The sequence below is a fragment of the Castor canadensis genome, chromosome 7 (genome assembly GCF_047511655.1).
Source record: "Castor canadensis chromosome 7, mCasCan1.hap1v2, whole genome shotgun sequence".
Lineage (NCBI taxonomy): Eukaryota > Metazoa > Chordata > Mammalia > Rodentia > Castoridae > Castor > Castor canadensis.
Genome location: NC_133392.1, coordinates 134,394,680 through 134,609,158, shown reverse-complemented (window position 1 = coordinate 134,609,158; position 214,479 = coordinate 134,394,680). Strand labels below are relative to the sequence as shown.

The 214,479-nt window shown below is 47.9% G+C and overlaps 4 protein-coding genes and 1 long non-coding RNA gene across 7 annotated transcripts; 2 read left to right on the top strand and 3 right to left on the bottom strand.

The window, feature by feature from the left end:
* Window positions 1-3,221: 3,221 nt before the first annotated feature.
* Window positions 3,222-23,193, bottom strand: Sf3a3 (splicing factor 3a subunit 3). Its single transcript, XM_020173662.2, has 17 exons — window positions 19,975-23,193; window positions 19,639-19,686; window positions 18,022-18,074; window positions 17,818-17,923; window positions 15,443-15,515; window positions 15,021-15,112; window positions 13,871-13,953; window positions 13,238-13,376; window positions 12,208-12,276; window positions 11,475-11,542; window positions 11,226-11,333; window positions 10,370-10,439; window positions 8,197-8,361; window positions 7,990-8,100; window positions 6,685-6,775; window positions 4,440-4,495; window positions 3,222-3,517 (listed from the first exon to the last, which is right to left on the bottom strand). The coding sequence occupies exons 1-17, from the start codon at window positions 20,068-20,070 to the stop codon at window positions 3,440-3,442; spliced, it is 1,506 nt and encodes a 501-aa protein (XP_020029251.1). The 5' UTR covers window positions 20,071-23,193; the 3' UTR covers window positions 3,222-3,439.
* A 140-nt stretch (window positions 23,194-23,333) lies between these two features.
* Fhl3 (four and a half LIM domains 3) lies at window positions 23,334-30,744 on the bottom strand. Of its 2 annotated transcripts, XM_020173663.2 has the most exons (6): window positions 30,614-30,744; window positions 25,819-25,994; window positions 25,550-25,724; window positions 24,480-24,649; window positions 24,202-24,388; window positions 23,334-24,093 (listed from the first exon to the last, which is right to left on the bottom strand). In XM_020173663.2, exons 2-6 carry the CDS (start codon window positions 25,972-25,974, stop codon window positions 23,939-23,941), a joined length of 843 nt encoding a protein of 280 aa, XP_020029252.1. In that variant the 5' UTR covers window positions 25,975-25,994; window positions 30,614-30,744; the 3' UTR covers window positions 23,334-23,938. The 2 variants fall into 2 exon arrangements, with proteins under 2 accessions (XP_020029252.1, XP_073936629.1); XM_074080528.1 differs by lacking the exon at window positions 25,819-25,994 and having other exon boundaries at window positions 30,614-30,719.
* Window positions 30,745-35,453: 4,709 nt separating this feature from the next.
* On the top strand, window positions 35,454-46,418 carry Utp11 (UTP11 small subunit processome component). Of its 2 annotated transcripts, XM_020173664.2 has the most exons (8): window positions 35,454-35,612; window positions 39,278-39,339; window positions 40,809-40,911; window positions 41,362-41,475; window positions 42,152-42,245; window positions 42,345-42,475; window positions 45,337-45,447; window positions 46,161-46,418. In XM_020173664.2, exons 1-8 carry the CDS (start codon window positions 35,550-35,552, stop codon window positions 46,242-46,244), a joined length of 762 nt encoding a protein of 253 aa, XP_020029253.1. In that variant the 5' UTR covers window positions 35,454-35,549; the 3' UTR covers window positions 46,245-46,418. The 2 variants fall into 2 exon arrangements, with proteins under 2 accessions (XP_020029253.1, XP_073936628.1); XM_074080527.1 differs by lacking the exons at window positions 35,454-35,612; window positions 39,278-39,339 and adding an exon at window positions 40,327-40,685.
* Window positions 46,419-63,159: 16,741 nt separating this feature from the next.
* Window positions 63,160-66,862, bottom strand: Pou3f1 (POU class 3 homeobox 1). Its single transcript, XM_020173647.2, has one exon. It carries the CDS (start codon window positions 66,860-66,862, stop codon window positions 65,507-65,509), a length of 1,356 nt encoding a protein of 451 aa, XP_020029236.1. The 3' UTR covers window positions 63,160-65,506.
* Window positions 66,863-67,219: 357 nt separating this feature from the next.
* Window positions 67,220-196,086, top strand: LOC109692787 (uncharacterized). The gene is made up of 5 exons (XR_012449954.1): window positions 67,220-67,738; window positions 98,459-98,571; window positions 101,965-102,165; window positions 118,160-118,271; window positions 193,995-196,086. It is a non-coding gene; the product is annotated as an uncharacterized lncRNA (long non-coding RNA).
* The last annotated feature ends 18,393 nt before the right edge of the window (window positions 196,087-214,479 follow it).

Here is a 214,479-nt window from a genome sequence, read left to right as displayed (position 1 = left end):
CTCTTGATGACAGATGCCAGGGTGATGTGACAGAGAAAAACTTGGTGGTGGTTAATGTACAAATGAGGCCATGCTCAGGATCCAGGATGCTGAGATGAAGCTTGGGCAATAGGGGCCCCATCTGTCTCCCCCCTCCCCCCTCACCAACAGAGCCTCAGCTTCCCCATTAGTCCTTCCCCTCCACCATTCAAGAAACACCTCTCCAAGGAAACATCAGACTCCAAAAGGCTAACAGATCAAGAGCCCAAAGGTTGTACCCAGGTCCTCGTGTTTTTGTGAGAAGAAAGGCCCAGGCCTCTCACATAAGCCCGTTTTTCCCCCTTGGTTTAAGCAGATGAGGCTGGAGGGACAGCTCGAGAGTATGACAGGATAGGCACTCAGCAGAATCAGAAGGCTGGGCAAGGACTAGCTGGTGACCTCCTGGCTAGACCTCTTCTTCAGTCTATGTACCCCTCCCTGGCTAAAATGTTCCCAATATTCCCTGTGCCCCATTCCATTCCAGCTGTAGACCTACCTGTATGCCTGAAGGTGTGGAGGGCAATGAGGGTGCATGCACAAGTCAGAGAGGCTCAGGTGCAGCCCCTGGAAGCTGGCAACTGCCCCTCTTCTCCAATCACGTATCAGCTCACAAAAAAAAAAAAAAAAAAAAAAAAGAAGCACAGCTGATGTCCAGATTGTAGTCAGAAGGAGAAAATAAAGCCAGTTGGCAGCTCAGGCAGATCAGAGGACAGGTATCCCAACATCTCATTGGAATGGGAGGGGGTTTTATTTGACGGGATTGGAAACCTGGCAGGTGCAGAGGACTCTCAAAGATCAGCTCCAAAGGACGCCAGTATCCTCCCAGAGCTCACAGGCAATTCAGGACCTGAAGGATGAGAGGATAGTTAGCTCTCCTCCCAAGGATAAAAAAATGCAAAGGGAGGAAAAAATCTCAAAATTTTATTTGCCCTTCACTTCCCTAACTTATTGGTTACCTTTAGGGTGCTCCATTTGCAGAGGCTTCCCACAGCAACTCACCTCAGGGAAGGGTGAGAGAGAACAAGGAAAGGGATGACCAGCTGAGGCTCCTTGCTTCCTGTCAGAGCTGGGTAGTGCAGAGACTCTGGCTCCTGCGCTGCTCATCTCAGCATCACCATCTGTAGAGGGGCAATCCCAGAAACAATTCCTGCTTCCTGTAGCTTCTCAGAAGGAGTGGCTTTCCTTGCTGAAGATTTAGCTGAATGAACTGTTTTCAGCACTAAGCACCCTAGCAGAGGTTCAAATTCTGTGTCTAAAAGTGAGATTTTTAATTTTATTCTGGTAGGACTGGGGTTTGAACTCAGGGTTTGGCACTTGCTAAGCAGGTGCTCTTCCTCTTGTCCATTTTGGTCTGGTTATTTTGGAGATGGGGTCTCATAAACAATTTGCCCAGGCTGGCCTTGAACTGCTTGCCTTCAGAGCTCACTCAGCCTCCCATGTTTTTTTTTGTGCTGGGGATTGATTCCAGACCTTGTATGTACTAGGTAAGTCCTCTACCACTGAGCTAGACCTAGGATTCTTTAGTCTTCGGATCCAATGATGGACATCTGGAAATTCATAAGCCTGTGAAATTGTGAAAATGTATGTGTATAAACCTTTCTACCAAGAAGGTGCAAGTATCTATCTAATTTTTATCCTAAAGTTTAACAACTGCTGATCTAAATCAAGAAACGGCAACAGTCTCCTTCCCCAATGCAGACAGGAGGCTCAGCTGAAATTCTTCTAGCAGCTCTCATGAAGTCCAGACTTCAAGAAGGTACCTCCAGGTTTTGGGTATGGCTTTTAGTACAGGGTCTAACTAGCAAGGGCAGGGCTCTGAGTTCAAACCCCAGTTCTGCCCCCACCACATACACACACACAAAGTACCTCTGAGGATTCATTCTGTGTCTGCATGCACTTCAGGTAAGAGCTCCTGGTCCCTTAGGGTTGGATGGATTGGCCATATGGCTCTTCCCATCTGCTCATGGAGGCTGCAAATGAGCCTCCTTCTCTCTGGCTTCTGTTCCTACCATCTTATCTCAACTTCATTTTCCAGGTTTGAAAAATCTAACTGGCTCTAAAAAAATATCTGAATGCATGAAATGTAATCAATAAGCCAAACAAGACTTTGCTGAAGCAGGTAGGCCCAGGTTCCCTCCATTCATAGGATGGCAGCAGGACTCCTCAGAACCTGGTCCCACCACCCCTCTATACCCTGGAATCCAAGGCACCAAACTCCTGAAGAGAGTGCTTTGAGGAATGTGACAGCTGAAAAACAGTAGGTCCTTTTACTGCCAATAAAGGTAACAAGGGCAACAGGGAGTGTGAGGGAATTAGTCAGCTGTGGAGCTGTGATTTTTAAAAAAGTAGATACCTGAAAAACAGACTGAGGACCTGGGTGGGAAGAGGAAGGAGGGTGAGGAATAGCTCTGGGGAGTCCTGTTCTGGAGTCTGGAGCAGCTTTCAGATGATTGCTTAAAGGCAGACCTACTCAGGGCAGAGATTAGGAGGATCGCAGTTTGAAGCCAGCAAGATCCTGTCTTGAAAAACCATTCACAAAAATAAGGCTGGTGGAATGGCTCAAGGTGAAGGTCCTAAGTTCAAGTCCCAGTGCGCCCCCCCCCCCCCCGCCCGCCAAAAAAGGGCAGACCTTTCTATTTGGGACACCAGATTTGAAAACTGGAGCAGCCTCTTAACTCCATCCAAGATCTTGATTTTCTGGGCTTGGAGATCATTAGTTAAACCAACGATCTTGTAGAAGAAATAGGCAGACAGGACTGCAGAAAGCCCTTATTCTAAAGCGGCAAGTGGGTGAAGTCACTACTGTCCTAGTTCCACTGTGTGCCAAGCTGCTGAGACATGGGGAGGGGTAGGGCTGCAGGCCCATTTCCAAATGGCCCAACTCATTTCTTTATGCAAATAAAACAGGCAAGCCTTGAGGCCACAATTAGCTCTTAGGAGCAGCTTGCCCTCACCACTGTCCCCTATATGTACATGGATGGCTGACTCAACTAAGGGTAGTACTCACCCTGGGGAGATGCTCATTTGGGGAAATGGCAGCAAAGGAGTGGGGAAAGAGGTTAGGTCAGAATTACCTTAACATAATATGTGTGGCATCAGTAAGTGCTCATTAACCTTAGCTGCTAATCAAGGGACATTAAGAACTAAAGGATTGTGTTAGTCCGTAATCCTGGGCTTCAGAAAGACACATTCAGAACAAGGGCTGTTTTTTTTTCTCACAGAATCATTTTTAATATAAAACAAAGATAAAACACATCTCAATCCTGCAATCTGCCAGCATGACTTGTTTCTACAAGATGCATGCTTGACTGTAAGACTACATAGTAAAAGAGTCTTTAAGAGCATTTGGTTGGGAGAAATAGAAAAAGCAGATCTCAGGGAATTCTGGGCAAGCCCAAAAGCTGAGCTACATCCTTGAACACTAGAGCAATCCTTGTCTTTTCAGATCCTCATAGGTCTTCTTGTTCACAACATTTCCACTGGAGTCTTCATACTCTTCCTAAAATGGAAGAGGTATACTTGGTTAGTTATACTCCCCACATCTGGAACCAGTATGGGCACCTAAGCTCACCTGGCCCAATTCCATTGCATACCTTGGTACTCTTGAGATTAGCATTTATCTAACACAGCTGTTCTCAACGAGGGTCCCACAAGAGAATTACCTTCTTAGCTAGAATGGGACCAGTCATGACCCATCCTTAGGGTACCTGAGAAAAAGGGTTCATTCAAATCCCTTCCTGTGTTTAAGGTAAGGAACTTTGGTTGAGAAAGGCTGGCATAAGATAGCAGTTTTCACACGGTTCCAAAGGAGCCTAGGTTTCTGCTAGGGGCCACTGCAGGGGGTGGCAAGAAAGCTAAGCAGGCTGAGCTTCCTGACTTCCAGAGCAGTCCTACTTTATTTTCTACACCAGAATTCAACATTACAGTTGGAAAGGGTTTTGCTGCTAAAAGAGAAATACTGCAAACCACTGATCTGAAAAAGAGAGGGAACCTACAGGCAGTTCCTGTGGGACTTGAGGTCCATCACCACCATACCTCATATACATGTCACTCATAATCTGAGACCTGATGCTTGGAGAATGATCTCAGGACCAACAAGGCCACTGCCTCATCTCTATGAGAGATTCTTCTCTCATTAGATGCTGTTCTCAAAGAAGAAATAGCATATAATATAGACTGTTTATAAATCACCATGGCAGAGCACTCCTTGCTACTTCAAAATTTAAATGGGACAACCAACCTGTCTTAAGACATAAATTTAATATATGACAAATATCACAACTAAATTAGGCTTATACATCAAGAGTCATTTTATAGGTATTGTCACATTATACTTGTTACTGGGATCATCTTTCACCTCCCATGGTGAGGGAGTTCTGTCACTTGATGCCGTCCCCAACACTGTCCACATTAGCACCTACCTCAGTATCAGGCTGCCATCGTTCTGAAGCCTTCTGCAGTTTCAGCTTGGCCCACACTGCAGGATGAGAAATGAGCAGCCATTAGGACTCACCAGTCATAAGCTGAATATACAGCATTATAACATTCCGCCTACTTCCAGCAAGCTCCCCCTGGATGACTCTGCCTTTGTGACTCTTACCTGCCCCAAACTAAATTCTGGTTTTGGATCACCTATAGACAAAACATTTATTACAAAATTTACTATGATCTTATTTTGCTGTAAAAGAAAAGGTGGATCAAATGTAACGAAACTACTGGGCTCCAGTGGCTTACACCTGTAATCCTAGCTACTCAGGAGGCTGAGATCAGAGGATTATGGTTGGATGCCAGCCCAGGCAAATAGTTCTTGAGACCCCAGCTCGAAAAAACCCATCACAAAAAAGGGCTGGAGGTATGGCTCAAGTGGTAGAATGGTAGAATGTTTGGCTTTGCAAGTGTGAGGCCCTGAGTTCAAGTACCAGCAAAAAAAAAAGGAAAGAAAAAAATCATAATCCAGAACAATGGAATAATTAAATAATAAAATTATAAGTCAAATCCATTTAAGTAAAAAAAAAAAAGTCAATAACAGTTTATATGACATTACTAAATCCCTCCCACCAGGCTAAAATCTCCTAAGGAAAGAGAAAATAAAAACTTTTCATAATGATCTAAAACAAAGACTTGGTGTGTCAACAGTGACCTCCCTGTCCAACAAGTCCTCGAGTCATAGCTGGCTGAACTATGGATAGCACACACCTGACGCAACTGTACTTACCCACTGTCTTTCCCAGTACTAGAAATTAGGACACTGAGTAATCTAGGTAATGGCAGACTGTAAGAACTGAAAAAGGTCCTACAGAGCAAGGGCAAGAGTTGCCCTCACTGTGAACTAAGGTTAGAAAACATAACATGGAAAAAACTGATGTATGAGAGTAGCACAGCTGGCGTGGCTTATTCTCGCAAGTAGAATGAAGGGCACGGAGTTAGTTTTAATAGGATCTCTCTGGGTTTTTTGTTTTGTTTTGAGACAGGATCTCACAATGTGGCCCAGGCTACCCTCGAATCCAGGATCTTCCTGTCTTTACCTCCTGAGTGCTGAGATTTCAGGCATGCTGTAGCATGCCTGGTGGATCATTTTATAACCAAAAATCTATAGGTTGTCTAGTTTAAATTCTAAAAGAAATCTAAGTTTAATGAAAAGAATGATAAGAAACAAAGAAAAATTGTAGCATCTCTCTGTAACATTAAAATTAAGTTCCCCTCAGTAATCACTAGCTCTTACTCTTAGGGAGACTCTTGAGATGAGGTCTGTCATTCTTGTGGGAGGCATTATCAACCTGAGATGGGAGCCAAAGGACAGCTAAGCAGCTGAACAGGGTGCTAAGAACAACTGAGAGGAATGCCTATAATTTAAAAGGGCAGCAAAAACGCTCTTTCTAACTAGACCAAAGTGAAACACAACAGAAGAGATGAACTAGAAAGACATGGAAACTGGGCAGGTGGCTCACGCCTGTATTCCTAACTACTCAGGAGGCAGGGTCAGGAGGATCATGGTTCAAAGCCAGCCTGGAAAATAGTTCGCAAGACCTTATCTTGAAAAAAACCATCATAAAAAAGGGCTGGTGGAGTGGCTCAGGGTGTAGGCCCTGAGTTCAAACCCTAATAGAGAGAGAGACAGACAGACAGACAGACAGAGGACAGAGAGAAAGGCAGGCAATGAGTCTGCCAAGACGTGAGTGGCAGAAAAAGCTACCAATGCCAGGAAAACCTGACATGTACTTTGTTTTTCTAGGATGTATTTCGCTGCTGTAATTTTGTGAACCTGTACTGTTGCCTCAAAAATAAGCTTACTGAGGCCATCTCTGTTTTCTTCCTTTACATTAGTGGTTCTTAACATATTAAAATTAATTCAGAAAAATATACAACCATGCACTCAAAATCTTCCATCAGAATAGTTCACAGACCCGGGCTGAAAGCAGTTTTTGTACTCAGCATAAGGTTCTTCTCATGGGAAACACAATCAGTACTACTCACTAACCCTCCCCTCAAAAATGCAGAAGTTATATGTCTGCTCTGGTTTTTATTTTTTTATTTTCTTTTTTGCTCTGGTTTTTATATATCTACAACTTATTGCTGTTGGGTCTATGCACACCGTTTCATTGAGACAGTGAGCTATAAGAGTGGCCATGAGGTCCAGCCTAGGTAATAGTCAACAAGTTTACTTACAGGAGACAGCATCTTCTATCTGTGTCACATTAGCAAAGTGGGCAGTGTTAGGGATGCCCAAACACCTCATGCCATGAGCATGACGCCATTCCTGGAAGAGAGACGCAAAAGTACAATGTGAAATGGGAATAGCTAAAACAGCACTAACTCCATTCTACTCACAACCCTAACCTGACCCTTCGCAAGAATTCATCTAAAGGCAGCATTCCTTTTGTGCTTTATGTTTGTAAACACCTGGCTATGACTGACAAAAGGCTGGTATTTCAAAGCGGCATTGCATTGTCTCGGGTTTATAAAATCTAAATGCTAATAGTATTACAGACGAAATTTATAGTAAAGACTACAAAAACACTAAAACTCAAACCTGTCACTTTCCATGCTGTGGGAGAAGCTGACATTTCCCAGCAATCTCCGCCACCAGCATAAGAGTTATGAAGGTAGATTGCTGATGTCTTTGTAAGTAAAGAAGACTGCTGATAAGGGATAAGAAAGGATGGGAGAAAGAGCAGGGAGAGACAGAAGTGGTGACAATTCTGGCTCTTGAATGGTAACTGATATGGTCTTTATCCTGATGTCAATTCCAATCATCTGAGAAACAATCAGTCCACTCAGGGATGCAAAAGAGCAAGCCAAGACAAATTAGCAATGTGTGTTGGAGAGACCACTCTTGGCCTAGCATAAATCTTTTCTATTAGATAAAATTTCCTTCCAAATACTAAGAACTGAAGGCAGAAAAGAAACAAAGGTGAACAGACTTAGTAGAGTACCACACAGATAATGCTTTGTCTCAAGAACAGTTTGATAAAACTGTCATCCCCTTAGTTTCTTTTTTTTTCAAAGAGGCAAAGGCCTGTTTAAAACCTAAAGGATGACTGGCAGAGTGGCTTAAGTATTTGCCTAGCAAGCGTGAGGCCCTGAGTTCAAACCCCAGTACCACCAAAAACAAAATAAAACAAACAAAAAAAACCTAAAGGAGATAGTCAGCTCCTTCATTGGTCCTCAATACTAGCAATGGAGGACAGAAAAGACCAGAGTCAGAGATGATCTAAGATGCTAGCAGAAAGACAAAAAAAGAAGAAGAAGAACTAGCAAGAGAAAACTGGAATGAGAGTCATATAGCAAGAGGAAGCAGCCTCTGGAAACAGAGGTTAGCACTGGGACCAAAAGCCGAATGTCACAGGCTTCTCTGATTCCCTTCAATTCTGGGCACTAGCGATCCTTGCTGGAGGGCTGCTCCTGTCCTCTTCTCTGATAGTCTCATGTGTCTACATCAATTTCCAGATGAAATGGCTTTGAATTCCTTACAGCAAAGTGCCGCTGGAAGGCCTTAGGCCCTCGGTAGGTGTAGTTTCCACAAATCTCACAGTTGTAGTTGATATTTAGGCCATGAAGCTTATACAGCCAGTAGGGAATGGGCTAAAAGAAACCAAGTAAGAAATTGCATTAGTTTACTATGGTCTGCATGTGCTTTCAAAGTGAGGAGTGGAGAGAAGGTGGCAGTGTGGAACTCACTTTGCCATCCCAGCCTAGGGGCAGGTTTTTGGGATTATAAATGATCTCATTTTCTTCATCTTCACTTTCGCTCTCACTAATCTGTTCTTCTTCCTCCTCTTCTCGTTCTTCTCCTGTCCTGGCTTGCTTGCGTTGTACATTTTCATGAGTGAGTTGTCGTTGTTCCTAAGTTAGATCATAAATAAAAAGGCAAGTCAGAGCAAAGATGTGCAGAACACAAAGAGAAATTTCCTATTTTCCCATAACCTTAGCTGACGTCTCACTTAAAAGGATAAGGTTCTTTGTTATAGAATAAGGGAAAGTCTTGCCTTTGTATCAGAACTCCCTATCAGCAGGCTCTACCTGATCCTAAAGAAAAAAGTTAAAGGTTTTAGATCACTAGCCTAATTACTTATCTGAGGCTTCAGACTACCACAGAACAGAGAACAGCCTTATCTCTTCTGCTTCTCACATATTTTCTGAGCCAGTCTTTCTTCTCCTTCCTGATGTTACGGCCATCCCCAAGTGACCACTTTTAAACTCTCCCAGTTTCTCCATTCCAGTCTAGTTTCCATTTTGCTGGCAGATTTATCTGTTCATAAAATCAAATTTAATAGCACATTCTCCTGTCCAAAGAACTCTTTATTATAAACACACTCCCCCACCCCTCACCAGTGTTAGGGATCAAACCCAGGACCTCATACCAGGCAAGCTCCCTACCACTGAGCTACATCCCCAGCCCTCAAAGAACTTTTACTGCCTTCCTACTGTTTATAGGACAATTTTGCTTTGTCCAAATTTCTAACATAAATCTCCAAAGTTTTCTCTGACCACTCCATCCCTCATAAGGCCCAGCACAAACCACATTTCTCATTTCATAATGTTATGCCTTTGTGGTTGCCTTTTCCTCTACCCAAAACATTTCACCTCCTTCTTTCTGCTTAGCAAACTGAAACTTAGTGTATTAAGCAATGTATTACATCACATTGCAATTTTTCTCCCTTGACTACAATGTGGGTTTTTCAAGGGATGTTACACATTAACTATTATATCTAAAAATTTAGCATAATGCCTGGAACCAAAGGACAACAATAGATGCTGAAAATGGCAAAAATCTTATCAGTACCCAGTACAAGCAATGTCTGGAAATCATACTGTGGAATTTGTTGAAATTTCATAGAAAGGTGCCACCTCCTGACCAGGAAAGCAAAATGCTCTTAGAAAAGGGAGAAAACAGTGGCAGACCTCGTACCAAGGGCATGATGCCAAAGGCTTCCCAGCCACGTTCAGAGGTTAGCAACTCAGTTCTGCCACACCCCAAGTTCACTATAGAGAATGTATATCCCCAATGTCTAATGTCTGACTAGCCTTTCCCTATAAGAACTAGAATATGGGGTTGGTCCTCGAACAACCCCAGACCCATCATGTCCATGGCAACTGACAGATACAGCAACAAGTTATTCAAGCCAGCTCTCTGAGCCCCTGTATAGGGAAATGCTGAGAGCAGCTGACAACTATATAATATGCAGTCACACCAGAAGACTGGTGTTCTGGAGAATTCTGAGGCATTGTACATTTTCTCTGAGGGAGTGCTGCACTTTCTTCCATCTTCTCTTTCTAAGACAGGAAAGAGATTTTTCCTCCTCCTACTTCTTTCTGTTTGAGATAAACATGTTGGGTAAGTTAGGCCTTTTCCCATCTCCCACCCACCTGTCAGCACCTCCTGAGAGAATATTCAAGGAGAATGCTCAGACAGCTTTATACTACTACTAAGTTTCTCCCTATGTCCTTAACATATAAGCAACACCCTTTTATGGTAAGTCATACCTGGAAAACTGATGTGAATAGCACTTCTTTTACTTGCCTTTTGAGTGTCTGCTTCTTGGGCCACCCGCTGTTCTATGCTGAAGCTCAGGCAAAGAGCTTGCATTATTTAGATACTATGTTGACAGGAGAGTCTATTTTCTATGCCTGGCCTTATGGACATTGGGCAGCCTTGGGAATATCACCTAACAACAGAATAGGAACCTACTGAAAGACCAAAACTCCCAAGAAAACCCTATTTAGTGCTGAACTAGTTTATCAACTACCCCTTCCTCTTTGGAACCTGAAAAAAAAAAAAAAAATCCTACATGAACTCCTATCTCTCTTACTCTCATAATCTGTATAGTCCTTGGGCAGAGTCAATACTCACCCCAAGAATCTCCACATATTCATAGATCTGGGCTTCTAGGAAAGCAATGTCTTTGTTCCTCTCAGTGTCTCTAGGAATAAGAAACAAGCTGTATCGTTGAAAGATCTTTCTTCCACCTGAAGCTTTGTTCTCTATGTCTAGGAATATTTATTCCATTATTGCATTAAAAATTACAAGCAATTTCTCATTAAACATCAGGATATGAAAGCAAATGCTATTTATCTCAGAACTCATGAACAGAAGTCCTATAATTATCTTTCAGAATGCATGGAGGCTTGCTCTTTGACCTCACCTACGAGGTAAAAGATCTATCTAGACCATTTAAATTTCCATTATCATAACCTACAAAGGAAATGTGATATAGAAGAATGACCTCTGCAAGCAGGCAAACCTGGCCAAAATCCTAACTCTGTTACTTAGTAACTGTAAGACAGTGTCACACTTTACAACTTTTCTGAGTCCATACCTATAAAAGTCAAGATAACTCCTTCTCAGCATTTTGAGAATTAGGAAAAATACCCTATAAAAGTATGTGGTTCAAGAACAGATTCCACTGTCCTTAGAAAAATATAAGCTTAGGAAAGTATTTTTTTGAACTTATTTAGCCTCTATAACCTATTAAGGTAACAACAGGCACATAGGACACCATTTCAACATCAGAAACTTCACCCACTCTCACTCCCCTGAGCACACATTGTTCTTAGTTTACATGAACAGTGATGCCAATAGCAGTGATGAAGAGCAGACGGGATCTCTATGAATCAGTATTGGTAATAAAGTTGGCTTCTGTTATAGTAAGATTTGTCATGGGCTGAAATTTAAAAACCATAGCAGAAATGTTACCCCAGTCACTCACCGCTTAGTACCCTTTGATTTGGGATTTTTGGCAAACAGAGAGGTGTCAAGTGACTCCAGGGACTTTCCTTTGGTGCTGAACAGCCTCTGGGCTCGCTCTTCTAGTGTCCTAATAGAGACAAGAAGGGATTTCAGGGTCTTTACTATACAGCACTATTTTTTTTAGTGTAAAGTGATAGAAAATAAAAATCAAAGCCACTTAGGGGAACATGCAAATAGGACAATTTTGATGAAAAAGCCAGTCTCTTACCCGCCACATTTCAGGCCTAAAGCTAAGAGTGCAGATTTCAATCTGTCCAGACCCAGAGAGGCCAACTCCTGTACAAGAAAGACAGAAGTTACAGTACTACATGAGTAGATTTTAGGAAACGACAAATGAAGGCTGGTGCACAGAAGCTCCTGGGGATGTGGCAGGACAGCATATTTCATAGCCTATCCCCTAGCAGGGATTCAAATTCTCCAAGGACTGACACTGTAGTCATGTTCAAATTCACCCATACTAGTAGTATTTCATTACTATTAATGTGGTCAGAATTATTTCAGTTTTCAGTCAGATTTTTTTTTTTCTTGCAATGCTGGGGGCTGAACTCAGGGAACTGTGCATATAAGATAGCACTCTACCAATGAACTACATCCCCAGTTCAATTTTCTTTTTTTGGCAGCACTGGGGCTTGATCTCTGGGCCTCCTGCTTGCTAGGCATGCCTCTACCACTTGAGCCACTCTACAGTCCTTTTTGTGTTGGGTTTTTTTTTGTGTTGAGTTTCGAGAACTATTTGCCTGGGCTGGCTTTAAATCATGATCCTTCTGATCTCTGCCCCGAGTAGCTAGGATTATAGGTGCAAGTCACTGGCGCCTGGCTGGATTTTCTTTTTATCTTTCCATATTGCTTATAGATGCTTATTCCCAGAAAATGTTCTCTTTATAGGTCCAAAGCATTAAAGAGCAAGATGGACAGACCCATAATGCGGCTAGCAAACTTACCTCCCAGGAAGAGAATGCAGAAAGGTCAAGATGGGCTCCAGCATGGGTCAGGGCACTGCTTGTCTCTTTCTGACAATAACAATGTGAAATTAAGATTCAGGTTTATTAAGATGAAGGTAAGGGAACCATCTAAATTACCAGGTGCAGTTACGCTCCTTCCCCATATTGTTTTTTGCTAGTACTTGGATTTGAACTAACCAGCCTCATGCTTGTTAGGCAGACACTCTTACTGCTTGAGCCACTCTGCCAGCCCTTTTTTGTATTGAGTATTTTAGACATAGGGTCTGGTGAACTATTTACCTGGGCTGGCCTTGAATTGTGGTTCTCATGATCTCTGTCTCCCAAGTAGTTAGGATTACAGGCATGAGCCACCAGCACCTGACAACCCCTTTCTTTCTTTCTTTCTTTTTTTGCGGTACTGAGTTTGAACTCAGGGTCTACACCTTGAGCCACTCCACTAGCCCTTTTACGTCATGAGTTTTTTCAGGATAGGGTCTCATGAACTATTTTGCCTAAGCTGGCTTCGAACCATGATCTTCCTGATCTCTGCCTCCTAAGTAGCTAGGAATATAGGTGTAAGTCACTGGCACCCAGCAGCCCCTTTGTTACATACATTTATGTATAAGGATCAAATTCCAACAGGAACGAACAAAAGAGCAGATGACTTGAGGGATACGTGGATACATGTCAACATATCCCAGCTGAGGCAGGACATTAAACTTGAGGTCTACAAAGCAAGATCCTGACTCAAAAAAAAAACCAAAAAACAAAAAACCAACAACAAATGCCCCATTTTCACCATGAAAGATGAACCACACAGCAGCCATGATGTGGTTGGTGAAAATCCTAGGCCTGATCAATGGCAATCCTGTAGTGTACAAAGAACACCTAGCATACATGACAGGAAACACCTCATGGCCAGAGCTGATACCAAGGGATCTAATACCCTGAAGCAGAGGCTCAAGACTGAGTTAAAATAACTAGTTCAATTTCCTAATGTGACCTCCACTTGCACCCTACTGGAGCTCACCGGCCATCCAGGAAAGGTACCATTCTCCCATTTCTTCTCAAACTCGTTCTGAATCTTTCCAAAAAGCTCATTCTGATCTTGAAGGGGCTTCACTCTATCTGTGTAATCCTGAAGGTACTCAAGCAACATCTCTAGGTACCTATAAAGGAACATACAATACAGAGAAAGCAAACAGGGTTTCTATCTTTGATACATTGTTTTGGCTTATAGAATGAGAAAAAGAGAGGAAGTTAGGGCTACAGGATCACTAGCCAGAGACATTATTGGTACAAATATAACTTTGTGTTTAATATCAATCTAGGCACCTCACTTCAGCCACAATCTGAGAGTCTAATTTTTTTCTAATTAAATTCCCAAAGCAGAGGTACCTGAGTAGAAGACTTCCTTCGATAATTAGACAAAATCAAGAACAGTACGGGCGTAAGACTGAAGATGTGCCCATAGATACACATCTGCTCAAGATCAGAGAACTAGAAATGCTTTAAAACCCCATCATTCTCAAATCGGGCTTCCAATAAACCTGAAAATTATTTGTACATGCTTTTTAAGCAACAAAATTCAGAAGTCTGACCCAAACCTTCACATTATTTTCTAATCAAATTCTGTAGAGGCCTGGAAGTTATTAATGCCTACCTCTTATACTCTGCATTCTTCCTTTCTTTAGGAATGTCAAATAACTGGTCAAAGATAGACAGATATGTGATATAATCCAGCTTCTGAAAAGAAAAAAGCAATGACAAAAGACTTAGGTAATTGTACTAAGACACAATTAATCTTCAGAAACTAAGATCAAAATTGAGTGTTCTCTAACAAGTAACAAGGCTCACTTTAGTTTGTGCGTTCCCTTCATTAACTTTCTACAGCAATTAGTCTTAATTCCACTGAACTGAGTATAAGAATATCAGACATAATTAACTCTACATAATTAAGATCAAGTTAATGAAGAGTAATGTATAAGAAACATTTGTTGCATAACCTACTATATGCTAGGTTCTTGGTTAAAGATTTTGATATCCTAAAATAAAGTCCTGGAAGGGATCATTCGTTTATTCATGCAACCACTTATTGAGCATCTTTCTCCCAAATATGGAGATTCAGAAAGGAACGTAACAGGGCTGGCGGAGTGGCACAAGTGGTAAGAGTGCCTGTGGTATGCAGTAAGTGTGAAGGCCTTGAGTTCAAACCTCAGTACCGCCGGGGGAAAAAAACAAAACAAAACAGACAAGGGACCTGCCCTCACAGAGCTTAACATTGATTATTGCACTTTGGGGACATTTCCTCACAACTCCATAAGGAACTAATCATAAAGTTCCTTGTGAACTTTCTAAGACTGTCAAATTAAACCTCATCTGTGATAAGTTAGTTTTAAATGTCTTCTAGAAAAAGACATTAAATAGCCCATAGTATATTTCTCATGCACCTAAAATTGTGTACATCGAACACAGAAGTGTGGTATTTGTGGGGTTAAAAAAAATATTTCTGCTTGGCGAGAACAAGGCCCTGAGTTCAAATCCCATACCGCCAAAAAAGTTTGTTTTTATGAAAGTAATTATCTTTATTACATCAACAAATAAAATGCACTAATAAATAAAATCTGTTTGTTGTATTCACTGTAAAAACCTTTCATTTTGAATAGTTTCATTTGAAGAAAGCTTGCCACCTGTTTAATATTTACACAACAGGAACAAAACACAAGGAAGACATTCTTTCATTGCTTTAGGTCTAGTGGCTTCCTGACTTAGCCCCTAGTATCAGAACCTTTCTCCCCTCTATTAGTCCTTACTTCAGACGCCTTCAGGTTAATATACTTGAGGTAACAGTCATGGAGATCGAGGTAACGACCATATCCTTCTTCATCAGTGAACTCCACCAAGTCTGAAGGAAACATACATGTCAATGATTCAAACACTATAGCCCAGTCTCTTGCCTTTCAAATAGATTGCCTGTTCCAAGTTCCCAAAGGCAGTCCTTCACCCAAATGTACTCCCTATTCTCATGAGGTGAACAGAGCAGATTTCCAGGCCAGTGAATTTGAGCTTAAGGTACCACAAAATAAATGTTTTGTGCAAGGCTATAAATCAGTGAAAACAAAATCAGCATGAACACCTGGCTATAAATTTCTCTGGGGTCCTGTGGGAAAATCTGTTCTCTGTCATTAACCTATACTTTTCTTGGTGCTGTAGAAAAATGTTAAACTCTACTTACTCTGTGCCTCTTCACTTGGATTCTCTCGAGCCTTCAGGAGCTCCTCAAATTCCACTGACATTGGCACACAGATCTGGGGAAAAAGAAAAAAGCTCAGGTGGGTTTGTCACTATAAAAGCTGCAATGTCACAGAAATGGGAAGTACATAAAGTTGGAGTTTGATGCTTTATTTGGCCTTGATTTTTCTCATGAAGAGTGTACTACTATTCTCCAAGTACCTTACTTTCTTTCTCGTCTGTGTATTGTTTGTCTAAGAACTGCTAAAGTATCACATGTTCAGAAAGATTCAAATAATATAAAAGGACGAAAGTCCCCTTTGATTAAATCAAGGGGTGGGGGGTCACCCCTTGATTTGCATGAGCGAAACGTCTATTACCTCTGTACTATTTCAATAAGCAGTCTCTTCTGGTCTTTTTAGCCTTTTCTTTTTTCAATCTGCTCCTTCAAGTATGTACATCTCTCCTATCTTCCTCAGGACCCTCTTCCTTCTCTTTTCTCTGCAAAGTTTCTCTTTCTTTTTTACAGTACTGGGAATTGAATCCTGGGCCTCGCATATACTAGGCAAGTGTTCGACCACTTGAGCCACACCCCCAGCCTTTTTGTTTTTGAGACAGGGTCTCACTAACTTTGCCAAGGCTGGCCTTGAACTTATGATCCTCCTGTTTCCCACCTCCAGAGCAGCTGGGATTACAAGAATGTACCATCACGTCAAATTCACGTTTCATACCCTATACTTCTACCCATTACTCACTGACAGTCTCTTTTCACATTCTCTCTTTCCCAGAACTCTATCATTAATGGTTTCAACAATCAAGTCCATGTGATGACCAAATCTAAATTAAAGCCTTCATCACTTGCATGAGCCTGTTGCCTAATTCTCTCTGCTCATTAGATACTTCTGCCTAGACGTAACACAAACTAAAAATCTACACATATACGAACTCATTTCCTGCTGCAAATGAATTACCTTCTTTCTCATTCTATCAAAGAATAAACAAGTCACCAGTGCCACAGTCATGAAAGCTCAAAGTAATCTCTGACTCAATCTTCTCTACTCCCTGCAGCAAGTCTTGCTCCCACTACCTCCACAATTCCCTTGATCAACAATGTGAGTGCTTAGTGGTTTCTAGACAACTGAAACATAGTCCCTACTACTTATAATCTTAAAACATAGTAAAGCAGACACTCATTGTCACAAAATGTGACAGGATCATAAAGAATGATAAATTTGGAGGGGATGACTAGGGATACTTCATCAAAGAGTTACTCTCAGGAGTGAATCTGATCCCAGTAAAGGCATATAGGGAAATATCAATGAAACCCCTCTGTACAATAGATGCTAAAAAAAGGAAAAAAATTAGAAACCCCCAATATACTTAAAAAAAAAAAAAAAGAGTTGGCCTCTGAGCTGAATCCTGAAAAGTATAATGAACTTTGAAAGTGTTAGTTGGATGCTCTAGATAGATTTTAATAGTTAGCAGCATAAGCAATTTGTTGTTGTTGTTGGTGGTGGTGGAGCGATGCTTGTGAAAGATAAAAAGCAGGAGAAAGCAGGATTGGGATAGGGAGAGCCCATTCTATGATGTAGACTGCGTAAAATTTTTCCTCCCAATCTCAGCCTCCCACGTAGCTAGAATTATAGACATGAGTCACTAGTGCCCAGATTGGATAATTTTTTTTTTTTTTTTGGGTGGTACTGGGGTTTAAACTCAGGGCCTACACCTTAAGCCACTCTACCAGCCCTTTTTTTGGTGTATGTGTGAAGCGTGCTTTTTCAAGATAGGGTCTCAAGAACTATTTGTCCAGGCTGGCTTTGAACTGCAATCCTCCTAATGTCTTCCTCCTGAGTATCTAGGATTACAAGCATGAACCACTGGCACTCAGCCAGATTGGATAAAATCTTCACCAACTCAATGGGGAATTTTGGAGCAAAGATTACACACTGAAGGAGTCTCACGTAGGTCAGAAAGAGTCAGATCCCAATACACCCACAGTGTTTACTCACTGGCTAAGGGGTGCCCAGGGAGAGTATACTTTGGCTTAAAAGCTGAGGGGGATCTTGAAAAAACTGTCGTATGATGTCACTTATTTATGTTCCTTAAAGCTAAATAGCAAGTACTTTCTTTTTTTTCTGAGACAGGGTCTCGCCATGTAGCCCAAGCTGGCCTGGAACTCTCTGTAGTCCAGGCTGGCCTCAAACTCAAGATTCTACTGCCTCAGTCTCCTGAGTGGTGGGATTACAGACATGTGTCACCATGCCTGGCACAAGTGTATTCTTGAAGGGATATCTAAGCAGCACACCTCTATTTTCCTTGTATCTTTCTTTTAGTATGCTCTCTGGGTAGGTTTGAAGGAAATACTTTCTGAGGCCCTACCTCATTTGGGTGCTTCCGATGGAATTCCTTTATTTGCTTGAGTCTATTATAGAATTCAGCAAATTCATTGGGTCCTGAAATGGCATTGAGCTCCTCCTTTCGTAACCTGCAATTTCAGGAAAAATGCAAAGAACACAAAGTCAGTCCTTTAACCATGACTCCTCAGAACCACTAACTCCTGGAGTGGCTGTGATTGTCACTTACCCATCTTTATCATCATACAAATCCCTCAGGTTCCCACTGACCTCCATATACCTCTGAAAGGCAAACACAAAACATCAGAATGAAGCAATTTTACAACAAGGGCTCTCTGGTCAAAGACCAAGGGAAACCCCATCAGATATGGCTTAAAAGTTCTTGTGTTGCCAGGTGCCAGTGGCTCACATTTGTAATCCTAGCTACTCAGGAGGCAGACATCAGGAGGATGGAGGCTCAAAGCCAGCCCAGGGCAAATAGTTTGCTAGACCCTATCTAGAAGTAACTCATCACAAAAAATGCATGGCAGGGTGGCTCATAGTGGTAAGAATGCCTGCCTAGCAAGCATGAGGCAAGTTGAAACCCCAGTGTGCCACCAAATTTTTTTTTAAAAAGTGCTTGTGCTTTCTAGAACCTTTAAGAGACAGCTTGATTCCCAGTTGGTATCTAAAATAGGCCAATGTGAAGGTTATCAAAGTGCTGTGATATGAGGAGTAGCAGAGAGCTCCTATGCCTACACCAGATGGCAAACCTTTCCTGTAAGATCTTGACTTATCCCCCTTTGGTTGAAGAGAAATTCCCAGTTAAGATTCTTGAAGATTAAAAAAAGAGTGGTCCAAAATGACTTTTTACTATTTCGAAAAGCTTGAATGAGGAGTGCACAAGCTAAATAAAACACTGAACAGCTTCCTTTGGAGTTAAAGTATATTGATTCAGGATGGTACAGGTCATAGTCCCTTCTCCAAAACTTCTGGGACTTTGTGTCAGAATTTAGAATTTTTAAGTTCAGAAAGGTACCATATATTATGAAACACCACACCGCTAGTGGAATCTGGAGCTCTTCACTTCAAACCCCAGCACCTCCCCCGCAAAAAGTTCTCTAAAGAATTTTATGAGTTATTTACTAAGTAGGATAAATAAAGACCATAAAAAGCCTCTCATGGGTTCAGACAGGTGAATTCACCTCAGAGTCTGCTACCAAATACCCTCTCAGCCCCACCCCCAAACAATCAAAACCCAAACCCTTGGTTTTCAGAATATTTTGGATTTGGGAATTTAAAGAACTGGAGGTTTGTAATATAATTACCTCTTGAAAATCAGAAGCTCCAATTAGGTATTTTATTACTTTCTAAAAAAGATTTCAAACATATACAAAAGAAAGTATGGTATAGCAAACTTCCATTTAGCCATCAGCCAGCTGTAATAAGTATCAATACCGCTTTTGATTAGTTCCTTTTAACATAAGAAATTAAACTATTCCCAGGCCGATGCAGTGACTAATTAGTAGCCAAAAGTACTTCAAAACAACGTCCTGGGAGGGAAACACTAATATACAGCAGTCCTTTCTCTTTTAAGACAGAGATAGTATCTTCTGTGCCTGGGACTCCTGAAAACGGTTCTTTGTGTATTCAAGGGGTACAAGGTGCTAAAAGGGGCATCTTCCCAAGCATCGAAGGATGAATGAGTTCCCCGCTTGGAGAAGCGAGGATGTCTGTCCAGGCCGACCACCCGCGACTGGCCAGTCTGCTTACCTTTGGCGAGGGCTCGTGCTGAAACCCGCACTCCCCTGCCGGCTCTTTTCCCGCCCATCCCGCCCCAAAGAGAAGAGGACAGCGAGGCACTCACATCTTGCATGGCTCGAGTGCGATGGTCGGAATTGATCTGGTCCCGGAGCTGCAGAGGCAAACGGTGACCCATACGCCGTTAGTTTGGGTTCTGGAGTTGAAAAGGCCGCCAGAGGCGGGGCTTAGCCTCTTAGGTCTCGGCGGCTGAAGCAGGGCGGGCGGGGGTCTGGGGTGCTGGACCCCGGAAGGACGTTTCCAATGCCCGAGCTCCGATGCAACCAGCGAGGAAGGCGGGGATGGGCGCGGGCGGGGAAGGTCTGAGGCCACAGAGACCGCCGGGGTTCAGCACGGAACAGGGGCCCAACCTCTGATGTGGCCCTGACTAGGTCCCACTCACCGTGGACTTCTTAGTGAGCATCTCTTTAGCCATGACGTCCATGAGCCGCTCTTTCTCCTCGTGATACCGCCGCTGCTGCTCCAGAATTGTCTCCATGTTCCCTTCGCCGCGGAACAATTCAGACAACTGACGAAAGCGGAAGCAGCTCCTGCCGCCTTGCGCGCCTGAGTCCCCACGCTGTGCATCCGACCGCACCAAAGTTCCGTGAAAACCGGAAGTGCCGTGGGGACGCAGGGAAAAGTGAACACAAGGAGATCCAGCCTATGCTACCCAGAGGACAACAGTGTCCCCTGCTGGTTGGAGGTGCGAAATGACGTCCGGCGGCTCAAACTCCAGGAGCCTAAGGGTAAAAGGCTGCGGACAGGAATACTTGAGTTGACTGAGTAGTTCAGTACGGATGGGAGTTGGGAAACTGGATCTTGAGTCTCTAGCTTTCAGGGTGACCTCTGTGTCTTTGTCAGTAAATGGTAATGGTTGTGATTTGTTTATGTAACAAAAGTCACATGTGGAAACAACGTCATTGTTTATCAGCATAGGACTCAAAATATGGTACATCAAAGCAGCAAAGTGCTATACAGTCTGAGAAATGAAATCTAGGGCTAGGGATGTGGCCCAGTGGTGGAGAGCTTGCCTACTATGCATAAGGCACTGGGTTTGAGCCCCAGTACCAGAAAAACAAAACAAAAACAAAAACGCAAATCCCCAGTCCACTTTTACGTAAAGAAATGAGGCACGTCCACATGTTCATATCAGCATTACATAACTAACGAAAACTGGATGTGACCCTTGTCCATTAACTGGTAAATATAAACATAATGTGGTAGTCTATACAATATAATCAATGGAATATTCTTCAGCAATAAAGGAATGCAACAAGAATGAACTATGAAAGCATCACACGACACAAAGAAGACCCACGTAAAAATGACATAGTGTATATACGGGGAGGCAAATCCATAGAGACAGAAAGTAGAGGAGTGGAGTTTTTTGCTTCCTTTTTTTTAGTGGGACAGAGGTTTGAAATCGGGACTTTCAGCTTTGCAAAGCGGGCACTCTACCGTTGGCGCCACACCTCCACTCCATTTTACTCTGGTTATTCTGGAATGGGGTCTTGAGAACTGTTTGCTCCAGCTGCCCTCAAACCTTGATCCTTTGTATCTCAGCCTTCCAAGTAGTTAAAATTACAGGCGTCAGCCACCAGCGCCCAGCAGATGAGTGATTTTGTAACTGAAGTGACTATAAATGGGTACAAGTAATCCTTTTTGGGGTGAGAAGAATGTTCTAAAACAGAATTGTGGAGATGGTTACACAACTCTTAAGTTTGCTAGAATTAATTGAATTAAAATGAATGAATTTTGTGGTATATAAATTATACCTCAATAAGGCTGTTTAAAAAATCTGTAGGAACTCATATGGAAAGATGGCCACACAAAGGGAAAAAAGCGATATGCCCAACAGTACATAAAAATAGATGTGCAAAGAGATTATTTCTGTAAGGGTATCCATGTACCAGTAAACATTGGTTGTTACCAGGGAGAGTGCCTTGGGGGTCTGATATGGAAAGGAAATTTTTGTTTATACCCAAAGTACAGAATGAATTTCTTCTTTCTTTCTCTTCTTCCTTTTTTTTTTTTTTAACATACACGTGTTACTTTTCTTTTTCCCTTCCGCCTTGGGGATTGAATCCAGGGCTTCCCATTTCTCTACTACTTGTGTTATGTCCCCAGCCTTATATATTAGGTTCTAAACTTAAAAATAAATTGGGTTTGAGGTGTTAAATGTAAAAAAAAATGCTTATACTGAAATAAATGAAACATTTGTAGCTGTAGTTTCTCTTACATGGGTAAGTAGAACACGTAAGCAACACCATTCTGGCACTCTGGCTCTAATCTGAAGCCTTCCATTCCCCACTTCTCCATCCGCACACTCCCTCAAACCAGTCACCAAGTCCCATCTTTTCCCCTCCTGCCGCTACCTGCCTTTAACCTCTCTCCTGGGCCATGGCCCACTGAGCTGGTGTCCTAACCAGCCTGCTCATTTTACCCCTCCAATCCATTATTCATGCAACAGCCAAAATGATCTTTCTCAAACTCTGACCCTCTCACAACCCTGTTTAGACATTTCCATGGGCTGCTTTACCCACAGGGTGAGGTTTATTTAACTTAGTATTTGGCTGCTCAGGACCTGGACTCTGCCTACCATTTTAGTCTCTTGGCACTTCCTCTAAATACAATTACTTGCTGCTTCCCCAAAGCACCATACGTTTTCAAAAGGCCTTTCACCAGCTGCTTTCTATGCTTGGATCGCTCTTCCTCAATAACTGTTTATTGAACAAGCGGTAAGGGCTGGGAGCTGAGCAGGAGGCGTGAGCAAGGCAGCGCCAGCCCCGTTCTCAGGCTGGATGGAGAGAGAAACAAACAAAAATGTAAACATACAATTTATCAATTGTAAGTACGCACGGTAGGCGTTCATAAACGTTTGTTGAAAATGTCAGTCACGGTCTCGCAGAGTTAAGGACTGGGATTGGATCTGCAGGCAAAGTGTTTTAGAATCTTGAATGCGCTGATGACGACTTTCGTGAATGTGAGCAACTGACTACAGGAACCTCCCCACCCCTGCAACATGGTAGCAATGCTTGCTCAGGGTTGGGGATTTCATTCGATACATAGAATCTCGCGGTTTCCAATGGGCGGCGGGTCCCCGCCCCCACAGCCGCTGCAGCTAAGGCCCGCGTACCTGCCGCGACATCCAGACAGGCCAAGGCAGCCCGCAGCCGCCAGTGGGGCAGGAACAGGGGCGTCCGATGCCGGGCAGGGGAGCGTGCTCCGCCCCATCTCCCCACTTCGGGGGACAGCCCCCCTCACTCATTCCCGCCCCCGCCCTTGAATCACGGAGGCGGGGCCATGACCCATTCATGCTGGGAATCGGATCCAGATGTTCCCGCGGCGCGTGCAGCTGCATCCTTGCCTTTTTTGGCAAAAAAACGTGCCGCCGCACGAATCCCGAGCCGCCCCCACTAATCCTTGGGAAGAGGGCTGAGGGTCTGGGCCCAACTGAGGATGTGGACCCAATGCTTGTACTTGAGGGATTAGGGCGGCGTTGTTAAGGGAGGGGTGCTATGAACCCCACTGCCGCCTGGCTCCTGTCGGAAACCTCCCCCATGCCCTCCCTTCCCCATTAGGAGGAAAAGCCCTCTGCCAGTAAGGGAGTGGGAGGTATGCGGGGAAGGCAGGCCAGTAGCTGTGGTGGTATCCCCTTCCTGGAGAGACTCCCCCCCACCCTTTTCTCCCGAGGTCTAGAAGAGCCTAAGTCTGCAAAGCAACCTCTGTCACCCTTGGACAAACAATGGCATGAAGGCCTGCACTTCCTCACACTGCTTTATTGCAGAATCTGGAAGGAGCATGAGCTAATTCCCCTCTACCCATCTCTGAACAAGACAGAGCTGAAATAAAATGAGAAGGATGCGGGTCAGCAGAACCCTGTAGCTTAGGGCCCTCTAACCAGCCAGCCTCAGCCCTGGGGAAAAGGGTAGGATGGGGGCAGGGTCAAGCCTGAGTACTGTCTACTTTTGAGGACTTATCAGGCACCCATAGGAGACCTAAATCTATGCAGAGAAGTCTAGATTTAGCGGGGCCTAGATCCCAGAGTCCAGGTTTTGAAGGCTGGGGTTTACAGCCCTGATTTGGAGAAGGGAGTTGGTCTGGGAACCCAGACTATAGGGGAGAGGACTCGATTCTGGAGTCCAGGCTTAGAGATGGGGCTTGCATCACTGAAGCTTCCTAAGAGTCAGGTTTGAGGGTCTTGATCAGGGAGTGCCAGTTAGGGTGTGCTGAAGTAGGGAGACTAAAACCTGGAGCCCAGGGGGAGCCCCATTCTGAGGAGGAGCTGGGTCCCAGAGGTGGTTCAGAAAAGGAGCCATAGTCCTGGAGCTCTGGTTGGGAAAGCCCAGGCCAGGAGCCCTAGCTCAGGGCCCTGCCTGGCTGCAGCCCTGGCACAGCACTTGGTCTCCATCGGGCACGAAGCCTTGGCCCACCAGGGAGGTGGAGCAGCGGGCGCAGGAGAAGCAGCTGTGGTGCCAGTGTCGGTCTTCAAAGGACACATACTTGCCTCCACCAAGTCCTGGAGGGAGGGTGGAGGTTAGTTCTGCAGATCTGGGGCACTCCTGCCCCTCAGGTTCACCCAGTACCACATCCATGCTCTTGTCTGTACCCTCCCCACCTGTCCCACCTGTGATGGGGCGCTTGCAGCTGCTGCACTTAGGTGCAAAGAGTTCTCCAAAACAGGCCACACAGTAGGGATCGTCATCCCGTGAGGTGAACTGCTGCCCTGCCAGGGGCGTCTGGCACCCAGTGCAGACCAGGCATTCTCGATGCCAGGGCTGATCACGGTATGTCACTCCACCCTGGGTCAGCGTCTGGAGGGGAGGGCGGCATCCATCAGTGGAGAGAGTGGGGATTCCCACCCAATAGCAGGCCTTACCCCTAGCCCGCTGGCCTGGCCCCCACCTTGCTGCAGCGGGCACAGCGAGGAGCAAACTTGTTCTCATAGCAGGGCACGCAGTAGTGAGCGCCCTTGTCGGGCACAAAGGAACGGGAGCCCAGTGGCTGCTCGCAGCCACTGCACAGGAAGCAGTGCTCATGCCACGTCTGTCCACCGTACTCCAGCTTTCGGGATCCTGTGGGGAACAGGAGTCTACTCAGAGCTGTGTCCCAAGGGTGACTCTGCTAACCCCCTCCCTGTACTATTGTCACTGCTCCTACAGCTTTGGCAGGGTGGTGTCCATGCACATGCAGCAAGACCCCCACCATGTACACTGAACGTGCAAAGCTGAACATGATGGCTCAGCACACGCTAGGCACATGTGTTAAGCCTCCACATATCTTAGATAGGTCTATTTTAATAGTCATTGAGTATCCATGTAATAAGCATGTTTTCTCAGTACACGCTAAGTCCTTTAACACACATACAAGATCCCACATATTATTGGGGCAAACAAATCTCTGCTTACACAAGGTTCTAATGCCCTGGGCATGACATGTTTAGTATACACTAAGCACTTGCATGACACTCTACACATGCAAAGTCCCCACATGTCTATCAGGCATGCAGGGCCCCACAAATGGTAAGCCCTTGATTTGCTGTCTGTGCACACTAAACCCCAAAGTACCAAGCTTGAGTTACAGCACCCCCTTAGCTCCAACATGTACCAAGCATGCAGGTACATGCACCATACTTGTTAAGTCCCTAGGTGAGAATCAAGTGTGTCAATCTACCCAAATATGGTAAACCCTAGGTGTATACCAGGCCTACTTGTCTGGCACACACTAACCCCTGAGGAATGGACCAAGCTTGTCAGTTTCTGCACCTGCCAAACTTTCATGTGTAGACTGGGTGTGTCAATTCCTGGGCACACTAAGCTCCCAAGAAGACACAGGCACAACAGATCCTGCACACGCTATAGATTTCCAGGAACATACTGTGTTTGCACGTCTCTATCCACACCAAGCACAGGTGAAGACTCTGCAGAGTTGCCAGGCATGCCAGCCCCTAGACAGGATGAGTCCCTGGGACATACCAGGCATGACGGTCTCCCCACAGGCAGAGCACTGTGAAGAGAAGGCGCTGCAGTAGCAGTCATTGCACAGCAACTCGCTGTCCTGGCAAGTGAAGGGTTCATCAGCTAGGGAGCGTTGGCAGCGGCAGCAGCGGAAGCAGCCCTCATGGAAGTGGCGGTCCTCATAGAACAGCTCCTGTGGGGGTACAGCAGGGGCACTGGAAGATCCATCCTCTGCCTCCTCCCACTAGCTTCCACCCATTTCCTGCTCTGCCTAGTGTGGTCCTTACCCTCGAGTCATGCCCGATAAGCTGCTGGCATTCGGCGCAGGTGTTGGCAAAGGTGTTGTCATAGCAGGGCACACAGTAGGGGCCACTGTCTGTCTGGATATACTTGCGTCCATACAGGGACTCGCTGCATTTTGCACAGTCAAATGTCTCACTCATGGTGGCAATGTGAATGAGCCCTGTTAGGAACACAAGGTGGGGCAGGGTTCACCCAGGGGGCTCCTTGTTTGACCCTTGGCAAGAACTCTGCATTATAAAAAAAAAAAAAAAAAGCAAGATACCAGGTATAGGAAATGCCAGATCCTAGCAGGTAGGGCTGGGAAGGAGTCTTCTGAGAACCCAAAAGTCCTGCATATTTGTTTCTGTATTTGACTATGGGGGGTGGGAAGGGGTCAGGAAAAAATCAGGAAGCAGAGTTGTTTTCTTATCTAGGTCCTGGCAGATCTGGGGGGAAGGGGCTTTTCCTGGGTCAGTGACTCATTTCCTGTCCTAGCCTGAGTTTAGCCTTCACTGTCCCTCCTGTCCCCAGGGTGGCAGGGACAGGGAGCCACCCACACTACCTCATATGGACAACAGACTCACTTTCTCCTGACTCCCAGGAAGGGAGTATAGATAAAGGAACCTTTACCTAGGGCTCCAAGTGATGAAAATGGGCTGTTTGGGGCAGGAGGTGGAGGGGGTGGGGAAGTATTCCGATCCAGGAAATGGCAGAATGCTATAGAGATGCTGGACCGTGAATGGTGGAGGGAGGTGTGTGAAGTTGTGCCTCCAGTCAGGAGAATCAGCCAAGCAACTAGAACCTGAGAGGCTCAGTTTAGGTTTAGGCAGGAAGGAAATCCTGCAAGCTGGACACAGCCAAGCTTTCCCAGCTGGACCCTCTGCCTTCATCCCCCTCCACTCCTGCTGTGTCTCTGGTCACACCAGCCCAGGCAGCCTTGGCTGCAACATCTGCAGCAGCTGTGACAGCAGAGGGCCAGATGTCAGGTTTTGCCAGCAAGAGGGAGAAAAAAGGAAAACTTGATGCCTGGGGAGGCAGAAGGGAAGTGAAGACAGAAAGGGCAATGTGCCCACTCCCACCTCCTGCCAGGCATCTCTCCTGGCAGCCTCTGCAAAGTTCCAGGACCCTTCTCTCCCCTGGGTCATGATCTCTCCCCCTGCTTCTGGAGAGACAGACTCTGTCCACCTTCCCTGATTCCCCAGGGTAAGAGAGCAGAGGCATTAGAGATCTTGTCTCCCAGTCAGGCCTCCTCTTCAGTGGAGAGTAAGATGAGGGGAACCCTGAGAGCTATTGCTGCAGACACCCAGCCCCCCACCAAACCTCAGACACTTTCCATTTTCTCAGGAACAAAGCATGTTTGTGGGATGAGGTCATCCACACAGCTGCCTCTGGAACAGGAGCATGGGGAGTAGGGGTGTGTATGGGGGGAAGTGGGGTTCCCAGTCCCTTTGCTGCCGGATTGATTCCAGTCTCTGGCCCCAAAGTCAGAGCTCCGGGGCTCTGGCCTCCTCCACCACAAAGCCTGCTCTCTAAGGGCTGGGATCTCTGGTGGTAGAGAGGAACCACCAGGACCCATATGAAGGGGATGTTCTCACAGCTGCAGATGAGCCTGGGGAAATTAAGGGGAAGTACAAAAGAACCCACCAACCCCTTTCCCCTCCTCATTAGACTCCACAGACTGGCAGTCCTGAGATTGCTCTGGCTCTAGTTGAAGGAAAAGCCTTTCCCTCTCAGCCACCCCCAACGGGAAATTCTCAGCAACTGCCTTGCTTCTAGTTTGGAGTTCAGACTTGAGGCGCCAACAGACGCTTGAAGCCTGCAGGGCTTGACTTTCTGAGCCTTATGAGTTTGAAGTTTCCTTTCTGCACAATGGGAGAACACCCAGTTCACACTCCAGGCAGAGCATGAGGCTACCAGAGCTGGGGTCTTCAGAGAGGGGACTCCTAGGTTAGGGGCTAAGCTGTAGGGTGGAGGGTACCCCTCCTTCTCAGTCCCTTCCCTGCCACTCAGGCCAGGGTTTCCTCTGGCCCAGTATCTGAGGATTGCCTGGGCTGTCAGCCACTGGGCAGCAGGGGGCCATGCAGGTGGAGTATGTCCATCAGGGAGTGCCCTGGGCCTTTTCCTTCCTTCCTGGCTTGAGCGGAAGCAGCAGTAGCTACCTTTCCAGACCCAGGCTAGCCCTGGATCTGCCCCCTGGGAGCTGCTCAACACTGTGAAACAGGGCACCCCAAATAAGGTATAGATATGGCTTCTGCTTCCTTCCCAGAATCCCCCAATCCTTGAGTCTGTCCAGCTGGACTCTGGTGAGGACAGAGTGAAGGGCACCATCAAGACCCACCTGTTTCTGCCTGTCCTTTTCCCTCCCCCTTTCCCTGGCAAGACTAGGGGACTGAAGGGGTGAAGAGAGTTCTGTATTCCTTCCTGGCTGGTGGGGGTGGGATTCAGGGGAAACTGCTGGATTTGCCAGATGGCTCTCATCCCATCCCCACCAACACACACACCTTACTCCTGGCCTAGACACACACACACACACACACACACACACACACACACACAGAGTAAACCTGAAGCTCAGAATGGCTGGGTATCTGTATAATGTGAGTATCTCGAGTCTCACTCAAACTGTAAAATAAACCTGGGTTTGAATCCTGTCACCTTGGGCAGGTCACTTAAGTGTCCTGAGCCTGTTCATCTCCCTAATTAGGTGAGATGATTTTACCTCCTAGGCGGTTGTCAGGCCTAAATGTGATGATTCTTGTAAAGCACCTGGCAGATAAGTCCTCAAAAAATGGTAATCATTTGTCTTTTTACTATGAGTCCCTTGCTCATATTGGAGTCAGACAGCAAGTCTCAAGAAGGCCTGGGTAGGGAGCTGGCCTGGGATGAGATCTAGACATTATCAGAGTAGGCCCAGAGAGTGTACAGAAGGTTCTATGCCCCTGGGTCTGCTGAGGGGACTGCCAGGACCACCAGTGGCTCTAGTTCAGTCAGCTTTACTCCAGTAAGCATAACTCTGAGACCTCACAGGTACACAGGTATATATACACCTGTATGCTGCTTTGCCCCTCACAAAGTACCTTCCCACCGCCATCTCATCAGATCTCACAGAAGGCAGCCAGGATAGAGTGTTCTCCTCATTTTACAGATGAGGCAAGGAGGCCAGCAACAGCGCAGCAGCATGGCCAAGGCTGCTCAGGTATCAGAGCTGAAGTGTCCTGCCTTTAGCCCTAAAGCCCTTTTCCTGCTTCCCTCTCCCTAGAAATGCTTCAGTGGTGGTGGAGAGGTGGTTAGCTTTTCAGGGCAGGGGGACAGGAGATACACCAGAGCCTGGCTCTCCTCCCCAGCTGCCAGCCCTGGGATTGGAAGACACCCAGAAGTCTTTCCAATTACCCATGCCAACTGCTCAACCCTTTGTCCCCCCTCCCCACTGTCCAGAGGACCCTGGCCAGGCCCCACAGCTGTGAGTCAAAATCAGAGCAGATCCCTCCCCCAACTCCCATGAGTTGACCAAAGACTTAAGGAGAGAAATCAAAGTCCCCCACCCCCCCATTATCAGGCACCAACCCCAAACTCTGCTCTCCCTCTCCTTCCCCCACACGGCCTGGAAGTCAAAGCAGTTTAGGAGAAAGGGGGTGGGGCGCAGATCCGGCAGCTGCTCCTGGGACAGGAGAGAACAGTTCATTCACCCTGGGTCCCCCAGGGCTGAAGCAGCCCTTCCAAGATTTGAGTTTAAAAATAAGCTAGGGCTGTCTTGGTGGCTGTGTGCGCGCACAGGGTTCCTTTTTGATCTCAATCTTAACTGTCTCAGGTCCTCGGCTCCTGGAGGATCTGAAAGTCCCTTTTCCCAACGGCTTTGCCACCCCCCCCCCTTTCAGGTCTGAGTCTCTGGGAGTGAGTCTGTCCTGGAGCTGTCAGCACACCTACGTCTCTCCGCCTCCATTAACGCCAGGCAGGCTCCACTCTGCATCTCTCTGCACACTTGGGCTGCCGTCTTTATGTTTGAGGCTCTCCGTATCTCTGACCGGCTAAACTCTGATCGGGTCTCCACTCTGGGGATCTCTACCTCTGTACACCCAAGTCTTGATCCCTCAGTGGTTCTAAAGGGCTTGGTCCCCACCAATCTTCTTTTTCTTGTCTCTGCATCCACTCCTCTGTGTCTTAGCATCTCTGCCTGCTTACCTCTGTCTCTAAAAATTTCTATAGGCCTCTGAGGCGGATTTAGCACGAGGCTAACGAAGCTTCAGCCTCAGGGCCCTGCAAGGCCCTGGGAGGGGCCCTAGCAATGTGTTCACGGAGATCACACGTTTACTAGGACCCGGGTCCGCCCCATGCCTCAGGTCTGTCGCTCGGCAACTCCAGTGTCCTTGTTTGAATGATCTCTGCAGTCTCCTGTCGCTCGTGTCCCTGTCTGTCTGGGTCTTTCACCCCACCGGGCTTTCTGGGAGCCTCAGTTTTTCCAACACTCCAGGTCTCTCTGGATTTTCTATTTTAAACTTGGCCCCCTCCCCCGACAAACTCCCTCAGCTGCCCCTGCCCCACCGGGCGGCCTGGAGCTGTGCAGTCGGGCGGGCGCTATCCCGGGCTCCGCGTGCCCCGGGCGTTCGCGGTGGGACCCGGCAGGGGCAGGGGGCGGGGGCGCGGCTGCCATCAGCCTGCGGGACCGCCCGTTCCCCAGGCTGGTCCGCGAGGCCAGCACTGATCTAGGAGCAGGGTCTGGGGGCGCTCACCCCGAAGTGGGAGCGGGGCGCGCACGCGCGCGGGGGGTGGTGGCGGGGAGCCGAGTCCCTCGGCCGCTCCTACCTGCGCGCAGTGCAGAGCGGGGCAGAGCGAGCCACGGCGGCTGCGATGGACTGTGTGGGCGAGTGGGCGCGCGGCCCCAAGCCTCCGAGGAAGTGAGCGCGGGCCCGCCCCGTCCGCCCGACCCCGCCCCCGGCCCCCCAGCCCGAAGGCGGGGGCCAGACCCCGCCCCCTCGCTTTGGGCCGCGTGCCCGCCCCAGCCCCCTCCTGTCCAGCCGAACCTGGCTCTCCAACCTTCTCGGCGGCCGGGACCCCGCCCCTGCCCCCTCCCCGAAGCCTCGCGGAGCTCGCTGAGCTCACCCCGCAATCCTGAACCCCAGCTGCGGCGGACGACCGCTGTATTGAATCCCAGGCAAGGGTACAGGACCCAGCGGGCTAGGGTCCATTTGGGGACTAGAGTCCTCTGTCTCGTCGAGTCCCTCCTTTATCTGCCTCTCCACCCCGCTCCCAGTTTACCCCCAGGGGTTCCACTAAATCTGAGTGTTCGAAGGAGACCTTAATCTAGCCTGTGGGAAGGAGGTGGTTTTGACTCTGTCATTGTGGACCAAGGTGTTTTCTGGAAATGTGGGGTGAAGAGAGGTCCTCCCCCAACCCCATTGAGCCTTCAAACAGCTTTATTCCATAACTGAGTGACAAAAGCCTGGATAACCACCAGGCTGCATCCTGGCACTAAGGAGTTCTGCCTCTGTTTCTACAGTACACACATAGGAAGTTTTGACCTCTGAGGCCCAGGGAGACTCTAATCCTTGGCCCCATGATCTTTGGGTTTCTCAGGAGGGGTGTGAGGAGTGTGTGGTTGGGGCGCTGCAGAGTTGGTGGATAAGGGAGGGAACCTCTGCAATTTCTGAAACTCTGGCTTCCTCTTTTTGCTTGGCAGGGAGGATTGGCGTCTGCCAGGGACACCAGGCCCCTCCAGGTCCTTGAGGCCATCCCCCCTGGGATCCTCAGGCTTGTCACTAGGAATAAATAGCCTCAGTCTGGAAGGGGGGGAAAGGGAGGGAAGAGGCTCTTCGGAGCTGTTTGCAAAACAAGAGACAACAAACTAACCCTGGTGGTAACCTTATCGTCTCAGTGGAGTTTCGGAACCCACAGAGGCTCCACAACACCCCAGGCTGGATCTAGCCAAGCTCTCACTGCAGGGACTAAGACCCTGAAATGCTGGGCTCCTGAGGATCCTCCTCTCTGTATCTGTATCTGGTTTCCTTTCAAAATTAAATAATTGCTGGCTTATTATTATTGTTGATACCTAGATTGTAAGTACCATGAAGGCAGGGATTGGGTCCTTTTTGTTCATCACTGCATCTCTAGTGCCCACTCCAGTGCTTGGCATGTAATAAATATGAGTAAATGAATGAATGACATTGCTTTAATTTGGACCCCCACCTCCACAGTTTGTACCACTGGCACCTGCTATGTGGAGTCCAGCAAGTGAACAGCCAGCCAGTGGGTGGGCCCATCCTCTGAAATGTGTCTTGCAGGTATAGGGGATTCCCAGCCCAGAAGGATGCAAGGAAGACTACTCTTCCTGGTTGGAACAGACAGTAAGAGGGAGGGTCTGTTCAGGCATGAGGGGAGGGCAAAGGTGAGGCTCATGCCTATAATCCTACTTACTCAGGAGGCAGAGATCAGGGGGATCGAGGTTAGAAACCAGCCTGGGCAAATGGTTTGTGAGACCCTATCTAGAAAAAAACCATTACCAAAAAAAGGGCTGATGGAATGGCTAAAGGTGTAGGCACTGAGTTCAAATCCCAGTACTGTTAAAAAACAAAACAAAACAAAACCAAAAACGGGTCATGAGTGAGCAATAAAGGTGCTGGATGAAAGAGTCTTGGGATATCTGTTCTTTACTGATGGCTTGAATCTCTGCTGAACAGCTTTATTTCCGAGTTCTTACTCCATACCATCCCTAAACACTTTACATATATATATATATATATATATATATATATATATATATATATATATATTAATGCATTGAATTATTCAACAACTTTATTCAATATATATTTGCCCCCATTTTAAAGACAAGAAAGTGGAGTGTTACAGAGAGATTAAGTAACTTGATAAAGTGACACAGCTAATAATAGCAAAGCCAGAATTCAAATCCAGACTGTCAAATGTCAAAATCCCTTATGCCAAAAATGAGCTTACCTATTAGGCTCTATAGCATTCGTAGTTATTTAACCTCTATAAGCCTGTCTCTCAACTGTTGAGCAGTCGTCAACTCTGACTCATGGCACTGTTGTGAGAATAGGATGAGAGCACACCACAGGTCTTCAGTATGTGAAGACCTCTCCCCCCATCCCCTTTTTTGGTGTTAAAGTTCTGCTACTTTAACTTAAGAGTCTAAAGGTCAGAGAAAGTTAGGAGATCTCTGGCTTGGGCCAGCCAGAGGGAGGAAGGCTGGCTTGGGGGCAGGAGAGGTGGGGCTGTGTCTTTTTCCCTTTCCCTTTCCATCTCCTAAGTGGGCTCACATTTCCCTGCTTACTTTATTTTCACTGGCCTAGGAAGACGTGCCCCAGGGAGTTCAGGGATCAGCCACATGGACTCCCTGTTCCTGTTCCTCATCTGTCCTCTCCCCCTCCCTGGGAAACAGGTGTGTCTAAGCTGGGGCTGGAAGCAGAGCCTGAGTGCTAGACAACCGGTCCTGGGTAAGTGGGATCTGGTTGTCCCTTCCCCACACAGAACAACATACCCTTCCCCATCTCATGCTCAGGGTCCTCCTGCTGATCCTCTCACCTTGCAAGAGTTTTCAAAAGGAGGCCCTGGGTGACTGCTGACAGGCCTCTCATAGCTTCCTCTGGGTGCTGAATCACTCTCTGGTGCCTTGCAACCACAAACCCTCCTTCCTCCTTGTAAGAGAATATCCTTCCTTCTCTGGGCATTATTGCTCACTCTTACCACTGCAATGCATAGAGCCCTTTCAGGGCTCAAAATTTAGCAAACAGCCTCTTTCAAATTGCCCAGAAACTTCCTTGTGACCTCAAGCCCACAGGGCTATAGAGGTTGAAATGAGTAATTTCAGGGCATGAGGAGGGGAGCAGAGAAAACATGGACAAATGCTGACTGTATGCAGGGTGCCAGGTTTACACTAGTCACTGTCTTCTTCAGTTGTCACAAAAACCACACGAGGTAGTTATTGTTATCATCGCTTTATAGAGAAAGCTACTCAGAGATTTTGATAATATGGTAGTCATGCAATTCCAATCTGGGGCTGACTCCAGGGTCCCCCACCTCCAGTGTATACATATGGCTTCTTCCAGCTCTGCTAGTCAATACTTCTTCAGGGGCAGTGGCAGGAGTGCCTGGGGCTGCCACTTGGTCACTCTGCCTGATGGCTGAGCTTCATAATTGACATGAAGCTAAGACTGAATCATGAAGTAGCTTGTTTTCCAATGGTAAATGACAAACAAGATAGAATTATTTATTTATTTATTTTGGTGAGACTGGTGTTTGAACTCAGGGTTTTACACTTGCAAAGCAGGCACTCTGCTGCTTGCACCACACCTCCAGCCAATTTTGCTCTGGTTATTTTGGAGATGGGGGTCTCAGGAACTATTTCCCTGGGCTGGTCTCACACCACAATCCTCCTGATCTCAGCCTCCCAAATAACTAGAATTACAGGCATCAGCCACTGGTGTTTGCTCAAGATGGAATTTTTAAAATGTGTGTGGCCCTAGTTACGCAAAGATCAAATGCAGAGGCAGGAAAAACTTTTCACAGGCAGAACTCAGCTGTTTTCACCTCTTACATGCCCATTGGTTCCTTGGACTGGTACCTTCAGGGACTCTAACAAGTCTCCTCAGCTGGAGAGGTGACCACTATCCGAAAAACGGGTGCAGTCACAGAACCTACTGAAGGTTCGCTTCATGTAGTGGAAAAGAAACCAAATGCCTCTGGCATGCTTTGCTGTGTCCAACTCTCTGTAGACTTAGAGGCAGGTTTAGTAATGATAAAAATAATGATAACTTCATTTTAATTGTAAACCTGCTAATAGGTGAACACAGCATTAAGCACTTTAAACATATTTCATTTATCCCTCACAATTCTGTGAGGATAGCATTATTACCTCATTTTACAAATGGAGAGACCCAGGCTCAGAGAAGCTAACTTTTCCTTTGTGAGGGGCAGAGTTGGTATTGGCGGAGGGTGGGCCCTCCACGGGTCATGGTCCTAACCATTCATTACATGGTACTGCCTCTGACACGCATCCTGTCAGCCAGCCATTCCCTTGGGGGTGTGGACTCAGAACTTTAAAACTACTGCCATTGGGTGATTCCCTTCTACAGATGTAATTTCTCAGTTCTGTGCCCTTGACAGCCCTATGAGGCATGGACTGCATGCTATAATTATCCTTGTTTTATGGCTGAAAAAAATGCTCACTAAAGTCAAGAAACCTGCCCGGCAGAGCTAAATATCACTTAAAGATCTCTATCTCCGAAGAGAGTGCTCTTTCCGGTAAACTAAAATTCACACTGCTCCTAGCTTTACGGTTTTTTTTTTTTTTTTTTTTTTTGGCTCTTATCTTTTAAATTGTACCGCGTAAATACTGCAACCGAGGCCAAGCCGCAGGTGACTGCACATGCGCACACGCCAAGCCCAGCTCAGCCGTAGGGCAGTACCAGCCACGTGTTCCCAGGTGCCAACGCGCGGCCGAGCGCGAAGGCGAGGTCTCCGGACGCGTGGATCAGCTCCGACGAATAAGAGCTAGCTTTTCGAGAGTCACGAGGCTAGATGTAGAAAACTACACCTCCCAAAAGTAGCTTGGTTGGGCCGCCTTGTCTGGATGACGCACTTCCGGAAATATGTGATTCTGATAGGCTTTTCAGCGGAAGTGGGCGGTTCCAAGCTGCGAACGGCTGGGCCTACTTCCGGCATCCGGCAGACGCTGCGGCTGAGGCAGTGCGTAACTTGCGTTGTCTTTTAAGCTTTTGCGGGTATGGCGGCGGCTTTTCGCAAGGCGGCTAAGTCCCGGCAGCGGGAACACCGAGAGAGAAGCCAGGTAGGACCGCACAGGGCCCAGGAGCTCTCTCTCGCCCCCACCCCTTGGTTTTCTCCGGAGGCCATGTCCCTGCTGAGCGAATTGGTGTTGGTAATGACGCCGGCGTTGCTGGGGCGGAGGCTGTGGGACTGGATTAGAGCGTGGCTGTTTTCTGTCATGGAAGAGCTCTGGCTGCCCCCACTTCTTGGTGCAAGATTTCAGTGGGTAATTGGGATGATGTGTCAAGTGCCTGTCCTTCTCTTAGGAAGATGAGGCCAAAGCTCAGCATCTAATGCCTGCCAGCAGGAGCTGGAACCCACATCCGTCGCTTATCTCGGCCTGCTGCGCACAGAGGTCGTGACCCAAGAGATTGGTGTTACTAATGCGGTATCATCATCATGCCTGGGGTTTGTGGTTCATGAAGAGCTGCCACATGCGTTCTGATATATGCATCACCCTGCGGTGTGGGTGCTTTCCATCCTCATTTTACAGGTGGAAAACAGGTCCAAAGAGTGATCATTTACAAAGACTAAATACAGGTAGAATGAACAGTTGTAGGACTTCTGAGGCGGATGTTTCTGTCTAGAAAGGTTGAATAGAAATAAGTGTGTATGCAGAATCAATTTATCCAGTTGTTTTCAGAAACCACATATCTGGTTCAGAAAGGCCATTGGAGATATTTGGTCCAACTTCATTTTACAGATGGGGAAGAGAGGGAAAAGGCTGTAAGTGTATGTGAAGTTGTGCAGCTGATGGAGAGTATAGAACTAAGGCCTCTTAAACACAGTTCGGTCTTTCTGCTTAGTAGCATTTATGGTGCAATTGCTGTGTTCCCAGTGGGGTACTGGAAGCCACAGTATATTTGCCATCTTGTTTGGTAGCTGTATGTGAACCTGTCTAAAATTCATCATGGCTGAAAGTATTCGACAAAGTGCAGAATGCTTTATTCTCTTTACCATTCAACTCACAAAAGGTATTTGGAAGTAGGATCTATTATTTTCTCACATTTACAGATGAGGAAATGAAAACTCAGGTAAGTACTCTGCCCAAATACATACAGCTGGAGCTGGCAAGTGGCAAAGACAGAAATCACAGCAGGTGTTTGGAATCCAGAGGCTATTGGACAATGTATAAAGATGCAGCTTTGTAAGAGAAGGTGCATAAAGAATTCCAAATGCAGAATATGTGTAGGAAGGGGAGAGAAGATGAGAGGGCATCATGACGAAACTTGTTGGACTTCAAGGGCAATTTGCCTTTGAAGGCAAAGCTATCACTTTGTTTATGTAGATGATCTCACTTTGTAGCCCAGGCTAGCCTTGAATTTGTGATCTTCCTGCCTCTGCCTCCAGAGTACTGGTATTACAGGGGAGTACTGCTGAAGCCCATTTTAAAGCTGTCACTTCTTTTATTTATTTATTTATTATTTCCTGTACCAGTGTTTGAACTAAGGGCTTCATGCCTGCTAGGCAAGCACAGTTCCACTTGAGCCAGTCTCCAACCCTAGGTTTTTTTCCCTGATGGTACTGGGGTTTGAAGTCACAGCCTCTGGCTAGCTAGTCAGGCACTTTACCACCTGAGCCATACCCCAGCAAGCCATTACTTTTTGTACATTGCAATATACTGGGCATAGCCCTACATGCTTTAAAGGATTGTCTCTCAATCCCACAGCATCCCTGTGAGGGGATTGTTATCCTCATTTTACACATAGGAATCTGGGGCTTAATGAGAATGAACAGCTGCTTGAGAGGTTGAGATTAGGAAGATCCAGTTCCAGGCTAGCCTGGACAAAAGTTAGCTTGGACAAAAGTTCTTGAGACCCCCATCTCTGGGTGTAGTGACACTACACCAGCTTTGCAGGGAAGCACAAATAGGAGAATTGTGGTGTAGGTCAGTCCAGGCATAAAGCTAGACCCAACACTAAAAGGGCTGGAGGCATGGTGGAAGTGTTAGAGCACCTACCTATGAAGCGTGAGACCCTGAGTTCAGCTCTCAGTACTGCTCCCCCGCAAAAAAAAAGAAAACCCAGAAAACATCCTACCTAAATACAGATTTAAACAGTAGAGTGTGCATGTAGATCTGGACTAGTGGTAGAGTGCCTGCTTGGCAAGTGCAAGGCCCTGAGTTCAAACCTCAGTTCCCTACCCCCAACCCTCCAAAAAAAGAAAAGTCAAGATCCTTTAGAGCAGAAGAGGATACAGTTTGGTAAGGTGTGGGAGCGCACACTGTAGCCCCAAACAGAATAGGTTCAAGTGTTAGCTTTGCCATTTGTTCTGAATTCTTGAGCATATCGTTCTCTAAACCTCATTCCCCTTTTGGAAAATTGGTGTAATTGTGTGTGTTTTACTTTTTGTAATTGTGGGGATTAAATTAGCTTGTGTAACAAACATAGCACATTGCTTTGTAACATAGTAGGTACCTAATAAATGTGTCCTATCGTGATGACTGAAGACAAAAGCATCTAGCACAGATCCCGTCATGTATTAAGCCCTCAGTTACTGCTAGCTTGTAGAAAGATAATACATGATTTAATACTTGTACCCTCAATGCTAAGTCTGTCATAAAAAGTGCTTTCTACCATACTTGTTTTTCTCCCATACTTTGTACCAAAAGTAAAATAAGAATAGTAAGCATATGCTATGCACCTGTCATGTGACATTCCCATGTGCAGGCACTGCCACTTATAGAGGTCCGTTGAATCCTTACAATAACCTTGGGGAAGGGAAGTATTCCCTGTCTCTCTCTCTCTCTCTCTCTCTCTCTCTCTCTGTCTCTCTCTCTCTTTCTTTCAGTACTACTATTCTCTCTCTTTTTTAAGGGTTTTTTTTTTTTTTGTCTCATTTTGGCGGTACTTGGGTTCAAACTCAAGGCCTCGCACTTGATAGATAGGAACTCTACCACTTGAGCCACTTTGCCAGCCCTTTTTTTGAGATAGGATCTTGCTCTTGTTGTCTGAACTGGCCTTAGATCTCAGTCCTCCTGATCTCTTCCTTGCAAGTAGCTAGTATTACAGGAGTGAGCCACCTGCATCGGTTCCAGTCCTCCCCACTTCCTTTTTTTTTTTTTTTTTTTTTTTATTGAGACAGGGTCTTGTTTTATAGCCCAGGCTGGCCTTGAACTTTTGATCCTCCTGCCTCAGCCTCTCAAGTGCTGGAATTACAGGGCAAGCACCACTGTGCTTGGCTTTACCATTTTCATTTTACAGTTAGGAAATGGCAGCACAGAGTAGTTAAGTGACTTGCTAAGGTCACAGACTATGAAGAGATAAAGCTTGGATTTGAACTTAAGTCTCTAGGCTCTAAATTTAGCTCCCTTACCACAGTTGCCTTCTATTACTATGTTTTCCCTTCATAGTATTTTATAAGCCCTTGGATTAAGTTGGGAGTAATTTTAGTACAACTGGCAACTGCTTGCTTAGTGCCGAGTCATTGTTGCTTTTCTCTGTCCTTAATAGGCCAAGAAAACGTACTATGGTGGTGCTTGTGACTGGTCTGGCGCCTGCATGCTCTCTAATCCTTGGGCAGAGCCCAGTTGGGGGTAGGGGAAGGAACACCATAGTGGGTTGGTTCCAAGGACACTCAGATTTACTGAGCACTAACTCCAGAGACTGTTGTTCCCATCAGGTATCATGTTGATTTGAACATGTGTTTGCCGAGGAAACTAAGCACTTTTTCTCTTTTGTCTTCTAGCCCGGCTTTCGAAAACACCTGGGTCTGTTGGAGAAAAAGAAAGATTATAAACTTCGGGCAGAGTAAGTCTAATCTTTCTGGTAGACATGTTGCCAAGAAAGCTTACAACATACCTGTGCTACAACTGAAGTGCCTGTGTCAACCGAGAATAATTTCCTGCCATTGATAAAATGGCCAAAGGTTTGGCAGCCTGCTGGATGACCAAACTTACTCTTTGTTTAGACAGAGCATTATTTATTTAACTAGTTATGTTATAAATCTTTTTATTATGTTGTTTCAGATCATTTTCTCTTAGTGACTGATTTGTCTTTGCCTTGGTGTTGGAACCAAAAGCTGCATCTTTATTCTTTTTCTTCAAGTATGAGATATAATCTAAAATTCCATTTGTTGAGTCTCTTACATTACTATGTGTGTGGTGTGGAATGAAGAGATGAGAAAGAGGGATTCATGAGACTGAGCGTGGGTGATAATGAACTCTGACAACATTTTATAAAAACAATTATGCCCATTCTTCTTTTTCTTAAGCACTTCACTTGCAAAATGCCTATAATTACTTGTTGACCATATTTGTCAGCTGAGGTCCTCTTAATGCTTTTGGTATAGGTCCCAGAGTTGTGGTGTTTTTTTGTTTTGTTTTGTTTTTTTGAGACAGAGTCTTGCTATGTAGTGAAGCCCAGCCTGATCTAGAATTCACCATCTTCCTGCCTCAACCTCCCCAGTGCTGCATTTATGAGATCATAGGGATTCATGCCCTGATGGTCCCAGAGTTTTTGAAGTTAATAGTAATAATTGAATGCTGTGGCTAGGACAGGCAGGGTTTACAATTTTTTATAATTTTTACATTCCTCTATTCCTCCAGCAATCTTTTGTTATACTCATTATAGAGATGAAATTGGGATATAAGGTAGTTAACTAACTTTTCCATGGCTACTTATCCAGAAGTGGTGGGGTCTAGATTTGAACCCACGCAGCGTGGCTTCAAAATCCACTGTTCTAGTTATTCCATTGTATGGTACTGTGTAGTTTCTAAATCCTATTGGTTACTTGATGCTAAAGCTTGCACCAGAACTCTAGCTAAGGAGTTTTAGTTTGCACTTCTTTTGGTATGTGCATGTAATGATGCAAGTGGCACTAAGACATACGTGGGATGGGGACAGTTAATTCCAGTTACAATTGGGGTAAGAGAGGACTATTAGATTGTTGACCCTACAGAGACACCAGTACAATTCTGTGCCAGTGGTATGTGGATCAGATCTAGTCACTGCTTTGGTTTTTTTGAGTTTCATTTTATGTGAACTTTTAGGTTGGTCTGTTTTGTTGTTTGGAGACAGGGTCTTTCTATGTAGCCCAGGCTGACCTCCAACTTGCAATTCTCCTGCCTCAGCCTTCTGAATGCAGGGGTTTACAGGTATATGCCACCATGCCTAGCTTATGTGAATTTTTACATGCATTTAAAAATTTGCTCATTGTGTATGTGTGTGTTTTGGTTTTTTCCTTTTTTAAAATAAACCTCATTTAACCTGCTTTTCAGTGACTATCATAAAAAACAAGAATTCCTCAGAGCTCTCCGGAAGAAGGCTCTTGAAAAAAATCCAGATGAATTCTACTATAAAATGACTCGGGTTAAGCTCCAGGTGGGTGTAAAACGGATCAGTCATAGTTTAGAGCCTCAGAAAGGATCCTTAGCTTTAAATTTAGCCCTTTTACAGTTGGTTCAGGTGCTCTTGGTCAGTGTCTAAGGCAAACCTGCCCTTTCTTGAGCAGCATGCATTGCTACTTCTTTGTCAGAGTTATCTTATGCCTGGAGTTTTCTAAGAACAGATGACTGGAGGTGCTACATTGAATATACACCTTGGAGGCCTGGTGCCTTGGATTACTGTTAGCATGCAGCATTTGATTATTTTTTGTTTTTGGTTGGACTGGGGTTTGAACTCAGGGCTTCGCTCTTCCAAAACAGGTGCTCTACTACTTGAACCCCACCTCCAGTCCACAGCATTTGGTTTATTATAACCATAAACTATACCGATAATTTATTAATGATCATATTTTTAATAGGGAATGTATCTTTTAAATTTGGATTTTAGGATGGTGTTCATCTCATTAAGGAAACTAAAGAAGAAGTAACTCCAGAACAGCTAAAACTTATGAGAACTCAGGATGTCAAATATATAGAAATGAAAAGGGTTGCAGAAGCTAAGGTAATAATTAACTCTGTTCTGATGTATTTTTGTTGGTTGAGAAAGGAAACAAATCCATTAATCTCAATTATCAGTTATTCTGATATTTTCAGTCGTACGTTATGGTTGATTGTGGTAATGATTTAGAAGTATAGTAAACATGGTGGAATAGAGTTCAAATTTGAAAATGAGAAAGATAGTAGGTTAAATTTTGGCTCTGTCATTTACTAGCCCCATGGCTATGGATAAACTAACCTCTTTGAGGCTGTTTGCTCATTTCTGTCTTATAGGATCGTTGTAAAGACTTGAGTTTTGTGGATTGCCTAGCCTAGTACTTGCCATGTAGTTGGTGCTTGGTAAATTTTAGTGGTCTTCTCATTTAGAAGGATGAAATGAATTCTTTGCTGACGAGTGATAATGATGTGAAATTTCTTTGGTTTTTTTTTTTTTTTTGTGGTACTGGGTCTTGAACTCAGGGCCTACACTTTGAGCCACTCCACCAGCCCTTTTTTGTGATGGGTATTTTCGAGATAGGGTCTTGTAAACTATTTGCCAGGCTGGCTTTGAACCATGATCCTCCTGATCTCTGCCTCCTGAATAGCTAGGATTACAGGCGTAAGCCACCAGTGTGCAGCTTATTTATTTCTGAGACTCCAGAAGAACCCAATTTAAAGTGAGACCATATTCTGTATTCTAGAAAATTGAAAGACTAAAATCAGAGCTCCATCTGCTGGATTTCCAGGGGAAGCAACAGAATAAGCATGTATTCTTTTTTGACACCAAAAAGGAAGGTAGGAAATGTGTGAAGGTTTCTGGGACAGTCTGTCATATCATCTGTGTTGTTTGGTTTTAGAGACAAACAGTGCCTAAAGAATTGTCTTGCATTTTAGTTGAACAGTTTGATATTGCCACTCACCTGCAAACGGCCCCAGAACTAGTCGACAGAGTCTTTAATAGACCCAGGATAGAGACCTTGCAGAAGGAAAAGGTGAAAGGAGTCACCCATCAGACTCGACTTAAGGTAATTTTCTCCATTGTTACTCGGATGGGAGTTTGGCAGAATCTTGGGTCCTTTTTTTTCACTGCTGCATTTAATATAATTATTTGTAGAAAACTAGAGTTCCTGTAGCACAGTGGAAGGAGGATTTGATAATGGGGGTGGAAGTGGGAGTGGGTTCCTTGGTTTCTCAAATTGTAGTAAGTGTAAGCATAGTGGTCAAAAAATTGAGTTCAGGGTTTGAATCCTAGCCTGAACCCCGTGCTTTGTGTTTTTAGTGCTTGTAACCTTCATTAGCATTTTTAAAATGCAGAGTAAAAAGGGAACAGTGAAGATTAAGGGGTGTGGTCCATAGTGCTTTGATATTGAAGCTTCAGCAATGAATACAAGTATTAAAAGGTCTTTCATATTATGCATTTGTAACCAGAATTTTGTGTTGACTTGTTCTTATGGTGCTGTTCATCATTGTAACTGGGTTATGGAGAAGATATGCTTTTCCTTAAAGCCTTCTGGAGTTGAACTCTCACTTCTGACTGATTCATTTAAAAAAAAAAAAAAAGAAAGAAAAAAAAGAAAATGCTGTCAATGTGTTTCAAGCAGACAGCTGTTCTGTTTTGATTTGAATCATTTACACTGCATCAGTTTTGCTTCCAATGTTTAATTTCACAGCAGTTTTCTGTAGCTCAGAGGCAGCTAAACTTGTGTTAGTATTATAAATACCCCTAATTAGTTTGACTATATTGGGTAATCCCATAAATTTGACAGTCTGTGCAATAAAGTGAAAACAAAAGCTGTCTGAAACCACTGCTGTGAGACTATGCTAGAATCAGTGAATTGTTGAAGTCTGAGGCCCAGTAATATTTCCCTTTATGTAGATAACACTTCCAGCTGAGGAGCAGGCTTACTAGTGTTCTTGTGATAACCCTGTTTGTCAATTAGTTGTATTTTCAACTAGCTGTGTTGTTGACACTTCTCTAGTTACTATATTAGTCCCTAAAGAGATTAGTATTTCAAACTCCTGTGTAGAATAGTTCGCCATCATAGTTCTTAGGAAGAACTATGAGAAGGTTGAGAAGGTTTTGATCTTGGCGTTTTTGTATAGTGATGATGTTTCATACAATTGTTTTTGTGTAAAGCAAGATTATTTTTCTTAAGAGACTGCTGGTGGGTGGATTGCAAGTCTGTAACTTGGAAGGGGTAAACAATCCATGATTGGGCTTTATTTTATTAAAATTTTTTTTCATGAATGGGTTTTAGAAGGTCTGTGAAAAAGATTTGTGAACACACACCGAAATTCTGTGCAAGTATGTGCATACGGGTTGAACATTCTTAATCCAAAATGCCAAAATGTGAAATGCTCTAAAATTGGAAACTTTTTGGATACCAAAGTGATGCCACAAGTGGAAAATTCCATACCTGATTTCATGTGATGGGTTACCGTCAAAACACAGGCATACTGAAAATATGTGTAAAATTATCTTCAGACTGTATATAAGCAATATATAAAATATAAATGAATTTTTATTTATTTATTTATTTATTTATTTATTTGGCAGTACTGAGGTTTGACAAAGGACAGTGTTTTTTTGTTTGTTTTTTTGTTTTGCGGTACTGGAGTTTGAACTAATGGCCTCCTGCTTGCCAGGCAGGTGCTGTACCTTTTGAGCCACACCTCCAGCCTTTCTTGCTCAGGTTATTTTGGAGTTGGGTCTTGCTTTTTGCCCAGACTGGCCTGTACTGTGATCCTCCTGTTTTAAGCTTCCTGCTGTAGCTGGAATGAGAGGCGTGCTGTACCACATCTAGCTTTTCTCCATTGAGATGGGGGTCTCAAAAACTCTTTTTCTGAGAGTGGCCCAGATCCTCCCAATCTTAGCCTCCCCCATAGCTTGGGATGTCAGCCGCACACCACGGTGCCCAGGTATTGGTTGAGATTGGGTTGGCTGGGGTGGGGGGGTGGGGGGGGTGGGGGAGGTGAGGGGGGGGTGTCTCTGAAGTTTTTGCCTAGGCTGGCCTTGAACTGCAGTCTTCAGTTTACGCAGCCTCCCAAGTAGTTACGATTACAGACATGAGCCACTAGCACCCAGCCTTAAATGAATTTTGTATGTAGACTTGAGTCTCATTCCCAAGATACGTCATTATGTACATGCAAATATTCTAAAACCCCTCAAAATTGGAAATGCAGAACACTTTTTGTCCCAGTTATTTCAGATAAGGGAAACTCAAGCTGTATGTTATCTCAAGAAAGAACCCAAAGTTTTTGTCAATTTCTGAGAGGTTTATGCTTTCCCAAAAGTTAAGGACCCAGGTGGGGTCCTTAACTCCTCTCAGAGGAGTCATTAACAGTGAGTATTCTCAGGTCAGCCCCTGTGAAAAATCTTTTTGTTGTTTGAGTTCTCAGATTCTCAGACCCTGTCCCACTGCCTGTGGCCCTTTTGTTGCTCTCTGTTCACTTTGTGTAGAATTTCCAGTACAGTCCATTGTTGACATCATCTCAGGGAATTTGGGTACTCAAACAGAGGTCGAAGCAGCTTAGCTTGGCAGTAGAAAAATTCTTGGAATCTGTGGGCCCAGGACAGTCCTGACTCTTTTCCAGGTGACCCATGTGTCCCTGGGCCAGTTATTTTTCTTCTCTGGGCCTCATTCTGCATTTGTAAAATAACAGATTTCAGTAAGGTAGTTTCCAGGTTCCTTTCAGCTCTAGATGTGATGTTCCTAAAGCTGACAACTTCATAGTAATCGTATTGTGTTGATTCTGGAGTAAGGCGATAGTTGATGAAATAATTTATTTATTGGGCTCCGTTTATACATTTAGACTTAAGTGTCTTAACCAGTTTCTTATTGTTTGCCTTGTTAATTATTTTATTGAAAATATATGTGTTCTATAGCGAATCGCTAAAGAAAGGCAAAAGCAATATAACTGCTTGACACAGCGGATTGAACGGGAGAAGAAATTGTTCATTATTGCACAGAAAATTCAAACACGCAAAGATCTTCTGGTGAGTAGAGAGAGCCTTAGGCTTCTCTGCTTTTTTCTTGTAAAGGTTTTAACTAAGACTGGATTTCAGCTGTGTGTAAATCAACCCCACTGAAAATGTCTGCTCCTCAGGGGCAATGGTTTGAGCCAGTGTCTATTGCTCTGACAGTGTTGAAATGTTCCTTGATTAAGAAGGTAATAAGGGGGTTATTAGTCAGTGCCTTGGAACAGCAAAGGGTAGGATCGGGTAGCATATGAACTTTATAGCTTATGAGCAGCTCCCGTAACATTTAAACAGGTTAACAAAACAGTGCATGTCACTCACTGGTGTTTAAAAATAGACAACATTGTGTAGTTAAATAGCAGCACTAAGGAATAGAAGATGCCTCTTTCATATTATTATCATTTCTCTAAATGTCAAATTCTTTAGCCTTGCAGATCATTTAGGTCAGCCTTTCTCAACTGGGGTTCCGTGAGAGAATTAAAATTACAGTTTTAAATATAACAATTATTTGAGCACTTCTCTCAATTCTCCCAAGAACTGTACACAGCTAGTACCATTCTTGATGCCCAGGGGAAAGGCTAACTCATTGCATACAGTGGATGCCTATGGGCAGTAGGGCTGTCTCTTCTGAACTTTGTGAAGAGCTGTATTTCTTTTAGGCAGCTTATTAACCTTCCTGTTTTACAAAGCCCTTTCATTCTGTTTACTGGGAATCTTTTCTACTCTTACAGGATAAAACTCAGAGGGTGAAGGTGAAGAAAGAAACAGTTAACTCCCCAGCTATTTACAAATTTCAGCATCGTCGAAAACGTTGAAGTGTTACAGATAAACCCTATCATTCTACATTGAAATAAGTTTTTTTTCTTTTTTGGTAATTATTTCAAATTTCATTAGTCCAAATGGCATGATTTTCCTGTTTATAATCATGATTGTTGATCTGATATTTGATGCCTTTCTGTAAACAACATTAAAATCCCTTCCTCCATGTCTTTGTTTTTTGATTGTGAAATCAATCTTATTTTTATATACAGTACTTAAATTTTTTTCGTTATGAAAGTTATACTAATCTCATTACAACAAAGTAGAAAATAGATGAATTCATTCCTAATCCCAATACTTATTCAAAAGCAACAAATTTATTGCATACGAGGAACTAGAGCTATGGAGCTGAGCATTGTGGTTTATTTCCTCCATTTTGTAAAGTTATGAACCAGTTTTTTTCTATATTTTTGTATTTTATAGTTGTAATTATAGTAAATTTTATATCTAATTTTTAATTAAATTATCAGCTCTTTTCCATTTTGTTATATCACTGACTTTTTGAAAAGTAATATATGCTCATAGTAAAAATAAAAGAAATTGTTTATAATGATTGTCTAATATTTTGCCCAGCAGGTAGACTGATTTTATCCTCATTGATTGTTTTGTTTATCCACGTAGCTTTATAAGTTTTCCAAGCATAATTTTTTTCCTCTTACATTTAGATCTGGAGCTAGAAACCCTTAGAATTTACATTCACACAGGGGCACCAGTTCTTTATCAATGAAGCTCACATCAGAGTAGAATAGAGCTGACTCTGTTCCTGCCCCCTTGCACTCCTGGCGAACTGATTCCAAGCCTATAAATGGCATCACCTGAGAATACAGACCCCAGGCTGTGTGGGGCACCTTCCTTCTTTTCTTCCCAGGGTCCCACCCTTCCCTTCCTTGCCCATATATAGGGATGGTAGGCCAAGACCAGTCAGGACAGGATTGAACATGCTTAGAGTGAGTGTGGGAGAACAAGGGAACAGGGTTCTGGGAGGCTTGCTCACACCTCACCCCCTGGAGGAGTAAAAGGTATGCATGGATTTGAATTTTTTTTTTTAATTAGTGTCAATTTTTAATATAAGTGCCCATGACTGTTAGGTTCCTGTACAAAACCTAGAATGAAAGACTATTTCCTCAGTGTACACAGTGTGGTTTAAACCAGGGAGCCCTGAGAACAAGAAGGGCCAGGGGAACTGAAGTTAGCAGCTTTTGTCTTCGGGAAGGAAGCACTGTCAGTCTGTGAACTCCCTTCTGGGAAGATTCTGTGTTCAATCAGTGCTAATCTTTGAGTCCCAGATCCATCATAGGCCTGTTGGACAGCCCAGGAGGTACTAGCCAGAGTGAGAGAATTTCCTATGAAAGAAATCTCATAGAATTGTCTTATATCTGAGGAGTGAACAGAGTAAGCAGGGATCTGTTCCTGGGATCAGCAGTTAGGTGTTGCTGCTCTACCCCTTGCCACTACTTGGTAGGAAGGTGGGGGAGGATAGGGTGTATACCTGAATGCCTTCTCGTGAAGTGTACACCCACACAAAGGTACACAACTTCATAGACTTTTATGTTAACAGATGCACAAGACATATACAAACCCTTATAACTTGGGGTTTGTAAACAGGTATAGGCACACCTACACATCTGGCATATAGACATAAACGGAGGTGCTTGAAGGGGCATGTACACAAGCCAAAAACAATGGAAAGTCCATCTTACTGGAGTACTGGAAGTTCCAGGCTGGAGGTAATCAGAAGTAAGGGAGTAATGCTACATGTCCTAGATTTCTGTGATGCTGAGGGCTGTCTAGAGGCCCAAGGATTCTAAGAGAAGTGATTGGTTCCAGCCTCATGGGTTCTGAGAATAGACCAGAGCTTTGATGCTTTGGTGCTGGTGGGACCAGACCTCTAGCTCACTGGGAGTGGGGAGAAAGTTATTTCCTTAGTGCCTACATCCCTGGGCTCGGGTTGGCTTGGGCTGTTTATGGCATATCACTCTGGCTGCTCCAAGGGACTGTGGAGGTGGAGAGCTTTTCTGTGAGTCAGTACTTTGGTTCAAGTCTCTTGCATAAAAACCAAGTCTCCAAAGCAGTAGTTGTGTGAGCCCTCTTGGAACCTCTGGGTCTGTGCAAGATAATAAGTCTAGCTCAGTGTTTACTTCATTACTACATCTTAGGGACTTTTGGACCAAAGCAGGAGAGTGCTAAGCTCTCACTTTGTTCTTGAATAAAAGAATCTGATTTTCTGTGCTTAGAAGGAACTGGTTTCTGGTGACAGGGTGGGAAAGGGCCCAGCAGGTGGAGCTGCTGCCCCTTTACTGGGCTGGTTCTCAGGAGCTGGTGTTCACCCACTGTCGCACACTTTGCCCTGTCTGAAGCTTTGTATACCCGGTAGGTGCTTAGTACGGATTTGTTCATTTTATTTTTATTTTGCAGTACTGAAGCTTGAACTCAGGGCCTTTGCCTTGAGCCACTCTGCCAGCCCTATTTCTGTGAAGGGTTTTTTGAGATAGGGTCTTGTGAACTATTTGCCTGGGCTGGCTTCAAAACACAATTCTCCTGATGTCTGCCTCCTGAGTAGCTAGGATTACAGGTGTGAGCCACTGGCACCCCTGGGATTTGTTTATTTTTAACAGTACTGGGGGTTGAACTCAGGACCTCCTGCTTGATAGGCAGATGCTCTACCACTTGAGCCACAACTCTAGCCCTTTTTTTGGCATTAATTACTTTTCAGATAGGGTCTCACTTTTTTTGTTCAGGACCAGCCTCCCTTCCACCATGGCTGGGATGATGGTGCATGCTACCATTCAGGCATATTTATCAAGATGGGGTATTGCTAACTTTTTTGCCCTGGCTGGCCTGCAATCAGAATCCTTCCAATCTCCATCTCCAGAGTAACTGGGATTATAGATGTGAGCCACCGCACCCAGCTCAAATTTGTTTATTGAATTTAGTGCTATAGGGGAGAGTCCCCATGAAAAAAAGACTTTCTTCTTCTTAAGCTTGAGATTATTCCCTTCTATTTCTGGTGAGGACCTTACAGAGAGCATTGGGCTCTTGTCACAGAGCTTCAGATTTCCCACAGGTGATTCCACTAAGACATGGTAGGGGTCTCCCTTTGCACAGTTTGGGGGGTTGGTCTGTGACTTGCTCTCTCCCCTTGCTGCTGGCTGTGGGTCACTGAACAATTAGAGCTGCACATCCTCCAGCAGGGAAGGCAGCCAACAGATGCAGTCTGCTCCGCCTGCCTGTGGAGGCCGGTGAGGCCAGGGCCTGTTGGGACTTGAAACAGTGAGGCAAGTGGGTGTGTGGTGCTGGGCTCCTTCCTCCTCAAGCCCTCAGCCTGCCAGTTCCTGGAGCCTCATGTATAGGGCGTTGGGGAAAGGCAAGCCGAACCTTGGGTGGGAGTCCTGGCTCAAAGCCACAGGCCAGTGGAGGAATCGGGGGTGGACCTGAAATCCCGTCTTGAGACTGAGCCGACAGGTTTCTTGGGCTTGTGCAGCTGCCTTCTGGGGTCAAAAGGTACACTCTCTCTTGCCAGCCAGGTCATGGGGCCCTCCCTGCTGGCGGGGCTCCCATGGGCTGCTGGATCTATGCAGGGTGTGCAAGGAAGGGTGAAAGCGGCTGTGAAACAAGAAAAGGCAGAGCTGTTCTTAGTCCATGGCTGAGGATGTAGCTCATGGTTAGAATGCTTACCTAGCACATGCAAGGCCCTGGGTTCCTTCCTCAGCACTGCCAAAAAAAAAAAAAAAAGTGCACCTAAGTCCTCTGCTGAGACTTAAGAGACTAGAAGTCATACAGTTCATGCTTCTTGTTTTCCCTTAAACTGCCCTGGTCAGAGGAAAAACATATTCTCTTGCTTCCTTATACTCCCTTTATAAAGAATGTCCCTGCTCCCTCTCTCCCTGCTCCGTCAGCATGGCATTTGGTAATCCTGTCCCAGCTGTGTTAGCTCTCCCTGTCCACCTTGTCCATTGCAATTGATGGCCCTAGTTAGTAATAGCAATGGTTATTTCTTCTCATGAGGAGCACACTTGTATTAGGAAGTTGTACAGTTGGAGCTCTCTATTCCTGTGGGGTGGTCCAGAACAGAGCCAAGGGCCTAGCAACTTGCAGCAGGAGGATGCTATGTTTGGGGGTAGAAAGGTGGGAAGGAAATCCTTTCCTGTACCCCCATCTTCCTCTCTTCAACACCCCACCTCTGTCATCTGTCACTTGATGACCATGCTCAGATCATAGGTGTTAATGAAGCTGTGGTGCCCAGAGGCAGCTGGGCAGCAACCCCTCCCCCTCTCCGCACTGCATCCTGAGCCAGCCTGACTCATTTACAGCTTTTTCCTAGTTACCCCCAAAAACTTCTCTCTGAGGTGACAAATATGGGGGTTGGTTTCAGGTTTCATGTTTTCACATTACTGAGTGGAAAAAAAAAAAAACACCTTTCCAAACCAAAAAACCAGCTTCTACAGCAGAAAAAAACTTGTCCTGAGAGCCTTGAAAATTTCCCCAGCTTCTCTCCTCATCTGGTCAGAGACACTGGGACCAGAAACTAGGGGGTTAAGAGGAAGGGGCTGCATCCAGGCTGTGGTAGGGATAGGCCCTTTGGAGGTGGTGGCTTCTACCTTCCTGCTTCCAGGCTCAAGAGCCTGTGGTCTCCAGTGCCCACACATGGGACACACAGCATGCACAGCATGGGACAGCTCAGGATGGGGAGAGAACAGAGCAGGAAGGGACCATCTCTTCCCTAGCTAATTTGATCCCAGGAGGTCTGGGACAAGTGTTCCTCAGAGAGGGCTCTTTAGGTGGAGTGGTAGGTAGGAAAATAGTGTCCATCTGGTACACGGAGGCTGTGTGTGTGGATGCCACCTCCCCTCCTGTTACCGGCTGGTAGCATTATAAGCCACCCCCCACCAGGGGCAGATGGCCTCTATGGCAGATGGAGACTAGGCCAGCAATGGCTGGATGGGCTTCCCAGTGTCAGCCTGGCTTCTCTGGCTAATCAGGCAACCAGAGGGGCAGTGACAGGGATGTGTGTGTGTGTAGGAGGCAAAGTCCTGGCCTTGTTAGGCTGTTCTGGGAAAGAAGTAAAGAGACCCCAGATGGAGCCAGTGATCTTGGGGTCACATTTAAGTTTGCCAAGTATAGGTGGAAAGTGTTCAGGGCCCTAACACTGCCCCCCTGCCTGGGCTCCTGATGCCATCCTGGTTAGTTCTCCAGTGAAGGGGGTAGTCCCCAGAGTGGTAGGAGATTCTCCTGGAACTGGAGCCTGCTCCTTTACATCCAGAGCCCTCCCCAGGTCCCCAGAGCTGTGGCCTGGGCAGCAGCTCCTCCCAGAGGACATGCTGGTTTATTATGCACTCCTGCTCCCTCACTGCTCCGGCAGGCAGCGGCCTTCATTAGCGGAGGAGCTGGGGTCTGTTTTGGCTGCCTCATCAGCATCAGTGAACTGCGTCCCTGCGAGATTTGATACAATTTAATTAACCTAATTAAAAGCTCTGATTGCAGAGATGATTGGGGTAGCGCCAGCAGCGACTGCATATTTATAATGAGCTGCAAGGTGTGGGACCGCAGCCAAACGCCACGCATCTTAATGAGCGGGAGCCGGGAGCCAGGGAGCGGGAGAGAGAACGTTTATTTTTGGCAACAATGCCCAGTTCCTCCCTGCCAGGGAGTCAGAGACCCAGGGAGCAGAGACGGACCTGCCGACCACACTCTTCTGCACCAGGTGGAAGCAGCAATGTGTGCTTTCCATGCATTCTTGGACCTTTGGACCCCCAAAGGCACACCATACCCATGTCTGTTTGCAGAGTAGGGGGCCGGGACCTCAGCAATGCACTTTTTCTGCCTCTCTCCATCTCTGGCAGCCAGGGGCTGCCTTTGGAACCATGAATCTGCCTGCCTGAGGGCACAGCACCCAGCAGAACCATCTTACTTGCAGGCTTTGGGAATTCTGAGCTCTTCTGTCAAACTTGCACAAGAAAAGTCAGAGGCTGACAGAACTGAGGCCCAGAGGTTGGGTGGGAGTCAGAATAGGCAGCCAAATGCCAAGAGTTCTAGGTGATGATCCTGGGCCTGCAGGCAGGGGATCAGCAGAGATGAACTCTCTGCTCATTCTAGAAGCTGGGGTCCTGCATGTCTACCTCCTGGCTCCCTCCTGAGGACCCTGCCCAGAGAGGGCCAGCACTCTTGGACTCCTCTCCTCTTCCACTGCCTCTGTCTGGGGAATCTTGGTTTGTCTGACTCAGCGCTTCCGCTGTAAATCACATCTAATAATAACAGTGAGAGCTAAGGCAGAGAAGCTGTGGGTGAAGAGGGCACCGGTGCTGCCCGGGTGTCAAGGGGGACAGGGGTCTCAGGGATGGCAGCAATGGGGGCTGGGCTCAGGAAGCCACTATCAAAGGCCTTGGAGGGAGAAGTGGGGAGCAGCCCTTCAGCCTCTCCCTATCCCTTCGCTGGAGCTTGTGTAGGTCATGAGCTCAGCCAGGCTGTCCCAGCCCCCCAGTGCTTTGAGCACTGCCAGGACAAGATGAGATTTGTCCCCAGCCCACCTTGCAGAGTTGCAGCTGTTTAGCTCCCTTATCAATCTTCTCTGTGGGTTTAATCATCTCTCTGTCATCCTACTGGGGCAGCCCTCCCCTTACTGGAGCCACCAGAGGGGCTGGAGCTTCTCAACACTGCTCACTCTAGTCCCCCTCTCCAGGAACAGCCATCTTCCCCCACCTGACTCCCTGATAGAAGACGGGGGTGGAGTGGAGGGTGGGCCAGGGTGGCTTTGCCCCAGGTCTTGGTGGCAGATGCAGGAATGTCCTTATTTCTGCAAGATATAAATAGGATTAAGGGTGGGCAGAGGTGACACTGGCAGAGAATCTGTCCTAGCTGGGTCCCTATTTGACTCTGTTCTAGGGCAGGAAAGGGCCTAGAGGTTGGTCATGAGGGTCTTTTGCCTAGAGTGAAGAGATTTTTTATTCAGGTGTGGTATCTCTCCTTTGGCCAGTCCCTGGGGAGTGTGTCCATCCAGCCCTGGCCTCCTTCCCTGGGTGGGTCTTGTGGGGCAGGAGCCACAAGCCCACAGCTTTGTGAGCATTGGGAAAGAGGGTGACAGGCGTCAATGGACCCTGTGTTATTATCCAGGCTGGGAGCCAGGATGCAAGGGGCTCCATGCCCTTCCCAGTGCTGACGCGCAAGATGACCTTCAGGGCTATGCTTTAGCCTTCTCTCCTTTTCTTTCCCTGCAGACCATCTGGGGAATGGGCAGGGAGGGAGTTGCATGGTGGCATATGTGCCCCTTAAGGAACGTGATATGTGCCCCTTAAGGTACCCTGCTCCATTCCCTACTCAGGCAATTCTCAATGCCAGAAGAAGGCCGTATCTCCCCATTTCTCAGGAGAAGATGTAAAGTCTCAAGGAGGGATGGGATCCAGCTAAGCATCACTCAGCTTGTCCTCAAGGTGAGGACCGAAGAACCCACTAGAGGGGAACTGTCCCCTCAGGAGGTGATCAAAGTTCTGGAGGATCACCAGTTCTGGAGAGGACTTGTTTGGGCCAGCACAAGGCTGGCTCTGGAAGACAATGGAGTGTTGAAGAGCCTTCGGTTCTGGTCTCACATGACCTGACCACTGGTGTGGGTGGACTGCACGTGGCTGAGCCGCCTGAGCTGACCTTTGGTCTCTGGCTACAGAAGAGAGGAAGCCATGAAGTCTGTCTGTTGCCCACTCAGTACCCTGGGCATCCTGCCACCCCACCCCAAGGACTGCCCTCTGGGCACACACACTCTGCCTTCTGCCTACCTTCTTTTAGTTTTTCCCTTTGCTCCATCTTATGTGAGACAGTGTGTGTATATTTGTGTGCAATTGTGCGTGTCTATGAATGTGAGAAAGGAGATACCCAGAGGATGAAAGGAAGAGAAGAAATCTCCTTTATAGGTTTTTGCCATCAAGAATAAAGATCTCATTCCTTCCATTGTGGGAAGGACATTGGGGAGGAGGCATGTGTGTCTCTGCACATGTGTGCTGGGCAATGCCCCCTACTCTTCCTTGTCCTTTGGTCTGTGTCCTTTTGGGATTGGGGATGACTTCTGTGGTCACATTTTCCAGTTCAGGCTGCAGCCAGAACTGTGACTTTCAAAGTGACATAGCTTCAGTGCCACTTTCAAAAGCAAAAAGGAGAAGCCAGGTATGGTGTTTCATGTCTATAATCCCAGCACTAAGGAGGCTGAGGCAGGAGAATCATGAGTTTAAGGTCAGCCTGGACTACATAGTGAGACCCTGTCCTCCCCCAACAAAAAAAAAAAGAAACCAGAGGTTGTGTAATTATTTTAATCAATGAATTAACTGAAAGTTGCCATTCAGTGAGGAAGCAAGGCATGTATACATACAACACCACACACACACACACACACACACACACACACACACACACACACAAAGGCACACGTATGACTCTTGAATGGGTTTGTCTATCCTCCTTCCTCACTAAGATGCTAAGGTGGGTGTAGCAAAGGGGCTTATCTCAAGGGAATCTCCTAAAGTCCCCAGGGGTTTGAGGTCAAGGGCCTCATACATGAACAAACCAGTACAAATGACTTGATATAGCAGTTTGGAAGACAGCCCGCCACTTAACTTTATCACATACCATTATAAATACAGTGTGAAGTTTTTTGACTGAGTCCTGCTTTGCTGGAAGCCCTATCAATTTTTTCACTAGGGACACCTAAACACCTTTTTGTGGCCCTGAGAGCATGTGGAAAGACGATAAACTCCCAGACTTGGATTTTTCAGTGTGGGATGCCAGACATTGGTATGGGGAGCCCTCTGGGTGAGGAGGGACAGCGGGTGTGCTTTGTGCTCACTCTCTGGATGCCTCTCACCTCTCAGATTAACAGCTTCAAGTGGTTTGCCTGAGGAGTATTTCTGGACCATCCCACCTCCTTTCCTTCTGTTCCCTGCTTTGACCCCTTTCCCCCAGATATAGTTCTAAGAGTCCCATGAGATCCTGTGGGAGACAGTATGGGAATAAGCCTTAACAATGAGGCAAAAAGGACGGCCTGGAAGGACTGGGTTGGAGGCTTAGCTTGACCCAGGAAGCTGGGGTTGGGAATGGGACACAGGTGGGGGCCCGAGGCTGAGATTAGAGCTGGAATTTGAAGTTGATGCTGAGTTGAATGTGGACTAAAGTGAGATTGAGGTTGGTAGGGCATTTCTTTCAGTCTTGACAGGATTCTGAGATGCAAGGCAGATATATTCTCCCCCTGGAGAGAATATTTGGTGTCTGCTTTCCCTTGGAGGGGTGGGACAGGTCCCCTCCCCCTGCTCCCTAAGCTGAGCGGAGCCATACATCACCAAGGGGCCAGGGCTCCCTTAGATGTATTGCCCTAATATGTCGCTATAGCAACCCCACTCTAATCCTGCATTATTCTAATGTGGTCCCCTCCCCACTATGATCTATAGCTTGGGTCTCAGAGCTGTTAGGCCCCTTCTCCAAGAGTCAGCTCCAAGTACCTCAGGGATAGGTGGGTTGGACCCTGCCTTAGCTTCCTTGGGCCCCATCTTGGTCCTCATCCTGGGTGTGGGATCCTTTGCAAGGCTGGGTACGGAGGTGGGGTCTGGCTCATCAGCCTACCCGCCTGCCTACCCAGGGAAGGGAAGCTGTAGGTCATGTGTCCCTGGCCCTGGCACACGAGTGCCTGACGCACCAACCCACGCCAGCCTGCTTGGCCTGGGGACCTAAGGCCTTGGGGTTGGGGGCCAGGGCAGGACAATGGCTACATTCCGGCTGTTAGCCACAGGCCCCCATTGTTTCTGTGGACACTAGCTGCTTGAGGACAGCAATTCCGGCCCTCACCCCTTGTGGAGCGTAGGATGCTCCCTGGACCACTCCCCCAAGGACCATAGAGGAGTGATTCATGGGGTGGCAGAGCATAGCAGGTCCTGTCCGTGCCCAGATTCTAGAGGATGGAAGGGGGAGGCGACTGAGGGTTGTTTGTATCGGGGAGGGGGATTGAATAGCAGAGGACTCAGGGCCCTGGACACCAACCACGTCATCTCCTACCCCCTTGTGTGTGGGCTGGTTAGAGAGGCCCCTTTGTCAGAGGATCAGGCCCACCCATGCTGGAAGGCAAGCAAGATTTTCAAAACTGGGAAGACCCATAGACTGACCCTCACACTGCACTGCTGGGCAAATTGAGGTTAGGGAAATGACAGGGATTTGCTCCAAATCACAATCCAGGTAGTGACAGACATTGCTCTATATCTCCCTAGTACCGAGATTTGGCCACTATTTCTTATAGAAAACAGAGTCCCAGTGGTGATCTCCAGTCTTGGCAGAAGTTAAGTTGTTAAGCTCCTTCCTCTCCCTGCTTCCTTTAAAATCCCTCTAGGTCAGCACCTGACATCCTTGGAGTAAGATATGAGAGCTAAGGGGAGTCCTAAGGCCATGCAGAAGCCTTATGGGATACACCTTCTGTGGGGCCCTAAAAAAGTGAGTAGGGTGTGGCAGTTCCCAGTACTCTGACACTCAGAATTAATAGCTACAATAGATTTCATTGTTTCCTTCCAAACAATTTTTTCACTGGGTCCTTATTTACCTACCCTATATGACTGAGAGGCAGGGAGGGAAAGAGACTAATTTAAAGTTGTGTTGGGGCAGAGGGGCTAGTATATCTCTATACTCAACAAAGGGCCTGATTGTTAAGTTGGATGAGTGGATGGCAAATGGATAGGTGGGTAGTTGAATAGGTGGTTGGAAGGTGGATTGATGAATGGACAAGTGGATGATGGGTAGATGATGAATTGATGGTTACATGGATGGGTGAGTGGGTTGATGAATGAAAGAGTGGTAGAAAGGATGGATGGATGAATGCATGAGAAAATGCCTATTTCACATTTTGAGGTCCAGGGATGACAAATAACCCAATTTGGGATGAATTGTGGAGTGAGAACTGGGTTAGTACCTGAGGTTGGGCATAGTTTGATGGTCACCTCTAGGCAAGGTGTGGGGAACTGAAGGAAGCTACATCAGACTTAGTCTCATGGTAGGTGGCTCCGCAGAGTTTTGGAGCCTTGTCCCTGAGTTCAGTCTTCCATGCTAGGTCAAAGGTATGGCAGGAAGACCATTGGAAAGGTCCCGATCAAGGCAGAAAAAGTATGAACGTTTGAGGAGGGGGATAAGTGAGGTCTGAGGGCTTTGGGACTGAGTGTCTTGCCTCCTTCGGATCAGGCCCTGAGCCAGAAACCCCTAGGCAAACCCCCATTCATTAGTCATGGTCCAGCTTAATGGAACCACCCTCTATGAGGTTTTCCCTGTTCCTCTGGGTGCTGTCTTCCTAGAACCCAGCACAAAGTCTTAGTATGTAGAAGAGGCTCAGTCAGTGCACATTGTTGTCATTGTGGAGTTGCCACAAACAGGCAGATGTAGAGAATAGGTTGAGAGGCTGCACCTATTACTGATTTTCTGGGTTTCTTAGTCAAGGTCTTAACATTTTTGGGCCTCAGTTTCCTCATCTGTGGACTTGGATGGACTCTTAAACTTTTCTTTCCAGAGTGGTTTTGAGAATGAAGAGAAATAATTGCAGGTGCAGGGAAGCACTAGGCATTATTTTCTGCATCTGCTTCAGCTTAGCAATAATATAATATATATTGTACACCTAAAATTACTTTTATAGCTAACATTTAATGTGTACTCACAATGTGCCAAGTTATATATATATATATATCATCTCTTATCCAGTCCTCAAAACAGTCCTCCGAGGCGGGTGCTATTATTATCTTCATTTACAGATGTGGAAACAGGTATGGAGATCTTAAGTAGCCTGCCAAAGGACCCATGCCAGGACCTCATCCTTAGCCACTGTGTGGCTGCTCAGAGCAGAGAGGCTTAGAACAGATAAATCAAGACAGATCAGGAGGGCTACCTTGTGAGGCAAGGTATCCAACTTCCTCGAGTCTCATGGGATTTATCTGATTATGGGGGGTAGAGAGGACCCTAACCAATTATCTCTTAAGGTCTTTGGTCCCCAACTTTTCTCCTTGACCTGAGTTATGGAACTTACTCTACTTTGGGCAAATACCCAAGCATCCAGCACCATTGTTTGTCCTGGCAAAGAGTATAAAAAGAACATGGACAGAGAAAATGGGTTTTCTTTCAGCTGCATTAGCAGCTAACTAACCTTGCTGCCTTGGCCCAGTTACTGGAGCTCTGTGAGCACTCTGAGATGAGTTTCCTCATTTGTAAATAGGAATATTTAACGAGATAGTGAAATAAAGCACAAAGTAAGTGATGGGATAACTATTATGTCAGAGTGGAGTCCAGGGTAAAAGTTCATTGGATTATGGTGTTCTTCCCTTTTCCCTCCTTTTTGCACAATGCCCTGCCCAGGCCTCACAATAAACAGTTTTCATTCATTCATCTCTTATGCTGAACACTATGTGTGCATTATCTCATTTAATTATCCAAATAACTGTACAATAAGGGAATCAACATTGTTACCACACCAGGACATTGAGGCACAGAAAGGTAAGTTGCTGCCTGAAGTGACAAATGATAAAAGTGGATCCAGGATTGGTACCCAGGTCTGTTGGGTTGTACAGTCCCTGGACATCACCATTCTGCTCTTTGCCTCTTCTAAGGCATGGAGAGCTTTCTGAGGGACTTTGATGACAATGGGAGAAGACAGGTGACTCACAGAGGCTGGAAGGGGCCTTGCCACAGGCTCGCTCTGCCCATGAGCTGCTTGGGTCAGCATGGAGGGAACAATCCCTCCTCCCCAGCCCAACCCCAGGGAAAAGCCACGGATGGTGACGATATTCCACCCCAGGCCACTGGAGCAGAAGCAGTGCAGGGTCCAGGTCTGCTCTGGCTCTTGCTCCTGCTCAAAGCTGAATAATCTGGAGCCTTTGAAGGATTTCTGAAAAGCCATCAGGAGTGAATCATTGACTGAGGGAGGCGATGAATCAACCGGGAGTTCATAAAACGGCAAATGAATCGGGTGTGAGAGCGACTGAGCCTCTGCTATTCCCTAGAACCCTCCGGGGACAGAGAGCCGAGAGAAAAGAAATAAAAATAACACGGGGCCTTACGCCTGCTACAAACTCGAGGCAACCCTCCCTTCCATGTGGGAAGACAGAGTGGAACAGAGGAATGGAACCCACTGGTGTTGGTGAAGTGCGGCAGAGGAGGCTCCCAGGGCACTTTGGCTCTCTGGGTCCGGGCTGTGGGTGTAATTAGCAAATGCCTTTTCCCCTTCTTTTCAGCCTCACAAGAAAGAACACTGATTTTGACGAACACCCAAAATAATGTGAGATCAGGCACCATGCATTATGCATGAGGTCTGATTTAACATGAACATTATTTCTTGTGTACGAGACCATATGCCTCCGTGCTGTCTCTGCAGCCTAATAATACCCAGACCCACCCTGGTCAGGCTCAGCGGGAGATGTGTCCACTGGTGTGTGTGTGTGGGAGGGGTGAGGTGGGGGTTGTGACAAAGCCCTTCTGGTACTTAGGTCATCTGAGGAGAGCCAACTCAGATGTCTTGGAGGAAGGTGAGAGCAGGAGATGGGTTATGCTCTTAAACGCCAGGGAACTAGGCATGGGTGAAAATGCATGCAAGTGCCACCATGTGTATCTGCGTGTGCAGGTGCTTATTTTGTGTGTGTGTGTGTGTGTGTGTGTGTGTGTGTGTGTTTATGTGTGTGTGTGTGAGAGAGAGAGAGAATAAGAGAGAGAGAGAGAATGAGAGAATCAGGAGCCCGTGACTAGGTGAAGCTGGGTTTGTGGCATGGTGATGTGGGGGCCTATGCAGAGCTGAGGTTTTACTGCACAAGGATGATGGCGGAATGGATAGATCTAATTGCTGTGTGTGTTTGTATATATACACGCATATGTACATGTGGGGGTGTGTGTTTAAAAAATAAGATCACACATACATACAAACACACAGCTTAACTTTAATTATCTGACAGGAGCAGGAAGAGATCTGGGAGGAGCTGGGACAATGATGGGTAGGGATGTGTTTAGAAAGCAGTGTTGGGCATAAGTGGTTGGACATGCTGATGGCTGAGGACCTGGTCAAATGCTACACAAGATGGCAACATGTGCTTAATCAAATATTACACATGCTAGATACCTGGCAACTCCCAAGCATGCAGTGCCAAAGACCAGAAAGCTGGTCTTATATGGTCAAAGCAGTGGTGTGGGTATGACCACTGGTGTGTTGGCTTGTGTGTGGGTGAGTAAGCTGGTGAGGGTCTGGGCTAGGGTTTTAACTGGCTGAGAGGAGTGATGGGAATGGTTTTAAGTAGGAGAGACAGAAGAGGGAGCATGTGGTGGTGGGTTTTTGTGAGTGGCTGTGCAAACGGACAGGTGGTGGATGGAAAGGAAAGGTTGACAAGAAAGCATGTGTGTGTATGTGTGTGTATGTATGTGAAGCCTGATCACTTCCTTTCGGGGTGGGGGGCTAAGAGTGTCTCTGTTCTAGCTGGCATATCCCATAGAGTAGCCACTTTGAAGCTGATTTGGGGGCACAACTCAACTTCAAGGTGGTGCTGGTGACTGCTGCCATAACCCAGCTCAGAGACCAATAGAGGGCAGTCCTCCCACATGGAGTTCTCAGAGGCAGCAAGGGGAGAGCCCTGAATGGCCCTGCGAACATTAACCCTGGGGCCTTCCAATACTACAAGGCAGGGACAGAATGGACTGCTCCTCCAGCTGCTTCTGGCCTTAGTGTAAGCTGGAGGTTCTAGGTTGATCATCTTGGCTAAACTTGGGATGGGCGACAGCTGGGCCAGATGACCAATCTCCTTTTGGTCTATCCCTGCTTAGATGGCTCTTCTTTCTGGAGCTTATGTTCAGTTGGGGAAAGTTCTGGGGGGAGGCAGCCTATCCCTGGTTGGGTTGCAGAATTGATCTTCTCCTATGCAAGCCCAGAGCCTCTCCAGGGGCAGCTAAGTTCCAAATAGCTTGAAGTAGGCAGCCATGGACACCCAATCAAGTACGAGGGCCAAGGGTTGATTTCCTAGGACCTATGCCATGCAACATAAAAGCTAGGGCAATCTCCTAGGGCAGGAGGTGGGGCAGAATATCTATATTCTTGAGGCTCAGGGCCAGGTTCCTTCCAGGTTTGTCTGGATGACCACAGGTGACCATGACAGTTACCTGCCTTCTTTGCAGTTTTGCCAACCCTCACCCACAAATGTTCTTCCAGCTCAGATCATTTTCTTTCCCCGCTCCTATCTCTCAGATCAGCTGTGGATTTGTGCACACAGTGGCACACACACAAATTCTTCTACCAACATGCAGATATTCCCATGGGGAGAGTGAAGTTCTAACTAACAGAACTTGTGACTGCATGATTACGAGAAATAGTGAATATTTTTGTTCAAGTGTGAAGGGAAGGAATATAGGGTTAGAAAATTCCAAATTTTCTACAGAAAGCTTGGGCTTCTTTAAAAGTTAATGCTAGAGACGTGCCTCTCAAACGAATGGGAATCTGAGGCTCCCCCAAGCAAGCAGGCAGATACACATACAAGTGGAATGGAGAAACTGTGGCAAGTCCATAGCTAGCCAGGCCTCTCTTCAACTCTATTAAGAATCCAGGGGAAAATATCTCTCTGTCTGGCTTTCTCCTTATAAAGAAGAGGCACCAAGGTTCCTATGATTCTCCGAGGAAGAGGTAGCCCTGGGGCTTTCTACTACCAAGGGATGGGTCACTGTCCCAGGCTGGTGTCTCATTAAGTGAAATTCTTGCAAAGTGGAAGATTTTCTTCCATCCCTTTTTCCACCTTTTTTTTTTTCCTTTCATTTTGTTCTACTCCTCAGCTGCAGCTTGTTCTTGGGAGGCCACATTGTTTTGCTGTTTTTGAGTTGACTTGCTTAAATAAAAAACCCACCCTCTTGTACAGGATTAAGCAGACAATTAGGAAATCAATCAATCAATTGGTGTCAGCTGCAGGCAAGAGGCCAGTGAAAGGCCTTGTCTTCCCATAGCTCTTTCCAACCTCAAAACCTGCTGAGACTCTGGGCTGGTGGGGTAGTGAGCCCTGAGTTTCATTTGCATCTACTTCAGGGCCTTGAGGCCAGGACAAATCTGGGAATGGAGAAATAAGGAAGTGGGGAGAAGTATGGGACAGCTTCGAAGTTTTGTACGTAGTGGAATAGGAAATGAGAGATGAGGTTTGGTGGCTACTGGCTCCCTGTGCCATAACCCTACTGGCCATCAAGTTCTCAGCTTCCTCCTCAAAAAATGCAAGGAGGCTCCCTGGCCTGCTAATATGGAAAACAGCAGGAACACAGGTGCCCATCACAGGGCTATTCAATCACTAGTATGGACTAAATGAGGAAAAAAGGGGGGGCAGGGAGTGAGAGGATGAGCGTTTGAAAAATGAGGCAGCCTTTGTACTTGCAGAGACAATTACCCCAAGACTGAGGGGCAAAGCCCCCAAAACCATCAGGAACTATTAGCCTGGCACAGTCCTTGTGAGACCCCAGCCCAGCTAAGTACCACCAACTTGGGGTTCCTGGAACACACTTATGCCATTAGCTAGAGCCAGGAGCTCACAGGCCTGGACTTGGGCAGCTTCCGGGGCATATGGGGGCCTCATATACCCTTTAACTACAGACACAACTTTCTCCCCAACCAAGTGATCGTGCCTTCAAGCTTTGGCACCACAAAGAATAAGAGAAACCTGGTATGATTTCTCCCGAGAAGGGAAAAGAACTGCAGCCACGTAGGAAACAGGAAGCGTTGTTTTAAAGGAAAAAATAAGACCTTCACTGGAATGCAGGTGGTCTTAGCCTTTGGACTGGCCAGATCTGTCCCCAGCCTGACTTTCAGGGGATGCTTCTGCTGACAGTTTGAGAGGGACCATCTCAGAATGCTTATGCTCTCTCTCCAGGGCACGCTGTAAAGTCTACATTGGCACAGTCCTTCTTCCCACCTGCATATGCATAACTCCTTGTGGTGGTGGTGGTAGGGAAGGTCCTTGGGTACCCATCCTTGGAGATAAGATCAAGTCTTTCTGGTGGCACAGTTGCTTGTGCCCCACTTCTCTCCAAGAGAAGTCGGGGCAGGTGGTTCGTTTGGAGACTGGTTTTGCCACGAAAACAGGCAGAGCTCCCTCCCAGGCTGACTCGGTGCTGCAGAACCACTAAATGGACCTCAGTCTAGGCTGAGTGCCCAGTGGATTCAGGTGGGATTGGGCACCACTTGGTCATGAGTGGAAAATCAGTTGGGACAGAATGGTGGGGCCTGAGTAGGCTCCCAGTAGCCCTAGGACCTAGAATGGTGAACTTGGCCTAGACCCACACTTGGGATGCAAAGTGAAACTAAAGTTAAGGGTTGGGGTGTCAGGCAGGGGATACAGAGATTCTAGGCTGGTGGTCCAGGCCAAGATGCGTTTCTTCCTTGGCTGAGAAGAGCAGTCATGTTGTGTCTGACAAATGGCTGACCCAAGTTGTGTGTGGTGTCTGTGGGTCACTGTCTTAGGCCCTGGTCTAGGTTCATGGGAGGAGGACATGAGGTGGGTGCCTCTTCCCTAGACAGATGCACCAAGGCGGGCACCGAACTGCCGATCAAGTAATAGGCCGTCCTGATATTGACCTGAAGAAGGTCAGTGTGGTTCCCTTCCCTTTTTAGGGTGGCCAGAACTTCAGGGAGGTGAGACCAGACATCACATTGCTTCACTCGAAAACCATCCCAGCCCTAGCAGTAAAGAGAACAGGACACAGCCCTGGGGTACATGTTTATGTGAGTAATAAAATATTTACTATAACATAAATATAAAGGGAACTTCCCAGTCTACATTATTTTTTTGCAATAAAGATACAAAGAGAATGCACCAGAACATTGTTCCAAAAATAATAAAAAATAAAATAACAAAATTTAAATTCAAACCATAACAGAAGAAGAAATGGAGAAAGGGGAAGCTCCAAACACATCCAGAAAATAAATAGAGATGGGTCAGAAATCAGGAAATCATATTAAAATATCTTTTTTTCGGATTAGTCGGGTATACAAAATCCTTTTGGATAGGGAGGGATGACAACCCAGAAAACCAAAAAAATAAAAACCAAGCACAAAATGTTTCTTTTTCCCCCCCCGCCAGTGTGTACAATATCTTACATATTTACATGGTTCCCACCTCACCCCAAACTTCGGGAATTTCTCTCCCGGGCTCCCCCAGCATCCCGCATCCCCCGAGGCTGGAAAGGGAGTAGAGGGAAGCTGGAGGGAATCAGGCAGAAGGTTCTCGGGGGAACGGCTTATTTCTACAGCTGGTTAAAAAATATCTCCAACTTTTCCAAGTTTCGTTCGTTATGGCCTGGAGGGCAGGGACCGGCGGGGAGCGGGTCCCCGCGGTGCGGTGGTTAGTCTGCAGCGAGGAGAAGCCCCTTCCCATCCGCTGTGTGGGGGAGCACGGAACCCTCGGGCGAGGCCAAGAACTGAGCCGGGGCTCGGATAAAACGAAACGAAAAATGAACACTCGAAATTTTTTGTTAGGTTTTTTTGTTTGTTTTTTGTTTTGCTTTTTTTGGGGGGGCGGGTAGGGGACGGTAAGGGGAAAAATAAATTAGGCTAGATTAAAGCTTTGGCTATTTCCTGCTTTTATACACAGACGCGGCTCTCGCGGCCTCCCCTCCGGGGGCCCGATAAATACAGTATACAGCGATTTAAATTAAGGGCGCGGGCGGAGTTAGAAGGACCCCCAGGAAGCCGAGAGGCCCCACGAATAAATAAAAACCGTAAAAAACCAAGCCCGGAGAAAGGGAAGAGGGATGGGGAGCATCCTTATGGGAGAGAAAGAGGCGTGGAGCGAATAAAGTGACAGCCCCCCTCCCCCGCCTTGACCCGCAGGCTCGGGAGTCCGCGCCCGGGAGAGGGGATGGGGAACTCTCCTCTCTTCGTCCTCTCTCCCAGGGAATCCCTAACCCCGCACCGCGTTACCTGTCGCTGTGGGGAGACCGCTGCCGGGATCCGGCCCCGAACAGCCCGGGGGGGCAGGGGCTGGGGTCGTCGAGGGGATGGGGGCGGGGAGCAGGCGGCGGGCAGGATGCCCAGGGTGAGTTGGCGCGTTCCGGATCTTCGTTTTTCTCTCTCAGGGCTCGGGCGACACAGCCTAACGGCTGTCTTCGCCACTCGCCGGAGAGGGTCGTCCGGGTGTTTGGTTTTGTTCGAAAGTTTCTGGGCTTTTTGTAAAATCCAATGCAACCGAACAAAAAGAGTCCAGGCCGCGCGGGCGGATTGCGCGTCCGCGCCTCGCCGCGCGCCGTGGGGGCCCAGCCCGGAGGGTCACTGCACCGAGCCGGGCAGTGTGTGGTGGTGATGGTGGTGCAGCGCGGCCGGCGGGGGTGGCGGGGGTGCTGAGGGCGGCGACGCGCCGCCCCCGCCCGGCCCCAGCTCCCCAGGCGCGTAAACGTCGTCCATGGGCGGATGGCCCGCACCGGCCGCGGGGGTCATGCGCTTCTCCTTCTGCCGCCGGTTGCAGAACCATACGCGCACCACCTCTTTCTCCAGTTGCAGGCTGTCAGCCAGGCCGGTGATCTCGTGTGCCGAGGGTTTGGGGCACTTGAGGAAGTGGCTCTCGAGCGCGCCTTTAACCCCTACCTCGATGGATGTGCGCTTCTTGCGCTTGCGGCCCTGTGCCGCGATCTTGTCCAGGTTGGTGGGGCTACCGCTGGACGAGTCGGTCTCCTCCAGCCACTTGTTGAGCAGCGGCTTGAGCTTGCACATGTTCTTGAAGCTCAGCTGCAGGGCCTCGAAGCGGCAGATGGTGGTCTGCGAGAACACGTTACCGTACAGCGTGCCCAGCGCCAGCCCCACGTCGGCCTGTGTGAAGCCCAGCTTGATGCGCCGCTGCTTGAACTGCTTGGCGAACTGCTCCAGGTCGTCCGAGCTGGGCGCATCCTCGTCCGAGTGCTCGCCCACCGACGAGCCACCACCGCCAGCTCCCGGGTGCAGGTGCGCCGCCGCCGCGTGCAGGCCGCCCGCGTGTGCATGTCCGTGTGCATGTCCGTGGGCGCCCAGGTGCGGCGGCGGCGACGGTTCCAGCTGTGCCTCGTGGCCGTCCTCGTGCAGCGCGTGGTGCAGGCCCGGTCCCGCACCGCCGCCACCCGCCGCCAGCATCCCGGCCAGGCCGCCGCCGCCGCCCCCTGGGTAGGCCGCCTGAGCGTACAGCCCGAGCGGCTGGGGCTGGTGGCCCCCGCCGGCCCCGGGCGACGGTGACATTGCTGGGCCCAAGTGGTGCGCCGTGCCGCCCTGCGCCCAAGCCGCACCCGCGTGAGCCGCCCCCTGGTGCACAAGGCGCGCGTGGAAACCTCCGCCGCCGCCACCGCCGTCGTCGGCTCGGCCGGTTCCGCCGCCGGCCTTGCCATGTTCCAGGTGCGGACCACCGGTCCAGTCGCCGCCACCTCCTCCTCCGGTGGGTAGCCACTGGGGGTGCGCTAGGCCCACGGGGTGGCCCGCGCCCGCGCCCAGCCACTCGTGGTGCATAAGCTTCTGCACTTCGCGGTACGCGGCTCCCGCGTGCAGCCTCTCAGCGGCTGCCGCCGCGGCCGCTGCCGCCGCGGCATCTGGATGCATGAGCGGCCCCGTGCCCCCAGCTCCCCCGCCGGGGCCCCGCGGCAGGTACTGCGCGGTGGTGGCCATGTCGCCCCGCGCCCTGCGCCGCGCCGCCGCCGCCGCCGCTTCGCTCCGTCTGCGGGCCCCGCCGCCGCGCTCCGCCGGCTTAAAGCCCGGACCCGCTCGGCGCTCCGGAGCCCCACCCCATCCGCCGCCCATTGGCTGCCCGTGGAGCCGCCTCCCGCCCCCCGGCCCGGGCCCCCGCCCCCTGCGCCTGCCAGCCTCCCGGTCCAGCAGCCCAGAGCTCGCCATTGGGCCTCTCTCCCCGGGTCCCGCGCGCCGGCCGTGCTGATTGGCCGCTGGGGCTTCATTCATGGCCCCCCTACCGTCCGCGTACACATTCACGCCCCGGGGGCGCGGCCGCCACGTGGGGAGTGGCGCGGGGGTGGCACTGGGACCGCACCCCCTCTCGTCCTGGCTGCGTGGGCCCGGCTTTCCCCCAGCGCTGGAGACTCGGAGCCCGGCCGGTCCCATATTCCACATGAGCTGAATTCCCGCCTGCATCCCACCGGGACCGCGGGGATTGTGGGCTCCGGGAGGCGCTCGGGCTCCGAAGCAGCGACTCAGCACCTCACTCTTCCCTCCGCAGTGTCGCTGCCTGCGGGCCAGGATTCCCGCGGGTCTCGGCTGCTGAGAGCGTGAGGCGGCTCGGGTTCTCGGCTCGGTTCTGGCGCAGCTGCTCCCCTCTCCTGCCTCGCCTATCGCGGCTTCTAGGTTGCAACGAGCAGCTCCTCTGCGCGCCTGCCTGGCAGGTCTTGGTTTTCCCCCTTCTCCCTGTAGACTCGGCGTCACAACTGTGCGAACCTCTGCGGCCTTGAAAGCGAGTGGGGCGCGGGCAGAATCCGATAGGCTCAGGCTTCACGCCTCGCACCGTCACGCCTTCCTTTCGGGCACCGAGTCTAGGTGAGTACAGCGGTGGCTTCGCGCGGGGACAGCGGGCGGCAGCGGTTCTGCGCGGAGACGCGGGCTCCCTTAACCCCTCCATGTTCCGGGGTTCCAAAATGAGAGGACCTCAAGGTGGAGACTGGCTCCGGGGAAAACACCACCAGCGAGGGGTGGGAGAGATGGACACGGGGCCCTGTCCTGCGCTGTTGTAGTCATTCGCTCCTTTTCCTCCCAGTTTGAATGCCTCATTGGCGGTGGTCATGGAGTGGTCACGCCGCGGGGAAACTTGCTGTAGGAGACGAGTGGCATGGACTCAGAAGGGCAGCTGACACTCCAGAAATACAGAGTGCAGGCTGGGAGCTGTCCAGCCTAGCGCGGAGCCCTGGGCTGGAGTTTATCTGGACTTGCCTGGGGCTGCTCAAAAGGGAAATGAGATTGAGGAGTCCTTGTTGAAAAGGTGGGCAGTGGAATTCGGCCATCTCTTCTTCCCGGAAGCTCTTTGAGGGCTCCCTGAAGGATCCTGAGTGGCGTTGGACCTCAGCTGAAGCTTGTGTTCCTCCTTACTCCACAGCCAGCCCCATGCTTCTCCCTGTTTCCCAGGCGAATCTTCCACTGCCAGTCCTTTCCTGCCTCTGCTCTTGACTCAGACGGATTTATAGACTCCAGGGTCCTGAGGTACCTGATCAAAGAGCTAGGCTGGGGGCTTAGTTAGGGCCCTACTGGGCAGGTCAGCACTGTGGAATGAAACTTCAGTGTGTGAAGAGGTGATGGACTCTGCTGTGGGGATGATCCAAGGGTGGTTGGCAGAAAGTTGACAGTGACAAGGGTTATCCTGAGCACAGATTGTGTTCATCTGAACTCCGAATGTCCCAAGTCCAGCCTCTGGCTATTCCCCAAGGGACAGAGTAGGACAGGGCAGGGTCCTTGTCTGGCTATTGGCCCTGTCCTCAGGACAGATCCTTTTAGGTCCCATTCTGGCTGCAGGAGCTGTGATGCATCCCTGTGTCTGAATGCACCTAGGGATACTGGGCCTTTCTGGACTCTGGCCTGAGAAGTGGTCACCTTGAGGCAGCTCAGGCTCTCCTGGTCTACTTGCCTTTTTGGCCTCTCTCCCAGACTCAGGAAGTAGGACCAACACTAGGAGTTCTGCAGTGAAGTCTCTTCTCACACTCTCTCTCTTACTTCATACTGAAGCTTGGGTTTCCAACCTGGAGTTGCCACTATCTTTCTAGGCAGGAGTAACTCTGGTCAGTGGTTTTTCCTTCCTGTAAATTGGGAATAACGGTACCATAAACAGCCCTCTCATCTCACTAAGGTAAACAGACAGTGGGATAAAAAAATAGGAGTAGGGGAGGTGAGCGTGGAAAAAAAGAAAAAGAAAATAGGAGTAAAATTCTCCAAGAAAGGGCTTTTCTCTGGTTCAGTGGGTGGGCAAGGTACTTTTTATCTCCAACAAAATCCCAATTTCCTTTTTCTGGAGTGGGATTATGGAAGTTTAGACTACTTGACCTCTTTCACCCTTCCAGCTCTGATGGTTTGTGGACCTATAAATCTGTCTCTGTTCCTTTTGGAGGATGGGAATTGTCTGGACAGTGGACAAGTGTTTTGATGTCCAGATTTTTGGGTGAAACTAAGGCTTGGAGGACAGTGACCAATGGGCATGATGCTTTAAAAAGTACTTTTACATCCATCCTTTTGCCTGTACCTCCTCTTATCCCTGTGAGATCAGTAATCTCACTATGTAGATGAGGGAAGTGAGACTTGCCCATGCCTTCCCACTCATCCTTCTCTCCATTCCTGGGGGCTGGGGGAAGGCTGTCTACAGAGGTGGTGGTTTTGGCTGTCAGGGCAAAGAGAACCCTATCTCCAGTTGCTCTCAGGGGCATGCCAGGGCCGGTTGACTCTCTGAAAGATGTAGTTTCAGGTCTGTGCTGAATTGAGGGTTGTGTACAGCAGAGCAGTAGCCAGGCTCTCAGGTTACCCAGCATATCTCACTCCCCAATCCATCACCCCCTTTAGCAGCCAGTGACTTTTTGTAAATTATTTGGAGCCTCAGTATCTTCATTTTCAAATGGGAACAGTCATGCCTGAATCTCAGGATTGCTCCGCGGCTCCAATGATGTAATAAGCACATACTTTAAATGTCTTTTACATATTAGACACTGCCCTGGGGTGGGCAGCAATATGAACAAGGAAGGGTAAAATTCCTTTTTCTGCTTTGGAAATTTTAGACCCTCTACAAGGACCTGGGTATGGTCTTGAGTCACAGATTTCTTGGGAGTTAAGTTTCCCCCAGAAAGTCATAACATCCTCCTCCTCTTGTTCCTGGAAATTCTGTGTGGGACATGGGGCAGTGACATGACCATGGCAGACACCTGCAGCTGAATGGCCCCTCTCTCTAGGAGTACCCACCTTCACAGACCCTGGGAAGAGCTCATCTTTGTACCACAACACACAGCCACAGGTGTATACATGGATACCCTCCTGATCTGTGCAGAGACTGAACGGTCAGTGTATGCATTCACATACACACAGGACACATGGACACAGATATGCAGTTTAACGCAGGGACGAACATTACTGATCTGCAACAGTAACATGTGGACCTGCATCACTAGGCTGATACTCAGTTACACAAAGAAGCAACTAATGATAAACACAGGCATGTGTCTAAATGGGATGGACACAGAGCTGTCATATAGGTCCAAGTAGGCCTTCCTTCGCTGACATTGAGATACATAAGATCTACAGGTTGTGCGGTCACAAACATGAAGACTCTCAGCTGCCTCGTGCCATTGTTACACTAATAGGCACACCTTCACATGGAGCTGGCCATGCACTCTTCCACCCAGATACTCAGGTATCAAGAGCACCCTCCCCATCTTGTAGACACACAGACATCCATATCCACTCTCTGAAGGAACTGCTAGATCAGCACAAGGCCCCAGACAGCAAGAAGGAGCTGTTTTAGCCCAGAATTTCGTTCACACAGCTGAGTGGCAATGCTAGTCACAAGGAGCTAGGGAAGTGCTTTCTTTTCATATTTTTGCCCCCATTCTCCTTGTCTGTGGAGGGCAGTTCCCAGGCAGGCGGCTGCCAGGCTCAGCCCCTGGGCCTCCCTCCCCAGTGGGGCCCCTGCCCAGCCTGCCCCCAGGCAGGAAGGAGCTGCACAGCTTTTCCAGAGTGGGGCTGCCTCCTCCAGGCTCTGGAGTGTGACCAAGCGCCTGCTCATTTGACACAGGTCACCGAGCCTCCAGCAGATGGGGCCCTCGCTGTGGGGGGTCTCAGCCAAAGAGGCAGTGGAGAGCGGGGGCTCTGTGGGGAGGAGAGGGAGCTACACAAACTCCAGCTCTGAAAGCTCTGTTTGCAGAGCTGGGGGTCACAGATGGAACCCTCCTCCCTGGAGTCACAGACTCAGCCTGTAGAACACAATAACACTCTTGAGGCAGTCGCCATCAACACCCTGTATATAATGTAGTAGTCTAGTCCCAAGTCCCAGGCAGGGCAGCATGCATTGAGCCGAGGTTTGGGGAGGAACTTGAGGTGCAGTCTTGCTCAGCAGCTCCTGGAGGTATCTGGGTCTGGCTGCTTTCCCCTTAGGTCTCTGAGCCTCTGAGCTTTCTTTTGTCTGTCCATCAGTTGGTTAGGAGCCCAGGAAGGGTAGAGGGCAGGTACTCGCACAGATCCAAGGCCTTTGCAATAGCCTGGGCCCTGACTCAGGCCTGTTGGATGACCTTGAGCCAATCTCAGCCTCCTAATCTCTGTGACCCTCAGTATCTTCATCCATGAGCTGGGCAGGATGGTCTATGTTGGGCTGCTTGAGAAAGTGGAGCAAAGTCTCTACTCAGATGGAAGCTTGGAAAATATGACTTGGTTTTTCTCCCAGGCTCACCTTCTGGGGTGAGTAGATGGGAGAAAAACCTGCCTACTTCCTCAACCAGTTCTTGCTGAAGAGAAGTGGGCAGTGACCATGCCCACTGGGGCCTGCTGCCCTGCTTGTTCTGGGCTGGAATGTGGTTTTGACTGAAAGAGTCTGGCAGGGTCCTGGCTGTCTCAGATTGCTAGTCTTAGGAGGCAGAAGCAGGGTGTATGTGGGGGGTACAGGGTCACCTTGCCATCAGCTGCCTGGCACAGGCAAGTGTCTGCTAGGCAGAGGTATAAGGCTCACCACTATCCAAAGCTCTTTCTGCAGAAGCTGTGATGGTTGCTCTGAGCTTTCCGGCTGCCCTCCTTTACTCTGAACTCCAGGGATCCAGTAGCTCTTCTTCCTTCCTGTGCCCTCTAGAGCGCAGAGCAGAGGCAGGCAGGAGTAGGGGAGTGTTCTGCTTTTGACAGAGGAAAAAGAAGCAATTTCATTTAATCTCAGCTTCCCTATCTCTCCATCTTGAAGAGAAGGAGGGATGCAAAATGATATAACTCTTCAGGACCACTTTCCTGGCATTTCCCCCATCCCAGCCCCTAGGCTTAGGGAATAGGAGTAGGGGCTTCTGAGTGTATCAGAATACTCAAATTAGCAGTGGTCAACTGCTTTTGAAACTTACTTTCATTTTCAGTAGAATGGGAGCTCTGAGCTGGTTAATGCTCACAATCCCGTTATGCAGATCACGCTCTCTGCAAATCATTAGCGGGATTAATCACTCTGAAAGGCTGGGGCTGGATTTTAGTTGCTTTCTTTTTTCTTTTTCTAAACATACATTTTCCCCCCTAGATGGCTGCAAAATTCAACGCCACAGGGTGGGGTGGGAGCAAAGAGTAATAATTTAATTTAAAGATGTCATCATCTTTAGAAGAGTGAAGTGCCTTCTGGGCCTGGGTTGACTTTTGTGGCCCACTTGAAGGTTGGGGGTAGGCAGCTGGGGTAGAGTAGAAAGGAGGGAAAGGGGTTTCCCTGCACTGGGGTGTTTGCAATAGTGAGCTGGTGGCGTGGTGCATATTTGGTGACTATATGTCAGCATGCTTGCATGAATTGTGTGCTTATAGTTTATAGTTGCCAGTCAGTATTTGTGAGCTTATGTTAAGGTGTTTGGGCACGAGTGTTTGTAATTGTGGCCGTTTGAAAGGGGTTTAAGTACTTTCTTATGTTTTGCTGTTTTCTCCTTGCGTTCTTTAGCCTCAGAGTAGCTCTTAAAGGTAAGAAGGTGGACTAACAACAGGTGTTGGCGAAGATGCGGGGAAAAAGGAACCCTCTTACACTGCTGGTGGGAATGTAAACTAGTACAACCACTCTGGAAAAAAATTTGGAGGCTACTTAAAAAGCTAAACATTGATCTACCATATGATCCAGCAATACCACTCTTGGGGATATACCCAAAAGACTGTGACACAGGTTACTCCAGAGGCACCTGCACACCCATGTTTATTGCAGCACTATTCACAATAGCCAAGTTAAGGAAGCAGCCAAGATGCCCCACCACTGACGAATGGATTAAGAAAATGTGGTATCTATACACAATGGAATTTTATGCAGCCATGAAGACGAACGAAATGTTATCATTCGCTGGTAAATGGATGGAATTGGAGAACATCATTCTGAGTGAGGTTAACCTGGCCCAAAAGACCAAAAATCTTATGTTCTCCCTCATATGTGGACATTAGATCAAGGGCAAACACAACAAGGGGATTGGACTTTGAGCACATGATAAATCGAGAGCACACAAGGGAGATAAGGTAAGACACCTAAAAAACTAGATAGCATTTATTGCCCTCAACGCAGAAAGACTAAAGCAGATACTTTAAAGCAACTGAGGCCAATAGGAGAAGGGGACCAGGAACTAGAGAAAAGTTAACTTTTGAGAAGAATTAACTTAGAAGGTAACACATATGAACAGGAAATCAATGTGAGTCAACTCCCTGTATAGCTATCCTTATCTCAACTAGCAAAAACCCTTGTTCCTTCCTATTATTGCTTATACTCTCTCTTCAACAAAATTAGAGATAAGGGCAAAATAGTTTCTGCCGGTAGCGAGGGGGTGGGAGGAAGAGGGAGGGAGCGGGGTGAGGGGGCGAGGGGAAGGGGGGGAGAAATGACCCAAACATTATATGCACATATGAATACAAAAAAAAAAGGTAAGAAGGTGGGACAACTTAGCACCTTGCTGGGGTCATGGCTCATGGTTGATTTGCATATGCATGAGTCAACCATGTGGTCTCTCAGGGCAGATGGGGAGGTCAGGCTCTCACTGTTAACACTCTCCCTTTCCCATCCCAGGTGTAGTGGCTGCCTTTTCCACCTGTGGCCATTCATTATTCCATGTTTCCAGAAATACCACTTCTGTACAGCCCCAGCCTACATATCTCTAGCTTCCTGGTAGGGGCTTTGTGGCATCCAGGTCCTGATGTGCCTATGAGGACTCTTAGGAAGGAAGGTCATTCTTCCAGCTATGACCAAGCTGATGAATGGGACCCTCTTCCCACTCTGTGTTCACCCTGGGCCAGCCTCTAGGTCCCTTTTTCTCTCTCAATTCATGAATCTCAGGTTTGGATTGATAATTCCCTTCAAATGACCCAGAAATGACATTTCCTGGGTGTTAGACAGTGTGTATGTATTGGGATGAGGCCAGAGGACTCCCCCCAGTCCCAGAGTGGGGAGTGTGTGGTGGGATTTAATGGACCTAGTCCTTACATCAATCCACTCCTTTCTCTAATGCCTCTTCCCCTTACATCCAGCTTAGGTGGCCTGGGGATCACTGTCCACCACTGCACACATAGGTCAGGTGCCCTCCACTCCTGTATATCACCAACGTGCACATCCCTCCTTCTTCCCTGCAGTAGTTGCCTGGAGGCAGGAGGAGAGAATGACATAGCTCCTTGGTTTTATGAGTTGGCTGGGCTCAACGCTGGCCTTGCTCATCTTTCTCAGGGGTAGCAGGTGGGGGGGTAGAAGTGGCAAGGAGGATTTAGGAGTTATATTTTCCCAGGGACCTTTCAGTATCTTTATATATCTCTGGTGGCAGACATCTGTCTGAGCTTAGGGTAGCATCTGCCTGGGCTGGAGACAACATCTGTTTGAGGCTGGGACACCTGGCTGAGCCCAACTCATTATCTGGCCCTGGGACATCTTCTGTCTGGGCCCAGGACATGTGTTTGAGCCTGGCACAACATCTGTCTGGGCCTGGTACAACATCTTCCTGGCCTGGGGGCAATGTCTCTTTGAGCTCTGGACATGTGTCTGACTTGGGGACATCTGCTGGGTCCAGAACAATACCTGTCTGAGCCTGAGGATGGACTTGTCATTGCAGATAAAATCACCCTCAAGTCTCAACTTTGGTTTATGGCTGAGAGCCGAGTGTGTGCAGGGTTCACATCCCAGCTTTCCTTCCTGTCAGAGAAGGGCTTTCAGGTAGAATGCCTCAGTTTACCTTTAATTGTGGGCCCATTGGCCTGGTTACTCTGTGTACCTTAGGGATGGCTGAAATCTATGCCCCAGTAGCCCCTGGATACCAAAGGTGAAAGAAGGTATAAGGAGAATGTCAGGTTATAATTCCGTGAGTGGTCCGGGTGATCTTCCCTTCTTCCAGTCTGACACAACTCAGACATGTCACTTGGCTCCTGAGAAGCCTTCTATCGCTCCCTATTTCACACAGCATCAGCTTCAAACCCCCTGCGATCCTGCTTCCACATCCCCTAAACACACCAGGTTCTTCCTGGACTCCTGGCTTTTGCATACACAATTCCTCCAAGTTCCAGCTCAAGGGTCAGTGGCTCTGAGTAGTTTTCCTCTCTAGACAAAGCCATGGCCTCTGCCCTGCTACCGTAGTCCATCTTTGTGTTAGCATTTCACAGGCCTGTTTAGTTATGAACTCTTTGTGTGTCTGTCTCTCCCATGGGACTGTGAGCTCCTGGGGTCAGGGACTGGTTCTGTTTCATCTCTGTTTCCCACTACTCAGCTGAATTCCTGGCCTATAAGTATACATAAAAAATGCCTGCTTTTTCTTTCTTTTTCCTTCCTTTCCTTTCTCCTCCCTCCTTCCCTCCTCCCCCACCTTCCTTTCTGTGGTACTAGGGATTGAACCCAGGGCTTCATGCATACTACGTAAGTGGTCTACCACTGAGCAATAGTTACAGCCCTTTCTTTCCCTTTCCTCCCCTCCTCTCCCTTCACTTCCCTTTCCTCTTTTTCAGATAGGATCTTGCTGTGTAGCCCAGGCTGGCCTGGAACTCTCAATCCTCCTGCCTCAGCTTCCTAAGTACTGGGATTACAGGCATGCACAACCACAACAGCAAAATGCCTGCTGAATGATCATGTGGCTGGGCCCCTGTGATCTAAGTTTTTCTTTTTTAAAAAGGGATGAAGGGGGAATACTGTAGACACTGGCTTTCAGTCCCAGAGAATAGGGCAGATCTTCATATGTACTCCTGGTTGGTTGCCTGAAGTCAAAGGGAGTTCAGGTCCTGGGCCCAGAGTGCTTAGGCCTACAGTCTGTTGGGACTCAGTTGTGCTCAAACATTCTTTATCCATAACCAAGAAGAGGATGTTTAGGAGGGTAAGATTTGATACATTTGCTGCCTACAGAAGCAGAGAAATTTGGGGCAACCATGAATCTAGGCGTAGCTTGTTTGCAGGCTGTGGTGATGGGACTGAATCTGTGACGAGGAACGTGTCTGGGAAAATGTCAGGACCTTTACCTAGGGTTGGGTGAGAGCAGGCCTGTTTGGCTCAAATAGAAAAGCTACAGGGTCTTGAAGTTTGCTTGTCCCAGTAGAGGAAACATGCAAGGTTTTTTCAACATACACTGTGTGTCCAGAGCAAAGTGCTTTGCCTGGCACCTGGCCAGGGTCAGAGGGACATCAGTTTCCAGGAGAGGGTCCCAGAGAGGGAGGGATGTTGAGCTGAGGAGTGAGGACTCTTCAGACATGGTCTTGGCCTTGTGGCTTTTACTGCAGTGAATGAGAATGTCTGCATTGTTTTTGCTGCTGATAAAATAACACAAGTTCATTTGCAAAGACTCCTTACCTCAGAAGTATCTGAAATAGAAAGTGGAAGTTATTCATCACCTCTCTGCCTTACCCCTCCTTACTGCTCTTATTGGCTACGTGTTTCCAGAACATTTTTGCATGGACACACATTATGTACTATGAGCTAAGATTTATTATGTGCAGGTGCTGTGCTCAGTGCTTCTACCGGGGCTAACATGGCGTATCCTCACAAGAACATTACCAGGTAGGTGCAACTACTATTCCCATTTTACAAAGGGAGAAACAGGCTCAGAGAGTTCGTGCCAAACTTATACAGGTTGTGATATAGATTTACTTCTGTGGTTGTATTTCATATAGATACAGAGATAGATGTAGATATAACTTTTTGGTTTTTTGAGACAGGGTCTTGCCATGTAGCCCAGGCTGGCCTCAAACTTGTGATCTTCCTGCCTAAGCCTTCTGAATGCTGGGATTACAGGTGTGTACCACCACATCTGGGTAAATAAGACTTTTTGTTGTTGTTGTGGTGGTGCTGGGGATCAAACTCAGGGCTTTGTACATGCTAGGCAAATGCTCTACTACTTTCCCAGCCCTTGGTCTTTTGAGACAGGGTCTTGCTAGGTAGCCCAGGCTGGCCTTCAGGTTTCTATTGTCTTGCCTCCACCTGCCTCCCCAGTGCTGGAATTCCAACTGTATGCCACCATGCCTGGCTTCAACTAATAAATTTTTGATCACCTGCTTTGGGCCAGGCACTGAGGATCTAACAATGAAAAAGACAGACAAGGCTTCTGTTCTCTGGGAACATACATTCTAGAAGGGGAGAAAAGAGAAATAGTAACTAGTAAACAAATTCCCAATCAGGGTAACTACAGGCTGTAGCAACAGTTGTGAGGGGACCTCAGCAGTATGACGGAGTTGCTACAAGGGCCTGGAGTCAGTGATTGAGCTGAGACTTGCAGAACAAAAAGGATTGGTCATGCAGCTAGCCTTAGGAAGGAGTTTCTGGCTGGAAGTCAGCAGGGTTGTCAAGGAATTCTAATATATCCAAGGAACAGGAGAAGGCAGTGTTGCTGGAGAGCAGGGAAGAGGGGAGAGCAGCTGGAGCTGAGAGCCAGGAGGAAAGAGGCCGGATCTAGGAGGACCTTGGATGTGGCCAGGGGTTGCCATAAGGATTATATGAGGTATGCTTGGTGTCTTACTCAGGTTTGCACAGAAGCAGACACTGAGGTAAGCATTTGAATGCATGCAGGGAAGTGAGTTCAGGAAACATTGGTAGGGAGTAGGCAGATGAGACAGGACAGGGAAGGAAGCCTCACGGAGCAAGTTGTAAACTAGCACAGAGGGCACCTGTTCCACTGAGGACCATCAGGAGCTGGTGTTGAACACATACCTGAAAGTTACCTCACTTGATAGTTGAGTCATTTATAGGAGCTGGGTCATTTATATACCCACAAATCAGTCATTCAGAGGGCAGGTTAATTCTCTAGCACTTCAGGTTGCCTTGAGAGGCCAGAGTAGCCTCCTGGAGGCCAGAAGAAGCCCTCGGGCAAAGCTGCAGCTGCAGGCAGTTGGAAGCCGTGCTGGAGTGCACAGAAATGGTAGGGCCTGGAGGGATGGGGGCAGAACACTGGAGCTCTCTGCTGCACATGGAAAGCTGATTTTGGAAGTACCCAATAAATGATAGCAATTAGTATTACTGTTATTAATATTAGTTATACTAATGATTTTTGCTAATGGATGATATTAACAATAGTGCATATAAATTGAGTGTTTACTATAAACATTCCACATGTTATCTCACTTAATTCTTGTAGTAGCTAGTGTGTAGGATAGTAGACAGTTAATAAATGCAGTTGATGCTTCTGACTCGAACGTTCTAGAGTCTCAGATGACGAATCCGAGATTGTCCAGTGGACCCCCAGATGCTGAGGGCTCCTGTCCCAAACCTCCTGAGCTGCAGGCAGCCTCCCTGGTGCGGGGAGATGCTGACTCAGCAGGGAAAGATGTAAATTCCTACCTGGTTTGCATATGATTTACACATGTTTATTTATGAGTGTCTTAATGATTTTTCTGTCAGGCTTCAGAGGCTGTGGCTAGTGTGGACAAAGGCACAGCTCTGAATGTGCAGGTGAGGTGAAAGTGGCTGCTGTGGGCAGGTGTCTGGCAGTCATGGAGCTGAGTGATGGGCAGACTGGAGGGGGTGATTTGATCAGCTAGGGTGAGTGGGGGGTGTTTCTCAGCACATGGCAGGATCCGGGCATTAGCAGCTGGGCCTGCAAGTGGCCATGGTCTTGGAGAAGCCAGGGTGCCAGCTGGGTTGTCTAGGTGGGAGCTCAGACCCAGGGAGCTAGGTCAGGATCTGGGGTGGACCCCAGGATCATGATGATGGGGAAGGCCTCCAAACAAGGCAGCAGCTCAGAGGCAGGAGGGCCTATCTCTAGAGTGCCCTTCCCTGGTGCTGCTCAGATGCTCAGGGAGAGGGAGTATTGTCTCCAACCAGGGCCTAGGCAGGAATTGGGAAAATTTGCAAATCAGGAAGAATGTTCTGTGTGTGCTGGCAGTGCCCAGTCCTGTGCTTGGAACTGTGGGGATCAGTCTGGGCCTGTAAGTCTTGGCACAGCAACTGGTGAGATAAGGAGGGAAGGGCAGGTCCCGACCTTGACTGAGGACTGCGTGCCTGGCACGGTGTGGTACTTACATCCTTTATCTGCTTTAATCCTCACAAGGGCCCAGAGAGGCAGTGGCTCTTGTCTCCTCATTATGGAGGAGGAAGTAGAGACTCAGAGAGCTGTAGTAACTTGTCCAAAGTCACACAGCAAGTGAGTAGAGGAGCCCAGATTGGAACCTAACTTTGTCTTCTTCTAGAGCCCAAGCACTTAGCCAGTTTATTCTGCCTCGGTGAGGGGTCAAATAAGGGTAACAGCCACTTCACCTGATTCTTAAGTAGTAGTGCCAGGATTCTCCAGTCCTTATCTATTGGACTCAACTACTTTCATGGTACCTTGGTTCCTGCTAAGACTGGTTGGGAGGGCAGGTAGTTGGGGACAAAGTATGACCTCCTGTGTGTGTTGGGTAAGTCCTTGTCAGGCATGGACACTGATAGTCATCGACACGTGGGTGGGACCACTTGCCAGGCAAGAGCCCCTGTAGTTCAAGTCCTACCCTGTTGGGTAGGAGGGAGACACTGAGGATATCTAGTTAGGATTGCCTGGATACATATGTGTGTGTGTCTGCATATGTGAACTTGGTGAGGATCCTTGCCTGGGGAAGGAGAGATAACTTTGGGAAGGGAGCTCTCTACCAACAGGCAATGGTTAGGAGCCTTTTTTATTTCTAGCTGCAGAGATCTGAACCAAGTGAGGAAATGTGGGAAGTTGCTCCTGGCAAAGGAAACAGTAAGGGCAAAGGTCCTGTGGTGGGAATGAGCCAAATGTATACATTTTCCATGGAAACTGTAGAGACAATATGGATGCTTATCCTCTAATGTTTGAAATAGAGGACATAAGTGGGAGCAGGATTCATCCATTCACTCAACACATACTTAGTGCCTACTCGGTGCCAGGCACTGTCCTAGGTGCCAATGCTAATACTTGATGCCTTCTGTTTCTAAGCCCTTCATGTACATTAATTCATTCAGTCTTCACAATACCACAATGAGTTGGGGGAAGTCTGAGGAGACAGTTGGTCTCCCTCTGATTCCTGGAGGTTCTTTACATCTGCCAGCCACTGGAGCACCTGGTGTCTGCCATCTAGAAGATCACGATCCCCACAGTGGATGAGATGGAGTGGTTCTGCTCCAGGGTCTTTCTAACCCTGGAAGCCTCCAGTGGAAAGACTGAGATCTGGGAGAGTGGCAGGCCATCCAGCCAGACTTGCCTCAGAACTTCCCCTTCCCAGTCCTATCTTTCTTATTTCCTCTCTGCATCTCAGCTCCTGACCCCTCTAGACTTTCTGCATGCTTCAGTGCTGTCCTCTGCCTCTGCTCAGGAAGCCAAGTCCCAGCTCAGGGCTGAGGCAGGGAGAAAGAAAGTTCCATATCTGCTTTCTGATGGGACTGTCTCAAAATGTTCCATCCATCCATCCATCCACCCATCCAATCATCCATTCCATCCATCCATCCATTTGCTAACTGATGCCTGATGCAGCCACCAGTTCACTTATGCTTATTGAGTTAGTGTGCCAGGGAGAGGGTCAGTGTTTACATTTTTGTGACCCCTTTGTGTATCTCCTCTCCCCATGTTCTTTGTGGGGGAAGCTCCTGTTCAATGGAGTGCCCCCCGCTCTATAGAGTTAAGAGGAAGGGGTCTGTCTTGGCTGTGGTTGGCAGCAGCTGCTCAACTTGGGCACCCTGGAAGGTCAGAGTAGTGGGGAATCTTTCATGATGCTCCCACCCCTGCTGGACTAGGCCTGTGACCCTCACTCCCAGCTGTGGAGAATGCTAGTGTTGTCAACCAGGTGCGTGCGTGCGTGTGTGTGTGTGTGTGCGTGTGTGTGTGTGTGTGTGTGTGTGTAGAGGGGGCAGGACCTTGCTGCCTGGCAGCTTGCCCTGCTGCAGGGGCTTTTGAACCCTTGCCAGCACCAGGCTTTTGCAGTGATAAAGTGTGCTGTCGAGCCACCACACACTACTGTTCTAAACAAGCAGGCTGGGGCTCCTGACCTGGGAACTAGGAATGGCTGGAGTAGCTGCCATGTAGGCAAAACAGGCACTGAGAGGGGCTTGGAAGTAGCAGTGGGTGAGCTTTGGACCAAGCTGCTGATGTGGATCTGAGAGTTCAGGCCTCATGCCCTCCCCTTTCCCCCTAATGCTCCCACCCTTCCCTCCTCCCTGCCCAGGCTAGACCTGGACAACAAATGTGGGCAGCAAATGGACTGGGCCCCAGGCTGCCTGTTGGAGGTAAAAACTGCAGAGGCCTACATCAGGATGGAGACAGAGACACAGAGAGGAAGCAGAGGGATGTAGGGATAGAGGGAGAGAGGGGACAGAGACAGAGAGAGTCTCCAGAGGGCACAGTTGGGTGAGAGAGGGAATGGAAGATTCTATGGGCTGAGAGAAATGTGGAGTAGGGAGTTCAGGGCAAGGGCAGGACAGGAAGGGAGTGGTAGGCACAGAGTATGTGCAGAGTGATAGTGGGTTAACAGTAGCCCCTGCTGGATAGACACCAAATACTTGCTTAGACTCATTCAGGCATTGCAGCAGCCTGGCTAAGGTGAGCTTGGATCTCCTGCCCCACAGGATGGGGGCAGCGATGTGCTTGGGAGGACATGGTCTTGTGAGTGGTTTGGACCTTGAACTGCACCTGTGTGCGTCCCTTCAGTGGCTGAGATGTCCTCAGCTGTCCCAGAGCCTGGGATGGTCATTGCTGCTTTGTATTCAGTGTTCTTGTCGCCATGACACTGCTACTTCTCTTCTTGGAGGAAGAAGCTGCTGACTCCAGATGCTTCTCTCCTGTCTCCTCTCCTGATCACTGCTGTCTGGCTGTTGCACAGCCTGTGGAACACGCTCAGCTTTCCTCTGACATGAGCTCACTGCCTGGCTCCAGAAACGTGAGCTGCTCTGGTTCATGGCTGGGCCAATGCAGGGAGTTGCCTGTGGTGCATGTTGGGAGCATCTTACCAGAGTTATGTCTCCTAAGAGCTCCCTGCATCCAGTGGCTGAGCTGTTGGTGGGGGCATTCAAAGGCCCAGTCCCCTTGCTTCCATTGGGATGCTCTCCCCTTCAGAGCTCCTTATGGGATTGGCTAGAGCCTTTGAATGACTGCACTGCGGTTCCTCAGCCCAGTCCTGCTTCCCTCTCTTCCCATAGTCCTCCCCAGTAGGCTCCCCCATATAAGCCTTTTTCATGCCAAGCTCAAGGTCTTTGATATTTCCAGGATTCTGACCTCAGATGCTAACTGCAACCACTGGGCCTCAGCCTGGACTCACCTTCCTATCCTGGTTCTCGTCCTAATCCACCTGACTGTCAGGTCTAGGTTCTGCACACAGGTGTCTCTGTGCATCTGGGAGAAGTAGGAGGAGGGGATGTTCATTCAGTCACCCCACCCTGGGCAGAAACCTCCTCCCCACTCCTTTGGGGGTAAGGTCAGAGGGGCAGGCCCAGCCTGCTGCCTAGCTCAAAGGAGGGGCTTGGCAGTGTTAAGTGATAGTGATTGTGGCATTGTCTGCTCTAACCAGAACATGGTGGGCAAGGCTGTGGAGACATACCGCCTGGGTCACATGCCTGGTTAGAGGCTGTGTGACCTTGGGGAGTAAGGATGAAATGGGTTAATGTGTACTAATGTACTTAGAGCACAAAGTGATCTGGGCTAGCTATTATACTTATTATTTTCGTTAGCTATATGTCTTAGTCTGTTTTCTGTCGTTATAAGAGAATACCTGAGACTAGAGTAACTTATAAAGGAAAGAAATTTATTTAGTCCACTATTCTAGTGGCTGCAAGTCGAAGACCAGCTAGCTGCATCTGGCCAGGGCCTTGTGCTGGGTCATAAGTTGGTAGAAAAGCAGAAAGACATAGATGTATGGAAGAGACAACACATGAGGGGTTGGCTCACTTTGTAACAATCCATCTCCTGGTAACTAACCCCCTCCCAAGAGAACTTCATTAATCCCTCTCAACAACCTAATCCCCTCTTAAAGTCCTACCACCTCTCAATACCGTTGTGTTTGGTGGGATAAAATTTCCACATGAGTTTTGAGGAGGACAAGCCACATCAAAACCAGCACATTATAAAACAACTACCGGTCCTCCAGCATGGCGTCCTGTGCCTAAGAGAGGTATACACTCGCAGGGTAAGGAGTTATTTCCTCAGATGGACAAGGAGTCCCCTGTGTCACCCTGGGTCCCTGTGACCTCAGGCAGTGCTTCTGGGCCGAGGGAGACAATGCCTTGGCCCTGATGTCCAGTTCTCTACCTGGATCAGGGCTCTGTCCTGGGCCCCCAGAGCACAGGACCCCAGGAAGGACATCTCCTAGTAGTTCAGTTAGCATCAGCAGGCAGGGGGCTGTGTTTGCTCGGGGCACTGTCTCAACAGCAACGACTGCTCCGAGCTTCTCCCTCTCCCCTGCCCATTGTGTTGTTGGGGGCTGGGGGCTTGTGGGGTCTCTTGGGGATTTGATGAGAGGTCACCGAGCGTCTAAGGATTGGGAGCTGGCGCCGTGCCTGCTGCACACATCGGCAGTGTGCAGTCAATTGTAAATAATGACACCAAACAATCACTAGAACATTCACCCACTACGCTCATCCCATCCTACTCACTCACCCCTCCCTCTGGCCCTGCAGTGCAGGATGTGCTCTCCTACGTGGCCTCTCTGCTCCCGGCCACTGCCTCCTGCCTGGTCTCCCTGCTGTTGCTCCTCTCCCTCTAGAGCTGTGTGGGCCCACATAGTAGGAGTCAGGACTAGGTCACCTTGAAATGGACTTGAAAATACTCATTGGCTTTGGAAAAGTTGTTCTGAAAAAAGAAAAATGTAGTAAAATGTCTCTACGAATTTTATTTATTTAATTTTTTGGTGGTACTGGGGATTGAATTCAGAGTCTGGTGCTTGCTAGGCAGGTGCTCTGCAACTTGAGCCATGCCTCGAGCCTTTTTCTTTTAGAGATAGGGTCTCATGTTTTTGCCCATGCCAGCCTCAGACTCATGGCACTCCTCTTACCTACCCTCCCAAGTAGCTGGGTTTACAGGCATGCACCACCATGCCTGTTTTTTTTTTTTTTTGGGTGGGACTGAGGTGTGAACTCAGGGCTTTGAACTTGCAAAGCAGTGTTCTATTGCTTGAAGCATACCTCCAGTCCCTCCAGTTTGTTTTTGAGATGGGCACTTGCTGACTTTTGCCTGGGTTGGTCTTGAACCTCAGTCCTCCTATCTCTACCTCCCACATAGCTGGGATTACACACATGAACCACCATGCCTGGCAAGGGTTTTTCGATATAGATGACATGTTGAGATGTTGATATGACCATTAGAGAATTTAAAATTATACGTGTGGCTTGAATCATACTTCTCTGGGAAGTGCTACTCCAGGCCTCTTATCTACACAGCAGCCAAGGAGTCCTTTAAGACCTTTTTGCACCCTTCCTCTGCTCACAACCATTCAAGTGTCCCTGTCTTGCACAGAGAGTGTGGGTTAGACTTTTTTTTTTTTTTTTGGTACTGGGACCTATACCTTGAGCCACTCCACCAGCCCTTTTTGTGTTAGGTATTTTCGAGATAGGGTCTCGAGAACCATTTGCCTGGACTGGCTTCAAACCGTGATCCTCCTGATCTCTGCCTCCTGAGAAGCTAGGATTACAGGTGTGAGCCATGGGTGCCTGGCAAGTCAGACTTTTTGTCACTGTGACAAACACCAGAAAGAAAGGATGTAAAGGCGGACAGATTTATTTTGGCTCACGGTTTCAGAGGTTTCAGACTGCTACATTACTTTTCGGCCGAGGCAAGGAAGACCATCCTGGAAGAAGGGCATGGCAGAGGAATGCTGCTCACTCATGGCAGCTAAGAAGTAAAGAAGATAGGAAGGGGCAGGGAGAAGATACTCTTTCAAAGGCACACCCCCAATTATCCACTTCCCCGCCGAGACCCCATCTTCCACTGTTCCACCACCTCCCAATAGTCTGTTAGAATCTGAATCCACCAATGGATTAACCCATTGCTGAAGGCAGAGCCCTGGTGGGGACCCAGTCATTTCTCCTAAGCCCCACTTCTGAACACTGCTTGTGTCAGGGACCAAACCTTCAAAACATGAGCCTTTTTTGGGGACACTTCATACCCAAACCAACAGGGCAAAAACCAAATTCTTACCATGGCCTTCCTGACCTTTTGAGGGTGATCCACCCTCTTGCTTCCATGCAGATCCTCTCTGCCACCATTCTTTCCTTCACTCCTGTTTCAGCCACACTGAAACTTGCTATGCTCATTTGCACCCCGGGGCATTTGCACTTGTGCCTCCCTTTGCCAGGAGTGATTACCATCTCTTCACATGTTCTCTCCTTTTCTTGATTCAGATTTCTGCTCAAATGTCCTCTCCTCAGGGAGGCCTTGTCTGTCCACCATGGCAAAAAGATGCCTCTTATTCTTCTGTAATCCCTTAGGTAGATCATTAATTCTCAAAGAATATTATATCCTTGGCCCAAGGTTTCTCATCCTGTAGGCAAGAAAATCATTTTATAGATGGGGAGAGTGAGGCCCAGGGAGGGAAGGCACTTGCCCAAGTTCATAGTCATAAAAATAATAGCTAGCTACTATTTACTGGATATCTACTGATTTTGCTGATGAAGAATCTGAGGTTCAGAGAGGTAAGGTGATTTGTCTAAAGTCACACAGTAGGTGGGCCTGGCCTGTGATCCAGATCTGTCTGACACCAAGGCTTGGATTGTTCTTCTGTGGCTTCTCAAATTCTAAGACCCTGGTCTCCTGCATCCTAGGCCAGAGTTTTGCTGTTTTGGTGGAAGCTTCTGCAAGTGGCAGGCAGTGACTGAGGAGGGAACAACAGCCAGGAAAATGAGGGAGCACCAGCATCTGGCCTTAGTGATGGACATGCACAAAGCCGGCAGAAAAACAAGAGGGGGGCCCCCACCCTTGCCCCGAGGCCCACCAGGCAGGCCCCCAGCAGCTGGGCTCTCTCCCTCCCCGGGGGGCTGGAGCTGCCTCCCTGCTCTGCCCGCCTGATCGGGGCAGAGCTCGGCTTCATGTATTATTAATAGCACTGCCAGCCTTCCTGTTTTCACGCTGATAACCTGCTGGGGAGGGTGGTGGGAGGAGGCAGGGAGCAAGGTGGCAAATCCTGTAGCTTCTGGGGCCTGTCCCTGCTGCAGAGCCACTCTGCGGGGCTGGCACGGACCCAAGTCTCTGAAGTTGGCTTCTAGAGACTCCTAGATCTGATCTGGGGGGAGGCCCCTGGAAAGGGACCAGGCCCTCTAAAGGAAGATCCAGTGTGTGTGTGGCAAATAAACATGGGGCCTGGGCAGGGCCCTTTCTCCATCTATTTAGAACATCTGGGGCTCACACCACCTTGGTCTTCCCACAGGCAGAAGTGGGAACTCAGGCTGAGGACTCAGGCATGTGTGAGTGTGAGTGTGAGAGACACTGGCTTTCAAGATTCCCTGGGTAAGTGAACTGAGGCCTCTCAGGAGCTAGAGTACAACACAGGGGCATGGGCAAGGGACAGATGGAGCCCATACTGTCAGGGAAGGGTAGAAGCCATCTCCATTGGCCAACCTGCAGTCTGGAGGTCACTTACATGGGCCTGCAAGGGCCAGGGCTGCATCTCTTCCTAATCTATTGTACACTGATGTTACATTGGTAGTTTTAAATCATTACACTGCAAAAATAGCAAATGCTACAGACCAGGGTGCCCTATTCCCAGAGTGAGTTGCAAGGCATTGTGCTAGCACAGCCCTGGGACCAGCACAGGAGGCCTTGCTGCATCTCACCTTGGCCAGGCCTCTGCTTTCTCTTCCTTTGACTTCAGCCCAGACCCCGCCCTCTATTTTCTTACTCTTCTCCTTGTCTGCTAGTCTTCAGTAATGATACTAAAAGCAGTAATGATAAGTAGTGAGCATTTCTTGCATACTTATTAGCTGTGTCCTGGGTCTGTTTGAAGAGTTTTACAAGGTTCATTTTATGTTCATAGCCCTCCAGCGAACAGGCACTACACCATTTCTATTTTACAGATGAGGTAACCGAGGCACAGAGAATTTAAGGAACGGCTAAGGTCATGCTGCTGATAGATGGTGAGCTGGACCTACATCAGGCTCCACAGCCTGTGCTGTCAGATTGGAGAATGGTCCTGTCTCCCTGCAAGGGAAGGGCTACTTCTGCAGTAGTCCCTTGAGGCTACTTCCGCAGTCTTTCTGACGGCCTGGCCCTCAGGCCTCCTGTGTGGCCCTCCTCAGTTGTCTCCCAGGTCTGTGCAGTACTCAGCATGGGGGCACTTGCTGAGTGAGCTGCTATCAGAGCTGATGAGGGGAACCTTTGCAGGTACTCAGCACCTGGCACCTTGCATGTGATTATGTGGACAGTGTTCAATACTGGGTCACTGGGCCTGAAAGAGACTTAGCTCAAGCAGTCCGTGCATTTTCTATTATTGTATTCTGTATATTAGATTCTGTTTCAGAGGTTTGGGGGTTTCAGTGGCAAAGAAAACCAACCAAAATCTTTGTTCTCTTGGATGAACTTGTGTTCTAGTGGGGAGACATCTAGCAAAGGAGATCAAGAAGTAAAATATAAAGCCTTTGGTGATACGCTAGGCACGGTGGCTCATGCCTGTAAGTCTAGCTACTTGGGAGGCTAAGATCGGGAGGATCACAGTTTGAGGCCAGACCAGACAAATAGTTTTTGAGACCCCATCTCCAAAATAACCAGCGCAAAATGGACTGGAGGAGTGGCTCAAGCTGCAGTGTGCCTGCTTTGCAAGTGGAAGCCCTGAGTTAAACCTCAGTCCCCCTCCGCCCCCCCCCCCCCCCGCCAAAAAAGATAGTACTTTGTGATATGTGCTAAGGAGAAAAAATAAAGCAGGAAAGGGGATAAGAAGAGCCCAGAGGAAGTTGAAATCTGGACAGGTTGGTGAGGAGCCCAGCTGACTTTGCTAAGATGACAGCTAAGTGAGGGAATGACCTGTGTGTTTATTGGGGGAGGAACACTCTAAGCACTACAAAGGCCCTGAAGTAGGAGCCTGTTGGGTATGTGAGAACATCAAGAAGGAGGCCAGTGTGCTTGAAGTGGGGCAAATGGAAGAGAAAACAGGTCAAAGAGTTATTGGAGTCAAGAGAGCAGGTGGGGAAGAAAGGACTGTGGGATCAGGGAGAAGCATGGCAAGGGTTGTAAGAGCAGCTTTTCCTTTTGTCCTAGGGAGGGATAGTGTGAAGGGAGGGCTCTGCTTCTGGTAGTTCAAAACATCTCTTTGGCCTCTTTGTAGACCCTGATGCAGCACAGAGTGGCCTCAGTTTCCCATCTAGACACCTTGGAGCTGCTCCTTTGTCCTGAACATGAGAAGACCCCATCCTAGGGGCACAACTAGTCTGGAATGGCAACTTTTTTTGTCCTTGGGGGGTCTATGGCCCTCTGTCTTCCACTCATACCTCAATGGGGCACTGACTCCAAGGTCAGGGTTATTAGGTACCAACCACAAACAGCCTATCCTGAAGCTCCTGGGTCCAGTCTCTCCTCTCCCTGTCCTCCAAAGGCTAGGCCCCAGGCACAGCCTGAGCGAGATGATCCAGGAAGGATCCAGGGCCTAGAAAGACTGGGAGTGTGGGGACAGTGGTGAGGTGGCACAGGAGGGAAGAGCTGGGGTTGGGAGCTCAAGTCCCATGTGTACTGGGGATGGTCCCGGGTCTCTTACCTGGCAGGGGTCTAGGATGCTGGGTGGAAGTGGTGCCAGGGCAGTTGATATCCGGGCAGGGAATGTGCAGATTGGATTTATCTGTCCATCTCCACACCCACCCCAGAGTTCTGGGCGTTCAACATCATAAATAAAACTGACCTAATAAATCTCCCTGTAAATTTTCTGTGTGGAATTTCATTACTCGTCTCATTTCCAGTCGTTAGGTTTTAGTTCAGTTTGGAGTTGTCCCGATGGCTATGTAAATCACATCTTTACGCTGGGGAGCATGGATGGATTCCAGGGAGAAATCAGGCCTGGGCCCCATGGAGGTGCCTGCTTGAGCCTGGACAGCTGGACCCTGAGTGCCACCTGTGGGGTGTCAGCTGCTTGCCTGGAGCTTCTGCCCTGCATAGGGAAAGGGACTCATTAACTGGGCACCTGACATGCTTGGGAACATTTTTGTTATTATTTTTATTGGAGGTACTAGGATTTGAACTCAGGACCTCAGGCTTGCTGGGCAAGTGCTCTACTACTTAAGACACACCCTGGTCCTTTTTGCTTTAGTTATCCTTCACAAAGGGCTCACATTTTTGCCTGGGGCAGACTGGACTGTGATCACCCTGTTTATAGCCCCTGCATAGGTGGGGTTATAGGTGTGAGTAACCATGCCCAACTTATTGGTTGAGATGGAGGGCGTCTCAATAACTTTTTGCCCCAGCTAACCTCTAACTGCCATCCTCTGGATTTTTGCATCCTGAGTAACTGGGATTACAGGTGTGAGCCACTGTGCCTGGCTGCTCTGGAACTTTATACACATCATCTCAAATCTTCTCACAGGCCCCACAGAGCAGGAATTACCATACCACCTTAAAGAATGAAACTGAGGCTCATACACAGGAAGCCACACACCTAGAGGTCCACAACTCTGCTGGTCTGTATCCCACACAATCTGTCTTTGAGCTCAGGTTTTTCTGACTCCAAATCCACTACACCTGCTGTCTCCTAACCTCCTGGTCAGAGGAGATTGTGGAGAGCTTTGCACAATGCCACCACTTCTGCAAAGTCCTCCTTGGTTTCCCTGGCACTAACTCTGAACCCCCTAAGAAGCTCTCATCGTGCCCAGTAGCCTTCTGTGACTTGTCCCCTGCCATGCTTTCAGACACATGACTCCCTGGCCTTTTGCTCATAACCCTTTGCACACTTGTAATTAAGCATCCAGCTTTGTGACTGTCCTTTCTAAAACTGAAGCTCTGTGAGGACAGTGGCTGCCTCTGCTTGGCTTACGTCCATTCCTGGATGAAGTACAGCATTCAGCACATCATAGGTGATGAACACTTTTTTTGAATGGATGAATGAAATATAAATGAACGAATGGAGCAGACATTCTGAGAGATGCAGAGGCAATGACAGTGCGCCAACCCTCTGCTCTACAGGTCAGGTCTGAGTGGGCAGGGAGCATTCTGAAGCCTCTCACCCAGGCCCCACTCAGTGCCGTCTCAGCTTTCATCCCAACATCGGCCTTAGCTCAGACTCCAACCTCAGCCGTGACCTGTATCTCCTCGTCTGACTGCAGCTCCACATCAATCCAGTCTTCCCTTCCAACTGAAAACCTGTCACCGAGTCTAACTTTAGTTCTAATCCAACTGTAGTGAATAGTCCAGCTGGACTTTCAGCCTCATCTCAACCACTGTTGCATCTCCCCAGCCTCCAACCTCAGCCTCCACTCCAAAATCAGTCCTGACACCACCTCAGCCCTCACCTCAGCTCCAGCCATCATGACCTTCACAGCTACTCGGCCCTGACCCTGTTTGACCCCAAATCAGCATCATTCTCAGTCACAGATCCAATTCCAACCTCAGTCTCAATAGCAGACCTCAGCCCCCCACTTTCAGTGCACTCCCGGACTCCGCCCAGCCCCAACCCAAACTTCAACCCAAGTGCCTCTCTCAGCCCCCTTCCCAAACCTCATTCCCAAACTAATTTCAACCATGACTTCATTCCCAATTTCATCCCAGCTTCTGCTCTAACCTCCCCTGTCCTGTCACCAGTCTGTCCTTTGCAAAGCAGCGTAGGCAAGGAGAAGCCATAGTACCTGTCATCCTTTCTCCGCCTGCCTTCATCCTAGAAGGCTCCCTGTGTGAGCTGAGACCATTCCTCTGCCCAGGCGTGGTTCCTGCATACAAACCATGTCTGCCTCCATCAGCTCACAGGTCTAACAGTGAGGTGAGAAGTCTGCCTGTCTGTGTCACAGGTGGACGTGGGGTTTTGATACACAATAGCTGGTTTGTGGCAAAGGGAGTGCTGTCACCCAGCTCTCCTGACTCCACTCCATGCCATCCCCAGTTTTTCCTGACCTGCAAGGAAGATGAGAGGGGCTCTTGGGTTGGGGGTGGGCATGGGTGAACAGCAACCCCTCAGCACCCTTGGATGGTCCCCACTGAGGGATGGTGCAGAAGCAGTTGCAGCATTCCCACCCTGAGTTTAGGAGGATTTGTGCCAGAGAGAAATGGAGCATGGTGGAGAGAATGGGTGAGGTTGATGGATGGTTAGGGGCCTGGCAGGGAACAAATGCTTCGCTGTAATGAATGGGCTTACAGAGGCACCAGTGGGAAGCAACGAGAGATGGTGAGCCCCAGAGTCCAGCACTGGTCAGAAGCCCTTACAGCTGCTGGGGCTTGTGGTTTAGGGGAGGAAATGGTGTTATGAGGTTCCATGAAAGCTGAGCTGTGGAGAACATTATGGCAGGGCAAGAGGTAGTCATGGACGAACACGGCCTTTGCTGAAAATGAACCTGAGGGAAGAGTGGGAGGGAATCCCGACCTCCTCCTTCTCCAACCTCTGCTGGTGCCTTCTGCGAGCTGGACCCGACCAGGAGCACCCGGGCCCTGCAGGCCTCTGGGGTCAGTGTCCTGGGGCATAGAGCAGAGCTGAGACAGGCAGGGCTGAGTCTGGGCCAGGAGATCCCATGGAGAGTAAACAGCACAAGGAAAGAAGGTGGGAGTGGTCACCAAGGAGAGACAGACAGACAAAAGCCAAGGGAGGTGGTGAATGTGTGAGAGAGGGAATGAGAAAGGACTCAGGCTGTTTGTTTGGGCAGGTCTGCCATAACCCAAACCCCAAACCCGACTCCTCAAATAAACTCCTGGGAAGTGAATGCCCAAAGCTTGCAGAGTGCAGAGAAGTCAGCAAATATGTGAGTTGTGAATTTCCAGCCTTCTGTTCCCAGCTCCTGGGAGAAGTAACAGAGCCTCGGGGTATCCTTCTCACCTGGTGCCCTGTCTGGCTGCTCTCAACCTCCGTGGCCTCTGCCATGCGTTTATAGAAACAGAAGAATCTCTCACCCAGCAGATCTGAGGTCCAGAGGAACATAAATATGGCAGGGTGACACTGCTTCCCAAAGTTTACACAGCCCGCACGTGCATGATTTGATAACACCCTGCCAATAGCCAAGGAGGTGAGCTGCATAGACTGTTGTTCCCACTTTACAGATGAGAAAACAGGCTCACTGGGAAGAGACTTTTCCAAGGTCATCATGACTTACTTGCAGAGCTTTGAACTTGGGCCCAGGTGGAGCCTAGACCCTGATCTCACACTGAGCCCTGAGCCAGGCCTCAGACAGGGTCCACCCCTGGAATACCCCCTGATGTTTGGAATTTTTCCAAAAGAAACTTTTATTAAAGAAAGATCACTAGTACTTGTGAGCTACTTGTTCTGTGTCGGGCACATGCTGAGCATATTGCATGAATTATCTCATTTAATCCCCTCAATAATTTTTAAGTTTGCCACTATCATTGTCTTCATTTTAAAAATGAAAAAACCAGGGCTCCGAGAGATTAAGTAACCTCAGTATTCCACAGCTACTACGTGGAATATTGAGAAATACTGAAAATCTGGATCTCTGTGACCCAGTTGTTTTTCACTATTAGGCTTCACTGCCTGATGGGGACCAGAAATTACCATTCTTCCCCCTTCCAAAAGCAAACATCCTGCAGCTCACTAAGTAGGAGGGCCCAGGAGGCTTGATGGGCACAGCTCCCAGGTCTTCCAGCCTTGGCCTGAGCCCCTGGGCAAGTCCTAGCCTTAGGGGTAGCCTGTGAGAGCGGAGCTGGAGAGTTTTCTCATCACACCCCAGGGGAAGGAGAGGAGATGGGGGGGATCTGAGGGCATGCAAGGAATATTGTCTTGCACAGGGCAACACATCTGTCCCATTACACACATAGGCACGGCCCACAAAGTTTGGGCATGGTACACACAGTGAGAGAGGGATGTCTACCTGCCAAGGGATGGTGCTGGGTGTGTGAAAGGTTGAAGGCCCAGCTCAGAACTGTGGGAGAAGAGGTAGGCAAAGAGGACTTCCCAGGAAGGCTGGGCTAGGGCTGAACCTCTGGGGCTTTTGCCTCCATTGATTTCACTACGCAGCCCCTGTACATCCCTCTACATCCGTAACTCTCCTCCTGTTTCCCTCACCTGCAAAGGCTCTCAAGAAGGAGGAGCAGACTCAGTCTGGATTGTTGCTTTTGTGGGTCAACATGAGCATGGAGCAGAAGAAAGACCTGGCACCTCCTTTGTGATTTTGGGCAAGTCCCTGGCCCCTGTGGGCCTGTTTCCGCCTATGCAAAGGGAGGCCAAGGCCTCAGGGATCCTGGGATCCTTTCACACTGATTTTCCCACAGGCTCTCAGGTTCTGAGCCCTGCAGCATCTTCTCAGTGAGTTCCTCCCCTCTCACCTCCAACTTCTGGGCAGAGGCTCTGGCCATGGTGCTGAAGGCGGTGATGGCCTCTGCAGAGGCTTGGAGCTATGGAGGTGAGTCAGATACCCACCAGGAACTATGAGGATGGAGGAAAACCACCCTAACCAAGCACTCACACACATTGCCACATTGACCAACCACAGCCTGTCTTGATGTTATCATGTGGAACTGAGTTTCAGGAACTGTGGGTCCCAAATATCTTCTAGGAAGCTGAAGGCTGCTGTCTTGAATTTGGACTTCAAGTAGCCCTGGGACAATTCAGGGCAGCTGAGAAAACCGTGGCATGCAGAAATGGTTGATAAAACTGTGAGGGAACGTCTGTTGACATTGATTCTGAGCCCGCGGCCAGAGATGAATGATTGAAACACCAGGCTTGTTAGCGCGAGAGCACGTTTGATTTCTCTCCCCTGCACGGCATGCGATTTTGCTGGAGGGAAGTTAGCAATCAGCTAATTGACATTGAATTAACCATGAAACTCAGCCCGTGCCTTCTCTCTGAGGCGCTCTCCAGCCAGACTTTATCAAGGCTTTGAATTATTGATTATTACTTATAGCTCTGATGGGGTGATTTCCTTTTATTTGTTTTCACGTTGGGTGTCCTTCATAAGTGTTCCTGAGAGAGGGAGGCACAGACACGGTACTTCTCACTACAGACCAGCAGGGAGAAGGGCCAAGTCCAGGGAGGACAGGCCTGGACAGTCCTTCCTGCCCCAGAGAAATAAACCTACGGTTGTAAAACTATAGTTTTTGCTTTTCATTTTTTTGCTTCAACTACTGTAGGTGAATGTGACAAATAGGCTCTGAGGGCTGAGTCATTCCTGACACCTCATGAGCTAAGCTTAGAGGCTGTGGTCCCTATCCCCGCCACTTCAGCCCCGTCTGTAAGAACTCTTATTCTGTCTATTTTGACTCCTTCTGGTATCTGAATTCTTTTATAACATCCCAACCAAATGATGTTCTGGACTCTACTTGCATATTCTTGGGACTGGGAGTACATGCTGAGATAGTGTACAAAGTGTTCAATTGTTCCCCTTAGAAATGTCCAATAACTGCCACATAATTCTGTCCTGTGAAGCCCCACAGAGTGATTTTTCTTTCCTTTGTCCCATGACAGCCCTTCAAAGATCTGTCAGTAAGTATTTGGAGCCTCTTGTCTTCCAGGCAAAACATCTTCCTCACAAGACTAAACTTCTAGTTTCTTTCTCAACTTGGTCTCTTTTCATGGGAATCCAGTGTGTCTGGGAGCCTCTGAAAATATAATACCTAGAAGGGGATATAGCACTTCAGGTATGGTCTGATAGTGGTATGGCTGAATAGAACCTTCTCCTTCTTCAAATTGGATGTTAGACCTTTAATGATTCAGACAGACTTGGATAAATTGCTTCATTCTATGGCAAAGACTCTGCTTATTGAGCTCATGACCTCCCAGTATTTCCCACCTTCCTTGTGGCCAGCCAGGATTATGTGAGTAATCCAACCAGTGGCCTGTAAACTGTGGAATGAGACACTGAAGAGCTGGAGAGTAACATTTCAGCTCTTTTCCCCTGCCATGGTGGGAGCCACATGTTCCAGATGACTTTATTGAAGGATGCAAGCAGCCTGGATCCCCAAGTCACCATGGAAAGGAGCTGGCCTGAAGAGTTGCTGGACCACAGTGGATTTTGAACAGAAGGAAGTGTTTTTGTGTTAGGTCATTGGGGTTGTTCCTGTACTCCTATGGCATAGCCTTACCAGACCTGACTGACAGGCCAGGCTACTGGTCACATGTCCACCCAAGGTTTCAAGTCTTTTTCACCATCCACTCAGCAGCTCATGCAAACCCTCCTTTGCAAACTCCAGCTAGACATTGCAGCAATTGTTCTTATGTATTGAATCTGAGCTCCTTAAGCTTAGTGGCCACACTTTAATCCTTGTATCACTCCCAGGGCTTTGTCTCCTACACAGACAGAAGGAAGGGAGAAAGGAAAGGAACTCCTGGGAGCATCCAGGTGGAGGTAGAAAATATTTCCTTGGGTATTTGTCTGGAATGAGGCAACGTGCCCAGTTATGTGTCCCTTGCCTATGAGTTTCTGTCTAACAGAGATAACAGCCCCAGTCTCTCAGAAGTTGAGAATGTAATGACAGGCTTTAGAATATATTATTAAACATTAAAAAGTATCTGACACACTGTGTTGTAAATAAGTGCCACATGTCATCTTTACCGTCACCACCATCATCACTGTCATAGTGGATCAGGGAACAACATTACCCCAACATCTGGGTGGAGAACAGAGAACAGGATCATCCAAGAGGGCTCTCAGGCTCAAGACAGTCGCAGGTGAGGGCTTGGCAGATGCACGGCAGGCAATCCTCTCTAGCTCAGGGCTGTACATCCGGGCCCCTCCCGTAGTGATGTCCACCAGAGGCTGCTCCCTTCCCTTCCTCACTGGGTGTTCATGCAACAGATGTATCTGCAGCTTGCCACATCTGGCTGGCCAGTCCCTCCACTGCAACTCCAGCTTGGTTCTGACAGAAACCTGGGCAAGGTGATGGGGTAGTTGGGAGTCATGCCTCTGCTACTAGGTATTCAGAGTACACAGGAGGCCAGGTGGCCTCTGGACCGATGCCACATTAGAAATGGACAGTACACATGGGCAGATGGCATCTGAAAATTAAACAAAAAATTCTGGGTGTGGTGGCTCATGCCTGCAATCCCAGAAACTTGGGAGGCAAATATTGGGAGTTACAAAGTTCAAGGCCAGTCTGGGCAAAAAATTAGGGAGAGCCTATCTCAATCAACAAGCCAGGTGTGGTGGTGCATGCCTGTCATCCTAGCTATGCAGGAGGCCATAGGTAGGAAGATCATGGTCCAAGGCTGGCTGGGGGCAAATATGTGAGACCTTACCTGAAAAATAACTAAAGCAAAAAAGGGCTGGAAGCACAAGTGTCAGAGCACCTGCTTAGCAAGTACGAGGCCTTAAGTTCAAACCCTGGTGCTGCAGAAAAATATTTTTTTTTGTTTGTGCGTCATACAAGCCCTTTCTCCTCAGACAAATGTCACTGTGCAAATGCACACTATTCTGGATCCTAATGTCCTCGGGGAAGAAGAGAAGAGAAGCAGCTTGCATTTTCTGAGCACTTAAGCAAGATCTAATTGAATCCTCACAATTCCATGGGCAGGGCTTTTTATTCCCTCTTGAGAGATGAGAAACTGAGACCCAGCAAGCTATGTTTGAGCTGGGGACTTGAGCCCAGGGGTGATTGCCTGCAGAGCCTCCCCCTTCTCAGTATCCCACCTTCCTTGCAGGACTCAGCCTCGGCCCTGGCTTGCACTGCTCTCCACCTGGGCAAATGCACAATTTTCTTTCCTTCCTAAGACATTTCGTAGTCACCAGGCATGGTGGTATGTCTGAGCCTCAGTTTCCTCTCCTGAAATGGCAAAAAGAGTAACACCCACCTCCCAGGACTGTTTTGAGCATTAATTGAGTCACCACCACAGGCATTCAGCACACTGCCTGGCACAGGTTAGCTGCTCGTCATTAATATAATAATAGCCAGCGTGTATCACGTATTGTGCTTACCATGTTCCAGGCGTGGTGCATCTTATTAAGACTCAAAAAAAAAAAAAAAAAAGAAAAACCCTTGAGGCAGGTGTTAAGCCTTCCTTTTCAGTTGGGGAAATGAAAGCTTAAAGACAAGTTACATCAATTACTGAAGTTCACAGTAAGGAAGACAACGGTCTTCTGACTCCAGAGGCGATCCTGTGCGTGGCAGAGCTGTGCACTAATAATGCTGGTGGAACAATAACTTCCACGTATTAAGTAGTTACTGTGTGTCAGACCTGGCTGTACTGTATATCTGTATCCATATTTAAACACCTATGTTTATAGCTATACCTCAGTTTTCAAAACTGTCCCATTAGCTGATTTTTTTTTTTAACACATGATGCTGAGAAAGGTTAGTAACTTACTCAAAATCTCACAGCGAGAAGGCTGCAGTGTGGACACTTGAGTGAGTCTGGTTCCTTGATGGCTCAATGCATTTACCCCACTGCACTGTTAGCACTGACACAGCAGGAAGATGTGTGTATTATATATCTTTTGGATATTATGTGATGTTTGGATTAAAAATTCATATTTACAAAATACATACTGAAAACAAAAGGATTCAGGAAGTTTTAAGAGTAAGGGATAAGTAAAGATATACCAGGCCAAGAGTAGCACAAAAGAAGATGTGTAAGTTGCTGGCCTGCCAATGACTCCAGGTAATTTGAACAGGTCGTGGCCAGCTTGGTTCAGCTTGATCCAGTCTTGGCCAGTCCTGCACATTTTGAGCCTGCCCTTACGGGTCTGGTTTGTTTTGAGCTGTTTGAATCAGTTGGATCTAGTTGGTGCCACTTGGCACCAGCCTGCCCTGGATTGACCCAGTTTAAGCCCTTGTGTCTGTCCAGGCTGATTTGCATATCAGCTGGGACTGAAAGAGTTCTGGGACTCCGGAAGGAAATCCTTCTCTTGGACTCCCTGGTTGCATGGCTTGGGTTGGAAGGCTAGTGAGGGAGGGAATTAAGTAAGTGATTAACCTTGTAGGACCCTGGAGCCTTATGGGGAGTCTCCAGCTGAAGGACCTCAGCAAGCTATGCCTGATTTGGTTACCTCCCACACCATCCCTTCCCAGTTCACTTTCCAGCTCTGTCCATGTGGGTTCCCTTGCTACATGTTCTTCCCTCACCAAATTCCTGTCCTAGAAGTAGATTTTTTCCTTCACTTTCTTTTTGAAGGTGCCAACTTAAGAGATCTGAAGCAGCAGATCCGGGACTGTCCCCTTGTGCGGTGGGACTTGTCAGCGATGGCCCGGCTGATGTGTGGGTGGTGTCCCCTGCGATGTGTACTGGTGAGTGTCGTCCATTTCATTCCCAGACTCTGGAACAGATGTGACTCACATCACCTCGCTGGCAATTCAATCAAGTGATGATGGGTGTGGGAACTGGGGAAGAATGTGGGCACAAAGGGCAGGTGCTGCCTGATGTGATGCTGTCTCAAATTGCCTTCCTGCAGAAACCATGCCCTGTGGTATTCAGAGAATAACAGGGAGGAGGGAATGAGGACCAAACAGGCCTGGGATCAGGGCCTCCATGTGGGCTGGACCTTGACTATGGGACTGCTGTGTTCCCACTTGGACTGGGGTGTGATGGAGCTGTGGGACCCGGATGTGTCAGAAATCCAGCACTAGGGTTTCCTGAGGACTGAAAAATCCCCTCCTCTTCCTCTTAGTGTCTTGCCTACTGTAGTGATAGTGTTGACTAGAGGACAGGCCCACCTGCCCAGCTGAGAATTTCTTTTTTTCTTTTATTTTTTTGCAGTACTGGGGTTTGAACTCAGGGCCTACACCTTCAGCCACTCCACCAGCCCTTTTTTTTTCTTTTTTTTTTTTGTGGTGGGTTTTTTGAGATAGGGTTCCACAAACTATTTGCCTGGGGCTGCCTTCCAACTGAGATCCTCCTGATCTCTGCCTCCTCAGTAGCTAGGATTATAGGCGTGAGCCATCGGCGCCCGGCCCCAGTTGGGAATTTCTATCCTTAAAACAATTAGACCCTTGTCTAATGCATTGCTTGGGCCTGGGGAGGTTCAGCAACTGGCAGCCCAGCTTCTTCACACTTGTGATCTGTTCTGCCAAAGAGAGGCTATGGGGAGGGAGGGAGGGCCCTTTTCATCATTTTCCAACCTTCCCCTGCATCGAAGGCAAACTCTACTCCAGAGGAGGCTGGTGGGGGCCAGGCCTAGCTCCCTTTCCCCCAGTATCTTGCGCTGCCACCACTGCCTGCCGTGAAGCAGACCATGTGGGGCTCTTGCGACCTGAGACTGTTTCCTGTCTCCTTTATGGTCCTAGCTCTAGGTTCTCTGAGGCACAGGGTCTCTACATGTTACCCCCAGGGGGTTGTGTGGGGTCTGCTTTGCCCTAAGGCCAATAATTGACACTTACAGGGACTGACTGCTGGCTGTGTCCAGGAGCCAGCTATGGCCAGGGACAACCTGTGCCAATGGGATGAGTGTGCCCAGGAACAACTGTCCCCAGAGCTCCTTTGAGAGCTTGCTGTGTTGGGGCCCATCTGTACCCAGGGCTGACTGGCCCACTGAGATTCTGCCTGAGGGATGGCTGAGTCTACCTGTGGACTGAATATGCCCAGAGAGCGTCTATGCCAGGGACCCTCCACGTCCGGGGACTGACTGCACGGGGACATCTGTAACCAGAAGCTAGTGTTTCCCAGCCATCAGTTATGTTTAAGGACACCTGTACCTTGCAAACCAGCTGAGCCCAGGGACTGGCCCTGCCCAGGGCTGGACTGGGTCCAAGGACAGATTATATGTAGAGATCTAAGGCCTGCTCTGCCAAAGTACCAGCGTCTGGCATACAAGGATGCCCAGCTGTGTGTCACCATGGTGGTGGGAGGGCCTCCAGCAAGCAGCTCTTGTTCTGGGACTAAGGGAGGAGGACATCCCACCCAAGCACCAGTGATCTCAGACCCCCTACCCATTAGGAGCCCAGTGAATTGGGAAAGAGTGTGCAGAGATACTGAGCACCTGTTAAGTGCCAGCACCATTCTGGTCCTTTTTGCCCATTATGTCGTTTCATCCTCAGGACAACCCCATCAACCCCATGAGGCAGGGGTCATCATTCCTATTTATAGGTAGAAAAACTGAGGCTCTCAGAGATGAAAATTCTTTTCTGATCTTTTTTTTCCCATTAGTGGTACTGGGGTTTGAACTCAGGGCCTCATACTTGCTAGACAAGTGCTCTACATAGTACTCAAGCCATGCTCCAGCCTTTCTGCTTTTAGTTTTTCATATAGGGTTTCTCACTAACTTTGCCCAGGGTGTCCTTGAACTGCCATCCTCACATCTCTCCCTCCTAAGTAACTAGAATTACAGGCATGAGGCACCATGCTCGGCCCCCTTTCTGGTGTTTCTGACTTTAAAATTCTTAATCCTGAAGGCCATTTGATTCTGGGTTATGAGGCGGGGGCCTCTGCCTATCTTACAGAAGGGGGAAGTGAGCATGGGTCAGAACGCAGGCATCCAGTTTGCACTTGGCAAGTTCAGGGCTCGTGCCAGTGGCTCTGACTTTCAAGGAGACGGGTGCTTGGCAGGCCTCTTAGGAAGGGCTTCCTGCAGGCTGCATTCCTGGTTGCTGTCCTGGAGGCGGGCAGGCTGGGGAGTGGAGGCTGTCGATCTCATCACAGGCCCCTTTCATGGTGCTCAACAAGGCTCCTTCAGAGCTGGACTCGGCTGCACAAACACGCACATCTGGGCTGCTGGCTGGAGCGGGCAGCGGAACTCCCCCACAGCTGGCTGGCTGCTCCTGACCTTCTGCACAAAGGGAGCTTTGGCCGTGTGGGGGCTCCCAGGGACTTGGGGCTCTGGAGGGTACAGCCTCTACTCAGCCCCTAGTGGAAGCAGCCCTCTCTGGCTGCCACCCCATGGTTTCCATCAGGACTGGAACTCTGCCTCTGACAGCACTTCCTGCTGAGGCCATGCCCTTCCCTCCTGAGAGGCCAGCCCCAGCCCAGACTGGGGAAGACAGAACAAAGGCTGCGGGCACAAAGGAGTTGTGGCCATGGAAGTATCTGAGTAGGCAGCCTGGTGTAACCTCCCCCCGTCCACACTACGTTTATAATTTTGTGGAGGAGAAAGCACAGATTAATCAGAAAAGCCATGGCAAATATCAGCTGCCTCTTACACAGTGTTCTTCTGGTTCCTGGCTCTGTTCTTGGTGATTTACACGTTAACTCATTTCATCCTCACAGCAACCTTAGGAGGGTGGTTACTATTATTATTCCCATTTTATAGATTAGACAATTGGGGCACAGAGAGGTTAGGTGACTTGCTCCAGGTCACACAGCCAGTAAGTAGCAGAGCTAGGATTTGGACTCAGCTCATCGTGCATGTTTACAAACCACCATAAGTGCTGGGGTGGGGAGTGAGGAGCTGCTGAGCTGGGAAATGGGGCTCAAGCTTGGGAGAGTCACTCCTAGGCTGACCCTACTAAGCTAGGTGGAGGCTGTCAGAGGAATACAGGTGGGAGCTGGTGGCCATCTGGTGGCCTTGACCAGGGCAGAGACAGTGACCCTGGGGGTGAGCGGGTTTGTGAGAGGCATACATAGATGGCAGTAGCTGGTGGCTGGGTGGGTGTGGGCGTGAGGGTGAGGATGGAGTGGAGGCCCTGCCCTGTGCTTGGGGAGTGAGCCAGCCAGCTTCATCCCAGCTGTTGTCTTCTCCTGCCTGGCAGGTCCACCTTGGCCTTCTTGCCTCTCCCAGAGGAGGAGTGGCCCATGGACATGTTTGAGGCCTTTGTCATTGCCGTGCGCCAGCTGTCAGGAGCATCCTCGAGGGCTCAGGAAGGGCTGGAGTGCGGTGAACAGAGGAAGCCCTGAAAAGGACTGAATCCAGATTTAAATCCTGACTCCGCGAATGAGCTGCAAGACTTTGGGTGAGTCACTTATGAGTCTGCACCTTAATTTCCTCAGAAATGATGCCTCTTTCCCGGGCACTGAGAGAATGAGCTTGACAGTGAATGCAGGGGCATTTGCTACTTTACTGTACCACTTAGGTGGAGGAGGTTGGCAGGAGGAGGCTCAGGAGGACTGGACTCCAGTCTCTAGCATGTTCTGTGGTACTGGACATGCCTTTTGCACTGTGGGCCTTGGACACCTGACCAGGGATGTGACCCTGAGCCACCAAGCCCTTCATGGGAGGAAGAACAGCCAGGGCAGTCCCTGGCAGGTGGAGAGAGTACTTCTGCCTGCGAGTAGCACCTGGGATGGAGCTGGAATCTTGTTCATGCTAAGTTCATTCACTCATTCGACAGAGTTTTACTGAGGACTTACGAAGTGGCAGGCCTGGGCAGGGGTGTAGCTCAATGGTACAGCACTTACCCCAAAACAAAACCCAAAGTGTCAGGCCCTGCTGGCCTTGGGCTGTGATATCATGGTGAAACGAGGTTGGCACAGTCCCGGCTTTGCAAAGCTCCCTGTACAGTGGGGGCGACAGGAAGTGACAAGTGAAAAAAATCAGCAGAGGACAGAAGCAACAAAATGTTCTGCAGATCCAAACAAGCTGAAAGCATAAAAACAGTGGTGTTGACGAGAGTGATGGGGAGGAGGCTGCAGATGAGGTGGTTGGGGAAGTGCATGTGTGTGTGGGGTCTCCTGAGATGGTGATAGGCAAGCCAAGGCCTGGTTGATGGGAAGAAGCCAGCCTTGAGAGGCTCAGGGAACAGCTGGCAAGTGTAGGTGACTGGGCAAAAGGAGGGGAGAGCATCAGAGGTTGGAGAGAGGTCAAGTCACATCGGGCTTTGTAGGCGTGTTAGGGAGTGTGAACTTTATCTTTCAAGATGGGGGTGTTGATATGTTGCCCATGCTGGTCTTGAACTCCTGAGCTCACGTGATCCTCCCGCCTTAGCTTTCCAAGTGCATGGATTGCAGGTGTGAACCGTCACACCTGGCTGGTGTGAACTGTATTCTGAGACAATAGGAAGCCTCTGGTAGTCTTGCAGCCTGGGGAGGACACAAGGTGGTCTGCTGTGCAGACAAGGGATTGAATGGAGTGAGGATTTCTATGCCTGGACACCTCTGGCTCTGACTTCTGCACCAGCCTTGCAAAGAGAAAAGCAGCCCTCTGTCTGCTTAGGCCTTACCTGTCCTCCATGTTCTCCTTACCCCCTTCCAGGCGGGGGCTCCAGGTTGTACCAGGGCCTCGAAGAGCATTAAGCATCTAGAGGCAGAGAACTAGCTGGAAGCCCACGGGCGAGGACCCGAGTGCAGGGACATCAGGCGCGGGCATGGTTGCCCAGCCTGCTTCCACCCTCTACACAGGGCAGGTCCCTACCCCCACCCGCATGGGGCTTTTGAATTAAAAAGTCTTAACTTTTTCTTTCAAATGGCAGCTCTGTGTACTGTACATGGTAATTAATACATTAGCATTTATGCAAAATATCATCACAGCCGGGCTGGTATGTCAGCTGCCTTCCTGAGCTGCAAAAATGTGAGCGCCCCAAGGTACCTCCGACAGGCCCTGCCCCCAGCAGACAGTTCCATTTGACCCACGTCATTCACTAACATGTCTTGGGGAGCCTAATATGTGCACGCATCTGTGCACGGTGACCAATGTGACAGTGTTTCTGTGTGTATCTGTGGCACATGTGTCCTTGAACGAGTGGCACAAGTGCTGCATGTGTGTAGCATGTGAGGTTTCTTTGTGTCTGTGTGTGCCTGTGTGCTCATGTGGGCATAAGTGTGTATGTGCATCCCTGATCACGTGTGTGTGTGTGCGTGTGTGTGTGTGCATCTCTCTGTGACCATGTGCGTGTCTGTGGGTCTGTGTGTGCATCACTGGGCATGTGCGCGTGAACTTCTGTCTGCACGTGTATGTTTGTCTGCATCCATGTGGGTTGGGCACATGCGCATGGCTATGCATGCTTATGTTCATATATGTGCGTCATGGCTCAGTGTAAATGGCTTGTGTGAGTCTGTGTGTCAGTATGGCTGTGTGTGTATGATTGATTCTGTATACTCTTATGCATGTCAAATTATATGTGTGTGTGTGTGTGTGTGTGTGTGTGTGTGTGTGTGTGTGTGTGTACACGAGATGCTTGCTGGAGTGGTTGTGAAGCAGTGCAGTGGGAGCAGTGATATCTGCATTCAAGCCCTGGCTCCACATCTTGCTAGCAATGTTACCTCAGGAAAGTCACTCCACCTCTCTGAGATGGTTTTCTCATTTGTAAAACAGGACTGATGAGCCTACTCTGTTCATTACAATGAGAACGCATGCTCACTGGATGTGGGCCTCTGCAGCTGGGGAACACACAGTGCAGTGGGAGACAGGAATTAAAAAATAAGTAGGGGTGATTGTTATCAAGGCGGTGGTCCAGGCCAGCACAGGGTGCCCCAAGGAGCATCATTCAGTCTTGAGTAGGAAGTGGTTTTGGGTGGGATTACAGGATGTTTCTCTGAGCAGGCAAGTGTTGAGTGGCAGCTTGCAAGATGAGTAGAAATTCACCAGAGGAAGACACCGAGAAGAGTGAGCCAGCCTGAGGGAGCCCAGGCATGGAGTGGTGGCACCACCTGGCCTGCTCAGTGGCTGAGACATGGGTGGGCAGCAGTAGAAGTGAGTGGACTGGATCACCCAAGACTGGACCCCAAGGACAACCGAGTGCCACTGAGTTCCATCTTCAGGAAGGAGAAACATCACTGTACTTGATAGGAGGAAGGACCAGGGAGGGAGGTGATGTCTGGAGGTGAGACCTCAGTGACTGACTACTGAGGGTGTGCTGGGAGACAGTGAGGGAGGGGAAGATTGGGAGGGAACAGGATCAGGTTGTTCTGAGGGTGATTGGATAAGGAAGTAATGGGAGGGAGGAGGAGAGCCAGTGGTGACGCCCAGTTTGTGCTCCATGGTTGGGTGGTGAGTGAGGGTGTTCACTGAGGCAGTGGACACAGGAGGAGGAGGAAGACTTCTCTTTGGGGGAAAGAAGATGAGTTTTAGACAACTTGAGTTTGAGTTACCTATGAAATGTCATTCATTCATTCGTTTATTCATTCATTCTTTACTCAGACATTGGGAGACCAAGATGAGTGACAGAAGATTGCCATAGACCAAGGTAAAATCAGGTGTAGAGGCAAGAGACAGAGGATCCTGGGAAGAATTATAAAAGACTCAGGGAAGTGGGAACATTGTAAGAGAAGGAAGAGAGCAGGGGCCTGTAGAGGTGTAAACAGAAAACACATTGTGGGAAGGCACAGAAGAGTGGGTGGGTTTGTAGGAAACCTTTTCTCTTTTCTTACCCATGTCCATAGTTGAGGCAGCCCCGGATCAGAAGACCGTGATCTGTGAAATAGGGCTGATCTGTGCTGTTGCCTCATGATTGTGCAATGGTTTAATGCTGGACACGTCTCTGTCCTCAGGGGCTTGCTGCCTAGTGAGGGAGCAAGCACGGAAACAGCCCCTACTATGCAGCAGATGTGGTGACAGAGGTCAGCTTGTAGCAGATGCTCAATAAGTAGGTGTTGAGTAGCTTGCTGATTGAATGGAGCATCTGCAGGAGCTGAAGGAGGCGTCTATCTGACTCACCTGTGGGTAGGGGATGGGGAAGACTCAAAGATGAGGGCCTCCCAAGCCAGGTCCTAAAGGATGACTAGGAATTATGGACAAACCTGTGTGGGTGTGACAGCTTTGAGGGCTGGGCTGGGAAAGTTTAAGTGTGTGGGGATGAGGTGTGGAGTGGACTTAGGGATTGGGGCCATATCACATGAGATGTTGAGTGTCAGGCTAAGGAGCCAAGTATTTTCCCTCCCATAGGGAATGTGGAGCTACAGAAGGCTTTAAAGTAGAGACAGGCTGGTTAGTTTTGTGCTTTACAAAAAGTCCTGGGTCCTGGATCCAGATGGAAGGCAGGCAGGCCAGTGATGGAATCAATGTGATTTAGTGGGCCATGTCTCTTCGATTGCTCTCAAGAGATTGGACAACCCTTTTTTTTCTTTAATATTTTTTAAAACATGGAATTGCAAGCATGCACAGACCAGGCACTAGTAGCCCTGGCTTCTACTCTGCTCCCTGCCATTATCTTGCTCTGTGGTCTTGGATTGTTCGTGTCACTTGACTTCTTATTGGGAAGGGCTTTGTTTCACCTTCTGGGGTTCAGGGTCCCCTCAGGGCACAGGAGAGCTGCTGGGGTGGGGGCCGTTCTCTTGCATCCGTCTTCTCCTCAGATAAGGAGAGGAGAGGAGGGTGAGGACAAGGACAAGGATGAACTCATGTATTTTCATGCCATGGCTTCGACGGGCCGGGAGGCTGCTCTGGGGTGGGTCGACCCCTCCTGCAAGCAGGCACTTCGCTATTGTTCAAAATGGAATTGGTCCCAGGAAGCTTGGAGCCTTCGAAAATCGCTATGAATTTTGCAAAACAGCTCTGAGGCGATAAAACATGTCAGAAGACTCAAATGTGGAAATCCCTATTTAGAAACTCCACTCTGGACAGGCATAGCTCCTGGAGGAGGGATAGGGCAGTGGCTCTGGCCCCAGTGTCCCTCCCCCTCTTCAGAGGGTGCCTAGCCCTGTAGAGGAGGAGGCAGCCCCCAGCCCCCTTCACCCCGGCTCCTGTCTGATCTGTGAGGTCTGCTGGAATTTGATTCCCTCACAACCACCCCCATCCTTTCCCCATGCACCTATACTTTTTTTTTCTCTTGAAATCAGCTTTATAATTTTGTAAAAAAGAAAAAGGATACATATGCTCTTTGCAAAAAAAAAAAAAATTCAGACAATATGGAAAAGTTCAAAGAAAAATGCAAAAACCACCTCGGATTTCACCAGCCATAGATAACCACATAACATTTTGGTGAATGTCCTTCCAGACTTATCTCTGTGCATAAATATACACAAATAGATTTCACGTATGCAGTTCTACCCCAAGTGAGATCAGATGACACATGCTGTTCTGTCACCTGTTTTCCCCCCCACTCAGCAATATGTCATGGACATCATTCATGTCAATCCATATACATCCACCTCATAGCCTTCCTGCCTGCATTGGATGTCTGGATATACTGGTCTATGGGATGCCTCCCTTGTCTGGTCTGCAGCTGATGGAACCATATGTATTTACAGTTGTTTTGGGTTTATACACATCTCTGCAACGAACACCTGTGTGCTTATACCATTGCCCATTTCATTTACTCATTCCTTCTGCAGATGTTTATTAAGTGTGTCCTATATACCAGCCCCAAACCACACTTGGTCAGTCCTTGCTCTTATGGAGTTTATGATGTAGTAGGGAGACGGGGCTTCCAGCCCCTGTCAGCAGGACAACAATTTTTGCAATGAGTATATATGTTAAGCAGTTACACAAATAATTATCCAATTAGCACTTTATCCCTCAGTACCAAGGAAAGTACATATGGCATGGAAAAGGTACTATCTATCTATGAGAGAATAAAACAAGAAAAGCCACTTAGACTTGGAAGTCAGGGAAGGCTTCTTAGTGGAGGTGACATTCAGACTGAAAGAAGTTTGGAGGCCTGGGGAGAGAGCATTGCTTAGCATGAGCAAGGCTCTGGCTTTGATACCTAGCATTGCAAAACAGAAAGAATTCCTAAAAGTGAAATTCCTAGGTCAAAGGATAAGCAGAGCTTGCATTTTGTCACATACTATAAATTGTTCTCCACGAAGGGTTCACAAATTTACAGTGCCATGAAGAGTCCTCTGCAGGGTTGTCCTGCAGATTCAGTAAGATTGCTCGCTCAGAGGCTAAGCAGAATGATCGCACACAGGCTGTGAGCTGGGCAGGCTGATACCTTATTATTATAATTACCTTTGCCAATCTAATCAATGAAAAATGATATCTCATCTTTGTTTTTAACCAACGTGCCTCTTTTTTTTTGACTGCAGGAAATTGAGCCTTTGTGGGGGGAAATGAACTATCTTTCTTTCTTAAGCCATCTGTGTCAGGGCCTTCCTGTGCCCCCTTGGAGAGGCAGGAAATGTCCAGGGTTCCTGGCCTGCACAGGGTCCCATTCTCAGAGCAGAGCCCCTGGGTTTTGGAGATGGCTTTGAGTCTCATGTGGCTGGGTTTCCAAAGGCAGGCGCCAATCAGAGATGGTGGAGAGGGGGTGGAAGGGTGGGCTGGAACCCGCTGTCCCCACGGGGCGGGCCAGGCAGGGCTTGGGGGGCTCGGGAGGCAGAATCCACATGCTATTAGGAGTGCTTAGAGATCCCAGGTGCTCCTGGATGATATTAATGCATTTATATGAATATTAATAGCTGGCCATTAATATTAATGACAATAATAAACAAGTGTGAGGATTATTTTTAAAGAGGACTGCTGCTCCAGCTGTTGCCTCCTTTCATTAGGAAGCCTCTGAGGTCCTGGCCTTCCTCTCCCCAGACCTCCGGCAGACTCCATGGCATCCTCATGACCTCTGTGGAGGCAGGGTTGGCTGCACTCAAAGAACAATTCCAAAGAACGCTTTGGATTGAAGAAGACTCAATGCAGGCGACCCTGAGTTTCCATCCAAGGAGCCCTGGGCCATGTGCGCGGGCGGGGGTAGTGGTGGTGGGGAATGGGGGGCAAGCAAGGAATGAATGGCCTGGTGTGTGGGCAGCCAGCTGTGCTGACTCTACTTCTGACCCTCTTGGGCACAAGGCCCCACCGTCTGCATCCCCAGAGGAGGATGGGTAGGGGCCTTGCAGGGGACCAATCCCTCACAAAGGTGGCGAGAGGAATTACCCTGCTAAAGTGGTCATGAATTATAGAAAGGGGGGGGAGGAAGGCCCAGAATATCATATGTGTAAATAAACCGGAGTGGCGGCCAGACATAAAAGCCAGCCACCGAGCTCTCGCGCCCACAGCGCCCCCTCCTACACACCCATCTCCTGCCAAGTACCACAGCAAGTCACTTACAACCTCCTTCTTCAAAGGATTTGTTAATAAGTCAATGACGGAGCATCTAAAGGGGAAAATATTTCTCTTTATAGTTGGAGATAATTGTCCCAGAAAAAAAAAACAACAACAAATCTTTAATTACAACTCACATGGAGAAAGCTTGATTTGTGGGCAGAGCCCAAATGCTGAGGAGCTGGATGTAAAATATTTGTAATATTTAGGGAACCTAGAGTTTTACATAAAAGTAAACAGCATTGCCTGAAGGCACAATTTCCAGCAACACAATAAAATGTGCAGTGAATTTATGGCGGCCATCCATTAGCTCTTACCAAGGCAACGTCGCCCCTATCTGTCGTCCATCATTATAATAGAGGGTTAATGTACCGAATTTACATAAAAAAGTCATATTGTCTGCATGAATTATTTACACTCGAAGCTGTTTTTACAGCTTGGTTTCAAGCTGGATTCTGGGAGAGATTCTGCCAGTAAATTACTCTGTGGAGACTTGGTTCTATAACTGTGCGGAGCCAGCAATGAAAAGAAAGGCAAATGGGCAGGCCCTTGCGGGTCGTTGGTGCTGACGCCTCTTGGGTGGGGGCTGGAGGCAGTGGTGGAGGCTTCAGGAGGCCGTGGGACCCTGCTGCAGATGGGGCTTTGCCTCTGGATGTGGCTTCCCAGTTGCTGCCCAGCTGCCTGTGCTCTCAAAGCTGGCTGGAGCTTGTGGAACCTTGAGGCTTTTAGGGGTCAGGGTCCTGGAAAGAGAGAGAAGCCACTGCTTTTGATGGAGCAGGACCCAGCTCCCTGAGCAAGAACTCATCCCCGCCGTACAGATGTGAAGACTGAGATGAGGAGGGCACCTGCTCAAGAGCCAGGAAGCCCATGCATCCCAGGTGCGATGGCTCAGACTGGGGGCAGGGAGAGCAGGGTTGGCATGGGGTACCTTTGAGAGGACATAGTGAAAAGCCCCGGCCTACCGTCTCACCCTTCTAGGACTTTGAGTTGACTGGAGGCAGTTTTAGAGGTTGCGCTAGGGGTGGGCTGGGTTTAGGGCACTGGTTCTCATGTTCTCTTTTCTTGGGGTATGGGGTACTGGGGAGAACTGCTCATACCTCCAGGTGGTGTGAGTTATGAGGACCTGGTCACAGAAGGCAAAGAACTGGATTTTTGATCCCATGTCAGCTGCATAGCCTTGAGAAAGCTTTGGGGGCTCAGTTTCCTCATCTGTGAAATGTGATTTCTAATCCCAACCCTCAGAGCCTACCCCAAAGCAATGGTGATGGATTCGAATGGGACACAATGCTTTGGGCATCTTGGGATGTACGACCAGCCAGGCCACAGGCGACAATGGGGCCAGTAGGAACTGGAAAAGAAGAGTAAGATGGACGAATAGATGGGCAGATGAGGCCAGACAATACTACAACAAAGGGTAAAAGAATCACAGACAGAGAAACTGGGAGAGACAAAGAGCAAATGCACAGAAACAGACAAAACAGAGATAGAAAGGGCGAGAGGTGCCAGTCATTGGGAGACAGGAGTCAGACAAGCCCCAGATGCCTTCAGGCCCTGACTGCTGGGAGCCCTAAGGAAGCTTTTAGGACAGTGAGGAGCCTGGGCTGGGAAGGGCCAGCTCTGGGGCCTGGGCTGCCTTTTGCCTGAACCCTCCCCTCAGCCAGTCAGAGAAGTACCTGGGCTTCTCTCTGGCCCGTGGTTCCTGCCTCTGGTCCCTTCACTTTTCTGTAGGAGGTCAGACCTGGATGCCAGCCCCCTGCATCCCCCATCCCCCAGCACCTGCGATAGGCAAGTGCTTGTCGCTGCACTCAGGCCTCCGGCTCCTGCAGCAGTGGTGGCAGGTCCTGGGGGCCTGGAGACAACAAATGACTCCCTGCTGACGGGCTGCTCACTGCCTTCTGCCTGCCAGCCCGTTTCTCTGCACACAGGCAGATAATCACATAAGGCAAGGGAACCCCTCCTGCCCATGGTGGCATGATTTAAACCCGAACTTTGCTTTGCTTTCTTTCATCCTGGGAGAAGCAAGATTTAGAGGATACATTTCTCTGTCTTCCTGGGAGCCTGTATGTGCTTGCAAACACACACACACACACACACACAAAGGCGTGCACACATTGCAAACTATGCATGTGTGAATACTTGCACACCAATATGCCCACTCATTTCCAAACCACATGTGCATCACTGTTACACGTACACACTCATAACTCTCTGCCCCAGGTTAGGGTAGGAGGGAAATTCATTTGTGACTGGAGCAGCCATGATGGGGTGGGTGGAAGACGAAGTGGACAAGGTATGTCATAAGGGACCCTCCAAACCTTGCCCTACCTTGTCACACAGAAGAGGGAGCAAGATGTGTGCTCTTGTATGAATGTGCGTGCCTCCGTGTGTGTCTGTGTGTAAGCATGTTTCTGTGAGTGTCACACAAGTGTGAATGCCTTTGTGGAGTACAGAGGTTGGCAGACTAACACGGAAGAGTGTGGAGGAGTGTACAGAACTCAGAGCAGAAACCACATCCATGGTGCCACTGCCACAGGACTGGTCTTGGCAAGCTGTCAGCTTCTACTTCTGCTGCCCCCAAGGGTCCTGCGGTTCTGACATTCTAGACTGTGTGCTCTCCGGGGAGTTTTTCTCTGAGACTCCAGTAGGTCAGGCTTTGGGGTGTGTTTGTGTTTAATGAATGTTTGTGACTTTGGCTGGGTGGATCTGTGCATCAGTGTGGTGTATTGGTGTGTGTACGTTTTGAAGCTTGCACTTTTCCAGCAGAGGAAGCCCAGGAGCCTGTGCCTGCACTGTGAGCCTGGGGCAAGTCTAATATTTCGTGTGTGTGGCCACGAGTTAGGGGTGGTCTTTGAGTGTTTTTGCTCAGTGGAAGGATTTGTGGGGGTGAGGACCAGAGGCCATCCTTGCTTCAAATGTGTAGCTTCCCCGGCTGTGGTTCAAATGTCTCCACCAAAAGTCATGTTGACATTTTTTTTCTATTTCTACATAGGTATTTTCCTGTGTAGCTCAGGCTGGCTTTGGACTTGCGATCTTCCTGCCTCTACTCCAGAGTGCTGGGATTGCAGATGTGCCCCACCATAGCCAGTCTCATGTTGAAATTTTATCTCTACTGTGAAGTATTAAAAGGGCAGAAGTTAAATCTGACTCACATTTGGAGGTGGGACCTTTGGGAGGTAAATAAGGTTAAATGAGGCATGAAGATGGGGTCCTAATCCTATGGGAACTAATCCTGAGCCAGGAAGTTCATGTGATGTCCCATGCCATCTGGGGATTCTGCAGAGAGTTCCCACCAGCAAGAAGGCTCTTATGAGACGTGGCTGCCTGATCTCGCACTTCTCAACCTTGAAAACCATGAGCCAAATAAACTCTTTTTCTTGTACTTTGACTAGTTTGTAGAACCCAGTTATAGCAACAGAAAGCAGACCAAGCAGGTGGGGAGCATGGCTCAGCCCTGTGATCCTCGGTATTTGAGAGGTGGAGATAGGAGGATGAAAGTCTGAGGCCAGCCCAGGCAAAAAGAACAAGCTGGGCATGGTGGGGTGTGCCTGCACTTCCAACTACTTAAGAGACATAGGTAGGAGGATCGAGGTCTGAGGCCAAGCCAGGCACAATCAGGAGACCCTATCTGAAATATAACTAAAGCAAAAAGGGCAGGGAGTGTGGCTTAAGTGGAACACATTTGCCTCACAAGCACAAAGCCCTGAGTTAAAAACAAAACAAAACAAATAAAAAGCTCCCCTCCCGAACTCCTTTGCTTGGATCCTGTCCACATGTGGGTTTTGGGTCACACTGAACACTGTGGGTGCTCACATCTCTGGTTGTGGTTTCTTTCCTGGTTGCCAGAATGGACACTCCATGAGGGCAGGAATTTTAGTGGTTTTGTTCATGCCTGTGTCCCCACTATGAGAACTGTCCCTGGCACAGAGTGTCGATGTGGATGTCCAGTGTGTATTTATCGAACAAACGAGTGAAGGAATGACTTCAGCACCCCCTTCAAGGGTTCCCTCAAGACTTACTCTTTACCATGTCTTTTTACATAAAATGCTACCTGCTCACCCCAGGCCTCCAAATCCCTAATCCTGTTACAACAAGACTTTTCTTTTTTCCATATTGACTTCCAATACACTAAGCAACTTACTCATTTAATTTATTTTTAATGTTCTAGTCTTTTATTTTTCTTTTTTTCAGCGGTACTGGAGTTTGAACTAAGGGCCTTGCACTTGCTAGGCAGGTGCTCTACCACTTGAACCACATCCTAACTCTTTTTGCTTTAGTTTTTTTGGGGATAGAATCTTGCTTTTTGCCCAGGCTGGCCTAAACCTCAATCCTCCTATTTAGCCTCCCACATAGCTGGGATGACAGGTGCGTGCCCACCACCCACGCTTTATTGGTTGTGATGGATGGGTTCTTGAGAAGTTTTTGCCTGGGCTGGCCTTGAACAGTGATCCTCTCAGTCTCTGCCCCTTGAATAGCTAGGATTACAGGCATGGGCCACCACACCCAGCTACTTTTTATATACTTCTCTAAGTGGTATCCCTGTTGGAATGAACGCTCTCACTGGGGTGGGACTTTGGCCTGATCTGACCACTGATGTGCCTCAAGTGCCAGCATAGCCCCAGCACCCAGCAGTTGCTTTACCCACATTTGCTGAATACCTGGGTAGGTTTCTGGGTAGTATGATGGGCTGAGTAGCTCTGAGGGGGTTGTGTGTGAATGTGTCTGTGAGTGTGATTGTCAAGGCTGCAGTTTTGGGAACTGTAGTTTCAGGGTGACTGATGGGAAGCTGGCTGGGTTGCTCCCAAACTCTGTCCCCTGAGGCTGAGGGGTGATCGTCAGATGGAGGTTTCAGGTTCTGTGTGTCCTGCCTGGACACGATCAGGGTTTGCACACACACTCCTCCAGATGGCTTTCCTGGGGTTCTCTTGGAATCTTTTCCTCCATTGGATTTTCTGTGGTGGCCACAGGACTGAGCTGCAGTGCCAGGCTCTTTCTTCTCCCCCACAGGCAGATCTGTGCCCCAGGCTTAGGGCGTCCCTTCAACATGGGGCCCAGTCATAGCACCGATCCAGGAGAATAAGGAGGGTGTGGTTGGTGCTGCGAAGTGTCCATACGGGACACTGGATTCAGAATGTGCATGTGACTGGGAAGAGGGGCTTTGGGGGGCCACTTTGTGGGCAGGACCCTGGCCACTGGGTTTCAGGAGGCAGTGTTCAGTGTAGAGGTATCAGAGTCTGACAGCAGGTGGCTGAGCCCTGACAAAGAGTTGGGGAAGAGGGTCCAACTGGCCTTGTGCTTGGCTGTCGGGGAGTCAGGGCCCAGCATTGGGGAACCTAGGATGCCAGGGCAAAGATTGGCTTCTGGCCCCAAGATGAAGAACCCTGATCTTGTCTCCAGGGAGTGATGGGGTTCCAAGGTCCATTGCCTTTCTACCTGAGTGTGGTAGGTACAGAGATTCTGAGAACAGGGATGGGGAGTGGCTGCCCTGTGGGTGACAGTCCCAGGACCCAGGAGATGCTCAACTCAGTGGAGCTTTGGGCCAGGATCGCAAAGACAAACAGCAGGGCCAGAGGCTGAGTCCCTCCCCACCTCTCCCCAGGCCAACATTTAGGTTACATCCAATGTGGTGAGGACAGTGTTCAGGATCAAATGCTATGTGCCCTGCTTTCACAGTGACCAGCTGTGTGACTTTGGAAGGTCACACTGAACCTCAGTTCAGTAGCCTCAGGTAACCTCAGTTACCTTGTTCTCATGGTAGGATTGGATCGATCAAACTGTCATTACTACCATTATTACTTTTATGTAAAAAAAGCTGCCTAGGTCTAGGAAGGGAGGACAGGTTGACAAGAATTCAAATAAAAAAGACCCAGTGCTTGGGTGAATTGCCAGTCAGTGTGAGAGTCTGGCATGGATAGTGAAGTTTGTGACATTTGGAACAGAAGACAGTGGTCCTGGGGCCAGCCTGGCTTCACCATGACCTGGCAGACCTTCAGGTTCTCAGTGGCTTGTGACTGTTAGGCGAAGAAAATGAACCAGGTGGGCTGGAAGTGAAGCTTTTATTTATTATGCACGAGCTGGGTACTTCACACACAGTCTTATTTAATCTGTACACGCTTTGTGCCCTAGATGTGACAGTCTACATCATGGGGCAGTTTTATGGGTGAGGAATGGAGTCTCTGGGAAATTAAGTGACCTGATCAAGACTGGGGTTGTGGGATTCAAACCTGGCTCTGTCTCCCCATTCTGCCATATCTCATGAGCTCTGAAGACATTGGATAGAGTGTCTCATGACTCTTGAGAACCTGAGGCTGTGAGGGTGCAGAGGTGGCTGCCAGCTGGCTGAATGACAGCCACAGACTTCACACGTGGTAGAACCAGGTTGGTCAGCAGGAGGTCTGCAGAGACTGCCTCAGGGAGCTCTGCCTTCGACCTGTTCTCACCAGTCTATGCCAAGGACCCAGAAGACACACTGAAGCAGGCCTATAATGGGAGAAGGTGGCAGCAAGTTCTAAGGGACAAAGAAGAGTTCAGCCAGCAAAGTCAGCATCTAGAAAGATGTCAACAGGCTTGGGGGGTGGGTGGGAAAAGTGAATTGAGCATGATGAAGTATCACAGAAATAAATCCTGACTCTAGGAGGAAGTCGTACAGAGAGAGTAGCAGCTTGTGAGAGAGGTTTAGGAGCTCATGTGTGTGAATCAGTAGGTTACATTAATAGAGGTATGGAGTTTGAGGTAGGGAGAGGACCATCATCCTACCTCATTCAGCTCTCTGCCCTGGGTCAGGTTCTCTTGCACACATTTGAAAGTCAGGCGCTATTTTCTATTTTCATAGTTCCTTCTTGTTCTTTTTGGGTTCTTATGGGAAGCAGAATCCGTCTGAAGTTAGATCTTTGGATTCCATCCAGAGCAGCAACCTCTAATGACATTTATTTATTTATTTATGATACCATAGTTTGAATGGGCCTTGGCATTCTACAGCTTCAGCCATGCTCCCAGACTGTTTTTTTTTTTTGGGGGGGGGTTTAGTTAATTTTCAGGTATGGCCTCACATTTATCTCCCCTTACCCCCACCCCCAGGGCCAGCCTTGGACCTTGATCTTTCTACCTGTGATCTTCAGTAGAGCTGAGATTATAGGTATGTGCCGCCATGCCTGGCTTCTTCTCATAGTACTGGAGTTCATGCTCAGGGCCTTGCGTTTGTTGTGCAGGCACTCTACCAGTTGAGCCATGCCACCAGCAATGCCCGACTTCATGGTTGAGATGAAGGTCTCACTAACTTTTTGTGTGGTCTGGCCTCAGGCCCCAACCTTCTCAATTTCCAAATGCAGCGTAGCTGGGATGACAGGTATGAGCCTGTCTGTCCAGCCAAAATGACACCTTTAAAGGCGGAAAAGATGTTGCAGTTTTTTGGAGCTTTTGTTTGAGCGGCAAGTCTTGGGTTTGATCTTTAGGTCTCACCACCCTCATTCAAGGGAGAGGAAAGTGCTGGCATTGGCGGGGTCCTGGCCCCTTGGGCTACTGGCCGGGAGTGTCTACCTCCTTTCCAACTGTCCCCTTTCCTGCTCAGAGGCTGATCCTGGTGGTCAGTGCTGGCCAGGCTGGCTCTGCTCTGCTGAAGGAGGCTGGGAGGGAGTAGGGAGCTTTGCTCATGTGTGGGTTGCATCTCCACTTGAGCGGGTGTCACCTGCCAAGCTGCATCGGGCACAGGAAGCGCCTGGCTGGGAGGCGCGCGGTTGAATTTGGAGACTCTGCTCTACTCCAAAATGCACTTCTTCTGGCAGCTGCACCGGAGTGAAGCTGCGGAGCTTCCCTCTCTCCTGCCAGGATCACAGCCACTTTTTCCTGAGAAAGAAACAGGGCTGCAGACAGTTTTACTCATTAAATACTTCTTTTCCTCTTAAATCTGTTTTCGTGATTTTTTTTCTCAGGAACGGAAAAGTAAAACGGATGATATTGAAATAAACAAGGCATTTGTGAGAGGAAGGTTAAAGCAGATTGTTGGGGGTGGGGAAGGAGGTTGGAAACGCCCATGTTTCTGCACACAGGCTGCTCATAGCCTGTTGAGGATGGAGGGAGGGAAAGGGTGGTGAGTTGGCCCACCTCCCAGCCCCAGGAGCCTATTTCTCCAAGTGTCTTGGGGTTCACTGAGAAAGGCAGAGGGGAACGGTGCTGTCATTTATGAAGAGCCTACTAAGTGCTATGTCTCTACTATGGGTAATCTCAGCCAGTACTTGTAAGAGCCCTGGAGGAGGGCCTACTCTTCAGACTAGGAAAGTCAAGGCTCAGATGAGCTAAGCTTCAGTCATCAGGGATCTTACAGAGCTGGGCTTTGAACCTCCAGCTGCTGACCTCACTTGGATGCTGTGCTTTTTTGGCTCTACTTTGTGACCCAGAACCGTTAGATTTGGAGCTGGGGGGATAAGGAGAAGGAAAGAGGAGATAACAAGACACTGGTGTTGAAGAGGGGCTTCATGCCTGCTGAGACTGAATGTGAGTTGAGACTTGGACACATATGAGTGAGTCAAGCCCTGGGTGCTGGGATCTTTCTGACAGGACTGATTTGGGGAACGGTGCATGGCATGGAGGGAGTGGGTGGACTTGGCTTGATAACCAAGATTAGCTTCCTAGAGGTGGAGGGCCTTGGAAGTGGAAGGGAATGATCTTATTAGCAGCACAGTAGAAGTGGGGAGGAGTAGGTCTGGTTTGGAGGAGAGTAGGAAGGGAGTGGGTCTGGCATGGGAGAATCAGCTTGGAGAGTACAAGGCAAAAAAAGAGCCCTGGGCTAGAAGGCAAGTGTGTGGTTCTTGTCCTGGCCTTGCCATTGACTTGCTATGTGAACTTGGGCAAATTCCTGTCCTCTGGGCCTCAGATTTTCCATCTATAAAATGGTGGAATTGGACTGCAGGATCCCATGAAGAAAGAAGGCGACTAAAGTCCAGAGGTACTTGACTATCAAGACTTAGCAGTAAACTTGTGAAATGTCAGGACTAACAGAGCCCCTAGGAATCATCTATCTAAGCTCTCTTATTTACATCTTAAAGGATGAACTGGAGTCATTGAGGCAAAGGAAATGGAGACACAGAGACGGGAGAGAGGAAAGGGCATCCCAGGGAGGAGGCTCAGTGTGTGCGACAGCATGGATGGAGGCAAGAGGTAGGTGTGTGGGGAATACTGGGGGCAGGTGCTGTTGAAAAGTAGATAGGCATGAGGGGAGCAAGAGGTGTGTGATCAGGAAAACAGGGCCAGGTTCAGAGGATCAAGGGGCTTTGATTCCATCTTTTAGGCAATGGTCCCCACTGAAAGGGTGGGAGTGACACTCGGTGATTCGACAGGGGCTGGGTGTGGGTAAAGCCACTCACTGGGTGTAGTTAGCTCAGCTCACACTGGTGAGAGAGAAAAAGATGGTGACTGTCTGAGTGGGGTGTGTGTGTGTGTGGGGACAGATGTCAGCACCTGCTCACCAGGAATAGGATGTGGAATGGATAACATGTGTTGGTTGATGGGAGGTGGGGAGCAAGAGGAAGAGAGTCAAGAACTTGCACGTTTCTGGCAGGAAACACGGGGGGAGAGAGCAATGTGTTGGGGAAAATGATGAGCTCAGTTGTAGATTTGTGAGTTTGCATCACCAGGGGGATATTATGTAGGGTGCAGCACTTCCTCACAAGCATTTACTACTTGACAGGTGGGGCTGGATGCTGCTTTCGTGTAGCTGTCAGCCTAGAGGGGTGTTCAGACATTCTTCTGTCCTTTGGTGTCTCACAGGAGACCCCACTTCAGAGATGAGAAGTCAGTGACTGTGTCTCCCGGCATGGCATCCTGTGTGCCTCAGGGGACATGGAGCTAGAAGTGAACGTGGGTGTTAGAAAATTGTGAAGAAGTGGATTTCATCCAGAATGCCTTTTTGGGTGATCTTGTGTGCTAAGTGGGTTAATACAACCTCTCTTCCAGGCCGTGGTGTGCTAGAGGGGGTCTAATGGCTCATAGAACTGGGTGAGAGTGTCGCTTCCAAACAATGTTCTGTGACATCCCCTTGGTAGTTTGAAACTGAATGGCATGGGAGTATTTACACCACGGCAATTGGCAAATGCTACAAATTGGGGCTTTTTTTTTCTTTTTCAGTGCTGAGGCTTGAACTCAGGACCTACACCGTGAGCCACTCGGCCAGCCCTTTTATTGTGATGGGTTTTTCCGACTTAGGGTCTCATGAACTATTTGCCCAGGCTGGCTTCAAACCACTATCCTGATCTCTGCCTCCTGAGTCAGCTAGGATTGCAGGTGTGAGCCACCAGTGCCTGACTTGGGGCTCTTTTATCTTTTCAAGAGCTGGTTGATAAATATTTACTAGTTCACAGTGAATGCTTACTGCTTACAGAGTATGGTTAGGATGATGGGTACCAAGCGCCAGGCATAAGGGATACACAAGCACACACAAGCTTGGCACACAGCAGGAACTTAAGTGTGACTGCCTTTTCCTTTCTAAGGGAAAGATTGCTTCATTTGCTCAGAGTAACAGCTTCCTTCAGCTGGTGACATCTTCTCTCTTCTCTCAGACAATGTGATCCACTGGTAGTCATAATCTTCTCCTTGGCCCCCACAGAGGGGTGGAGCCAAAGGCTGAGGATTTTGGAGTCTTGTGAGTCCAAGTTTGAATCTTGGCTCTGCCTCCCCCTAGCTGTGGAATGACCTTGGGCGGGTTATTTAATCACTCTCAGGCTCAATTAAGTCACCTGTAAACTGGGGATGGATGTGCCTCCCTCATTAAGTTGTTGTGAAGATGAAATGAGGTCATGGGGGCGTGAGCACCTGGCACCAAGGTATAGTTTCAGTGAGAGCTTGACCGGTGCTGGCCTCTGTCCCCTGGAGGGTGCAGTGTGGCCTGGGGGCTCAGCCTTGGCCCTGGGCAGAGAGGACAGAATCTTGGTGGAACATGTAGGTTGGGAGCGTGGTGGACTGTGGGAGCCTCCAAATGCACTTCGAGTGCAGTAGAGGGGACTGTTCTGCAGCTCAGCTTCCAGGCCCTTACCTGCAGATCTGCAGATAAAGGCCTCTCTCAGCTCACCTCCTAGGATTCTGGGGTGCTGCGGCAGCCTAGGCCGCCCTGATTTACCACCCCAGCCCCAAGCAGATTAAATCACCCAGAGTCATTTGAATTTTACCCAGCCTTGTCACACAAATCTTAAAAACTGCTCTCTGGCAAGAAAACTTTCTCTGTACTTTTTGGAGAACGACTAAGAGCTCTAGAAATTGAGTTGAAATGGGAAAAAGGAGGTGGTGGTGGCAGGAATGAAGCATCTTCAGGTCAGGGGAGAGAGAGAGAGAGGAGAGGAGAGGAGAGGAAAGGAGAGACTCTCAGGCAATGTCATCTCTGGCTGTGTGACATAGGGCAAAACACTGAATCTCTCTGAGTCTCACAGGATTGCGGTGAAGGTGGAAAGGGCTTGCTGGTATAAACTGTTTTGTAGATTTCGGTCAGTTCTGTGACTAATTGGGAAGATGGGACAAATAACTATATAAGCAAATTCTTTTTTTTTTTTCCTTTTATTATTCATATGTGCATACAAGGCTTGGGTCATTTCTCCCCCCTGCCCCCACCCCCTCCCTTACCACCCACTCCGCCCCCTCCCTCTCCCCCCCACCCCCTCAATACCCAGCAGGAACAAGGGTTTTTGCTGGTTGAGATAAGGATAGCTATACAGGGCATTGACTCACATTGATTTCCTGTGCATGGGTGTTACCTTCTAGGTTAATTCTTTTTGATCTCACCTTTTCTCTAGTTCCTGGTCCCCCTTTCCTATTGGCCTCAGTTGCTTTTAAGGTATCATAAGCAAATTCTTTATGGCTGTGGTTATCATGAGTTGAGCAGAGCAAGAGCTTTGGGATCTAAAAGAGAGGAGTGCATTGCCAGAGGTCTGGGGCTAATGGACCCCTAAGTCTGAGGGAAGTGTAGCTCAAGGGAGCTTGCAGTCCTCAACAGTGTGTGTGCTCTGGCTCCTGCTTGGTTTAGCCAAATCAAGACAATCCCTGCTTCCCCTGGTTGTTCCTAAACCAATCACAGGCACAGTGCCCTGGTCGTAGGGATTGGTTGGCCCAATCAGATAGACCCTCAGGAATTTATTGCATGGCTGAGGAAGCATATCTAATCTCTCTGTAACTGGATTTGAAAGAAGAAACATGTGGCTCTAATTTCTGGCAGTCACCTGGTGATGAGGACCACTGACCTGAGAATATAATCTATATGGGGAGGTGAGAGGAGCCTAGAAAGTCACAGAAAAATGGAGTCCCAGCCCTAGTCAATCTGTGCCTGAAAACCTGTCACATCTGGAGTATTTTGTAAGTGTACTATTAAATCTGCTTTATTAAATCTGTTTGGATTTTGTTTTTGTATTACTTGCAACATAAAAGCAGACACAGGGGGCTGATGGAGAAATCTGAGTGGGGAGGTGAGAGCTTGCTTGGGTAGCCATCAATGAGGAGAGCATCTAGGTTGGGGTAAAGGGTGGCAGGGAGCGTGTATTGGGGTGGGGATTGTAGGGGACTATGGAAATGATACCAGAAGGGAGTCAGGGTTGAATAATGAAAGGTGTCAGATCAGTTTTAAGAACTTGGACCAATTCTCCGGGCAATGAGGAGTAAGAGAAGATTTGTAAGCAGAGTTGGGGAGGGGAGAACGGTAAATGATGTGAACACAGTGGTATTTTAGGAAGATCAACTTAAGAGTGAGATATATACAGGTTGAGTGGGAAGGTGAAGTTGGGGGTTGAGATTTAAAAAATGATCGTTTATTGATAAGGTGCACAGTTCATTAGCTATCTAAGTGTATTATCTCACTTAGTCCTTAAAACAGCCTGTGCCTTCCCCAGTTTAAACTGGGCTTCAAAGATCTTAAGTAACTTGACTAGATCAAATAATTAATAATCAGCAGGATCAGGATTTGAACTCAGGTCATCTGACTTTAGGCTCTGTACCTATTCATCATTTTTATGATAACACAGGTGACAAATTAATGTAGGCTAGAATGAGGTCATGACCACAGGGTGGACAGGATGGAACAAGAGACATCAGGCTGATGAAACCTGAGATATGTGCTCATCAAAGTTAGAAACCAGCGAGGGGAGCTATGCTGCATTGTGTCATGTTGTGGGTTTGCATGCATGTGAGCTGGGGACTGAAACCAGGGCCTCATACAAGCTAAGCACTGATGCCACTGAGCTATGGTGTATCCCAGCCCTATCTATATTTTTAAAGACAATTCCTGAAGTGCTAGAAATTGCAATTAGACAAGATTAAAATGGAGGAGAGTGGCAAATAATCACAGGTCAAAGGTGCGATGATCATTCATCTGGAAAACCAAGGTAATTTCCTGAAAAATGATTGGAAATTAGGGAGCTTGTGTAAAATGGCCAGTAAGAAAACAATACCTGCAGACTGGTATCCTTTCTATTCACAAAATGACTGTCTAGAAGGTAAAATAAAAGACCTCTTCCACAGAACGAAGAAGAAAGCAAAAACACAAAATACCTGGAAACAAACTTTACAAGAAATGTGCAGCATTTCATGAAGAAAAGCAGAACAGAAAAGAGGCTTGAGTAAATAAGATACATATCTAGTTCTTGGTTGGAAAGATTTAATATATAAGGTGCCAATTCTTACAGGAATGTGCAAAATTAAGATAATTCAATCAAGAGCCCAACAAAAATCTTTTTGAATTTGACAAAATAATTATAAAGCTAATATGGAAGGATAAAAAAAATGAGACTAGTCAGGAAAATTCCAAAAAAGAAAAATGATGAATATTTATCAGATATTATCATGTTTTGTAGGGGACAATAATTAAAATTCTTGTGTTAAGAATAGACACATTCTGTCATTGGGACAGAATGGAGAGTTCAGAAATGGATCCAAATATTTAAGGGATTTTTATATGATAAATGGCATTTCAATTGAGTTTGGAAATATGGACTATTTTATAAATCTCAGTTGAGCTGGGGTAATGGCCAGCCATTGATGCGCAAGCTGGTTTTCACCTTACTCCAATACCTGTCAAGCCATGATGACCTTGGAAATAAAAGTAGGGATGAATATCTTGCTCACCTTAAAGTGGGGCAGGTCCTTTTAAGTCATGATATCCAGAAATCATAAAAAAAAATTCAACTATATGAGAATTTAAAATGTATGGGAATTAATGAATATTATAAGAGAAAAAGGGAGGTAGAGGGAAGAAAAGTGAGAAAAAATTTCAATCTCATCTGTAACGTACAAAGAACTTTTACAGATTATTAAGAAAAAACATAAATATTTCATTAGACACACAGGCAAAGGACATGGACAAGCAGTTCACAAAGAATAACTCCAAATGACTGAAAAACCAAAAAGCTATTTGTCTGTTCTCACTAATAACTCAGCAATACCAATAAAAACCAATGCTATTGGCCTTGTGTTCCTTTGGTCAAACATGGTGGCTGACAAAAGCCATTGCTGGCGAGACAGTGAGCAGGCAGGTGCTTGGGCATCAGTTGTGTGCCATGCATTGGTATGAGCTGTCTAAAGGGCAGTGTGGCAGAATTAGAAATCTAATACTCTATTACTGTGATCTCATTTGCCAGTTTTTATTCTAAGGAAGCAAATGACAAAAATGAGCAGAGATACACACAAGGATATTTCTCCCAACATTGTTTATGAGACTAAAATCTTTTTTAAAAATTTTATTCATATGTACATACAATATTTGGGTCATTTCTGCCCCCTTCCCCCTGCCCCCTCCCTTAACCACCCACCCTCTCCCTCTACCCCTCTATCCCCTCACTTCCAGGCAGAAACTATTTTACCCTTATGTATGAGACTAAAATCTTGACAACATCCTAAATGATCAATAGAGACCCAGTAAAATAAAGGATGATACATACATACAATGGAATACTACAAAGTAATTAAAATCAGTTTGTAGAGCTCTATTTATTGATATAGAAAGATGTTGATGACATATTGTTGAGTGAGAAAAGCAGGTGTCAGTGAGAACAGTATGTATAATACAACTCATCTATAAAATCGTATACATGTGTGTATATGCATAGAGATATGTCTGGAAGGCTGTTCACCAGAATGCCAGGAGAAGTTATATCTGGGTGGTGGGATTTTTACTTTCTTTTTCCTGCTTTTAAGTATTGGTTTGATTTTTTTTTTTTTTTATAATGAGGATGGATCATGTTTTTCAATCAGAACAAATAATAAAGCAATTTTCATTTTGGAACTCAGATAAATTTCAATAGGCATGAACACGTGCTGACTTAACGGATATGGATAGCGTCAAGTTGTAAGCCAAGAATTTGATCTGTGGAGCCTGAAGAATCGAGCATTGTGGCAAACCAGGCATAGCAGGGGATTCTGGAGGATAGAGGGGACACTGCATTTTCAGTTTTGATTTGTGGTAGTGGCTGGTGGGCAGTAGGGCTGCCTCTTTGTCCTCCCCAGGGACAAAACTGTGCATGAGACTTTGGAGGGAGGAAGTGCACGGGTGGGAGCATGGCCCTGGAACATGGCCACAGCGGAGAAGAAAGAGACTGCGTGGTCAGGAGGGTGAGGCCTCCAAAGGCACAGAGCACCTTAGAAATCCTGGGGCAGGGGGGAATTTCCAGAGAAAGGTCAGCCATATCTAATGCTGCAAAGCCACCAAGACCCGGGAAAGGCACAGGTCTAGACAAATAGGAGTTTGTTGGTGACCTGTGAGAGAGCAGTGGAGAGACCTGGGAAGAGTGGGGCCCGTCCATTGTCATGTGCAGGAGAGAGGACATTTGTTGTGCGAGAAAGGAGGGGGTACAGCCTTGATCAGGTCTGGAGTAGCCGGCCCCTGTGCTGCCCCATCTGGTTGCCAACTCTGGCAGGCATCACTAATTGTTCTGCTGAGCCAGAATGAAGCCCCAGTCTTCCTCCCAAGAGCAAGTCCAGGGAGCCACAACCGATCGAGTTGGCTGGGGAGGTGAACCTCCTTTCCAGGCTTGAACACATGCTTAAAGGATGATGAGAAGGAGCACATGCAAGAGGAGACTGGAGGAGCAGGAGAGAGGAGGCCTGGTGGAGCCAGGTCTCCTGTCTAGTCCATGCAGGTGTGGACCACAGGCTCAGTTCAGGGAGGCATTGGACTGGGAGTGCAATGAACAAGAGCTGTGCCTGTGAGTCTGAGTTGACTAGATGCTAGAGTGAGCTTACACCTGGCTGGGAAGAAGCCTGACTGTGTGTGCAGGGCTCATGGTGCCTCACTATCTGGCTGTCCAAGGAAGGCATAGCAGACACACTTTTGGGCCTGTGGGTCCCAATTGTAGGGCTTGAGAGCAGGACAGGGAGCTGAGACTTAGTCAAGTCTTGCTGGGAAGACTTTTAAGGAAACAGTGAATCATTTGCCCTGCCAAGGATGGCATTTGGATGGCATCAATGGGAGCATGGGGGCCTGGAATGAAGAGGTGAAAGCTCTTCTGTCCAGAGCAATGGAGGAATTCAGACACATGGGCAGAGTGCTACAGAAAATGACCAGGTTGGGGAGGGGCCCAGACATCATGTCCATCTAGAAGAAATGCTTGGAGGGGTCCAGGCCCAGGAACTAGATGTTTGCTTTTAACCTGCAGAGGCAGTGTTTCCTAAAATGTGCTTCTTAAAGTTTTAGTTTCTTGAGTTGTTCCACAAAAGAGGGTTCTGGGATCAAATACATCTATGAGATGCCTACCTGTAGCTCAGTGGGTGTGAGTAGAGTAAAGGTTCTGAGAAGTCCTGCACAGAAGAACTATGTTGTATGTAGAATTTTCCCAAACTTATTTGACACAGAAACTTTTTCAATTAAACACCAATTTACCTCCTGCAGAACCAGTGGCTAATCTGGGGTAGAGAGAGTGACATGTGTTATGTGTTCCTGGGGGTAGTGTTTGGGCCAATGTGGTGATGTGGCAAAGAGATAGATTCTGAGTCAGTTCTAGGAAGAACTTTGTAACCATTGCAGAAAGTTTGAACCAAGAAAGAGGTAGTAAAGGAACCCTCACTCCTGGGGTCTCAGGCAGAGTGTGAGCTTATCCCAGATTCCTCCAAAGGGATCTCGGTTGTAGGTGGTTGTCATGACAGACTTCGGGGGTTCCATGAGTCCTGGGATGGGGCTCCTGGCTGCCCAGAGGTGGCGTTCCCCCTTAGGTCCTGCAGCCTCTCTTGTACTGCTGTGGACCCATCCATACTCGGGGTGCTTGAAGCGATCAGTCTACAAAGGTAAGAAGTGAACACATAAACTTCTTCATTAAATCCCAAATACACATCCCAAACTTTACATCCCAGGAGCAGCAGCTGGAGACCCCACAGTTTTAATTGCTTTTCTGTGCTAGGAGGATGTCCTCTTCAGCTCTGCTTCTCCCATGCATTTAGGTGATGACTGGAGGGAGGCAGCGCGTTTGTAACATACCTGATGGGGGTCAAGAGAGGATGGAGGCCACATTGTCCTCCTGGGAGGAGGCTGGGAGGCTGGCCCCTCCATTCCAGTACTTTTTTGCGGGGGCAATACTGGGGTTCGAACTCAGGGCCTTGCACTTGAAGCACTGTACTACTTGAGCCACACCTCCAGCTTACTATTCCCCTTCTGATCCCAATGGACTCAGACTGAGACTGAGCTGCCAGGGTGGGATGTCCCTCCTCCCAGTGACTTGACAAGCGCCAGTCAGAGTGGCGGGAAGGACCCAGATCAGGTACAGGTGTGGGGCTGGGATGGGCAGAAGAAGTGACTCCATTCAATTGGCTTGAGATGCCCTCTCTGATCTCCTGCTGGGCTGGACGCTGAGCCCAGCCTTCAGATACAGTCAACCCTCAGTGCTTACTGGCTGGGATCCAGGTACCTTTCAGGACCTGAGTGTACAGAAGACTGACTTTGTCTTGGGGATAGGAGGTCAGGGAAGACTTCTGGGAATAAGAGACAGTGGCATTGGTTCCTGGAAGTGGCTAGTGAAAGACAAGTTACCTTACAGTTGAGGTGTTCTTTTCAGCAAAATAGGTCTGAGGTTCTTGGGGCCTTCCAAAGTGACCTGTCTCCTCGTCCTTAGTAACCAGGGAGGACTCATAAAGACCTTCTTGAGGTTTCTTCAAGGCAGTCCCAAGCATGGGGCTGCCAGCAGAGGGATGCATGCTGCTGGAACAGGGTCCTTGATAGTGGCTGGGGTGGTGCCTTGGGATAGGCAGCCATGAGCCCCTCTTCATGGAGGCTGAGGGCTGGAGGGTTGAGGCCTAGGAGCCCTGCCCACCAGGCTTCCTGTGGGTGGCAAGTGAAACTTTGCTTCCTGCCTCCCCCCACCCCTCACCCCGCAGCCAGCTCCATCCCCCCGACCCAAGTGGCAGCTCCTGGGGCCGGAAACAATGCTTTCTCCACGCCTTACAGTGGAAGTCAGCAGTTTGGCACCGTCTGGCTGGCAGCCTCTACCGGCTTCCTTTGGCACTTTATTGGCAAAGGCGGTGACATTTCTTTCAGTTGGGTGGGTGGAGCTGTTATGCAAACTCCCGCTCTCCTCATTCGCCAGATGAATATTCATGACTCAGGCAGTCTGTGCCAGCCAGACTTTCCTGAGGGCGGCAGCTTTTCTTCTCTTCCTCTCTCTCTTTTTCTTTCTCCTTCTTTCCTTCCCAGCTCTTTGGAAGGCTGAAGTGCAGCTATATTTAATTTACAAATACAGAGTTATTTAGCTTGTCTTTTGAGATGCAGGCTTTGGGGAGGTGCTGGGGAGTGAGGACAGTGACTGAGGCCTGTGGTCCTGACCCTGTGTCTCCAGGCTTCAGTGTCCAGCACCTGAGCCCTGGAGCTGGGGAAGCCAAGTGGGTCTGGGGCTTCCTTTGAGCTGGGCATCTTGGTGGTCCTGTGCCCCATCATGAGGCAGTGTGTGCCCACCTCTAGACCACACTGGCTCCTGAGGTCAACATGGAAATTTTGAGGCACATACGTGTGGGCCAGGCCCCACTATACATCATGACTTCCCTCCCTTTCTTTTCTTCATTCCCTCCCAAGACCCTGCTCCAAGCTCTAGGTCAAAGTTCAGAAGGCACTGGAACATTTACTAGCTGTTGGCTTTCTCAGGAACAACCAATCCTGATTTAAGGTCCCATTCCTTGGGGACACACTGCTTCCTTTCTAGAAAGGACAGTTCCCTAGCTTCTTTTGTCTCTCCCCCAAAGAGGCATCAGAAACTCTGGCAGAGGGGTCAGAATTCCCAGAATTTGTCAGGAAATTTGGTGTTAGCAAGGATGTGCTCGCGTGAGTATGTCTTGTGTGTAAATATTTACGCACAGCTTAAGTGAGTCTGTATGCCTACATCTATGTTCAAGTGTTTGAGTGTGTGTCTGTATGTGTAAGGGCGTGAATGTGTATGTCGAGGAAAGTCTGGGAATGTTTGCATGTGCGAATGTGCCTCTCCAGTTAGAGTCGTGTGTGTACCTCTGTGGGTCTGGAGGTGTTGTGTTTAACAGTGCTCCTTGAGGGGGCTGAGGCGTGTGTGCGTGCGTGCGTGCGTGTGTGTGTGCAAGTGTGTGTATGTATGTGTAAGTGGATTGTAGGTATGTGTGAAGGGGAGAGTCTGGAAGAGAGGAGAAGGATGGAGAGAGAGAGAGAATGAAGAAGAGAGAGGCAGGCCAGGGTCTACTGTATGCTTTCCCCCCAACTCCATTCCCTCCCAAACCTTTTCCTCTCCAGGGAAGGGGAGCGGGGGGACGTACCCCCCTTTGCAAGCGGTACAGATTCTATCCAAGGACGTGAACAGAAGGTTCCCCAGCACAGAGCGTCCTGAAATTACTTTATATTCCCCCTCCTTATTTCAGCTAATCAAAATAGCAGCATTAGGCTTACCCATTCTTGCTGCCCACCATCAGCCCTGGGAGGGGGTGAAGCGGCTGTCTGGTCTGACCCCCTTTGAGACACCTTGCAGCCCTGAGCCAAGGAGCTGTCTCCCGAATCTCTTCTTTCCAGAGAGGCCCATGCTTCAGTGGCAAGAGCCAGCTGCCTCCCTGCCTGCCAGTAACTGCCAGGCTCTTCCAGAACCCACATCCAGGCCCGGCCTCATTTACAAATATGCAAATTTGCCTCTTTTCTGGTATGCAAATAGAGACATGACAAATAGCTAATTAGGGTCAAAAGAAGCACTCTGAACCAATTAGTTGTCGGGTCCATCCTTTTCTGCTGGGAGGAGATGGGCCTTCCTGCTCCCTGTTCAGCCTTGGCTCCCAGATGCCGACACACTCTTGCCTGGCCTGTCTGGCAGGGGCGTTAGTGTTAAAGGGGACTGAAATAGAGGCTATGCAAGGGTCCCATTCCCACCTCTGATTCTTAGCCGTGTGGCCCAGAACTCCTTCACTGGTTGAGCCTCAGTCTCTTCCTCCGAATGGAGTGAGGATGGTGTTGACTTGTCCCTAACCACCCACCCTGTTATAGTGAGACTGGGGAGGACTTGGATGGAAACAGGATTGAAAATTGCACTAAAATTCTCTGATGGTCACCTGATTTTACAACTTTTGCCAGTCATGAATGGCTGCTTAGAGTACAGTGTTGAGAAGGATTTTGAGGCCAGGCCTGCTGGATCCACCAAAAAAGAAAAAAAAGAGAGATTGAGAGAGAGACTGTGATGGATTGATGATGTCTGCTGTGGGCAAGTGTTTGGATGGATTCTGGCAGGTTTGTGTTGCATATTTATTGACTATTGAAAGATGGAGTTTGGAGCAAGAACCTAGTTCCAGTCCTGTCTGCTTTCTTGATTAAGCTACTTACCCTTCATGAGCTTAGGATCACAGGAGAAAAGAGGGGAATGAAGACCTATATCTTAGGGTTATCGTAGAGCTGACACAGGAAGGCTAGGTACAGTCTCTTTGTCATCTTGGAGGGTGTGTGTCCATTTGCTTGACACGTTAGTGGAGCAGGCACACAAGCCCATTTCAGAGGTAAGGAACCTGAGACCGGGAGAGGGTGGAAGGCTTGGAGAGGAGCAGCTGGTGGCCTCTTAGGCAGGCCTCCACAGTGTCTAGGGCCGCTGTTCTCTCTGCCGCTACAGGATCCTGGTTCCCTCTTGCCACCCCCATGCCAATGCCCCAAGCGTGCTGCAACAAGCCCTGCTGGCCTGGCTCCACTTCTGGGTGTGAAATTTGGCTGAGTTGGCACCTGGGAGAATGGGGAAATTGCCATCCTGGAGCCTGGGGCCTGGGCCAGGACCAGTGGGCAGATGAAGGGCTGGTGGGCGGGCTGAGTACCATCCAGGGAGCTGGCCAAAGCTAGCAGTTGGCAGGAGAGGGGTAGCAGAGGACCTGGCTTGAGGACGGTCTGCCCAGGGACGCTGAGAGTACAGGCCAGCCCCCAGAACAGAGCCCAGCAGCGGGTGTGTCTGACTAGCTGCTGGCAGTGCCTGAGCACGTCAGCCAGGCCTCTGATCATGTTTTGTGTGTGTGCATGTGTCAGAGGACATGCCTTTGTGCACATGTTTTTATAAAGGTGGGTACATATCAGTACCAGAGCAGGTACGTCCGTGTAGCTGTGCACATCTGTGTGTCAAGGCGTGTCTGTGAGTTGGTGTGCTTAGTCCCATGCCCTGTGCCTCTCTGTCTTGTACACATCTGTAAATCTGCCCACGTATGTGTGTCAACAAGTGTCCCCACAGCTTGTGCATTTCTGAGTGTGCACATCTACCTGTGAGGGTTGGGATCTGCCTCAGGATGCAGGCACAGCTGTACCAAGGTGAGCAGGACGGACTCTTCCACGTGTCTGTGGAAGTTCCAGGGATCTGCTTCCATCTTCGCCCTGAGCCAAGGCTTCATGAGCCCTTGTGCTCCTTTGCTATGCTGGGAGGGAAGCTTTGCTCTGGTTGCCCAGGGTGCTGTCCTGGACCCGAACAGGCTTGTTGCCCCTGGAGAAGGACTTGCTTGTCCTTGGGCGATTATTTATTCCTCCTACCCCTTTCCTCATCTCACCCCCATCCTTTCTCCCCTTTATTTTTCTTTCCATCCTTCCTTCCCTTTTCTTAACTCTTTTGAAGAGATGGGGCTGCGATAGAGGTGACTGATGAAGCCTTAGAAGTCTAATAAGGGGTCCTCACTTCATCCCTCATGAGTCACACGGGCTCCTGGGAATTTAAATTAAACTCATTGCATTCCTTGCTGCAGGTTAATAACCTCCTCCAGTAGTAGCTCAGTTGGAGAATCCCTCACTTTCCTCCTTCCTTGGGGAGAGCCCCTTGGTGGCCACCCACAGTGCTGGCAGGTGGTGGTCCCCCGCCTGCTGTAAGACTGGCAGGCTTGGGATCCAGGACCTCTGCTCCAGCTCCGCCACTTGGCTTCCCTGCCCACGGACACTTTTGGCATTGCTTAGCCTTTCCTGGGATTTGACTTAGGGCCCTCTTCCACCATGTTTGGTTTCAGATGCCAGCCCTTCCTGGCAGGGCCTCTCCACTTGGACTTCCAGATCATTTCCTGGATGTGGTTTCCCTCATGTACTGGCTGTAAGCATCTTGTCAGTTTTAACCACAGAGACATCTCCTGGCGAGGGACTGAGTCCGACTTCCCCAGCCCGGGCCTGGCCCACAGCATTGCTTGGAACATGAATACCGAGGAGGATTCTGGTAAGAAGTGAGGTGCCCAGCTCATGCCTTGCAACTGTGAGAACCTCTGGCACACTCCCTTTCCTTTGCAATCTGCTCCTTTTGCTGGTGATTTTGGATGGAATTAAAAATATTTATTAGAAGTTAGAAAGTATATAGGTAAAAGTAAAAATGCTCAATACCAATAAATATCTGTTGAGCTTTAATAGAAAGAGAAAGCATGTTAAGATGACATTTCCTGGACAATTCCAAATTAGAATGAAGTGCCCAGCTAGTAAGTGTCTTGTCTCTGTCCTCTCCTGGTTTGTGACTGGATGTGCTTCTCACTGGAGTCCTGACCAAGCAGTGAAGAAGAGCACAAAGAACTTGGTTTTGGCTTGGTTAAACCTGGGTTGAATCTTCCATATATCAGCCTGTCCCCTTCCTGAGCTTCACTCAGGAAGACAGTGAAGGGAGAGAGCCCTACCTCATTGCTCCAGAGCAGCAATGCCTGGCACCTGCCCTTCTACCCTGAGAATGTACCCAGAGTACACCTCTCCTCCACTGTGATGGCCACAGGCTGAGTGCCATTTTCTCCCCCACTCCCCAATGGTCTATTCTCACTGCTCCAGCCACAGTGACCCTCTTGACATGGAAGTCAGATCACATCACCTGTCTGCTGAAAACCTCCAATGACTTGTCTCCTCTGGAATGAAAACCAAGGTCATTACAGTGTTCTTAAGGCCTCACATGGTTTAGCCCCGCCATATGTCATTGTCTCTGCTGTTGTCCATCTCACTGCCCTTCAACTATGCTACTCTTCTGACTGTTCCCAAATGTGCTAGGCATATTCCTGCCTCAGGACCTTTGCATGTACCATCCCTTTGCTGGAATGCTCTTCCCTTAGATACTGTCATGGCTCCCTCTACCACCTCTTTTAGGTCCTAGTCACAGGTCCCCCTCTCTGTGAGGAACAGCCAGCTCTTTCTGATTTATTTTGTATCCATGGTACTGATCACTGTCTAGCACATCATACTTTTTACTCACTTTCTATGTTACTTATTCATACCAGGAAGGGAGAATGAGAGCTCTTGAGAGCAGGGTTTTTGTCTTTACAACATCTGAACAGTGCTTGGCAAACGATGGGTACTCAATCAATTTCTTGTTGGATGAGTGAACTGCTCATTGCTGGAGGGTGTCAGAGCTCAGGAGTGGCCATGTGCCACTTGGGCCACCAAAGGGCATCATTCTGTAACACTAAAAGTGTGTTAGTTCGCTTGCTTTGCTAGTGAAGCAGTGGGGTCTTGGGAGGAAGACTGATGCCTGGTCCTCTGGCTTGGGGCACCTGGCTCCAGAGGAAGCAGCCAGGTGCCGACTCCTGAGCGCTGCTCCCTGGCAGCCTCTTGTACTCTCTACCCTGTGGTTGCAGGTGGATCCAAGGCCAAGGAGGTGCTTGGTGGAGGCTGCTGCTCAGCCAGGCCTTTTTGCAGGAGAAGGAATAAACTCAGACTGAGGTAGGAAGTCAGCTGGGCACTGGGAAAGCTAGGGAGAGTGCCTCCTAGAAGGCCATGGGAGGGGCGCTGCAGGCTCAGGAAGTAGCATGGGCAGAGCTGAGCATGTGGGGAGCTGGACAAGAGCAGGAAGCAGGGGCAGCTGCTGTGCGTCTGCTGTACCTGGTGAGAGCACCTTGAAGCCAGGATTGGCTCTGGCCTACCTTTACCTGCCCCTCCGGTGCTTAGCACAGTGCCAGGCCCATGCATATCTGGAAGTGGGTAAGAAGATTTAAATATGGTGGCGCAGGCCGGGTCTCAGAGCAGGTCCTGGAGAATCAGGGGGCCTGGGGGGCGGTGGATGGGTGGGAGGGTGGTCCCAGTGGTCCTATCTGCCTCTGCCTTTCAAGTCGTTCCTTTGGAGGGGGACTGAGAGCTTCTCTATAGCTGGAGACCACCCCCTAGGCCAGGATGGTCTCCCGAGACCCAACCCGTTCATGACCAAGTACGGCTTTGTGTGGATTCTTGAACACATTCTTTTCTGTTTGGGACTTCTTTAGCAGTCTGGTGAAACCTATGGACTCTTCTCAAATAGTGTTTTTTTTTTTTTTTTTTTTGTGAGATAGGGTTTTTCTTGCTATGTAGACCAGACTGGCCTTGACCTCAAGATCTTCCTGCATCAACCTCCTGAGTGCTGGGATTGCAGGTGTGATCCATTGTGTGTGTGTTAATGGGGTTTGAACTCAGGACTTGGGTTTGTTAGGCAGGCACTCTTCTACTTGAGCCATGTCCCCAACCCTTTTTTGCTTTAGTTATTTTTTTCATGTTTTCGTCAGGGCCGGCCTTGGACTGCAGTCTTCCTACCTGTGCCTCCTGAGTAGCTGGGATTACAGATGTGTTCCACTATGCCTGGCTTATTGGTTGAGATGAGGGGCAGTTCTCACTAACTTTTTCCCTGGGCTGGCCTAGAACCATGATCCTCTAAATCTCCACCTCCCTAGTAGCTGGGATTACAGGCATGAGCCACTATAAATGTTTTAAATACATGAAATAAGATACATCAGATTACAACAGAAACTTATTCTGTTGCCTCTTAACCACAGGCCTCTGGTTAAAATGGCCAGTTATGCTCTTTTTGAAGATAAATATTCCACTCTCTGAAAATAGCACAACCCCTGCACATTTGGAGGGTGGGCTTGGGAAGATGTCTATGTAGACATATCCCAAGACATCCAGGAAGCAGAGGCTGGAATCCTTAGGTGAGACCATAGGGAGGGAGATTTCTGGGCTGCTGGGAAAGGTGGTGAGCTGCAGGCCCATCTGTCAGGGATTCTGAGGTTTGACAGGGGTGGGCAATTTCCATCCTCGTGGGAGAGGATTTGGCTTGACTTTTCCTGAGCTCCTTTTAGAGGTGGATGTAGGAGGTACCTAGGGGTACCCCTGTGTTCTTCAGCAATCCCTGGGCCACCCAAGTATCCCCAGGAATGAGGGAATGGCCACTTTTCTGCTGGCCTCTCTGCTTGCTACATCTGTGCAAGGGATTTGCACCAGTGCCACCTCAATTTGCTCTTAGAACCAGTAGCCGGTCCTGGTCATTTGAAGACAATAAGCTTCAGGCTGGAAGCACTTCATTAGTTTCAATCTGTCCCCCAAATCCATTCCTAGGGGGTAGATCATAAACCTCACCACTCGGCGCCCCCAGCTGTCTGGAATTGCAGCACTGAACTTTCGATGGGGTCCTTCCTTCCCTGCTTCTAGGGCATCCTCACCTCCCCCTCACAGCTTCAAACCTATGTGGGAAGCTGGGTGGGGTCACTGGGACTCAGGGAGGACAAAGGCTTTGCCCATATCACATAACCGGGGTAGCAGAGCTGGTTCTGGAACCCCAGCACCTGACTTCCACTTCTGCCGAGCCGAGGTGCCCCTGCAGGAAGGGAAGGCAGCCCTGGGTCGCCTTTGACAAACACATTCATGCTTCCCACCTAAACCACCTCTGTGGGTGGGGAACCAGGGACTGGTCTATTAGCTTTTTCCTGCTGTCCCCCGAGGGTGCATTTGTCTGTTTTGCATTTTTTCCAGGCTGCAGTTAGACGACTCCAGGTCCTGGGGGGAGCGCTGCAAAGAGAAAATGTCAGGGCGACACACCGCCAAGATAACATTAGCGAAATATCAAGTCCTTTATGATGTCAGGAGGGATTCCTTCCCGCTGCCGAAGCTGCCTAATGACATCATAAAATAGGCCTGCGGCAGCCTCGACCCCCCTGAGTCATCAATCAGGCCTGTCTGTGGAGGGTCCCAGCACACAGGGTGGAGGGCACAGGATTTTAAACTCAAAGGAGGCCCCAACACAGCAGCACTATAATGTGCTGAGGGGCTGAAGGCCCTGAGGCAGTGTCCCTCTATGGTCCACTTGGGCATAAGGGGACAGGCATGTCTCTGAGGGCCCCCCAGAGACCTTGAGGCCATAGGCACTAATGTCCCCTGGGGAGGCCAGCACCCAGCCTGGAGAACCTCTGTGCTACTGAGAGAGAGGCTGGACTTACATCCAGCCTTCCTTTTTGTAGAGGGCTGGCTGGCCTGGTTTGTCGGGAATGCTGATTTGTCAGGCATAGACAGGACTGCTGGGGCCATAGGTCTTATTATCTGGTGTGTTGAGACCAAGGGCCACAGCACTAGGAACACACAGACGGGGTCTTTGACTCCTCTGTGGCCCATGTGGGTTCGTCATGTATTGCAAGCTGGATTGTGTGTACTCCTCCAGCTCTAGCTTCCTGCGGGTGTTGCGGCACGGTACAAATGAGTCTGTCCATGTCTGGGTTTGCTTGTGAGCACGATCATGCCCACCTGCAGCTTGGTGCACCTGAGTCTGTCTGTCGCCATCTCTCTTTGTCCATGAGCTGTCAGTATCTGCAGATGTGGAAAGGGATCAGGAGGTCTGGAGAGAGAAGGAGGATTCCAAGGGTGAGCGGGTAATGGGTGTGTGTGCCAAGCACGTCCCCACATCAACCTAGACTGGGAATGTCAGTGTGTATTCGGATCGCCTAGGGAGACTGTAAATCCTACCCATGCCCCAATTCTCCTCAGATCAATGTATCCAGATCTCTGGAGGCAGGGCCCGGGGCACTGGTGTTTTTTAAAAGCTCCCCGGGTGATTCTAAAAGGCAGCCCAGATGGAGAAAGAGGTGTACTGATTCTTGCTATTCCCAGCGTGGTCTGAGGACTAGCAGAATTGGCCTCATCTTGTAGCTTCTAAGAAATGTGGAGTATCAGGCCCAGTGTTGGACCCCCTGAATTGCACCTCTGCATTTGCACCCCCTACTTTGTGTTCGGGTAGGATCCCAGGTGGCCCATGATCCGTTCAAATTTGAGAAGAGCAGAGCTGGGCTTCTGAGCCGGAGCTTGCAACAGAACCAGCAAACCTCACAGAGGACACTGCAGAGGTTGATGGGAAGGTCAGGGCAGGGGTCTAAGACCTTGCTTTTCTAGCAAGTGCTGCTGCTGACCTGGGGACCACACTGGGGAACCAGTGGCATAGCTGAACATATTGAGAAGGGAGCGGAAGGATGTGTGTTGGCCTCCATTTCCCTGACTCAGGGGCTAGGCCAGGAACAGGGCTAATCAAGAGTACAGGAAAAATAAACAAGTCTTCTTTCATGCTGATCACTAGCGAGCCCCACCCAAACTCCTCATTCTCTTAAGAAAAAGGACCAAGAAATGGACCCTTCTTTGGCCCAAGTCAAAGAAGCAGGCTTTGCCAGTCTCATCAGGGTGCCCACATACCTTCCCAAGGGCCTGGCACTCAGTGGAGGCACCATCATTCAGGCAGGCATATAGCAGTTTACCTGGCATGACCAGGTTTATGTTGCTCACTCTTTCGTTCTCTAAAGCTTTCATGTGATCATTGCTTCCCCCATGGATGGTGGTTACCAGAATGATTAAAATTTGGTTGAGGTGGAGGGGAGGAGGCCAGGAGGTGGGTGGGGGTGACTAAGTGTATTCTCAAGGGGAAGCCCGCTGGGACACTGCCCTGCAGGTCTCCTCTCTCTTGCCTGGCTTCTGGAAGTTCCTTCCCAGGATGCTCAGGGGTTCATCCTGGCAGGGGTGATGTGCTTGGGGGAGCTGGGATCTCTCCCACAGGGCAACCAGCCCTGTTTGTCTGTCTGTCTGTCCATCTGGCGGGGAGGCAGGAGGTAGTGGGAGCAGCAGACAGGCAGGCTGGGGCTCAGCTGCAGCCCCCGTCCTGCCTGGGGCCAGACTGCAGTATCAGCGCCTCCTTTGCCTGCATCTCCGCCTGAGGAACCTGAGGGCTGGGGAGCAGATAGCGATCAGTTGGAATACCAGAGGTGTGAGGCAGGCATGACCTCACCCAGGGTGTGCCTGCTCTCTGAGCCCTGCCAGGCCACCCTCCCTGCCCGCTCCCAGGCCCCCCCAGGCCAGGTTAGAAAACAAGCTTCAGCCAGCCACAGCAGGGGCGTCCCAACGCGCTGGCTGGGTCCCAGCCCGGCTCAGGCAGGGAACTGCTACATCTCTGGAAGCAGCTTCTAGTGAAACTTGGGGTCTCCAAGGGGATCCTAGTCCCTCCCCAGGTCCCTGGGTGCTGGAGGAGCAGCACAGGGAGTTGGGGCCAGGAGGACAATTTAGGACAGAAATTGCCTGCTAAACCTATGGTCCAGAAAGAAGGAAAGTTGGTACTTTTCAAATGTCCAAGGGGACTTGGAGGCTGGTCTCAGTTTAGGACAAGAAGTGAAAATCAGATGAAGTAGGCCCAGCAGCACAGGCCAGTAGAAGAAGGTCTTCTGTATGTTGGACCATTGAGTACTAATCTGGAAATCACAGCTAGCAAAGCCAGAAGAGATTGTAACCAAGTCAAATATGTAATACCCTTGGTAACTGCATTTTCTAATTGACTCCAGAGATTCCAATTGTGGTAAAATGGGCTGTCAAAGTCAAGTGGTTGACCATGGGATTGGTGGGCGGGGGTGGCAGGGTGGCCCCCAGGGATGGTGGGGGTACTGGAAATCCATAGGCAAGGTTGCTAGGAGAAAATACCTCCACCTTGACTCTTCTGAGTGGCTGGAGCAGAAAGTGAGTTGCACAGTAGCAGTGGGAACTGGTCCTGAGCCTCCCAGTTGGTGTTCCCACTGTCTCTGCTCTGTCCCATTCTTACACAGCTGCCCCCATTCACATCTGAAAGCGCACGCAGGCCCTTCCCACACACTCTCCTACCCCATCCCACTCGCTCCACAACTGCACCCACTTCTTCTACCATGCTTGCACCTACCACCTCCATCCACGCCCTACTCCCACACTCCCAGACAGGTGAGCAGGTCTCACCCAGGAGCTTTGCGCAAAGAGCTCTGAAGGCATTGAATGAATGAATAGACCCACCTATGAGCCTTTTCTGGCCATGCTCATGTTTGTGAGCTGAGTCTCAACCCCAGCAGGGAAAGAGGCCAGGCAGCATCTGCTCCAAGGCCAAAGGCTACAAGTCCAAGCTCCTGGTGGCCACCTTTCCTGGTCCCGTGGATCCGAGCTGCTGCCAGAGCCCCCTTTCCTCCATGTGCTTACAAGGGTGCTTGCTGTATCTCTGTATCGTTCACTGGATTATTCAGTTCAGTGAATGTTCCCTGGGCTTTTGGGTGTCTGGCCTTCTCTGATCTCTGGGGCCCAGGAACAAGGAGGACTCACACTTTCACAGAGCATTAGGGACTCCAGGGCTCAGTGAGACTCCCAGGCTGGCCTCTGTGTCCTGGGATTATACTCCCTGGACCCTTCCCCACCTTTTCACACCCCCATCCTCTCTCATGCTCACACACTTTTCTCTGTTATGTGACAGCCCTTCTCCTCCTTGTCATTCTCTTCTACCCCCTCATTTTCCTTCTTCACACTGGCTGTGGATGGATGCCAATGCCTGGTCACATCCTCTTGGTTCTAGGGCAGCATCAGGAGTGTGGTGAGAGCCTCAGAGCCCTTTCTGGCAGCGCACACTCTTTGTTTCCTACTTTGGCACTGGGAGAAGCAGAGCCAGGTGGAACTTGGGTGGGTGAATGGCTTCTGGGTAGGGATCTTGGCTTCTTAAAGTCCTGAGGCATGGGGGGGGAGCGGAGGGGGGAGGGAGGGGAATGTGGAAGGGAAGGGAGAGAGAAAGGAGGGGCTTTATTTTTTAATAAAAAGAATTAAAGTCACAGAGACTGAGTAAAAGAACACAGTAGTCCCCCCTTATCCTCAGTTTCACTTTCTTTAGTTTCAATTACCATGGCCTCAAAATATTAAATGGAAAAGTCCAGACATAAACAATTCATCAGTTTTAAATTGCATGTCATTCTTAGTAGAATGATGAAGTCTCAAACTGCCCCACTCTGTCTCAGCTGTGTGGTGAGTCATCCATTTTTCCAGTGTATACACACTGTGTGTGCTACCCATCCATTGTCACTTACATTTATAATGTCTGGTACAATCTGCAGTTTCAAGTATTCACTGGTGGTTTTAGAACATGTCCCCTATGGATAAGGGATACTACTGTGGGGACAACAGACTAACAGAGATTCTGAACTTATCACCAGTCACTGCTGAAAAGTCACAGTCCTTTCTTAAATGTGCATGGGGTCTATCTCAGTACACAATGAGATACTGCCTGTATCATCCAGCCCTAGAATGGAGTGGATCTCTGAAGGAGCCCTGGTCATGCCCTGGACTCTCTAGCTAGCCTCAGTTCCCTAGCCCTGCTGTGAAGGGCGGGAGTGTACCATGGAAAACAATATGGTAATTTCAGAGTGATGTTCCTTGGAGTGATGTTCCTTTGAGGGCATTCCAGCTCTGGGATTCTGCCATCTTCCCTTCCATGCCACCCTCCCCGACATCCAACTTGCTGTGGTCCTGATACCCCTCAGCTCAAGCTCCCAGGGAGCTTTGTAATGGATGGGAAATCAGCTTTGTGAAGAATTTTGCAAATTCCTGGCAGCCTCTGGCCTCACCTTGTGTGGGAAAACTTTAAATTCTCAGATGCTGGATCCCCCAGTTCCTTCTTTTGCCCCCTGGAGCCAGACGGGATTTGATGAGTCCCTTCCTCTTGTCCCCATGAGGCTGCTTGAGTTGGGGTGGGAGTGGAGACTCAAGATAAGGTGTCTTCCTGCTCAGTCGGACTGCCTAGGAGCACCTGGGCACTTCTGATCCTATCCAACCCACTCTGCAGTTGTCCCTGGGCCCCTCCTTTGTCCTTTACTTGGGGGACCCCCTACCCTACCTTGGCCAAGTCTGATAGCACTGTTAACAGCCACAAGCAATCTCATGAACTCAACGGATTGTGGCAGAAGCAGCAAGTCCCTTTTTGTCCCCACAGCACGCACCCGCCCCAGGACAGAGGGGACTTGGCAGCCTCCAGCCTGGTTATCTGATTTGGGGGCTGATGGGGTTTCTAATGGAAAACAATATGGTAATTTCAGAATGTTCCTGATTAGATGAAAATGATATTGCATCAAAGTTACTTCCTTAATTTATTCAGAAAATAACAAGAGAGAATTCTCTCCTAAGATCCTTAATTAAACCAGAGCTTCTACCTCGTAGGCAAAGTAGGCTCCAACCTCCAGGTGTGGGGAACAAAGGCCACTCCTGGCCTCAGTCTCCTTGGGGCTGCCCTCAGGTCTTTACCTGGACAGGCTGCCACTTTGTAGGCGCATTGGCAGCAGGAGGACATGGAAGGGGGCTCCTTCAGTTGCAGGGACCCCTCAGGTGTGCAGCCATCCTAGAATCATGCCAGTCTTCTCCAAGGTGACCCAAATCCACAAAGACTCAGCAAGCAGAAGTGGCAGGACTGGGAGCCCAGGGCATCTTTAAGATGTAGAAGAGCCAGGGAAACATGGAAGATGAGGCTAGGTCCTGCTAGGGTCTGCACGGGATCAGCTTGGGGAAGTTGGCACTCCAAGAAAGGCTCAACTAAAGTCTTTGGAGAAGATGATGCAGGGTTGAGGGAAACAACAAAGAATGGTGAAGCATTTGGATGTAGCAAACAGACAACTTCTGGGCCTGAAAGGGCAAGGGAAGGGGGGTCGGGGAGGAGCCACTGGGTGGACTTGTGGCCAAGGAACTTCACAGCGAATGCCAGAGTGCTGCAAATCAGAGAGGACATGGAGCACTCATCTCTTTCTCTGCCCTCTGTGTCCTGTTGGCATTGTGCATTGTGGCCTGAACTGGAAGCCAGAGGGTAGGGTGGCCTGGGCGGCACACTTTTTAGAGGTGAGGCTCCTAAGGCACAAAGCAGGGCAGAAAAATGAACTGGGAACAGAGCAAGTGGAGAACGGTCAACACAGCTCAAGGTGATGGGAAATGACCTTTCATCCGCCTCACGCTTCGCATTTCTCTAGATGTTCTCATTCATTTTCCTGGGCTTTCCACAGGACAGCCCTGAGTACACATTTTGTTTCGAGGAGGAAACAGGCTCAGAGAGGTGGAGTGATGTCTTTGAAATCACATAGCAGGGAAGTGATGGATTTGAATTTCATTTTGCCCCTTTCTACATTCTCCTCCCTTTTCCCTTTGAAATGAAGTCTTGGATGGTAAAAGCACTGGCCTGAACTGAGTGTTACTTAGGTTACTGGTTATGACTGGGCTCTGTCTGGAAGATTCCATGAAGCTGTGAGGGAAGTCGGCCTGCCACTCCTGAATGAAGGTGTGGAGTGCTCTCCACGCTATGTGCAGAGACTGCAGCCAACTCCGCAGGAAACAAACTTGTCTAATCCTGGCGGACCTCCTGCTCCTGCATTTGCTGTGAAGGGCTGCTGGGATCTTTTGGAGCAGGAGCTGAAGAGAGGGCCTTATTCAGAGCTGGAATGATCTTGGAAGGAACTCCTCCGCCCAGGGGCCACTTCCATTTGTCTATGTGGGTGGGTGATCCTGTCCCAGCTTCACTCCCCCTCCTCACCAGGCATCAGCACCCTCACCTGCTCAGCAGTGTAGTGGGGCCAGCGACTGGCTGGGGATATGGGAGGAACTGGGTGGAGTTCTTGGGTAATTCTTGGCTTTGACTTCTGATGTGGCAAAGGTTAGAGAGTTAGAGATCTGGGCCTGAAACCACAGCTGAAGAGGTACACACAGTGCAAGGACAGTTCTGAGGGTGGGGAGGCTGGTGTGGGACCTGTGTGCGCATGTGTGCATGTATATGCATTTGAATGGAAGAATCCCTGTGCACACGTGTATGTTTGTGTGTGTGTGTGTTTGTGTGCAATAGAGAGCAAGAAGAGCGGGTTAGGGAGGCCTGTTAGGATCATCAGGGATCAAAGGTCAAAGTTAAGGGAAATGGAGCTTTGAGGGGTCATGTAAGATGTTGATAACAATAATGATTATGAAAGCAGCCAACATTTATATAACACCATGCCAAGCCTGTTCCAAACCCTTTACATATATTAGCTGTTTAATACTTATAAGTAATTTAGGAGCTAGGTGCTATTATTACCCTATTTTACATATGAGGAAACTGAGGCACAGAGGGGCTCAATGACAAGCCCAGATACTGGATTTGATCCCAGGCCCAAATCTTAACTACTGAGAAGTACTGCATCTCAGACCCGGAGGGTGTGGCCCTGTTCTCTGACTCACCCTGGGGCTTCTGGACCCCTACTTTAATGCCTGCTACCTGTTTCTTGTTCTTTGTTCTCTTTGGGGGGAATGTGAACCTGATCCCACAAGGCCCAAGTGTCAGGCAGGTAGTCAAAAGCCTGGAGGTGTCTAAGGAGCTTGGGGTTGGTTAGTGTATGGGATGTGCAGAAGTGAGGCTGAGTGATGTGCAGGGGTACCGTATGGAGGGTATTATGCAGGAGAGTGACATGGTCCTCCTGGAAGGTCACTCTGGTTACCAGTGCATTGGATGCGGGAGGCTGGAGTCCAGAAGACTAGTGAACAGCGAGAAACAACAGCTTTAAGGCAAAAGCTGACCCCAGCTGGCTGGGTGGCTGGCAGCCTAGGAGATAGAAGCTTGAGTGTTCAGTGAAAGACAGGATATGGTGGGCTGTGGGGAGGAGCACTGAGAATGGTTCCTAGGTTTTGGAGTACCTGAATGGATGGGAATAATGGGTCCCTTGTGGGGGGCAGGGAAGACTGTGACTCTGGGGACTATTCAGAAGGGCCTACAAGAAGTGACCAGGGTATCTTCAATAGGCTAGGGCATTGCCTGGCCTGGAAGAGGCTTGGATTAATTCTGAAGAGATTCTTTTCTGATGGACACTGAGGCTGGGGAGGCTGGGGAGGCAGGGGAGATAGGCGAGGCAGGGGAGGGAGGGGAAGTAAGAGAGGGAGGGGAGGAAGGGGAGGCGGGAGGCCAGAGGCACAGCAATGGGCAAATCGGCACAGGAGGGTGGGACTGATTTCCCTGCAATACTTTCCCTGTCTTTAGCCTTCTTCATTTCTAAAAGACTTAGGCAGGTTTGCAGGAGAAACAGAGCCATTCAGAGAGGCCCTGGGGGGCAGAGCAGTTAGAACTCTCATTCTGCAGCAAGCTGGAATTCAAATTCCCACAGTGCCACTTTGTGGCTGTGTGTTCTCAGGCAAATCACGCCACGTCTCTGAGCCTTAGTTTCCTCATCTGACAATAAGGGATCACTGTAGCACATACCTCCCAAGTTGTGAAGTGTAAAGTAGCTCTGGTGACAATATTCAGAGCAGTACAGGACCTCACCCTCTCTGCAGGTCGAGACAGTCATTCCTTTGGGACTTGATGGGGAGGGGGCAGTGTCTGTCAGATAAGAACCACCCTTGCTGTCTGGTGCCTTTTCCTTTTCCCAGTAGTGGAGGCCCTGCCTGTCCTCTAAAGTCCTGGAACAAGATAGCAAACATCCTGTCACTCCTTCTTAGACAGAGGCCTCCCCAGATGGGGTCCAGCCACCATTTCTCAGCCCCCTCCCCTGCAGGTGGTATCCACCTCAGCCCCCTTTCTCCTTCCTGCAGGGCAGGCCACAGCTCCAAGTCCCGTGGTGCTGTGGCCCCATCAAAGGCTCTGTGAGCTCTTCCATGTCCCAGCAGGGTCCTCTGGAGCCAGGGCAGGACCAGAGGACCAGAGCAGAAGCCTCTGCCTGCTTCTGGGGGTTCAAGACCTTCCCTGTCCCCAAGGCCCGGCTCTTACAGCCAGAAGGGCCTGACCCCTGGGCTCAGCTCCCTCCTATCCCAATCCCAACTCAGAGAGTTTGCTGGCAGCAGCCTGGATGACTTTGGTGTAGTTTCTGTGGTTTAATAAGCTACAAAACCGACATTATTTTAAGCCAATCTGGATATAGCACAAAAACTCTCACCCCGTCTGTTCTGTGAAACTCAGATACCCTGACGAGAACACAGCTCACAACCAACTAATACAATATTCTACTGGGCGCGCTGTCAGCGGGCCCCACGCGGGCGCCGGCTCCCGGGAGGACCGCCCAGCCGTGCGCACCGCAGGCAGAGCAGGGAGGCGGCAGCCCTGGCTGCGCAGGAGGCGGAGGGCCGGGGTGGGCTCCTCGCCGGGGAGCCGCCTGTCCTCGCCAAGGTCGGAGGCCGGCCATACCAAGCCCTCGCTCCCCGCCCCCTGCACGGGGACGCGGGAGGAGAGGAGGAGAGGAGAGGAGAGGAGAGGCGCGTTCTGGCCTGCTGACAGCAGTTTTACTCCCACAACTCACATATGTCTGATTCCGAAGCAGGGAAGTGTGTCCAACACACCCAATGCAAAGACAGGTTGTTGAATATTTTTTCTCTCATCACTAAAAAGGATTCCCTGCTGGGTGCAATCAAGATCCATAAACTCGCGGCTCGAGTCGTGTGAAAGCAGCGCTCCAGCCCAGACTCCCTCGCTGGCGCTAAATGCAGGCTCCGGGCGGGCGGAGATGCGCAGACATCCGCTAGCAGTCTGGCCTTGCGACCGCCAGTTCCCGGCGCATTAGGCAGTGCGCTTATTTTGGGCTACGCTTCAGTGGATTAACTTTTCAGAGTAAAGTTTCGGGAGCCGAGTGAGGGCATCGTCCCTGTGGCCCTGGCCCCTCCCCTTTATGTGGATACCAAGCTATACAGAGCCAGAGGCAGTGGAGCTGGCCGGCAGGGTTTTCAGCCACCCCAAGGTTCAGGGAGACAGGGCCGGCAGCTTCCCGCGGCGCCCCCCCCCAACCCCGGTTCCCATTGGTCCCTGACAACCTGCTAGCTGATCAAGGCTGCCCCAGGGTCTGCTAGATGTCCAATGCCTCTTTCCCCTGGGAAGAGACAGAGAGTTCACTCAGCTTTCTGCCTTTGAAGACCTTGCACCCATTTCTTGGGCGCTGGCGCTGGATTGGAGCCTCCCACCTCTGCTGGTATTGGCAGGCTTGGGATTCACACCCCCCTCATTCCCTAATTGGGCTTCCAGACCACTGGCACCCTGGAGACAGGAGCCCAGGGCGCATCCTGGAAGTTGGGTCATATAAAGACAAGGATGCCTTTTCTTTTTGAGATAGGGAGAGTGAGGCAGAAAAGGAATGGCAGAAGGCTTGGTTGGGCCATAGGAGAGGCCTTGGGGAGTTGAGGAGAATGGAAAGGTGAGGTGAGAGTGCCCCCAGATTCCTTTCCCATGCCTTTGGAAGGAAGAGCTCCAGTTTGTGCAGAAATCTGGTGCCCCTCTTTCCCTGTTTCCTCCCTATACTCCGTGACCATCCGCTAGGTGCTTTTGGATCCTGTGACTTAAAATTTCCATGGATTGTTAAGAAACAACTAAAAATGTCATCTCCAAAGAAACCCCTCTCTCCCCAAGCACCCTATTCTCTGAGACATACTGTGTCTCATTTCAAACCAGAAATGAGCTGCAGAAGTAGCGGGATTTAAGGGACTGAAATTTATTATTCTCTCACTCATTTATCCAAACAAGATTGTTGCTGCTGACCTTGTACAAGTTCCTGGGCAGGGCTGTACAAAGGTACCACCTGGATACATTCACCCATTGGTGAACCCACTGGTTCATTTATCAGCACAGACTCGGGGCCAGGCACCATGTTGGGTGCACCATGTTGGGTGCCCAGTTAGATGCAATTTGAGTGTAAGACCAAATGTGAAGAGCATGTAGGCCTCTTTTGGGATTGCACAGGGGCACTGGAAGTGGTGCTGCCCAGGTCCTGTCCCAGTTCTTAGCTGAATGACGTCAGGAAGGACTGGCTCCTCACAGTCTGGTGTCCTTCTGGCTTTCCACTGCTTGCAGAGGCCACAGACTCGGAAACATTTTGTATCAAACATATACCAAGGCAAAAACAAATGGTGAGAAAGAAAAGGAAATATTGAGGCAGTTTGGGGGTGCCCTGGAAAACAAAAATTCCCTTCTCTTCCCTCATAAATCATAAATCACTGTCTCAGACCCCTCCCCCAAGAGATCAGCACATTGCAAAGACAGGTTGTTGAATATTTTCTCTCTCATCACTAAGAAGGCCTCCCTGCTGGGTGTAATCAAGATCCATAAACTCTCCTTGCTGTGGAGTCAGTGTGAATTGAGCCTCACTCAGCCCTCCTCAATTCAGACATGCTCTGGCCGGCTGACAGCACACACGGGCTGCTCTCCCTGGTGCATTGGAAGGGCCAGAGGAAGGGGAGGGGATGGATATCCTAATGTCTCCACCATCAGCTTCATAATGACCTGGGATGGAATTCAGGGTGCCTCATTGGAAAGGTCAGGAAGGAGAGAAATCGATGCTTGCAGACAAGGAGTCAGGACATTGACACATGCCATGAGCATGCCTTGGCCCTCACCATATGTCCCCAGGTCCCCAGGGAGAGAAGCCAGGAGCCAGAAAGGCCTCTCAGATTGGTGGTTATTTCTAATGAGCCGCCACATCAGATGGAATGGTTTCTCTCTGTTTTTGAGAATTATCTATTTCAGGGTAGAAGAAGGCAAGGACCTGGTGTGCCCCACAGGCTGGACTGGGGCTAGAAGGTGGGAGACTGGAAGGAGAAGGGAGATTGAGGGAGAGGCACCAGGGAAGCCGGCTGCTGGATGCTTGGCCACTAAGGGTACCATCCTACTTTTCATCTAGAAACCCATCTATGGGACTGGAAGTCTTCAGAGGCAAAGCTGAAAAGGAGCCTGTCACACTGTTCCTTGACTCTCTGCCTCTGATGTGACCTTCCCCAAATCATTGCCACTTCCTGGACCCCTGGGTTAGATCACTCCTCCTCCCTGACTCAAGATAAGCCCCTATATTCCTTTTTAAAATTCATTCCCTCCTGCCAATCAGCAAACCACTGCATACCCAAGCAACTTCCCAAATGCAACTCATGTTTCCTCACCTCCGGCCTCTGTGTTTGCCATTTCCTACCGCCAAACCCTTTCCTCTACTTCTTCCTACTGAACTCCTACGTGTCCTTCAAAGTCCAGCAGAAAGTTCTCCTTTTCTGAGGAGGCTTCCTTGACTAGGCAGAAATAATCCATGCTTCCCAGGCAATTGTACCATTCAAGCCCTTAGATCCTGTACTGTGATTGACCCTGACAGTGCCCCTCTCCTCTCTGGGCAGGTGCTTCACCCCTTGGGAGGAACAAAACCCAAAGTTTCATCACCAAGTTTCAACACCACTCTCTGCCTATACCTGCTTCCCTTTGTACTCTTGTGGGAGAGTGTACCCTGATTTTCCTGCATTCATAGACTGTGGGCATGTCTTCCTGCTCACATTTCCTGCCCTTCTCCTCCCTCTTTACCAGACAGGGAACTCCTCCAGGGCAGGATGGGTTTTGCTTCCTCTCTGAAGGTACAGTTGCAAAGTGGGCACAGTTAAAGATCATGGAACCAGGCTTGGGTTTTGCCACAGTGGACTGAGCAGGCTCAGCCTGGGAGCCTCAGGGGCTCTCTGCACAGTTGTTGTTGTGACTTTCCAGGAAGGGTCTGAAGAAGTCTCTGTGCAGAGCTTGAATGCTTGGACTTCACGGGTGGTCTGGGCCTTTGCACTTAAGCTTGGAGGGGCTGCCACCCCAGAATCTGCAGACTCGACCTGTGGGCTGGTCCTCCACATAGGGCGAATAGAGCCACACGAACTGGTGAGAGGATCTGCAGTTAATGTGCTAAGTGTTATATATCTCCAAAAGACAAAAGGACAGGGTTGGTCCTGCCGCTGCCTCCTCTGCCTCTCTTGGGAGGCAGAAGCAGGAGCTCAGATAAAGCAAGGGCTTCCTCTAAAGCAGAGAGCACACCCGCCCTCCGCCTTTGCAGAGGCCATGGAGATATTGCCCACTAGCTTTGGGGCTCTCATAACTCTTTCAAGACAATCACTTTATTTATATGAGTTTGTTTTAAAAAACCCACAGACGATCCACCCAGGGACCTCTCCGACCGCCTTGGCTTGATTCTCTCCTATCTTCTGAGTCCATAACTCTTAGTCTTTTGATTCTCCCAGTCCACAAACTATAAAAATCTTATTTCTATAAGGTCTTTTATGGTTACCAAGATAGTCAATAGTGTCATTTTCATTCATATCATTCTGCAGGGAAGTTAGAGGAAACGAACCAGACAGAGCAGAGCTATAAATAAGGTTCAGCTACACGGGGCCCCAAGCGGATCCCACTGCGTTCTTTTAAAACTACTCATGCACAGAATACACACTACAACATACACAAGTGCACAGAAATATGCACACATAGGCCCACGCATGCCTAGAGACAGGTGCATGTGAGCTTGCCAATGCATGAAGGGTGCTCATATGTACAGTGCTTGCACACACACACACACATGCACACACACACACATGCACATGCATGTGCTTACACAGTTTGTTAGAAAAAAGGCCTTTCTGGAATTTGCCTGGCTTTGAAGGACCGAGAACAGGCAGTGGCACTTGCTGTGGTGAGGTGGCGGGGGCGGCGGCGGGGGGGGGCGGGGAGCGAAGCAGGCCAGCCCAGAAGAACACATTCCTAAGCCATGAAGCACAGCCTGGGCTCCCAGCCACCCATGAGCTCATGTGTGGGGAGCTTCAGAATTCCCGCCAACACAGGAGTCTGAGCTCTGGACCAAGTAGCAGGGGCAGTATCTCCATCAGTGCTGGGAATGTGGAGGCAGATCCCCCCAACTCCCGAGGACTGTCCGTGTCATGTAAGGGCTAGACCCCTCATCCCCAACCAGTTTCACAATTCTGGCTTGTACCTAGCTGTCATGCACCTGGAGCTGTACACAGCCCTAGGGACAATTGCTTTGCCTTTAGGGCAGACCCTGGAAGCAGAAAGCATGAAATCTTAGGTACTACAGCCCACGTGGGGAGGGAGAGACAGAAATTCTGAATGCTGGGGGAGAAGGGTGCACCCAGATTGGCCAAACAAAGATGGCAGGGGCAGGATGGGACCCTGGGGGAGAACTACAAAACTTCTCCTAGGGGTCAGCAGTCAGGCCTCCTGGGAACAGGGCAGGGAGAAAGGAGGAGGAGAAGGGGCTGTGCGGTTCATGCCAGGGAAATCTGGCTCATCTTCTGGGTGTGCAAAGGAAGGAATGGGACAGAGGAAGGAATGGGAGGCCTTGGCTATGGCCTTGAGTCCACACTGCTGCCTTGTGTGAAGTTGGGCAGGCACCATCCCATCTCTCACCCCAGTGAATCATCAGGAGGGATAAACTCTCAGGCACCTCCTAGCTTGTATCTGCAGGTGGACTAGCTACACCTCAGGGCCCTGGGTGGGTGTGTCTCCTTCGTTTCCCCATCTGCAAAATGGGGACATGGTTTCTGTCTGTAGGCAACATGCCGGGGATGCAGGGAGGGGCACTAGGCAAAAATCCAGGGGTGCTCACGAGCTTATTTAGAAACTGGCCGGTTCCGAGCTGATGAAGGATGCAATCCATCAGAGTGCCTGAGACCCTGAGAAGTCTCCCCTCCTCCTCAGTTTTCTCTTCCCTCTGTATTCCTTAGTCCTCCCCCTCCCCACCCCCTGCAACACTGAATAGCTGAGATGGAGCCCAGGGCTCTGAGCTCAAGGCCTTGGAATTCTTCTATTCCCCCTGTCTTCTTCAAGGGAACTATTAATTGTAATTTAAGCCTCCCAAGTTAAAAGCAATGTGCGGATTTAAGGATTCTTTCATCCCAATTACACATCGTTTCTGGCTGCACTTTAGTACCAGGCTTTTATCTGTTGTTCTGGGGAATCACTTATCGGTCAGAGCAGTGCGCTCCACACAAATCTCTCCCTGATTATGTTTAATGGCAAAGGGAGAGTTAACTCTCCTCCTTCCTAAGCTGTGTCGGCAGTTTTCCCAGCAGGACCTTCATGTTCTGGAACCATTCATGCAGAGCTTTGAGGGGAACTGTGTGGCTCCAGGTGGCTAAGAGGGTAGGTTACTTCCACCTTCTTGGTGACCCAAGGGCTCTCTTTCAACACAGATCGCAGTTATTTGTTTATTCTGTACATTCTACCTGCATGGGAGGCTACTGTGCCAGACCCTGGGCTGGTATAATTTCCTTACTCACATTGTGGTATGACCAGCTGCCACCCACCACACACATACATCCCTGGACGTCCTCACAATCAACACTTCCATGCACAGGGACACACTAGTTTTACAGTTTTATTTTTACTCTCACCTCCAAATACCCTTTCATCCCAGTCCCAGACATGTCACAGTTGGACTCTTCTTCATTGTCACACAGAGACTTCTCTGCCCGTGTGTCTTTCTGTTGCTCACAGAATTAGGAGGTCATAGGACTTTGCAGTGTGTATTGGAATGTCAGGGGTGAGATTGTAGTCAGGCCCTTGTGCTATTGAGCCTCCAGCACCACCCTTCCACGGTGTTCTGTTACACCCAAGTGGATACACCTTGTCACACACCTGGGTTAGCTACTCAGTCCTATGGAAGTTGCTCTGTAAGTCTCAAACTTAATATGTCCAAAGCCTGTCTCCCCCAAACTTTGCTTCACCTGCAGCCTTAAGTTCTCAGGTCTTGACAAGTCCTTCCTCCCAGTGCTCAGGGAACAAAACCTTAGAGTCCTTGCTCCTTCTCTTTTGTTTCATTTCACATTCAGTCTATCAACAAATCATGCTGCCTATGCTTTAAACATACATCCTTTGTCTGATCACTCTAATTACTTCTTACCCACCCCACAGCCACCACCCTGGTCGGCCCCATTTGACTTACTACACTGACCTCCAAATAGGCCTCCCTGCTTCTGCTCTTCCCCTGTACACAGCAGCCAGGGAAGGTTTAAAGTCAGACTACGTCCTCTGCCCCTTCCAGAAAAGCAGTTGAGGACCTCACAGCGGCCTGCAAGTTCTTACATGGTCTGTTCCCCTTCACCCCACCTCACTGCTGACTTTTCCTCCTACTCTTTCCTTCCCTCCCTCCCTCCCTCCACTCCAGCCCCTTTGGCCTCCTTGCTGCTCCTTTGCCTAGAATCCTTTTCCATCAGATTGCTGCTTGATAAGTCCCTTATCCCCTCCTTCAAGTCTGTTCAAATATTACTTCTTAGTGAGATCACCTTAAATATCCTATTTGATTCTATGACCTGTACCTCTTCAGACCCCGCCCTCCCAATCTGTCTTACTCTGCCGTTTTTTCTTTTTGCCTTTTCCCAGTGAATATATACCTTCTGTCACAGGTTAGGTGTATTGGAAAACAGGCTGTGACATAGACGTTTGCTTGCAGGAAGTTTATAGGTGAAGTTCTCAGATGAAGTCGGGCAGGGAGTGAAGAAGCAAAATTGGGCAGAGGGAAGAGTTGAAGTATTATGCAGTCACAAGTGAGGCCTTAGCCACCCCCAAAGGGAGCTGTGAGTCAAGAGGACTTGGAGTTGCTTTGCATTAAGGCAAGGGGGCTAGGAGCTTAATACCAGACTTGCATGTGGGCTGCTCCCAGGGATGGGAGTAACCATAGGTGAGACAGCTGTCTTCTCTGAGGGCAATGCTGATGAGGGACTCAACCGAATGCCATGGCCTTCAATACTCCCAGAGGCAAGAGAGTGAGCACTGTCCAAAGTGGGGGCCTGGGTTACATACTACAGCATTCTTATCTTTATTTTATCATAATTCTTTTTTTAATTAAACATTTTTCAAAATTTTCATTTTATTATTGTTATACAGAGGGTACATTATGATATTTACCAAAGTGCTTAAAATTTATCGTAGTTGAATTCACCCCCTCCATAAATCTCCTTTATCCCTTCTTCCCACAGGTCTCATTTTTCCATTTTCATACATGAGTACACAATATTTGCACCATATTCACCCTTTCTTTATACCCTCCCACTGGTGTCAGTGCTTAGGACCTATTTTACCTGCATCCACATCTTTGAACAGGACTAATATTAATCTATTGTATTTATTGCTTGCTATCTATCTCTCCTGTTGGACAAGGAGCCCCATGAAGGAAAGGGTCTCTGTTCCAAGTGCTTGGAACAGTAGGCTCTCCATAAATATTTGCTGAATGAATGAGTAAGTCAGCCCATTTCTCAATGCTTGCTTGTCTCTGTCATCAAACTTATCGGAGTCCCAATCCCAGTTATATCACCAACCAGTTGTACAACCTTGGATAAGTCATCTTAACTCTTTGGGGCCTCTGCTTCTTCATTTGTAAAAGGGGGTAATAGAAGTACCCATCTCTCAGGACTTGGGGAGGATGAACTTAGCCAACTCTTGTAAAGCACTTAGCAGGTGCCAGTAATAAAGCTGGTCCTCAAAAAATATTAGCTGTCATTGTTGGTGTTGTTATTGTCTTGGGCTATCCTTGCTTTGGATTGCTTCCAGGATTCTGATCAGACTTAAAGATAAAACCAAGACACCAGCTGGGATACCTTGACCTTCAAGTGTACAGGAAGAGGTGATATATAGAAGTCTGACCTGTAAGGGTCAATTTTTGGCTAATGAGGACAGAGGTCTGTTCACAAGCCTGTGGCTGGAATTCTTGCCTGGGGGAAGCTCCACATGTACCTGTGTGTGTACAAGTCTGTACACATGTTTGCATGGAGAAAAAGCAAGCTACACTTGAAGCAATGCATTCCTAAAGAACAACTTGTTCTAGGCACTATGCCTGTATAGGAAGCCCTCCATTATTGGTTCCTAGAGAGGCCAAGAACATCATCCTCCCTTCCTCCTTATCTCCTGCAGGAGCTTCTCCCCCATGGAGCTCCTCCCCCATGGAGCTCCTGAATAAACTGACCCCTCAATCTCTACTGACTTCCTTGTGTCAAATCCACTGATAGTGACAACCATTCTCCATCCTGAGTTCCTAACACTGAGTGTAATGGGTACTGTAGTTTTGTCTCCAGATTCCACTCAAAGGGACTCATTGAGGCCCTCAATGCTCCCAGCTAATGAGATGTTGGAGTCCACAATAGTCAGTAGAATCTCTTCCCAAGAATTGCCTTTGGCTGGGCTGGTGGAGTAGCTCAAGTGATAGAGCACCTGCCTAACAAGTGTGAGGCCCTGAGTTCAAACCCCATAACTGACAAAAGAAAAGAAAAGGAATTGCCTTTGGCCAAATGGAATTCCTCTCCTAAGGTTTACACCCTGTCTCTAGTGCTTTCTATGGACTTGAGGCCTTTGTTGCAAACAGCAAGTGTTCAAATCACTCCCTCTGCCCAGTCCTACTTTTTTCTCTTTTACTAAGGTTCCTGAGCCCATTTTCCAACAAGTCATCTGCATGCAAATCTCCCTCTTTGATCTATTTCTAGGGAACCTGACCTACTACTACAGTTGGTGCCGGGAGTGGTTCCTAGGAAACAGACTCTAAAATGGGAATTTGGAGCTGGATCATCCACCGGCCTGTTGGTAACGAGAGCCTGTCACTGGTGTGGGCGGAGACACTAATGGCCCCTGACTTGCTCTAGCAGTGCATTTGTTAAAACTTTTACTGGTGGCAAAGTGGGATGGGATACTGGTGGAAGGGAATGCAGCGGTGGGTGTAATCTTGTAGATGTTTGAGAGGCTCAGGGGAAGTAGTAATTATAAAGACTGTGGAATTAGATGATTGTCGCTGGGGGCAATCAATGCATTGGAAAAAGACCATGAAAGGCTGAGAGTGATTAATCATCCGTATAAAGTGAAGTGTGAAAGTGGGAACGCTTCCTTGCCATCAGATAAAAAGACTTTCTCCTGCAGCTGGAAGGCAGAAAACCTGAGATTTAGCCCAGGAATGAATGAAAATGGGAGGTGATGTAGTAAGTTAGGGTTTGATTGGTTAGGACTTGGGTGGGACAGGGACATCTGGACTGAGTCCCTTGAATATATTGTGAAGCCATAGGTCATCCAGAGCCTCTGAGACAGCACAGTGCCCTTTGCCTTCCTGTTATATTCTAGAGCTTCCCCATGCTTGACGATGGTGCAAGGGTGTCTACCTTACAAGATGCTACACATTGTGCCCTCCCCCACCACAACACAGCCACCTTCTTGCCTTATTGTCTTCTTCTGCCTCCCCTTTCAGTCACCAGGCAACGACCTGGGTTCAGTTGCAACATAACCTGGCTGCCTAGGGAAGAGGTTGATGCAGAAATTAGCAGTGTGTACCAGTAGGAGCTGGGAGGCAACTTCTTTCTTTCATCATTGACAGGCTCCCTGCCTCTAGTCTTACCTGGCCGGTCCACCTTCCTCATTGCTGGCAGAGGAATCTTTTAAACAGGCACCTCACCAATCTCTGCTTTGCTCAGAACTCCTCAGTAGCTCCCTGTTGCCTCGGGGAGACCCACATTTCTTTGCTCAGTATTGTTCATCTCTTTCCTCCATTTCCTTGTATTCTTCTGGCACTGGCCATGCATGTTGTCATATCGTTGCCTTTGTTTTTGCTATTTCCTTTGCTTGGAAACTTTCTCTCCTTCCTCATTTCCCCAGGGACTTCTTTATCCTAGTTCAAGTGCCATGAGATCACTTGAACTGATTCTGTGGGGGCATGGTTTTCTCCTGCCTGCTTTCTTCTCTAGGGCCTGTGTCTCTATCCGGGGTGCTCACAGCTGCTTCTCTCTGTGGGGACTGTCTGCTGCTGCAGAAAGCTACCTTCCCTGAAGTTAATGCCCCCTTCTGGGATGGCCCATAGCTAATGCTGGCTCAAGACTGGATCCTTCCCAGCTGCACAGCTTCTCAAAGTGTTATGCCAAGCGTTAGTTGTAGTCCCATTGCTGGTCCAATCCTAGCCTCTTCAATTCTTTTTTTTTTTTTTTTGTGATTAGCATATAACAATTGTACATATTTATGGGTTTCAGTATGACATTTTGACACATATTTATAATGTGTACTCTTCAAGTCAGAATAGTTAGCATTTTCATATACTCTCCTAGTTCTTCATAAAATCTATGTTACTATGAACCGTGGTGCCCTCACTGTGCTGTAGAACACTAAAACATATTCCTTCCAAATTACTGTGTTTTGGTGCCCGCAATCCATCTTCCCTTTCTCCTCCCCACCCTTCTCAGCTCTAGTAATCACTATTCTACACTCATATCAACTTTGTTTTTAGCTTCCTTATTTCTAAGAGTATCTCTCCGGAGTACCTCCCTGCCCCCCAAAACCTTTTGTGACTCTGTTTCAAAGTCTGTTTCCAGAGAATTTAATCCAAAACTTTTTTTTTTTTTTGATGGTACTGGGGTTTGAATTCAAGGCCTTGTACTTTCTAGGTAGGTACTCTACCACTTGGGCCACACCCCCACTCTTTTGCTTTATTTATTTTTTGGGACTGGGCTGATTTGGACTGTGATCCTCCTATTAATGCCTCCTATGTAGCTGGGATGACGGAGCACTCCACAAAGCTCAGCTTTTTATTGGTTGGTATGAGGTTTCTTGAACTTTCTGCCAGGGCTGGCCTTAAACCACTATCCTCCTGATCTCTACCTCCTGAGTACCTATGATTACTGGTATAAGCTATTGTACCCATCCCCAAACGTCTTTTAATGTGTTCTTAGATCTTTCCTTGGTCTTCCTCAGAACCACTGCATATACATGGAATAGTGTGTGTTTTTCAGTTATCTGCTGCTGCATAACAAAGAGTACCTAAGGATAGTGACTTTAAATAGTGATTGCATTCTATGCATTGATTGACCACCATTGGCAGTCATGCAGTGTGTGGTAGAGTTTAGGTCACTGGTGTGGCTGTGCCCAGCTGAGAGCCCCTCTGCAGTCAGAATGTCTGAGATGGCTACGCACCCTCCAAAGCTTCTATGCACACGGCCCCTAATCACTCAGTATTCTAGCGTTGGCTTCCTTGTACTAGGGCAGCTGGACTCCAAGAGGGAGGCTTGGACTTCACTTCCGTGGCCCACCGTTTGTCAAAGCAAGTTGCAGGCTGAACCATTCAAGGGGAGAGAACTGGGCTCCACCTGCTGATGACAGGAGCATCGCCCGTCAGGAGTGAGAGGTAGAGGCTGATGACCACTGGAAATGGTGTTACGCAGCATAGAATAGTCATTATGCCAGGTGCTGGTGGCTCACGCCTGCAATCCTAGCTACTAAGGAGGCAGAGATCAGGAGGATTGCAGTTGAAGTCAGCCCAGGCAAATGGTTCTTGAGACATTATCTCGAAAATACCCATCACAAAAAAGGGTTGTGGAGTTGTTCAAGATGAAGGCCCTGAGTTCAAGCCCCAGTACCGCAAAAAAAGAAAAGAAAAAAGAGAACAAAAAAGAATAGTCATTACATTATGCTGAGAGCTCACGAAGGGCAAAGTTTCAGCTGTATATCAATTTTCCCCAGCCTAGACAGTTCCAGGAGCTGTCACAGATTTTGGGTGACAGAATGAGATCCAGGCCCACTATTCTTTGTACTGGAATATTGGGCTGGGTGAGGTAAGAAGAGCCAAGCCCAGACTGTCAGTTGCCTCTATTGGGACCTCTCTTTAATTCTGAGATAGTACATCCAAATGCTGTCTGGGAGTCTTTTTCTGGGCACAGGCGATGCCCCCTGGGGCATGAATGGGCATATTTTATTCAGCCACATGGTTACACAGGGCCTTGGATCCAAACACAGACTTAATAATTAAAGCTTGTCTCTTCTCTCTCTTGTCATTGTACATTTAGAGCATGTGGAAGTCATTAGTGTTGTTTGTCAAATATTTCTGGCTGTGCACCTGCTGAACACATGGAAGGATTGCACTTCTTGGCCCTCTTGTGGTTGGGTAAAGCCTTGTGATGAATTCTGGCCAATGAGTTGTGAATGGAAGTGACTCGTGCCATGTACGGGCATTTAATCGCTTTGTGAAGTCTCCAGAGCTCATTTTCCCTCCGCGGGCAATGTTGGAGATGCATCTGCTCCATTAGCTGTGTGCAGATACGAAGGGCAAAGCCCCAACCAACCCATAATGCACAAGTGGCATACATATGAAATACTCTTTGTTATTGTAAGCCACTAAGATTAAGGGGTCGTTTGTTACAGAAGCATGAACTTGCCTTTCCTGTCTGATACAACAGTCCTGGCTAGACCCATGCTGAGCTCATCTCAGTATTCCGTAGATTTGGAGAGGGATGGGGACAGGCTATGGGGAAGCACTAACCTTCAGGGAAGGAGTAGAGGCTGGTGTAGATGCTACCCACAGATCACCTAATATAAGCAATTTAGTGTAAGAATGTGTGTTAGAGTTAGAAAGGCTTAGCATTAAGACTGGAGGGGTAAATATTCAGGAAATTAGGAACATTAAGATGATTCCTGCGTCTATCTCCTAAATGTACACGGCCTCCCTCTGCAAATCATTCACTGCTAGGGACTTAGTCCTTGCTTAAAGGCGAATGATTTGAATGCCCAGACATTTGCATATGGGCTTTCCTTCTGTTGCTTTCTTTATTCTAGTTCAGTGGCTCTCTAACTTTAGTGTGCCTAAAAATTTCTGTTCATGGCTGTATAAACAAACCCATCGATACTGTATTTATGAGTGGTTTAAGAGTTTTTCAAGGGTACTTTTGACTATATGCACGGACTTCCAAATGTAACCCCCTGCATAAGATGAGATTCCATTGTTCAAAACCAAAAGAACTTTGCAATTTTTATGAGATGCTGAGAGCTCAAGATGTCAGCAGCAGCTGCCCTTAGCCCATCCTCCTATCACCCGAGTCCTGTTGATTTTACCCCCACAGTCTAAGCCTCCACCATTTTTCCCCTGGATTCCTGTGAAGGGAATTCTTGCTTCCTCCAATCCAGTGTCCACACCACAGCCGAAGTGAGCCCTTCCAAACACCAGTCTGGTCACATGGCTTCCCTTTTGCTCTCACTGGGAAGACGAACTTCCTTGATGGGTCTTTAGGACTACAGGACCTGGCTCCATCTGCCTCCCCAGCCTCATGTCATGGCAGGGTCCCCACAGGCCCTTGCGTTCTCTGCTGGCCTTTCACGTTCATGACCCTCTCTCCCCATCACAGAGCCTTGGTACCTGTTATACCATCTGCGGGGAATGCCTTTCCCCGCCCTCCCCTTTGTGCCTGGTTAACTCCTACTCATGCTTCACATGTCAGTTCAAATGCTACGTCTTCAGAGAAGCCTTTAAGCCAGTTTATTCTTTATTTGCTCTCAGAGAATGTGTTGCTTTCCTTCAGAATATTTATGCCAGTTTGTAATTATACACTAATTTGTTTGATTATCTGATGAACACTTGTTTCTTCCACTAGAATGTAAGCCCTAGGAGAGCAGGGGCCGTGATGTCCTTGTGATTTTTGTATTCTCAGCACACGTAATATGTATTTGCCGCATGAATGATGGAATGGTACTGATAGTGACTCAGTGGCAGTGATAGTGACTGTGGCACTGATATCAGCAACAGTAAATCCATTTCTGTCTGTTTTGAGTCATTGTTTATTTTAACTCTTACCTCAAGCTTTTAAGGCCTAGGAAACAGGAATTATCTCCAGGTGCTAAAACCAAGACCCAGGAAGCAGACAAGACTCAGGGCCAGGGAGTGGTTGAGTCAGGTTCCGAGCCTGTTCTCTGGGTTCTGAGTAGAGAGTTCTTTCTCCGATATTAGTCTGTTTCCTGGCCTGTGCCCCAGTGGACAGGGCCCCTGAGCTCTCCAGTGTGGATAACTTGTGGGGAGGGGTGGCATGGTAGCATCTTCTACACACAGCCATTTACCTCTTCTCCTCATTCTTTTTATCTTTCTTTTCCTTTTCTTTCTCCTAGATTAAAAATCATGAGCATGGGTGAAACTCTTTGAAATCTTGGTGAGAGAGTGAAAAGAAACCTGGCTGAGTATAGTCCAGCCTAACTTGGGAGGCCAGTGAGGACCCATGGATGGTGTTCAGGTGAAGGACTAGGACTTGGGGGAGTGTATCAATGTCTAATTATTGTGTGTCTTATTGAGAGATTGGAGGGTCTGATCACCTAGCTATGTGTAGGAGGGAGGACTTCCCTTAGAAAGGACTGACATTCCCAGTTTCAGTCCTCCCAGAAAGAGGTTCATCCTAGAGCAGAAAATGAAGAGGGGTAAAAAAACTGACCTTTAGGTCAGTTTGTTCTGGATTCTATGACATGGAGGAAACTAGGCTGATTAGCTAGCTGCTATAACAGAAAACCTCAACAGAATAAAAGGTTAGTTCTTGTGTCTAAAATAAGCAAGATTTCTTGATAAGTGGTAGCTTTCTTCCAAGTGGCAATTAGGGACCTGGGTTCCTTCCATTTCATGATGCCTTTATCTTTAACATGACTTTTTTCTTTTTTTTTTTTAAAGAAAAGATTCTGTTGGGAGGAGGAAGGGATAAAGGAGAGCGATGGAGGGGGTGAATTCAAGTATGATCTATTTGATAGATTGTAAGAACTTTTGTAAATGTCACAATGTACCCCCACCCAGCACAACAATACAAAAAAGAAAAAGAAGAAAAGGTTTCTGTATGTGCCCCAGACTGGCCTCAAACTTGAGATCCTTCTGCCTTAGCCTCCCAAGTGGTAGGATTACAGGCACATGCCACTATACCCAGTTAACATGTGACTCTTTAGTCAGTATAGAAGTAGAGAAACTAATTTGGGTCAGATGTCAGCATAGCTTGATCAGGGAAGTCCGGATCCTACTCCAGTAGAACTAGCTTATTCACCAAAAGAGCTGCATGGATTGCCAATATGTAGCAGTAGGAATCAGGGGATACATGCAGAGGTGGATCCTGAAGGGTTTGGGCTTATATGGAGGTGGGGGTGGGAACATCAGTGGAGATCAGGGATTTGTTTACTGATATAGAAATACTTTCCTGGGAGTCAAGATTTAAAGTCTGGCAAGGACACTTGGAATCAGTGCTAATATGCTGCTGAGATGTCTCCATGGAGCTTGGGCCTGTAGGAAATTAGAGGGTGATGCTAGAATTGTCTTGGTAAAGTATTGAGGAAGAGATCCAAGGATTTAGCGCTGTGGCATGAGACTCTGACACCATCTCTATGTTTTCTAGATGGGCCCAGAGGACACTCTTCACTAGAGCAGTAGGGAATGCACCAGTCAGTATTCAGCATCAGTGAGGAGCTCAGTGGTCTTCTGTAAGCAATGGTAAAAGATGCTGCCTCGAAACTAGGCTCGCTGATGACAATGGCAAAGATGGGAACTTGTGATAGCAGGGGCCAAGTGCCCTCAGGTACTGCATATCAAGCAGTAGAGCCAAGTGGTAGCTAGGAACCTTGTTCCAAAGGGTCCCGTGCTGATAGCTAAAGAGGTACACTTATGGGTGGCCAACAAGGCCATTGCTTGACTTTTAGCCCCAGGTAGGTAAACAAAGAAATCAAGGCTGATGGCAGCCTCTGTAATAGAAATAATGAATCCTCACCTGCTTTCCAGAACTGAGCCACTTTCCAAACTGAGTCTGTTGACTGAAGGGGAGACCAAGCAAAAAAACTCGGCAATGCCACATCTAGAAAACAAAATAAACAGTTTCCCAGTCCTTCTCCAAAAGGACATATAGCTGTTTATCTGAGTAACATACATTAATGAAAGGTGGAATTGTAAGAATTTTGAGGGCTGCTGGATGTAAGGACTGAGTGGGGAACCTGAATACTACAATAGCTCCCATATTAGAGTTGGGGCATATTGAAACTAGGTGATAAAGGAGTGCTGGCTTAATTCTGTCCAATGGATCCACACACCGACTCTTTGATTCTTTTCTTGGTTTATGAGTATATAATTAGACTGGATTCGCTAGGTTGCCAAAACCTTCACACTGGTACCTTGACCACTATGGTAAGAAGCCTATAAGAATGCTATTTCCTTGGCTAACCTATTAAATCCAAAGCAATTCCATATGTTATGTGGCATTATAGAAATTAGTGATACAATCAAAGACAAAGGATTTGAGGGCTGTTTTCTCCCATTACATTCCCACACAAGTCATTGGTTGGGCCCCTGAAAAATCTATATTGGTCCAAGATAATAACTGTGGATTACTAAAAACAAGTTGAGTAGCCATAATTTTAGTTACTGTGCTGGATATGGTATCTTCACTAGAATAGATAACATAGCCTCCAGCATTCGATATGTAGCATTTGATCTTTTCAATTCACATCAGGAAAAAGGATTAGAGGCAGTTTGTATTCACATGGGAAAGACAGCAATATATATTCACTGTCTTGCCCTAAGGCTGTGTTGATTTTCTTGCTCTCTGTCACAACATAGTCTAAAGGGTCTTTGATTGTCTTGACATTCCAAAAACATCGTGCTGGTCCACTATACTGATAGTATCATTCTCCTTAAACCCAATAAACAGGAGGTGGCAAGCACTTGGAAGCTCTTGTAAGAGATAGGAAAGTCAAGAAGTGGGAGATAGACCTTATAAAGAATCAGGGTTCAACACACCGATGAAGCTTTTAGAAGTCCTGCTCCTGAATCTCAAATTATAGAGGAAGTCATGTAGTGGTTGGTGAGCCCCTTTGAGGTTTTGAGGCAATGGATACTCCACTCGGGAATAGTTTCAACCCATTTATTAATTGGGTTGTCAATTTTGAATGGGTTGCAGTTCTGAGTCTGAGGTGTAACCTGCCTGACTTCTAGGGCCTTGTGACCTGGTAAACAAAATTGCATTGAAGATATCTATGGTACAGCCTGGTGAGCTCTGTTAGGAGAACCACAGGGAAATCTAGGGAAAATACTTAGAGTTTATGGAGCAAGGCTATGCCTTCTGTAGCAGAGAACTGTGTAATGTTTAAAACCCAGCTCCTGGAGTATTACTGGGCCCTGGAAGACACTGAGCACCTGACTGCTGACTATCAAGTGACTATATGGTCAGAACCTCCCATCGTGAGCTCAGTATTATCATATCTAAGTCATAAGGCTGGGTAGATGAATCATCAACTCATTGTATGGTGGGAATGGTACAGTGGAGTCAGATCAGAGACCCAAGTGAGTAAGTATACAAGTGCCTTAGCTGCCCATGGCATCTCTCTTGGTTGAGTCAACACCTTCACTTTCATCTCAGTCATATCTATTTTTCTTTTTTTTGGTTAGGAGATTCTCATGGCCAGAAGATGGAGGAAAAATCCAGGGTTGGTTCACAGATGAGTCAGCTCAATATATTAGTGACCATAAAGGATAAGTATTGAAAGGAAGTCTTTCATTAGGTATGTCTTCAAGGTGTACAGTTTGGTTGTCAACTTTTTATGGAGGGAGAAGTTGTCTGAGGTGGGTTTCTACATAGATTATTGGGTAATGGTGAGTTGCTTTGCTAATTGGTCAGGAGCCTGGAAAGAGCAAGACTGAATGATCAGTGAAGGGATTCTGGCAATAGAGGGTATGAATGGCTTTATGGGAACAGACACAAAGTTTTCACATTTTTCTTTCTCACCTTTATACTCACCAGAGAGCATCCAGGAAAGCCACTAAACAACTAAGGGACAGGAATGAACAGTACTTGTCTATTGGATGTCAGCTAGCCTCTGTCTCAGTTGTCCTATGCATGCATCAGGGCCCAAGTAAAGAACAGCATGGTGTTAAAGGAAGAAAACTATGCCTAAGCCCAATAACATGGGCTCCCTCTCACCAAGGCCAATGTAGTGAGTGTAGCTGCTAAATGCATGACCCAGTAGAAAACAACACTGAACCCTTCAGTACAATACTGATCCTTGTAGAAAAGGACCAGCCATTTGGTGGAAACTGCCTTTGGCAGGGGCAGCAATTTATTCTTACTAAGATCAACAAATTCTTGGATGTAAGTTTGTCTTTCCTATTCATAGTGCCTATGCCAGGACCAGTATTCAAGGCCTTACAGAGTATTTGATATGGTGACATGGAATCCTAACAATGGACATATGACATTGGGCTTCATTGGCCTGATAGAATGTTGCAAGGGTCCCTTAAAAACTAAGTTCAGACCCCTTAGCTGATTGAAGTGGAGCTTGCCAGTTCTGGTAAGGGCTGGCTTTCTGTGCTCCAGGATGCAGTATATACATTACACTAATGGTCATTAAGTCATATTGTGTCACAATAGAGAGAATACATGGATCTGGGAATCAAGGGCTGAAAGTGGGATAGGGCCTTCTCACCTTCACTTCTGGGGACCAACTTGGGGGAAACTTGTGCTTTCTGTCCAGAATCTTAAGACTCTGTGGGATTAGAGGTCCTAGTCTCAAAGGGAAGGGAGTATTTCCATTAGGGGAAATAGTAAGGGTTCCATTGAACTTCAACAATTTCCAGCTAGTTGTTTTGGGTTCCTTGTACTTGTAGACCAGCATACAAAGAGAGGAGCTAGGTATGCTGCTATGTAATGGGGCAATGAGGAATATGGTTAGTACTTTTCTACTTTCCCTGGGGATTGTTCCCACTTCCCCTTTACATGTGCACTTGGGGGACCATCTCTTGCATTCAAGTCCATGTCCCATGGTCTACGTTTTTATTTTTATTTTTTTGAGTCAGGGTCTTGCTATGTAGCCCAGGCTGGCCTTGAATTCGTGATCCTCCTGCCTCAGCCTCCCAAGTGCTGGAATTACAGGCATGCCCTACTACAGATCTGCTTTTGAGAGAACACAGTAAGGCAGTAAGATTTTGAATTTTGTCCTGAGTGCAATAATTTTAAGCTCCGGGCTATATGACCAGATCTGCATTTTAAACAAATGACTGGTGGCTGTGTGGAGAGGGTATTAGAGGGGCAGGAGTGGACTTCAGGATTCTAATTCAGAGGCAGTTATAATAGTCCAAACAGGATGTGGCAGTAGTTTGGACTTGTTTGGATGATGGCAGTAGAGATGGAGAGAGAAGCAGATGGACTGGAGATATTTGGGGGAACAGAATAAGTAAGACAAGAGCTCCCTTTATCCATTTCAGACCTATTTGTTCAGAATTGCCCTAGTGCCTGGACTCACGTTCTTCTGTGCACTCATTGTCCTCTCCAGGGCTGGTCGGTCAGTGGCTTCAGGACAAACCCTGCTCAGATGTTTTGCTGGCAGCTGTCTTCTAGGAGGAAAGGGATGTATGTGTGAATCAAAGAGCTTTATCATTGAATATGGAAGCAACCTAAGGGTGGGATCTCTGTAGCTTAGCCTAACAAAGAGATACTGTTCTCGTCTGTAGAACAAAGGACTCTGAGTGCCAGTTTTGTTTGTGCCAGCCAGAGTAGCACCTCTGCAAAACTTTTGGATCCCAAGATTGTGGCTGATTGTCACTGTGATAAGCAGGGTTCTGGATGGACCATTTGTGGGAACATGGTGGTAACCCTTAAAATTCCCAAAATTACTTGGTGGAGTGGAGGGAGAGTTTGAAGGAAATAGAATGGAAGATAACGCTTCAAGATTGTCCTTCTGTGGCTATGGGGGTAGCTTGGTGGTAGCACGCTTGGTTAGCATGCATGAAGCTCTGGGTTTGATCCCCAGCACTGAAGAACAATAATAAAAAAGGCTGGATTTCCTGCCATCAGTCAGTTGAGGGCTCTAAGCTATGTGTGACTACCCAGGGGAATGGTTAAGTTTATTATTTCATGGATCTCCTGGATAATGTTGACTGCCCAGCTACTTTCTCTAGAGCCTGGGTTTTCCATAGCTCTGCAGTGTCATAATACCTAGAGATGGTGAAAATGGTGTCCCCAATGACCTGGGCTTGGTGATTGATCACTTGGGTCTTAGTAGGGACTCAGTAAACGAGTACTGGACAACATGAGAAGTGGGATAGAGCCTATAGATTCCTAGGACTCTGGTTTGGGTGACTGGATGGTAGGATATTGAATTTAGTATTGGGTACACCAAGGAACATCCAGGAAGTAATTCTCAGCAGGCTGTTGACTGTATTTGTATTTATAGTATCTAAGCTAATGCCCATCATGGTAGGAACACAATAAATAAATGCTCAACTATATTACTTAAACTCTCTCCTCAAATTCTCCCAGCAATATCCAACCTCAGTGAGATCTCAGGAGAATTACTCTGATTTGCTGTTTGAGATAATTTAGTTTTTAAATGAGGGATTAAGTTAGCTACAGTTTAAGACCTCTTATGAATGAAACATGTCTTTGGAGAGTCTCCAAAATGCACTTGACTTGTTGAAACCTCCTTTGACTATGCAAGGCCATGAGGATTCAGAGGTGGGAGGTGAAGAGCCACAAACTTGCTGAGACCCCACTTTTCTGAGTAAGGTGCTGATTAGGATGTGGAGTAGAGAAGGCAACTCCCCCCTTGCAGATCAGGATACTACTGTAGTTTTTCTTTTTCTTTTTTTTTTCTTTTATTATTCATATGTGCATACAAGGCTTGGTTCATTTCTCCCCCCTGCCCCCACCCCCTCCCTTACCACCCACTCTGCCCCCTCCCTCTCCCCCGCCCCCTCAAAATCCAGCAGAAACTATTTTGCCCTTATTTCTAATTTTGTTGTAGAGAGAGTATAAGCAATAACAGGAAGGGACAAGGGTTTTTGCTGGTTGAGATAAGGATAGCTATACAGGGCATTGACTCACATTGATTTCCTGTGCGTGGGTGTTACCTTCTAGGTTAATTCTTTTTGATCTAACCTTTTCTCTAGTTCCTGTTCCCCTTTTCCTATTGGCCTCAGTTGCTTTAAGGTATCTGCTTTAGTTTCTCTGCGTTAAGGGCAACAAATGCTAGCTAGTTTTTTAGGTGTCTTACCTATCCTCACCCCTCCCTTGTGTGCTCTCGCTTTTATCATGTGCTCATAGTCTAATCCCATTGTTGTGTTTGCCCTTGACCTAATGTCCACATATGAGGGAGAACATACGATTTTTGGTCTTTTGGGCCAGGCTAACCTCACTCAGAATGATGTTCTCCAATTCCATCCATTTACCAGTGAATGATAACATTTCGTTCTTCTTCATGGCTGCATAAAATTCCATTGTGTATAGATACCATATTTTCTTAATCCATTCGTCAGTGGTGGGGCATCTTGGCTGTTTCCATAACTTGGCTATTGTGAATAGTGCCACAATAAACATGGGTGTGCAGGTGCCTCTGGAGTAACCTGTGTCACAGTCTTTTGGGTATATCCCCAAGAGTGGTATTGCGGGATCAAATGGTAGATCGATGTCTAGAGTTTTAAGTAGCCTCCAAATTTTTTTCCAGAGTGGTTGTACTAGTTTACATTCCCACCAACAGTGTAAGAGGGTTCCTTTTTCCCCGCATCCTCACCAACACCTGTTGTTGGTGGTGTTGCTGATGATGTCTATTCTAACAGGGGTGAGGTGGAATCTTAGTGTGGTTTTAATTTGCATTTCCTTTATTGCTAGAGATGGTGAGCATTTTTTCATGTGTTTTCTGGCCATTTGAATTTCTTCTTTTGAGAAAGTTCTGTTTAGTTCACTTGCCCATTTCTTTATTGGTTCATTAGTTTTGGGAGAATTTAGTTTTTTAAGTTCCCTATATATTCTGGTTATCAGTCCTTTGTCTGATGTATAGTTGGCAAATATTTTCTCCCACTCTGTGGGTGTTCTCTTCAGTTTAGAGACCATTTCTTTTGATGAGCAGAAGCTTTTTAGTTTTATGAGGCCGCATTTATCTATGCTATCTCTTAGTTGCTGTGCTGCTGGGGTTTCATTGAGAAAGTTCTTACCTATACCTACTAATTCCAGAGTATTTCCTACTCTTTCCTGTATCAACTTTAGAGTTTGGGGTCTGATATTAAGGTCCTTGGTCCATTTTGAGTTAATCTTGGTATAGGGTGATATACATGGATCTAGTTTCAGTTTTTTGCAGACTGCTGACCAGTTTTCCCAGCAGTTTTTGTTGAAGAGGCTGCTATTTCTCCATTGTATATTTTTAGCTCCTTTGTCAAAGACAAGTTGGTTATAGTTGTGTGGCTTCATATCTGGGTCCTCTATTCTGTTCCACTGGTCTTCATGTCTGTTTTTGTGCCAGTACCATGCTGTTTTTATTGTTATTGCTTTGTAATATAGTTTGAAGTCAGGTATTGTGATACCTCCTGCATTGTTCTTTTGACTGAGTATTGCCTTGGCTATTTGTGGCCTCTTGTGTTTCCATATAAATTTCACAGTAGATTTTTCAATCTCTTTAATGAATGTCATTGGAATTTTGATGGGAATTGCATTAAACATGTAGATTACTTTTGGGAGTGTCGACATTTTACTATGTTGATTCTACCAATCCATGAGCATGGGAGATCTCTCCACTTTCTATAGTCTTCCTCAATCTCTTTCTTCAGAAGTGTATAGTTTTCCTTGTAGAGGTCTTTCACATCTTTTGTTAGGTTTACACCTAGGTATTTGATTTTGTTTGAGGCCATTGTAAATGGAATTGTTTTCATACATTCTTTTTCCGTTTGCTCATTGTTAGTGTATAGAAATGCTAATGATTTTTCTATGTTGATTTTATATCCTGCTACCTTGCTATAGCTATTGATGGTGTCTAGAAGCTTCTGAGTAGAGTTTTTTGGGTCTTTAAGGTATAGGATCATGTCGTCTGCAAATAGGGATATTTTGACAGTTTCTTTACCTATTTGTATTCCTTTTATTCCTTCTTCTTGCTTAATTGCTCTGGCTAGGAATTCCAGTACTATGTTGAATAGGAGTGGAGATAGTGGGCATTCTTGTCTGGTTCCTGATTTTAGAGGGAATGGTTTTAGTTTTTCTCCATTAAGTATAATGCTGGCTGTAGGTTTGTCATGTATAGCTTTTATAATGTTGAGGAACTTTCCTTCTATTCCTAGTTTTCTTAGAGCTTTTATCATGAAATGATGTTGGATCTTATCAAAGGCTTTTTCTGCATCTATTGAGATGATCAAGTGGTTTTTGTCTTTGCTTCTGTTAATGTGGTTTATTACGTTTATTGATTTTCGTATGTTGAACCACCCCTGCATCCCTGGGATGAAGCCTACTTGGTCGTGGTGAATAATCTTTTTGATGTGTTGCTGAATTCGGTTTGCCATTATTTTGTTGAGGATTTTTGCATCAATGTTCATTAAGGAGATTGGCCTATAGTTCTCCTTTTTGGAGGTGTCTTTGCCTGGTTTTGGGATAAGTGTAATACTGGCTTCATAAAATGTGTTTGGCAGTTTTCCTTTCCTTTCTATTTCATGGAACAGTTTAAGGAGGGTTGGTATCAGTTCTTCTTTAAAGGTCTGATAGAATTCAGCAGAGAATCCATCAGGTCCTGGACTTTTCTTTTTGGGGAGACTCTTGATTGCTGCTTCAATTTCATTTTGTGTTATAGGTCTATTCAGGTGATTAATTTCCTCTTGGTTCAGTTTTGGATGATCATATGTATCTAGAAATCTGTCCATTTCTTTTAGATTTTCAAATTTATTTGAATATAGGTTCTCAAAGTAGTCTCTGATGATTTCCTGGACTTCCATGGTGTTTATTGTTATCTCCCCTTTTGCATTCCTGATTCTACTAATTTGGGTTTTTTCTCTCCTCATTTTAGTCAGGTTTGCCAGTGGTCTATCGATCTTGTTTATTTTTTCAAAGAACCAACTTTTTGTTTCATTAATTCTTTGTATGGTTTTTTTGGTTTCTATTTCATTGATTTCAGCTCTTATTTTTATTATTTCTCTCCTTCTATTTGTTTTGGGATTTGCTTGTTCTTGTTTTTCTAGGAGTTTGAGATGTATCATTAGGTCATTGATTTGGGATCTTTCAATCTTTTTAATATATGCACTCATGGCTATAAACTTTCCTCTCAGGACTGCCTTCGCTGTGTCCCATAGGTTCCGGTAGGTTGTGTTTTCATTTTCATTGACTTCCAGGAACTTTTTAATTTCCTCTTTTATTGCATCGATGATCCATTCTTCATTAAGTAATGAGTTATTTAGTTTCCAGCTGTTTGCATGTTTTTTGTCTTTACTTTTTACTGTAGTTTTTCTGATTGCAAAGGTGATGAGTACAGGTTTTGGAGTTGGATCACTTGGGTTCAGATCTTCACCATTTTCTAGCTTTGTGACTTTGGGCAAGTTATTTATCTCCAAGTCTTATTTTTCATATTTGTAAGATGGATATATTTATATCATCTACCTCAGTGTTGTGAGAATTAAATGTGACAAGGCATGAAACATGCTTAGTTCAATGCTTGGCATACAGAAAGCATTCAATAAATGCCGTTGATAACAGTAATTCAGTCCATAGTGCTAATAATAATTTCTGTCTCTCCAACAGAACTGTACATTGCTTACTCTCTTTCTACTCTACGAGGAAGATACTATTATTATCATTCCCATTTTACAGATGAGAGAAAGAAGCTTGGTGGAGAGGTGGAAATGATTTTATCTAGCGAAGAATATGGTAGAGCAGAACCAACTGGTCTAAACTCTGACTCCAAATCTTCTGTTTTTCATGACTCATCTCATGGAAGGCTCAGGTATAGTTGAGTAGGTTCATCTAGCCTAGGCCAGGAGCAATGCCAAAGAGAGACTCAAGTCCTAGGAGAGAGGACATTCCTGCCACCTCAGCTAAGGGATTGTGTGTACCTATGTGTGTTGGAGGGTGAGGGTAAGATGGTGAATATCTTCCCTAAATATCCAAGCACCCAGGAATAGGACATATTTTTTTCCTATCATTTCAATACCAGTCTGAGGTCACCCTACTCAGATTCCTAACCAGGGTTAAAAAGTGTCCAACAAAGCTGAATTCAAGTGAAAGAGAACAATACTCCTTTTTATGGGCACTTGTATTTCTTTCCTCTGATTCCAACTTTCTTCATCACACAGGATGGGGACTACTCTAGTCTGACATTCCACAACTCAAGGTTGCATCTACATCTCCTCCCTTTGAGGGGGAGAGCAGGGAAGGATTAGGGGGCAGTTGCATCAGTTTCTTTGCTGGGATGGCTCCTCTGAGCTCTATATTTCTTGCCTATAGTGACCAGGGAATTTTCCCTTATTGATTGCTTTCTGTAATCGAGCTTAACAAATAGAACTTCCCTCAAATGATTCTTCCAACTAAACTGATAGAAAGCTAACCTTGTTATATTTATTGACAGAACATTGAAATAAATATTATAGGTCTAGAGGGAATGTTTCAGCCCATTGATTTTTTTAAGGAAATAATAAATGGAGCCTATTCCCTTTGGCATATTATGCTGGGAATAATCTGAAAAAATGCTTAGCTTGTTCAACACAGAGCTTAGAAACCCTCATTCCACTCCCGGTGGAGCCGGGGTCCTTTGCATAAATCTGCTCTGGCCCAGACAATCAATTTTCAATTTTAATTATTTTCAAAACTCGTTTATTATTTGCTTGTTCTGGGAGTTGGGAGCTTTCCTTTTAGTGAGTTTGTAGCCAGAGTGGCCAGGTCTCTGGCCTGGATCTGGATGCACTGAATTTCTTCTTTTATTTACCAGAGAGAAACACTTACCAAACCTCTTTCCAGGAACCTTTGTTCTAAAACAGGGATCTGAAAATCCAGCCCACCATGTGTTTTTGTAAATAAAGTTTTATTGGAACACAATTGTAGCCATTTGTTTACATGTCTGTGACTACTTTCTACTATATTGGCAGAGGTGAGTAACTGAGACAAAAAACATATGGCTCAGAAAGCCTAAAATATCTGCTGTCTAGTCCTCTGTAGAAAAAGTATGTCATTCTCTGTTTTAGAGTTTCCTCTTTCTTGCCGGCATGCTTCACCCACTCACTTGGGGGTCTCCCTGGGCCAAGCGGTCACCATAATCACATTGGCAAACACCGTTTTGGTACCTGGAAGGTACACTATATACATATACGTATATGTGTGTGTGTGTATATGTTCATGTACGTATGCATCTGCATTTAATGCTTGCAACATTATAAGGTAGGATGATTATTACACTGTTTTAAAAATGAGGAAATTGATGCACAGGAAAGACTTGTAGGTAGAAAATAGTAGAGCTGGGATAGAGATTCAGATAGACTGCCTTCAGGATATTGTCAGAGGAGGTAGGTTCTCAGAGAAAGGTCAATGTCCCCAAAGTATGTATAAGGAAACTGAGGCCTGATAGCTATGACATTGTTGGTGGTATAGCTGGAAGTAGAATCCAGATAGTAGCTCCAGGCTGTATCTTTCTTTTGTTATTATTATATTGTTCTGCTCAGCTTCTCTTTATCAGAGCCATGTAAGAGGATTCAAAGACCATTAAAGTAGAGCCCTATATCACTCCTCTACTGTTCCTACCCTGCCAAGACATTGAAGGTCTATGCCACTCATTACTTCTCCTATCATTTCTTCTTTCACTCTCTTATGTTGGTTGAAAAATTTGGTATCTGGTTCAAGGGCTTCTTTTCTTGAGTGCTTTTCCCCATTTGTTTATACCATAAATGTGACTGAATACTAGGACACATTGCCTTCTGTTATTTGCATGGTCATTAGTGGCCCTAAACCATGTTCTAGATTCATATACAACCAAAGTCTTGTACTACATTAATGCCTGTTTTGCCTGGTTTAAAATATCATTCTTTGACTCTTTGTCCCCCCTGGATATTACCATATCATTGCCCTGCCATTGCAGCCAGATTGACTGAATGAGTTTCTGATCCATCATTGTATGCTTATCCTTCCTTCTCACTCATTCCTCAACCCACTCAAATCTCATCTCCATCTAGAGCCCACCATGAGATTGCTCAGAGACACCTGAGATCCCCAGATCAGGGAAGTACTGTCTAGTCTGTATATTCTGGATCTGTCCTGTCTGTGAAACTGTTGGTCGTCACCACCTTTTCTTTGCTCTCCAGCAACTCTCCCGGCCCTTCTTCCATCTCTTCAGACATACCTTCCCAGGGTCCTTTCCTGGTTCTTCTTTGTCTGTCCAGTTAAATTTGAGGATGTCTTGGGTGACATTCTACACCTTCCTCTCACAACACTTGGGAAGGCCACAGCTTCAAACATCATTTATTCACCATCATTTCCCCAAGTCTCAACCAGCAGCCTAAATCTCCTTCCTGAACTCCAAGGTACATATACGATTGGATGGATATCACCTGGAAGTCTTTCTGGTAATTTAAAGTCAGCTTTGCAACATCATACTCATTATAGTCTTCTCCCCATAAATTACCAATATTGATGAATTATTTCACCACCACCCTGCTGTTCAGAAAACCTTTCTATTGGTTCATCTTCTCTTTATAATTGTTCTTTCTAGTTCTTAGATATCTTTCATATTTATCCTATTTCTTTGTTGTTGCTGTTGGTACTGGGGTTTGAACTCAGGGCCTTGTACTTGCTAGGCGATCACGCTACCACTTGAGCTACACCGTCAGCTCAAGGTTCTTTTTTCAGATGGGGTCTTGGGGTTTTGCCTGAGGCTAGCCTGAGACAGCAATCCTATTTATGCCTTCGAGTAGTTGGGAATGACAGCCAAGCACATCACTCCCACTATTTGTTGAGATGGGGTCTAGCTAACTTTTTTCCTGGGCTGGACTTAGAACCAAAATCCTCCTGAGCTCAGCCTCCTAAAGTAGCTGGAATTGCAGCCACAATGTTGGACGTCCATTTCATTCTTGATGCAAATAACTTAGTATATGCCCCTATCATCTCTCATTTGAATAATTAATTAGTTAATTAAGCTAACAACTATTTATTGAGTATTACTACAAATCACTTACTGGGGAAAGTGTATTGAACAAGGCAGAGTCTGTCTCAGAGCTTTTGTGGTTCAGATTCTTAGTAAAGGGAGACCTTCAACAGACAAAAGAGCAAATACTTAAGATAATTTTGGATGGTGTTAGTCCTGTGAAGAAAATAAAATTGGATGATGTGAGCAAAGTGGTAAACTCCTGAGGGTAGGGAAAGACCCTCTGAGGAGGTGACATTTGAGCTGGCACCTGCATGACAAGAAGGAGCAGTCATAAAAAGAGGGAACCACTAGTAAGGAGATCCTCAGGTAGAAATAAGCTTGGTTGTGTTTAAGGGACAGAAAAAGTCTATTTGTTGTAGCTGGTGTATAGAGTCTGTGGGGAAGACAGGTAGATGATGTGTTTTAAGAGGTAGGTGAAGGCTGCAGTGTACTGGACCTTGTAGGCCATGGTAAGGCATTTAGACTTTATTCTAAGGGTGATAGAGGGCTTAGGGAGGTTTTAAGCAGATGTGTTCTGATGTATAGTTTAGAAAGATCACTGTGGCTGCTGAGTTGAGAATGGCTGGCAGGAAGTGACATGTGGAGGTGTGAAGACATGGAGACCAGGCAACAGTGGCTGGGATGAGGGTGGTAGAAATGGAGAAGAGGGGGAGTGGTAGGGCAGGACTTGTTTAGGAGGCAGAGCTGTCAGGCTTGCTGATGGGTTGAATGGTGCTGGGTGGGGGTGAGGAAAAGAGGAAGCAAGGCGGTCCCCTTAATATCTTTCCCCTCCTCCTTCCCTGTGCCTCCTTCCTAGATGGACAAGAACTCATAGTCTTCCCACCCTCCCCTCTCTCGCCTGGCAGAGAATGGGGCGGAAGGCCAAACTCTTCTGGCCAGATGGTAGCTTGGCCTGCGGTGAGCCACTGGGTGGGCTCTATCATGAGCTAGGCCACTGCGAGGATTTGGGTCACCTTCCCATCCCCAACCATTCTTTGACCTTAGAGCAAAAGCCCTCATCCCTATTGCCCTGTGAGATCCAGGCAGGAGATGCTCTATAGGGTGTTCAAGGTTGAGGACCGTCTGGTTGGACTCCTTCCCAACCTGCCTGAGCCCAAGATGTCTCCAGGGAGTGACAAGAACAGTGTGCTTGAAACCAGATACTCTGAACGTGACCCCAGATGGGCACTTTTGAGCTGTGTTTCCCTGGGTAACACATTTCACCTCTCTGAGCTTCACTTTCCTCATTGTAAACTCAGGCAAATTAATTCCATCTCACTGGACTGTGGTTCATTCAGGAAGACCTGGCCTTGACCCTTGGCTCCTTTTTGGACTTTGGAGACTTTGGTGCCAGGATCTCCTTCTTGAGCCTGTTAGGAAGGATGGATGTGCCCATCTGGAGGTTTAAGGACAAAGGAAACTTGGTTTTAGTTTCACAGAAGCAGGCAAGTCCTGCATGGGGATGGTGGGTGTGGAGCAAGGAGGGTGGCTAGGGTCCTCAAAGTATGCTTTTTCCTCACTAGGATACTCTGGAAACCCTCAGCTCGACATAAGCACATTATCCTTCATGCCCTACCCAGTCATCGTTTCACTATTAATGATCAACCTTAGTTGAGCAGATACTAGCAGTAGTAATGTACTTGGGTGCCAGGCAGATAATCAGTGAGGTGGGCTTCATGGGCTTCCATGCTCCAAATGAAGGGAGTGTGTGTGTGTGTGTGTGTGTGTGTGTGTGTGTGTGCAGAAGCACTGCTGAGCCCAGCCATGGCTGGCATGCAGAAGTGAAAACAGTGTTGCCAGACCTGAGTTTTCAATAGAAGTCAGAAATCTGGAATTTAATGGGGCATCTTCTGAATTTTGTATGTTGGCATCTAAAGTCAGTTAAAACAAAAATACCAGTGTGGGCCAAACAAAACTACAAGATGCATTTGGCCTGCGGGTGGCCAGTATGTGGTGCCTGATATAGAATCAAGAGGGACCCAGGAATAGCTGGGATCTAACAATAACCGGGTGCACCAGCCAATGCTAACTGTCAATAAAAAGCACTAGGAAATGCTGATGGGGTAAAGCTCACACGTTCTGGACAGGAATTCTTTGCTCACATCTGTACGGGTGGACATCCTTGCAACTTTTCATTTCCACTCCATGTATGAAACATTCTCCAGCATCCCTGGCTAATCATCAGTTTGGTGGTTGAACAAAAAGTAAGTTACAACTATTGCCATGTACACTCATTCATTCATTCATTCATTCAGCCATCAGGCTCTTAACATTACAGCAGAAAGCTCAGTGCTGCCTTTGTGTTAGGTTAAAAATTACTCGTGCTGGATGCAGTGGTTCATGCTTGTAATCCTTGTTATGCAGGAAATGGAGATCGGGAGGATCCTGATACAAGGTCAGCCTAGGTAAAATGTTCTCAATCTCAATGAATGAGACCCAATCTCAGTGAATAGCTGGGCACAGAGATGTAACCTATCATACCAGCTACTTGGGAAAGCACAAACTGAAGGATTGTAGGCTAGGCTGGCCTGAGCATAAAGTGATACCCTACCTCAAAAATAACCAATATAAAAAGGGCTGGCAGCATGGCTGAAGTGGTAGAGTGCCTGCCTAGTAAGCATGAGGCCCTGAGTTCAAATCCCAATGCTGCCAAAGGAAAAAAAATTACTTGCAAACCAGAGAGGATAAAGTTAAGTGCTATAAGAGTTACAAGCAAAGAGCTATGAAAGTGAGGCCGAAACATGCCATTGATTACCTTTTGGGGACCTAGGGACGGCTTCAGGGAGGTGACATTTTACCTGAGCCTTGAAAGTTGAGTGAATCCTAACTCTGGTTAGGATTCTTTTCTGCAAGCAGGGAATGGACTCAGCATAACTAATTGTGATGTGTCAAGTTGACTGGCCATGGGATGCTCAGATATCTGGCTCAATGTTATTCCCCAGAGTGTCTGGAAGGGAGAGTCTGGCTGAGATTAGCATTTGAATTGGTGGACTGAGTAAAGCAGATGGTCCTCCCCCTGTAGGTGGGCGGACCTCAGACAATCTGTTAAGGACCCGAATAGAACAAAAAGGCAGAGGAAGATTGAGCTGGCTCTCTGCTCCACTGTTTGGTCTTCTCCTGCCCCTGGATTGATTCTTACATCTGAGCAACTGGTTCTCAGGCCACTGGACTCAGACTGGAATTAACTCCACCAGCTCTTCTGGGTCTCCAACTTGCAGACAGCAGATGGTAGTACTTCTCAGCCTCTCTACAGCCCTGGCTGACACAGTAATCAACTGGAGGCTGTGGAAGGCAGGGACTGGGGAAGGCTTGGAAGCCTCAGATTCAGGAAGGTGGAAGCTGAGAAACTGGTTCTCAGCAGGAGCAGGTTAGAGAATGACACAGCTGCCAGTGCCACACCTGTGTCTGCCACTGTCCAAGTCAACCTCCAAATGGTCCTGGGATTCTTGTGGCACTTGTCTGGGATTTGGTGTCCCAGGAAACAGTAACTGACTGGACAACTGCAGGTCACATCTTTCCCATCTCCCTCCTTCTGTGGATGAAGGACCTGATCCTTGCTAGTGTGTAATTAGGGAGGGGTAGTGGGCAGTGGACACGGGCAGGAATCATCCCATGTCCTGCCTGCTGTGACTCCGTGCAATGGTGACTATTCCCAATCAGTATTCGTGAATGAGGAGGGCACCACACCTCCTCCAGACTGAGCAGTTCTGTGATGGGGGCAGTGTCGGGCCTTCAGAGGACCGTGGGCTTTGTGAGGTGAGGAGATGGTGGCTGAGGCCAAGCAGGAGACCTTCCCGACCTCCAGTTTCCATTGGATCCAGTCCCTGCATGTTTCTGCATCTGGCCTGCACTAAGGCATCGGCTAAGACTTCCTTTGTTCTACTAGACCTGGTGCCTTGTTCCTGTCTCAGTTTCAGCTTCCTCTTCAACTGGAAAATAGTAAAGACTAATACCTTTTAGTTCTACGTATAAAAATAAATCAACCAAACTGAAAATTAATTTAACTAGTATTGGAAACAATCCAAATATAATAAGGGATTGATTAAATACATTTTAGTATGCATAATAGAAGGAGTTTGGCTCTTTCAACCTTATTAAAAATGACCATATTCACATGCACACCCACATACACAGAAAGAGATGACTGGAACCCTAGATACCAAAATGCTAACAGTGATTGCTGTGGTTTGGATCTGGGATGTCTCCCGAAGGCCCATGTGTTAAGGCTGGATCTCTGGCTGGATGCTATTGGGAGATGGTGGAAACTGTAAGAGAGGGGGCCTAATGGGTGGTATTCAGGCCATTGGAGAGGTGCTGTTGAAAGGAATAATGGGAGTCTAATCCTTCCTCTTCCTCTCTTTTTCTTCCCAGCCATGAGCTGAGGGGTTTTGCTCCTACCATGATGCTGCTTCACAAACACAGGCCTAAAAGCAATGCGGCCAATCATGGAATGAAACTTCCAAAACTGTGAGCCAGAATACACCTTTGTACTTTATAAATTGATCTTGTCAGGTATTTGTTATAGTAATGAAAAACTGGGTAGTAGAATTCTGTGTGGATTTTATTTTCTTCTTTTTGCTTATCTTACCTTTCTATAGTTTCTTAAAATGGAGGCATCAGTTATTTTTTAAGTAAAAAAAATTACCTTAGAAAAATTAATTTGGTGAGTACATTGTCTTACTGTCTGAATAAACTAGTATTTAAACACTAGTCATGAAAACCAGTTGAGTCTATACTAAGTTATGAGTAAAACAGACCCTGAACAAAACCAAGAATGTGGCTGAGAAATGGGTGGATGAACATCTATATACATTGTCCCCAAATTACCTTCCCCCCTCCCTGCCCCTACTAGGGGCACGTGGGACACAGAGTCGTAAGTCCATCAATCGGAGGCTAGGGTCTTTGCCTTGCACAATGATTTTGCCCATGAGACTTAGGACACTTTTACCATAATATTTATTCAGTTTTATGGCTTTAAATATAACACTAACTCCTAATAATCAATATTGATTTAACTATAATATCTTATTTATGGACACAGTCCTCTGGTTTGCATATGGACTCAAATTATAATGTAACAGAAATAGCTACTCACTCCCATGGCCCTGGGCCAGCAATGTCAGCCCTTGATGAATGACTCTCAGGCCAAGATAGTTTGGGGTTTCTGAGGCTTATTTCTCCCTGCCTTCTTTAAAACAGGTGCCTTTTGCCAGCAAGAAAACCACAGAGCCATCTTGGGCCTAAGGATGCCTATTTGTTTCATGCAACTGTAATTGTCAATCTTAGGAAGACAAACATTCCAAGTGGCCTCATTGGAGTGCAGTTACATCCAGTTCTAGGTAAAAATGTGAACAAAAATAGGACCTTGAGGATGAGAAGTAGCCAGGCTAAGGCAGGGCTTGGGAAAATAGGGACTTGCTCCCACCTCATCCCAAGCGGCCTGATGGGATGGTATGGATGTCTAGAGATGTTATTATTGTTGCTATAATTTAGTTGAAGAACTGTTGAGGCAGCAAGGCCTTCAGCTGCCTCTAGTAGGGGTGGACATTGACCTGGCCAGAGTGTGCCTGCATGGCACAGGTCCATGAGGAATGGTAGAAGCCAGAACTGTTAGGCCTGGAGAAAAGAAGACTCCGAGACCGATAAAGTTTGCCTAAGACTGGGATGACCAGTTCTTGTTTGCCCAGGGGCTGTGTCTCCAGGACCCGAATATATTGTCTACTGCTCAGAATGTCCCCTCTCCCACTGGAGGTTTCTGGGAATCCCCATAATGTTTAGTGAGCGTGGTGAATATATGCATTTATTCCCCTTTGGACCCTCTCCACACACAAACGCACATGCACACATACACACACACCCTGACATTCACTCACACTTCTGGAAACAGCTCCAAACGTCACAAGTGAAGCCTATAGTCTAGTCCTGCCCAATCAAAGCTTCTCTTGCCCTTGACTGAACATTGGTTTAGGGTAAATTTCAGGATTTTTGGAGGAGTGACCAGAAAAGAGTCTGTTCCTTTTCATTTGAACCTGAGAAGATGTAGTAGTTAGAGCTGCTGCAGCCATCTTGACATCATGTGCTGCATGAGAAAGATGCCAACATAGAAGAAAACTGAGAGATGCCTTTCAAGAGACTCCTACTATTTTTTTCTGATACCCACAATCCTTTCTTAGGGAATGTCCTCTCACTTTCCACCCCAAATGGTACGAGGGAGCATGTGATCTTCTTTCTTGTTCACAAATGACTTTATCATTTGTGATAAAGTCACAATGAGCTAATCCAACCTGACCAATCAGATTCTTTCTGCTAGGCATTTGGAACTGAGACACAGGCTAAGTGAGTATGATAGTATTTATTGGGTGCTAGAGTGGAGCAGTCATGTAGAGTTAGGGTCTCTGCATGAGCTAGGATGCTCCAGGTTGTCCTCTTCCTCTTGGGACATACTTCACTTATGAAGTCAGAGTTATGGGGCCACAGAGAAGCAGACGTAAGAATATTGATATCAATATTATATTACTGTTATTAATGTTTTTGTTATCTATTGATAATAGACGAGCCCCAAATTTAGTAGATTAAAACAGCAATTTATTATTACCTCTCATATTTCTATAAGTAGGTTGGACTTGGCTCGGTGGTTCTTATTTGGGGTCTCTTCTGTTCTAATGAGAGTATGGCTGGGGTCATTTGAGCATGCAGCTGGGCTGGATGTCCAAGATGGCTCATGCATTGACGAGCAGTTGATGCTGGCTAGCAACTGACATTGGCTATTGGCTGGAAACTCTGCTGGAGTACCTACAGGTGACCTCTTATGTGACCTTGGGCTTCTTTCTGGACGGCATTGGGTTCTAGGAGGAAATGTCCTGAAAGAAAGTGTTCAAAAAGAAGGGAAGCATAATTTGCCAATCTCTCCCAAGGTTAGTCTTGGAACTGGCATGGTACTATGTTCATCCTATTCCATTGGTCTTCGCAGTCACAGGCCAGCTGAGACTCAAGGGGTAGGAGGAATAGACTTCACGTTTTGATGGGGGAAATGGCAGTTTGCAGGGAGGGGAGGAATTGGACCCAGAAGCACAAATAATGATGACTTCTAACAGTCACCATTGCAAAGCACTGTTCTAAGTGTTTTCTATTCACCATTTCCTTTAACCCTCAGAAAATCCTTTTATGATGAGGACATTGAGGTGTGGAGACGATGAAGTTAAGTATGAAGGTGTTTAGTATCAATCAATAGAATCTCAAACTGAAAAAGGTTTAAATGATCGATCCATTTATTATCTCATGTAACAGGACACGAGAAACTAGGACAAATTCCCACCTGCAGTTGGTGGCTCAAAGATCTCAAGTTTCTTCCCAGCTTTTTATCTTGCTTCCCTCACAATGTGGGGGATGTCTCCTCCATTTTGGCAAAGTGGCTGCAGCAGGTGATCCCATAATAGCTTATAGGTGATTGGGTCAGGGGTTAACACCAGATCAATAGACCAATCACGTGGTCACATTTTAGGCTGAAAGGGAACCGTCGGTTGCTCTTCATGTCTGTTTCTTTTATTAAGCGCCCCACAGAGTTTTCCTTCTAGGACGTTGCCCAGAACTGGAATAAGCTAATCGCAATCAAGAGGAGTATGACTGGCAACACTGGGTTAGACCTGTCATGATATGTTCCTTGGGCTAGACCCATTACTGCCTGGTTTCTGAGCAAACTCTGTTCCATTAGCAAGGAAGAAAGTACTGCTGTATAGGAAGCCAGTAGTTTCTGCCACATGTGGCTTTAAGAGGTCAACAGGATGGCCTCAGTTACTGAGCGATAGTTCTATTTCTGGGTTCCTGTGGGCTAGATATTTTGTTTCCTGTCCTTGAGTACCCATGAGATTGCCTGCGATATCCTGACAACCAGTTCTCATTTCTTAAGCTAACTTGAGTCAGTTTTCAGTTCCTTGAAACCAAATGGGGCATTCCCAAAACAACCACTGAGACAATTTGAGATAACTTTGTCTCATAAGTTTCTGGAATAGAATTTTCTTGAGTGTTTTGTAATTGACTAGAATGCTTGTGCTTGTTAGACGTTGAACTTGGAGTCATAAGACCTTTCTCTATTACAGGGTTGGTATTACCTAGTATGCTTGTTTCCATTACTTCTTCCTGAGACCAGGAGGGGACATTACCAGTTAACTATAGCATTTCTCCCCCCATGTGGCTTCAGAATTCTTTCCTATACAATACTCAAATCTAGTCAACCTATTAGACTGGTATATGAGACGAAAACTATCTCTATGGCTGTTCTGAGTCACTTTGTGTATTGGAATTGCCTCTTCCCTTCTCCAGCTCTGGTTTTCCCCATGTACAGTTGGGTGGGCAGAGTCTGAAGATTTCTAGGGGTATTTCATTAATGAGCCTCTTTTCATCTTACATGCAAATTAAGTTTTCCAAGCTCGGTGTAGCCCATAGCCTCTGGTCACATCACAAGCAGCCCAGCAAGTCAGAAGACATGATGCTGGCTGCTGGCCACGGTGTAGACAAATGATACCCCAATAAGAAGGATGCTTCAACCTTCACAGGATTATGAGGGAGTCCTGATCTCCATGTGAGACTCCAAAGCTCCCATGTCCTTTGTGTTACTACAGGGGTCCATATAAGCAGGTAGATTCTGTTGTTTTATGGAGATTCCATGGCCGTGTAGAGCTGGGATTAAGAGTACAGCTTTAGGGTGAGGACAACCCAGGTTCAAAAACTGTCTTTACTTCTTCCCAGAAGAAGTTATCATGGTTATTTAACCACTCTTAGACCTTAGTTTTCTTATCTGGAAAATGAGAATAAGTCTACCTTTATTATTATGCATGTAAAGCAATCAGCCCTGTGCCTGGTACACTGGAATAATAAATAAATGATAGCTATTGTTGTTATGCAATGGTGGAGGTTAGGTAACTTCCTCTCTATAGAGAATCTAAGAGGGTCTCTTGGCTTGAGTCCAGTCCAGGCAAGAGGAGGAAGACAGGTTCTCCAATGATGACAGGGGCAGCCCATGAACTGCTATTTTGGCTGGACACTGAGCAGATTTCTCTGTGTCCCATATTTTAAAAGACAGTGGCAGATGGACTCATTTGGAGGACAGTGACTTGGAGCTGGTTTAGATTGTGGACTGGAAATACTGCCCCAGGAGGCAGGACTGAGGCAGACCAGCCTGGAAAAGGATGCAGGAAACCCTGTTTTTCTTTGGATCACTGAAGGCTGCCATGGATAGAGAGTGACCACTTTGCTGGAGCCCTGGAAGGGAGGAGGGGACTCACAGAGGCATTGGGGAGCAATGCAGATGCTAGACCCACAGCCCTCCAAAGTTTAAAGAGCCAGGCTCAGCCCTTACTCTACTCTCTTTTCATTTCACCAAACATGTGTAGCTATTTAAAAAACACCAACTCCCCAATCCCTCCCAGAAAAACACTGCTGATTCGGTTGATCATGGTGGTGGGGGAGAAAGGGAGGGAACAAAATGCACACATCCTTCCCCCCACACCCTCTTTCCTTTGAGCTCTTTGAGTAGGTTTTGCTTTCTCCCAGGCAAGCACTAATCAGGCTCGACCCTGCTTAGCTTCTGAGATCAGTCGAGATTGGGCGCGTTTGGAGTGGTATAGCCATACACAGGTTTTACTTTCTCAAAAACCAAAAGGCCCACACATTGGAGATGACCTGGACTTCCTCAGCCCCATTGTGGGGTCTCAGTCCCTCCTATATGGTGGCATCTGACAACTGAGGGTGCACTAGGCCTTGTTTCTGACCATAGCTCCTTTGTGGCCCTGGCCATGTCAGGGAGGTCCAACTGGTGAGGACAAAGCCCCTTGCTATCTCTGTGTGGCTTGGAGGTGTAGACTCTCAGAACCAGAGGACATTCATACTTCTTCTCTCTGCTCTCCAGGGGCACCAAGAAGTTCACAGGATGTGCTGCTGTCTCTGGCCATCCATGGACCAGGCCATGGGGCCAGCCCAGGGGAAGCAGATGACTTGCTAAGGGCCCTGGACTCTCTGGATGGTGCTTCTGATACCCAGGAGCTTTCAGGAGGCTGTGACAGCTGCTGGCGGGGGTTGGGGGGGCAGGTAGAGGGAGAGGGAAATACATTTTTAAAGATAACCTGGAGGCAAATATAATATTTATACTTATTTATCCTCAGAGCTCACTCGCAAGGCCCCAGACATGTCTAATGAGCAGGAATTGCAAAATGGCCAAGGGTCCTACTTGTTTGCCTTTGCAGAGTCTCGGAACAGTCACATGGACTCAGATTTTTCAACTGTGTGACTGCTGCAGGCAAAACGGCTGTAAGGAACACCAGGACGTGCAGCGAGCACCCGACTCCCAGAGGCATTGCGCCACAAAACTGCCAACCCAGGAAAATGAGGTGCTCTCCTCCATCCCCTCCTCACAGAGTATCCACACACACATAACACATGTGTGCTCACACTCGGTATGCTGACACACATATGCACACATACCCTCTCCTGTGCCCTAATGCCTATCTCCCCTGCATGTAAGCACTCCCCCATGGTGCCCACTCTGGACACCATGGATCTTAATCAGTACTTGAAGGGACCTCCTAGTTACAAAGGCCACAACAGGAGACCAGCACAATCTGCTCTGGCATAAGAATGACATACAGTTTCCTATAAGGTTAAGTCTAGTACTTGTGGAGGAGGACAGAGGAGCCAGGATATTTGTCCCCTTCTCTTTTCTGCCTCGTGGTGTCTCCTGGAGCAACTGTATTCCCTCCATGGCCACAATTTCCCCATGTTCTGTAGTTCCTTCTGTTGCACTGCCTAAGCCCCTGGGCTCAGTAACATTCTCCCTTTGTTACCACAATCTAGGTGACAATGGCTTCCTGCTCATCTCTGTCCTTACTGTCATGTGGTTGGATTTCATATTTATTATAACCTATGTAACCTATCTCTGCACTAAATTCCTTCTGTTGCATATTTGTGATGTGGTTTCTCTTCTCCTGGTTAGACTTAGACTCATAAAAGAATTTTTGTTGTTCCAGTTGAGTTGGGGTCTAATTTTAAAAGAGGTTGCTGGGCACTGATAGCTCACACCTGTAATCCTAGCTGAGATTGGTAGGATGGTCGTTTGAGGCCAGCCCAGGCAGGGAGTTTATGAGAACCCATCTCAACCAATAGCTGGGCTTGGTGGTGCACACCTGTCATCCCTATGATGGCAGGAAGTTTAAAAGAAAAGGATCATGGTCCGGGCCAACCTGGAAAAAAAAATCAAAACCCTATCTCCAAAAGAAGCACAGTGAAAAGGGCTCTTTTCTGAAAGCAAAGGAATACAAAAGCTAGCCTTGTTCCACATGCTAAACTATGGCTCTCTTAGCAGACCTTCCTGAAGGTGTTCTAACACACTGTAACTGGAACAGTTAAGAAGCACTGTGTAAGAAAGAGAGTTTGGGGCAAGTCATTTTGGGAAGCATTGGGTTAAACAGGACTGTGAGTCTCCTTGACTCCAGGACTTTCAGAGCTAACGTCAAGTCCATAGTTTGTAGCTCATCCAACCTCTGAACCCCTATTTCAGGGAATATCTGGAAATATACTAAACTATGTCCAGCAAGACCCACTCTGGGATACCTTCACTGCCTGCACTTGGAGCTTTAATGGCCCATTGTTTATGTGCTGTGTTGGATCACTCTGTGGACAAGAATGACCAGCCACTTGGGTGTGGGTCCTGATTTGCTGTGCTTCGTGAGCTGGGCACCATTTCTTATCTCCCTAGGAGATAAGACCACAGGAGAACACTGGGTCCACACCCTCTGATAGAATTAAGAAACATACCCAGACCGGGTGTGGTGGTGCATGACTGTGGTCCCAGCTACTTGAGAGGTAAAGGCAGGATGAGTTCTTTGCCACCCCAGGCACAGACCCTGTCTCAAAAACAAAATACAAACAAAAGTGGGAGGGCACTTGCTTAGTATAGGATGTCTAGTGTGACTGGATGGTTGGTGCAGAGCCCACACTCAGCAGATGGTACTTTGGATACACTCAACAAACCCTAGCTGCCCTGGCTCCCACAACTTCCCAGTCTCTTTATGTGTCCTCAGTCAGGTCCAATAGGGTGCTGAGACCTACCCCCCACATCCAACGGGATTCATGGCCCCTCCCATGGATTCTGAAGTCTGGCCAGTGCCTTGGGGACCCAGGCGGTGGAAGAGCTCTCAGAGCTTCATGGATGCTTTAAAACTCAAGACATCATCCCTGCAAAGTTTATCCAGGGCCTGACTGCTTTCTCTCTGGAGGGTCTGAGCCACCCTTAGTTCTGTCTTCCAGACGTCCCCTCCCTGCTGGGTCTTCAGGTTGTTAGCTCTGCTGGGCCTGGCCCACGCGGCCTGGAAGTCCCTGTGATCTGAACCCCAAACTTATCCTGGCCCAGACAGCTGTCCTCCCATCCTCCAGCAGAGACAGGAGGTGGGGAGAAGTTGCCATGGGAACATTTTATGGCAACTCTTGCACCAGGGACCTCAACTTTAGATTGGCAAAAACAAAAGTGTTCTTGTCCCCTGGCGCCTGTGCCCATGTGGTCACCTCCCGGCTAGGGAGCAGTGAGCTTCACAGAACACTTCTTGCTCCAGCCTCTCCCAGGGACAGGGCCCTCCTTGATGTCTGGGAAGCTGACCTTTCCAAGAGGAGTGTGGGGGGAGGTAGGGCTGCAGCTGGGCCCCCGACCCTCTGCCCTCCCCAGCTTGGAGCCAAGACCGGAAGGACCCCTTCCAATGGTGACTCAACCCTTGTCCTTGTCCTTGCCCAGCTGTGTTGGCCAGGCAGGGCTTCTGCAGCTGGCTGAGTTTGCTTCTGACATTCTAGATCCTGAGTTTTTTTTCTCCAATCTTCAACTTTTAATTTCAGATAATTTCAAGCTTATAGATTAGATGAGAGAATAGTCTAATTATTATCCATAAGCCAGGCATGTAGATTCTGCATTTAAAAAACATTTTGCCATATTTGTTATATCTCTCCCTTTTTGGTAAAGTATTTGAAGATGATTTGTAGCCATCATGATTCTCATACACAATACTTCATCTAAGAATAGTAATGTTCATCTTCATATCCACAATGCCATCATCCTATGTAGAAAGTTAATAGCAATTCCATAACATCAGTTATTATTAGCTCATATTCATATGTCCCAATTGTCCTAGTAAATTTTTTATATCTGTCTCTTCTCTCTCTCTCTCTCCCCGGTGGTGACTTTTTGTTTGTATGTTTGTTTTGTTTTGTTTTTTTTGAGACAGGATCTCACTACATAGACAAGGTTGGCCTCTAACTTGCAATCCTCCCACTAGTGCAGGGATTATAGGCATGTAATCCCTGGCTTTATATATACTTTTTACTTTTTAATAGAAAATTTGAACTAGAATCCAATCAAGGTACATATTTTATGTTTTGCATTTTGATCTTTTAAACTTTCAAATAGTCCTCTAACTTTTGCTTTTTCCTTATCACGGTCTTTTTGAAGATTCTAGGCCAGTTTTCCCATGGACGATTCTCCATGTTAACTTTATCTGCTTGTTTTCTCCTGATATCATTTGATATCACACCCCTCACCTTCCAAAAAGGAGTAAAGTGGAAGTTAGATCTAGATGCTAAAGTGGGTTCAAATGAGACACTGCTGACAGGACCAGGTCCTGGCCTGTGCACTTCATGTTACCATGTGTCAGGGGTGTATCCAGTTTCTTTGAACCTTTCTTGATGTGCAACTTGAAAATACAAAATAAGGTTTAATGGCCATCTACTATCTGTCAGTACTTTGCAGAACTTCTTATCTGGACTCATAAAACAATTTTGAGGCGAGGACATGGACAGACGTATTTTACAGATGAAGAGCTTAGGTTCAGAAGTGGCAGGGGTGGAGAAAGAAATGAACATTTATTAAATAACTATTGGGAAGCCAGCAGCTGCGGGGTGCTGTGGTGCCTACCTCACCTGGCGAAAGTTCTGGCAAGGTAAGTGAGAGGCGGAGTCAATTTCACACTTCGATCTTCTTACTCTAGGTCCTGAGTCCCTTCTACCCGAGCACAGTGCATCCCTCCCTGCAGTCCCTGTCTCCAGGATTCTGGATGAACTCATCTGGGGCCCAGAGTCCATCATGCCAGGCTAGCCTCATGCACTCTGGTCCTCAGGAGTCCCTGGGTGGTGGCTCTAAGGGACTGAACACTGGGATGAGCCTTTGGGGAAGATGCTTTCAGACAATGGCTATTTTTACCAGTCTCCTGTGACATTACCTGCGCCTGGTTGGGTAGAGTGAGTGAGTAGGCACATCTTTTGCCTCTCCCAAGAAATCAGTGCAAATGGAACAAGGTATAGCAGTGAGTCAGGAGTCTCCTAATCCTGGTAATCCAAAGGATTAGGTCTCAAACCCACTGTTAGGCAGAAAGCATTCGGGAAAACTGAGGCCCAAATGGGAGCAGAAGTTTTCTGCAGGTCATGCAGCCAGTGGAGGTAGAGCTGGGTGTGGAAGGCAGGTGAGAGTCTGGACCCATGTCCAGAACTCTTTGCAGCTTCCACTTTTTTGTCTGTCATTTTTGTAATTCTTTCTCAGAGAGGAGAAGGGGCTGAGTGAAGAACAGGACAGCAAAGCAGAGGGGTGGGGGCATGTGAGCTGATGGAGGTGCAGGTGGGAAGGGAGAGACGACATAGACATGAGGATACTGGTTCTCCCTGGGTGGGCCCCCAAGGTAACTCAGGTGTGGGTGGGGTGCAGGGCGTGCACACGTGTGTGTGTGTGCACAATTAGCCACAGAGACATTTCCCTGACATCACAGGGCTTCCCTGGGAAACACCAGGGGAAGTCTAATTCCATCATTCCTCCTGCTGTTAGACCTCATGACCTCACTTGGACTCTGCCTCCTCACAGGTCTCCAGCTGCCAATCTCACCAACTTGTAACCTGTCTTGCATTTGTGCCCAGAGTAATCTTTCTCAAACACCTTGGTCAGGCCAACTTTCTTCACATCTGTGTATCAGTCAGCTGCTGCTGCCTAACAAACCACCCCAAATCAGAGTAGCTTAAAATTACCGTGGCTTTATTTAACTTAGATTCTATTGGCCAGCTGGTCTTACTCTGCAATTCTCTGGTCAACTGGTGGCTGGATACAGGATGGCCTTGTCAAAGTGTCTGGTTGTTGGCAAGCTGTCTGGAATTTGGGCTGAGCTCAGCTGGAACACCTCATCTCTTCAGGTGGCCTCCTAGCTTTTTTCTATGGTGGTCTCTGGGCTCTAAGAACAGAAAGAGGCCAAGCCTCACAGGTAAGCATTTTTCAAATCTTTGTCTGAATCCCATTTGCTCATATCCCATTTGCTAAAGCAAGTCACATGGCCAAGTTCATGTGGGGAGAATGGGGTGGAGAACAATCCCATGTCTCTTTGGGAGGAGAAATTTCTCTCCACTTTTGCAGTCTGCCACAACTTCCCAGACTCCCCAGGGCCTTCAGAAGAAAACACAAACTCTAGCCTGCTCCCTCTGCCCCCTGCCTTCTGTGATCTATTCCCAAGCCATTTTCTCATTATGTATCCCGTACACACACTGTGCTGCATGAATTCCAGAATCTTACCCTTTTCAATGTGCCTTCCTTCCCCAAGCCTTTGCGTGCACTGTTCCCTTTGTCTGGCTGTCCCCTCCCCACCCAGGCCAATTTCTTCTCCAAGGTCCAGCTCCAGTGCTATCCTGTAGAAGCTATTCCCACTTTATCTCCATCTAAACTCAGCCTCACTGCCAGGTATCACAACCTCTTGCTTACATCTGTCACAGTGCTTCTTCCTGGTATCTGGGACATACTTCATGGCTGGTAGAGCAAGAGTTCTGGACTCAGGCCACCTGGGTTTGAATCCAAGCTCCTTCACATACTGTGTGACCTTGCATGCCTCCAAACTTCATTTTTTTCTCACTTCTAAGGAAAGGGGGGATAAAAATGGGCCTGACTTCATGAGATGTTTGGAGAAACCACTGATGCTCCCGCAAAGTTAGTGCGAGACTATGATCACTCAGTGAGCGGGGCTGAGTCGCCTCCTCAGACCCCGCACAGGTCTGGGCTTGACACAGAACAGGTGGGGAGATCTTTGAGATCATTTCTGTGGATTGACATCTCCCCCAAATAATGAAGGGTTGCTGCAGACACAGAAGACATGGGGCTTGCCTGGTTTTTGGCACTTCCTCAGTGTGGGGCAAGTCTTGACTGGGCCCACAGCCAGCAATAAAGTGGATGCTAATAATATCATTATATGCTGAATAATTAACTGTCATTTAAATATTCATATGTTGTTGGGGGCAAGGCCTTTTATTAGCATCTGGGGACATGTCGGCAGATGAAGGTGATGGATGTCATCCAGGCTGACTTTGCCTGTGAAGGGCGACCTGGGGTCCAGAGAGAGCTGCTGGAGTGGCCACCCGACAGCCAGCTAGCTAATATATAACTGCAATATCCCCATGTGATGAACTGCAACTTCACAAATGTGTGATGCATGTGAAGCAGCCTCAAACAATATTGGAAACATTAATTTCATTTGACTAATGCTTATCTATATTTTATTCTGTTCCATCTTTAAAGAAGCCCCTCTCTCTTTTGTGAGAAGGGAGGTGGGGGTCAGGGGCTTGTAGATGGGATTAGAGCTTCTTACCTGTTAGGCCCCCTGATCAGCTGGTGTGACTTGGGCATGTGGGGTGGGCCTGGCCTGAGCCATGGATCTGCCTCAGGAATCCTGACTCTGGCTCCTTGGGAGAAGAACTCAGGCTCTCAGTGAGGTCAGGGGACAGAGACGTGGGCATCTAGGTTCTGGCCAAGTGGATCAAAGCTGTGTGGGTTCCCCACTTGTTTCTGTCAGCAATGAGCCTATGGTTGGGGGAGCCCTAGTGTCCCCATAGGGAGAAGTTTGGGCGGTCAGGGACTGTCACTATGAAGTAAATGTCTTGTGCCAGGGAAGAAGGAAGGGAGGAGGAGGAGCAAGGAGGGGAGAAAGGAAGCCAGAGAGAAGGACGAGGGGTTGGAGGAAGGTGGAGAGCAGAAAGAAGTGGAAGCAAATCAAGAAGGAGGCAATGAAGCCTGAAGGACTGGTGACAGTTGAGCTGGCTGTCCTAAGGAGAGAGAGGCAGCTTGGTGTGCTAGAATCAGACACCCGTGGACTTGGGTTCTAGCTGTGCTTCTAACTTGTGTGACCTTGGTGAGGGAACTCACCTTTTCCAACCCTGCACTTCCTATTTGTAGAATGGGAAAAATCATACTACCTACCTGATGTATTCATTGCCCATTTCTGTGCAATTTCTAAGAAATTACCACAAAATTAGAGGATTTAAGCAACAGACTTTTCTCACAGTTTTGGTGACTCAGGGTTTGGGCATGGCTTAGTTGGGTCGTCTTCTGAGGTTCTCACAAAGCCATAACCAAGGTGTCTGCTGGGATGCATTCTCATCTGGGGGACTGACCAGGGAGGATCTGCTTCTGTGCTCACTCAGATGGTTGGCAGACTTCATTTCCTTGCCGTAGTAGGAACAAAAGCTTTGCTTTTTGTGGTTGTCTGTGAGAGGTGACCCTCAACTCTGAGTATCACCCACAGTTGCTGGCCTGGGGCTTCTCTACCATGGCTGCTTACTTCATCAAACCTGCATGAAGACTCTGTACCTCCAACTTGCTAAGATGGAGTTTGATGTGGTGTAATATAAGAATGGGTGTGACAGTCCATCATCTTGACACTCTGTTAGTTAGAAGTGAGTTATGGGTCCTTCCCACACTCATAGGAGGAGATGGAACAAGTGCATGAACACCAGAAGACCAGGGCACGGGGGTTACTAAGTATGTCTGCCATATCTGATAATGATGGCCAGTAACTCCTCAATGCCACACACTCACTGTCCAAGTGCATTCTGTGAACTGTCTCATGTAACCTCCAGAATGTCCCTAGGATGTGCTGTGACTGTCACCACTGCGCGGGTGAGGAAATGCAGCAAGAGAGGTTAAGAAACAGCTATACGTTTGTGCCAGGTGTAGGGTGGACTGGAACTCAGCCACTGTTCATCCAGTGTTCAACGCTGCTTGTGAAGATAAACCACAGAAGATCCCTAGGACAGGTCCTGACGCATATCTGATAAATATCACCCCTAAATAACCCATTTGAGACTCAGGCTCTTTGGCAGCCTCTGCCTGCACTCTGAACCCATGTGTAAGTAACAGTTGCATCCCCAGGATGACCAAACTGAAGTCCAGAGATCTGGGGGCAAACTGAGGACTGGGGAAGAATGACAGTGTGAGTGTTTTTCCCTTCACCTGAAACACTTCTGACCCAAATTTCTCAGGCTTTGGCTTAACTGTCACTTGTTCCCTACTGCTGCTATAACAAATCATCATATTTAGAGGTGCTAAACAACACAAATTGGTCATTTTATAATCCCAGTGGTCAGAAGTCTGAGATGGGACAAACTGAGCTAAAATCAAATTATCAGAGGGCTGTGTTTCCTTTCTAAGGCCAAGGGGAGGGTCTGTTTTCTTGCCTTCCTGGCTTCTAGGGGCAGCCACATTCCTTGGCTTCTGGCCCCTTCCTCCATCTTCAGAGTCAGCCATGGCTGTTCAGCCGTCTCACACAGCATCACTCTACCCTGACCCTTCTGCCTTCTGATCTTACTGTAAGAGACCATGTGATGACCTTGGGTGCACGCAGACAATCCAGGATAATCTCCCTGGATAGAACCCTCAAGTCTATCCACAACCTTAATTCCCATGTGTGCTATGTGACATAACATATTCTCCATCTTTGGGATTAGGACGTGGGTCCCTTGGGGTCCATTCTTCTGTCCACCACACTTCCAAAGGGGGTTTGGGCAGGATGCTATGTCTAGTGTCCCTTGGCACCCTTACCTCTCCCATCACCACCCTTAACCTCTTCCAAGGGTCTCAAACTCACATTAGGGCCAGAAGCGAATATAAATTAATTCTGAGTGTGAGATAATAAGGAGTGGTTGGATTTGGAAAGGAAAAGAAAGGCCTGTTTCATATTCACAAATTTTAAAGGTCTGCTCTGGCCTGCAGACTGCCAGTTTGCTCCTGGGCGTCTCCTTAGACTGAGCACCCTGTGATCAAAGCTGGGGGCTGTAGACAGATGGGCACCTTGGCATGGGGCAGTCAGCTGCAAGCTGATGGGAAATCTGAGTAGGAACAGGTATTCTTCCACCAGGCTGGAGTGGCCTGAGTTGCAAATGTCCAGTGCTTTTTAGCCAGGTACTTTGAGCAGGACACAACCTGCACACTGCCCTGTTGCACCATGCAGTGTGTGGCATATAGCACAAACGTGGACGAAGTGTTTCTTGGATGTGTAATTGAGTGAAACCCATGCCTTCTATTCTCTCTCTGCCCTACTCAGGGACATGTGACCTCCTTCAAAGAGCTCCTGACAGGCGCCAGTCACAGGCACAGTGTATGAGTGCGTGTGTGTGGACGTGTATCAATCACAGGCTTCAGTGATCTGGAACCCAAGGTGTTAGCCTGAGTAGGAGTCTTCACGGCCTGGGACCAAAAGGCCAGTCCAGGGGCTGACAGATGGGGGTTCCAGCCGCTGCCCCTGCTGCTTCCTTCCCGCTCTCTCCCCTCACTCCTCCTTGCATTCGAGATTCCCCAGAGGTCGAGCCTGGTGTAATTACAGGGTATCTGCTGCCTCCCTATAAATCTAATAGACTTTTTGGCCTTGTCAGATTAAAACTTACCTATCAACCCGCCGCAGTCCTCTAGATCTCCCTAAATCTGTACTTGGGAGAGAATTTATGGCCAGGAATTGCATTTTGCAAAATGATTAAAGTTGCCAAACAGCCATAAAAAGTTGCAGGAGGAGATATGGTTTTTTTGAAAGTCTGCTTAATTTATAAGGGGTGGAAGGTTTATTGTCATTTAGAGTCCACAGCGAGGCAGCGATGGGGCGCTCAGCGGCAGCTGTGCACAGCTGCTCTCGCTTTATGTCTTTTACATGTTTTTAAATTGCCCTGTTTGAATCTGCCCTTCTGCAGTAGCAGAAACGGCTGGATTTGCAGGAGAAGGGCGGTTCCCTCTGTCCAGACTCACCTTCCAGAAGCTTTTTGTCTGGCTGATCTTACCCCTAGCCGGGCCTCTCTGTACCATCCTTGATCCTCTGTCGCCTCTCTGAAACGTAAAGAAGCACTCACATATGCAGAGTTTTTAAGTTTATAGGCGATTTCACGTGTAGTATCTTAGTACTTGTCACCTTGGATTAAATGATTAAATGAGATAAAACATGTAACACTCTAAACACGAGGCTGCTACCTCATGAGCTAATAAATAGAATCAGGGCTCCCATTTGTTGACCACTTACGAGGTGCCACCACCTCTGCTCTATGCTGCATGGGCTTTAATTCTTGGAATCTTGGCTGTCACCCGATGAGGTAGCTGTTAATTGTATCTGTTTCGGGAAGCTTAAGGAACTAAAATCCAAGGTCATGCAGTAAATGCTTCATGAACATCAGCTGCTGTTTGGAAGATTGTCAGGGCAGGAGTCTTACCTGTTTGGCTCCCAGGTTGGCACGCAGTAGGCAGTGGGCAGATGAATGCAAGCCTATCTGTCTATGTGAACGACGCTGTTGTGATTCCCGGCCTCGGGTCCCCACTCCCCACAAGTACAAGGAACAGACCTTGATCATTTTAAGTCTAACTAAGTAGTACTGAGCCCAGTACTAGACATATCATAGGTCTTCTTTGTATATTTGAAAGATGACGGAATAAATTTAATCCTTGCCGCAATCCTCTGAGGACGGCTTTAGGAATTCCATCTTGCAGAGAGGGAGTGGGATGCTGAATTGGGAGTATGACACCTGCTCAAACCACAGACAGAATGGCAGAGCAGGGAGTTTGGATTCTCAGTCCAGTTTTTTTTTTTTTCCCCACCAGTGCTCAACTGACCACCAGTTAGGCATTTGGCGTAGGTTCAGATTTTTTTCTTCATCATTATCATATCTAATATTTATTAAATACCTGTGACTCACCAGCTACAGATACTTCCCCACATTATTCTCAGAACATACTTGCAAGATGTTTATTCCTCCCATTTCACAGATGCGGAAACTGAGGCTCAAAGAGATGGCACAGCAATTGGCTGAGCAGCAACTGAAGGCCAGGTGTGTGATTCGAGAGGCAAGCAACTAGAATAAAGGCTCTGACAAGGGGTGAGCTCCAAACTCAGCCTGGAGAGGGTTGGCAGGAGCAGAGGAAGGTCAGTGAAGACTTCTAGAAGAAGATTTCCAAGCTGACCTTTGAAGGATGAGTAGGGATCTGTCAGGTAATGGCAAGGCATCATTTTCTGGGCGTTGCAAGAGCCAGGCTAAAGGCTGGAGGACATGAGCATTTAAGCTGGCCATAGGAAATTCTGATTCCCTTTAGCCTCAATCTTGACCTCTACTCTCTGGGGTGCAGAGGTGCTTAAGGTGGGGAGGATCTGGAGAGCTGTGAGCCTGGCTGCTCTCCAAGTCTTTTATCTGTGCTCACACTCCCTCCTCTTTTCCCCAGGGTCAGACCCACTAGCCTCCTGTGAGCATCAGGAAGTGCAGAGTGGCCTGTCGCTGGCCTGGGATAGAGGAACTGGACCCATTTGGGCTTAATCCAGTGCTCTCAAATACATCTCTGTCCCTCCATCCATATATTAGCACTTTTCCCCTTTCTCCTCACAGTCTGGGCACAGCAGGGGAAGGAGCTCCTTCCTCTGCTTCTCAAATATTCCAAGGCTTGGGAGAAGCCCAAAGACTTCTCTAAGTCTCCTCATTCATTGAATGAATACTTTCTGAGCACTTGGTATATTCCAGGTATTGTTCTAGGGACTGGAGGCACAGCAGTGACCACAGCTGACTAGGCTGGGGTCTCTATGGAGATCACTGCGACCAACTGGATAAATAAGATAATTTTGGAGTTGAGCTGATGGGCAATGACTGGGGCACGAGAGGTGCTGCTTTGGTTTTCATGCAAGGAACCAGCTCCTAAGAGGGGACATTGGAACCAATGTTCATTTGAATGAGAAGGAGCAATCAAAGGAAGATCTGGAGGAGGAATATTCTACACCAGGGAGCAAGAAGTGCAAAGGCCCTGAGGTTGGAAGGCACCAAGGTTGGAAGGCACCTTACCAATTTAAGGAACAGAAAGAGTCTGGAGCTTATAGCTTGAGGGGGAGGAAACTCAGATCGTGCAGGGGCTTGCAGGCCACGGTCAGACTTTAGATTTTACTCTAAATGCAATAGAAGCTTTTAGGGGTTGGGTCAGGGAGAATTGTGATCTAATTTGTATCTGTAAAGGATCACTCTGACTTCTGTGTTGAGGACAAATTGAGGATAGCCACAATCCTAACCCAAACAAAGCTCTTCTCTAGATATTCTATAACCTGTGGGATGTAGCTCCTGGTCTTTGCACCTGCAGATCCCTTTGCTAGAATCCCTTTCTCTTTACTTTCTAGACTGTTCCTGCTCACTTTAGGACCCAGCTCCCAGGTACCCTTCTGACACGCCCTTTGTCTCCTGCTCTTTCCCAGGGTAAATTCATGTTCTCATTGCCATTACCCAGTTCGAGCCATGAACTGACACAGAGGAGCCTATCTCTGGGTCCCTCTCCCCACTGGACAGGGGCTTCTCCAACATCAGGACTGCAGCCCAAGATCCCAGTGCCCACCTGGGGCCTGCCTGGGGTGGTACCTGACACTTTCTAGATTGACATGAATTCTTTGAGCACCAAAGTCATTGACAGAAGCACTAGATTAGCAAGTGTTCTTTGTTTAAACAAACAATAAGATTAGAAGCTCGGTAAGGTAACATACCACTCACGGTAACAGTTACATCAGATCCATGCTTACCAAGACTCTTGACATCTGGAGGTTGAGTTTCTCAGTGTTTACTGAAAGCAGTAGCCTGTGAGAGTCAAAATTTGAGTAGTTATCTCCCAGCGGCTGTTCCTGTGTTACCTTGAGACTGTGAATGTTTAAAAAAGAATGTATTTGCTAAAATACTTCTTGTAACTACTGTGCTTGAAAGGAGACATTTGTTAGAATACTTCCTGGATTCTTGTAAAGACTCATGCTTGTTCCCTTGCAACTGTAAACCCACGAGTGCCACGGATGCTGCCTGTGTTGGCTGTTCTTTCCTAATTAATATACTTATGTAGAAGAATTGTGGATCTTTTTATTATTATTATTATTATTATTATTATTATTAAGCTAGGAATGTGTTCAAAAGCTGTTTTCCTTGTTTGAAACTTATGTAAATAAAAATTAAAGAATTTTGAAATAATTCTGTGTCTCATTCTCCCAACCAATTACTAACCAGGCTCTAAGCTATTTAGCTTCCTGAGGTGAGGTGTGCTGCAGGTGGTATGGCCATGGGTGTGGCACCTCATTCCCTGCCAACTGTGAGGGGGAGGATACAGAGCCCTATTTGCTGAGGCATCTCTGCCAGAGGCTCTGCCTGCCACAGAACAGGCATCAGCAAATGCTTGTTGTTGGAGGAATGGGCGACCTTTCTCCATGTCTAGGCCAGAACTCCTTGAACCCAATTTGGCTCCCCTCTTCCCATATGACATTGCATGGCCTGGACTGAGTCCTACTGATTGCACTGTGAGGGGGTACCTAGATCACGTGCAGCCACCCTGGACCCTGTGCTGTGATCTATCCTTATACCAGGTAGCCTTGTGCACATGGTACAAATTGGGCTAGGACCACCAGGCTTGGCAACCTCCAGGTAAATTTTAAAAACCACACCCCAAGGTCTGCATACTCAGACAGATAAGGGGAAACAACTCTTTGACAAACAGACTATGATCCTGGACAAGTTGTTTAGCTTTTTGAGCCTCAGTTTCCTCATCTATAAGAAGGGTATCACAATATGTTTTGGAAGGCAACCCTCCAAAATCGAGTGGCCCTATTTGACTGCTGAGGTATGGACAAGTGTCTATGGGTCCCAACTGCTTTCAGTCTACCTTCACCTCTGATATCAGAGTACAGATGGAGAAGGACCTTGTCCTAGCCCTGGTTAGATCTGCAATTGCTTTGCTTAGAGCTCGATGTGGTGGAAGGTTCAAGGTCATACCAGATTCTGTCATTCCTAACCCCCAATCCAGATAGCCAATGTGTACACCTGGCTTGTGCAAGGCTGCCACTTGACTGGTTCTTGTGTCGACCTTCTAGGTTTCAGGCTTCCTGGCAGGTGGCTCTGTGTGATTGGGAGCCAAATATTGTCTCATCCCTTTCAAAAGATGCTGTCAAATTTCACCCCTCAGTGCCTCTGTCATGGAATTCACTCACTCCACAAGTAATGCCAAGAGCCTAGCTCATGCACATGAGGATGCAACAGAAAAAGACAGCAAGCCCCTGTCCCCATGGAGCCTGCACTTCTGGGGGAGAAGGGTAGAAGTTTTGGGTAAAGACATACAAGCAGCTGGAGTTCATGAGGAAGAGAGTTCAATCCTATGATCTTATGGTCTACAGGCTCTAGATGCTCCATCCTGGAAATTCGTGTCCATTTCAAGTCTGACTGTGCAATACATGGCTTTTGGGTTTCTGGAAGAATTGGTGAGGATAATGTCTGCACAGTGCCTGGGTGCTCAGAAGATGGGGATCCGGTTCTCTCTAGACATGGATCCTTTGGTGTCCCCTTCCTGTGCCTCCCTGTCTGCCCTGATTTTCAGGCAGAGCAGGAAACAAATGCTGCCTTTTGTGTTCAGGACTGAGATCAGCTACTTTTTTGAATTTGGGGACAGCCCCCTGGGGGAGGGGTGGTGTGGGAGGAAGACAGGAGATCCATGTAGATCTCCGGAAGAGGAAGCTCAGGGCTTCTGTCCTTCCCGTGGATACTGAGGGAGGAAGTGTCCAGCCTGAGGTCTGCTTAAAGTGAGCGAGAGGGAGAAGACACAGAGCAGAGTGAGGGAGCATGGGCCAGACAGGGCAAGAAACAGTGAGGACATTTATGCCCACTTTGCGAAGTCCCACCCAAATGCAATAGCCTCTCTGTGTAATCCAGCCGAGTGGCTATTCTAGAACCAACAAGACTCCAGCTCGAAACCTCCCACCAGCAAAGCAGAGGATAGCATTGTTGTCTATCATAAAAATCAATGGTTCTTTTGCTAAGTGGTCAATATTTATTTGGCTTTAGCGTTGTTTAATTCAATGCATCAATTAAAGATAGTGTAATGTCTGCTCTGGTCTGCAGCCTCGGCTTCTGTGTGTCGTTACCTCATCTGTTTGAGATCACTCACGTCCTTACGTCTCTGTTCCTTTGTCCCCTTGCATAACTCAAGGACAGGAGTAATTGACGTGAAACTTTTAAAAATTAATTTCTCTGCATATGCCACTGAGGGAGAGTGCAAGTCCTCCCAGTCGTTTATAACGTCACGGTGATTGGTCCTGACAAAACAATACCTTAAAAACTCACCAAAGTAAATTATGGCCCAAGCAAATGACTGCTCGGCGGCAGGGCCGGAGGCTTGGAGGGGAGCCAGGCAAAAACAAAGTAATGTGCTTTTGATATTAATAACAGAGATGATATTGATCTGCAAGCTAGTGTCACTTCTCCACTCTGGCGAGGAGATTGCTCCCGGCATTTAGTCCACTGAAAGCCACTTTCCATGCAGGCCATTTAATTTTGTGAGTCTTTAATTATGTGAAATGGAGTCTGGTTAAAGGGCCAGGTCCCGGTTTTGCCAGGCGGAGACGTGGGCTGTGATTCAGAGAGCTGTCAGAAATGAATATAACTCAATTCTTAGATCTGCAAATGCAGTTCTTTCTAAATGTTTATTTCATCCCTGCACTTCCCTGGCCCAGTGCCACCGTGCATCAGGACAGACACAGACTCTGATTACAGGACCACATTTTTCAAAGGACCTGAAGTTAATGTGCCTGTTTTCTGCATAATAAAAGTCATAACTCACAGAGGCCGCCCACGCCTCTCCCCCTGAAAGGCTGTAGAAGGGCTGTGCATCCCAGTCCAAGAAACCTGCCTGTCCTACCTCCGGCCTGATTTTGAATGTCCGGTCTCCTTGTGGATCTGTGATAGACTGTGCTGGCAGACCACAAGGCAGACCACAGGCCTGTCCGTGGGTCAAATTACTGCATAGGGTTTTGAGGCAAACAAGGGGGAAGCCCACATACCAGACCACAATGCCGTCCACAGCTTCTAATTTCGGCTCTGGAAAGATCATCACACAGGTCTATGCCTTGGAGTTATCTGAGCACCTTTCCTCACTCAGAGTGTCAGTCTCACCCTCCCTTTCTGTGACACAAACATGTATGTGTCCATAAGCTCAGCAAAAGCTCCCTTTCATCTCTGTGTATGCATGCATGTGCACTTGCACACTCATGTGTGTGCACACACACACACTGTTCTAGAACCTCTCCCAGGCTCTGCTTGCAATTGTTCTCTTCCAGTTAAAGCTTTCCTGGGCATGTTGAGGGCTCTTGTGTTGAAATGGATTTTCAGTGTTTAACTGTCAGCCTGCTGGCACTATGCTGGGGCCATTTTGGCTGCCATTTGGGGGTTCTGTGGCAGGGACCACCTGGAGGTACACAGGCTAGTCCTGCCATCTCCTGTGCTGCAACACCCTCCTGCCATCTGGGCTCTGCACACTGTGTTATTGAGAGTAGTTGGTGTAGAATAGCACAGTGTGTGTCCAGAACTAGGACTCCCTGCTCCACCTGTCCAGTCAAGGGTCAAAGCCAAGATTATCAGTACCACCAAGACACCATGCTGCAGATTCTTCACACTTTGTTCTCAGAGCCCTTTCTCTTACTTTACAGAGACTTTTCAGTCTCCATTATGCTTGTCCAGTCTACAGATGATCTAGATGAAAAGAGAAGCTGGGTATGGTGGTGCATCTGTAATCCCAGGACTTGGGAGACTGAGGCATTAGCCTCAAAATCTCGAGTTTGGAGTCAGCCAAGGTTACACAGCAAGACCCTGTCTCAAAACGTTAGAGAAAGAATTTCCCGAAAAGCAGAAGTAGAAAAAAGAGGCAAACATGGCTACTAGAAGCAGCAACAGCCAGAGCAGCAGAAAACCATGAGTGAATGAGAGGGACAAGAGAGCAACTCAAAGGCAGACAAAAGAACTCAACGTGGTGAGGTTTTTCAAAGTGAGTTTTATGGAAGAATATGGGAGAAGTGGGTGCACAGCCAAATATATTTAGGAAACACTGGTTAAAGAAAGCCAGACAGGTTTCTTGGCTGTAGGAGATTTCAGTAGGTATAATATGCTATAGGCACTGTGAATCTCCAAGTGCAGGGAAATAAAATTCAATTTTTCCCAAACTTATTCAGTGATGACTATTTTTTCTTCTTCTCCATCTACACTCCAGAGGACTCTGAGAGTTTAGTACTCAGCTGAACACATTCAGAGAAAACTGACATACCACAACTGATGTCCCTCCTGGAGAACAGAGTGGACACCATCTGTGTTTTGGAGGCTCAGCAGCCTTGGCTGTCCCTATAAAAAAAAAAAAAAACACCCACTCAGAGGTCCACCCCTCCCCATTTTCTCAGTGCCTGTGCTTTAGTTGGGAATTGCTGTGGCTTGGATAAGGTTTGGGTGTCTCCCAAGGGTTCATGTGTTGGAAGCTCAGTTCCAAGTTGACAATGTTGACGTAGTGGGACCTTCAAGAGGTGGGGCCCAGAGAAAGGTGGCTAGGTCATTGGAAGTGCCACCAATTGGAAGGGGATGATTAATTCTGGGGGGACCCTAGTTAGTTCTTGTGGGAGGGGGCTGTTATAAAAAGTCTTGCTTTCCTTGCCATGCGACTGTCTTCTCCATCTCACACATGCTCCTGCCAAGATGCCCCCAGCCTTGTTGTGATGTAGCCAGAAGGCCCTCACCAGAGCTGAGCAGAAGCTGGCTCCGTGCTCTTGGACCTCTAAAACTGTGAGCTAAATAAACTTCTTTTCTTCACAATTTATTCAGACTCTGGCATTTTGTTAAAACAACAGAAAATAGACCAACACAAGACTCTATTCCTCAACTCCAGAAGTGAACACATAACCCATGCTGAGCCACTCATGTCATTTTATCCCCTTGGCCACAATGATTGCTTTGAGGAAAGGCACAAGGTCTGGTCAGAGCTATTGACATGGCCACTTCAGGAATTTGAAGAGAATTCTAGGTTAGAGACCACTGGACTTAAAGGCAGAGGATATGAGACTTGGGACTCTAGTAGGCAGTTTGTTATCACTTGGAGCCCAAGAACAAGTCACAGTTGAAGGAATCTGCAACTGAGCAGTAGAAAGGGACCAGGTCTGTCTTGAAAAGATCAGTTTGGGTACTGTGTAGAAAATGGATCAGGAAAGGGGCCAACAGAGTCTAGGTAGAAAGAGATGAGAGTGCTTGGATTAGAGGGGCTGCAATGCAGGTGGTGAGGGCTATTTAGGAGGTAATATCCACTGGAGAATGATTGAAGGAGATGAAGAAATGGAAGGGAGAAAGGATGACTCCCAGGTGTCTGGATAGATGGTGATGATATCTGAAAGATAATCAGGTTTGTTTTGGGGATGATCATGAAGGAAGGTCATGAGTTTGCTTTGGTTATACTGAATTTAAGGGTGATTGAGACGTCTAAGTGAAAACACCAATTAGGATATTGGCTTGAGGTCAGTGGAGAGCATTAGATTGGAGATAATTGTGGAGTGTGTTGGCCAGATTTCCACGATTGTAACAAAATACTTGAGGTAATTAACTTCTAAAGAAAAAAGGATTGGGCTTGTGGAGTGGCTCAAGTGGTAGAATGCCTGCCTCACAAGCATGAGGCCCTGAGTTCAAATCCCAGTACCATAAAAAAGAAAGAAAATAGGATTATTTTGACTCACAGTTTTGGGGGTTTAAGTCCAAGATCAAGAGAACCAATTACTTTGGGCCTCTGGTGGGTGTGCCAGATGGCAATGATTAGGCGTGTGTGGCAAGCAAACTGCTTATCTCATGGCCAGGAAGCAAAAGGGAAAGAGGACAGGCCAATGTCCCACACGCCCCCTCGAGGGCACACCTCCAACAACCTAGGGGCTTCTCATAAGGCCCTACCGCCTACGATCCTATCACCTCCCGTAGTGTCACCCTGGAGACCAAGCCTTTAAAACAGATTTGGTGTCTTGTGTTATCTAAATCAGAGCAGAGAGACATTGGCTCATGGATCGTAATGAGTCACCCATTGCAAAATCATCCAACCCCAAGTCCTTCAAAGGACACTGGAGAGGACTCTGTAAGAAGTAAAAGGAAGAGAAAGAATGGTCACCTTGCTGTGTGAGGCCACGCAAGAAGAGGGCTGGAAAGTGCCCTATGGATTTAGGGACAAGGAAACCATTAGTATCTTATCTAGAACTATTTGGGCAAAATCAAGGGGTAAAAGTCAGATTATTGGAGGGGGATGAGCAGAAATGATCAGGGCAACAGTAACAATAGCAGATGATAATGGAGGATAGGAAGCACACGTTTACTGAGGGCAGGACTGTTCCAAGCAAGTGGTATTAACTCATTTAATGCTCACAGTTACTCTGAGCAGAAGGTTCAAGAGGAAAGTGGTTGCTCAGAGAAGTTAGGTGATTTGCCTGATTAGGTAGGTGGTAAGGAATGGAGCTGGAATTCAAAGCGAGGCAGTCTGGTTCCAGTGTACATATTCCTCGACATTAATTTATACTGAGGAAATGCATAAAGACAACTTTTTTGAGCAGTTAGGCTGTGAAGGAGAGGAGAGGGGGATGTTTAGCCTGTAGGATGGGAGAGACTTAAAGGTTTAAATGTCAGTAGGAAAGATCCTCTTGAGAGGAAGTAGCTGGAGGCAGAGGAGAGGAAAGGAATGATGGAGAACGTGGGCTCCTGAGCAGGTGATAGAGGGTGGGCTTCAAAGCATGGGGGAGCTAGGAGCAAGGACCTTCCTCTGGTGCAGAGGTGGGGCAGGAAGGGCAAGATGTAGGCAGGTTGTAGGGGAGGGCTTTCCTTTCTGATGACCGCTATTTTTCTGTGAACAGAAAGGCAAGGTCATCCAATGCTGATGAGAGAGGAGGTGGAAAGCACCAGGTGTTTGGAGCCTAGGAATGTTTGAAGTAGTCACATGCAGAGCAGAAGAGGGAGTTGATGGAGAACTGTTGGAGAATCACAGAAGTTGATGATCATGAACTTGTAGGTTTGTGTGCAGCACGGGGAGAGCAGAGGGCTGGCTTCATTCAAGATACCTAGCTGGACAAAAGACAGTGGTAGAGAGAGTTTGGAGAATTGGCTAATGTTAATAAAATGATGGGCCATGGAACCTATGGAACCTATTCCAGATAAAAGAAAGAGGGCTGAGAGATTGGGAGAAAGTTAATGAGGTCAACAGAAGTCTTGCTGAAGCTAAAGTAGGGCCCTGATGAAAGCTTGTGAGAAGGAGAGGAAAGTGATAGAGAGCAGGATGTTGGAGCTGCTGATGCTGGGGTTGGGGGAGCAGTTTTCGGGAAATGGCAAGGCTGTGATGAGGCAGGGAGTGGGTGGCTGGGGGAAGTGGGAGAGGTCATTGGAAATGTGGTCAAGGACCCAAGTAGTCTGCATGTTGAGTGTGTGGTTCTATGGATGTTGAGTTCACTCAGGGTAATGACATAGCTTAGGGGAAAAGGAAAACCTGAGCCAAGGAAGACCTCTTCAGGGACTGAGGGACTGATCGGGACAGCAACAGCCACACATCCATCCATGGTGAGGGCAAGGGAGAGGGGCCAGAGCTCAATGACATGGTCCTCCCTGGTGCACCAGTTTCTTGACAAGAGAGAGAGTAGTGACTTACAACAGCATGTGAAAGCCAAATGGACACTGGCCCTGCCTCTCAGCCTTCAGGGTGAGAGAGCAAACGGCAGCTTCTCCAGGGGGCTGAAGAGAAGCACATCCTTAAGACATAGCCTGGGGAACTCTTAGGGGAGATCCTCTGGACTGTCAGCTCCAGGTAGTTTGGGTTTGGGGTGGGACATGGGGAGGAGTGAAGGAACAGCTCTATGACAGTGACAGGTGTGGAGAAAGCTAATGGCCCAGGGATTCCCATTCTGAGCTTTGACATGGGGTCACAGGTGTGGAAGATTGGTGTCAATTGTCTTGGAAGATGTTTGGCTCCAGGTTCCCATCATCAGAGGACTTGGCTTACTCAGTTTGGGGCACAGCTGCCACTCTGGCCTTTGGAGTCCTTCAGTTGATCAGTGGGCTGTTTCCTTTGGAGAGGCATAAGGGCTTCAGTCCTCCATCATCCCCACATCTCTACTGTATACAGCTGTCATCCAAACCCTGGAGGGCAGAGGCAGGAGGATCATGAGTTTGAGGCCATTCTAGGCTACACAGGGAGACCCTGTCTCAAAATAAATAAATAAACAAACAAAAATGGGGGCTATAAAAGTAAGGATTGTCACATGATGTAACTATAATCTCAGTTCAGTGCCTGATTATAGGAAGGCTTTGACAATACATTGTACATTTATTGAGCACTTACTATGTGCCAGGTCTTCTAAGACTTTGATGACTGAAAGTCAACAACTCTATGAAGTTGGTGCTATTATTCATTTATCCCACTATAGATGAGGAAGCTGTTGTGCAAAGAAGTGCAGTACTTTGTTCATAGTGAAACACCATTAAGTAGTAAAGCTGAGACCAAACCAGGCAGCCCCCTTGGCCTCAACCATCCTGCTCTATGGCCTCTTACTATTCTACAAATGTTAGCTTTAGTAACTATCATATCATTTTGCAAAAATTATATTGCAAAATTTAGTTAAGCGAAAGTTGGCAGTGACACGTGAAACCTTGACACTTCTTCAGTCTGCTTCCTCTGTTCACTGGACTGGGCCTATCCATCTCCCAGCAGGTTAGGCTGGGACGCCTGGCTCTCCAGGAAGCCACTGGAGACCCAGGTCTTCTGGCCATCTAGCTGCATCTCCATCAGAAGCACAACATTTTCTCCTGATGTAGCCCAGGGTGGGCTGCCTGTTGACATGACCTTAAGATCCTACTTGGTTTCCTTTTTTCCTCCTCTGTTCCCATTCCTATTTTGACTACAAGGTCACTTTTTGTCTTTGGGGTCCTTGCGAGACTCTTCTGGCCACTTCTGCAGGCAGCCTACACTTATCCCTTTCCCAGATCACTGCAGTACATTCTTTTTGGATTCATGAGCACCTCCTGGGTCCTCAGGGAGAGTTGGGGAGGACAAGTTTGGGGAGGGTGAATGAGTTTCTCCAGGAGCCTGGTCCACAGGGTCTTGGAGGCCCCAGTTGCTCAGAAAGAATTCTCCAGCATCAGATAAAGTTTCCGTGGACAATGGTGCTGGCAGCTTTGGCCCAACCCCAGTGACCTGATAGGCCCCCTGGGGACAACTTGCCATTCCGTAGATACTGAGAGGTGCTGAGTGTGTTGCTACGTCTTGGTGGTCCTGGTGCAGCAGCTCCTGGGCCATCAGTCCTCACTGGAAGTGAGGCCCCAGAGAGCAGAGCCCACACCAAACTTATTCACCAGTGTATCCGGCATACAGGACTCTGAGTAGGGACCCCATAAGCGCATCTGATTCTGTCTTCTACATTGGAGAAGAGAGGAGCTGAGCAGGGAATGATTAAAAAAAAGTAGTAAAAATGTTAGCAAATATTTAATCAGTGGTTACTATGGGCCAAGTATTAGTCTAAGTGTTTTATATAAATAAATTAATTAAATACACATCATAGCCCAGGAGGTGAGTACCGGCATCATTCTCATTTTATGCAGGAGGAAACTGGCACCATGAGGTTGGATAACTTGCCTAAGTGGACACTGCTAATAAGTGGCCCAATCATCAGGTTGAGAGTCAAGGTTCTTAACCATAACATGTGCTTCCTCTCTGCTTCTAAGCCTGGTGTACAGGGACAGAAGCTTGAGACCAACGGATTCAGCTAAGAGGAAGGTGTTGGTTGGTTCCAGATGGGGTCCTGCTCCAGGGATCCTTGGGGTCCCAGTGATGTCCATGGGGTTGCTATTCATGCATCTTTCTCCTTTTCTCTGTCCTGCTTCTATCTGCGAGTCAGTTTATGCCCACTCCACGGCTCTGACAACCAAGACTGGGGGTTGGCTGCTGTGCTGGACCCCCGTGCTATGGAAAAGGGCCAGTTCGGCATAGGAAGGGGTGCCATGACCATAAAGAGGAGGACCAGGGTATTAGGAAGACATGCAAACAGACATGTGCTTGGAATTCCTCTCAGCTGCTAGGGTGCCTTACACCTTTAACTTGTTTAACTCTCACTACGGCCTAGAAGCCAGGGATTACTGGGCCCATTTAAAAATGGGGAAACTGAGGCCTGGAGTAAGTTATCTAAATTCATACAAGTTGACGTGACACTGCTGGTATTTGAACCCAGGGCTGCCTGATTCTGCAGCACTCAGGCGAGCATATGCACCATGACTCACCTGGGTTCCCCAACTGGCCTGGGCAGTTCTGTGGTCAGAGGACCAGTGGCTTACAGGCACCTGGTGGGAGAGAGTCCAGATCTCACCCAGTCTCAGGCCAGGACTGGAGGAACACATGGATTAGATGATGCTCATGCCCCTAGAGCTAGCGATGGCAAGTTCTCTGCCCTCTGGTGGCCCTGCCTGGTCCTCAAGCTGTGAGCCTGAGGACTGGGCACTTCTCTGGGCCTCTGGCAGGGAGCGAGCAGTGCCTGAGGCAGGAGGCAGGCAGGCTCGGCGCGGTCCCTGCCCATCTGGGGAGTGCTTGGTGCTGGCTGGAACTGAGCAGTGGACGGTGTTTGGGCTCAGCAGCACGAGCCCAGCTCGGAGGCTGCGAGGCAGAGCCGCGAACGCCAACAGTCTGGAGGCAGGCTCCGGAGGGAGACGGCTCGGGCCCATTCGCCGAGCTTGGTTCCCACGACAGCTCAGCAGACAGATGGACCTGGGAATCCTCACCGCCTGGCCAGGAGGGTGTACACGTGAAAGGGAATGCAGGCGCCCCCACGGGGAAGGACAGGCTGGAGGGTCCCAAGGACTCCAGGGTGGAGGGCTGAGGGCTGGTTTTGTTGCCTGGGATGAACTGTTAGATAAACCATTGGGCATGGTGGGCTCCTAGGTTAGACTGGCCCATGGACCTTGACCAACCAAGTACAGTCCTGACCTTGACCCCAGGCTTTGCCTCTATCCATCTTCAGCCTGAATTCTGATCTGGATGGAACCCAGACTTGAGTACTGATCTGGTCTTAGACTGACCCTGACTTTAAACTGAGCTCCGATCGTGCCAACTGCCTTCGGGCCTAATCTGGTCACATATGTTCTTCTCCAAAAGGAGCCCAGACCAACTGCCTGGAATACTCCCCAGGAGGGTGGGAGGTGACAGTGAGTCCAACCGTGCTAAAAACACATTGATAGAGAACGAGGCAGCAATGACCAAGAATCACAGGGCCAAGGGACAGCATAACTGACTACTGCAGAGAAGACTTGCCTGCCCAGATGGTGGGCATTCACTATGAGGCATGCAGGGCACAAAGCATGAGGCAGTCTCTGCCTGTGTCAGAATGTGCAGTCTGGACAGGAAGTAACAGATAAATCCAGGACAGAATATGATTAATGTCTTCTAGGGGTAACCCTGTTGTACTGTCCCTTGGATCTTCTCTGGGAGACCTGTGGATTTTGAATGATCAGTCCCACTTTTCATATGGGTAAACTGAGCCAGGGCAGGAAAAAGGGAAGGGCCTTGCTCTAGGTCACATAGCTCATGCTTGACAGAACTATCTTGTCCCAGGGTCCTGTGAGCATCTGGGGGACAGAGGAGAAAGCACATTTCCCCATTGGCTGGGGACATTGAGGGAGCATGGACGGTTTCACAGTTCTTGTGGACTCCCTTGCTCACTGTCTTCACTGCCACCAACCAGTTTCTCCATTTGCTACCTCATTGAATCATGGCATCTTGAACATAAGGATCCTTAGGTTTTATCTGATCTAATTCCCACTCAACAGATGGGAAAATTAAGACCCAAAGAGGGAGGGAAATTCCCAGAGGGCATCCAGGGAGTCAGGCCAGGCAAGAGCTGGAGCCTCAAACTAGGAAACTAGGGGGTCTTCAAGTCCCCCCAAGTCTCTCCCAGAGCCAGGCAGCATCTCCAACCCCCTGACTTGCCAAGCCAACCCTGGAGAGGACAGCTGGCCCTGAGCCAGCCTTCCTTCTCCTCTCTGCCAGCACGCAGCTCTTTGGGCTCTGGCACTGTCTGAAACGCCTCCTCTGGTCTGCTCTCGCCAGAGTACAGATTATCGCTCTTGTGCTAATTATTTTTATGATTAAAAGATGATAAATTATTAAACAAAGTCTGAAGAATGTGCCAAGATCTGCTCTGAGACTGGGCCTGAGAAGTTGCCCCCTTGCGTCCACGTTAATTAATAAATGAGGCTCTCTGTGGAGAGGAGCCGCAGCTGGCACATCTGGCAGCCAGGCAGGAGCTGGCGCAGGGCAGATGCTGGGCAGGCAGGAGGAAAGGGACTCCTCAGGAGTGCTTAGCCTGGCTTTGGTAACAGGGTCCCTTCCTTCCTTGCTTCCAGCTTAAGATACAGCAGAGGGCCCTGTGACATCAGCTGGACATGTGGCTTCTGGAAAGCGCAGTATTTCAAGCTGAGAAACCACAGTTAATCCTTAATCCTATTCTCTTGTCCAAGTGCAAACTTGGGAGAATTCCAAGTGTCTAAAGGAAGGCAGGAGATCAGAATTCAAATCCCTCTGGGCAACTTAGGGAGGTCACTTAACAAAACTCTAAGCCTCAGTTCCCTCGTTTGTAAAATGGCATGTCTTTCAAAGGTGTTGAGCGTGTTAAGTCAAAAAATGTCTACAAAGCACATCCAGTTCTCAGTAGACAGCTGATTCATGTCAGTGAGGTGGACGTGAAGCTTGGGTTTACCGCTGCTGTGCAATGACTCACCATGAGACCTTGGTGGAGCAGCTTCATCTTTCAGAGTCTCAGTTTCCTTACCTGTAAAATGGGAATGAGAATTCCTACATCTCAGGATCAAAGGAAAAACTACATGTGAAGTGTCTAACAGCGTGCATACTCATAATGGATAAAATTTCATCACGATTGTTTATTATAGCTCTGGTGCATTGAAGTTTCAACAAGTGAGTTTTCCTCCGACCCCACCAGCCACTTCATTCCTGTCCTGTGCTGCCTCTCCTCCCTTCCTACCTGACCCATCGCAGTTCCTGGGCTCAGACCCTGGTGTCTCTCTCTGCCTCACTTTCCACATGTGATCTCATCCATCTGCATGCTGGCAACACCGACATACATAACCCTCTCTGACTCAAGATTCCAATATAGCTGCCCATTCAGACCTACCCTTGGGTGTCCAGTAGACATCTCAAGTTTGGTACGTCTAATATCACATCCCAAACAGGACTCTTATTTTCCTCCCACAAACCTGCTACAGCCTTCCCCACCTCAGTTAATGGCAACTCCACCCTTCCAGTTAAGGATGGCTCCTTTGAGTCCTCCTCAGTTTTGTTCTTCATTCAGATCAAACAGCTAATCTACCAGGAAATCTGGTCAGCTCCATCTTTACCCACTATCAGAACCTGACTGCCTGGCCATGTCTCACCCCCTCTGTGCCTCCACCCCAGGATAAGGCCTCAAGGTCATGTCTTATCTGGGTTCTTGCAGCAGTAGTCTCACTGGCATCCCTGTTCTGGTCCTTGTCCCCTGTAGTCTGAGCTGGACATGATTCCTGATACAAGGCAGACTGGTCATTCCTCTGCCCATTATTCAACAGCTCCCATCTCTGTAGAGCAAAAGGGAAGTCTTTGCCAAAAGCAAGGCTCTGCACAATTTGCTAAGCCTCCTCACTCCCACATAGCCTTCTTGCTTCCTCTGAGCATAGCAAGTGCCCTCCTACCTCGGGCCTTTCACTCTCATTCGTTTTGCCTCCCTCAGACTCTTCTGCTGGGATGCTATCTTCAGGAACACTTCTCCTGACCATCCTATTAAAAACCACACCCTCTCTGTCCTCCCAGTGCTCCTTCCCTCCTCCCAGACCTTTCTGGTGTTTACTATCTGTCCTTTCCCTATAGTGCACTAAGTCCTGAGGGCACAGACTGTGATCCATCTTGTGCACTGCAGTATTCCCCCAGCACCCAGAACAGGGCCTGTGTGGAGGAGGGGCTGGGCATACAGAGAATCTGTCACACACAGTGCCTGCCACTGGGACTGTGGAACCTGCAAGTCTGGTGGCAGGCAGAACAAGCCAGCCATTTCAGTTTTAAGATGAGGGAAGGCTTGGTGGAGGAGGTGATGACCGAGTTGTGAAACAGTCAGGGCTTCTAGGAGACAAGGGGAAGAAGAACACTGGGGGCAGAGAAGCCCACATGTGCAAAGGCTTGGCAGCTCGAGGGAGGGTGCTCTGAGGTTGTCAGAGGCAGTTCAGGAGGGGAACGGGAGACAGATAAGCTGGAGAGGAGACAGGCATCTAGGGTGGTGGTGGGATGGGAAGAGAGGCCACCTCAGGTATCCTGACTCTGCCTGATCCTTTACCCTCAGCATGAGCAGAAGGGTACATGCCCACCCTTGTGACATCCCATAGGGGACAGGAATACAATATTAGAAAAATAATAGTCAGATTTCATTAAATCTAGGCGGCACAGCTATTTTTCATACTGCCAAGAATCACTGCCAATTAGTGTATGTCACGGCATGAAGACTCTTGAGAAGAGCTGGGTAGGCATCTTATAATTGCTGCTCTATGACAATGGGCACCATTGAGTCCCCACCCCATGCTGGGCACTTCACATTGACAATGTGTTCTCACAGAACCCCCACACCAGCCTAAGAGCACCTAGGAAGCAAGTACATCATTCCCCCATTTTAAAGATGTGACAACCAATGCAAAGGGAGATGAAGTCACTTGTCACTTAGCTGGAAAGTGGTGGAGCCAGGTTGACACCTGGGTGGCCTCTAAAGCATTGCCTTCCAACAAGAAATGGAGTGTGAAACATGGAAGCCATAGGAAAGCCCTGGAAGCTGGTCACATGAAGTGGGAAGCAAGGGTTTGATTTATTCAGTGGTGAGGACAAGCCCCCCCATACACACCTCTAGCATACACACACCAGCTGCACTCCAGTAATCCCTCACTGCCCACATCATTCTGGTCATGTCAACTTGGCTTCTTGACCAAGGCTGTGACAAGGCTGACCCACTCTTTGCTTTTAGTTCTTTGAAAGTCACAAACCTCCAGGCCACAAACTCCTTGTGACCACATGAACATTTTTGGAACTTACCAGTTTTTCCAAAGGGACCCATCTCATCATCTCTTCCTGTTGGGGGGTGTCTCTCAATCACCTCCACTCCTCCATAGCCTTTACTTCCAGTGCTCTGGAAAGGGCTGAAACCAATGGGTTAACTTGCTTTCCCTATTAAATATTTACATAAACACGCTTGGGAAGGTGTGTGTAAGTTATCAATAATGCAAGGCCAGCCTAGGCTCGGTGAGAGCTAAGAGACCCAAATTGTATCATCATAATCCATTATTCACATATAATACGTCTATTCTCCTCCATTAGTGCAGGCAGGAAATGCCCCTGAGTGCTGGGCAGGGCTTTGGAAAGTGCAATAAATGGCGGATAGACACATGGCGGGTGGGCGGCAGCTGTAGTTAAACAAGTGTAAATTAGCGCCCAGCCTCACTCCCTGCTGCATCCAGAGGGCGGGAACAGGCTGGCAGGGAGGGGGTTACAGGATGTGGGGAACTGGCTATCAATCCAGATAACCATGTGGCCTGGCCTAGAACCTAAAGGATCCCTCCCATTGGCCACCTGGGAGACACATCTTCTACAGCATGGCTTTGCTCCAGCAGGCCTGGGCAGGAATCTTGGCTGTGCCACTGGGTGGTGACTTGGGGTTAGAGGGTAGAAAGGGGCTGCTATGAAAGTTGCTGAAGCCTAAGCCCCCTCCTGTGTAAAGTGGAGATGAGAGTTACCACCTTACAGGATGGTCACATGAAGGAAATAATGTGAGGAAAGAGCCCCAGGGCTCTCAAGAAAGACAGACTACCCCTGCTCCCCCCAGACAGTTTTAGAGCTGGGTATAAGATGTAGGCCCCCAGGGATGTGGAGCAAAGACAAAGCTAGGGCAAGATAGAAGTGGTTTTCTGTCATCTGCTGCCCAGCTTTGCTGTGGTGGTTCCTCCTTACCTGCGTACCCGTGCTGAGGTCAGTCTCCTGGGCTCAATGGTCACAGCTGACATCTCCTTAGGCCATCCTCATCCTGTCCTCCACCACATTCCTCTGGGAGCCAGGTCCTGCACAGAGCCAAGTGCATGTGCCGTGTGGATGACCCCAACCAAACCAAAGCTTTGGCTTACCCACAGACTGCAAGGAGGCCTTTTGAAGAGCACCAGACCCGGGGTCAGGAGATGTGAGTTCTAAACTCCTACACTGATGGCTGCCTGTGGTTTGGGGAGTCTCTTAGTCTCTGGATGCCCAGCTCCCTGCCTATGGAATAAGGAAATTAATCAGATGAGATGATGAGTGCGATCACTTGGTGAATGTGAAGAGCTGCTGTGTTGGAGGACCCTTCCTGGCTCCAGAGCCTGGTGCCACAGAGACATCAGGAGATTCTAGAATCAAATGTTGTGGTTCCAGTCACTGCTGTTTTATTTCACAGCAGTGAAACAGTTTTTGTTTTGTTTTGTTTTCCTAGCAGAGGACCTGGGTTGGCGTACATGACCATGGGCCCTGCATCAGTCAGCAGGCAGGGGTCTGAGTCTGAATCAGCATCCGGCTGATTCATGTTTAGCCTGATCAGAATCATGTTTAGCCTCAACACTGACATTAGCATCCCTTCCCAGTTCCCATTCTGCTGTTGGCAGGATGGTGTGGGAGTGTAGACTGACTTGGCCAGGCCAGATCAGTCTTTGATGAAATGTCACCTCTGAGAGAAAGGCCTTCCCTGCCTGTTCTCTAACCCCCATCCATGAATTTTCCCTCCCATCCCTTAGCTCAATGTGACTCTTACATACCTGCTAGCTTATCTGCTTAGCATGTGTTTCCTTGACCAGGATGCAAGGCAGAAAGGCATGGAAGTTGTGTTCACTGCTACTCCCTGGATGCCTGGCGTGGTGTCTAGCACCTTGTGGACATGAGATGTACGTTTGCAGCATGAATTAGCTTTTTCAGATTCAAATCTAGCACACATATATTGAGCACCTATTGTATGCCCGTCACTGTGCAGGTGCTTTTATATACCTTATTCATTTAACCAGTCCTACAATGACATCTACTCGTGTAGAATAAGACTGGTGGCGCTATCATGAAATTGCAAATAAGCAGACCTGGCAGAAACACTCCAAATTTCATTCCTGCCTTAGTTGGATCAGGGCTGTTGGACCTAAGGGTTAAGGAGTTCAGTGGTTTCATGTCCTGAAGATTGTCCCTTAGGCGTCCCCTCAGAGCAACGCATCAATCCTAAACCTGAGTGTATGTATTTAGACAAAATAACTGCACTGGACTGTGTATCAAGAACATTACATAGTCAATTTAAAGGTCAGTCAATTTAAATTGAACTCTATGCAACTTTTTCCTGATGTACCAATGTAGAATCCAGTGATTCTAAAATTGATATGATAAAAGATTGCTGTGCTAGCTGTGTGAAGTTAGGCAAGATCTAGACTCTGTGAGTCTCAGCTTCCTTAGCACTATATGAGGATATGAATAGCTACCTTACGGAGTGTATATGATCCGTATATGACAAGTGCATCTAAAAGCCTACTTTTAGACTTTGGGCAAGTGACTTAACCTCCTGTGCCTCAGTTTCCTCATCTACTAAGTGGAGCATATTAATAAGTGTGTCTTTTAATTGAACTGGAGCCTATTTGCATTCTCTGTGAAGAAGAACTGTGTGCTGGGTCAGAGCTGCACCTGAAGGTGAGCTTTTGCTGTGCTCCCAGGCAGGTATGGATGTCTTTGGCACAGGGAGGAATTGCAGTATAGTTACTGTGTGTGGTCAGTAGTCAGCAAGTGGTCAAAGACAATCTTAAAGAGGGCATGGATGCTCAAATGCAACAAAAAGGGTTCTAATGGAACCTTAAGTTCTCCTCAGCCCTGCTGACTTCGTTCACAATACATGCCGGCTCAGTCTGTTAGCATTTATATGTTATTCACTCATTTACCAAGTAGGCACTGAGAGCTATTGCGTGCTCGGCCCTGTGTTAAGTGTGGAGAAAACAAGTCAGACAGCGTCCCTGCCCATATGGAGCACGTAGTTTAGTGATTTAAAAAAAACCCAGCAGCAATATTAATAAGAATAGTGGCTTCCATTTACAGGGCACATTATAACAAGCCAGGTTCTGGGCCATGTGTTTCACATACAATTCCTTATTTCATCCTCACAAGATCCTTGTCAGGTTAGTAGTAATATCCTCATTTGATAGACGAGGTGTCTAAGGCTCAGAGAGGTTATGTGACTTCTCTAAGGTCACAGAGCTAGTAAATGGCATCAAGAAACTTGGCTGTGTGTGGGTGGATGCCGTCTGTACTCCTAGCTACTTGGGAGGCTGAAATCTGGAGGATTGTGTTTCAATAGTTTGCAAGATCCCCTTCTCCAAAATAACAAGAC

Coding starts and splice junctions, on each gene's coding strand:
- Sf3a3 (XM_020173662.2), bottom strand. CDS start 20,070: ATGGAGACAATTCTGGAGCAGCAGCGGCGGTATCACGAGGAGAAAGAG. Junction 19,687..19,974: donor TGCTCACTAAGAAGTCCACG/GTGAGTGGGACC, acceptor TTGCCTCTGCAG/CTCCGGGACCAGATCAATTC. Junction 17,924..18,021: donor TTGTATGATGATAAAGATGG/GTAAGTGACAAT, acceptor CTGAAATTGCAG/GTTACGAAAGGAGGAGCTCA.
- Fhl3 (XM_020173663.2), bottom strand. CDS start 25,974: ATGAGTGAGACATTTGACTGTGCAAAATGCAGCGAGTCCCTGTATGGA. Junction 24,650..25,549: donor TGGGGAGACCGTCATGCCTG/GTATGTCCCAGG, acceptor TGTTCCCCACAG/GATCCCGAAAGCTGGAGTAC. Junction 24,389..24,479: donor GCTGTGCCCGCTGCAGCAAG/GTGGGGGCCAGG, acceptor CCTCCCCTCCAG/ACGCTGACCCAGGGTGGAGT.
- Utp11 (XM_020173664.2), top strand. CDS start 35,550: ATGGCGGCGGCTTTTCGCAAGGCGGCTAAGTCCCGGCAGCGGGAACAC. Junction 42,246..42,344: donor TTTTGACACCAAAAAGGAAG/GTAGGAAATGTG, acceptor CTTGCATTTTAG/TTGAACAGTTTGATATTGCC. Junction 45,448..46,160: donor AAACACGCAAAGATCTTCTG/GTGAGTAGAGAG, acceptor CTACTCTTACAG/GATAAAACTCAGAGGGTGAA.
- Pou3f1 (XM_020173647.2), bottom strand. CDS start 66,862: ATGGCCACCACCGCGCAGTACCTGCCGCGGGGCCCCGGCGGGGGAGCT.